Source organism: Mustela lutreola, chromosome 15, assembly GCF_030435805.1.
Source record: "Mustela lutreola isolate mMusLut2 chromosome 15, mMusLut2.pri, whole genome shotgun sequence".
Lineage (NCBI taxonomy): Eukaryota > Metazoa > Chordata > Mammalia > Carnivora > Mustelidae > Mustela > Mustela lutreola.
The window spans coordinates 50,719,054-51,001,514 of record NC_081304.1 but is presented as its reverse complement, the minus strand read 5'-3'; the positions used below and the strand labels follow the sequence as shown (position 1 = coordinate 51,001,514).

At 47.4% G+C, this 282,461-nt stretch overlaps 8 protein-coding genes, 2 long non-coding RNA genes and 2 other non-coding genes across 20 annotated transcripts; 8 read left to right on the top strand and 4 right to left on the bottom strand.

Annotated features, from left to right (window-relative positions):
- The first annotated feature begins 3,480 nt into the window (after positions 1–3,480).
- On the top strand, positions 3,481–4,574 carry LOC131816520 (AN1-type zinc finger protein 6-like). The gene has a single exon (XM_059149336.1). The coding sequence runs from the start codon at positions 3,592–3,594 to the stop codon at positions 4,216–4,218; it is 627 nt and encodes a 208-aa protein (XP_059005319.1). The 5' UTR covers positions 3,481–3,591; the 3' UTR covers positions 4,219–4,574.
- A 718-nt stretch (positions 4,575–5,292) lies between these two features.
- On the bottom strand, positions 5,293–12,027 carry LOC131816769 (uncharacterized). The gene is made up of 3 exons (XR_009348173.1): positions 11,307–12,027; positions 7,201–7,361; positions 5,293–6,364 (listed from the first exon to the last, which is right to left on the bottom strand). It is a non-coding gene; the product is annotated as an uncharacterized LOC131816769 (long non-coding RNA).
- Positions 12,028–12,080: 53 nt separating this feature from the next.
- LOC131815652 (nuclear envelope pore membrane protein POM 121-like) lies at positions 12,081–23,197 on the bottom strand. Its single transcript, XM_059147426.1, has 2 exons — positions 21,115–23,197; positions 12,081–12,454 (listed from the first exon to the last, which is right to left on the bottom strand). Exons 1-2 carry the CDS (start codon positions 23,195–23,197, stop codon positions 12,081–12,083), a joined length of 2,457 nt encoding a protein of 818 aa, XP_059003409.1.
- A 28,049-nt stretch (positions 23,198–51,246) lies between these two features.
- Positions 51,247–85,486, top strand: ATP2A3 (ATPase sarcoplasmic/endoplasmic reticulum Ca2+ transporting 3). Of its 3 annotated transcripts, none has more exons than XM_059150182.1 (21): positions 51,247–51,545; positions 61,140–61,157; positions 61,426–61,508; positions 63,112–63,216; positions 63,390–63,528; positions 63,812–63,892; positions 64,007–64,092; positions 65,586–66,050; positions 67,674–67,762; positions 67,933–68,035; positions 69,547–69,678; positions 70,068–70,193; positions 71,370–71,588; positions 71,705–72,040; positions 73,788–74,008; positions 74,904–75,106; positions 75,682–75,767; positions 79,789–79,922; positions 80,393–80,510; positions 80,998–81,115; positions 84,125–85,486. In XM_059150182.1, exons 1-21 carry the CDS (start codon positions 51,428–51,430, stop codon positions 84,139–84,141), a joined length of 2,997 nt encoding a protein of 998 aa, XP_059006165.1. In that variant the 5' UTR covers positions 51,247–51,427; the 3' UTR covers positions 84,142–85,486. The 3 variants fall into 3 exon arrangements, with proteins under 3 accessions (XP_059006165.1, XP_059006164.1, XP_059006166.1); XM_059150181.1 differs by having other exon boundaries at positions 84,122–85,486; XM_059150183.1 differs by lacking the exon at positions 61,426–61,508 and having other exon boundaries at positions 51,432–51,545; positions 84,122–85,486.
- LOC131816949 (uncharacterized) lies at positions 59,686–62,007 on the bottom strand. Its single transcript, XR_009348243.1, has 3 exons — positions 61,920–62,007; positions 61,283–61,542; positions 59,686–59,927 (listed from the first exon to the last, which is right to left on the bottom strand). It is a non-coding gene; the product is annotated as an uncharacterized LOC131816949 (long non-coding RNA).
- Positions 85,487–85,628: 142 nt separating the features above from the next.
- Positions 85,629–107,557, top strand: P2RX1 (purinergic receptor P2X 1). Its single transcript, XM_059150184.1, has 12 exons — positions 85,629–91,347; positions 100,261–100,408; positions 100,709–100,780; positions 101,217–101,286; positions 101,538–101,634; positions 101,968–102,048; positions 102,334–102,475; positions 104,639–104,766; positions 105,173–105,263; positions 105,693–105,758; positions 106,101–106,202; positions 106,316–107,557. Exons 1-12 carry the CDS (start codon positions 91,211–91,213, stop codon positions 106,379–106,381), a joined length of 1,200 nt encoding a protein of 399 aa, XP_059006167.1. The 5' UTR covers positions 85,629–91,210; the 3' UTR covers positions 106,382–107,557.
- Positions 107,558–111,123: 3,566 nt separating this feature from the next.
- On the top strand, positions 111,124–138,312 carry CAMKK1 (calcium/calmodulin dependent protein kinase kinase 1). 4 transcript variants are annotated; one of them, XM_059148425.1, is made up of 18 exons: positions 111,124–111,280; positions 113,146–113,223; positions 113,344–113,528; positions 117,827–118,224; positions 119,200–119,247; positions 119,668–119,721; positions 120,135–120,186; positions 120,447–120,580; positions 121,255–121,291; positions 122,056–122,077; positions 123,244–123,332; positions 126,571–126,770; positions 128,712–128,765; positions 129,521–129,594; positions 131,396–131,483; positions 131,713–131,841; positions 133,940–134,043; positions 136,250–138,312. In XM_059148425.1, the coding sequence occupies exons 4-18, from the start codon at positions 117,865–117,867 to the stop codon at positions 136,320–136,322; spliced, it is 1,518 nt and encodes a 505-aa protein (XP_059004408.1). In that variant the 5' UTR covers positions 111,124–111,280; positions 113,146–113,223; positions 113,344–113,528; positions 117,827–117,864; the 3' UTR covers positions 136,323–138,312. The 4 variants fall into 4 exon arrangements, with proteins under 4 accessions (XP_059004408.1, XP_059004405.1, XP_059004407.1 ...); XM_059148422.1 differs by lacking the exon at positions 113,344–113,528; XM_059148424.1 differs by lacking the exons at positions 113,146–113,223; positions 113,344–113,528.
- An 8,568-nt stretch (positions 138,313–146,880) lies between these two features.
- Positions 146,881–180,721, top strand: NCBP3 (nuclear cap binding subunit 3). The gene is made up of 14 exons (XM_059150093.1): positions 146,881–147,107; positions 149,016–149,081; positions 150,919–151,024; positions 162,285–162,410; positions 164,329–164,457; positions 164,674–164,750; positions 165,719–165,827; positions 167,682–167,781; positions 168,076–168,179; positions 169,989–170,280; positions 171,968–172,122; positions 173,631–173,792; positions 174,635–174,797; positions 175,267–180,721. Exons 1-14 carry the CDS (start codon positions 146,925–146,927, stop codon positions 175,373–175,375), a joined length of 1,881 nt encoding a protein of 626 aa, XP_059006076.1. The 5' UTR covers positions 146,881–146,924; the 3' UTR covers positions 175,376–180,721.
- On the bottom strand, positions 159,371–159,475 carry LOC131817140 (U6 spliceosomal RNA). Its single transcript, XR_009348349.1, has one exon. It is a non-coding gene; the product is annotated as a U6 spliceosomal RNA (small nuclear RNA).
- A 968-nt stretch (positions 180,722–181,689) lies between the features above and the next one.
- On the top strand, positions 181,690–249,504 carry ITGAE (integrin subunit alpha E). 2 transcript variants are annotated; one of them, XM_059150092.1, is made up of 31 exons: positions 181,690–185,184; positions 202,250–202,370; positions 212,985–213,076; positions 214,303–214,370; positions 214,748–214,865; positions 215,078–215,209; positions 215,573–215,688; positions 216,301–216,452; positions 217,605–217,758; positions 218,326–218,476; positions 218,950–219,017; positions 219,760–219,895; positions 220,477–220,619; positions 220,987–221,127; positions 221,767–221,991; positions 223,028–223,158; positions 224,490–224,620; positions 225,386–225,552; positions 226,722–226,850; positions 230,496–230,569; positions 234,157–234,289; positions 235,691–235,789; positions 236,325–236,404; positions 237,089–237,166; positions 237,646–237,709; positions 237,797–237,904; positions 241,160–241,216; positions 241,518–241,613; positions 242,744–242,839; positions 247,575–247,688; positions 249,195–249,504. In XM_059150092.1, the coding sequence occupies exons 1-31, from the start codon at positions 185,151–185,153 to the stop codon at positions 249,288–249,290; spliced, it is 3,504 nt and encodes a 1,167-aa protein (XP_059006075.1). In that variant the 5' UTR covers positions 181,690–185,150; the 3' UTR covers positions 249,291–249,504. The 2 variants fall into 2 exon arrangements, 1 of the variants encoding a protein (XP_059006075.1); XR_009348234.1 differs by lacking the exons at positions 242,744–242,839; positions 247,575–247,688; positions 249,195–249,504 and having other exon boundaries at positions 240,092–241,216; positions 241,518–241,610.
- On the top strand, positions 194,808–194,950 carry LOC131817125 (U4 spliceosomal RNA). Its single transcript, XR_009348339.1, has one exon. It is a non-coding gene; the product is annotated as a U4 spliceosomal RNA (small nuclear RNA).
- Positions 249,505–263,727: 14,223 nt separating the features above from the next.
- On the top strand, positions 263,728–280,976 carry P2RX5 (purinergic receptor P2X 5). Of its 3 annotated transcripts, none has more exons than XM_059147571.1 (13): positions 263,728–265,194; positions 269,265–269,415; positions 270,062–270,133; positions 270,419–270,494; positions 270,581–270,677; positions 270,948–271,028; positions 271,365–271,503; positions 272,081–272,217; positions 272,679–272,772; positions 272,906–272,971; positions 275,470–275,552; positions 276,397–276,546; positions 277,292–280,976. In XM_059147571.1, the coding sequence occupies exons 1-13, from the start codon at positions 265,058–265,060 to the stop codon at positions 277,359–277,361; spliced, it is 1,353 nt and encodes a 450-aa protein (XP_059003554.1). In that variant the 5' UTR covers positions 263,728–265,057; the 3' UTR covers positions 277,362–280,976. The 3 variants fall into 3 exon arrangements, with proteins under 3 accessions (XP_059003554.1, XP_059003556.1, XP_059003555.1); XM_059147573.1 differs by having other exon boundaries at positions 265,062–265,194; positions 269,977–270,133; XM_059147572.1 differs by having other exon boundaries at positions 265,067–265,141.
- The last annotated feature ends 1,485 nt before the right edge of the window (positions 280,977–282,461 follow it).

Here is a 282,461-nt window from a genome sequence, read left to right as displayed (position 1 = left end):
AAAAAAAAACACACATTTTTAAAACCTATATTCTTGAAGCCTGAAAGACAAGATTCACATCTGATCCAGAATAACCATAGCCATCATCTCTAGTTAAGAGGCAGGTGATAATCTCATTTTCCAGTCCTTCTGTCATTTGAAGATTGTTTATCTTTCTGCAAATCAGCGACCTATCAGCGTTCAGATTTCCTCAGGAGTCTAAAAGGTTTGTAGTGAGCAGATAAACCAGATTGGGGGGGGGGGGGGTTTGGGGAATGTCAAAGGACAAACTTATTCCCCAGCCCAGTGCCTAGTCTTCTCAAAATCCCCTGTTCTCAGTTTCCTATGTCAATTTACCAGAGACTTAGGAAGCAGGAAATCACTAGAAAGTAGTAATTCTTTCTAAAGAAAATATATGTGCCACTCTGACAATGTCAGTGGGGTTAGAGTGCAGAAGGAGATTTAAATATTCTGAAATTGACATCAGTCCAAATGCCCCCTCTTCCTGGTTTACAGATGGACTGTTTCAGAGGGGCCAGCTGGTCAAATCCCAGCAAAACTTCAAAAACATCATACTGGGAAATGAAGACAATATCCAAAATATTATCTGTGGAGTCAGCTAAGCCTTTTTCATTATAAAATTCCTGGAAATTCTCTAGTAAATAAATATGTAAGTAATATTTTTTTTTAAATATCTGAACCTGCTGATTTCCTCCTCCTTCTGTAACTGTTGGGTAGTCAGTCAGAATTCTCTAATTAAATAATTTCCTAACATAGCTAATAACCAGATCTTTTTAAAAGTACATATTCGAAGCCTCACCCTAATTCAGTGGGATGAGATCCAGAAATATGTGGACTAAAAACCCTCTTACCTGACAAAATTACAACTGATATTTGAATTGTTCCACACAAAATTTACAGAAAGCAAAAAATCAGGAGAAGAAATGTTATATGTGCATTTCTAAGGCACAACAGTTTATGTGAAACTAAAATATCTAAGTATACCCATTTGACACACTTTTAATGTAAAGACTTTTTTTTTCATATAGGTCTACTTATTGAACCATGAAGCCATCTTTCTTGCATTTTCATATCCACAGTACAGGTATGCAACTTTCAGGTTTAGTTACTTTGAAAAAGAAGAAGGACTTGAAGGCATTTGTAAGGAAATCTGAGCCCTTCGATTTTTATAATTTTTCCATCACAGTTTCCTTGTCTCCATACAAAAATAAACAAACAGTATTACTTTATTTGCACTCATTGTATCAGTTTGCATTATTTACACTGGATCATTAGTAAATTTAGGAACAAGCACAGCATATGCATCAAGCAGATTGTGCAGAAGTGCTGTTGAATACAAAAGAATGGACTACAAGCCAAGATCAGTCGGCTTGCTGTGGACATTAGTCAGTATGTCTTGCTGGAGCAAAGAAAAAGTTTGGTAAACCAGAGAGTGTGTTGAATAAAGGCTCATTAGCAGAATCTCTATCATGTTTCTTAAGACCTCCACACATGGGTGATTAAGATGATGATCTAAGCCTGGGAACTATTACCCTAAACTGGGTCTTTTCCGACTTGAATGTGCATACAAATCCCCTGAGAGTCCTGTTAAAATGCAGATTCTGGTTCAGTTTATCTGGAGGAGAACCCATGAATCTGGATTTCTTTTTTTTTTTAAGATTTTATTTATTTATTAGACATACAGAGATCACAAGTAGGCAGAGAGGCAGGCAGAGCGAGAAGAGGAAGCAGGCTCCCTGCTGAGCAGAGAGCTTGATGCGGGGCTCGATGTGGGGCTCGATCCCAGGACCCTGAGGATCATGATCTGAGCTGAAGGCAGAGGCTTTAACCCACTGAGCCACCCAGGTGCCCCTGAATCTGGATTTCTAACAAGCTGCTAGCTTGTTAACAATCTAGGTTGGGAAGCTCTAAATGAGAGCTTTTTATGTCACATGAAGTTCTTTTTTTCATTTAAAGATTTGATTTAATTTGTCAGAGAGAGTGGGAGAGAGAGAAAGAGACCACAAGCAGGGGGAGTGTGAGGCAGAGGGAGAAGCAGGTTCCCAGCTGAGCAAGGAGCTCGATGCAGGACTGGATCCCAGGGTCCTGGGATCATGAGCTGAGCCAAAGGCAGACACTTAATCACCGGAGCCACTCAAGCATTCCATAAGTTCTTGATGAACAGCAAAAACTAGAGCTTCAGTGTTGCAGCACTGAATTTCAATTTTCAGTTGAAAATGGATATTCTTTCTGCTCCCATTTTGTAAAGTTTATTGAAAACATTAAATAATTTCTTTAAAACAGAAGAGTTTAATAACCCATCATTCTCAATCACGGTATAAGGTCTTTTTTTTTTTTCCCAACTATTCTGGGGACTCAAGTTTCTGTCTTGTAGAAAGAAATTTTAGGGTGAGGACCAGAAGGCCTTTTCATTTTCTACTGATGTCAACAATTCCCTTTTTCTGTACCCACAGCAAAATAAAAATTGAACTATTTGCTCTTCTAGGTTTGGGTTTACAGGGAAGGTAATTATATTTATAGAAAATTCATCAGGATACCTTCTTCTAATCCTCTCTTCCAACACTAGCTGTGCAGTTTGGGCTAAGCCAGTGAACAGTAGCTAACACAAAGCCAAAATCAGTGATTTCTTGGCAGCAAATAATCTCCTTCATGAATCATCATAGGAAAGACATCAGGGGAGTCTGACAGAGGAAGAAGGAAGAAAAGTAGAAGCAGCTCTAACAGGTTTTCTCTTGCTGTGGTGGTTTATTTCAATTGTCAGTGGGTCACAAAATAAATTTTTAATCAGAGTCCCGTTTTCTTTCATTGATGTGGCTCCTACCACGACTGATACTTGATTTGAGCCATCTTCAGCAGCCCACAGCATTATTCCAACACCCACAACCAAACTATAGCAATGATACACTCACGAATGGGATGGAATTATGGTGCTGTATATTTTTATTAAGCAGCATTTATTCTATCTGGCCTGAAACAAACAAACAAACAAACAAACAAAACAAAAAACAAGTGTGAATCGACTACAGGGAGAGAAAGGCCGGTCTCTACCGGAGCGAGGAGGGCCAGCCCTTGATTGTCAAAAATCCTCCTAGGTCCAGGGTATGGAACCTTGCCAGCAGCCTACAAGCCAGGGCACTCAATGCCTCATCTTTCATGGACATCTTTCACTATTGAGAATCCATCCACATCTGGACTTCTGACTCCTACTTAGTGGAAAATGTTACTGGAAAAGCACAAAGCAATTCTCTTCAGAATCCCAGCAAGCTCTTCAGGGAACAGAAGAGACAGAACAGGAAAGCCACTAAGTGGGCTGCTGCTGATTAAGTGGAGGGTGACTGTCATGCCCACATTCCCATGTGTTTTAAAAATATCCACACATGAGCGCCCGGCGCGGGCCAATCCCAGAGCTCAGCCCGCGGTCGCATCACAGGCCGAACCACCAAACAGAAAAGTTTAAAAAACAGCGGACGGAGGGGCGGGAGCGAGCAGGGGTTTGGCGGCCTCACCTGTCCCCACTCTCCGGCTGCGACCGGCGGCGGCGGGCAGCGCGGTGGGCGGGGAGGGCCGCCGCCAGGTGTGCAACAGAGGAACATGGCTCAAGAAACTAATCACAGCCAAGCGCCTATGCTTTGTTCCACTGGCTGCGGATTTTATGGAAACCCTCTTACAAATGGCATGTGTTCAGTTTGCTATAAAGAACATCTTCAAAGACAGAATAGTAGTAATGGTAGAATAAGCCCACCTGCAGCCTCCGTCAGTAGCCTCTCGGAGTCTCTCCCCGTCCAGTGCGTGGACGGCGGTGGCCCCGACGTTCAGTGCCCGCTGGACTCTGCATGTGCGTCCGCGCAGCCAAGCCCTGTATCAAATCAGTCACTTTTATCAGAATCTGTAGCATCTTCCCAAGTGGACAGTACCTCTGTGGACAAAGCAGTACCGGACACAGAAGACCTGCAAGCTTCAGTATCAGATACGGCACAGCAGCCGTCTGAAGAGCAAAGCAAGTCTCTTGAAAAACCAAAACAAAAAAAGAATCGCTGTTTTATGTGCAGGAAGAAGGTGGGACTTACTGGGTTTGAATGCCGGTGTGGAAATGTTTACTGTGGTGTACACCGTTACTCCGATGTACACAATTGCTCTTACAATTACAAAGCTGATGCTGCTGAGAAAATCAGAAAAGAAAATCCAGTAGTTGTTGGTGAAAAGATCCAGAAGATTTGAACTCCTGCTGGAATACAAAATCCTTTGACCATCTGCAAACTAAAAATTGACTTGAGGTTTTTTTTCCTAGTCCTTGGGAATGTAGAACAACGTACTTGCATAGACCTTTTAATCATGCATGTCGCCAGAAGAATAGATTTTTGTTTTTGTTTTGAAAATGACTCTGAACATTTATTTCCATTGCAGTTTCTGTGGCTGAAAAGACTTAAGTAAACTTTACAAGTATTATCCTTTTAAGATCATTTTAATTTTAGTTGAGTGCAGAGGGCTTTTATAACAAACGTGGAGAAATTTTGGAGGGCCGTGATTTTTCCAGTATTAAACACGCATGCGTTGATCTTGCAGTTTATTTTCCATTGTGTGTGTCCATAGCTTTTCTCTGCAGCACGATCCCTGCCGACAGCGCCCCTCGGGGCCCGACTAGTTACCAGTCACGCTTACGGCTGCTGCTGGGTGTTCATTAACAGAAGTTCTACATAAGTTAGCGTATAGTTTCTTTGCATCCACTATTTATGTCTGAATCATTTGTCACAAGAGTGTGTGCTGATGAGATTCTAAGTTTGTGTGTTTTTAATTTTTTTTGAGTGAGGGAAGGAAAAGCTGTGTGCATTTCATTGCCAACTGCGGGTTTCTTTTGGATTACGCTCACCGGTCTGTGTGCACACGGTGTGAAGAATGATTTGAAGTAATTGTGCTGTATTTATGTTTACCCACCAGTCTTTGATTAAATAAAATGGAAAACTGTAAAAAAAAAATAAATAAAAAAAAATAAAAATAAAAATATCCACACATGAGAGGCACCTGGGTGGCTCAGTTCAGTTAAACAACTGACTCTCGATTTTGGCTCAGGTCATGCGTGATCTCAGAGATCGAGCTCCACGTTGTCAAGCTCTGTGCTCACTGAGGAGTCTGCTGGAGATTCCCTCTCCCTCTGTCCCTCCCCCTCTTCCTCTCTCTCTCCTTCTCTCTCTCTCAAATAAATAAATAAATCTTTTAAAAAATATATAACCACACATGAGAACTTTGAGACTTTACATTGAGAGAGCAAGATGCTGTTTGCCACAGATCCTGCTACTTATAATCAGTGGTCCAGCTTTTAAAATTCTACTTCACGATAGCATGCCACACAAATTTCTTTGTGATCTCTTAACTGTATCAGAAACATGGTTCCAATATTTTAGATGCCAGAGACCCCTCAAGACTATGATGGTCACCTGTGAACCACTTTCCCAAGACACAAAAACAACCTTCTGCATACAACTTCCAGGATTCCTAAGATGCCCTAAAGATTTTCTTCTTCTATATGGCTACCAAGAAACAAACTGACATTCTAATAAAATATGGATATTCTCTGAGCCTTTCAAAAAAAAAAAAAGTGCTGGTATGTACTAAACATTGTAAACTCTGGGTCAGAAGCCCAGCAACTTCTGTCCCATTCAGAAAACTATCTGCTGTCAGCGCCGCCACTAAAGCCACCAGCTTCCTGTGCTGGGGTCAATGGAACAGACTTCAGTTATGGAAGATTATTCATTTGGTGCCACCTACAGTACCGGTTTGATTGTTCGGGATTTCCACACTCGGGAACTGCTCTCGATGACTACCTGTGGCGTCACTGCCGTTCTGAATCATGCAAACGAGGATGTCTTATCCTCTGACTCAAAAGGCTTTATTTCACTGAAAATTATTTTAAGGACTGCAAGCAGAAAGCTGGTCTTTGCTTAGATCTGACTTCCCAGATAACATCACTTTTCCTTTCCTCACAGGGATCCAGGCTGCTGCAGAGGGAAACTGGGAAGCGGAAGGTGGGTGGGTGGGTGGGTGGGGGGTGATGGATGGGATCCTGTGGATCTCAGCTTGAAAAAAGTGCCCCTCTTCAGGCAGCGAGGTGCTCCTCTCAGAGAACCTGAGCTCCACCACCCTTGTCAAATTTCACGCAGCGGCTAATAGTACATTTCCACGTAGTACTTTTCTCCTTATTTTCCCCAAGGAAACGGCGAGTCAGGATATGCACGCACAGCATGAAGGACTGAAATATCCTTGTTTAAGTAGCTCAGCAGCTATTAAGTGAAGTTACTTGGTTGCGTCCATTGTGGGCACAAGATTCTATTCTGCACTGGTCAGGCAGCATCCTCCGAATGCGGAAACCCTATGAAGTCATGGAAACAGACATTAAAGTAGGATTTGAGTCCCCCCCACCAAAATAAAATAAAATAATAAAAATAAAAGTAGGATTTGAGTCCGAATGGCTTAGTCATGTGACTTAGTAGCTGTGTGAACATTAGCAATACAACTGAACCTCTTTGAGCCTCAATTTATTCAGCTATAAAATGGTGTGAAAATGGTACCTATCTTAGGATTGTTGTGAGGATTAAATAAATAAATAGAGTACATGTAAAGTTCCTAGATCAGTGTGCAGCATACTTTAAATACTGTGTGAAGGTTAGCTATGATTATTATTATGTAAGTTATCACTGAAACATTTCTGTAACTCAAGAGTTAAAGCCAGAAGAAACACATTGTTTTTAGTTTACAGGACAAAAGGCAATACAGCATAGACTCCGGAGTCTGGGAGCTCATCACAGTGGAAAATGCTGCAGCAGGTCAAAGCCTGCTGAGTTCAAAAATCATGCCTTAGCTGAGCTACTTCGTAACTGTGTCTGCAGTTAGCAGGGGATAATAATAGATCCTACCTTCTGGAATCTTACTGGCATTTAAGTCACACCACACAGATAAAGCACTTAGCCCACAAGGAGTAGTGTGCAATTAATGTTAGCCATCATTATAACTAAAAATTAATGTATACAATACATGTATACAAACTATACAATATAGGCAGTAGACATCCATTCATTTGAAAACCATGGTTGTTGCACATACTATGTGCCATAAGAAAAGAGTTCCCTTATTCAGTCCTCATTAACAACCTCAGGAGGCAGATGCCTCACACTACTTTAAATATGAAGAAGTAGGACACATCTTTACCAAATTGTAGAACCCAGGACTCCATCCCAGGCTCCCAAGACAATGCTCTTCCAGTGCTGCCCAGTGGAACTTTCCACAGTAATTTCACCGTCAGTCTGTGTCATCCAATATGGTGGCTTCTGGGCACATATAGCAACCGAGGCTAGATGTGGTGAATGTGCCTAAAGGAGAGAATTTTTTATTTGATCTAATTTCAATTAATTTAAATTCATTTTAAATAGCCAGATGTGGCCGGCGACTATTGGACAGCACAGCCTAGGCTACCATATCGAATTTCTTTAACCAAAGGGCTAGCCCCACTATGGAAACTAGTAAATACTCTAATCTAAATTGTTATTGGCCAACTTTTGTCTATACTGCTTGCAGCTCCTTCACTTAGGATTTTATTACTATTTTCTTTTTTTTTTTAATGGCCTTTTCTGATACAGAAATCAGAGACTTTGCCTCCCAAGTATTCCACTAGTAGCGGCTCATTGTTTGACTTTTTATCATGCGTTCTGAGAAGGAGTTCTTGTTGTACTTGTTCAATACCAGATACTATTCTTTAGCCATTGGCCCCATGTGGACAGTTTTCTGCCCCTGCCCATCCCATATTTTTCTAGGTAGGGCAGGAGTTCTGTTTTGCTATCTTTTGCAGAACTACCAACTTTCCAATTACCATCTGAACCGAATACGGGCAGAGAGAGACATTGTGACACTTTTTATGTAACACCACGAAGCTTGTCCTCCAGACTATGCTTTTGCTTTTACTTGTACTTCATAAAATTAATTTCCCAGAGCAGGCCTGTCTGACTGCAAATAGTCAGTCATCCTTTCTTCCACCTATGCCCCTCTCCCCATGGCTATAATTTGGTAAGTATGAGACAAGTTTAGAGATACGCAGAAAAAAAAAAGAAAAAGAAAAGAAAAGAAATCCAAAAAAGGACCACACTTGTCTCCTAAGTTAAATCTATTTTGCAATGGAGAAAATAATTTCATTTGAATGATAATCTGTGAATCTAGCTGCCCAGTTTCATTCTGGATGCATCACATTATTCATTGTCTGTGGTCTGTGTAAACCAGCACTGTCCCATTTGTAAGCAGGACAGAGAGTAGGTTCTCTGCTACTTTCACCCAAATCCTTAGATAGCATCACTCATAATCAGTGTTTTCGAAACCTCATTTACAAAATTACTACTAGAATAATTTTTCTTGGAAGCCATGTGACAGAAGCCCCACAAACTTGAAATCCTAAACAAATTTTCAAAATAGGGCATAGTGATTTATCCAGTGATCTTTAAAAGGGAATTTCGTGGCATCTGTGGGCAAGGCAGCCTATGCAGTCCAAGGAGGAGCTCATGTGCACACCCCCTGCTAAGTCATTTCCTCTCTTTGTTTTTAGACTAGGATTTCCAAGCAGAAGATTCATATCTGCTTTCTGTATGTACACTGACTCAGCTTTGCCACAGTTTTGTAAGCAAGATGGGTACATGAGTTGTGTGTTTATCTTGCCGATTTTTTTTTTATCATGTTAGGGTGGTGATCTTGAAAAATTTTGATTTCTCTTGTTTTCATTGGATTCTCTCTTCTCTCCCACCTTCATTCCTATTAATGTACTCATAGGTTACCATTTGTGTGATTGTAGGAACACTGTAAGTCAAAGGGATTAACAGATAATTTTGATATGCAAATAGTTGTAATAGAGGGCACTTGTCTTAGCTCTTACCAGAAAGGAAAAAAAAATTTTTTTTAATTTAAAAAAATGAAGTTCAGTGTGTTGCTCTCAGGAGACCTGAGAATCATACCATTATAGACATAATCCTTTTAATCTGGCTGCCACAGATCTGTTCTTGTGCCATATAAATTCTCCTCTGTCTGAGGATAGCAAAGATTCCCAGTCAAAACTTGGCATTCACAGGTCACAAATGTCAAAAGCTGACAAGTCTCCTTGCTGGATGGGCTTTTATGGGTGTGTAAGAGTAAACTTTAAAACTAATTTAAGGGTTTGTCCAAAAAGCAAAGGAGGTAAAATCAGTTGTAAGCTGAGAATTATTAAAAAAGAAAGACACCAGTTTAGCCCTAAGTCTTTCATTTTGAAGTATTTTAATGTGAGTATGATAATTTCCAACTGCTGTGAAGGGAAAAAATTTCTGTGTTCTTGCTTCCAATTTGGTTTACATCAATAAAGTTCATATCAACTAGAAAGCAATTCTTCAGGTAGGAGAGAATAGAAATCAGAGAAATGGAGATGAATGGATTAAAATGGATGTTTATTATTGATCTCCAGAAGATTAAAAAAGGAAAGTACCACAAACCGTAAGGGCTATCTTCTGCTACGTCTAACTCATTTCTACATTCCTGAAAACTGAGACATGCATTTATTCCATAATCAGACAACCTGCTAGGTAGCAGAAATACAAGAAGAATAAGATACAAACTTTGCCCCTAAGAAGCTCATAGCCTAGCCTAGGGGACTTTCTTAAGAGAAAGTCTTAAGTGCAGGGATATGATAGGAAGAGCACAAAGAGAAGCCTCAAAGCAATCAGGCTTCCTGGAAAAGGTGGAATCTGATCTATGATTTCCTTTTTTTTTTTTTTAAAGATTTTATTTATTTATTTGACAGAGAGAGATCACAAGTAGGCAGAGAGGCAGGCAGAGAGAGAGAGAGAGGAGGAAGCAGGGTACCTGCTGAGCAGAGAGCCCAATGCGGGACTCGATCCCAGGACCCTGAGACCATGACCTGAGCCGAAGGCAGTGGCTTAACCCACTGAGCCACCCAGGCGCCCTGATCTATGATTTCAAGGATAAGTAGGAGGTAGGTATGTAAAATGGAGGTGGAAAAGAACAAACGGCCAAGAAGGGGGAGCATGGTGAATAAGAAGAATTAAAGTATTTCACATTATTAGTCACATTGAAGTGAAGTGCAAATTCATGAGAGCTAACCCGAGAGAGGTCAGAAGGAACTACATCTTAAGAGCCTTATTTACAGCAGGTGATAGAAAGTGTTTTACTGTTTTTGTTTGGTTGGTTGGTTGGATCACTTTTGTATTTTTAGGTTTTTTATTTTTTCAAAGTTTTATTTATTTGAAAGAGTGAGCAAGAGAGAGACAGAGAGCATGACCAGAGGAGGGGAGAGAAGCAGATTCTCTGCTAAGCAGGGAGCTTGATTTAGGGCTCCATCCCAGGACCCTGGGATCCTGACCTGAGTGGAAGGCCGATGCTTAACTCACTGAGCCACCAGATGCCTAGCATTTTACTGTTTTAAACAAGAAAAAGAAAAGAAAAGAAAGAAAAAAGATCTTATTTTTAAAAATTGTTTTTTCAGGCTCTTCTTCTGCATCTGTTAAGATGATCACGTGGTTTTGTCCTTCAGTCTATTAATGTGGTGTGTCACATTTATTGATTTGCATGTTTATCCAACCTACGCTCCAGTGAAAAATCCCACTTTGTCATGGTGTATATAATCTTTTTAATTGAATAGCTGAATTCAGTTTGCTGTATTTTATTGAAGATTTTTATACATATGTTCTTCAGGACATTGGCCTGTAATTTTCTTTTCTTGTAATGTCTTTCTGGCTTTGAAACAAAGGTAATGGTCATCTAGTCCTGAGCTTTCCTTTGTTGTGAGGGATTTGATAACTGATTCAACCTCATTACTCTTATAGATCTATAAATATTTTCTTTTTTCTTTTTATAATTTTAATGGTGTATCAGGTAGCTTGTACTATATAACAAATTACCCCAGGACTTAGAGATTTAAAAGAATGACTGTTTAGCTCATAATCATGAAGGAAGTTCTTCTGGTCAGTGTTAGGGTCCGTGATCAAAGAAACAAGACTGATACAAATCGAAGGTCAAACAAAACCTTATTTCGCGCCAAGCATCAAGAATCAAACTGACCGGGGCGCCTGGGTGGCTCAGTGGGTTAAGCCGCTGCCTTCGGCTCAGGTCATGATCTCAGGGTCCTGGGATCGAGTCCCGCATCGGGCTCTCTGCTCAGCGGGGAGCCTGCTTCCTCCTCTCTCTCTCTGCCTGCCTCTCTGCCTACTTGTGATCTCCCTCTGTCAAATAAATAAATAAAATCTTTAAAAAAAAAAAAAAAAAAAAAAAAAAAGAATCAAACTGACCGGTCAGGGCTATCTCTTACGAAAAGGCGAGGACGATGATCCCGACAAGGTCACTCCCAAGAAGGCCGTTCTGGACGAGGCTGCTCTAGATGAGGCTGCTCCGCAGATGAGGCCGCTCCATGATCGGAGCCGCTCCCAAGAAGAGGCCACTCCCAAGATGAGGCCGCTGCTCCATGAGGTTGCTCCCTAGACAAGGCCGCTCCCAAGAAGGGGCCATTCTGGACAAGACCGCTCCTGGACGAGGCCGCTCCCGACGACGAAGAGGCAACGATGACAGCGACGATGACAAGGAGGACAACCCGGATGACACAGACTCTGCTCCCCACGATGCCACTCTGACAAGGCTGCCACCCAGAGGAAGCCACCGCTGCGGACAAGGCCGCTCGTGGCTCGGGGTGGCAAGGCATTTTGCGGCGAGGCTGCTGGCGGCTAGGGGCCATTGGCATCTCTGGGCCACTGGCGTCCCGGGACCGCTGGCATCCAAGGGGCTGCAGGCATCAGGACCGCTGACCGCTGGGCCGCTGGACTGCTGGTGTCTCGGCACTGCTGATGTCTAGGGGCTGCAGGCGTGCGGACCGCTGACCACCAGACTGCTGGACCACTGGTATCTCGGGACCGCTGACCGCTGGGCCGCTGGACTACTGGAGTCTCAGGGCCGCAGGCATCAAGGGATCGCTGACAGCTGGACCACTGGGGTCTCAGGGCCGCAGGCGTCGACGGACCGCTGGTGTCTGGGAAGGCTGCAGGTGGCTCAGGGCTGCCGGAGGCGGGGCCTCAGGCGGCTTGAAGCTGCAGGCGGCTGGAGGCTGCAGACGGCTGCTCAGGGCCGCCAGAGGCAGGACCGCCGAAGGCGGCTGGAGGCTGCAGGCGGCGGCTCCGGGCCGCCAGAGGCAGGACCGCCGGAGGCGGGGCCGCATGCGGCTGGAAGCTGCAGGCGTTTGGAGGCTGCAGGCGGCGGCTGGGGGCCGGGGAGGCAGGACCGCCGGAGGCGGGGCCGCAGGCAGCTGGAAGCTGCAGGCGGCTGGAGGCTGCAGGCGGCGGCTTGGGGCGGCGGGAGGTGGGACCGCCGGCGGGGCTGGAGGCTGCAGATGGCGGCTCGGGCCGCTGGAGGCAGGACCGCCGGAGGCGGGGCCGCAGGCGGCTGGAGGCTGCAGGCGGCTGGAGGCTGCAGGCGGCTGGAGGCTGCAGGCGCAGGGACCGCCGGTGGTGGGACCGCTCGCAGCGGTTATAGCTCTTACAAGAGCTGTTATAGCTCCTCCACTCCGCTGACTCTTCTCTCCCATCGACTCTTCTTTTGCTCCCGGCGCAGCTCTCCTCCTGCTCCCGGTGCAGCTCTCCTCCTCCCCTGCTAGCCTCGCAGCAACCCCTATGCGGTTAGTTGAGTCCCATCCCTATACAGGTGGCCAATCGGATCTCAATCCACCCTAGTGGATATACACATGCTGCACCGATTGGACATCTCCACCTGGCCTGCCCCACCCCTACATCGGGGTCCACAAGCAAGTTCCTCTGGGAGGGGCAGGCCCTTACAGTCAAGCCAAGTCAGCTGATTCTACTTGGTTCTCTTATGTCTCTGGGGTCAGCTGGTAGGTTGGCTGGCAGCAGGATTACCTGGAATGACCTCAATCATAAGATGGTTGCAGCCTGCCACAGTGCTAGTAGCAACAATATTTCCTTGCTTTTCTCTTCTCCCCTCGAAGTCATATAACTTAACTGAATTAAAAGGAAAGGTTCATAAACAGAACATAATTTCCACCAAAATTAAACCCGTTTAGAAGGCATAAAGGAGGACAGAGAGGGGGCTCTTTTCTGACCTGATTCAGCAACAAGTACATGGTTTACCAAAGAACAAAAACATATCACCTTAGTGGGAAAAAATAACATATTTATTCAACAATATTTATTGAGCAGCTGTTATGTGACACTGTTTAAGGCACTGAAGAACAGTGACTAATCTGACAAAGTCCTTCCTTCAAGTAGACTAGTCTAGTTGGAGAGGCAGAAATAAACAAATATATGAACAAGAGAATTTCCGAGAGACATGAGTAATCTAAGCTGCTATAAACATGATGCTGGGATATGGGAGATACATCGCAGGGGGAGCGTTTCGTTTGAAGTGGATGGTCAAGACAACCTCTCTGAGGAGATGGCATTCCATCTGGGATCTAACAATGTGAAGGATCTTGCCACACTAAGCATTAGGAAGTACTGTTCTAGGCCTAGGAAATAGTAAATACAAAGCTTTGGATGCAGTATGATTTTGAGGAAAGTGAAGAAAAAAAATCAAAGCAGAGGAAACAGCTTGAGGAAGAGCAAAATGACAATAATAATAATAGAAATAATAAATTTTTAAATATGAAAGTACCTAGGATGTTTGGAAACAAGGAATTCTGACATAACTGAACTGTAATATAGATGGGAATGAGACTAAAAAAGCAAGGGTGGGAGGTTGGGAAGAACATTTGAAAATCTAGACTTTATTCTTCAGATAATGGGAAATAAAAGGATGGTATAGGAATGGATGAACATAAAGAATGGACTGATGCATGAAAAGACTAGAGACAGGAGTCCATATAAAAGATACTGATTGCGGGGCACCTGGGCGGGTGGGTTAAGCCTCTGTCTTCGACTCAGGTCATGATCTCAGGGTCCTGGGATCGAGTCCCGCATCGGGCTCTCTGCTCGGCGGGGAGCCTGCTTCCTCCTTTCTCTCTCTGCCTGCCTCTCTGCCTGTTTGTGATTTCTCTCTGTCAAATAAATAAATAAAAACTTTTAAAAAAGAGGAACTGATAGCCCTGGTCCAGTTAATACAGAGAGGAAGAATAAGTATAGCAGCCTTGGTCATGGGAAGGAAAGGAAATTAACGGACATTTCAGGGGTGGAACCATAATATGCATAAAGAGTAATCAGATATAAGGGTTCAGAGAGGGGAGGAATTGGAAAACTATGATTCCAAATTGGGCAGGATGTACAAAAGTGGAAAGGGAACCAACAGCCAACATATGGAAGAGGAATTTTATGAGGTGCATTCATTCAGTTTAGTTCGTATCTAGAGGGGCATATATCTGTGGAGTAGCCAAGGAGAGCTGTTTGTCTGCTAATGGGCACAGGAGGCCTTGTTTTGAGAAGAAGGGGGTAAAGATGAAAGGGGCAAAGAAGACAGCAAAAGGTGCTAAACAGAGGTGCAGCGTGATAAAAGGGCAATCCCAGGAGAGTATTAAAGTGATTCGATGAGAGAAGGGAGTCCAGAAAGTCAAAAATACTGTCAAGAGGAGACTTGACCCTAGTGGGACTTGTATGGTTAAGTTTCTGTGGATTGAGTAAATTCTATTCTGGAGGATAGGGCTGCATCACTTCTGGAAATAAATATAATTGTGCCAGTCAAAGGGCATAGTCTTCTGCTACAATTTAAGCTTTGCCAGCTGTCAAATGCCAGTAATTTTCAACCCAATAAAAACCCATTTCACAGCTAGAGGTATCTCTGTCCCTCTTCCCTGCCCCCTGTTTTCATGCAAATCATGAGTAAAGAATGTAGCAATTTAATAAATCACTGTAGTTTTGAACTTAGCTATAATAGGAATCTTAGCTATAATAGAGGGGGGCTTCAAAGCAAAACTATAGAAAGTATTTTGCTCATGGTGAATGAGTTAAGACTTTTAGGGAGATAAATGAAATAGTAGTTTATAAAAATAGGGTACTTTGAACAAAATGGACAGTGACATGCATGTCCTCTGCATATAATTGATATAAAGTATTATCATAATTGATATAAAGTATTATTATTGATATAAAGTATAATTGATATAAAGTATTCTCCTCCTCCTCCTTCTTATCACTTAGATGGATTATCACCTATGAATTTTTTTTAAAGATTTTATTTATTTATTTGACAGACAGAGACTACAAGTAGGCAGAGAGGCAGGCAGAGAGAGAGGAGGAAGCAGGCTCTCCGAGAAGCAGAGAGCCCGATGCGGTGCTCGATCCGAGGACCCTGAGATCATGACCTGAGCCGAAGGCAGAAGCTTTAACCCACTGAGCCACCCAGGCACCCCTCACCTATGAAATTTTAATTGCAAGTTGCAGTCCAACCCCAATCAAAATTAATACCTATCAAAACAATAGATTTCATCTCTGTCTGCACTGAATAATTACTAAATTGATATAATATCTCATGTAGAGCATTAGCACGAAGGTCAGGCCATGCTCTTTCAAACACATCATTTTCCTTGTACTATTTCTCAATGTCAATCACTTCAGAAGATCTCTGCTAATGTCCTTACAGAGAAATACAGAATTAAGTCTGCCATGGTATTCATGTGCCGTTATTTTGTAAAAAAGAAAAATCCAATATAAATTCACAGACACTTAACTTCCAAGCCACCAGGCACCTTAAGGCAGCCATTTTTAATTATGTATTTAAGAAAATGGTTGTGTCTGTAACCGATAGATTTTCTTCTCAATTGGAGGTGGAAACGAACAAAAAAAGACACCATTTTTCTTGGTGACTATTCCAGTCTCTACCTCATCCAAAGCATGTTGAAACAACAACTTTATCAGAAACCCATGTTCACAATTGTTAAATGAAATATTATTTATGGGACCTCAGATGTGAAAATATCTACAAGACAGAAAAGAGTTAATAACTGGCTTTCAAGAAATGCCACCTAACGGACTTAAAAATGGGTTATTTCAACCTGGTTTTCATTTTTGTTGTTGTTTTGTTTGTTTAGTATAAAATCTATTCCTTTAACCTTATAGATCCTTCTTGGGTTCATGGTTCATTTCTGGTTTAATCTGGAGAATTTGGGGTCCTTTTAAATAATGTGATCTTGGGGTCCTTTAAAATAATATAATCACAACAAAAAGTGAAGTACCATCTTGTGCATTGGTCACTGGCAACTTTAGAGGATACTGATATACTTTTTAATATCATACATAAAGGAGAAGGACTAAAATTCTGGGATTACTAGGTAATGGGATTGTGAACAGAATTGTTCATTGAGTGACTGCTATCTATACTAACATTTAGTCACTTTTTGGAAAACGTACTAGAGGCTATGATAAATGTGTTACATTTATTATTAGTGCCTTGGCTTTTTACAAGATCCTAAAATGAGTTTCCTCATTTTAGAAGTGGTGAGAACACAGCTCATAAGTTGAGGAGCTAAAGGGCCCTAAAAGACAGTCTAGTAATTAATTATATATAAATTAGAGAGTATAGTATCCACACAGCCAGAAATGGTCATATCAAGTAAAATTTTTCTCTCAGTCTACTGTGTTTCCCTACAAATGGGTTTCTTACCATGTCAATGTCAGACTCCTGACCGTGTAAACTTTTCCCCCCCAGTTTTATCATTTTGATAATTCTTCTGGAAAAATGCAAACCGCATAAAGGATGTGCAACTTTGTTAAGACACTAGTTAAGGTAGAATTGGAATACCTGAATCCTGATTCTCAGGGGATTCTCTCGTCATTTGACCACATACATTCATGATCTATTTTAGAAACTTGGCCACTTCAAACTAAAACATTCCAGTTTGCTAATCACCCTTCAGGAATGACTGCCCAAGAGGTGGGAGAACATATGTTGGTAACTGATTCAACCTTATCTTGCTCCAACCACATTTTACTATAAGCAAAATAATTTATGTGTAACGATTACAATGATTCCAACCATTATTTTCAGAATAGCTTTTCTTCCACTAAATGTCAGGAATTTAATCACATACTTTATCAACATTACATGTCACTGGCACAGAGCTAATCTCACTTTGTAAACTTGCTCATCATACAGTTTGCAGGTTTGAGGTACTCTGAGTATTCGTATTTCCTTTGTTGTTTGTTGTATTTCCTTATGGCTGATGTACCAGGCAGTATAGAAATTACTGGGTTTTATGAATATTTAACAAAGAATAGCTCTTTTTGGATGATGTCATCTCTTTTCAATACAATAAGGGATTACATTTGTAGAAAGATTTTTGTTTGGAAATTTGTAGAAGTTTTAAATAGATGTTTTATACTGATTATAAGCATCTTAATATTTGAAGGGAACTTAAGAGAGTCCTATTCCCTTTTGGATACAAGATGTGATATTTTCCCCTCATTTTTTAATAGAATTGCCAAGTGTAGAAAAGTCAGATGAATTGTCTAAATTCATACAAGAAGCGTTAGTCACAGAAGGGAGATAAGCATGCAGTTTTTCTCTTTTCTTGTATATATATATTTTTAAATATTTTATTTATTTATTTGACAAACAGAGATCACAAGTAGGCAGAGAGGCAGGCAGAGAGATAGGAGGAAGCAGGCTCCCCGCAGAGCAGAGAGCCTGACGTGGGGCTCGATCCCAGGACCCTGGGATCATGACCTGAGCTGAAGGCAGAGGCTTTAAACCCACTGAGCCACCCAAGCACCCTAATACTATACAACTTTTATAGTCTTTTTTTTTTCCAAGAAAATATTCACTTTTTTGAAAGAACTCATAGGTTTTTTGTTTTGTTTTGTTTTTTGGTTCAGTTGTTAAATTTCCAAAGCAACATATATAATTAAAAATAGATGTTCATGGACTAAAATATCTGGAGAGTTAAGACAATATTTAAACTAATATTGTCTGCATATCCCTGTGTTTTAAATATCACTGATAACCAAATAAGGTTATATTTACATTTACAATATAAGCATGCTACAAAAAGAAAGTTATTGAAAACTCAGAAAATTACATCAAGTTTACTCACAGTTCTAGGTTTTTTTTTAAAATATATTCTTTAGGTTATTCCTTTGCTTTCTAAATCTGTGAAATAGAAATATAACAGAATATAACAGAAATATTCTGTGTCTCCATTTCAGGCACAGAACTAAAAACCTCTGTAATTTCCTATGAGGATAGCAATAAAAGTTTCTTTTGTTATGTTAATGAAGTGGCTTTTGGATCTCCCCTAGGAATTGGCACTGGTTGGCAGTGGGGTCATCTTGTGATTAGAGCCATGGACCCTTGAGCCCCACCACCCAGACCTCTGGGGAGAGAAGACAACTGGACATGAAGATCAATGGCCAATAGTCAATAATGTAATCAATCATGCCTGTGAAATGAAACCTTAATAAAACAACATTTCTCATAACATCGTGCATTTGTAGAACACACTTTGATTTTATTTTTTTTTATTTTTTTTTTAAGATTTTATTTATTTATTTGACAGAGAGAAATCACAAGTAGACAGAGAGGCAGGCAGAGAGAGAGAGAGAGGGAAGCAGGCTCCCTGCTGAGCAGAGATCCCGAACACACTTTTGATTTTAGACTTTCTGTTTTAGCCAAACTAGCAAAAAGGGTGAGGTTTTTGTTTTGGTTTTGGACATTCTTATATTTGGAATCATAAGGGTTCTGTGCCCAGCTCCACCACGGGTGTGGGAGGGGGTGTTCCACTCACCAACAATTCTCTGACACCAGCTAGGTGTGCGACAATGTAACTCAAATCTGACGCTATCTATGTGGACATAGATACCTGGAGAGAGCAGGGGCTCAGTCCCACAAAACGGTCCCCGCAACCACTGCCCCACCACACACATACTGCACACTTCAGACAAGAGTCACAAATCCCGGTTGTCACCTGTGCCTCTGACCAACCTATTTTAGGAATTACAGCCATTACTGTTACCGCTGCCACTGTGGGACTGGCCTTGCATCAGACTGCACAAACCACCCAATTTGTGCAAAAATGGCACGGGAATGCTATCAAGGCTTGGAATCAACAAACAGTCCTAGATCAAAGATTTCATGAAAGAGTCTTTGATTTAAAAGAAGCTGTAATATATATAGGAGAGAAGATCTTCCAAATATAAGGCTTCACCTTCCGTGTGATTAGAATGTTTCTTCCTTCTGTGTCACTCCTACACCTATAATAAATCAGAAATACCGTGGAACAAGATTTCACCATATTACTAGTCATGATGGTGGTAATTTAACTGTGGATATTAAACAGCTTCAAGATACTATTCAGGGCACTCCTTGTGAGCCTTACAATCAGTTCCAAGAGTGAGTTTCGCACAAAGGATTAATGATATTCTGTCTGATGTAAACCCCTTTGCTTGGATCAAAACACTGGTCTTGGCATTATAGGTGGAATGATGACACTTTTTATTGCTATAGTCTTTTTACGCTTAGTCCTCAGATGCTCACGAAAATCTTTCTGACGACCAATGGTTCAAGAACTTGCAAAATGGATTTTGCTGCTTCTGCATTAACCATCTCTCAGAATGAAAGGCTGCTTAAAATATCACTAATGAGAAATGGTACTGGTCACGCAAGCATGCTTGACGATGACCTTGAGAAAACCTGAACTAGCAGCAGGCCTCCGGTGGAGAGGAGGATACACGCCCTTGAAGCCCAGCAGCTCAGGCTGGAACATCGCCTGTTTCCCTTTTCCATTGTCTCCCCTGCCTCACGAAAGCCTGCTGTTAGAATAATCCCTTTATGTGCACTTGCTCAGCCAAAAATCCAAGCCGCTGGGCCAGGCACAGCCTACTCTGTTTACCTACAAGACTATGGTCGACGTAGGCCTCCCATTCCTTCTGGTTGACCTACAAGACTCCTCCTTTGTTGGTTGTGATCTTGTATCTAATAAATATGGGACGGAGGAGTTTTTGGGGGCGACAGTCCTTTCAGCGTGGTCCCTGCTCCCTCCCTCTCCCAGGTGACTTGTTTGTTCCTCATTCTTCTCCCCAGTGCCATCAGGAAGGGGCCCCCAAATGCCTGGCAGAGGGAAGAGATGCACGGAGGGAGGCCTGGTGCTTGTGTGAAGTGGGATGTCACTCAGCGCTCAGGGAGCTGTCACACCCTCAAGGCAAAGCTGTCCTCCTGTGCCCTGAGCCACAACCTTTGATGCCAGACCTATACTCTAGGCCAGGAGTGTCTTTACATCGCCCTAGGGCTGTGAAGCAAAAAGATTCCGTGGCGTTCCCAGTGGGAGAGCAGCAGCGCTTCCAATAGACAAGGGTGAGTCTCCCCACTTTGCCCTCCCCAGGCCAGTGTTCTCCCAGGCCCATCCCCAAATCGGAAAACCTACTCTCACTCTTCAAGGGTCCGTCCTTCTTGCCCTACCCGCTCTGCTGGGCCACGGGAACCTGGAAACGATGGCGTCGGGCTTCCCATGCCAGCACCCATTCGGCTCCCAACTTTTGCCCACTTGACCCACAGAAGAGACTCAGGAGAGTTATGCAGAGAAACTAGAACAGGCTTTAATTAACGAAATTAACACTACCTAAAGGTTCTGCGAAGAACATGGGGAGAGGGGAGGGGAAGCCTGTGGGCAGCGGCAGAAGTCCCAGGAGCTGTGGGACTGGAGGCCAAAGGGACACGGATCTCCATGTACTGTCCCAAGGCCCATGCCCCCTGGGATCACAGACGAGGCCTCAAGCCCCCGCCTTCCTTCAAACTGGTGGTTCAGGGATTGGGAAGTTTTCCCAACGTTGGCTGGCAGGCTGGGAGCCCGGTTTTGCTCCAGGACCGGGCTTGATTTGTGTCTCCCATTCCACACTAGTCTTGCACCGGTGTCATCTAGAAGGAAGTGCAACACCGGCTACTTTTCCAGGAAGCTCTTGGCTCAGCCGAGCCTCTGCCTCTTGGAAGCGGGCTGTGATTTGGAGGAAAACGGCTTGTTGCCCGGTGCAGATCTTTTGCGTCCTCTCCGGTGCTGGGCAGGGAATGAGGGGTTCTTTGTGGCAAGGCTGCTTGTTGGGGCCCTGCTCGTTCCTGCTGTAATGCTCAGAGCCCCAAACCTGGAGCACAGATCTGCAACTACATCTCCTCTCCCCAAACCTGGGGGTGCTGCGGTAAGCCCCATGCTGATGGGGGCCAGCATTGTGTTGCCAGCTTGGGGGCCGGGCTGCTGGCTGTTGGGCCCAGCATGGGACACGGCGCCCGGCACCTGGGGGGCAGTTGCCAAGCCAGAGGCAGAGGCAGTGGGCTGTGATGTGGACGAAAATGCTTTGTTGCAGGGTGCAGCTCTTTTGCACCTAATGAATCGCTGGGCAGGGAATGAGGGGGTCTTGGTGGCAAGGCTGGTCTGGGCTGTGCTGACCAGAGAGGTGGGGCCACTAGGAGGAGAGGCCAGGACGCCCCCATCCCCGCAGGCGGCCTTGCTGGCAGAGCTAATGCCATCTGACCTGGACCTCTTCCTGCTCTGGTGCCTGGGGATGTGACTGAAGCTAGGGGCACTCGGGGCTCCCGACACAGGCTGGTTCGTCGTGCCGGCTCCAGCGGTCCCCGACAGGGTGCTCTGGCGTGGGTGGCCCCCTGTGTTTGGGCCCAGGCTTGCCCTGGAGCCCTGTGGGCCGCTTGGGGCCCTGCTCGTTCCTGCTGTAATGCTCAGAGCCCCAAACCTGGAGCACAGATCTGGGACATCATCACCTCTCCCAAAACCTGGGGGTGCTGCAAAAACCCCCATGCTGATGAGGACCAGCATTGTGCTGCCCCCTGGGGGGCGGGGCTGCTGGCTAATGCGCCCAGCATGGGACACAGCGCCAGGCACCTGGGGGGCTGCTGTCAAGCCAGGGGCAGCGGCTGCGCCAGGGGCGAGTACAGCAGGGGAGGTAGCCGAACCTGGCTGGGCACTGGCACGGGTGCCCCGGGAGGCAGATGCGGGTAAGGGAACCACATAAACTGCCTGAGTGCCACTGCCCAAGGACAGCTGGACTACCGTTGTGCTCAGGGCCTGGAGTGGGACTGGAGCCTGAGCTGCCGGCTGTCCATGTCGGGGAGAGCTGTGAAGGGGGCTGGCTCCGGGCCACTGCCCACCAACAGCCCCGAATGGGGCCTGGGCAGTGGATCCTGGGTTGCCACTCCCCCCAGGCAGCGCAGGCAGCCCTGTGGGGACTGTGACTGAGACCATGTTGTCCCCGGGCTGCATCAAGAGGGCCTGGGTAGATGCAAAGTTGCTCCCACTGCAGCCAGGGAGAGACCCCAAGAGGAGAGGCTGGGAAGAACCTGAGGAAGAACCGGAGGTGACCTGGGAGTCAGAGGCTGGCAGGGGAGCAGCCACTACAGCAGGCAGGGCCAAGGCATTGGATGGGCTAGTTGGGCCACAGCTGCAGGTGGCCTCTGTGTCCCCTCGAAGAGCATCTTGAATGCGCTGGAGAGCAGCTGTCTTTTCCCGGTCAAGGTCCACAGCAGTCACTCGAAACCCCGGCTGAGGGGGTGACGGCAGCCTCAGAGGCTCCCCTCGCCTGTGTGGCAGCAGACTAACCTTGCGTTTTCCGGGCCTGGAACAGTCAGCTGGGGATGAGCAGTTCCTCGGCGTTGTTTTCTGCCTGGTGGTGGTATCGGCATCCTTTTCTGGCTGGTTCTTCTGGCGAAGTGCAGGCACTCCGGCAGGACACAAGGGGCTCTTTCGGCTGACCTTTTTTGGGGACCTCGGGGGCCACGCGGCCTGACTTGTGGCCAGACCCCTCCTCCTCTGCACCGGGTAGCAGCCCATGGTGGAACTGTAGGAACTGGTAATGGCATTTCGAGTGGGGCAGGAGCTCCTATGGGAGCTGGGGGACTTCTTACTGTATGGGTCTTCTGAGCTCTCTTCCTGGGGGACGGCTCTCAGCAGAGGCCCAGGCCTGGGCACAAAGGAAGAGAGGCCTCCGTGGACCCCCAGGGGACTAAATGCCCTCTGTGGGGTCCCAGTGCCTTGAGGGTCCTTTCTGTGAGGACCCTGGGCCTGGGCCAACCCTTTGCCGCTCCGACTGGGGCCTCTGCCCACCCGCTCCGCTGTGGAGACATCATGGGCATTCCTGGGTGCCGAGGGCCGCAGCCCGGTGACGAACCGCTTCTGCTGCACACAGGGGGTGACCGTGTCCACGATGGACTCGCAGTTGCGGCGGCAGGACACCTGCGATCCAGGAGCTGACAGCATCGCCTTCAGCCGGCAGCCCCACCTGCAGAAGGTGGTGAGGAGTCCCAGAAAAAGAAGGCGCAGGGTCTCCAGGATCCCGGAGAAAGCTGCTAGGAGTGAGCATGGTTGCCAACTCGTGGAGGACCGCCTGCGAATGGACCCCGGGGCGTGGACCGCCGGTCGAGCCCTGGGCGCCAAGAGTTGTCTGCGGCCACAGGGAGCCAGGTGGGGGCCCCGCAGAGCCCGGGGATGGGGGGAGGGGCACGGCCTGCTCAAGGAGGTACCCATAGAGCAGTAAGGTAAGGCTAGACGCTGAGGATAGCGAACTAGGCTCGCAGCGCTCTCCTTCAGCTGCCAAGTCGCAGCCGAAGGCCTAGAGCACAATGCGGGACCTGTTGCCAGGACACAGCTCTAGAACCTGGAGCCTGAGGGGTGAGCGCGCGTGCAGGAACCCCTGTGCACTCACACAGCTTCTGTTGGGTCATCACCCGGGTCATGAGTCAGGCCTGCAGAGGTGCTGTGGAGGGGTCCACTCCCTCGTTCCCCACACTTGGGGGGTTCACAGATCTCTTGGGCTTGAAGGCTGAACTGAGGAAGAGGAATGGGGGCACAGTGGGTGCCAGCCATCTCCCCTGGCTACTTCTGGGTGGGAACAAGGGAGACTTTACTTTTCATTGTACATCCTCTAGACCATATTTTGTTTTTAAGATTTAATTTTAAAATTAAATTTTAATTTTAAATTAAAATTTAAATGTGGGTCTCCATTGTCCCATCAAAGCATTTCTCAATGCCTGATCGCAAGAGGCCCCATGGAGCCCAGCAGCACAATAAGAAATGTTGTATCACGTCGTATCAGACCTCAAAGCTAACTATGCAGTCATTCCTTCCATCATTTCCCAAAAGTTCCATTCATTTCTGTGCAAACTTGGAATTCTCCTGAAGATAGGCAAGTATTCTCCTAGAGCAGTAGATGTATGTCTCTTGCATTTCAGAAATTCCCCAGTGTCCCTGCCTTCCATCTGGGGCTTCAGGGTTGCCATGAGCCCACTCACCCAAGGCAGGGGGTGTCCTTTCACGGACTCCTCAGCTGAGGCCGGTCACAGCAGGACGGAGCCCGCCCGCTGCTGAGGTCCACCTGTGGCAGCTGTGCGCTTGGCCTGAGGCCCCTCTGCGGGCCACATACTGTCCATGCCTAGAGCGGTCCTGTGGGAGAACTGGAAACTTGTTCACCATCTGTGGATACTTGGTAAGGTCCTTGCAAAGTGATAGCTCAGCTCCCTTGTGAGAGCAGGGGAATCTACAGTTCCCGGTATTGAAATCTAGGATTTTCCTTACCAATATTTCAGTACTTCTGAAATCTCACAGAAGTGGAAAAGGCAGGATCTAAAGTTTAAACATACACAGCATGCCTCCTATGATACAGACCAACAGAGATTACTGCTCATGTCCGCTGAAAGTTGTGCAAGTAGTTAAAAGCTAGCAAAGGCAGACACAATTCCTCTATATCAGTACTAGAGGACATGTGAATCATTTGATATATTAGACAGCACAGTGCAGAGGAATGAGGAAATGAGCTATTGCTACATTTCACTAACATGACCTTGAGTGAACAAGCCGGAAATAAAAAAGGACCTAACGTGTTTTTGCATCACTGCTGTAGCTTTGATTCCTCCTGTTTGTTTTCTAACTTTGCATTCACCTACATTCTGGCACAATAGCAAATAACATTGGTGGAAACAGACGTTATTGCCCCTTAGCTAATTTTAAAGGAAACACTTCTTTGTAATTTCTCCGTTTAAAGAGACACGGGCTCCTGGGTGGCTCAGTCTTTTAAACACCTGACTTGGACTCAGGTCATGATCTCAGTGTCCTGGGCTCGAGCCCCGGTCATCAGGCTCCATGCCTGGCATGGAGTATGCCTCTCGGTCTCCCTGTACGCCTCCCCCCTTCTCATGTGTGCACTCTCAATCTTTCTCTCTCAAATAAATAAAATCTAAAAAAAAAAAAAGAAGAAGAAGAAGAGAAACACGAATGACCTTTTTCCTATGGGTCAGTCTATTCCTTCCTATTCAGGAATCTTAAAATGTTTAAGATGTGTTCATAACTACCTCACATTACATTTGAGAGAACAGCTCTATTTTTGCACATTAAATGCTAATTAATAAATGTCCAGTTGTTGCCTGCAGTTGGGTGAAGAAGCCATGTTCCTGGTGGCAATTGTCAACTGTGATAACTAGTGGAGACACACTTTGATCACTTCCCTTTCAAATATCATTCTGTCTGAACACTACATGTATTTTTGTGAATGCAGAATTTAGTAAATAATGCAATATACATGGAGAAAATAAGCTTAAAATTGGTAATTTCAGTAAGATATTCATTCTGTATTCTTATTTATAGGGTTCAATTAATTATATGATTCAATCTTATTTATATGATTCAATGCACTGGATCTTTAGTAAAATTAATTGTGAGTGGGGTTTTGGTTATTTTTTCCACCCTGGTTTGAATAATTAGCCATGTCCTCTGATATCTCATTGCTGAGAAATATCATGGTAAAAACTAAAGGCTTGGTGTGTTCCTTAAAGATGCGTGGACCTGCTGCAGGTCCTGGAATCATGTTAATCCAGAAAATGCACAAGAACCAAAGAGGCAGGAAAGCCTGCAGCTGCTTTCCAGTCCCAGATCAAGGAACACAGTCTAGTGCCTAGTGTTTTGCTGCCCTCTTCTGGTTCGTGTTGGAAGCCCTTGTTTAGACACATTCCAAGAACGCAGCTTTAGGATTCAAAAAAATAGAGCTTCCCTATGACCCTGCAATTGCACGACTGGGTATTTACCCCAAAGATACAGATGTAGTGAAAAGAAGGGCCGTCTGTACCCCAATGTTCATAGCAGCAACGGCCACAGTCGCCAAACTGTGGAAAGAACCAAGATGCCCTTCAACCGACAAATGGATAAGGAAGATGTGGTCCATATACACTATGGAGTATTATGCCTCCATCAGAAAGGACGAATACCCAACTTTAGTAGCAACGTGGACGGGACTCGAGAGATTATGCTGAGTGAAATAAGTCAAGCAGAGAGTGTCAATTATCATATGGTTTCATTTATTTGTGGAGCATAAGAAAGAGATAACACGGAGGAAGGACATGGGGAGATGGAGAGGAGAAGGGAGTTGGGGGAAATTGGAGAGGGAGATGAACCATGAGAGACTATGGACTCTGAAAAACAATCTGAGGGTTTTCAAAGGGAGGTTGGGGGAGCCTGGTGGTGGCTATTATGGAGGGCACATATTGCATGGAGCACTGGGTATGGTGCATAAGCAATGAAATCTGTTACACCTAAAAAAAATTAAATTAAAAAAAAAAAAAAAAAAAAAAACAGAAACCCACCGTACTCAGGGGAAAAACGTCCTCCCCCAAGCAACATCCACGAAGAGAGAAGCGTGGATGACAGAGGAATCGGCCCACTTCCTGATGGGGGAGCGCCCAGGCTAAGGAGCCGGCCTCTCCCATGTCAGCGCCTTGAGTTGGAAATGGGCAAGCGTCAGTTTCCCCACAGTGTGTGTGAACGCTGGAAGCAAAGGCCTTCTGCCTCACTGTGAGAAAGAAGTCTGTGTGGAAGGCGGCCACCGTCCCCATACAACATGGCTCCAAGAAGGATGCCTTCTCAAACCTCAGCCTAGCCTAAGCAGTGGGCCAAGGCCTTAACTCCAGGAAGCAAGCCCGATGCTGAGCCGCCTTTCCCGACCATTGCTCTTTCCTGGGGAGAGAAAGACTCGCCCCGTGTGTTGCTGCTGAAGTCTAAGGAAGGGCCCGGGTCGTGGTGTCTCAGGAACTCCAGGAAGGCGGCCCCCAAACTTGGCCTCAGAGCACCAGGCACGTGGCAGAGGCACTGGCACCTGCTGTCCCCCTGACCGCCAACCTAACAAGCGGTGCACAGCCTCTGGACCTACGGCAGAACACAGACTCCCGCTCAGAGTGCACAAGACTACTTCTGAGAGCCACCCCACTCTCGCAGCGTTACCTTAGAAGAGAGCCCCCGGACCCTGCAGGGCCACCTTTCGGAGAGAGGCGTGTTGCGTACCTGTCTGGTGGCAAGGATGCGGTACCAAGGCCCTCCTTCAGGCAAACATCCTCCAGGCTCCGTGAGCACAGAGGCCTATTCGAGACGGTGATGGAAGCGCCTGGCAAGTGCAAACAGCTGACCTCATGGCAACGCGTCTGTGGCGCCCCTCATTCCTGGTCCGGGGAAGGGAGAAACATATTGGATCCTGGAAGCATAGAGGAAGGCGCAATGGTGGGGAGGCCCCTTCAGCTCCCATTTCCCCTACAGCCACAAGCCTTCTCTCCGATGCAGGCCCTGGTTCCCATACATGGAGGGCCCAAGGCTTCACCCCGCAGAACCTGTCAGTGTATCCAACACCCCTCATCTGACAGCGTGTTTCAGGGAGACAGCCTTGTCACACGGGTGCCTGGAAGCTGATCGGGTGTGTGGCGACTTAAACTCTAAGAAACGCCGTCTTGGTAAAAAAAACATCTTCCCTAGAACAACTTCCATGAAGAGCCAAGCCGGGATGTGGTACAGAAACACCCCGCATACTGATGGGGGAGAGCGGGGCCGAGCAGCCAGCTCTCTCCAGTCACCATTTTGTGTCGTGAGGGGGAAGCAAGTTTCCAAGAGTGTGTGTGAATGCCTGAGGTAAAACCATCTGCCTCCCTGTTAGAAAGAAGTCTGTTTGAAAAGTGACCGCCCTCCCCTCACAGGGCGTGTCAAGGAGACTGGCGCCTTCTCAAAGGTCTGCCTAGAGGCCTAAGGAGAGTGCCATGCTCTCATCTCCCACAAACTAGCTTGAAGGTCAATGGCCTTTTGTGAACATGGCTCTTTTTACTGAGGAAAGAATCGCACCCATATGTGGTGGGGCAAGTCTAAGGAAAGTGCCTTGACCTTAGGTCGGTGGATCTCTGAGGAAGCTCTTCCTTAACTATGGCCTCAGAGCAGGTGGCCATGCTGCCTGGGGACCGGCTCCTGCCGTCTCCCAAACTCGATCTGAACCATGGGCCAAGGACTGCAAGACTGACTGTGGAACCCAGACCCCAGCTCTGAGTGTGCAAAGGATTTGACTCACCTGACTGATGCCAGACGTATTAGTGAGGAGCATGTGATGAAACCAGGCCACAGGCAACCCCCTCCACAGTGTTGCCAGAATACAGGACTCCAGCGGATCTCCCAAATCAACACCACCCTCTGAGTGTCCCCTGAGGCCAAACCTGTAGCCCGAAGCTCACCCAGTAGCTAGCAGTCCACTCAGCCCTCGGGAGAGGATGCTGCACTGCCATCGATTTGACCCCTAACACCTTCAGAACTGACAACTGAACCCTAGGCCTAGACTTCTGCCTCCCTCACCTGGCCCTATCCCTGCTGGTGAGTCTGAAGTGGGTAGTGGAGCCGTGGGCAAGAGCAAGGATGGTCTGAGCCAAGGGACACAGCAGGTCCCGTGATGTTGCTGGAGACCATGATGCTAGTGGAAACCCGAAGCTTCAGGACCCCTAAGAGCATCTGCCTAAGTCCAAGCCAGAAGGCAGACACTCACTTTACTGCTGGTCTGCCACCAACCCTCAAAACTTTCTCAGCCCCACCACTAGCCAGGTACCTTCCTGCCTCGGGGGTTGCCTCTCACCCTACCCTCAGCTTGGCTCTGGCCCTCTGAGGGCCCGAATGGCCAGGCAGAGAATCAAAGGGTTTGGGGACCCAGGACCAGTTCAGGGCAAAACCCCCAGGAACACAAAACCAAGGAAGCCATGGGCAACAGACCCAGCGGAGCTGAGAGCATGGTTCTGGTGAAATCCTGAACCGCTATCCTGCAAGGGCCCTAGACCCTGAGACACCACCCTAGCCCTGAGCTTCACCCTAAGGCTTACCCTCGACTCTGGCTGCAGGGCAGGGCTCTACACTCCCACTGGCTGAAACATCTCCCAGACTGTAACCCCACCCCTAGCCCTGGCTGTGGGTCTGATGGTGCCTAGTTCTGAGGACCCCGTGGAAAGGGCTCCCCTAATTCAGGCCACACTCACCGTCCTGGAGCCCAGAAGGAAACCGGGCCACTTGACAATGCCCAGGGTTTGTGGGCCCACAGGGTTCCAGCCACAAACCTGAACCCTGGCCACACTAGGTGCCACCCGCCTCCCACCCCCTACCCTACACCCCCACATTCCCGAGGCCACAGCTGAAGCCGAGTCTCACCTTAATGTTTACCCTCTGCCCAGCCCTCATGGTAGGAACTCTGCAGGGCTACGCAACGGGCCCCTGGTGTTTATAGGAATGGCACACAAGCCCTTGGACTGGACATGGCCATGACCTGTCCAGAAGCCTACTTGTGAGCCAAAGGTGAATCTGGGACACCGTCTGGCAAGGCCAGGCCACTCTGGCAAACAAAGAAGAAACCTTGGGTGCATCAAGCACGGGGGTGTTTCTGCAGCCCAGGAGGCTAGCGAACACACCGCCGCTTCAGGAAGACTAAGAGGAACTTGCTGGGGCCCACTTGGAATCTCACCCTCACTCTAGCTCTCCGTTCGGTCCTCGGGGCACTTCTTCACCACACCTTTCAGATAGGTGTGTGACAGCTTCCAGCTTCTCAAGCCTAACCCTAGCGGTCAGCCGGTCAGGTGACCCCGCCTGAGGAGGCATGAGGGGAGTACTGTGCTAGACACCCAGCTCGAAGACACAACATGGTAGGAAAACCCTCCGTCAGGCTAACAGCCTCAAGGCACACTGAGCAGAGAGGCCTTTCCAGAGGGGTGTGTGCAAATGCAAGGCAAGTGCCACAGGCTTACCTGGGAGAAACCAGTCTGGTGAGCACGCCACACCTGGTCCTGTGAGGAGAGAAGAATTTCTGATGTCTGGAAGCGTTGAGGAAAGTGCAAATCCCTCATCTCCCCAAAAGAACAATGGAGAGGATGGTCATCAACTAACATTTTCCCCTGAAGCTAGAAGCTGTCTCCCCGATGCAGGCGAGAGCATAGTTACTTGGTAGGGCCCATACACTCGACCCCGAGAAACCGGCTTGTGCAGGATGCACCTCTGCCCTGACATCCTGTTTCAGGGAGACAGTAGCGCTTTGACACGGATGCCTGGAAGCAGAATGAAAGTGCCGTGCTGGGCCCTGAACTCTAAGGAACAACTCTTGGGGAAAACCGTCCTCCTCTGAACATCTTCATCCATGGAGATAGACGCGTCGAAGTGTAAGGGAAACGTCCAGTGTACTTATGTGGGAGGGACAAGGCCGCGCGCCCGGCTTCCCTCAGGTCACCGTCTTGTTCCATGAAGGGAGAGGCAAATTTCAGAGTGTCTGAGAATGCACGAGGAAAAGGCCACTCGCCTCCCTGGGAGAACTAAGTCAGTGCCGACGCGACCACCCTCCCCTAACATGTTCAGTTTTTTGTTTTTGTTTTATTTAGTTAAGAAAGAGTTTGACTTTTTTTTGCCAACTTGCATAAATTTTATATATTTCTTGTTGTTGCTGTCTTATTGTTCTTTTTTTTTTTTTAAGATTTATTTATTTATTTATTTGACAGAGATCAAAGTAGGCAGAGAGGCAGGCAGAGGGGGGGAAGCAGGCTCCCCGCTGCGCAGAGAGCTCAATGGGGGGCTCAATCCCAGGACCCTGGAACCACGACTCGATCCGAAGGCAGAGGCCTTAACCCACTGAGCCACCCAGGCGCCCCATAGCATCCATTCTTGACAAAAACCCTCAACAAAGTAGGGATAGAGAGAGCATACCTTAACATCACAAAAGCTACATATGCAGGACCCACAGCTAATATCATCCTCAAAGGGGAAAAACTGAGATGTTTTCCCCCAAGGTCAGGTACATGACAGGAATATCCATTCTCAACAATTGTATCCAACATAACACTGAAGTCCTAACCTTGGCAATCAGACAAGAAAAAGAAATAAAAGGCATCCAAATCAGCCAGGAAGAAGTCAAACTTTCCCTACTTGTTGAAAACATGATGCTAATGTATGTAGAAAACCCAAAAACTCCACCGAAAAATTGCTAAACTGGTAGAGGAGTTCAGCAAAGTCATGGGATATGAAGTCAACATACAGAAATCTGTTGCATTTCTTTTTTTTTTTTTTTTAAGATTTTGTTTATTTATTTGTCAGAAAAAGAGAAAGAGCACGAGAAGGGAGAGTGGCAGGCAGAGCAGGCAGAGGGAGAAGCAGGCCCCCGCTGAGCAAGGGTCCCTATAGGGCACTCAATCCCAGGACCCTGGGATCATGACCTGAGGCGAAGGCAGCAGCTTAACTGACTGAGCCACCCAGGCATCCCAATCTGTTGCATTTCTGTACAATAGTGATGAAGCAGCAGAAAAAGAAGTTAAGAAATTGATCCCATTTACAATTGCACCCAAACCAGTAAGATACCTATGAATACACCTAACCTAAAAGGTAAAAAGATTTGTAGTATGAAAACTATAGAACACTTACGAAAGAAACTGAAGAGGACACAAAATAATATAAAGACATTCCTATGCTCATGGATCGGAGAAACAAACATTCCAAAGCCATGACTCCCTGAGCAGGGGCGAGTGGGTTTCTTTTACTTAAGTTAGGATGAATACTCAGAAAGGGGAGTTTTGTCATCACATGTAGAGAAGGGCATAAAATAGGGGGTGGGGATTGAGGAGTGCACTTGTGATGAGAACAGGGTATTGTACAGAGTGCTGAAATCACTTTATTGTGTGAAGCTAATATTACATTTAATTTAAATAAAAGCTAGCTGGTATTTTTTGAAAAGTTTTCAAAAAAATAAAAAATAAATAAACAGAAAAGGACATGGGAAGGGAAGAAAAGTTATAAACTAGAAAAAGTTAATAAAACAAAATGGAAATGAACTAACAAAAATTATAAATGAACTAAAACAAAAATTATCTCCCAGTGCTGCTTCAAGAGTAAAGATTGACTTAAGGCACATTCTTGAGTTGTTTTTATAGGATTGAAGCTATGTACCACGAGGTTAATGAGGTTAAAATAGTCACCAGGAAGACCCCCCACATGCTCCCTCTTTCTGAGGAATATAAACCTTATATTTTAGAGGCAAATCGCAGGAAGGACTCTGGCAAGCCTAGACCAGTTTGAACTCAAACACCAACACACCCCTGCACAGGGGTGTATATAGTCACCTCTTCCTCCTTATAATGTTAAAATCTCTGCCAAGGAAGGAGCACAAACCTCATTGACATAATGTACAATGTATGAATAGGCATGTTTCTTTAAAATGGGTGTGTGAACTTATGCCCATCTCTACATGTGATGGCAAAACTCCCCTTTTGAGTATTCATCCTAGCTTAAATAAAAGGAACCCGCTCACCTCTGCTCAGGGAGTCATGGCTTTGAAAGTTATTCCCCGTCATCTCATTTGTTGCAAATAAAGTTTCCTTTGTGTGAGAAATCCACCCTGTATAGTTTCTTCCTATAAGTTAAGTTACATTTGGAGTAATTCCCACAGTTGTTTTAACCAGTGTTAAAGTCACTGTTGGCAATGACAAAATTAGTCTGAACATTATGTGCCTCCCAAAACCAAACAGATTTCAGCGGGAAAAAAAAGCACATTTGTGTAGCTTAGGGCTTTGGTTAGGCCCATGTTGGGTACCCCTGAGAGTCTGCTACTATGACTGGACCTCATTCAACATTGCCCTGTTCCAGGTCCCTGGATACCCCGACCTGTGAGCCTGACACCAGCAAAAGCATACCCTCTCGACTGCCCCATGGGCAACCAAGGCCCCCAAGCCTGTGGAGCTAAGGCCCTTCTCCAACTACTTGCATTACCTTAAGCTTGGAGGATGCCCACCCCTGAAACTCTCTTTGAGGAAGCCACTGAAATGGGTGACCGTCAGTTCCAGTGTGTGCTTAGCATTTGTTTAAGTCCCAGGTTTTTGCATCAGTGAAGGTTCCCAGGTATCTCTTGGAAATACCACGGTCAGTACACTAGAATCAGCCTTGGCAGGTCTTCACAATTCTCCAGCTCCGCCTTTAGAGGATATGCACATTTATGTGGACTAAAACCTGCAAATAAGCAGGTGCCATCTAGCCCCCAAAGCCCACTTCTATGAACCAGCTTTTCCAGACACTTGCCCTGTCACCAGGATTCTGCCCACATGGCTCATGCATGGGCAATAAATACTCCATTGGCCTGCTGAAGGTTGCTGGGAGGCCCTCCAAGCCTGTGGATCTTAGTTTGGTCCTAAACCAGCTTCCAGTCCACAGGAGGCTCATCACCCAAAAATCTTCTTGAGTTGGCACCTTTCAAATGGTCAAACTCAGTCCCCTTTTAGGAATGGCCACGTGAGGAGTCCAGGGCTTACGAATAATCAAGGCTCCTAGGTGTCTCTCAGTTAAGGATACAACTGCACCCTGGCAAAGCAGTCCAGACTCCTCCACCTGTAACTTTGGAGAGCATAGGCGCTTTTATGTACGATAGGGCTTGGAAAAGGCAGGTTCCTTGTACCCTCAACAGCCCACTCCCAAGACTCATCTTTTCAGGACACTTGCCCTGTTCCAGGTCAGTTTCGCTAATGCTGACAAGGCTGTGCAGTTGCCTCCAAATTGGCCTGCAGAGAGAATATGTGCATTTGTATAAACTAAGGCCTCAAATGAAGCAGGTATCAGGTACCCCCCCCCCCAAGAAACAAAACCTACTTCTGTGACCCAGCCTCTTACTACAACTGTCTTGTTCCAGGTCCCCAGCTTCCCAGACCTGAGCTTCACATGCGTGGGTAATCTGTATTCTATCAGCTGGCCATTGGCTGCCTGGGTCCTCCAATCCTATGGACCATAAACCAGGCTTCAAGGTTTGTAGAGCCTCCAGGGCGGAGTGAGCCCACCTCCCCAAACATCTCTTTGAGGCTGCATTCAAAACTGGGTGCCTCTTATGCTATACAATAAAAATTGCAATGAGGCTGGTACCAGGTACCTCACACAGTTGCTCCTGGATGTCAGCCTCTTTCCTACAACTGCTCTGTTGCAGGTCCCCCAGATACCATGATCTGAAGGACCTTGAGCATGGGCAGCCCACGCACTGAAGCCAGCCTTGGGCATTTGTGGTCCGCAAGGCCTGTGGAACTGTGGCCTATCCCCATACACTAACATAACCTCCTGTGTGGATAGATTCCACTCCACAAAATTTTTCCTGAAGCTTCAGCTTCAAACTGGTGTAAAGTCAGCCCCCATTTGGACTGGCTTTCTGATGGGGTCCTGGGTTTACTGGTTATCAAGGCCTCGAGGTGCCTTTCAGGGAAGGATAACCTTATCAGCATGCCTGGCCCCATCCTGGCAAGACAATACAGATTCCTCCACCTCTACCATCACAATAAATATGTCCCTCAGTTGAGGTTTGGGATTAGGCAGATTCCATGGTCCCAAAGAGCCTGCTCATGAAACCTGGATTCCCCAAGAAGTTGACAGTTCCAGGTCCATGGCTCCCACGACCTGCATGGACCTGTGCATGCACAGAGCACACTCTGCCAGATGGGTTTGTCTGACAGGGACCCTCCAGACTCGTGGGGCTCAGGTCGGCCCCCAATCTCCTGCAGAGCCTCCAAGATGGAAAGAAATCATTCCCAGGAATGAGCCTGCATTTGAAACAGAACTGATAGTATGGAGGTTCCTCAAGAAGTTAAAAAATAGGCGCGCCTGGGTGGCTCAGTGGGTTGGGCCACTGCCTTCGGCTCAGTTCATGATCCTGGGGTCCTGGGATCAAGCCCCGCGTCGGGCTCTCTGCTCGGCAGGCAGCTTGCTTCCCTTCCTCTTTCTCTGCCTGCCTTTCTGCCTACTTGTGATCTCTGTCAAAAAATAAATAAAATCTAAAAAAAATAAGAAATAAAAAAGTTAAAAAATAGAGCTACCCCATGACTCAGCAACTGCACTACTATTTACCCCAAAGACACAAATGTAGTGATCTGAAGGGGCACCTCCACCCCAGTGCTTATAGCAGCAATGTCCACAATAGTCAAACTATGGAAAGAGCCCAGATGTCCATCGATAGAGGAACGGATAAAGAAGATGTGGTATATGTATACAATGCAATATTCCTCGGCCATCAGAGAAAACGAAATCTTACCATTTACATTGACATGCATGGAACTGGACGGTATTAGGCTAAGTGAAATAAGTCAACCAGAGACAAAGAGTATGATATGGTTTCACTCATATTTGGAATAGAAGTAGTTCAGGGGGACATAGGGGAAGGAGGGAAAACGGAATGGGAATAAATCAGAGAGGGAGACTCTTAATTCTAGGAAACAAATTGAGGGCTGCTGGAGAGGGGTGAGGGGGAGGGGGTAACTGGGGGATGGGCATTAAGGAGGGCACTTGATGTGATGAGCGCTGCGTGTTCTACGCAACTGATAAAGTACTTGAACTCTACATCTGAAACTAATGGCGTACTATAAGTTGGTTAATTGAATTTAGATTTTAAAAAATGAGATAGGATTGTTAGTCCCTTTTTGGACGAGCTGCCTGAAGGGGGGCTCGGACTTATTCCAAACAAGTCTCCCTAAATGCCTTTTAGTGGAGGCTACCCAGGCCATCCCTCCTGGCCCCACCACGGCAAGACAGTCCAGATTCCTCCAGCTCTGCCTTCATGGGAGAAATGCTCATTCATTTAGGCTGAGACTTGTCAGTCATTCCAGAGAGCTTGTTACTGGAATCTTGCCTCTCCTTTTAACTGCCTTGTTCCAGATCCCACCCTTACATGCTACCTGGGACCCGGATTCCTGGAAAAGCCTCAACCCCAGCAGGCAGCTGTCTGAATGGGGACCAATGGTCCCCTATTTAAAAGAAAACCTCCGATTTCTCTGGGGGTAAGCTCTCCCTGCTATAGAGATTGTGCAAAGTCAGAGATTGGACTGAGTTAGACTTCCTAACTTAAGAGGCCAATGTGTGCACACATGCACATTGTCAGTGATCACTGAGCAGCCTGGCCTGGTTCTACAGGGTATCTGTTGAGAGAGGGTGGGTCACAGTAGCAGACTATATGAAGTACCTGGCATATGCTTAATTCCAAGGCTTATTATGGCCAATAAGAAAATACCCATTTTACAAAATGTACCTTCAGAAAGATATTCAGTATGTGGGCACCCAGCACCCTGAGTCCATTCAGGTGGTTGGGGTCAAGCTGATACTCCACAGATGTGGAGTATACCCTGCAGCCCAAGACCAACTAATGGGGTGCTAGTTGCACATACATGGGTACCCCAAGTCAGGGTAACTACGGATATGGAAAGGGACAAGTGACTGACGAGGAACAGTCAGAATAGAAAGTTATAAAAGAAACACCTCAGAGCCTTCAATACTGGGAGACTCTGGCATCACAGTACTATGGCACATGCATGGGCAGAATGGGTCAGGGGAACCAGGGACTTAGAAGAGGGCAGCTGTAGGGAGATGCCAGGCCACAGTAGCAAGCAACTGGATGTAGCTAGTATATGCCTAATTCCCAGGCTGAACCTACACAAATGTGCATATTTTCTCTAAAGGCAGAGCTAGAGAAATCTAGATTGCCTGGGCAGTGTGGCACAGCCAGAGATAACCTCCGAAAAGAGACACCTAGGCAGCCTGGATTGATGGAGAAGCCCTGGACACCATAGAGACAGCCAGTCCAAATGGGACTGACAGTCCTTAGTGTAAAATAGCCCACAGACAGATATTCAGAGTGTGGGTCTCTCCACCCTAGAGGCCAAGCAGGTGGTTGGAGATTGGCTCTAGCTCCAGAGCCCCAGAGTGTCCCCTGCAGCCCAATGCCAACTTAGAGTGCACGCTTCATATACATAAGGTGCAGAGGTCAGCATAACCAGGGACCTGGAATAGGAGAGAGACCGGGTAATGGGAGGAAACTACTGGGGATACGGGACATCTAAATTTTTCCAAGACTTACTCTGCACAATTGGGTCTATTCCACTTTAGGGCAGAGCTGGAGGGCTTCGACTGCCCTGCCAGGTCGGGGCCTGACCACTGGCCTGGTTAGCCAGCCAAAGGAAGTGCCCAGGAGCCTTGAGTTCTGGAGAAGCTTGCCACCCTATTGGGCAATCTGTCTAAATGGTGAATGACAGTCACAAACTTAAAGTTGCCATGTCAGAAGTTTCCCTCTAACCTGAGAGCTATGCAGGTGCTTGGAAATCAGCCGGGTCTGGAATGCTCTGGCTATCCAAAGCTGACTGATAGGTAAGAATGAGCACGCAGGCCCAGTAGGCCAAGGGACCTAAATTAGGACAACTGTGGGGAGAGGCAAGGTCTTAGCAGCAGGCACTAGGCGATACATGTTATCATCCTAATTTGAGTCTGAACCTACACAAAAGCATATATTCTCCCCGAAGAAAGAGGTAGAGAAATGTGGACTGACGAGGTGCAGAAGAAACATCTGCAGGTCAGATGGGAAAGGGCAACTGCACAGAGAGATCAGGTCACAGGAGTAGGGTATTTGGAGGTACCTAGCATCTTGCCTCATTCAAAGCCTTAGACTAAACAAATGCACAAATTCCCACTGAATGCCAACCTGGAGGGAACTGCACTGCCTTGCCAGTGCCAGGAGGGGGCGGCAGCCAAGGTATCCTCCTTGCAAGAGAAGCCAGGGGCCCCACTAGGCAGCCAGTCCAAATGGGGACTGACTGTCACCACATTCAGTCTACCTCTGATAGATAGTCAGGGTGGGGATCCCTCCACCCAGGAGGCTATTGGACCACCTGAAGTCCCACAGGCCTGGAGGGCCCTGCTTTCCCCAAAATAGGCTAGAAGGGTACCTCTTGGGCATGCCTGAGGTGCACGAGCACAGGAAGCCAGCGAGCAGAACAGGGCAGGTATGCCCAGAGGCCAGGCTGACCCTTGGCCCCCAAAGTCTCTGCCTAATTCTAAACCCTATACTATGCAAATGTACATATTTGCCCCAAAGTGAAGCTAGAGATATCCAGACTGACTTGCCTGGACGGGGCCTATGTGGCCGCTAGGGCATCCTGCACTAAGAGACATCTGGGAGTTTTGATTCCTGGTAAACCCAAACCCCATCAGGCAGACAGCCTTTTCCAGTGGGGACAGTGGCCTCAGAAAGATTTTTGTGGGGAGAGATCCTTCTGCGCTGGAGGGTGCTCTGGCTAGTTTCAGACTAACTCAAGTTCCCACCAGCTTAAAGGGCTCTGGCTGGCCCCAGCTGCCCTTGGCCTACTGAAGAGATACAAACTGTGTATTCTCGAGCTGCACAATTCAGGGGAGCTGGTGACCTAGGGACAGGGCAGGGGTCTCGAATGGATTGTTGGGGTAGAAGATATCTGCTTTATCCTAATTGTTAACCCCCACAAATAAGCGTATTCTCCCAGAAGGCAGAGCTGGAGAAATCTGGTCAGCCTTGAGCCGGTGGGGCAGCATGGGATGGTCTAGGTCACAGAACTCTGGGAGCCCTGGCTGTTTGAGAAGCCTCTGCGCCCAGTCAGGCATCCACTCCAAAGGGGGAGTGTCTGCCACCAGTTGAAGAAGCATGAATACATTTACATTTACTTTTTTTTATTGCAAGGGAGATTTCTGACTTTCCCTAAAAACTACCTCAGCGACTCTGAGGGTGTGGGCTGTCCCTCCACCATGGGCGCTCGTTGAACAGCTGGTGCCAGGTTCTAACACTTCCACATAGGAGCAAAAATGTATGGCTCTTGCCCATCCCATGGGGTTCCCCTTCTGTGGCTGTTCTTTTGATATTTATGGCAGAAAATACCAGCACACAAACGTGGATTGTTTTCATTTGTGCCCATTTATCTTCTTGCTGACAGCATTCCCTGTTTCTTCAATACATGGATTCCTTTCCCCTCTGTGTGGCCTCACAGTTCCACCTTGGCGAAGTCCCTGGGCTCTCCAGGCTTCATGTCCCAGCTCTGCAAGGGAAAGTGGGCAGAGATGACTCAGAAGCCCTTTCTAGGTCAGATACCCTGGGTGGTACAATTTTTGTCATTTAGAAGTTGAGAGACAGAGCTACAGTCCAACAGCTCCCTGTTCTCTGAGGCAGCAGGTCATCAGCATATCTTACAGAGAGGGTATGGGGTCTAGGACCTCCTTTTTCATTTGTGCTCTAAATGTCTTTTCCTGCACGGTGGCAGAGCAACATCACCAACACTTAGGACAACTGGAGTAGTTTTGTATGGGGGGACCTGGGTTTGGGGCTGACACCTCACCTCACAGAGCTACAGTGACACCAGCTGAGGTGGTTTCCAGCGTTATTCCCATTTCTCAGACAGCAAAACAGAGAGTAGAGTCTGTGTTTTCAACTTTCATACTATACCACCTCCTATTTTAAAATAATAATAATAGGGGCACCTGGGTGGCCCAGTTGGTTAGGCGACTGCCTTCGGCTCAGATCATGATCCTGGAGTCCCCGGATCGAGTCCCACATTGGGTTCTCTGCTCAGCGGGGAGTCTGCTTCTCCCTCTGACCCGCCCCCTTCTCATGCTCTCTCTCTCTCATTCTCCCTCTCACAAATAAATAAATAAAATCTTAAAAATAAAATAATAATAATAATAATAATACTAAAACAACTGGTTATATTTACAACCCAGGAAGCTAACCAAAAAGCCTTGAGGGCCAGGATGCCAAATGGGGTTTCTCTTGCTTTGGGCACCACCCTTTATCATAAGTCCCTGAACCTCCCACCTTCACTGACATTTCTTGTAAAAGGAGCCCAGTTCTTGAGATGTCAAGTTGTTTCACTCCAAAGCCTATGTAAACTGCAATGTTACGTGAAGTCACAGGCACATACCCTACTGCCTGCAGTAGGGTATGGTGTTCATTCATAAATGTAATTACACCCCTGTAATTAGGGGTGCCTGGGTAGCTTGGTCGGTTAAGCATCTGCCTTTGGCTCAGGTCATGATCACAGTGTGATTGAGCCCTGGATCGGGATTGAGCCCTGCATTGGGCTCTGTGTTCAGCATAGAGCCTGCTTCTCCCTCTCCCTCAGCATCTCCCCCTGCCCGTGCTCACTATGTGCTCTCTGTCTCAAATTAATAAATAAAATATTTTTTAAAAACTATACTTAATCACTTAGGTTCTAAGTGAGCTGTCTTTCTTCTCCCTTTTCCTTTCCTTTCTTTTTTTTTGTTCTCCCTGAGAAACTTCAGGGGTTGGAGAGGATGTTCAGCCTCTATGAGGTCTGCTGGCTTCCCCAAAGCTGTTCCATCCACCTGGAATAACAGGCTCCTCCAGCAGTTCTGTTACAAACACAATGCCACCATTCCAAAGTCAGAGTATAAGGCAAAAACCAAAGATGAGTGAAATTAACCTTTGAAACCCTCCTAGAAGGGGTGGGGAGCCAGAAGCCATCCCCTACTGGTGATTTGGGCTTTCCTGCCAGGCCTGGAACAGCCTTGGTTTCTCCAGTAGTTCCACAACCAAGGCCATCTTCATACCCTGAGGTCCTGAGAGTTGCTTAGGGGACAGTAAGAGTCTTACCCGCACCAGTTATATCCTTCTTCCCTCTTTCCCTCTTCATTTTCCGAGCACATGGAAATGAATGTGGAAGATTCTATGACTTCTCTGTAAAGCTACAGACAGCATTTATTGAATGCTTACACGTGCTGAGCTTGATGCTAAGAGGCTGTACCAAAAGGTGCATTCAGCTGAAAGTAGTAGATGCCAAAAGTCCCAATTGCTTTGAATAAAACCTTTTAAAATTATCTCTCAAAACAAGAAAGTTGGGTAGGTCATCTCAGGCTGTTCTGTAGCTCACCATTGCCTCTCTGAAATCTCCTTCCACTCAGCCATCATCAGTATGTGGGCTTCACATCCTCAAGGTGGATGCCTGATGGCCATGGATGTTGTAGCTCCGAGCAGCATAACTTCACAGGTGGGAAGCAGGGCAAGCAAAGATTTCATCCTCTGTATTTTTTTAAAGAAGCCCCCTGCAGACTCTGCCTTATACTTCATTGGCCATAAATAGGTCACATAGCTATCCTCAGCTGCCAGGGCACTGGGAAAACCAGTATCTGGCAAGAAGAACATCGCAGTGATTGTCATAAAGCATTCATGATCCATGCACTAAACTGGGTCACTTTGTTGCCTGGACCAAAGTCAGGGCTCTGCTGGCAAAAAGGGGACACCTTTGTGGGGTAGCTAATACTGCCATGTGTTTTCTCAGTAAAACTCACAGTAGTCCACTGTGGTGGGATCTTTTTTATTTTATTTTATTTTATTTTATTTATTTGACACCGAGAGCGCACAAGAAGGGGGAGACGTAGGCAGAGGGAGAGGGAGAAGCAGACTCCCTACCCAGCAGGAAGCCCGACGTGGGGCTCAGTCCCAGGACCCTGGGATCATGACTCGAGCCAAAGGCAGACACTTAACTGTCTGAGCCACCCAGGTACCCCAGGACCTTTTTAATTTATTCTTTTTTAAGATTTTATTTATTTATTTGACAGACAGAGATCACAAGTAGGCAGAGAGGCAGGGGGGGGGCTCCCTGCTGAGCAGAGAGCCCAATGCCAGGCTAGATCCCAGGACCTTGGGATCACAACCTGAGCTAAAGGCAGAGGCTTTAACCCACTGAGCCACCCAGGCGCGCCCCCACCCCCACCCCACAGGACCTTTTTATTTTTTATGTTTTTATTTATTTATTTTTAAACATGGAGCATACACTCTTTTTTTTTTTTTTTCCAATTTATTTGACAGAGAGAGAGATCACAAGTAGGCAGAGAGAGAGGAGGAAGCAGGCTCCCCGCTGAGCTGAGACCCTGATGCAGGGCTCCATCCCAGGACCCCGAGATCACGACCTGAGCCGACGGCAGCAGCTTAACCACCCAGGCGCCCCACCACAGGACCTTTTTAAATTTGCATTTTACAAATGCTGAACCTGAGACTCAGGGCCATTTAGTAACTTGTCCAAGATCCCACGACTGCTAACTAGTAGGGGTTTAATTCCAGGTCTGTCTCCTGAAAGTGTACTCTTAAGCACTCCAAACCATAACCCTCTTGAGGGAAGGGACCGTGTCTTCATCTTTGTATTTCTGCAGAGTCTTGGATCTGACAGAAACTTAATCAAATACAAAATCATTTCGTTTTGATACTTGCTGCTTTGTAATGTGTTTTAAAACCAAGAATGTAAACTTACCAATGCTACCTTTAAAAAAATACATACCTATCTCTTCTTCAGTATTGTTTTCCACTTACCCATGCTGGGTTTCTGAAGTCCTGGGAAGAATTCCAATGTAAATACCACCAGTGAAGGAAATTTGGGGGAAAGAGAGGAGGGTGAAAGACTAATTGAAACCCCAAAGAGGGTCAGTTCCTCATTAACTATGAAGCCATGGAAAATTCTTTGTTTCCGCCTGTTGGCTTCTTGCCTCCAGGATCTGGGTGGGTATTGCTTTTGGCGAGCTTCCTGGTCTGGTCACAGACAATTGGATTAGAAGGGTGTGTCTTAGGGAACAGGGCAGAACCAGTGTGGCTCTGGGTCCTTGGGAGTAAATGCAAGAAAAAGTTGGGCCCTGAGCATCTGCCTCCCGGTAGGACTAGGCTGGCCACTCCACATACATGGGCTTACTTAGCACTCATAATGACCTGCAGGATTAGGACTACTATCTCTCCCACTTTACAGCTGAGAAAGCTGGGGCTCAGAGAGATGAAGTCGTTTGTCCAAGGTCACACAGTAGATCTTAGGTTAAAAACTAAATCCTATGAACTTCTCGCGTGGAATACTTTCCTTAGTCCAGAGTAACTACTATCTCGGGCACCCTGAAGAGAGTGCTAAGGGTCTATTGGGAGCCAAGGAGGTCCCTGGCTCATCCTCAGAGCTTTCATCAGGCCATATAACTCAAGTCATACTCACCGGCAGGGGCTTTGAGTAAAAGCCAGGTTAGGACCCCAGCCTTACACTGCCTAGGGACTCTAGGCAAATGATAGTACAGGGGTTAGAAGGGGCCTAATATATATCTGGGTCCTAATGGCCTGGGTTCTAACACTTGTTCTCCCAGATACCGACTGTGTGGCCCTTACCTCATTGTGCAGCTTTATAAAGAGGAATCTAAAGAATCTGCTCTAAGGGCTGCTTATAAATATTAAAGAGGGTCCTCAGCCCAGTACCCGGCACTAAGCCAGTTCTTGTTAGGTAGTTATTTTATACCTCCAGTACAGATAGTGCTGTGAAGTACTCAGTACAAAGGCCCCTTCCTAGTCCCATCTTTCCCTCTGCCTCAGCAGCTGGCTTTGTGAATGAAAGACCTAGGAAGGCCTGGACGAATCTGGATACACAAATGAGGGGGGATGTGACTTCTAGGAATTAAAGGCAAATGGAACTCCGCTTGCAAATTTAGACATTTTCATGGAGTATGGTTGTTGGAGGGTTGTTGGAGGCCAAGAGATGGAACCCACCTGAAGCTCCCCCCCCATGCTCCCACTTTCACCATCCAGAGAGCTAGCCCTAGGTCAGTGAGTGTACCTAGCATATCCAACAACTCTGGAAGTTACCACACTCACCTGTCGCACAGATTCCCTTGGTCTGCTGGGCTTGCGCTAGGTCTACCATAAGTCATGGCCTCAGGCAGGGAGCCCTGAGAAGTAGAGGACATGCCAAGGTCACCCATAGGGCTGGCAACAGGGCAGCGAGCCTTGCCTGTGTGTCTCCCCAGAGGCTGGCCACAGCCCAGGTGTCAGGTGTCTTGGGCACAGTGCCTGAGAGTGCCACACTGGGGATCTGGGTGCCTTTGCCAATTTCCCTAACCTTTCTGGGTTGTGAGCCCCACCTGGGGACCTGGAAGGGACCCAGAGTACTTGGGCTGACTTGGCAAGATTCAATGCCTAGGCTCTGGGCCACAATGACAGGATATCCCCAGAGAGTTGGGCTGGCTGCCACACAGGGAACACTGGGTGGAGACCTGGCGCTGCTGATGAAAGGCCCAAAACACACAGAGGAGGGATAGTGGGGACAGCTGGGCCCTGAGGGGGTAAGAACAGGCCAGGATTGCCACTGAAACTCCAGCTATAGGCAGTGAGGGGCCCACAACTAGAGACCTGAGTTTCTCCGCTCTCTGCCTGCAGTCTGGAAACCAACGGCAGAAGCCAGGCTCCTGCCACTTTGTCCTGATTTTGGTCCTGGGTAGACAGTGTCAGCAAGTTCCCACTAGGTTTCCTTTGAGTTCCAGATATCATCTGTCCCGCTCCCACTGAACCGAAGGCCCTGGGTCTAGAGGGAAAGGGGCTTCCTCAGACTCTTATGACTAAGGTGATGCCCAGGAGGGCCCAGACTTGCCTGAGTACTTGCCAACCCCCCACAGCCCAGCCCCAGGCCTGGGGATGCCATCTGGGCAAGGTTACACCAGCAGCTCCTGCTCTCTGCACGCAGGTAGCAAGATGATCTCCAGACTGAGGAACTGATCAAGACAAGCCTTGCCCTCAGGTGCCCTTGGGCTAAAGCCCTTTCTCCATACCAGGGAGCAAGTCTCAGATCCCAAATTCCTTTTGCTGTTCTTTTGTTGTGTCTCGGGCTGTCAAGCCTGATTGAATCTAATGATTTACAAGGCAAATAAGGATTTTGTGTTTTATCTTCTAACAAACTACCAGCTGAGTCTCTGCAGGCAGACTGCTCGGGCGTGGCCTAGAACAGCTCAGCCCCCTCCTTGCCAGGGAGGTCCTCTTGGGTCATTGACCAAGGTGCTGATAGGCATAACCAAAGACTACCTGACAGACTCTGCATTTGTGCCAGACTCTGGAGCAGAGAGGGAAGCATAGAGCTAGGCGGGAGCCCAACTCACTATGTGACCCTGCTGGGCCTTAAGCCCCTCTCCATATACTGGGAATGCTAATTCTGACATATCATATGGTGAGAATGTCACAGTTCATAGATATCAACATACTCATTCATTCCTTCACTTCCAGTATTTGTACCTCGTTTCTCTTATCTCTTACTGCATTTAACCAATATCTTTGGTATGCAGTACTAGACTCTTGTTCATTTAACCAATATCTTTGGTACAGGGTACCTACTGAGGTACCAGACCAGGTGCTAGGCACTGAGACGCAAGGATGAGTGCTACAGACTCAGCTTAGGCCTCAAGAGATGGCCAATATAGAGGTCAACTTTCTAATGGCCTTTATGGCCTGAGTCACCGTGTAGAGACCTTGGAATGATTCGGATGCAGCTCCTGTTCTGGAAGGATACAGTTGGAGGCTGCAGATGAGAATTCAGGTAAATATGGTGGAGTGCACAAATGGGCCCCTCAGGAGTTACAAGGTCACCGGATCCCAAGGAGTCAAGGGGGAATTCTTGGAGAAGACAACTTTTTTTTTCTTTTAAAGATTTTATTTATGTATTTGACAGAGATCACAAGTAGGCAGAGAGGCAGGCAGAGAGAGAGAGGAGGAAGCAGGCTCCCCATGGAGCAAAAAAACCTGATGCGGGACTCAATCCCAAGATTCTGGGATCATGACCTGAGCCAAAGGCAGAGGCTTTAACCCACTGAGACACCCAGGCGCCCCAAGAAGACAAGTTTTTTTTTTTTTTTTTTAATTTATTCATCCATTTTAGAGACAGAAAGAGTGAGCATGAGGAGGAGGCACAGAGGGTGAGGGAGAGAGAATCTCAAGCAGACTCTGCATTGAGCACATAGCCCAACTTAGGGCTAGATTTCACAACCCTGTTGATTACCACCTGAGCCAAAACCAAGAGTTGGATGCACAACCCAGCCCCCCCCCCCCCCCCCAAAGAAGGCATTTGAAGAGTGAGGAGGGTTTTAGACAGATAAAGATAAGCAGTTTACCAGAACAGGTAACAGCATGGGCAAAGGCAGGAGGGAAGAATTCTTCTTGGAGCAAGGATGGAGAAGATGATGAAAGTGATGAAAGTTTAAGGTGTTGAGGGGGCAGGAGCACAAGGTAAAGTTGGCAAGCTGAGGGATTGATCTTAATGGGGGAAGACCATAAGAAGCCATGGAAGGCACCTGAACAGGAGAGTAGTAGCATGGTTGCTTTAGGAAGAGAAATCTGGTAGAAGTAGCAAGAGGAGGAAGGCCTGGAAGGAGCAGACCCTCTCACATGATATGCTCCCCACTTCCTGAGGTCTGGGGTGTCTCTGCCCACAACTGAGAGAGAGAGAGAGGACAACTTCCTCTCCTCAGCCTGGCCGGGGAGATAAAGTGGCAAGGACAGGAAGTTGCCTTAAGGAGCTGAGGAGTGGGCAGCCTGGTCGGGAGTCCCCAACGCCACCTCCACTCTGTGCCGGGTGTTCTTGTAGAGGTAACTACAAGAGGAAGGAGGTGAGGCCCCTCAGGCCAAAATGCAATGATCTGGGTGTCCTGAGCCAGCTGAGGGTCCCTGGATACCTGCTCTGTCCTTTTGCTGACAGGGCTGCACTTCCCCAGCCCTCAAAGATCAGGTACGCTCCCATCCCAGGAAGAGGTTCTGGTGTTTTCCTGTCTCAACTCTGTCACTCAAACACCCTTCCTGACACCTCCTGGGAATCAAGGTGGGTCAGCCCAGATGCCCGCCCTCAAGAGTATCAACGTACAATGAGGGCGGTGGGACAATAGCATGCTGTGAGCCTGATAAGGTCCCGCAGGCTACCAGAGCCCTATTGGCCTCAGGGATGAGAAGTGGCTTCCAGGCCTTAAGGACTAATAGGGATGAGCAATAAAAGATGGAGGGGTGTTCCAAGCACAGGGGACAATGGAAGCAAAGATTCAGAGGCAAGAAACTTCCTACTGTGTGCAGTGAACTAGATGTGGCCCCCTTGCAGCAACCACGGGAGATAGGAAGTAGTGAGGATGAATGGTGGATTGAGGAATCTGGACACCCTCTGAGGGGCAGGGCTGAAGGGATCTGAGAGGGCCGAGGTCCCCATCTTAGAGAACAGGGAGAGGCTGAGGGCACAGCTTACATAAGTGACTCCAGGCCAGCACAGGCCAGGAGGACTGGTAGGGGGTGTATCCGGGGCTTATATGGGGACCCCCCCCCAAAATATAAAATAAAATAACGGGATATGTAGCACACAGGAATATTTCCCAGTCTGAACACTTGGGAGACAGTCTTCCCTGCCATTCCAGAGGGGGGGCTTGTCCAAGTGGATGAGGGTAAGAGGTTAAGACAGTGGACTTGGAATCAGTGCTCAGTAGCAGGGTGTCAGAGAGCAGGAACACCTGCCTGCTGGACCTGGATGACCCTGGGGAAGAGGAAGGGAGGTTCGGAGGACAATAGGGCTGTTTGCATTTTCAGTCAAATCCATTTACAAACCAAAGTGGGGGAATGGGACGACAGCCCCAGACTAGCTGTCTCCTCTAAGGACTGTGCTATCTCAGGCCCTCCTCCCAGAGCCAGCACTGACGTGATCGACAGGGAGACTGAGGCCCAGAGACAGCAGGCACCTCCAAGACCTCACAGCAAAACCTACTTGGCACAGTTTGTTTCCCTCCCCTGTTCCTTCAGATTTCAGCAGAAGGATCACTTCCTCTAGATCTCCCCTGAGCTCCTGTCTTCGAGAACCCCCTCCCTGACCATTTCTCAAGACTCCAGTGGCCACTCCGCAGTCTGTTTCTGTGTGTGGTCATTTGGAATTAATGACTGAGGGAGTGAGCTCAGGGAGAACGGGGACCGTCTGCTCAGGGCCTGGCACTGTCTCTGATACATGCTGGTTCCTTGATAAATATTTTAGAAGGGAGGTAGGGAGGGAGAGCGGATCTCTTCCTTCACTCAGAGCCAGTCAAAACTGCGCAGGGAGATGTAAATACACAGGGCTAGGGCAGCCAAGAAAATGAGTTCCCAAAGAAGAGAGAGATTTTAGGGAGAGGAGCTAGAAGAACCGTCTGGGCCAGGGGAACAACATGCACAAAGAGAAGGAGCTAGAATGTGCAAGGCCGGTTTGGGGAATTTTGAGGAGACCAGTTTACCTGGTTATGCCAAATGGTAAAGGTCTGGGATTGCTGAGTTGAAGAGTTTGGACCTTACCCTTCAGGTAATACAGAGCTGAAAAATGTTCATGAGCAGAGGGATGAAATTATGAAACCACGAGCTCAGTCAGGCAATGTTTATATGCAGAGGTAAGTCTGGGGAGGAGGAGCCCAGGGAGGAGGCTCCAGAGAGAAAGCAGGGCTTGAACTCTGGCAGTGATAATAAGGCAGGAGGCAGGGAGAATGGCACAGGCAGGAGAACACCCTTCTCCAATGGTCAAAGCCCCATTCACCCTGTGCTCTGGGAGAGGCTGGTGGGGTGTTGAGCAGCCTGGGCTCCGGAGTTAGAGTAGCCTGAGTTTGAATCCCAGCTGAGTATTCCTGGGAAAGTCACCTGGGCTCTCAGACACTCTCTTTGTCTATGAAACGAGAACAGAGTTGGCAACATAATTTTAGTGCCCAGGGCAACATGAAAATGTGGAGCCCTCGTCTAAAAAAAGAGGAGGGAAAAATGTGCAATTGAAGGTACTAAAATGCAAAGCTTTTCCTTTCTTCTGCAGTCTCTGCAGTCATTATGGGTTTTTTTTTTTTTTTTTAAACTTGCTCTTTAGTCTTCTAAGTGAAGAAAAATGCAAAACTTAAATTATCAGCCCGAATCATAACATTCATCTTTATTTTGTGCAATGCCAGTTTTAAATGCAAAATTAAGAGCTTTTCACTCACACGTGCATGTACTACAATGACACCACTTGCGTTTCATAGTTTGTGTGTGCATATGTGGGCCCAGCACACCTCCAGGGAGCAACTCTGTAGTGCATGCATATATATTTAGTTTGGACCAGAGCAGTGGGAATACTGCACAACACTTACTGCTTTTATTTCCCTTGTTGATATGAACACATCCTAGCCCTGGGGCTCACTCATGAATAAGGATGTACTGAAAGAAAAGGGAACTCTGGGTTACCCTTTCTTTCCCTTTTCTTCTAAGGGCATCCTTTCTAATAGAAGTGGTTGGTGAATGTTGGGAGGTAACATGAGTAAGGAAGTGTTTCTTAGGACACTACTGCCTTCTTTTTGCTTTTGAAGCACATTCTGCTTCAAAGGGAAAGTATGGCCTCGTCAGGTGGTCAGCACTCCTACTTACTCAGTCGGAGATACAACACCCTTGCTTATTTTTTTTTGAAAGATTTTATTTATTTGACAGAGAGAGATCACAAGTAGGCAGAGAGGCAGGCAGAGAGAGAGGAGGAAGCAGGCTCCCTGCTGAGCAGAGAGCCCGATGCGGGACTCGATCCCAGGACCCTGAGATCATGACCTGAGCCGAAGGCAGCGGCTTAACCCACTGAGCCACCCAGGAGCCCCACACCCTTGCTTATTTAATATTTGATTTGAGTCTCACTGAACTCCCATGAGTCCACCAGAATTCTAAGCTCGTGGAGCATCACACACTAGATTGGAATGGGACAGCATAGTCGACTTCTCTGTCTGCTCACGCGCAAGCCCGCTGACTTCACTTACAAAGCACAAGTTCAGAGATAAAATTAAGAATTTCAAGACAATGATAGCAGAGCATTAACCAAGCATCAGGCCCTGCAGGACCATACAGTCTGTATGCCCACATAGCTGGCCTGCATGGGGGTAATAATTGTGTAGTACTTATGTTAGTGTTGTTGTGAGGATTAAAGTCAAAGCTGGGCCTATCTGACTCTAGTCATAGCCCTTGGCTGCAAAAGACAAAACCTGCCCAAACTTTGACAAATAAAGGTCTGTGCAAAGTGCACACAATTGTAGCCTGTGGAATCTTAGGGAGCCAAGGGCAGAAGTATGGTGGAAGCTCTGAGGAAAGAGCTGGAACCAGATGCCAGTACTGACGTTCTCAGTAGGGCAGCTAGGAGGTGGAGAGGAAAAACCTGCCCTTTGGACAGCATGCCTGTGACCATGCCACTTTGGCCACTAGCTGTTTGTCTAAGTGCAGATAAAGCATAAACTCACTGAGAGTCTCTATGCTCAAAGAGGTCTAGTGAAGATGAGATAGAGGAGGAGGACTACTTCTCTCCTGACAGGAAGTGATCAAATGTTAGGGGTACAGAAGGTTTGCATAGAGGTCAGCAACCAGGGGCCAGGCTGGAAGCTGGGGCCCGTGTGTGCAACTGCAGTATCTGGGAAAGCTTTTTGGCTACATACACACTATAGAGTTCACGGTCTGAACAGCTGTCTGGGTGGGCTCAATCCTGGAATCTAAGACCTTGTGTGGCCAAGGTGGAACCCAGAGGGGCAAGACAGCAGAGGCCAGCTTGGCTGGGGGGTAAAATGGCCCATGGGATGAGACTGGCTGGGTCTAAAAGGGGTGCCTGAAGTAGACTGCTCTCCTTGCTCCTCCTTTTGGTGGGGTCAGTGGTTTCTGCCTTCAACAATTGGCTTTCCTGACCCGCAGCCCTTTCTCTTGTCACCCCTAGAGCAGACACTCAGAAAGCAAAGCGCTGGAATGGGGGTTCTTCAGTCACTCCCCCTTCGCCGCTCAGGATCACTGTCTCTGGGCGCCCTGGCCAGAGGCCTCCACCTCACCCCTTCAGGCCTTTAGGGAGCCCCGTGTCCACCTACGAAGTTACATTTCCTGCTGGGGTGAGGGTATGAGTCCAAGATAACAAGACTGGTTTCCTTTCACATATACCACTTCATTGTCTGAGGTTCGGTTGCATAAGGAATAACCGTGCAGTGCAAAAAATGTGTTAGAGATAAAGAAAGCACAAACTTCAAAAGAAGAATACATTAAGTAATCTCCGTAGATGCGTTTATTCACAGGCTTTTGGGTTCTCTCTAGATCCAGGGTCACCCTTGGCATAATTCCAATTTTCGGGGGGTAGGAAGCCCTTCCGTGGACACCTCTATTTTGCCACCTCTCTGGACCCAGGAAGGGGGTCCGCAGCCCGCCGCAGCTCTCCGCCCCTGGGGGCTCTCCCGACGGGGACTGACACCCCTGCAGACCACGCTCGGCGCACTCCTCGCAGGCTGCCTCAGTTCCCTCTTCCGCAGAACCCGCGAACCGCTTGGCCTCCCGGTCCAGGGGCGCTGCGGGGGCGGGGCGGCGGCGGGCTCCGAGGGCTGCCGGAAGGGGTGTGAGTGCGGGGGCGGGCTCCGCGCCGCCCCGCCCCAGGGAGGGAGCCCTGGGCGCCGCATCCTGGCGCCCGCCTCCGAAGCCGCTGCAGCCACTGCCGTCGGGGAAGGTCCCGGCGCTGACATGACATCGCGTGGCTCTCGCCCGGGCCCAAATTCCCGGCGCCCCGCGCAGTAGCCCCGCGAAGAGGCGGACTCGACGGTGCCGACCGCGAAGAAAATCAGGCGGGCGGCATGGAGGCGGCGCACCTGCTCACGGCCGCCGACGTGCTGAGGCACTTCTCGGTGACGGTCGAGAGCGGCCTGAGGCCGGAGCAGGTGTCTGACGCGCGGGAGCGCTACGGCCCCAACGGTGAGAGCGCGGGCCTGGCCGGGGAAGCTAGGGGCCGCACGCGCGGCGGTCTCAGTTTACTCTCCTACTCCGAAACCGGGGAGCGGTCCTCCCCCCCTTACAGCCTTCGGTCCCCGGAGGCTGGCAGGAAGCGAGAGCTCCGGAAACTTCTGCAGATGCCTTTGGGGCGCTCGGAGGGGCTGTGCGGCCACCTTCGCGGGAGGTTGGGCGGATTCCGGGTTTAGAGACCTGACGCCTGGCTCCCCTTCCCCCAAAACCTAGGGAACCGTGCGGTCCTTCCGAGCTTCCCACATACACCCCCGACCCTATCCACTCCCTTAAGCGTGAATCCAGGACTATGCGCTGTCCGCCCTGCAGCCTGCCCTCATCATGCAGATGCACACGCGGAGATCAGCTGGCCAGGGACCAGTCAGGGACCCTGAGACCCAGCCTCCCAGCTGGCCCTGAGGGTCTCCCTGAGGGCTCAGTAAAACCTGCAGAAGGTGCAGCTTGTCAGCTGGCAGCCTTGGTGCCCCCACCCCCACCCCCAGGTCTTCCTCTTTCAGCAGCCCAAGGCGGATGTGGCTGGCGGGAGTCAGTGGGGGCTTTGAACTGCTGAGGCAGGAGACCCACCTTTTGCGGGGGTTGGAGCGAGGCGGGGGCGGGGGGCGGGCCGACTCAAGGCCTCACTCAGGGATTTGCCAGGGAATGCCTTTCCCTCTTGTGTGACCTGGAGCAACACCTGACCATCTCTGGGCTGGGAGGGAGCCTTCCCGCTATAGCTGTTTGGGTGGAAATGGCATTATTTCTTCCTCAGCTTCAAAGGAGTTTGTGATTCTCCATCTGCCAGAAGGCATAACAAATACCAAGTACTATCCAGATGGGGCCCCAGGCACATTTGGAGGCCCTGTGAAGGTGGAAAATGTGAAGATCCCCTCGTCAAGTCACTTGCCACTCTCTTCATCCACCCCCATGGCATTGGGCACAATGTTAGGGATCCAGATGAAAATGTCCCCTCCATCCCCAAAGTGCAGCCTGGACCCACTTTGTGTTAGGACTTGGGGCCTCACCCATTCAGGGATCCCAGCCAGCCAGAAGGGAGAGTGCTCGGGCCTGAGTGTCTCATGGCTCAGGGATGGCTAAAATTACTGAGAGCTGTCAGAAAGGAAGCTTTGGGTTTTGTATTGGTTTATGAAAACCACCTCTTATATAAATATTATCTTTCTGGAGCAGAAATCCTTTTCCGAAAAAATTAGTTGCTATATTTAGTTGAGCTGTGGGAGGAACTAGAGAGATAAATATTATTTAATATCCTCCATTAGTGACTTGGCAGGGAGGGTGTCATTGCTGCTAGAGGGCAAGACAGCAGGACCTGTCCCTGAACCTTGGGGTGGGGGTGGGGGTTAGAGCAGCAGATCTGGGGTTCCATAGCCTCTTTTTTGCTGCTGTGGCCTCCATCTTGGGAGTCCTGAATCCCAAGGAAAACTGGAGACCCAGCCTTTGGTTCTGCCTCCAGACGCCCTGTGTAGCCCTGGGAAACATCCCTCTTCTTCCTGGTTCCCATGTGTTCATTGATCCAGCAGGGGGCTGCCTGAGAAGGGGGGAACCTCTCCTTCTTTCCTATGTTGTTTTGTGTGGGTAAGGGGATTTGGGGGTAAGCAAGCCACAGAGCATCTGTGTGAGGTGATGGATAAGGATGTTGGAGTATAGGTCCCTGAAGAGGTGGATGTGCATTCAGGGGATGGCAGGTATGCAGCCATTGGTTGGGGGCTGTTGATGGGTTCCCCTGGTTCCCTTGTGTTTTGGTAATAATAATAAAAGCTAGTGATCACTGAGCACTTACTATGTGCCAGGCACTCTTCTTAACATTTGCCTCTCTTATTTATTCCCCCAAACAACTCCATGAAAACAACTGTTGTAACTCCCCTTTTATGGAGGAGGTAACTGAGTCACCAGCATATTAGCTTGCCCAAGGTCCCACAATACTTGGTAGAACTGGTACTGGGTACCTAACCCTCTTTAGCCTCACTTTTTCTGTCTGTACAAGGGAGTCACTTGTTCCACAGGCCCTGGATCCGTGGTATTGGTGGCTGTGCTAGGAGGTGGGTTAGCTAGGCAGTAGCTATGCCAGCAATGCCACCAGCCTCACAGGGCCCCAGAGATCCCTCGGATCACTGACTGGCTTCTTCCTTTGGAAGCATTTCAGGGCTCTGGAAGTCCTCAGGTGAGGAGAGGGGAGCCAGTTGCCCCTTCCTGCCTCACACTCTTACTCTGATCAGCCCCAGCTGAAGAGGAGGCATGGGGGTCCTTTCTATAGGCACCGGGGAGGTCTTTCTCTCTTGGGTGATCTGGAGTGGTATACGCATCTCTTGGGTAGGGCTGACAGAGTTTTGAACCTTAGCTCTGCCCTCTTCATAGCTGTGTCATCCTAAATAAGCCACTTCTCTCTCTGTCTTGATTTCCTCATCATAGGGTTGCTTATAAGTGCGTACACCAAGCCATCCCTCCTTGTAGCAGAAGAGTCTGGGCCAGGCTCCAGGCCAGCTGGCTGGTGGGGGTGAGCCAAACCTACAGGTGGAGGGAAACACCCCAGGGACTAGTGTCCTCCCCCACCCAGGAGTCTATGCACCTGCAAAGTCGTTAGTGCTGGAAACCACAAAGAACTCATTTGCTTAAGTCCTAGGGTTTGCAAATTCTGCTGGTGGATGGAGGAAGGGAGGCTGTAAAGCAGGGACTGGAGGTCCTGCCCTGCCACCTTCTCTTCCTCCTTCCTCAGCAGTGCGGGTGAGTTTGCCACCCAGGAGTCCCCCATATGCACAGAACACAGCCTATCTCAACCAGTGAATAGACAATGTCCTCTGGAGCCCCAACAGGGCAGTGAGTAGGAGGCTCCTGGCCCAGCACCTCTTATGAGCATGCCCTTCTCTGTAGGTCCCAGAGGTGCCCACAGGACTCAGCTTCTTCCAGAGGCTTTCTACATCCTTTCAATTTTTTTTTTTTTTTTATGAAATTGTGCACAGAGTACAACATTCAGAGGGTACAGAAGACATTATAAAGTCTCCCTAGACCTGTCCCCAACCACAGTGTTCCCAGTGCTTTGTGTCTCCTTTCAAAGATATTCTGTGTACATACACATCTAGATCTGTGATCTTTTCTACGCAAACAGTAATGATCGTGAGTGCTGTTTTGCCCCTGTTTTTCCGTGATAATCACTCTTGGGGTCTGCAGTCTTCTTTGCAGAGTTTCATGTGGCTGTTGTAGTATTTCTTTGCCTGGCTTTTGGAGGGCACTTGAATTGTTCATAGCCTCTCCTATGACTCGTTACAAGGCATACTCTTGTCCTCACATCACTTGTCACACACTTGTCAATATTGCCAAAGGTTAAATTCCTAGAAGTGGAATCCTTGGGTCAAAAGGCATGTGTAGTGTAAATTTGACAGCTGTTATTAAGTTGTTCTTCTTAAAATAGACATGCCTGTTTCCACACCCCTGCACAACGGCAGTGCATTACCAGACATTTTGATCCGTGCCCATCGGGTGGTAAAGAAAGGGTCTTCTCATAGTTTTACTTTGCATTTCACTGTTTACAAATGGGGTTGGGCATTTTTCCATATATTTAGGAGCTATCTGATTTCCTCGTGTCCTTGAACGGACTGCCCATCACCTTTGCTGGATATGAGCCAGAGCAAGAGGCTGAATTGTGTTGGGCTTCTCCTCCCAAGTGCACCAACACCCAGTGGTCCTGGAGAGCCCAGTGATATAGGAGTCATGCAAGATCCCAGAAGTCTGGGGTTGTTCCCCTTCTGGGGGAGGGTCCCTAACAGGAACCAGAGCCTGCTATCCTGGGCCTTACACTGCCCATCTGTGTCATGGATACATTGGCACCAGAGCTGCAGGTGGAAGGAATGGCCAGATTTAGATTACTGCCAGTGGTCCCTGGGGCTGTGATCTTATCTCCTGCCTTCAGCCCAGACCCCAGCTGGCCTCTGGAACTCAGAAAATACAGATGTGTGGCCCTTGGAAAATTGGCCAAGGGGAATGGGGCCAAGCAGGAGGACGGGGTGAGGTCTGAGTGGTCCAAATCGCTGGGTGGCCTCAGGAAGACTTGTCCCTCCTTGACCTCAGTGTCCTCCTCAGTTACAGACATGGAACCTCTAAAGAGATCTCCTGAAGACCTTTCAGGATGTGAAATGGCTCTGGGATCTGAGGGAGGTTTGTTTTGCTTGCAGGTGTTGGTCTTTCAGGCTTCCTTGTAGATTTCACGCCCACTGGCCCTCTTGGACAGTCTTAGAGCCCCCTCCCAGGAGCAGCCACCCCTCCCTTTGTACCAGGAGCTCCCTGAGGCAGGGCTGAGTCTGTCCACAGTACACAGCTGGCACACAGCTGGCACACAGATGCTAAGCAACCCCGTTGCCAGGGTTTCCTAGTGCCAGATCAGCCAGGTTGGCTGTAGATCCCTGCACTGGGACAGCTGCTTCCCAAGGCCCCCTTGAGAGCAGGACCATGTTATCCACTCTAGGTAGGTCCTTGAGACCCAGACAGGACCAGGTGGGCTGGGTGGGGTCTGCTCAGTGAAGGCGTCTCCCTGACTCTGCAAGTGGTGATTTAATTGCTCTGTAAACCTGACCTTTGAGGACGACCTTGGTGAGCTCTTGCCTCTCCAGGCTGGAACCGACATTTAGAAGTTGAAATACCAGTTTCCAATGTTTTGAGATGAGAAGAAAGGAGTCGAGAGGGTAGATTAGGAGAGCAGGTGGTGCATGGAGCCTAGGGCAGCCTTGGCCCTGCACCCCACTTCTCCTGGGCTCCAGGCACTGGGCCCAGGGCCTTTAGCTGAACCATGGGGCAACTGAGTAAACAATTTAACAATTCTGTGAGGCTCTTTGTGGACCTAGGGATGACTCAGCCCCTCCCCACCCTGGAAGTGCTCAAGTCAGGTGCGGGTGGCCCTGATACTGATGACTGGTCAAGAAGGGCAGGGTGATAGGGAGAGGGGCTTTCCAGGAAGCCTTCCTGAGAGGCTGGGGGTTAGGGAAGGGTGCTCTGTGCAGAAGGAATGGCTTGAGCAAAATCTTGGAGCGGGAAAAAGCTCTAGCAAAACCAGGGAAGGTGGTAGCAATTCTGAGGCATTTCGCTTGGCTGGCAGACGGACATATGCCTAAGCCATAGGAGGATTCTGGATGGCCAGGTTCAGGCAGATCCAGGAAGGCCCTGAAGGTCATCCTAAGGTTGGTCTTAATTCTGCTGGCCAAGAAGAGCCATTGAGGGTCCATGAGTAGGGCACAGGCAGGGTCATTCACTCGCTCACAGATATTTTTGAGCACCTACTATATGCCAGGCACTGCTTCAGGCGTTGGAAACACTGGAAACACTGCACTTAACAAAAATCCTACTGGCATGGAGCTTCATTTTAATAACTAATATTATAGCTAATGTTTATTGAGTACTTACCATGTGCTGTGCCTGTTCTAAGAAATTTATGAATAGCATGTCGTTTAATCTTCACAGTGACTTTAAGAGGAGTTACTATTATACTTATTTTGCAGATGGGAAACTGAGGCACAGAATGGGTTAAGTAACTTTTCCATAGCCAGAGAACTTATCAAGAGTTAGAGCAAGACATGAACTTAGCCCTCTGGGCCAGACTCCTCGCTCTAAACCATGAAGCTTCTCTGATCATATACTCCTTTTTGCCTCCCCAGGACCCACAGACTAACTTCAGACCCCTCCAGGCCAGCCCCACATTGGGCATATGGGGGTGTAGGCCAACTCAATCTGGCATCAGTAACCCAGAGCAGGGGTTGTCTGGCAGAGTCCACCAGGTGAGAGGGCCAGAGCTACACTATTTCAGAAGAATAATGAGGGGTTACTTCCCACCAGGCAGGCCCAGCTAGGATGGGGGGAATTTTTCCTACTGCCATCTTTTCCTGCACAGCCTGGCGAATGACATCAAGAGGCAGGCAGGGCTGGGCCATTCTCTCCATTGAAAAAGTGGGATATCTGGCACTGCTGAGGGCTCAACTCCCTCCCCAACACAGCCGGAGGATAGCAAGAGGGAAATAACATCTAACGGGGATGCCTGGGGAGAGGCTGGGAGGGTGCTCTCCATTTAATCGCTGCTAGTCTCCTGGCCCCTCCTAGTTCCTCCATGGCCCAGAGAGCCAGTCATGTGAAGGGAAAATTGGATTGTCTGGGGTCTTGGCAGGATTAGAATTTGAAGAAGACCAGGCCTGAGGAGACAGAGCCTAGTAACTCTCAAAAAATGCTCACTAAAACCACCTGTGAGGATAGCAGAGCCTTTTGGGGCAGGGCTGATTTGGCTAGTGGTTCTGGGGTCACAATGGAGGGGTGAGTTAGTCGATGGGGTGAGGGCATCCAACCTAACAATCGGGACATAGGATGCCAAGTTCTCTCTCTCAAGTAACTTTGGCCAGGGAAGGCAGTGGGATGTTGTAGGAAGGCAGAACAGCTTAGGAGCTAATCAGGAGGTGCCAAGCAGGGGGACAAAAGCCAGACCACCTGAGTTCAGGGCTGCCACCTCCCAGCTGTATGACCACAAACTAGTCCTTCAACCTCTCTGTGCCTCAGTTGTCTGCTCTATAAAATGGGAATAATAATTGTCTCTTCCTTGTCAGGTTGTTGGGGACTCCCGTGAGAGTTAAAGCACTAGATGATGCATGGGACCTGGCACACTCAACACTAATAATTCAGCTGTAGTTATTCTAGCTCTGGAGGGCCCTCGTGTATGCTTTGTGTATGATACCTCCCCATCGATCTCCGGAAATAATGGAGGTAGAGCATTTGGCACGCTGCTTAGGACATAGAAGGTGCTCAGTAAATGTGGTTTTTATTAATAATGATGATAATCCTCACAGCAGCCCTTCAGGTTTGGGCTGGGTACCCTACCTTCCATATGAGGTTCAGGACTGCACTGGGGAGCCAGCTGCTCAGGCAAGACTAGAAACGTGTACATTGTCTGTGCAGAGGTAGGCAGGGCATCTTCTGTGACCTCGTGGCTGGCTGAGCCTTCCCCAAGGGAGTGGGTAAGGGTAGAAGGGGAACCTTGTAGGTCTGGGGAGAAGGGGGTGCCAGTCAGGATCCAGGAACAAACCCCATGTCTCAATGACTTAAAACAATACAGGTCATTTCTTCCTCACACTGTATGTATATACATATCTCAGTGGCAGGTTATCTGGGGGCTTCAGGTTTCCTATACTCTGTGATTCTGGTTCACAGAGCAGACACCATCTCACAGGTTGCTGGTTACCGGGCCACAGAGGGCCAGAGAGCTCTAGATCTGCACTGTCCAATACGCAGCCACTAGCCTTGGGTGGTTCTTTAAATTTAAAGGAATGAGAATTAAGTAGAATTTAAAATTTGGCTCCTCACTCACATTAACCACATTGCCAGTGCTCGGTAGGTATGTGCAGTTAGTAGCTACCGTATGAGACAGTGCAGCTAAAGGGCACTTCCATCAGCACAGAAAGTTCTCCAGGACACTGCCTTTCTAACTCCAGAGTCTCCTGCCACCACGTTAGTGCCCCTGCCCAGAACTAACTTGCATCCTTCTTTTTGTAACTTGCACGACGTCTGCAGTCCTACTATGTGTGCACAAGGGGGAAAGAATCAGAAGTATCTGGGGGAACAAATGACCACCATAGAGTGGCTACTGAGTCAGATTTTGGGTCAGAATGTGGAAGGGGAGATCACCCAGACAGACAGAGGGCAGCTTGTGGAGAACTCGAGCTGCTCTGTGTGCCCTGTGACATTGCTTCCCAACCCCAGGCCTTGACCCTGCTCAGAAAAAATGCCTTTATACGGTGGTCTAGGGGCTACATGCCTGACAGAGGGTAGGGGTGAGGGAGACCGCAGGAGGGATTCAGGTTAATCTTATGGATAAACTCTTCCTCTGGTCAGGAACCTTGAAGGCATTCACAGAGGTAGGGGGTTTAGAAGTCTCTCCTGGGTAGAGCGTGGCAGAAGCAGACTGATGTGTGTCATGAGGTTAGAACAGTTCTGTGCCAAGGCTGGTGCATGGCAGAGATGACCTCTACAGGACCCTGCTCCATTGGAGAACTGGCCCAGAAAACCAGACCTGGCCCTCCCCCTGCCTTTCCTGTTCACTTCAGCTAAATAGATCAGAAGGAAAAAGTCTGTTTGATTTTAATCTCAATGCAGGACACTGGAGATTACATTTTCCACGGAAAATGTCAGCTGTTGCCTAAAATAGGACTAGGGAGAAAAAGCTAGAAAATGTATTTTTAGGTTATATGTTTCCCTCCTGGGTTCCTGCAGTCCAGTGGGCTGCTTGATACTCTCCATGGTTCAGCTGCCAGGTGCCCCAGATCTTCCACACAGATGGTCTCAGGAGAGGGCTCCCACAGGAAAAGTCTTTGCTGATACCTGAGTGAAAAACAGGTGGGCAGATACATGGACCTGTGTCAAGAAGAAGGAAGAAGAAGGGAGAGCCAGCCTAGGGTAGAGGCTCAGAGTCTGCATTGCTCACAAGCTCCCAGGTGATGTCAATGCTGCTGGCCTGGAAACTCTACTCAGCAGCGGGGTTCGGGTAGGCTCAGTCTGGGAGGCACCCCAGACAGGCCTCAGCAGGACCTAAGCTCAGCCGATGGAGAGAGAGGCCCATTGGAATCCACCCTTTGAGGCCCAGCTCCTGCCTCTTCCCATAGACCTGCCTATTTGCTGTGTGATCTTGTTCAAGTCATGTTTCCACCCTGGGTCTCAGTTCTTGCAGCTGTGAAACAGGGTGAACACCTGCCCTGTCAACCTTTGGGCTGTTGGGAAGGAAGATTCAAAGACTTCAGGTACCCAGGTGACCCACTCTGTCTGGAATAAAAAGTGCTTCAGGAAATGTAAGAGATACAAATAGAGCTTGTAAAGTGACAGTAGGTCCTGGTGGTGTTTGGGAACATCATTCCTCAGAATGTTCTGTGGGTTGCAGACTGGACATATGGGATGGGGCTTGCCCCCAAGTAGAGGGGCTGGGAGAGGACAAGTTGAGACTCAACCTCCAGGAACTGAACCATGGCAGGTTAGACACTGCCTGGGATGCTGGCTGCTGAGGTCGTGTTGGAGGGCTCAGCAGGCTGGCCTGGCCATGCTGTAGGCCTTACCTCAGTGCTCCTGGAGGAGCAGGTATGTCAGAGGTAGCCTGGGCTGATGTTCTCAATTTGAGGGAGGGACTCCCTTGCTGTGGCCATGTGGGGCCTCGAATAGGATTGTGCAGCCATCTGAGAAAGAGCACTACAGGGGAGCTGTCAACTTACTGTGATCTCAGGGGTCCCGTCTCTCCTCCAGTTTGCTCCATTACTCCTCTGTACATGGGGGAGGGACCAGAAGGGCCCTCCTGGCTCTGATCTTGTCAGGCCATACCAGATCTTCCTTAACCAGGGTGGGATGAAGTGAGTGGAGGAATGGAAGCCTCTGGGCTCAGACCATCCATTCTGTGACCTCAGAGAGCTGTGGGAGCATGACTAGACCATTATGAAGGCCCGGGTAGGCACAGCTGGGAGAACGGCTGAGGCTCCTCCATGGTCCTACTGCATAATTCGGTTATCTCTTGTCTCCTCATGGCTCCTGTGGCTTGCCTGGATCCTGAAGAGCTCCCAACTGAGGAAGGTGAGTCTTGGGTCAGGGCAGGCTGCAAGGCCTTGAGCCATTCACTCTCGGGTTGTGTCCCTCCCTCTCCCCAACAGAGTGAGGATTTGCGGACATGCACCCCCCCCCACACCAGTATCACCCACCTATGCCTCTAAGGCCTCAGGCTCTTGCTCTTTGAATGGTAGGGAGGGAGTGGGCCAGGTGGTCTCCTAGGTGGTCCCAGCTCTGAATGAGGGTAGGTCAGTTGGTAAGGGACCCAAGGTTTACATGGTGCTCCAATTCTCAGGGAAGTCCCTGTGGGAGCTGGTGCTGGAACAGTTTGAGGACCTCCTGGTGCGCATCCTGCTGTTGGCTGCCCTGGTCTCCTTCGTAAGTAAGGCCCCATCGCACAGCATCAGAAAGCCTGGAAGGGAAAGCCAGGTTGGGGCAGTGCTCAGAGGCCCAGACTCTGAACTAGAGGTCTATTCTCTCAGCCATGGACATCCCTGGGCCTCTACCCATCCCCTTCCTTGCTCAGACTCCAGCTTCCCTTGCCTGAACCCTCAAAGCCTGCCCCCTACACACTGGACTGCTCCCATCTGTCCCCTTCCACTCTGGCTGTCAGAGTGAGCTTTCAGAAGCACAGGTATGATCCCCACCCCTCCCTGTCTTAGGGCACAACCTAAGCACTCAACCACAGCACTGTTGACATTTTGGACCAGATAATTCTTTGTCTGGAGGCTGTCCTATGAGCTCGGGAATATTTAGAAGCATTAGGAAGCATTCCGGACCTCTACTCACCAATGCCAGTGGTACTGCCCAGTTGTGACAGTCTAAAGTCTCCAGATATTGCCAAATTATCCTTCGTGGAGAGCCCCTTCCATGGTTTCCAGTGCCCCACAGAAGAATGTGGGCCTTAACCTCTTACAGCTTGTCTGTGGCTGCTCTCCTTTTGCCCCTCCCCCATTCTTACTGCCTGAACCCCTCCTGGACCTTGCTGGGCCCTGGGGAGGTGGAACACTACTTGTCACTGATGGCTGAGCAGCAGAAATCCGAAGGTAATGCAGGGAAATGGCCACCCTGAGAGTGGATGCAGTTCCTGCTCTTGGCCCTGTGCCCAGCAGGGCCTGGGGAGGAGACCTCATGTTGGTGACATGGAGTGCAGGGAAGCAGGGGCCCAGCCAGCTGTGTCTGGTCTTCCTGGCAACTGTTCTTGTGGAAACTGATGACTCTTTTTTTTTTTTAATATAATTTTTATTTTTTATAAACATATATTTTTATCCCCAGGGGTACAGGTCTGTGAATCACCAGGTTTACACACTTCACAGCACTCACCAAAACACAGAAACTGATGACTTTTACAGAGAAAAAAGCCTGTCGGGGCAGGTGCCTTATAACAGCTTAGCTAAAATGGTGTCAGCACCCCTCCACAGTGCGATGGACACTCTGAGACCTGTGGAAGGGAGTGAGAAGTACCCCCCTTGGGCCAAGAGGTGGGAATAGGACTTTAACCAGGTATTCTACCTCCAGGCTTGGGCTCTGGCTGGAGTTATGCCTCTCTGGCCAATGGACTTCAAAATGAGCCTGTAGCGGGAGCATCTGGGTTTGCTAACACACGGACTGCAGGGCCTCACCCCAAAGTTTCTGACACAGGAAGACTGGGATAGACCCCAAGAATTGCGTTTTTAGCAAGTTTCCACGGGATACTGCGGTTGCCAGTCTGGCATCAAACTTGGAAAACCACAACTAGGCAGAGAGTGAGACCTCCAGCTCTACAACTGCCCAACATCCTGAAAGTTGGCTGGGTGGGGCGTGAATGGTGGCAGTCACTGCCTACAGATAAGCCAAGGCCTCCGTGCAGCCCTCTCCCAGCCCAGGCCTCCCCAGGGCTATCTCTTCCAAGGCAGGAGGCAGCAGACCCAGAGTATAAAGGAAATAGGGAGCAGCCCCTGGGCCACAGAAGAGCCCCAGCTCACCAGCTCTGACTCCATAGGTCCTGGCCTGCTTCGAAGAGGGTGAAGAAACCACAACAGCCTTCGTGGAGCCCCTGGTCATCATGCTGATCCTTGTGGCCAATGCTATCGTGGGCGTATGGCAGGTGGGAGGCCCAGAGGAGGGCCTGGGCCTTCAGGTGTCCCGGCTGTTCCATGTGACCGCCACTTGGTGTTAAGAGTCCTGCAGCTCCATCCCGGGCGCCAGGGGTGTCATTCCAAGGGGTCAGCCTGCAAGGGCCAGTGAGGGCAGACCACCTACCTGCCTCCTGTTCTATAGGAACGCAATGCTGAGAGTGCCATTGAGGCCTTGAAGGAGTATGAGCCTGAGATGGGCAAGGTGATCCGCTCAGACCGCAAAGGTGTGCAGAGGGTCCGAGCCCGGGACATCGTCCCTGGAGACATCGTAGAGGTGGCAGGTACACTGGGGGTGTCTTTCCATTATGTGATGCTGGTGAGCCCTTCCCTCTCTGTACTCCCATCTTTCTGGCTATACACACAGAGTGGGGAGCTGTGGGATCCTTCCAAAGCTCTTCGGCCAAAACCTTGTTGGACAGATAAGGACACTGTGAGCGAAGGAGCAGCATCTATCTCAGGGATCACAGCCTAGGCCCCTACCTCTCACCCTTGGTTCCTGACAGTTCTCCTGGCTCCGCCAAGGGGTGGCGCCCAAAGCCACACTCGGCAACTCTCTCTCCACAGTGGGAGACAAAGTACCCGCTGACCTCCGCCTCATCGAGATCAAGTCCACCACCCTGAGAGTGGACCAGTCCATCCTGACAGGTGAGGCCCAGAGGCCAGGGCTGAGCAGGGCTGAGCAGGGCTGAGCAGGGCTGAACAGGTCCAGGCATGGGGGTGTCTTCATGTAGGGTTTCCCATTTCTGATTCCGTGACCAGGTGAATCCGTGTCTGTCACCAAGCACACAGATGCCATCCAAGATCCCAGAGCTGTGAACCAGGACAAGAAGAACATGCTATTCTCTGTAAGTTCCTGCGATGGCTGGAGCCTTTGTCTGGACACTGATAATAAAAACTTTAACATTCAATCAGTTAAAACCCAACAAGAATGAACCTCATCAATTATTGACAATATGTACAAATTTATAGTACTGGTAACAGCTTGTGTTTACTCAAGCCTGTGTGCCTGCAACTGTTCTAAGCCCTTTACGTATATTTAGTCCTCGCGGTGCTTTTAAAATAAGTACTCTTATTATTTGCATTTTCCAGGTCACACAGCCAGTGAATGGTAGAGCTGGGATGTGAACTCAGACATTCTGAACCCAGAGCTTTTCCTCTTACCTGCTAGGCTTATCCTGCTTTAAACTGGAGAGGGACAGAGCTAGCCTATAATCACCCAGTGGAGATTCCTCTAGTGATAAGCGTTGTCAAAGTGGTGGAGTCCATTTCTCAGATGGGAAAACCAGCTCAGCACTGGTGGGCATGATAGGCCTCTGAGGCCTCAGAGAGAGCACTGATGCTTACAAGCTGCCCAGAAACAGCCTGAAGCTGAACATGGAAGCCACAAGGATGGGTCAGGCCATTTGGCCGTGGCCCAGGGCACCAAGTTATAAGGCTAGAAAAACTCCCCAGAAGCGGACAGAGATGGAGAAAGCAATACTCACCCAGAGTTCTTAAGGTGACCCCTCCTGCTTAGATGTATGGAAGCCTTAGACAAGCTGCTTTGAAGTGAGGAGGGCACTCTACAAGGCAAGATCAAGCATCAGCAGCTGTTACTAGGCAGCTTTCTAAGGAAGACGCTCTGGCTAACTGCAGATTATTTCCTTAGCTGAGGGGCCTGCAAGTGGGCGGACGCATGGAGGAGTGGAAGTTTCGTTGCTCAGGACAAAAGAAGAGAAGCTGAGGTTACGAGAGGTCCCTACCTTTTCTCCAGCCTCAGCACAGGGCACCTTTCTGAAGGGTACCACGTCATTAGCCTCCTCTGAGCAGCTCCTTTCTTGAACCATTTTATACAAGCTAGAAGCTCAAGGCTAATTAGCCTTTTTACCGGGACTTAGGGATTTTACGTGGGCCTTGGGATTGGATGGACTTAAGCTCAGATTTTCTGGATTCTTCAGCAAATATTTACAGATCATTTACCTAGGATCACAGTCAGCCTGGCACTCCCATGTGGCCACGTTGGCTTTTTACAAATCACATTTTTATAGGTTGGTATTGTGCTGTGCTAGTCAGTCACATAGTCTGTATTGGTCCAGTGCTTCGTGTGCCAGGCCTCGTGATAGGCACTGGGGATACAGTGCTGAACCAAGTCCTTGCCTTCGTGGAGCTAACACTGTCATGGGGATGCCAGCCACGGCTTAGCACTAGATAGCTTCATAAGCCTGGGAGCATTAAGTGACATGGAGAAAAAAACAAGCCAAGTAGGGGGATAGGAATGCTATGGTAGCCTGAAGAGGTCAAGGGGTCCCAGGCCCCTGCGGGGATGCTAAGCAGCCCTTCTTGTCTCTCCGTTGGCCAGGGCACCAACATTGCATCGGGGAAGGCCCTGGGCGTGGCAGTGGCCACAGGCCTGCACACAGAGCTGGGGAAGATCAGGAGCCAGATGGTGGCAGTGGAGCCAGAGCGGACGCCACTGCAGCGCAAGTTGGATGAGTTTGGGCGGCAGCTGTCCCATGCCATCTCCGTGATCTGTGTGGCTGTGTGGGTCATCAACATTGGCCACTTTGCCGACCCGGCCCATGGTGGCTCCTGGCTCCGTGGCGCCGTCTACTACTTCAAGATTGCCGTGGCCCTGGCGGTGGCCGCCATCCCTGAGGGCCTCCCGGCTGTTATCACTACATGCCTGGCTCTGGGCACACGGCGTATGGCACGCAAGAATGCCATTGTGCGGAGCCTGCCATCTGTGGAGACCCTGGGCTGCACCTCCGTCATCTGCTCTGACAAGACGGGCACCCTCACCACCAACCAGATGTCTGTGTGCCGGGTGAGTGGCTGCAGCCGGCTAGGGGTCCCGCTGGTGTTGCTGTGTGAAGCTCAGCAGGCTGGACTCCTTCTTGGGGCTGCCCCTGACTCCTTTTTGGCAGGGAATGGAGGAGCGAACCTGTGGGCTGCCCGCAAGGTGGGGAGCAGATCCTTTTCCATGGGGCAGAGCAGCAAGGTCTGGCCAGATGTGTATCACTAGGACCCAGATATCACTGTACAGCCCTGGCAGGTCATTGTCTGTCTGTGAACCTCAGTTTCTTCATCTGAAGTTTGGGTATGCAAGCTTGGACAGACAACCATAAAGGATACCGCAGGGGGTCAACTACAGCCTTGGCATCTGAGCCAAGCTGGGCCTGGACCCAACCAAGTTCTGTCCCGCTCCTCCATCACTCCACAGTCGATGCCCGTCACCAGTCACCAGATATGCCAGCTCCAGTGACCTGGGCAGGGCTGGGAAAGGAATTATTCATTTCCTGGCCTTCAATCCCAGATCCTGGGCTTGTTGCCTGTATGTTCCAGGCATTCTGGCTGAAACTCCAGTAGGCCTATGGGGCAGAGGGGTGGGTGGGTAGTGGTGAGTGCTGTGGGTTTCCCACCCCTCTTAGAGTCCCCAGTCATTCTTCTCCCACATCTGCTCCCATGATCTGCCCACTGAGAAACTCAGACTCTGTATCCAAAACCTTGAAGCCCAAAACCTTGGGGAAGGGGAAGGAAGCCCTGCCACAGGGGAAGGGGCACAAGCAAGTTTTTTATTCTGCATCCCCTGACCTGTTAAAATCTCTAGGAGGACTTCATTGGAACAGAGTGTTCCTTCATTGAAATAAAGGTTTGAAAAACATACTGCAGGGAAGTTGTACAGGCCTTACTTGCTGGGAGGGGGCCGAAGAAACTTGACTTCTCAGGAGGTTTGCTGGCTGGAGGGCTTCTCCCTAGTCCCCTCAGGAGTAGGGAGGGGAGCACAAAGAAAGGGACATTTGTTGAGCACCTACTGTGTGCTGAGCTGGCCATTGACTTGGAAATGTACACCAAGGCAATTTCTAGGAAACAAGAATTATCTCCTTGGTAAAGCTGGCTTCCAGGCAAGAAAATGGGCCACCCTGGGAGGGATAAAGCCCTGACACTGAGATGCACGGGTAGGGTCTGGGTGACCCAGCAGGCCCTGGAGGAAAGAGCTCGCTGTCTGAGAACACCTTTGGGCAGGGGTCTGTGTCTCAGAGGAGTATGTGGGTTTCCACCCTTAGAGGCCAGGAACTCATCCTTTCAAGGGGGAAAAGAGAGGCAGCTGTACTCGGATCCCACTCTCTTCTCCTGTTACCAGTGGAGAAACTAATGCTCTGGTGCTCAGCCAGGAGTCACATAACAAAATGGGCAAGGATCCAGGCTTCCTACCCCGTGTCAGGGCTCCATCCGGGACACTGAAGAATCTGCCATATACCCCTCAGGGGTCCAGAGCAGAGGCCCTGCCTTGGCCTGAACCCGACTCTTCCAGACCTTGGCAATAGGGAAGGCCAGCAGCTTCTTTAGGAGCCCAGAGGATCCCACCTTGGGTCAGGCTCTATTCAGAATGGCTGCCCAAAGAGGAGAGAAGTGAGGGCTTGCCTAAGCATGCCTCTGTGCTCCCCAGATGTTCGTGGTAGCTGAGGCCGAAGCGGGCTCCTGCCGTTTGCACGAGTTCACCATCTCAGGCACCACTTATGCCCCGGAGGGTGAAGTGTGAGTGCTGGGCAAGGGGTTGCAGGTGGGCAGGGTTCCCCGGGGACCTGGGCTACACCAGAGAGCTCAGAGAGCTGTGAGTGGGCAAGGCTTCCTGGGGTGGGATCGAGAGGCCATGTACCTCCCAGGGATGGGGCCAAATGCCCTTGTACCAAGACCCAGCCCCACAGGAGACAGGCGGAGCGGCTCGTGCGCTGTGGGCAGTTCGATGGGCTGGTGGAGCTGGCGACGATCTGTGCCCTGTGCAATGACTCAGCGCTGGACTACAATGAGGTGGGACCCAGCTCTCTTCTGTGACCTCACTAGTGTCCGGGTGCCCAGGACAGACCGTTCTCCCAGAGTCTCAAAACTCCCAGGATTGGCAGTCCCTGCCCCTTTGGAGTGCCACACCCCAGGAACACTGCCACCCCTGAATACCCCTACTGCCCCTCCTTTTGCACACTGGCTTTGAAGTTGTGCCCTAGGGCTCTTGGGCTGTGGAAGACTAATGTAAGGGACTGGAGTGCCAGGGTGTCTAGAGGAAGAGATTTGGGAAATAGGACTAGAGAGGGTGTTTAAAGTAGAAGACACAGCCCAGGAAAGTCCCACAAGTCATAACCTGATGTGATGCAGGCAGTGAATGCCCTTACCTGCTGCTCGAGCAGTGGAATGGAACATGCGTGAAGATACTCCTGCCTGGAGAAAGGACTTGACCAGACCAAATCATGTTCCATAATAAGCTGAAGGCAGTAGGCAGCCACCAAGCAGTTTTGTTTTGTTTTTTTTAAATATAACTTTCTTTTTTTTTTTTTTTTTTTTTAGATTTATTTATTTGACAGACAGAGATCACAAGTAGGCAGAGAGAGAGGCAGAGAGAGAGAAGGGAGGAAGCAGGCTCCCTGCTGAGCAGAGAGCCCCTTGATCCCAGAACCCTGAGATCATGACCTGAGCCGAAGGCAGAGGCTTTAACCCACTGAGCCACCCAGGCGCCCCAACCACCAAGCAGTTTTGAGCAGGGAAGTGATAGGGTCAGAACTGCATTAACAGATCACCTGAGCTTCTGTGTGGAGAATGGAACAGGGCAAGACTGGATTCAGGAGCCCCTGTGTGGTCCTCCAGGTCAGAGAGTTGTTAGCTAGGGCTTCAGGGAAAGGGAAGAAAGCTTGGGTTAGAGATTTAGGATGGGACTTGGTGACTAGTTAGGTGAAAGAGAGAGAGGGTACCTCCTGGTTGCTGTCCTGGCTGGGACAGTCACCGGAGCGGCAAATATAGGGAGAAGGGAAGGTGACTTGAGGGTCATTAAGGAACCAAGTCCAACAGGCAGCAGTTAGATTTGTGGGCTCGGAGTTCAAGGGAAATGTCACTGCCAGGCTGGGCACTGGAAGTCAGGCACATGAAAAGTGGGGAAGCGGGGGGTATATGAGGCCTCAGGGAGAAAAGGTGCGAGAGAAGGAGCAGGGCCTGGACAGCAGAGTCTAGAAAGAGGAATGTGGGGAATCTGGGGAAGGAGGCTGAGAAGGAGCCTGCGGAGAGAGAGGTGGATGGCGGGAAGGATCCATGTTTACTGGTGCCTGGGTGGGCAGGGGGGCGGCGTGGTCAGAAGGGAAGGAAAGTCTCAGTATCAGACACTACCCAGACCCCATGACAGCTGGACTGGGAAGGGCCCCACTGGCTTGATGCAAAGGAGGTTAGAGGTACCTGTGGTAAAGGGAGCTCCAGGGGTCAGGGGGTGAGTGGGAGGTAAGGCTTGGGGGTCCCCTGGAGGAGACCCTGCTATTCACACCCTGTATTCTGGGCCCCACCAGGCTAAGGGCGTGTATGAGAAGGTGGGAGAGGCCACGGAGACGGCTCTGACTTGCCTGGTGGAGAAAATGAATGTGTTTGACACCAACCTACAGGCCCTATCGCTGGTGGAGCGAGCCAGCGCCTGCAATGCGGTGAGCAGAGTGAGGGCTCCGGCCACAGGCCTCGTAGCTGGGCTTCTGGGCATCTAGAGAAGAAAGAGAAAAGGACAAGGTCTTGGGAGTCTCTGGGAGGAGGCCGGACCTCAGACCCTAATAAGACTGGGCTAGAGAGAAGAGGAAGGAAAAGACTGGAGTGTGGGCAAGGACCCAGAGTTGGGAAGTGTACAGCATGGTCAGGAAGTGACAACCTTGTGGCGTTTCTCAGGCTGAAGAGGGAGCTGGGGGCTCAAATGTCAGGATGAGAGAAGGGATAGACACCATCCCATAGGGAGCAAGAGGCTCTTTTCCAGGCAGCTGGGAAGAAAGCAGTTAGGCTCTGCCTGGCTCTGCCCCTCACATCCTGACCCTTCTGACCCCTATAGGTCATCAAGCAGCTGATGCGGAAGGAGTTTACTTTGGAGTTCTCCCGAGACAGGAAGTCCATGTCCGTATACTGCATACCTACTAGCCCTGACCTGGCGGCCCAGGGCAGCAAGATGTTTGTGAAGGTGGGACCTGCCTAACTGGCCTGGGGCTTCTGTGCATGAGGAGTCCCTGGGAGATCTAATCTTCAGTCCTCTGAAGAGCTAGTGACTACAGTTATGGGGGACAGAGGGAGGTGGGAGGCCCATTGTCAAAGCAGTGAATCTGGAATGAGGGTGGTCAGCCCGCCATGGGGAACTGGGGACAGGATCCAGTCTTGGTGGAGATAAAGCTAGAGCCAGACACCAAGGCCTGCCACTCACCATGGTCCCAGCTCTAGACTGAGGCACTGCCTTGTCACATGACTTTGGGGTCTCCTATGCTCCTCCCTGGGCCTCAGTCTCCCCTTCTGAATGGCAAGGTTAAGCTGGAAGGTCTCAGAAGCCTTTCACCTCTGAACGGTGTATTGAGGTAGTTGGTGCCCATCTTTGGTGCTACATGTTCTGGAAACTGAGTCCTAGGGAGGGAAGTTTCTCATCTAGACTTTTGCCCATCGCAGGGCCTCTCACTGCTTTTCAACTGAAGTAGGAATGACAGCCCTAATTTCACACTGAAATGGAGATTTTAAGCCCTTTTGAAATGAAAGCCTTCTGTATTGGGAATCTCAGGCCACTTTGAAAATTTAGCATTTGGAGTGCCCTTTGGAGGAGAGGGAGGAGGCATTGATGGAGAGTTTAGACGCTATTTCCAAGATGAGAATAGGAGCAAGACCCCAAGGTGAGACTCCAAGGCTGCTGAGGAACCTGTCACCCCCAAGAATACCTTCCCAGAGCCTCACCTTCAGCATGGCTCTATTTCTGGTCCCCAGGCAGGGCTCAGCCTGCCTCCTGTTGCTGAGACCCCTACAAAATTGGGATCCCAGCAGTACTGGATTGGCAGGGTTGCAGTGCCTGTAGGAGGGCTGCCAGTTCTATCCCCACCTCCCCAAATGCTGCAGCAGACCTTCTCAGCCTTGAATTGGTAGGGGGAGGGTACCCTCCAATGGTCAGCCACAACCCCTATTCCTTTTGGGTTTCCTCACAGCGAGGTCCCCTTGATTCTCACTCTGAACTTTCAAAGAATGGAATCTGGTCCTTATTTCACTTTGTGTCCTCTTGGATGGCCTTTTCCCATGCCTGGGCCTTAACTTCCTCAGTTGGGCAAGAGGGGAAGGAAGGGGTCCTGACTGACAAGAGTTGCCTCTCCCCTCCCCCATGATGCAGGGGGCTCCTGAGAGTGTGATTGAGCGCTGCAGCTCAGTCCGAGTGGGAAGCCACACGGTACCCCTGAATGCCACCTCCAGGGAGCAAATCCTGGCCAAGATTCGGGACTGGGGCTCAGGCTCAGACACATTGCGCTGCCTGGCGCTGGCCACTCGGGATGCACCCCCACGGAAGGAGGATATGCAGCTGGACGACTGCAGCAAGTTTGTGCAGTACGAGGTGGGTGGCAGGGCAGAGCCCCTGGGCTGGGAGCTGTGTGTCTCCCTGCAAAGGCTGGGCAGGTAGGAGGTTGAGCATGGGCCCAGACCCCACTTGCATCTGCCCCCTCCCTACAGACGGACCTGACTTTTGTGGGCTGCGTGGGCATGCTGGACCCCCCAAGGCCTGAGGTGGCTGCTTGCATCGCACGCTGCCACCAAGCTGGCATCCGTGTGGTCATGATCACAGGGGACAACAAAGGCACAGCTGTGGCCATCTGCCGCCGGCTTGGTATCTTCGGGGACACAGAGGACGTGGTAGGGAAGGCCTACACAGGTCGCGAGTTCGATGACCTCAGCCCTGAGCAGCAGCGCCATGCCTGTCGCACAGCATGCTGTTTTGCCCGTGTAGAACCTGTGCACAAGTCCCGGATCATAGAGAACCTACAGTCCTTTAACGAGATCACTGCCATGGTGAGGCCACCAGATGGGAGCCTAGTGGAGGTGGGGAGGTGTGGAGGGAACACTGGCCATGGAGCTTAGCAAGAGCAACACATACAACCTCTGCCTCTGATTCATTCTTATTTTTTCAAACATTTTATTACAAAAAAAATCTCAAACACAGAAAGAAATGAAAATAGTTTTATAGCAAACACCTGTAATATCTATGATCTAGATTCTACAAGTAACATTCTATTTGCTTTGCAAATACCTATCTATCTATCCAAACTTAATCCATCTTTTCTTAAATAAATTTCAAAGTAAGTTGCAGACGTCAGTACACTTCACCTTCACATAATTTAGAATCCATGCTCTAGAGAGTAGCATTTTTTTGTGGTTCTATTTCTTTTCCTTTTTGAGGCAAAACTTACATGCAATAAAATGCACAATCTTGAGCATATCATTCATTTGATGTGTTTTGATAAGTGCAGACACACCTTTGCATGTCATCTACACCCTTATCAAGATGAGGAACATTACTACAGACACAAGAAGTTCCCTCATGTACCTTCCCCAATGGGCTCTCCTCTCACAACAGGCCATTTTTTCACCATAAATTGCCTGTCCTAGATTTTCATATGAATGGGATCATATAGTATGCACTCTTGTGTCTGGCTTTTTTCTTCTGAAATTTATCCATGTTTTTTGGGTATCAGTAGATGACTGCTTTTTTATCATTAGTAGCATTCCACCATGTAAATATAACCACAGTTTACCCATTCACCTTTGGATGGACCTTTTGTTTGGGCCCAGTTTTTGTCTCATTCTTCATTACAGACCTATTTGCAACACTGATCTGATTCTTGATCCTAGTCTCACTCCTGACTTAGCCTCTGTTGGCCTTCACCCCCACTCCTTCATCTTGACTTTAATATTAACCTGTGACCCATTCTTGACCTTGACACCGAGTTGGTCATCAATCTTGACTACAGTTGTAACCTGGTTCTTGACTTTATTTTTGACCTTCATGTTGACTTGGTTTCTGACCTTGAACTTGACCATCTTAATCTGATTTTTACTTTGAGCTCAACCCTGTTATGGGCTGCAATCTTGACCTGCACCCTGACCAGATCCTTGACATTGATTTTGACCCCTAACCCAATAATTTATGTAGACCTCAACTTTAAATGGCCTCTAATCTTGACCTTGACTGCATCTCCAACCTTGACTGTGATATCACTCCTGATGTGGACCATAACCTTGATTTGGCATCTGATTTTGACTTGGCCTTTACCTTAGTCTAATTTTTAGTTTTGAACCTGAGTCCAGTGTTGACCTTGACCTTCACCTTGGTTCCAAACTTTACCTTAGCTATCACGCCTACCTCGTCCTTTTACATGACCCACAGCCTAGACCTCATCCTTGACTTAACCTTATTTTTGTCCTTAACCTCAATTTCATCTTCTATACCACATCCAACCTGAATTTCATCTCCACCACCATCAGAGATCCACCTTCTTTCCCAAGACCACCTCACCAGGAAGATGAGAACATTCAAACTGATCTCCTCTTCAGAATTGTGCTGCTCTGCAACCCTTGCCTTCCCTTAAGCCTCATTCCCAGCCCAATCTCTAAGTTCATTTTCAACCTCACCATTTTTCTATTCAGCTGTCTGCTTCCTTGGGGACATCTCCTGGGTTTGGGGATAGGCTTAGTTGAGGGGAGTCAAGGAAGGAGAATGAAGTTCCTTAGGCATGATCCTACCTAACTTGGCCCCTAGACTGGAGATGGGGTGAATGACGCCCCAGCCCTGAAGAAAGCAGAGATTGGTATTGCCATGGGCTCTGGCACAGCTGTGGCAAAGTCAGCAGCCGAGATGGTGCTATCAGATGACAACTTTGCCTCCATCGTGGCTGCAGTGGAGGAGGGCCGGGCCATCTACAACAACATGAAGCAATTCATCCGCTACCTCATCTCCTCCAATGTAGGCGAGGTTGTCTGGTGAGGCCCTGTATTTCCTCTTCCCAGCCCTCTGGACCAGCTCTAGGTCACCAAGGGAAATGCCTGATCCTGGGGTGGGGTTATAGGGATGGAGGGACACATATCCTGCTCTGGCTGGGGCCTTCTAGGATCTCACCTCAAGGAGGGCAGGGGCAGGAGCTCCTCATCATTCCTCCAGAGGCCTTGGAGTATGTACTCCAGCCCCCAAGGAGGTGCCTAAAAAGTCCCCCATCATTCCTCTAGCCATAAATCCGACATTCAGAGTTGGCAAGATGTGAGAACTAGCTGCTCTTCAGGGCGGTAATGTGTTTACATGTGTACATGAATGTGTGCACACAGCTAATGTGAGCATGATGTGTGTGTACCCAAGTGAAAAGTGTGTGTACATGTGTGCATGTGTGCCTTTGTGAATCTTTGGGCATACATATAAGCACAGAGGATTTGTGCCAGTATATAATTGGTACATTCTCGGGTTCATATGTGAGAGATGCCTATGGGGAATGGTGAGCACATGTTTGCCTGGACACATGTGAATTCTGCCATCTCTACATATCCAGATAAGCATCTAGGTACTTGTGTTTGTGTGATTGTGTAGCCTGTGCTAAAAAAACAACTCTGTGTATGTACTTAGGCATGTGTTGTCCACATGCATACATGCCCTAAAGGAGTTATGGCCTAAAGAGGAGAGGCCTAAAGAGCAGATATGTCCAGGCTCCAGAGCTGAGATTGGGAGCAGGAGAGACTGAGTGTGTGGCAGGACCATGCACACACATCAGAACTAGCAAAGTGGGAAGGGGCTCCTGTGGAGACAGTAGGTGAGCTTCCCAGCCTGGGGTATGAGTAGGAGCAGGACCCTCCAGTTGCTGGGGACTAGAGCCTATGACTCTGGTTCCAGCATCTTCCTCACGGCAATTCTGGGCCTCCCGGAAGCCCTGATCCCTGTGCAGCTGCTCTGGGTGAACCTGGTGACAGATGGTCTACCTGCCACAGCCCTGGGCTTCAACCCACCAGACCTGGACATCATGGAGAAGCTGCCAAGAAACCCTCGTGAGGCCCTCATCAGTGGCTGGCTCTTTTTTCGATATCTGGCTATTGGAGGTGAGTGGGGCCCTCAGTGGAGTTTCTTGAGAGTTTCTATCATTTAGGCTTGCAAAGTACAGATAGTATGACTGAGCCTGGCTTATGCCAAAAGAAATTGTGGACTCATCCAATGGGAAAGACTAGTGCATGCCTCAGGTATGGCTGGATCCAGGCCTCAGTATTGTTGGCACATTTTGGCTCTGCCTCAACTCCATGCTTAGGCAGGTGCCCCTTGGAGTGGAAGGATGGCTGCAGCAGCTGTAGCCCTCATGTTTACTCCATTATAACCCCAAATTCAACAGAAGAGAGAGCTATCCCTCAGTAATATGATAAAAGTCTCACGCCTGTTCTTGGCCCACATTGGGTCACCTGCTTATCTCCTAGCTAATCACCATGGCTAGGGGTGTGGCAGATGCTGATTGCCAATCAGGGCCCACCATTGTTACTAGGGACAGATGCTTGCAAACCACAGAACTCAGAGAGGGAGAAGGTGGTTCCCTGACAGAAATTCAGGTGATTATTAGGAAGGGGAAATGGTTGCCAGAAAACCACAGCTAGCCACTAAAGCCAGTTTCCTCCTGTCCTCCTTGCAGTGTACGTGGGCCTGGCCACGGTGGCTGCCGCCACCTGGTGGTTCCTTTATGATGCCGAAGGACCTCACGTCACCTTCTACCAACTGGTAAGCAAGGACGGCCAGGGACCATGTTGGGATTATTTCTGAGGTAGAACTCCCAGCCCAAGTAGTTGTTGGAGTTCCAGGGGAAAGGGTTCTGTAACCCCATGGTTGGCCATGGCTGTCCCTCCCTACCCCCATACACATACATAGCCATCCACCATCTAAAGAGCTAATCTCAGAAGCCACTGGAAACGACTAGAGATAGCAACCCAGCTCCTGAGCCAGAGAGGTGGTTACTCCTTCTCCCATTCATTTGGTTAGGGGACTAGCAAGGGGCGTACCTGTGCAGAAGTATCTTACCTTTATCAGGGAACCCCTGATAAATTGAGGGCTGTAAATGAGGGCTCAGAAATATGAACCCCTGAAAGGTAAAACTTCAGGCAGAGGGTCGAAGAAAGGGGACTGAGAGTGGAAGGAAGGAATCTGCCAGGCTCCTCCTCCACCTCTTTAACAACACGCTTCTCGAGAAAGGAATCCACTGACCTCTTAAAGTCACCTGGTTAGCAGGTGCCCACAACAGAGCTAGCTTAGCTCAGCATAGCTCTAGAAGCAAGCAAGGAGACCCCTCAGCAGCTGTCTGTCAGTCTGTCCCTCTGTCTGGGCATTTCCTTTTTTTATTTTTAAAGATTTATTTATTTATTTGAGAGAGAGAGAATAAACATGGGGTAGAGAGGAAGAAGGGAAAGGAAAAAGAATCCAAGCAGACTCCATGCTGAGTACAGAGCCCAATGCGGGGGTAGATCTCACAATGCTGAGATCACAACCTGAGCCCAAACCAAGTTGGGCACTTAACTGACTGCGCCACCTGGGCACCACTGCCTGGACATCTCCTTTACCTCAAAGAATGTTTGCACCAGATCTAGCAAAGCCAGTTGTGAATTTTTCGTTTAAAGCTGAGAGCTGCAGGGATTTAGGATCTTCTTCCTCTGAGTGTACCTGTCTTTGTTACCTTCTTGTAGATAGAAGAGCTCAAAGGGGGTACCTGACCCTTTGCCATGTCACCGGCTGTCATCTGGGAGGCTCTGTGATTTTGGACATTATTGCAGTATTCACATCTAGGTACAGTTAGCTCAGGGACACTTTCCTGGTACCCACTAGCCCTCAAGCATGTGGGCTCTCCGTCCTGGCAGCAGTGCAGAGCATAGGCCTGAACTCTCATCCCAAAGGCTGATGCTCCCCAGTCCTTGCCAGAAAGGCAACTCAGGCCAGCCTCAGGCACCCTTTGCTCATTTAGCTCCTACGGGAGCAGCAACGTATAGAACAATGGTGTGCTGACCACCCTGTCTATGCCTTCTTCCAGCACTCTCTCTATTACCCTCCTTTATCAATAGCTCTCAAACATCCCAGGACAGCCCACCCCCACCCTGATCTTTCTTCTGAGCATAGTCCCATGTATCCAGCTGGGTATCTCCTCTGGGATATCCTACAGGCCCATTGCACTTACCAAAATCAAATCTATCACCTTTCCCCAGATAATCCCTTTCCTTTACCCCCATCTCTGTTCTACTGCTGACCTGGCCACCCATGCCAGACAGCTGGAGGTCATACCCCACACCCACTACTCATTAGTCCCCAGTCCCGTTGGTGCCACCTTACCAACTGTCTTCAGGTTATTCCATTTCTCATTTATCCATCTGGCCAAGAAATGGCTAGTAAGCATCAACTGGATGCCAGTCACCAAGCAGACCAAGGCTCTGCAAAGACCTGGGAAGAGCATGGAAGTAGCAGTCACATTTTAAGGTGAAAAGCTTCAGCCGGGGACCTGGGTGGCTCAGCTGGTTAAGCGACTGCCTTCAGCTCAGGTCATGATCCTGGGGTCCTGGGATCGAGTCCCACATTGGGCTGTCCCTGCTCTGTGGGGAGCCTGCTTCTCCCTTTCCTTTCGGCCTAGTATTCCCTATCTTGTGCACGCTCTCTCTGTATCAAATAAATAAATAAATGGAATGAATAAATAAAATCTTTAAAAAGAAAACAAAAGAAAATCTTTAGCCAAAAATATACAGGTGGCTGTGGGACTTGGAGGTGGTCAATGGTTAGACCTAAGGTGGAACTTTCAGCTACGGTTGTTGGAGTTTCAGCAGAGCTGCCTAGAACCGCCCTTGGTTCCTAAAGGAAGCTGTCAAAAGGCAGCAGAGTGGTTAAGAGCACAGAGCATGGAGCCTAGTTCTGCCGCACACTGGCTGTATAACTTTGGACAGTCTATTTAACGTCTCAGTTAGTTTCCTCATCTATAAAATGGGTAATAATGGTCCCCGCCTCAGCCTCATAAGGCTGTCAGGACGATGAACGGAGTGATTTCTTGTAAAGTGCTTAGACCAACATTTGGCACGTAGTAAGAGTTGTGTAAGTATTTATTATATTAATGAAACACAAGAAGGCCGTGTAGGATGAGGTAAATAGGAAATAGCCAGGGAAGCAAAGGGAAGGAGTAGGCAGAACAGTGGCGTCACCCAGAGAAATCAAGCCCCCACCCCCACAAGGCTCACAATGAACCTGTGAGACCAAAGTTCCAGCCTTGAGTACCTTCTAATAAACAATTCAAGAGGCCACACCATGACTCATGACCAGGGGCACAAACCCAGAAGGTCTGAAAGGGCAGGGCGTTTTTCTATAGCAACATCTCGCTATGATCCTGTTTGTCCTTTTTTTTGCCCTGCACATGCATAAGGCAGGCTCTAGGCTTGCACAAGCTCAAGTGGAAGGTGTGTACACTGCACTTGAATGCACATGTCTGCGTAGGCCATTAAGATCTGGGAAAGCGGGGCCTGACCAGAGTGGTACAATACGAAGTGGCCCTTGGTCCTCCTGTTCTCTGGGTGGAATCAAATGTCAGGACATTTTCTTTGCTCTATGATCAGTGCCAAATAAAAACAAGCACTTGTTCCAGATACTGGAGCTTGATTTTGGAGAAACTCTCCCTGTTGATTTAAATGAGACCAGGATCTCCATCTCTTTGTTAAAGTAAGAAATCTAACCAAGCTGTAGTCTTTTAGAAATTTTCATCCTGCATGAGAGAGAAGAGGAAAGTGCTAGCGGCCCCTTCTGGCTGACAGTCACCTTACCCATATTTATGGAGTGTGGGAAAACGGATCTAGTTACTGGACAGGAGCTCCGACAGCCTGTCATCGTATATAGATTTCTCTACGAGGGTGGATCCAGGTTTTAAACCTTTAGCTGAAAAGATCTCTGTGTTCAGATGATAGTCCAGAGAACAAATTTATGTTACTGGAAGAAGGAAGCTGTTTAACTGTTACATTCACACTCATCCCAGTATTGTGGAAGAAAACAGAGTAGTTCTCACGCATGTCCTCAGCTCAGCATCTTATCACAGCAGAATCTGTCAGCGAAGTCTATGAACAGGAAGAGCACTGTCCCCAGGACTGCAGCGGCAGTGGCCACATCCTCTATAGAGCCCTGAGATCTTGTTGTTAATTATGAAGAAGCCATGTAGTAAGCCTGCACCTAGCAATTCATTAATCCACATTGTAAGCAAAAGGCGAGTCTGGTAGAGCTCAATTTCAGTGGCAGAAATGGAGGGAGATATGAATGGAATCTTATTTAATAGCACCAAAGGTGAATTCTATTCAAGCAATTTGGCTGATTGGATTTCATGTACATTTACTTATTCCGTGGTCCCAGTAAGTCACCACCCCCACTCCTGCACCTCCGATATTCCAGGCACCTTCCGGGTAGAGCCCCCATGTCCCCCTCCCTCTCAGCCCGGGGCCCTCTTCTGTCCTCCCCATCCTAATGCTAGCTGATCTCCCTCTGTCCCTCCATACTCCTGCCCCACAATGGCCTGCCTTTTTCTCCAGCACCATGTAGCCCCTCCCTGGGCCCCATCCTGGATCAATGCCCCTCCTTGGGCCCACCACACCCGCACAGCAGCACTTTGCCCAGTGGTTGTATTATGTTCTCAGATGGAGGTTGAAGATGGAGCCAGGCTTCCCTCTTCCCACACACTGGCCCCTCCCCTGATCACTGTTTTCCCGAACCCCACCCCACCCCACCTTGGTGCCCTCAGAGGAACTTCCTGAAGTGCTCCAAGGACAACCTGCTCTTTGCTGACATTGACTGCGAGGTCTTCGAGTCACGCTTTCCCACAACCATGGCCTTGTCTGTGCTGGTGACCATTGAAATGTGCAACGCCCTCAACAGGTGGGCTAGGCAGAGGGCCTGGAGCTGGGGCTGAGAGAGGGGGAGTGAGGCCTAAGTTGGGAGGCTGAGGGCCAGTCAGGGCCCAGGTCTGAGGATCAGGGGGGTCGGGATTAGGGCCTAAGTGTCAGAGGGTCCCAGAGTGGCTTTTGAGAGTAAGTGGGGCCAGAATTGAGATTTAGGGAACAAAGAAGGCCATGGTCGGGGCCTGAATAAATAGAGGGGCCAAGATTGGGTCTGAGGGACAGAGAAAGGGCATCCAAGCCCTGGGACAGGCCACTGGGGGCTGAGCAAATAACTGTGACCCACCCCTTCTGGCTACACTGGCCTCCCAGAAGTGCTCCAGCCTACAGGCCCAATTAGGGAAATGCTGAAGCCCAGGCCGCCCCCACGCCTCCCCATGGGTGGATGGCTGCCCACAGCAGGGCATGCTCACGTCCGGGCCTGCAGTGAGCACCCTGTGCCCTCGGCAGTGTCTCAGAGAACCAGTCATTGCTGCGGATGCCACCCTGGCTGAACCCTTGGCTGCTGGCCGCTGTGGCCATGTCCATGGCCCTGCACTTCCTCATCCTACTGGTGCCACCCCTGCCCGTGAGTTTCCACCCTGCCCCAATCCTCTTCTGTGACAGGGTCCAAGCCCTCCTGCAACAGCCTGGCCCTGGGTTGGTCACTGGGCCTCTCTGGGCCCTTTTGCATGGAGGACTGGGAGTGGAGACATCTTAAGGTGCTTGGTACAGACAGCTTGTGCCTTGGGGACCCTCAGATTTGGGGAACTGAAGAGGCAGGGATAAGACCTCTTGCTATGGGGACTCTCCCGAAGCCAGGGTGGGAGGAGACTATGTTCCTCCCCAGTGCAGAATCCCGCCCACTTATCCGATAGGACCAGGAAGATTCGGTAATTGGGTGAGAGCGGGGGAGGGCAGGCACTGCTGGTAGAGGAACCAGGGTAGACAAAGACCTGGAGGTGGGACCTCAAGGAGCGTCCTGAAATTGCTCATGAGGAGTCCATTGTAGCCCAAGTGTATGATGCAGATAGATTGTGGGGGCATACCTTTAACCACCCCTCCCCCCGCCGCAGCTGATTTTCCAGGTGACCCCACTGAGTGGGCGCCAGTGGGTGGTCGTGCTCCAGATATCTCTGCCTGTCATCCTGCTTGATGAAGCCCTCAAGTACCTGTCCCGGAACCACATGGATGGTGAGTGGGAAGCTCCAGACCCTCCCCACCCTGCTTGTCTCCAGCCTGCCTCCCTGCCCCGCTCCCTGCCTGCCTCCGCTCCCAGGCTGCAGCCTCCCTGTCTGTCCCGGAAAAGAAGTATTCTTGGATCAGTAAGTGGGGGACAAGGAGGGGCTCTGCTCTGGTGACTAGGGCCTGTGGTATCAGCAGGGTCTTGTGCTATAGGGGCCAAGAACACCGCTCAGAGCCCTGCTACCTCCTTCTCCTCACTTGCCACCAAACCCTGCATGGCCAGGCCCCCTGGACCCTTCTTTGGGCCTTGGCCTCTAACTCCTCTGAACCCAGCCTGTCTTTAGGCAGGCATTCTCAGGACAGTCTCCCGGGCATGGAGTGGGCAGCTACTGACCACCTCTGGGACCCCAGACCACACTGGATTGGCCTCTTTGGTGTCACCTCATAGGAGGGTAGATGAGGGGGTTCTCTGTTTCTGAGCTCACAGCTCTGGGTCTACCTTAATCTGGTACTGGAGGGAAAATGGCAGAGTCAGGGTTGGGGGCAGGGTCGTGGGGGAAGCTGGGGACCCCTGCTGGCAGAGGAGCCTCAGAGAGTGGGTGATTCTGAACCTCCCGAGGGTGAGGGAGCCAGGATCTTCTCACTGTCAGAGGTGCTTAGAGTGAGAAGCAGGGGCAAAAAAAACCCCTCCCTGTTCCTGGGAGTGTGAGCCAAGGCAGTAGCCCCCAGGCCAGGCTGCTGCGGAGGGTCTGGATTAGGCCCAGCAATGGCCAAGGCCTGCCCTGGAGCAGCTGGGTCCTTGAGGGCCATCTCTGGCAGGAATGTGTCGCAGCTTCGGGAGGGAGCCTGAGTTGGAGGGTCTATAAATAGATCACGTGCTTGTCATTCCATAGGGGCCAGGGCAATCAATCGGCTCCTATCTCCCACGCTGGCCAGTGCTCCTGGGTGCTGCAAACATTTTATCTTCTTAAAGAGGCCAAACAAAACAAGTCAGCCTCCTCTCTCTGGGGAAGCTGGCCCACCGCAGGTCTGTCCATAGCAGACACACACAGAGGGGCTTACCTGAGGGTAAAAGTAGGTACTCAGCCAATGCAAGACCTTGTTAGAGCACATGGGTGAGGAAGCAGGAAGCAAGGCAAGGCATTTTGCCCCCTGTATGGTTCCTTCTGACCCACTCACTGCGGATACTCCTCGGGAGCTGAAGAAAGTGAAATGGGTCGATCACCTAAAACTCTGTCCTTAGGAGCCCAGGGCCTCCACATTTCTGGCTGAAGCCCAGAGGTGGTCTACCAGGAAATCCATCCACCAACCTTGATCACACTAACTCACTTGAGAAGTCAAGCCTCATTGGCAGCTCACGCAGCTTCTCTGTCTTCCTTGAGAGCTTTCCCTAGCAGCCACAACTGCCAAGGAGTTCAGCACACTTTCTTAAGAAAACTTAGAAAATTTCTTAGCCAATGGGGAAGAGCCTGTGTCTCGGGCACTGTTCAGTCCCAGCTGCTGGATGGTGGAGGATTTGGGAGGGGGCCCCTAACAGGATGGGGCAGGTTGGAAGGAGCAATCCCTGCTGGGCCAAGGGTTGGAGGTGATTTCTAGAAGAGACAAGTCCGAGCAGAGGTTTGAAAGGGGAGGATGGAACTTGGTGGAGAAAGAGCTAAGCAGCGTGGTTTGGCGTCTCTAGTGGGGCTGGGGGCTCAGAGTGCAAGGTAGAGAAGTAAGGCTAGAGTGTGAAAAGGGCCTTGAATGCCAGGTTAAGGACTCTGGACATTATCTTCAAGGCAGTGAGAGCCACAGATGGGTGGAAGCATGGAAGGGACTGGGATAACATGGAGGACACATGGGAGGGGCAAGGCAGGGAGGCTGATGGGTTGTGTTGAGCTGATCTGAGGGCAGACAACTGAGTCCAGCCCAGAGTGAGCTGGTTCTGGGCAACACCTCCACCTCCACCATGAACCTGAGATGTTGACTGTGGTCCTGGTGAGGCTTGGCTTGAGAGGGTGGTGTCCTGTTCTAGGGAGTGGCTGTGGGCCCACAGGAAAGACTTGGGCTGGGCATCTGTGGCCACATCTGAGAGGTGGAGTGCTGTGTGCCTGCTGTAAGCCAAACAGCTTTGCCCTGTGTGGCTGCAGTCCCTCGGGCCTCCTAAAGCCGGATGGCGCGGGGGTGAGAGAGGGGACCCTGTTGCATTCCCAAGCCAGCCTGGTGGCCTTTTAGGGAAGTTTTGCTGAGGCTTGATGCTTGCAGCTTCCCTCTGATTTATGAGGGATGTGTCCTGGGGAGAATTGCATACGCCCAGTCAGCTCCAGGGGGTAGGTGAGGGGTGGGGGGGGTCCCCTTGCCCCGTCTCTTGGCTGTACCCAGTTGTGGCTGAGCAGCTATCAAGCAGAAGCCAGTGGGCCAGACTGAAGTGAGAGGAGGCCTGGAGAAACTAAGTGGGGACAGATCTGGGAGAGTCCAGGATACAAGGTGGGCTTGCATTTTATTCTGAAGGCAATAGAGAACCACCAAAGGGATTGACAGCTTGGATTTGTAGTGTGATGCCAGGGAGTGTGACGGTGAGGTAAGAGGGGGCTAAGGGCAGGGCTGAGAGGACCTGAAGCCTGGGGGCAGCAGGAGAAAGAGATGAACTCAAGAGGCGTAGGTAGAATCAGCAGGCCTGAGTGTATGAGATGAATGAAGCATTGATATCACCAGATTCTGGATCTCATCCTACTGGGTAGTTACCTCCCAAACTAAAAATCAAGAGGAAAATATGCCCTGGGCTGGGCTGGGGTTGTTGATAGAACATGTGGAATGGAAGAGGCCCCGTGGACTTCAGAGAAATGTGTCTGGGCATCATCTGGACATGTGGGGCACATCAGGAGACACAGTGGAACTGGGGATCCCCTGATGAACGCTATGGGAGAATGCAGCTATCCCAGGAGAAATGGAGGATGGAAGGAGCTAGAAGGAACCAGTGTGGGTACGCACTGTCACACATACATCTCTCAGTGTACTCTTGGGTTTTTCTTCCAGAAGAAAAGGACCAGAAGTGAATTCTGGGAACAGTGGAATCTCCGGTGTGTACCTCAGACTGATGATGCCCAGGCCTTCCCCTTTGCTCTCCACACTGCCATCACGTTCATCGCTTGCTCACCGGGCCCTGCCAAGAGTCTCTGCCCCTGCTTCCATACACATGGGGGCTCTAGAATTCATGTCTTTGGGACTCTCCTGGGAAGTTCACCTATGAAGCTCTAGCCCAGGAGCTACAGCCTGGGTGGGGGGTTGGGGAGGATCTGCCCAGAAGCCAGAGCTGGCAGTCAGTCCAGACATGCAGAGCCCTCTACCCCCAAATCCATGAGCACACTCTGGAGCAGGCACCTTCTTGCTTGGAGGCTGGTCATTTACTTGGTGACTGGTGCCTCTACACTGATGGAGGACTCCCAGAGTTCTTGCCAGCTCTGACCTCTTGCTTAGTGATTGGTCTGGGGCCTGGTCAGTAAGCGAGTGAAGTGGGGGAAACATCTGGGCCCAGCTGTGCACAGCAAGGGCAGACAACCCCCCTCCACTCTGTTTCCACAAACAGAGGGCTCATGAGGGCTTGAGCCTCTTACTGTTTATATGTACAGGGGATTAAAGGGTCAGAGAGAGGGACATGGTGGTAGGGGAAGGGGGCTGGGCAAGGATCCCCTTCCCGGGAGACAGCTGGCTTGTCTGCCTTGCTCTGGGCACTCCCAGACTCAGAGTTCCTGTCCTAAGCAAATGAGAGACATGCCAAGTCTCTCTCGGTGCTGCCTAGTCTGCCTAGCAGAGGACGGATTTGCCCTTCATGTCCCTGGTGCCTAAGAACCCAGACATCCTTGGGTACCTAATCACTGTGCCCTTTCAGCCCAGCCCTGTGTGTACCATCTCACAGTCTGCATGGCTGGGTGGTTCTGAGTGCCCTAGACTCTTGGCCTCACTCTTTGCCCCCAACCCTACATCCCCACGTGTTGAAAGGATGTCAATGAGAATGGCTAGTTACCCAAGGGCACTTCCTTTCCCTCCCTCCTTGGTGGAGGAATGCCTGTCACATCATGTCAAATGATGGGAAAAGTGTTTGATGGACCCAAATGTTCTTCTAACTCAGCTTTTGCCCCTTTGGCAAAAATCAGGCAAATGGGCTCCAGGTACCGTGGCCTCTTCTTCTCCTCCCTCCCCTGTGCCCTCCAAGTCTCCAGAGAGGCCATAAGAGATGCAGGGTTAGGCAAGCCTCCCCTGGGAACCAGCCCACAGAGATTCTCTGTTTCTTTCCTGCTGGAGGGAAGGCAGTCTTTGAAGTGGGGGAGGATGGCAGGGCTCTGTACCCATCTGTTGACATGCAGCCAGTAGAGAAATAAAGGTTGAGTGCCTGGGGCAACAGAGGACCGTCACCTTCTGTTTTCCTAGAGAGTGGTTCCACCATCCGCCTGTGTGTTCACCTGGGTTCCCACAACCCACACCCACTCACATCAGGAAACTGGAGCCAGGGTCTGGGGTTCCCACATTGCCAGCCAGGGATTGCTGTCTTCTAAGACAAGACCCAGGAGATGCACTGATTTCCTGACCCACACTCAAAGGGCAGATGCACGACTCTGCTCACAGAGACAGCACTTGATAGTTTGTGTATGTGTTCAAAGCCCTTTGCACATGTTAAGATTCAAATGTCGTCACTGGGGAAACAGGCTGGGAGGGGTTCATGACAGCCTGGGGCAGGGCTAGGCCTAGAGCCAAAGTATCAGGAGCCTCCAGCCCTGGCCATTCCCTGGGTCCTACATCTCTCCCTGAGGTTTCTCTCTCTGTTTACTTGCCCTCTTTGAACCCCAGGATGCCATTGACTTCTTGCCCTCCTAGGCCCAGCTCAAGAACACCTCCCCAAGGCTTCCCTCAACTCAGATTGTCCAGGGACCTTGGAGAGGTTGCTTGGTGTTCATTCCTGACTCACTCAGGCAGCCCTACTCTCTAGGAGCAGGGACTCTGTGGCACGAATAGCGATATGTCCCTGTCTCCTTCCTCTCCTTCCTCTGGAGGGTAGATTCACTCATGAAGTTTCTGTATCTAATCTTCTGCCCAGCTGCCCTGCAAAGGGAAATCAGGCCCTGCCCAAAGATCCAGAGGCAGGACTGACTATGTGATTTGTGGGGCTCAGTGCAAAATGAAAATGTGGATCCCTTGTTTAGCAATTAAGAGTTTCCTAGCAGGGACAGCAGAGTATGAAAACGAAATGCAGGGCCTTTCTGGGCACGGGGGTTCTGTGCAGCTGCCTAGGTGCTATGTCTGGAAGAGACAAAACCCACCTTCAGGAGCTCCTGGGTTTTATTTCTGGGAAGGGCAACATTTGGTGCATAGTTCACAGTAGGAGCCAAGGATGGGCAGAAGGCTTCTTCCTTCTGCACAGTCCATCCGGGAGGCCCCCCAGATCCCAAAACCATTCCATACGCCTCATCTCCCTGGGCACCCGACTGACTCCTTTAGGTGGGCCAGGCAGGGGTGAGGGCCCCATCTACAGATGAAGACCCCGAAGGTCTCTAAAAGCCTGACTGTCTAGCTGGTTCCATCATGGCGGTCAGAGCATGGAGCGGAGATGGGTTTGGAGGGTTGGCTAGGAGACAGACCAGCTTTGCTACTCCCATCAGCTGCTGGAGCTCATAACCAGCCTGCACAAGTGCAGCCCTGCCAGTCCACAGCATGGAGCCTCGCAGGTCAAGATTGAGCAGCCAAGGTAAACAGAGGTTTCCTACCTCACAGCCACTCACCCAAGAGGGAATTCCAGGGCAAGCCCTGGCACACTTCTCACTGGCTCAGGGAGGCAGCTGCCAAAATGCCCAAGGCCTCACCCTGCCCCCTCCATCGGCCCCTGTTGTGCTATTCCCCATGCCTCCCACACTGTACCCCACAGAGGGGTAGGAGAGACTCTGTTGGGGGCTCACTGGGAGGAATGGAAGGGCAAAATTAGGAAATGAAGACCTAATCCGCACACAAAGAGCTGAACCCTGGGAGTTTTACTCATCATAGCCCCAAACCGGAAACAACCAAAATAACCATCAACAGGAGACGGGCAAGCTGTGGTATGCCCACACAACAGAATACTGCTCAGCAATCAAAAGGAGCAGACTACAGCTCTATGCCACAGCGTGGATGAAGCTTAACCCCTTGTGCTGAGCTAAAGAAGCTCATACTGTGCAATTCCACCTCTGTGAATGTCTAGAAAAGGCAAAGCAAATCTGTAGTGACAAAACAGACCAGTGATTGCCTTGGTCGGGGAGGGATTGGCAGCGAAACAGCAGGTGCGAACATTCTAGGGTGACAGATGATGATGCCAGGGGTTATATGCATTTGTCAAAACTCATTAAAGTGTGTGTCTACAATGGGTACATTTTACTGTACATCAATTATACCTCAATACAGCTTGATTTAGAAGAAAAGAAAGAGGTAGGAGCCAGAGGAGGGGGGTGGGCATGTGGCTGCCATGGGTGTTAGAGGTTTCAGCAACCTCAGGAGGCAAGGAGGCAAGTCTCCCAAGGGGTGTTCAGTGTTTGAGGGGCAGGGAGCTGGATGAGCCCCAAGGAGTCCCCACATTCCAGGGACAGGAAGAGGACGGGGACCAAGAGGAAATGTCCCAAAAGGATGGAGGAGAACCAGAGGGTTATGATGGCTCAGATGCTGGGGAGAAGGAGCTCATAGTTGGGGGTGGGGATGGTTAGAAAAGGCCGGAGGAGCTGTGCAAGGTCTAGGCAAGAGGAGAAACAAAGCACGAGGACCTCTGCTGCAGCTTCCCTATAGATCCCCATTCCCACAACCTCCCTTTGACAGTCTCTGTTAGGCTGACCCAGGGCCCTACTCTAGCCAGCATCTAAGGGGCTGAGTGGCACTGAGTGAGCCCTGGGACACTGACATGCCCAGCGTGGGGAATTGGACTGAAGTCTGCAAGCAGAGGTGTCATCCCCACAACCTTGGGATGCCGAATGGCTAAGGAGACCCACTGGAATCTGTGCCAACCCCCTTGAGGGCCTGGGTTGGCCTCCAGGGTGGACACAGGCCCCCTCCACACTCCACAGAACTGCTAAATTTAGCCAGGCAGAGAAGGCTGTCCTGGGTCTGAGGGCTTGGCAGCATTGCCTTGTCTCCCTACAAGGTCTGGCCCACTACCGGAGCTGGCCACTCGGCCTTTGGGCTTATAAGGCAGGTCTAGCAGCTCTCAAGTGCTGGAGTCTTGGGGTGGGCTCTTGGCCAAACTCTCAGACTTTGGGGAGCCTCCTTTCCAGCCACAAGCAGACATGGGAGCTATTTGGGCAAGCCACTCAATTTCTAGAGCCTCAGTTTCCCTATCTGTAAAATGGGGGTTCCAGTACCTACTTCAGGGGGACTGTTTTAAAAAAGAAATCTGCTCAGTATGAAAGTACTGTGTCCTCTGTAAACTCTGACCCTGGCCCTGCTCATCTTTGTACCACCCCCTGACGATGCCTAGAATAATCACAGATGTCTGTTCTTGGGGATGCCAAGAGTTGGGGCAAGGAGGGAAAGCATAGGCCTGGATGGAAAGGTGTATTTTAGAATCAGTGAAAGGTATTGGTCCTAGCAGCTGCCTGTTGTACTCTGGCAAAGTTATTAGCAAAAAAAGAGATTTATAATTGGGAAGATGAATATAATTGCTCTTATTTCTTTTTATTTTGGGCATGCTTTGGATATGACCATCCCAAATGAGATAGTCCCCCACGATAGTCTGTTTGCTAACTGTCAGGGTCAGAACTGAGGCTCTAACAGGAGCACAGGAGCACACACAGGTGTGTGTTTCCAAGCAAGGGTGTCTGAGTATCTAAGGAGACCCATCGGAGCCTTGTGCTGAACTGCTTGAAGACCTGGGCTGGCCTTTGGGATGGGCATAGGCCCCTCTGTGGTCCAGTGGTTGCTAAATTTAGCCAGGCAAAGGAAGCCATCTTTCCATTAGTCCATCTGTCAGAAGCCTGGCTCCTTGGAAGTGGGGAGAGGGGGTGATGGAGGAGGTGGATGAGATCATGGTGATGATGTGAAAAGGGCAGGTGCAGATTGGAGAATGACTGTCTGACTTCCTTTCCTCTCCTTCCTCCCCTCTGCCCACCTCATCTAGTGCCTGTTACCCTCCTGAATGTTCAGGAATCATGGGTGGAGGGGGACACAGAGACAGCTCCTGTACAGCGTTAGCACCCACCCCCATGCTTGATTGCAAGCAATTCACGTCCTGGGACCTGCTATCCCAAGAGCCATGGGATCAACCTGGAAAGGGAATAGGCCGTTTTTTTCTGGGATCAAGACCAGGCCAAGAGGACATGGCACCCACAGGCCTGGCTCCTAGCATCTCTGGATTTTTTCTTTAGAAAGCCCAGGATATGGTTCTGACCTGCCCCTCTTGAAGGTAATGTTGGACAGACAGTTGGGCCTGATTGATGAGGCTGATCTGTTTGAGTGGGGAGATTGGTTTAGGGTGCTGAAGGGGCCATGGGCTTGCCCTCTGTGGAGGCCCTTGCTGCCAGGAAAGCAGCTCTACTTAGACAGGCGGCTGGGATTTCCAGCCCCAAAGCCTGGCTCCTTGCCTAGAGCAATTTCCCAGTTAAAGGCTTGCCAGGAAGAAGATTCCTATCAGCCTTCATAGTGAGGCACCTTGGACTGCAGGGGAGTTACCCACACCCCCAGGGGACACCCAGCCTCCATCTCCCATCTCCAGAGGAAGCCCCAAGAACACCTGGCAGGGTTGATGGCCAACAAGGGAGGCCTTCCTGCTTCAAGTTGAGGCCTCTAGTACTGCTTAGAGTGAGCTTGGGCGATTCATTTCTCCTCTCTGAGTTCATTTCTTCATCTGCAAAATAAGGCATTGGGTCAGGGGAGACCTCCAGCTCTAGGGCTCCAAAAGCAAATGTAATACCTCTGTCCGGCCCCCAGTCCCCTGGGGCCCTTGCATTCATGCCCTGGGCTGTGGTTGAAGACAGGGTCTGCAGAGGGTCTATACCTTAAGATCAATAATAGCCTCAGGATTTTGTCCTCAGTGTTGTTGGGACCCATCCCCTTGGGGCCTCTACCAAGGAGGGGAATCCCATTATCATCCCCATTTCATAGATGAGGATGCAAGCTCAGACTGGTGAGGCAAGTTACCCAAGACCTCGAAGGCAGCTAGCAGCAGAGCCAATGATATTAACTGAGGCTGTCTGATGTCAATGTCAGGCTTTCCCACTTTTGTCTCAGGAGCCCAGTGGCAGTAAGTGGCCCCTGAATCTTCTAGGCACTTGCCTCCTTCTGCTTGTTTTTTGGGAGGTGGAGATGTGGCTGGGACAGAACAAATGATGGGAGAGAAGAGAGGAGCTGTAGAGATGCCAGCCAATGCTAAGGTTGACTGGGCAAAGGCCAGGCTTGGACTCAGAGGGACAGGTGGACAGAAGCTGGGCTATAAGGACAGAGGTGGGGGTCTTGCTGCAGGCACTGGAAGTATCAGACAGCTGATACTTCCAGAAATGGCCCTGCTTCCTCTTCTGCTCTCCTGGCCACAAACCCCCCAGAGACTGAGCTCCCCACCTGGGGACACAGGTAGAACGGGGAGGATGTTTGGATTTCGGAATGGGTCCCTGGTTTGGGGAAGGCTTCAGCCTGAGGCCACTCCACCCAAGTCCTGGCCTTGTTCTGTTCCCCCAGGTTCATGGGGGGCTGGCAGCTTTATCTTTGCCTTGTGACGGGTGGCCCGTGGTTTCCTGCCAACAGCTCCTCTTTCCGGAGGCTCAGCAGGGCCCAGGCGGAGCCAGAAGGAGCTGTGGGGTTGGACTTGGGTGGCCCCAGCAGCCCCGCCCCCATCTATCTTTGGGAATTTATTTGTCCACAGAAGCTGCTGGCTCGCAGTCCATTGCCTGCCAGGGGCCAAGAGCTGCTCTGATCACCCAAGGATTCTATTTTTCAAGCCAAGTGCCTTCAACTGACCCCTGACTCCTGACCTCTGGCCCCAGCTGCCCTATTCTGCCCTACCCTTCCTAAGGGGCCAGGAAGCCCCCCGGGCTTCCACTGTAGACGTGGGCATTGACACCCGGCTCACCTCAAGAGCAAAGGCTGTGCAAAGGACTCAGTTCTCGGGCCCCAGCCTGGCCCACCATGGCACAGCGACTCCAGGATGAACTGGCTGCTTTTTTCTTTGAGTATGACACTCCCCGAATGGTGCTCGTGCGCAACAAGAAGGTGGGCGTCGTCTTCCGCCTGATCCAGCTTGTGGTTCTGGTCTACGTCATTGGGTGAGTCTGGGCCCCCTACCTGCCACGCTTCTTGTACCAGCTTCCAACCTGGGCCTCTCCTCCAGGCTCTGGGAGGCTCCCATGACCCCAAGGAGCGCCTCTTCCTCTTCCTTGGCTGTCATCCTCCCTAACAGACTGTAGGGTTACTCAGAAGGAATGAAAGCCTGCAAACTCACTGTCAAGATGGGGACAGTTTGGCAGAGAGGGGAAGTCCTGCCCTGGGTCATATGGTGAACAAGAGGCAAAGCCGTTGGGCCCTGAGGAACTGACTCACTATTAACGGTCTCTCAAGTGGTGAGTGGTGCCGGAGGCCAGGGCCCTAGCAAACCACAACCAGACTCCTTCTACTTCTGACCCTCCTTGCCATGCCAGGCAGAGACACACCCCATTTTCAAAGCCAAACCCCATTTTATAGGACAGGCCCTGTTCCCACCTGCCCTGCCTAAATTAGAGGCATCCTCAGATACTTGAAACCCCCAGCGTAAAGAAACTTCCAAATTCAGAACATCTGGTACCTTAATGGTGGCCTGTCAGGCAGGGATTGGAGGTCAGTTCTGGTCCCAGGGATGACTGCTCCTTTCTAAGCATCTTGAGACCTGTCCCACTGTCCCAGGAGAGCAGAAGCAGAAGAAGTAAGGTAGTGCTCCCCTGCAGTCTGGCCAACCTGGGAGCCAGGACAGGCCTGACCATGGCTTACACATATGTGTGCTTCCGTGAGCACACATGTGCATGGTGGTGTGTGTAAGGATGTGTGTCATACCTGGAGCTCTGTGTGGATGCACGTGTTCTGTGTCTGGGCACATGCCTACGGGGTGGCTGCTGGGTGTTTCCCTGTGTCTGAGTACCCACATGTGTATGTCTTGTGGCTAAGGTGATTGGGCACCTGATGTGGGTGCCCCGGCGGGGCGGGGGGGGGGCATCATGTCTACTCAGGGTGATACAGCAGAGGGTTCTTGGAGCTCCCAGGGCCAATGAAGGAGTTTCAGCTCCTGCTGAGGGGGTTTGGGGGCACCCGGCAGAATCACTGTGCTGTGGGATTCTGAGGGCCCTGTCCCTCTCCTGTCCATGTCCCCATTTTTGCTGTGGGACTAGAGCCCAGCGTGGGCTGACTAGGAGGCCAGACAGTGACCATATCATTCTGGTCCCTCCAGGGCCTGTGATATCCAAAACATCTCTCCCTCTACCCTGTCCGGCCCCCAAGGCCTCAGAGCTGTTCAGGTGGAGTCCAAACCAGGACCTAACCCTGTGCCACTTTTCAGCCTCTGCTTCCCTCCCGTTCACAGACCAATTTGACATCTGTAATGCCATTTGAGCTTGTGAGGAAAACTGAGGACCAGAAAGGAGTAGTGGTCACATAGCAAGTCCCAGCTAGAACTGAGGCCTCTTGACCCCCAGTCCTCAGCACTGCCTTCTCCTTTCCCACCTCACTAGGGCTCTGAGAACGTTAAAATGGGACACTGATGCTCTGATACCAAGCACAGGATGGGCCTAAACGCTCAGCATTAGCTGCATTCCTGACCTTCTAGGCCAGCCCAGGCCTAGCCCATGCTTCACCAGAAGAGGCTGGAGAATATGGTCCTCACTGTGGCCCTATTGCCCCTTATTTCTGCTTTAAGTCAGCAGTGGGAGCAGGGCCAGGGCCCTCTTGTGCATTGGTGACAGACTGTGAGAGGGAAAGTGACAGCCCCCCCACCCCACTCCTCATATCCCGCAAGCCAACATCCGGTCCTGAACACATACCTCCAGTAACAGAGACCTGCCTTCCTCCCTCCTTGCTTTCCTCCCTCCAAGGATAGTCTACTCGGTTTCCACATGGATGTGGCCTCCTCAGGGTTGGTGAGGCTCAGAGACACTGGGTGATTTAGTCTGGATCTCACAACCAGAAAGAGGCTGAACCAGATTTGAATCCAGCTGCATGGCTCCAAATTTGGCCTTCACAGCCTGGAAGGGAAACATCCTGGGAGTGGAGCATTGACATGCCCAAGTCATACAGTGGAGAGCGGAAGGCAGGGTCCCCCACAACACCCACCCCCTCACAACCCCACCCTCAAGCCCAGACTTTCTGTTCTGACTATAACTCTTGCTGTCTCTAGCATCCTTGTCTGGCCTCTGCCCGCTGCTTTGCTGACTGCTCAGTTGCAGACAGAAACCGGCCTGGACTTGGTCTCACTCTCCTGAGTTTTAGTTTCCCAACTGTTCCATGGACCAAGGTTTGGGGGGAACCCTCTAAAGATGCTGTACACAGGCTTGTTTCTGAGGAGGGATGCCTTTCCTTAATTAGCCCTCTTCCCAAGGCCCCTGTCCGTCTGAATGTCTGGTCCTGTGGGTGCTGCAGGGTACAAAGGCGAGAATGGGAGGAGAGCCAGACTCCCGCATTCCAGAGACAGAGGCACCAACAAGATGGAGGGTGGGCAGACACAAAGACAGAACCAGACAGAGGGACAGACACTGACATACAACCACTCAGGTGAAGGGAGAGGTCCTGAGACTGAGAGATGGCCAATTACTAAGAGGCAGAGAGGTTGATGTTGAGAACCCAAGCAGACACTGAGAAGGCAAACTGAAGCTGTGTTCTCTATCAGTCACACTCTTCTGGGGAGTCCATGGCAAATGGAGAGAGCAAGTGGGCCTTGAGGCCCTGGTGGTCTGAGCTAAGATCACACTCTTCTTGTCTCAGATTGGTTAATTTGCAGTCAGAACCGTCTCCTGGGAGGTGATGAGCTCTCTGTAACTCAGTATAGAGGCAGTATACATGGGCTGTCATCCATGACCTAAGAGGCCCAAACAAGGAGTGTACTGGGATATATCCCTGCCTGGAGAGCTCTGGTTTGGGGAGGACAGAGGTCTGGCTGTGGTATACAGGGGGTCCCAATGGGATTTGTGAATGCTACGTGGTAAATGGAGCCTGTAAACCTTCCTGGAAGAGAAAACAGTGTGGTGGAACCAGCCTTGAGCAAAAAAGCCTGGGGGCTATAAGCCAGGCAAGCCTGCTCTTGGCTTTCTCTTTGCCACTACCCCCCTCCTCCCTCATCTACCTCCACACAGAGCTCTCGAGTTTGCATGCTTCTGAGATGTTTAAATGGGTCCCTCAGCATACCAATCAGGAATAAGGATAGATACAAATTATTGATCAGAAAAAGACATCCAGGGACATTTCTACAGCATCTTCTCTGTGCCTATTGCTGTGCCGGGATCCATGCAACAGAGGTGCGGTACAGGGTGACCAAAGGACAAGTGAGGCGTGGAGGGTGAGTTATCCAGTATTCCTTTGGTTCCTAGAGAAGAGTGGGGCTATCGAGTGGTTTATGCAACTGAAAAAAAAAAAAAAAAAAAATCAGTAAAGGCTTCAGGCCTGGCCAGCTCCTCCATGCTGAGGGCACAGGAAGAGCAAGTTCTGCAGGGAGATGGGGAATTCAGGTGGGTCCCATTTGGGTTCTCCAAAGAAGCTAGCCAGGATTTTCTCTTCTTCCCAGCTCTACTATCTTCTGGGCTTCATTCTTAGGCAGTCTCTCTGTCCTCATAGTGACAAAATGACCACCAGCATCTGCAACCTGACATCTCACCAGCTTAGCCATCTCTAGGGCATAAGACTATCTCTTTTTCCAGACTTCCAGCAAAACTTCCAGATCTAATTCTTACTGGCAGGGATCAGACCAAATGCCTACTACAAAACCGATTGTTATGGCCAAGGAAATGAAAAACCCTTGTTGGTAGGTAGAGTCTCGTCATGTGTCTACGTGGTCCAGGTACTCCTGCTGGAAATCCGAGAGCGATCAAAGGCTCTGGGGCAGGAAAAGAGCAGTAAAAGATTCACTAAGGTTAGGCTGTGGAGCATGAAAGGACCCAAGGGAAAGGAGGTGGAAGAGTGAGTACAGCCACTGATTCAGGCCTCTGAATGCCAGGCTGAAAAACATGAGCTTTCTCCTACAGATTTTGGGGAGCCATAGAAGGATGTCTAGCAGGGGAAGGCCCAGGGCAAGCAGAGGATGGGGAGGGAGCAGGAGGGCAGGAGGACGCCATGCCAAGGCAGAAGCAGTGAGCATGGAAAACAGAAGTAGTCATCCTGGTGAGCCCCACACCAGGGAGGTGTGTGTGTGTGGAGGGGGTGCCCACTGCTTAGTTTCTGCCCAATATTGCTGCAGCAGTTCACGGCCCAGCACAGCCAGAGTTTTTGACTTCTTAAGAGCAGTGAGAAATTGGAATTTATGAGCAAAAGGAGCCTTTTGGTATTTAGAGGTTGGTGAGTCATTAAAAAAATGTTTAAACATGAATTGTCAGCCTAATTTATCTGTAGACAACATGTAGACTAATCTCCAAACACTCAGTGTGGGGCCCAGCTCTAAACTCAATCCCTCCCGGGCCTGGAGTCTGGTCTTGCCTCTTCCCAAGGCTGCTGTACCCCGTAGCATCTGCCTGGTCTGGTTAGCGCCTGCCCATGGTTGCACCTTGTGTCCCCACCGGCCATAACATACCGTCGCATCCCCACACCAGTTGCCCTGGCATCTGCCTCAGCTCCTCTGTGTCTCAGCCTCTCACAGAAAAACCCCTTTTGGTCCTTAGATGAAAGCCAAGAGAGGGCCACAAAGAATGTGGGGATAATAGGAAATGAGGGTGTGAGGCTTTGGGGAGGATGGGGCAGGCATAGTGCCGTCCTCCAAGACGAGGGCACCAGAGGGGCAAGTTCTGCAGGGGACATGAGGCACTCAGGTTGTTATTAGTGAAATGCTGTAACATTCACCCTTTAGGAATATTCAGTTCAGTGCTTGTTTGTATGTATAATCACAAAGTTGTGTCACCATCACCACCATCTAGTCCACAACGCGTCACTACTCCAGAAAGAGACTCTGTACTCCTTAGCAATAACTCCTCATTCTTTCTCTCTACAGCCTGCTTGGCCCGCTCTGGATATCTCATAGAAATAAAATCATATGTGGCCTTTCGTGTCTGGCTTCTTTCATTTGGCATAATATTTGTAAAGTCCTATGTTTGTTATAACATGTGTCAGGAGTTCCTTCCTTTATATGGCTGAATACTATTTCATTGTATAGATATGTCACATTTGATTTATCTGTTCATTGGTTGATAGTGATTAGGGTTGTTTCCAGTTTTGCTTCTTATGTATAATGTTTCTGTGAGCACTTGTGTACAAGTTTTTATAAGAAAGTATTTTCAGTTCTGTTGGGTATTTTGCTGAGTCAAGTGGTAATTCCATATTTAACTTCTTGAGGAATTGCCAGGTTGTTTTGCAAGGGTTTGAGCTGAGTTTGAGGTACCTGCGGTGAGGGTGATGATGTCTACGGTGAGGGACCAGGGAGGGAGAAGGAATGGGTATCACAAAACATTGTGTCATACAGAAATGTATTTAAGACTGTTGAGTGCAGAATTTTGGTTGGCTTTGTTCACTTCTGTATTTTTAGTGCCCAGAACACTGCTTGGCACATAATAAGGACTCAATCAATAAATACTTGTTGAATCACCAAATGAATGTGTGGAATGGGATCTCCAGGGAGAGTGCAGAAGTGGAGATAAAAATCTGGGGCTGAGAAGCCAGGGGGATGGGGGGACAGGTGAACATATTAAGGGGAATTGCAGACTCAAGACAGTGAAAATAAGAGGATTATTTATTATGTGCCTACTGGATGCTAATTTCCTTAAGGAGAACTCATGGGAAATCCCCCAGTCATTTAGACTTGCTTTCTTCCTGCGACCCAACCCATAGCTCAGTACATAGGAGGGTCTTGCTCATATTTATTGAATGAAAAGCAGCATTTTTGAGGTAAGTGCCCACATCTGTTTTACTGAGAAAGCCAGGACTCAGAGAGGTTTAGCCTTTAGCCTGGTGAGGCTAAAGTCACACAGGTGGTGAGTGGCAGTGCTGATACCTGAATCATGGCTTCTGTTAGGGGCCACACTCTTGGTTACACTCTTGGTTACTCCACTATATAGACAGGGGGCCACACTCTTGGTTACTCCACTATATAGAGAGGTTCAGAACATGGTGAAGCTCCCCAGAATCCCCAAAAGCTCCTCTGAGCTTGGGCATGGAGTCAGGATCCTCCTTGGAGGAAAGAGGCTGAGGAGGGTAGGGGTAGGTGATGCGCCCAGTCTCCCTGATGATAAGGCTGGAATCACTTAGGACTGGAAGCCTTTGTCCTGCCTTGCCTGGTGCCATCTGGGACCTGCAGGGGGCAGCAGTGACCATGTTCAGGCTTGGGAAGGGCCCCTCCTGCGCCAAGCTGGGGGAGAAGCCTGGAGAAGATAAAGTGGAGACCATGGGAGGGAAGAGGAAAATTTGGGTGGGCTGACTTCCTGGAGCCTGGGGCTGGGAGACCACCCTCAGAGACCTAGCACTGACTCTGAGATTAATATGTCCAGAGAACTGCAATGAGACCTGAGCTCTGGGACACAGGAGAGGGTCTTTGAACTCTGCTTGGGCAGTCAGAGCCACAGATTTCCCCCAGAGATACAGAGCTACACACTCTGATGGGTACCACAAATGGTCACACACACACTCAAACACAGTCACACTGCATCTCCATTCAGTCTTTTTTTTTTTTTTTTTTAAATTAACATTTAATGTATTATTTGCTTCAGGGCTACAGGTCTGTGAATCATCAGGCTTACACACTTCACAGCACTCACCATAGCACATACTCTCCCCAATGGCCATCACCCAGACACCCCATCCCTCCCCCTACCGCCCTAGCTACCCTGAGATTTCCTGAGATTAAGAGTGTCTTATGGTTGGCCTCCCTTCCCCATCCCATCTTGCTTCATCTTTTCCCTCCCTACCCTGCACCACCCCCCTGCCCTGCCTTTCAAATTCCTCATATATCAGAGAGATCATATGATAATTGTCTTTCTCTGATTGACTTATTTCCCCTAGCATAATACCCTCTAGTTCCATCCACATCATTGCAAATGGCAGGATTTCAGGGTGTTGTTGTTGTTGTTGTTGTTTTTAAAGATTTTATTTATTTGTCAGAGAGAGAGAGAGGGAGAGCGAGCGAGCACAGGCAGACAGAATGGCAGGCAGAGGCAGAGGGAGAAGCAGGCTCCCCGCTGAGCAAGGAGCCCGATGTGGGACTCGATCCCAGGATGCTGGGATCATGACCTGAGCCGGAGGCAGCTGCTTAACCAACTGAGCCACCCAGGCATCCCCAGGATTTCAGAGTTTTTGATGGCTGCATAGTATTCCTGTGTGTGTGTGTGTGTGTGTGTGTGTGTGTGTGAACGTGTGTGTATCTCACATCTCCTTTATCCATTCATCTGTTGATGGACATCTAGGCTCTTTCCATAGTTTGGCTATTGTGGACATCATACAGTCTTTCCTGAAGGAAATACCCAGGACTCTCAGTTGTAAACAACAAAAACCAAACCCAAACTGCCTTAAATAAAGAAGGGAATTTCTAAGCTTGTGTAACAGGAAAGTCCAGAAGTAGTTTTTTTTTTTTTTTTTTTTGTTTTTTTTAACATGAGTCAGGCTTGGCTAGATCCGGGTCCTCAACCATTGTCAGGAGACTGCCCTCTTCCATCTCCTGGCCTAACTTTCCTCGAAGTTGGCTTCATTCTTAGACTTATCTCTCTGTGAGATAGCAAGATGACGAACCATAGTTTTGGTCTTATGCCTATTTTGCTTAGTTGCCTAATAGAAAGGATTCTTTCCCAATAACTCCCAGAAAAATCCTAGCCTCATTGCTGAAACTCCCCAGGTTGTGTGTCCATCTTTGGACCTATCCCTGTTGCTAGGGGCAATAGAACAGTGGTTGGTAAATCTTGGTAATGTGCCCCACCCTCCCTACACCCAAAGCTAGGAGGGAGGTTAATTTCATTGACTCTCCCAGACAGAAAATGGAGAACCCAAAGGAACAGGGGTTCTTCATGCTAGGAAGGAAAGGCCAGAATTTTCTAGGAAAGCTGGGAGGCGGGGCGCCAGGGTGGCTCAGTGGGTTAAAGCCTCTGCCTTCGGCTCAGGTCATTACCCCAGGGTCCTGGGATGGAGCCCCACATCGGGCTCTCTGCTCAGCAGGGAGCCTGCTTCCCCCTCTCTCTCTGCTTGCCTCTCTGCCTACTTGTGATCTCTGTCTGTCAAGTAAATAAATAAAATCTTTAAAAAGAAAAAAGAAAGAAAGAAAGCTGGGAGGCCTCCATCCTGAGACACTCCACAAGGGCCTCAACTGGGGCCACATAATGCAGAGGGCCACTTACCCCCTCTGTTTCCTTCCTGTCCCCCTTGCCAGGAGCTCCCAGCGTGGCTGAGATAATCATAGCTAATCTCTATGGAGTGCTTACTGCATGCCAGTCCCCGTTCTAAGTGATTTACATGCAGTAAGTCACAGCAAGTACAAATAGTACTATTATTGTTATTCTCATTTTACAGATGAGGAAACTGAGGCAGAGAGGGATTGAATAGCTTATCCAAAATCATGCAGCCCATGAGTAGTGTAGCTGGGATTCCAATCCATCCTCTCGGGCAACAAAGGCCAGATTTTCAGCCATCATGCTCTGCTAGTTCTCAATGGAAGAATCTCAAGAAGGAAGGAACACTCTGGGCTTGAGGATTATGGTCCAAGAAGCTTGGTCTCTAGGCCTCAGCAAATCCTGCTCTTGGAAAAGGATCTGAAAGAGTCCTTCAGTGGATCTCCTCTCCAGGAATTAGTATTTTCCTAGTAAAAAGACGGGGGGAACATTAGGTACAGGCCAGCCCGGGGAAGCAGGTGAGGCTTTCCTGCCCCCAGCCCAGATGTAGCTTTAGAAGCAGAGAATGGCTCAGAGACTCATCTGGAGAGGGGAAGGGAAAATATTTGAAATGTCTAGCTGGTGCCAGAAAGGACAGCAGCCCATATAACCTCATGCCATCTTTGAGTGGCCTGGCCCAGCTCTGACTCCTTTAACCCCCAAAACACCCCACAGGTGGGTGTTTGTCTACGAGAAGGGCTATCAGACCTCAAGTGGCCTCATCAGCAGCGTGTCTGTGAAACTCAAGGGTCTGGCTGTGACGCAGCTTCCAGGTCTGGGCCCCCAGGTCTGGGATGTAGCTGACTACGTCTTCCCCGCCCAGGTAAGCTTACTCAGGGGTATACATTCCACCCACAGGGCCTGGCTCAGAGTGGGGGTTGGACTCTGTCCAATCTCCATAGTGGATTAGTGCAGCTCCCCTCTCCCTCTGGGCCTCAGCTTCCCTGACTGTCAATGAGGGGCAAAAATAGATTGTAGTAGCAACCCATTCTGATGTCACGGGGTATGGAGGCTGCTGGGTACCAGGTGGATTCCAGGGGCTTGTTGGGCCAGTGTTTGTGTTCTCGGGGCTGTTCTCCCAACTCAGAGCTCTGTGCTTCCCTCCCCTACTCCTCATTTCCAGGGGGACAGCTCCTTCGTGATCATGACCAATTTCATTGCGACCCCCCACCAGGCTCAAGGCTACTGTGCAGAGGTGAGGACCGCCATCCATCCCCTCTCCCTGCTCCTTACAGGGGAAAATATCATGGAAGAGGAAATTGCCTTGGGCACTGAAGACAGGCTTTCTCAGGGCAAAGCTATGGTGGAATTTTAGGCATCGATTCACACAAAGTAACAGTCTGCTATTGATAGTGATGCTTCCCTCCCAGCTGTGTGTCAAGCAAGATGCTGAGCCACGGTGCCCACCCAGTCCACAAGCCCTAACGTCTCTGGTCCCTGCCAGGTGACACTGGCATAGCTTGGCATGAGCCCAGAGGGGTCCTGGGAGGGTACTGGGGAAGGAAGCTGGAAGCAAAGTTCACCCCAAAGCTAACACTGCCTCATGATTTCCCTAGGGCTCTGGTGGTGGGAGGGGCTCTCCTTAGGACACTACTGAGAGGCCTGGGATCAGCCACTCTCCCTTCCCCTAGCACCCAGAAGGGGGTACATGCACAGAAGACAGTGGCTGCACTCCAGGGAAGGCAGAAAGGAAGGCCCAAGGTAAGGTTGGCCTCCTCCTGTCCCCCTGCACAAGCCCTGTTCAGCTCCAGGCTTCCACCACCAGGAAGTCCCTCCTGCTCTCTCCCTTCCTGCCGTTCTAACCTTGGCCTGCCCTGTGCCAGACCCAGCCACATTTCTGTCCTCAGGCTTCTGGCTTTTGCTGTCCCATCACTGGGGGCTCTCAGGGATGAGGGGCCTCCTCTCTGTCCCCAGCTTGGAGTGGACACCCATGGGTTCCTCCTTTGCTCCAGGCATACGCACAGGCAAGTGTGTGGCTTTCAATGACACTGTGCGGACATGTGAGATCTTTGGCTGGTGTCCTGTGGAGGTGGATGACAACGTCCCACGGTAATGCCTTATCCATCCAGGTAGCTGGGAGCAGGTTCCCCGGCCCAGACAAAGGGGCATCTGGATCCATGTTCTGGAAAGGATCTGTCCTCCCTTCTTCCAGCCCCACACTTACCCCATCTGCATGGCCCAAGCCAATGATCCCTCTGGCCCCTGGTCAAGGGACCTGAGAGTCCATCATTACAGCACATCCATGGCCCCCCACCCCCGCCACCACTCCAGGGCACCAGGGAGATCCCATGGGTTCTCATACCCCCATACCCATAACAAACACTGTTGGGCACATGGGGGACCCCCGAGGAGAGGAGAGTAAGTGAGGACGGTGTCCTCCAGCCCTGCCCTTCTCCAAGAGGCCGAGAACTTCACACTCTTCATCAAGAACAGCATCAGCTTTCCACGCTTCAAGGTCAACAGGTTTGTGGGAAAAGGGGGCAGAAACACAGGCACCCACCTCCCCACTCCAAGGCTGCTCCAGCTAGTCTCAACTGTCTCTGTCACCTTCCACTTTGACTGATTTCACTTTGGGGGAAGAAGCCTGAGCCGGGCTCCTGGGGTGGGCCACCTTTAGTCTCAAGGGCTGTGGAAGGGGGGTTTGTGGAGCATGTGAGGAATCTCCAGAGCTTTGGGACATGGCGGTCCCCATCCCCCCGCCACCCCGCTGGCATCCTGCCGCTACCGATGTTCTCCACCCCTATGTAGGCGCAACCTGGTGGAAGAGGTGGATGCGGCCTACATGAAGACCTGCCTCTATCACAAGATCTCGCACCCACTGTGCCCCGTGTTCAAGCTCGGCTATGTGGTACAGGAGTCAGGACAGAATTTTAGCACCCTGGCTGAGAAGGTACGGTGCCAGGTTAATGAGGAGGGCTAGGTCCTGGAATCAGCAGGTCAAAGAAGGCTTTTCCATCCCAGGTAATGCCCTCTCAAGCCTCTCAGGTATGGGCTGAGTATCTATATGGATTTAGTCCCTAATATGGGGGAGTCCTGAGGGTCAGGCCTGAGTCCTCAGCAGAGCCTGGTTGGTATGGATCTGACACAGAGGAGGGGCCCAGAATGAATGGTTATGGGTAGACATTTTCACCCGGATGTTTGCTGAGGTCACACTGTTTTTTAAATATGGGATGAAGGCAGCTTGAATTCCATGCTCTATGGCCCTGAGAAGGCCTGTGCCCTGCTCAGGAATCTTGAAAATTCCAGAATCTGGGGCACCTGGGTGGCTCAGTAGGTTAAGCTGCTGCCTTCGGCTCAGGTCATGATCTCAGGGTCCTGGGATCGAGTCCCACATCGGGCTCTCTGCTCAAGGGGAGCCTGCTTCCCTTCCTCTCTCTCTGCCTGCCTCTCTGGCTGCTTGTGATCTCTCTCTCTCTCTCTCTCTCTCTCTGTCAAATAAATAAATAAATATTAAAAAAAAAAAAAAGAAAATTCCAGAATCTGGGATCTGTACAGTCACCTGGGGTTCCAAGAGAAGCAGTACCTTGTAAGGAGCACAGACCTGTCTGACTGGGTTCAGATCCTGGCTCTGCTCCTAATGAACAATGTGGTCTCAGACTAGTTAGTCTCTTACCTTGAGTGTGTCTGAGCTTTTGCACCTACGTAGTGGGGATAATAATAGCACCAGGCTTGTGGGGTTGTCTCAAAGATCAAGTGGGTTCATGCATAGGATGGCGCTTCAGTACTGCCCGGCGTGTGGTGACTCTGGGTACGTGTTCTCACGTGATCATCATCAGCCTTTTCTTATCATTGCCTATTTAGGGGTGGAAATCAGCTTCTTTTCTGTGATATCACACATACACACAAAACTTGCTCACAACACATTTATCTAAAACAGGGATCAGCAAAGTTTTTCTTTAAAGGGCCAGAGGTTTCCGTTTTGCAGGCCATATGGACTCTGTTCCAACCTTATTCAAGTCAGCTGTTAGAGAGCAAAAGCAGCCACAGAAAATATGTAAACAAGTTTGGCCCTCTGGCCTCAGTTTCCCAAACCCTGGAGGCGGTTTATACTGGAGCAACACTTCCACAACCAGAAAGCTGAATGTTAGACTTCCCCGTTCCTAAAATCTCCCTGCCACCTGTACTAGGAACTTCTCACCCCTCACTATCATCCACAGATCCTTGTATATCTACCTCCTGCCTAGTTGCCCAGCTCCTCTCCTGCTCTGACCACTTCCCAGCTCTCCGGTTGCTCAGCCTACCCCCACCTGTCCCCGATCCTCACCTTGCTCAGAAAAGCTTCACTTTCTCAAGTTTTCTCTTCCTAACCCAGGTCTTTACAGACTCACTCTTTAATTCAACATTATTTACTTGCCTTCCCCACTTTAACTTTCAGGAGTTAGCAACAAATGAGACAGACAGCCCCACTCTCACAGAGTTTATAGTCTTAGAAGAGATGGGTTAAGAATCACACAAAATGAATATATGATTTCAAAGTGACAAATGTTCCAGGAGAAAACAGAGGGTCTAACAGGTACACGTTTTTAAAGATTTATTTATTTATTTATTTATTTGACAGAGAGACATCACAAGTAGGCAAAGAGGCAGGCAGAGAGAGAGAGAGGAGGAAGCAGGCTCCCTGCTGAGCAGAGAGCCCAATGCGGGACTCGATCCCAGAACCCTGAGATCATGACCTGAGCCGAAGGCAGCGCCTTAACCCACTGAGCCACCCAGGCGCCCCCAGGCACACGTTTTTAGACTAGAGGCAGTCATTAGGGAAGGCCTCTTGGGGAAAGTGACCAAAGGATAAGAAAGGGTCAGCCTCGTGGAGCTGTATATGCAAAGGCCCTGAGGTAGAAAGAACCTGGTATATTCTAGATACCACCAGAAAGTCAGAGTGTGATGGGTGGGAGGTGGGGCCAGAGAGGGCAACAGGACCTTGCCCTGCAGTAGCTTCTCAGTGTCTCTTCTCAAACAAAAAAATGCTCCCCACTTCAAGAGATTGCTGGCACCAGCATAAGACAGGAGTTTCTTGATCCTGAAGCCTGGGTTTTAAACACCGGTTTCCCTGCAGGGCGGGGTGGTCGGCATCACCATTGACTGGAACTGTGACCTGGACTGGCATGTGCACCACTGCAAACCCATTTACGAGTTCCATGGACTGTATGAGGACAAAAACCTCTCTCCAGGCTTCAATTTCAGGTGCCTGCCAGGACCCCAGTGGTCCACCCTTCCTTGGGCTCCCAGAAGGTTGAGGGTTTTTATGTGGGTCTTGTACTCCCAGAACCCCTTGAGGCCCAGTAAGTGTCCCCAGGAAGAAAGCAGAGGAAACTGGGCAACTCCCACTGCAGGGAGCCTGCAGGGAAGAAGACCTTGGCACCCTGAGCCCCCACCCTTTGAGGCCCACCTGGCCAGGACTGGCAGGGGAAATCACTGACATCAAGAGTTAGGGTGAGGATTGAATACAGCATTCCTGGAATGAGGCCTGGGGTGTTGGGGGCATGGGACTGTCCTCACGGACCTCTGAGGGCTCCTGCTGGACTCCAAGAACACTGGACCCCAAACTGTTCTCCACACCTTCTTCTACAACCTCACCCTTTCCCCCAAGGTTTGCCAGGCACTTTGTGGAGAATGGGACTAACCACCGCCACCTCTTCAAGGTGTTTGGGATTCGCTTTGACATTCTCGTGAATGGCAAGGTGAGCATCCAGTGTGAAGGACAGCCAGAGACACGTTTTTAGTTCCCGTGAGTGCTTGTTGGGTGTCCATGGTTATAGACAACAGGAAGTTGACTGGGCTTCATTCAGCAGTTTTACTGCTGATAACCAATGGGCATGATAACCACTGAGGGCAGGTCTTTCCAGCCAGTGACCTCACCTCCTCCACTACCTCCCTCTGTCCAGGGAAGCAGAGCCAAGGTCAAAACCAAGGACTTCTAACCAGCAGCTGAGACCCCACATAGAGCCAGAGCTGTGCGGAGCAGGCTGTGGAGCTGGCTAATGGTGGGGGTAGAGGGTAGCAAGGGGGAACTCCTTGACCCAAGTCTGGCCTTGGGGTTTCTGAGGAAGGCCTTTTCTACCTGGCTCCTTCTGACTGTTAATCCTTCTTTCCCTGGACCCTGCCACCAGGCTGGAAAGTTTGACATCATCCCCACAATGACAACCATTGGCTCTGGCATTGGCATCTTTGGGGTGGTAAGTGCTAGGGTCACAGGGTCATTGTACTAAGGTCAGTCCCTCCCCTTCCACATCTCAGTGGCAGCTACCACATCCTTACTGAGCCCAGCCCACCACCCCAGACCCACAGTATGTCTGAAGAAACTGAGGCCCAGAGCTGGGGCAGGACCAAAGTGGGAGGGGGTGGTCTTGATCTCCCAAGGGACATGCAATGCCTCATCCCCCCTTCTAGAATATGAGGTCTAGGTAGAGCAGGGTCGAGCCAGGCCCCCCAGCTAGAAAGGATTGAAGTGGGACATGGAGGGTTCTGTCCCTGCCCCCAAGATTCCCATGCTCTATCTGCCCCTTCCTTGCCCTCAGGCCACGGTTCTCTGTGACCTGTTGCTGCTCCACATCCTGCCCAAAAGGCACTACTACAAGCAGAAGAAGTTCAAGTATGCAGAGGACATGGGGTCAGGGGCGGTAAGAGATTTCCCTGATTGGGGCCTTTCTGAGGCCTTAGGTCCACATGTCCGTGTTGGGGGGCCAACTGCTTCTCTGAGGCTGACTTTTTGTTCCCTCCAATGCTTACACAGGGCGAGCGTGACCCCGCAGCCACCAGCTCCACCCTGAGCCTGCAGGAGAACATGAAGACATCCTGACCCTTACCCCCTGACTCCTGACTGGACACAGCATGAGGCTTCAGGCAGGGGCCCTGGTGGGGTCCCAACCAGGACAGAATGGTCTCTGCAGGAGCTCTCTGCCCTCTTAGCCAGGCAGGCACTAGGGTCTTGTCAGCTCAGTGGGGACACTGGGAGGGACCTGTTCGAGTCTGGGCTCTGGCCCCAACTCCACAAGCCACAAGGGAGCTTTGCTCCAGCCTCAGCCACTCCTGGTCTAGAGAGCCTGGGGTTGGGCAGGCCTCCTCTCACACTCCTCTATCAGAGCTGTGTGCTTCTCGCTCTGAGTCCTCAAGCACTGCACTGCCTCGTGTCTCTAGGTTCATGCTTTCCCATATGGCAGACACTAGTCACGATGAGATGACCATTTAAATTTATATTAATTTAAACTGAATAAAATAAAAAAATTCAGTTCCTAAAACTAGCCAGCCACATTACAACTGCTAAATAGATACATGTGCCTAATAGCTGCCATATTGGACCACATAGAATATTGCAGAAAGTTCTATTGGATGGCTCTGCTTGAGCCCTGTTTCTTACTGGTCCCAGATTTTCCTAGGGAGCTTGTCAACATTGCAGGCACCTGGGCCGACCTCAGATCTCCCGAACCAGCATTTCTAGGGCTGGCCACGGAGATGCAAGGATAGCAAACTCCCCAGGCCATTGTAAAGGCTGAAGTTTAAGAACTGCTCCCGATTGGGTATCAGATTTTGCCTGGGCCTGCCTGACCTGGCAGATGCAGGCTTTGAGTAGGTGTGTGGTGTACTTCCAAGCCACATGGTGTTTCATGTACACACCCTATGTACACTCTCATCTACATGCACAACCCCCTCCCATCCACACTCTGGCTTTGAACAGCTGGGGCCCTGCAAACACAGCCATCTGGACAGACCTATGCCCTCAAGTACAGACACATGGTCCACGCAACAGCACCTCCACAGAGCTAGGCTTCTCCCTAAGTGTGTCAAGCCGGGACAGTCCCTTCTAGCCATGAATCCTCACTCAGCTACCTCGGGTTGGGGTGGAGCCCTGGCCACCCCCTGGTTTGCGCCCCCTGCTTATGGCCCAGCCGCAGCACCCAAGGCCTGACCAATTCTGTCTGAACACAAGGTCTGGGGAAAGTGAGAGGTGGTGTACAATAAAAGGAATGAGGACAGACTTAACGCCTTCTGTACTTTTCCCTGTCTGAAACTAGGCGTCCCCATCTGTGGAATGCAGGGTTGAGCTGAGAGATCTTTGAGGTCCTCTGGATCTCTTGTTAGACAGTGTGGTGAGTGGTGAGTCGACACTTAGGCCCTGAGCCCAGCAGGGTCAGTGTTGGAGGTCAGCTCACCTCTGTCCATGGGCCACTGTACCCAAACACTGGAGCTCCTTCTGGTCCTCCATGTACCCCTAACACAGCTTTGAGAGGCCTGGCACTCAGACAAGCAGATATTCTCTGGAGTGGCCTCAGGAAAGCAGGAATAAGAACGGGGCTGGCTGCTCCGGGAGAGAGACTTGAGGGAATCCCAGAGAGGGGAGGAAGGTCTTGAATGGAGATAATGTGGAAAGATTCCCCAGGGGCCCTGCAGTGGGCAAGACCTGCAGTCTGGACCTGTGCCCAGTCAGGGTCTCTGGGAACCACCCCCCCATCACCAAATTCCATTTAGACCAGTGCTCTCCAACAGCAGTGATGGAAACATTCTCTATCTGTGCTTTCCAAAATGGTAGTCACTAGCCACAGGTGGCCACTAAATGTTGAAAACGCGGCTAGTGAAACCAAGGAACTGAATTTTTAATTTTATTTACTTTTAACTAATTTAAATCACCACACATGGCTAGTGGCAGTAAGAAATGATATTGGACGGCACAGGCCAGGCCTCTCCCTGTCCTTCAGGCCCTTGACTTTCTACCCTCTTCCCCAGCTAAGAATCACCCTTTAGATTTTACAAGAAGGGAACTCCTTTTTCCCTCCCTTTGTTCTCCAGTCCTACCTGCTTTTGCACCTCCTGCCCCCTTCCTTCCTGAATGATCAAAGGATTCCTCCTTTGTAGCCAACCCTTCTATCTGGCCCAGAAGCCTCCTAGCTAGCAGAGGCTGCCTCTCCTCTCCAATACCTGCATTTGCTCCTCTCTTCTGCCTCCTCCTGGCCCTTGTTCCTCTGCAGCTCTTCCTGCTCTACCTTCCTGTCCCCATTCCGGAAAGACCTACACTTCTATACTTCCCTCTGCATCCTACCCTCTGCAGCTGGCTGCCAGCCCCCACCGCCAGTTCTCCTAAATGCCCTTGTCAGGTTTACCAACAGTGTCCTTGCTGCCAAATCCAAGCAGACACTTCAGCCCATATCCTGCTTGGCCTGTCGGCCTCTGACATTGTTGACCAAGCCCTCCTTTGTTGAAAGATTTCCTTCCAACAGCTCCTAGAACCCACCCTCTCCTGATTTTCCAGCCAGACCAGTATATACGGAAAAGAGTTTTCAACTGCAGCTCTGCCAAGGGTCACTGTATGTCCGTAGGCAAGTTGCTTAACTCTTCAAGCTTCTTGAGGAGTCAGGGATAATAACAGCCTCTACTCAGGTTGGGAGAAGATAAGATACGTATATGTAAAGTGTCTGGCATACCAGTAGCACTCTGCCTCTTCATCCAGCCTCCCTTTCGATGGTGGAGTCAGCTGGTTGTTCCCGGGTATCTATCCTCTCTGTAGTGATGCAACCCTTGGTTCTTCACGGGGTATGGGGCCGCCTAGCATGGAAACTGCATTTCCCAGCCTCTTCTCCCTGCTGGGTCTGACCATGTGACTAAGTTTTAGCTAATGGGATATATGTGGAAGTATCATGTGACACCTTTTGGGAACTTTCCTTAAAGGAGAGCTGCTGCGGATCCTTTGCCCTCTTCTTCATCCTTGTCTTTATCCACTGCCTGGAATGCATATGTGATGGTTGGAGCTCTAGCCACCACCTTGAACCATGAAGACAAGAGTCACACCCAGAGGTTGCTGGCGTAGTAAGTGGAAAGAGCCACCTCTGGAAGGTCCTTGTGGAGCAGAGCTGACCTACTTACCTTGGGTTGTATTCTCTGAAGCTCTTATGTAGAATTTCTGTTACCTGAGTCAAAGTTGATCCTATTTGATACAGAAATCTTTCCACCTTAAAAGCAAGTGTTCTGTCCTTGGCCTCCGCTTTAGTTGCTCTGAGTTATCTCACCCTTTCCCATGGCTACACTTATAATTATGGGTCTTTTCTGACAACTTCCAAAACTGCCTTTCTGGCCCAGCCCTCTTTCCTGAACTCTAATCCCACATATCCAACCCGAGTGCCGTATCTAATTATTCATTAGACAAACATCTTTTGAGCACCTACATGCTCATGTTGTGTCAGACTGCATGTTGGGTGCATTAGACACAGACCCTGTCCAGAGGGGGAACACACAGGTAAACGGATGCTAAGTACATGGAAATCCCTAGGAGGAGCTATTAACCCATGCTGGGCACTGAGGACATCATAGGGAAGGACTCCTGGCAGAGGGACATTGAATCAAAACTTGAAAAGAGTTAGACAGGTAAGGTGGTTAGGACTGAGATCATGGAGGGCTTGTTTGGACCTATTCTCAGGGTACTGATGAGCCACAGAAGATTCCTAAGCAGGAGCTGACTTAGTTAGACTTGGGTTTCTGAAAGATTGCTCTGGCTTAACAACAACAACAACAACAAAAACATTGCTCTGGCTGCCAAGTGGAGAAAGGCCAGTAGGAGGAGTGAGACTGGATGGGGATGGGAGGCTGGTGAAGAGAATGCGGCAGCAATCAGTCAAGGTACACAGTGATGGTGGCCAGAGCTAAGAGAGAGGCAGAGAGCTGGAGAGAAATGAATGGATTCCAGGGATAATTAAGAGCCAGCATGAGCAGGGCTGGTTGTGGCTAGAGTGACTCCTCGTCTTCTGGCCTCAGACTAGTTTTCTGGTCCCAGACAGGGACACAAGAGGCCAGGTTTGGGGAATGATATGGAACTCTGTTTTGGGCAAGTGGTGGGGTGAGGTGCCAAAGGGTTCACAAGTGAGCTTAGCATAATTGAACCCGGAGTTGGTGAGGGATCCAGAGAAGAGGTACGGGGATGGGCACAGTCCCCAGGAATTGCCACCGTGAAGGTCAAGATGTTCTGACCTCTGTCCCAGCAGGCCATTCCTGCTCCCTGTTTCAGAGCTCTTCCCCAAACATGAATCCTACTATGACCCCAGCACTCTGTGATAAACCCCTTCCTCTTTCCCCTACCCCCCCCCCCCCCCGCCCTCGCCCCCCTCAGCAAAAGGCTAAACTCCCGAGTCTACCATTCCTGGCCTTTCTCCCTGGCGCTCAGCCTCAGCCTCATCCTAGCCGCGGATCTCACTCCCCCCCCCCCTCCTCGCAGGCACCGCGTATCTCCACCCCCACCCCCCAAACCCTCACCCACGTTGCGCCCTTGCCCCAGCCAGGCCCAGATGGAAGGAGACAAAGGGTTTTGGAGAGTAAGCACTCTCCAGCTCAGGCTAAAAGGCCCAGGCCGAGGGTTGGAGGCATTTGGGGGGAGCTCAGGTAGCTTTCTAATTGGGGCGTCGGGGGCGTGACAAAGTCCAGACCCGCCACAGCCGGAGGGGCCCCTCCAGAGCCACAGCCCGCCGCGGCCCCGCCCCTCCAGGAGCCGGCGGGAGTGCTAGGCACTGATTGGGCGGCGTCGCGGGCCGCGCAGCACCACCGAAGAACGAGGGCGGGGCGCGGCGGCGGGCGAGGGAGGGAGAGCTCCCAGGAGCCGCGGCGCCAGCGGTCTGAGCTCTGAGATCCCAACCCGAGAGAGGCGGGTGGGGCGGGGCGCGAACCTCGGGAGCGAGCCTGACCGCTCGCCCGGCCGCGGAGACTGTCGCCAGGCGCCGAGGTAGGGGTCGGTGGGGAGGAGACCTGGGGCGGGGAGCGGGAGCGGAGGAACGCCTGAACGTCTGCTCGGAGCCTGTAGGGAAGAGGGATGGTCTACGAGGCCGCGTCTAACGAGGGCCTCTGGGACCGCATTGGTGCGGGGATCCTCCCCCTTTTTGGGGGGCCGGATCTACGAGGTGCTTGCCGGAGCCCGCTTCTGTCTGCGCCTGCTGCCGGGACCGCATCTGTACCGGCGCTCAGCCATCTGCGTCGCTTCCCCAGCTCTAGTCTTCGGGACTGCGTTCATACCCGGCGCACTTCCCACGCCCTCCCCAGCCGTGTGTGGGAGGCCGTGTCTCTGCAGAGTGGGCCCAGACCTGTGCACCCACGTGTGCATCAGCGCAGAGTGCTCCTCCTACACGGCTCTCCGCTGAGTCTTCCTGCAAAAACTGGAGATTGGGGGGGGGGGGGTTCGGTGGATGAATGGGACAGATGTGTCGTGTGGCTTTAGCTGCGCAGTCGTTCCTCTGGATGGGGCCTGGGCGGAGGGGTTGGAAGAAGCGGACACTGCGGCTTCAGGGGCCTATTAGGCACAGAATTGGTGGCTCAACGGGTGCACACGTGCGCGGGGACCTGTGTGTGGTGTTTGGAGGTGGGTGTGCGTGTCACGTGGACAAAGGAGTGTGCCTATGTGTGTGAGGAGAGTGCATGACTGGATGGAGTGGCGTGTGAGGGCCGATCACATGGACGTCTGCGTGCGACGTTGGCGTGCGTCTCTGGGAGGGGTGCGTGTGTGTCTCGAGGGTGCAGAGGTGTAGAAAAGGTTATGTCCCAGACACAGGACAGTGCCTTTGTGCGTGCATATGAGGCTGTGTATCTGCCAAGTGGGCCAGGGCCTCGGGGTTCACACAGCTTGTGTCCTTGAGGATGCACTGGTGCCCACACAACCCTCACTCCTTCGTTCAGCAGGTACAGACTGAACACCCAGTGTATGTCAGACCGTGTCCTAGGCTCACAGACTCTGGGATCCTTGCCTCCTCCTTGGTCTCTCACCCTCAGTCCCCACAGCAGGCAGGGGAATCATTTTTAAACCTCATCCAACTGATCATTGCCCTGCTCAGAACCATCCTCTGGCTTTTGAGGCCTCCTAATCTCAAGCCAGGCCCTGAGTCCCAGCTTGAAAATGGCTCTCTGTCCTGCACAGTGAGAGCTTCCATCCTCTCCCCCTCTGAAATCCTTACTCAGTGGTCATGAAAGAACTTACATACCCCCTCCTCCAGGAAGCCATCACTTGGGCCAGGCAGAGGGAATGGCTGGGCCTTCTCATCCTGGTGTAACTGCTTGCCTGGGTGCCTCTCACATGCAGAGCCCTACTCCAGCAACAATTAGCCTCTTGCTCTTCCTCAGACAGTGTGAGCACTAACCCTCCTCACAGCCTTTGCAGATGCTGGTTCCTCTGAAATGCCCTTCCCAGATGTGCACACTGCTTGCCTCCTCACTTCCTTCAGATTCTACTCACATTCTATAGAAAGGCCTTTCTGACCACACTGTAAATAGTACTCCCAGCCCCTCACTCTTGATTCCCCTTACATGACTCCATAAAAATACATGCCTGTATTTTTCTCCATAGCACATGCCACTCCACAAATTAATTACTGCCTTTCTTGTTTGTCACTTCTTGCCCCTACTAGAGATTAAACTGCGTGGAAGTAGGGACTTTGTCACTGTTTTATTTCCTAGCACCTAACACGGGAGGTGCTTATGGACTGTTTGTTGCATGGATGAGTGACTCTGGATTTGCATTCCAGCAGTCTGTGTCTCTGGCTGCTCCCTACCCAGTGAGCCCCCCCAGGCTGGGGCTAGGTCTCCTCTTCTTTTGTCCTCCAGATTCCAAGTTCCTGGAAGGCCAGGTGTGGGAGAATTGCGACCACATTTGCATGTTCGAAATATTCCCTCTGGCAACTGGTATGGAGGAGGACGTGGGGTGGGGTGGGGTGGGGTCGGGGTTTGAGGCTGGAGGTGGGGGTGCTGGGTGGCAGAAGCAGTGGGAAAGAAAAGTAGAGGTCTAAAGCCTGACTTCGTTAGGATTCCCCAGCAGTGGGGAGATCAAGGAGGGCTCCCAGAGGAAGAGATACCTGAGCTATCCTCCAGCAGCAAAACAGAAGGAGGTGTGTCCCTGGCAGAAGGCACAGCTTTTACAGAGGCCTGGCAGCAGAACAGAGTATGCAGTTTGGGAAGCTGCGAGTGGTGTGAGGCGGCCAGAGTAGAGAGTAAGTGTGGGGCTAGGGGAGCAAGGATGGGCCAAAGGAAGAAGATGGGCTCCTGGGTTTCTGAAGAATTGGGAGGAGGACAGTACCTAGCTCTGCAACAGGCAGAGGAGGAAGGGCAGACTTGGGCGAAATGCTAAGTTGAATGAGAACCCTGTGGGTCTGAGCTGCCTGGGGACGTGGTGGGGAGGAGGCAGCTGGCTAGAAGGAATCGGGCTGGAAGTGCAGACCTGGTGTGGAAGATGAAGAGGGGCAGAAAAAGGAGGCAATGCCTGGAGCTCATCAGCCAAGATGTTCTGAAGATGCACTGAGGGTTGCCATGCCAGATTGGGCACAGAGCCCACTGCAGTGCTTGGGGCCTTTCCAGGGATGACGAGAGGGGGCGTCCTCGCAGTAGGCATCCTCAAGCATGACTTGGCACTAGATGCCTGGGCCTCCCTCAAGGAGAACTGAGTCATCCTGGGCAAAGGCAGGCGCTGCAGAGGGTACCCGTTGCCAGGGCTGTCCAGACACTTGTCAGGAGCATAAACACGGCTCTGGTCAGGCAGCCTGGCGATGTCAGGGCCACCTTCTGTGTCTGGCCTGGATGGCTAGACTGCCTCCTTGCAGCTTTTCCTTCTGGCCAGTTTTTGGATGGCCAGGCCATGTCCTCTCCCCCTGCATGGTAGCTGCTCAGCCTGGCCCTGGGAGTCACAGCAACCTTCCAGAACTCAGAATGAGGTCTGAGTGGTACCTGAAGTCATTCCAGGAGGGGCTCCTTGAACATTTGGTATCTCTCCTGCTCTGGGCCTCCTGTGAGTGACCCAGGTGGATAGGGGCATATCCGGAGGCCAGGACAAGGAGGCATCTGGAGCCAGGGTCTGTATGTCGGAAGTAGTCAAACACCTTGGGGAAAGGGGTTTAGCCTGAGGGGGTTAGCATGCCAGGCCATCCTGGAATCAGGGGGCAGATACGGGGTTGTACATTGTACATCAAGGCTCTCTCTTGGTGGCTTCTAGATATAGATACACCCTAGCCCTACATCACTCAGGCACAAACTGTTTTTCTGTCGTCGATCTCACCTACTTCCCTCTGTAGCTCTGGGAGTTGGCAGGATGGCAGCCTCCTATTTGATTCACATGGGAGAAAACTGAGGATCCAAGAGTCCCAGTGACTTTTCCAAGGCAACACGGCCCAAGTCTGGGAGGACAGGATTAGGATAGCTTTTCCCAGTGAGAGAGGGCCTGAGTCTGGTCATCTTGGCTACAAGACTAGGCTGGTCCCTAGGAGGCTCTCCATGCCCATAGAGTCCATGCTGGGCCCTGAGCCTGGGTCCTAGCCTCTCTGTCTGTCCTTCTGTTTGCTCATGTAGTCCCTAGTTGCCTACCCAGTCAGTTTCAACAAAGTGTCTACTGAGGCCTCAGCTTGGGGAGGACCTTGAGAGCCCCCCTGGGTGATCCCTCAGAGAGGGGTAGCACCTGCCCAGGATACACAGCCCATCCTGGTGGACAGGTATCCAGTGGGAGTTCAGACTTGACCTTCTGAGATCAGGCTTCCGTGGTCCCCACGCAGACCCCACCCCCCATCCTGGAGCACATGTACACGAAGACCTAAAGGCACCCCAGTGCACATTAACACCTTCACACGTCTGTGTTGGCCACACCACTAGAGTTCTGTCTCCATGCAGATGAGTTTCTCTGTGTGGACTCTTTTCCCCCCTGCCCCCACATAGACACACACCATGACCCCAGCACACATCCCTGCTTGCACACATTCTCTGATGTGCGGACATAGGCCCTCAGATGCATAGCCTCAGGTGTTAGGCCCTCTCGCCTGGACATGAGGCTGGAACTTGGGGCCTCCCCGCTGCCTCCCTCGCAGACATGCTTAGTCACCTGAATTTGATCCAGGCAGAAGGGAGGGTGGAGGGCCTGACGTCAGCCTTCATAGCCTCCTTATGCCGCCCGCACATCCATCTGGGCCACAGCGTGTCCTAGGCAATTGCAACAACAGCAGCACAACAAGTCACTTTTACGGAGCTTCCCCAGTGGCAGACTCAGTCCTGAGCCCAGTATGGGTAGTGTTCACACCTTTACGCCCCATGACTACCCAGTGAGGTGAAACTCCTATTAGCCCCATTCCATAGATGAGGAAAACTGAGGCATAAGGTTGAAGTCACCTGCTCGTGGGCCCACACCCGGAAGAGATGGAGCCTGTAGCCTGGCTTCAGAGCCTGGGCCCTTAACCAGGGAACAGGACCCCAGGTTGGAGGAGAAGGACTTCTGCCTTGACTTGTATGAGCCTGGGCCCATCCCTGGCCCTTGCTGGGCCTCGCTTCCCCATCTGAGAAAAGGGAAGGAAGCGAATTAGAGGAGGATGGCTTCTCCCTGAGACAATAGCCTCAGGGAAATCATATGCAAATTGTATGGGCCAGGGCCATAGAAGGGGGCTATAGGCGGTGAGAGTGAGGGGCAGCAGAGTGGTCCATCTACAGGGGACAGTGGGATGGGCCAGCCAGGCTTGGAAGGCTCCCTTCAGCCTTGGCCTCTCCTTTCGCAAGTGGTCTGATTTCTAAAGCCTCCCTGATACATCAGCTACATTCACTGTCCCTGCCCCGCCCCCATCTCTTTTTTGAAGGACTCCTTGATGCTTCCGCCCTACTCACACTCCTCCTCTCCTTCAGAGAGGCCTTCCTGATGTTCTAGCCCTACCTGCCTCCCTCACCTCCTCCAGGGAGGTCTCCCTGATGTTCCAGTCCTACTCATTCTCTCACTTCCTCCAAGGAGGCATCCCTGATGCTCTAAGCTCACCAACTGCCCGGTCATTCCATATAGGTCCAGCCTTCATGTCTTCTCCTATTGCCAGTCTGAATTTCCTTCCCCCGTCCTTTCTGCATATCAATATCAGCTCTACTACCTCTAGGTTTTCCCTCATTTAACACTGTGTGTGCCAAGCACAAGGGTTCTGGATGATGACCTTGCCCACTATCCCTCTCTAAGCCTGGTGGCCCTAGGGAAGCTGCATCCATGGTACAGATGGAGAGACTGAGGCTCAGAGTCAGGAAGGAGCCTGCCTCAGCAACCCCACAGTAGGTTGGCAGGCAGGATTAGAACCAGTCCAGGATCCTGTGTGGCCAGTGGGTTCTAGTGGCCCTACCTCCTTGATATCTGTCAAAGCAAGGTGATGGGGGAACAAGGGCTATGTTCTTAAAGTCACTGTGTGAGTACAGAGGAAGTTAGCACCAGACAGGAAGGGCACAGAGTCAGGAGTCCACTCACTTCCTTTTCCTTAGAAGATGCTGAGTCTGGCCCTGGAAGGAGGAAGGACATCGGGCTGAGGTGGGGCCAGTGCTCAGCCTCCAGCAAAGGTGGAGTCCCAGTCTGATCCCAGGATTCAGCCTGGAGTCAGGGTTCAGCCCAGGGTTGTGGTGGAAGGTGAAGGCTGGGCTGGAGGTGGATGATGGTTTGGGATTCAAGCTGGGCTCAGTCCTTAGCCTGGGGCCTGGTTTGGAACTCAGAAGGCAGTAGGGTCCAGGGGGGTGTAAGGCCTGGCCATGGGGAGCATTTCAGCCTGAACAGCTGTGACAAATATTTTGGGCACACAAATAAATGGGAAGGAAAAAAAAAACGGGAAAAATAAGGGATGACCTTTTAGTTTAGTGGTTTGTCCTAACACCCGCCAAAGCATCAGCCCCTCCCCTAATGAACACTGTCCTAAGCTACAGTCTCTGCTGAGGCAGGAAAGGGAGTAACGGGAGAAGGCAGACTTGCTCTGTGGTCCTGAAGAGGCCTTCCTGGAGGAGTAAGTGACTGGCTTGAGGTATCCAGGAGAACTCTGCATGTCCAGCGCCCAGCTCAGCTTCCAGGCAGCAGCATTGGAATGCTCTGCAGTCCAGGGTGGGGCTGGTGAGTCACTGGGCTGTCTCCCGGATGGGGCCTGAGCTGACCCTGGACTCTGTTTCTCCCAGTGCTGCTGGGCCTCCAGGAGTCTGCCCACATCTGTCTGTCCTGACTCCAGAATATCAGCTTCTTGCTGCTTCCCTGTGAAGCCGGCAAGGCAAATGTGACCATACCTGTTTTATAGGTGGGGAGACTCAGGTCTAAGGCCTGCTCTGCAGCAGAGCCAGATGAGTTTCTAGAATTCCTTTAGTTAGTAGGGACAGACTTGACTTTGGATGCTGGCAACTCAGGCAGAGGAAACAGGTAGGGCAAAGTCATGAAGGTAGGACCTAAAGATTGTGGCTGCAATAGGAGAAGGGCCTGGAAATCTGACCTCCATACTCCATTGCCAGGATTGAAGCCTTCTCTGTCCTCTTTTCTCAGGTTCCCAATAAGGCTGAGGACCCCCTGAAACTGTGGCAATGGAGGGGGGCCCAGCAGTCTGCTGCCAGGATCCCCGGGCAGAGTTGGTGGAGCGAGTGGCAGCCATTGATGTGACCCACTTGGAAGAGGCCGGAGGTAGCCCAGAGCCTGCCAGAAATGGTGTGGACCCTCCTCCAAGGACCAGAGCTGCCTCTGTGATCCCCAGTGGTTCTTCAAGACCCTCCTTAGCCCGGCCCAGCCTTTCAGCCAGGAAGTTCTCCCTGCAAGAGCGGCCAGCAGGAAGCTGCCTGGATGCCCAGGCTGCTCCTTATGCCACAGGGCCGTCCAGCCACATCTCCCCACGGTCCTGGCGGAGGCCCACCATTGAATCCCACCATGTGGCCATCTCAGATGCAGAGGTTGGTGGGGCAGAGCTAGGGGGTCCTCCTGAGCTTTTCTGTAGTCCTCAGTGAAGGTGCTTTTCTGTCCCAGCCCCTGCCACACAGCTGCCCAGCTTTTGCTTCTGCATACTCTCAGAGTTGAGGAGCTTGCTGTCTCAATAATATGGCTCTTCCTACCAGGGAAGCTGTTTGAGCCAATCTCGGGAGCCAGTCACTGCCTCCTGGAAGTCCCACCGTTCCTGCCCTCAGGCCAGGCCTCATAAATAGGCCCCTCCCTGGTCCCCCAAGAAGTCCTCTTAGAGATTTGAAGATAGATAGTATGTCTGCCCTCCCCACCATAAGTCTAACAGAGCTTTAGCCCCTGCTTCTAATCCTGCTCCTTAGAATCTGCTCTGACTCAGAAGCTGCCAGCATGCTTCCAGCCTCTGGTCTTCCTTCTGTTCCTCTGTCCCAAGGGCTCTGTCCTTGCCACTTAGATCTGAAAAGTGAATCCTAGTCCTGAGCAAGCAATCTTCCGATTGCAGAGGCTGGGCTTTTTTCATGGGCTTTTTCATGCCTGAGCCAGGGCTCTGGTCTCCTGTCCCTAAGGCTCTCCTCAGCTTTCTTGTCCATTCAGCCAAGACCTTGCATATAGCTGGTTCTAGAAATACTTGCTCATGTGTTGCTCACAGATGTAGGTCTCCCAGACGCCCACGTTCAGGCGGGAGTCAGTGCATTTTTCCTTTACCACTTCCTAGGGAGTCAAATACAGCCATGGCTCACCATTCATGTTTGCAGACACTGTCCAAGGCCTCTTGTCACTTTTGGTGGCATGGACACTGCCACATTTCTCCCCATCCAAACTTGAAAGGTTATGAAATGTGGGGTTTGAGAGTGAAGGGCCCAGAGCCAGGATTGGGCCCTGAACAGGCTCCTGGGGTGGGATCAGTACTGCCTGTGGGTTGAGTTTTACCTGATGCTCCCCTCTTTATCCCTTCCCTCCCCCACTCCCAGGACTGTGTACAGCTGAACCAATACAAGCTGCAGAGTGAGATTGGCAAGGTAGGACTGGGACAGGCCGAGGGGACTTTTCTCTTGAGGCAGCCTGTCGGGACCCTCTGCTGGACGGTTCCTTCTCATCTGGGAATGTGAGGCAGAGCCAGAAGGGCCCCAGCTTAGAAGCGAAGAAAGTTTGTCCTCTAGGAAATACCCATGGAGGGGTGGGGAATGATTCACCAGTCCTGATTCCTTCATTTCTGATAGAAAACAAAGAGGGACTGAGGGAGCATAGAGCTGTGTTGAGCCAGACAGAGGCAGTGACAGGGCACAGGAGTCCTCTCCCTGTCTGCCAGAAATGTATGCCTGCTGGGGGCCAGCTGGTGGTGGGGGTGGAGACGGGCTGTTGGGGGGGACGGCTGGAACTGTTCAGGGTGGGGTGGGCATTGCCCTGTGCAGGTGGGGCTGACCGGTGCCTATTTCCAGGGTGCCTACGGTGTGGTGAGGCTGGCCTACAACGAAAGTGAAGACAGGCACTATGTAAGTCTGGGAACGGGAGGGAGGTGTTGTGCCGGCCAGGCCCCAGAAGCCTGGGAAATGGGCAGTGGCTGTGCTGGGAAGACAGAGGACAAGGCTACCTCTAGAGGGAGTGAGTTTCTGTCCCTAAGGATATGCTTAGTAAAAAGAGTAAGCTTCTTGACCTTGAGAATATCCCAGCAGAGGCTGGACCCCTCTGAGGGGAGAGCTCCAGAAAGGCTTATTGGGGAAATAGGGCTGAGGCTTAGACTCAGATATGGTCACTTCTAACCCAGCTCACCCACACACCGAGGCCATACCTTCAGTTCTGGTGGCCATCACAAGTGTTCCTTTCCGGAACTCTATCCACATATAACCAACCTGTTCTAGCTTCTGGTGGCTGCACTCAAGTGACATTTCTGCCCCTCCCTCCTCAGGCAATGAAAGTGCTTTCCAAAAAGAAGTTACTGAAGCAGTATGGCTTTCCACGTATGTATCTGCTGGGTCCTGTGCTTGGGAACTCCTTGCCTGAGGGCAAAGGAAGAAGGGACTTTGGTCCCTAGCTAGTTTTTTTTTAGGACGAGGGTAGAAGTGGGGACAGCATGAGCAAAGGCCTGGTGGTGGCAATGTGCTTGGTGGGTTAGGGACAAGACCATGGTCTTACAAGGTTCTTGCCTGAGGCTGGGTGCAGGGCCATGGTGAGGCCCAGCCTCCTGCAACAGGAGCTTGACTCATCTTCCTGGTCACAGGTCGCCCTCCCCCAAGAGGGTCCCAAGCCACCCAAGGAGGACCAGCCAAGCAGCTGCTGCCCCTGGAGCGAGTGTACCAGGAGATTGCCATACTCAAGAAGCTGGACCATGTGAATGTGGTCAAGCTGATTGAGGTAAGAAGCAGTGGTGAGTGGGTGGGAACTTGTGCCCAAGTCTTGTGCTTAGGAACACTCAACAAAGACCTATGGTTCTCACAGTAGATGTGGCTAAGGCCTCCAAAGACGGAGTTAGACTTGGGGTGGGGTCTATAGTGAGGTTTCAGGGGTCAGTTTAGGCTGGTTTGGGATGTTCTCAAGGTCTCAGTGAGTAAAGGGCTACCTGGAAGCAAGAAGTGAGCCCCTCATCATAGCAGGAGGGGAAAAGAGCTGAGGGTCGCTTGGCGGGCCAGGATTGAGGGTCAGTGATTTATTTATTTATTTATTTTTTTAAAGATTTTATGTATTTATTTGACAGACAGAGATCACAAGTAGGCAGATAGGCAGGTAGAGAGAGAGGGGGAAGCAGGCTCCCTGCCGAGCAGAGAGCCCGATGTGGGGCTCAATGCCAGGACCCTGGGATCATGACCTGAACTGAAGGCAGAGGCTTTAACCCACTGAGCCACCTAGGTGCCCCGCGGGTCAGTGATTTTTTAGGCCTCATCTATCTGGTGCCTGCACAGTTCCAATCCATTGTCTGGGGTCACTACAGAGCAAACCAGGGGTCCTGGGGCTGGTGAGTACAAGGAAGTCTGGGACTCCCACGCCGTGCCTCCCCCACCCCTATCCCCATGTCTGTTTCCTCTGACCAGGTTTTGGATGACCCAGCTGAGGACAATCTCTATTTGGGTAAGTGACCCAGCTTGTTCCCAAAGCAGCTTAGCGGAGTCAGTCCGAGGGCTCCCCAGGAACACACATGACCTTCAGATGGGCTGCGTGAACATGTTCTCAAGCCCTGGATTCCTTTGCCCATCCCTGCCAACGCAAGCTTGGAATATCCGGTTAACTAAATTGAACAAATATTCCTAGGCCCCCTCTCTACTAATCAGACAGACAGTGGATCAGGTAGAGGCAGGAAGCAGGCTATGTGATGTGGGTTCCCAGATCCTATCTGATAGTTCTCTGCCTCAGTTTCCTCACCTGTAAAATGGGGACAATGAATCTACCTCATAGGGCTGATACGAGGGGTAAATGAGTCATTATATATAAGATGGTTGTTAATGTTAATTTTATGGCTGGGTTTAGAGGCCCTGATACAGAGCAGAAAGAACACTGGCTTAGCAATTAAGGCTGAGGCTTTAGTCTTCCCTCCCTGTCCTACCTGCCTATCTGCTATGACATTTAGGAAAATTCCTGCCCCTTTTCCAAGCCTCTGTCACCCACCTTCTTCCCAGAAAAGGAACCCATGCTGAATCAGATGAGGCAGATCCATAGGAAAACTACTCTTACCCATTTACTTCCTCTGATACCCTGGAGCCCTTGACCCATCCCTCCCAAAGGTATGCTTGGATGCCTGACCCTCTCCTACCTTCCAGAATAGGGAGGGACCTTGGCATCACCTGCTTTGCTAGCCTGGCTGCACCTTACTTACTTTTTCTTTTCTTTTCTTTCAGTGTTTGACCTCCTGAGAAAGGGGTGAGTTCCCCTTCCCAGTCAGGCAGGCCAAGTCTAATCCAGGCCTTCTTTTCACTCCCTGTGTCCCTAGTGCCAGGGTTGGCTACTGTAGGAGAAAGCAGAGGCCAAGGCCCTGCCCTTGGGGAGCTCTGGTCTTGGGGAAAACAAGACAACAAGAGGGCAATTCTTGGAAGTCTGGTGGGGGTCCGTGAGGCTAGAACATTCAGACAGTCCTCTGAAAGAGGTTTTGAGCCAGGTCTTAAAGACCTGGAAAGATTATGAGGGAAGAGAGGGAGAAGAAAGGAGTGATTCTCAAGCAAATATGTAGAGATGGGGCCCTTATGTGGATTCAAATCACAAATAGTTCTTTCAGCTTTTGAAGTTTATGAGTTGAGTGGGTGGGACTCCATTTGCTCCTGGGAGGGGAAGCTGAGGTTCAGAGTGGGTAAGTGGTTTGCTCAAGGTTACACAGTTCTAATTCATGTCTGCCCTATTTGGCCTTCCCAGGGTATTTGCAAAGCAGCAGACATGGGGTAGTAGGCATAGACCTGGGTGGACCAGAGGCCCTAACTGTCCAGACCTTGAATATAGGCTGCGTATGTCTTGTGATTTTTCTGTCTTCGGGGAGTGGGGTGGCTAACAGTAGCATCCTTCTAAGATTCAGAAGCTTTCAAACATTTTTGACCTTTATTCAACTTAGTATGTTTGACATTGCCATCCATATCTATAACTGAAACCAACGTTTTACAGATCTTTATTACATGTGATACACTCTGATAAATTCTACTTCATTAGAAAAACAAAGCATTAGCCAACAACTGATTGATTTCTTGGCCCTCTATTTGGTTAGACCTAAAGTTTGGAAAAACACTGCTCTGAATGGCCTTTTTTGCAACAGTTTGATTATGGGTTTGATTAAATACTCAGAAGAAGGAATACTAAGTCAATCAAATTAAGATAAAGCTAATTTGAAATTATAGTGATTGTAAAGGGATATTTGGGTCTGCGTTTTAACTGTTTCATTCTATGGGAGAATTAGCTAATGTCTTGATTTCTGGGGAGCAATTCGAGCATAGAGGGCTCCCTAGAAGTCCGAGGGGCGTACATGACCCAGCCCCTGTCCGCCTTCACAAGCTGTCTGCTTTTACTCATTCTGATTCACTGCTTCTCTCCCTCCCTTCCTGTAGGCCTGTTATGGAGGTACCCAGTGACAAGCCCCTCCCGGAGGAGCAAGCTCGTCTCTACCTGCGGGACATCATCCTAGGCCTTGAGTACTGTGAGTCCGGGTTGGGGGGGTGCTGCTTGCCGCCTGGAACAGGGGACGGGAGGGAGATACCAGAAAGGGTGGAAACCAGACTGAGCTAGCTCTTTGTAGTTCTTGTCTGTCAGCGCTGATCTACCAATCAGTTTCATTTGGGGGCGTGGCAGGGCTGGGGGCGTGGCGGGACTGTGGGCGGGGTGGGTCTGAGGGCGGGGCCGAGTTCAGGTGGGAAGGGGAGGGGCGGGAGTGGTGGCTGCTTTCCCTGGATGCCTACCCTGAATGCCTTCCCTGGATGCCTGCCAGTTACTTCGTGGTGGCTAGTCAGCATTGAGTCGGGCTGTACCTTGGGAGTTCTCAGTCTGTATCTCTTCTGCTGAGTTCTTAGCCAAGGCTTAACCTGTCCACAGGGCCTCAAGAGATACAGGAAGAAAGAGATTTATGTCCAGCTACCTTGTCCTGTCATGGGTCTTTTGGGTGAGGAAGGGTGTGTTGACAGTGAGGACCCTAAGGTGATGAGAGCTCAGGAGGGAGGATGGTACTGTAGCTTCTATCTCTGGAATTCACTTATTCACTCGTTCATTTATTTCACTTACTTCATTCATATATGAGTACCTGCTAAGTGACAGGTAGAGGCAAGGAGATGACAGAGACACAGATGTGAGCTCAGGGAGGGCCCCCGCAGCCTGGTGAGAGGAACAAGAAACTAAGCAGGCAGATCTAGTGCAGGGCCTGCTAAAGTTAGGGAGGCCCAGGGCTGTCAAGAGTACTGAGAGGAGGTTTCCCAGCCTTGAGGGATGGGCGGGAGGAAGTATGCCATGCAGAAAGAACTATATAGCGGAGGCACAGTGGGGAGTGGACATATCCTGTTTGAGAATGGTAAGAAGTAAAATCTGGCTGAAGCGTGGGGCTGAGGAGGGTGAAACATTTCAGGCCACACCATGAGGGCTGGCCATACCTCCACAGAGGACTTTTCCTGATTTTATCCTGTCAGCATTGTAAACCCCTGAGGGCTTTGAGAAGGGCGGGGCATGATAGGATTTGCATCTTAGAAAGCTCTTTCTGGCAGCTGTGTGGTGGCTAAATAAAGGGCAAGAAGTGGCCAGCTGGTTAGGAAGGAGGCATTTTCTACAGCCCAATTGACAGATGGTGAGGCCTGGATTAGGACAGTGTCAGTGGGGGGGGGGGGTGGATATGAAGGAGGTGAGCGGGAACAGCCCTGGATGACATACTGGTCGTGGGGACGGGAGGGCCCTCAGACACCTATGTTTCTGGCCTGGTTTGGGAAATAGAAGTGGTTCCCAGCTTTCTAAAATCTTAGCTTGGTTTATCGGGAGCATATTTTCTCCCTGGGTGAACAGAGTGAGGACCTAGCTGAGGTGACAGGAACCAGGGTTATCTTTATCTCATTTGAGTCATTCCAGTGCCCTTTAATTAATACTCTCTTTGTACATATGGAGAAACTGAGGCACGCAGAAAGGAGGGCTTTGCAGAAGGTCCCTGTCAGGGGTCTTAGACTTAGGGGAAGGAGGCATTTCACCCTGAGGGTGACAAGTGGCAGCCACAACCCTGTACAAGGTTGGCTTCCACCCCTTCCTATCCTGGGCCTTTCCCTACAGCAGGGCCTGTAAACTCCCATCCTCTGTCCCCACCCCCACCCACCCAAAAACAAGCTAATCCCATCTGGCTTTTGAGTAAAGCCTTATCAAGACCCAGTTAATCATAGTGAAGGGCTTCCGGGAGCCCATTGGTCAGAACCAGGGGCTGGACAGGCAGATGAATGGAGGCACCGGGCACTGAAGGTTTACTTCTGTTGGTGTGATTCTGGTCCTCAGAAGGGAAGACTTGGGGAAAGCTCTGTGATCCGGGAGCCCCAGGTCTGATTTTTGAAGATGGGGCAAGTGCAGCAATGCAGGTCTGAGAAGCAGTCAGATCTAGAATATATCTTAGAGAAGCTGAACCCATGGGACTTACTGATGACTAGGATATGAGGTCTGAGAGAGAGAGAAGTTGGGAATGATCCTGAAGTTTTTGGCCTGCACAACCGACAATGGCCATTAACTGAATAGGAAAGACTAGAGGAGGAGCAGGGGTCTTCTGTTATGTTTGTTTGGTGGTGGTGGTTGGGTACATTGCTGACAGAAAAATCAAGTTCTGAATTAGATGTGTTATTGGGAAATATTGAGATCTACATTGAGAGGTCTGCTGGATATTCACATGGATAATGAATTCAAAGTTCAGGGGAAAGGTCAGTATTTGAGATGAGAATTTGAGACCACTTTCCATGGTCAAATACACAGCCCCTTGAGCCTCTGCACTCCAATGGGTGTGAGTTAAATCTCTCCTGTGCATCAGGCACATAGGAGGCAGTCACTATAGGACCAATGGTTTGGTTGTTACTGTGTGTGACACTCCCTTTGCCGCTAGCCTTCCTCTCCTCCACTCTCCTCTCCTCTTTCTTCTTGCCCTTTCCATCCTCCCATCCCAGCATCTTGGGATCTGTTGGTCCAGGGGAAGGTATTTGCTGAGTGGGGAGCCCATTGGGTGACTGGGTAGAGTCAGTGCCTGCTCTCAGCTGGGACATCTCTGGCCATCACAGCCCAAGACGCCCATTTTTCCTGGCAGTCCCAGAGCCAGGAAGCAAGGTGAACTCTCAGCCTCCTGGAGTAGGCTGCTCCTTACCCCAGCCATGTTCATCCCAGCAGTCCCAAGGCCTGGAATGCCCTCTCTCTGAGTCCAGAGTCCCTAAGCCTGCGGCAGTACTTCTGTAGGATACCTTACTATTCCACCCTACATCCAAGAAGGAAGAAATCTCTGACCAGGCTGGGTGGGGGAAGAAACTGGAGATATGTTTTGATAGGCTTTGGGACTGCAGACAGCATGAGGGAAGGCCAGAGATGGCCAATGGAGAGCCTCCCTTCCCGATTTCCTCTGAAGGCCCCCTCAGCAACAGGTGTCTTGATTGCCACAGAGAGCACTCCATTTGGAGTCCAAAGAGTACTAAGAGTCCAGCCCTGGCTTTGCTTCTAACAGCCTGGGCTGGCCTTGGCGTCTCCACAGCATAGTGGAGCAGAGGGGCCTAAAGTCCCTTTTGAGGTCCTGAGAGGAATGTGTGCATGGGCTGAGATGGTCCTCCTCTTTCTCACTAGAGTTTGAGATGGGCTTCCCTGGCCAGGTGAGGGCAGGTGGTGGAGGGGGGTGGGGAGCTCCAGGCATTGGTCCCCCATGCTAGCACTCAAGCTGCCTCTCTCTGCAGTGCACTGCCAGAAGATCGTCCACCGGGATATCAAGCCGTCCAACCTGCTCCTGGGAGATGACGGGCATGTGAAAATTGCTGACTTTGGCGTTAGCAACCAGTTTGAGGGGAACGACGCTCAGCTGTCCAGCACAGCCGGGACTCCAGCGTTCATGGCCCCTGAAGCCATTTCTGATTCTGGCCAGAGCTTCAGTGGGAAGGTGGCTTCTAGGACCTAGGCTGAGTTGGGATTCAGGTGGAGGGGTGGGATAGCTTGCAGTGGGGCCTTGTTTCTAGCCTGAGGGTGTCAGGGTCCTTAATGTCTCAGGAGTGAACACTGAACATGGTCCTCTCCTTCCTGTTTGCCTCTTCCTGGAGTCTTGAAAAACTCCCCAGCATTGGCCACCTCTCATTTTCCAGCAAAATGGCCCCAGGTCTCCCCTGCAGATATTTTCTGCCAGCTGCTCTATGCTGAGTACAGGTCGGGCTGTGGAACAGACAGAGCCGACAGCCCAGCTCTCCGTCCTTCTGGACATGGTGGAAAAGAGCAGGAGAGCTCATGTTTGGGAAGAAGTTAGATGTTCCCCTCAGACTCTTTGGAGATGGCAGGGTTCGAACTAGGCCTTGATGAACGGGGAGGATTTGAGCATGAGGTGGAGTCCAGAAAATGTATGAGGGCACTGAGGGGCACAGGGAAAGGGAGGGGGCGTGATGGGGCTTGAGCAGAGTTTAGAAGGCTTGGGGCCTTGTGGTTCCTCCTAACTGACAGAGGCAGTGGGCACGGCTTTCTGAGCAGGGGATTTCAGTGTAATGTGTTCCCCTGGGCATGTGCCTGTTCTCACCTGCCAAGGAGGCTGTGGTCCAGAGGCATTTGGACACGTGTGGGGTGTGGAGGAGCTCAAAAAAGAGGTCAGGGATGTAGATAGAGTTTTTTTTTAAGAACTTCTAATTTTGATAAAATTCCAAGTTTACAAAAAATTGCAAGAATAATAACAAAAAAAACCCTGCCATGTATCTTTTTACCGAGATTCACCAGTTATTGACATTTTGTCCCATTTACCTTTTCACCATCTCTCGCTATATTTATGTAATTAATATTACATTTTTCTGAACCATTTGAGAAGTTACGTTGGAGACATTATCCTCCTTTATCACTAAATATTTTAGCAGATACTTTCTAAGAACAAGGACATTCTCTTATATAATCTCAGTACTATTATCAAGATTGGGAAATTTATCATTGCTACATGACTATTATCTAAACGACCTTATTCACATTTCATCAGTGGTATGGATCCTGTCCTTCAATGCCTCCCCACCTTTTTGGCCCAAGATCTGATCCAGGGTTAGTTATAGCATTCAGTTGTCACATCTCTTTGGGGTCCTTTAATCTGGAAGATTTCTTCAACCTTTCATTGTCTAGTCTGAACTTGACCTTTTTTAAGAGAAAAGTCCTGTTACTTTATAGAATGATGTCAGTTTGCATTTGCCTGGTGCTCCCTGGTTCCCTGGTTGGATTCAGGTGAAGCATCTGTGGCAGGAATATGTAGACAGATGTTTGAGAATCATTCACATCCACTCACATTCACATGAGAGAACGTGGAAACCAGGAGAGGAGACAGGATTCCAGAAGGGGAAAATGTAGAGAGAGTACACATTAGAACCCAGGATTTGAGGGAGCTGTGAGCAGCTGTGGAGGTGACTGAAGGCCAGGGCCTTAGTACGGACAGGGTCCGTTTCTGGTGTTAGAACAAGGTAGATGGTGACTTCGCCCGTAGATTATCAGGAAAAGGAATGAGGATCTGGTTTAGTGAGTCTAAGTTTAGTACATACCATGGTTTCTGGGGTGTGCCATGGGTACTACAGATGTGACCCCGAAGGTAAAGGTGGTTTTGCACCTGCTGAGTTAGAGATGTATCCAGTTTGGGTCTGTTACAAGGGAGCTTGGAATCCCTGAGAGGTCGGGGCCCTGTTCTGCTCATTCCTGTGTCCCTAGTGCTCACCACAGGGTCAGGCAGAGAACAAGTGAGTGGGAGTATTTGAGCGACTCCATGACTGAGGAAGGAGCTTCCCAGTATGCCTTCTCCCATAGCGCATGGGAGCTAGGTGAGCAAGGGGCGTTGGTTCTTTTTGAGGGACTGATATGAGCTGTTTCTTCATAGGCCTTGGATGTGTGGGCCACCGGGGTGACGTTATACTGCTTTGTCTTTGGCAAGGTGAGTGCCAGGTGGGCTGGCGGAGCTGGGCAGGCCCAGACCCTTGGCACCGTGGGCTGGGCAAAACTGAACCAGGATGAATGACGGCTACAGGCCCTTCCTTTGTGTCCTAAAGCCAAGTGACTTCTGAAAGGGCCCACCTGGCCCAGAGAAGACTAAAGGAAAAGTCTTTTTTCTGTTTCCACCTGACCCTTGGGAGGAGAGTCATTTGAAGGAGTCCGGGGACAGCAGACAGCCCAATGGGAGATGGTGGCGTTGCCACCTCTCCGCTAGAGCACGCCCTGCCCTTCTGGCCCTTGATGCCATCCATTCTTTCATTCATTCATTCCACAAATTGTCCTTGACTTTTGCTCTGGGGCAGGCTGGGCCTGGGGAATGCTCAACACTGACTTGGCGGAAGTCCCTGTCCACAGGTGCTCCCACTCTAGTGACTGCGCTGAGAGGTGGGAGGGCATCTCAGTGAACATGTTCGCAGACTCCAAGCCCTGGGAATGGAGGCCCTTCTGCAGGGGCCTGTTAAGCCAGTGCCCAGCCTCATAGATCCTTCAGTGATTCATTTGTTCAGTCAGTGTCTCTTGAGTACCTGCTGTGTGCCAGGCACTAAACAAGTTAGACAAGGTTTCTCCCATCTGTTCAGGAGCCCAGAGCTGCCCCCCCCCCCCCCGACTTCTGGCAGCACCAAGAGATGGGGTCAGTCCCCCAGGGCAAGTTGAGGCCCTGGGCCTGCATCCTTTGTCTGCTTCTCCACCCAACAGTGCCCATTCATCGATGATTACATCCTGGCCCTGCACAGGAAGATCAAGAATGAGGCCGTGGTGTTTCCTGAGGAGTGAGTTGCCCATGAAGGGGGCTCCTGCCCACCCCCAGGAAGTCGTGTCTGAGTTGTAGCAGAGCCTTTGCCCTTTGAAGGCCCCCCCAAGCCTGCAGATCCGGAGGTGGGGGTGCTGTTTCCTGGGAGGGGCCCCTGGTGGGACGGTAGAGCAAGGTTTCAAGGACTTCTGATTGGATTCCATTGTAAATGGAACTCTGAGACCAGGAGTTGGGCAGGAATGACCCCAAGTCACACATTTACACTGTTCCTTCTCTAGAGGCTTCCGTGGGGTTAATGGTGTCAATCTGATGTACACGCTGGAACCACAGGGAACCTCTACTTTCCTCACATGGGGTAGGAAGGCTTCAAGATAGCAGTGTGCTTCCCCGTTTTGTAGATGGAAAAGGAGACTTCTAGAGGAGACTTATCAGTGGGATCTGGGGTTTGAAACCACTCCCTCCTCCCTATCCCTTAGTGACTAAGGTCTCTGAGCCCAGAGGGACTATTTGGAGCAGTCTCCCTGCCCCTCTGTGCTTCTTCTGATTATGATACGGGCTATTACAGCTCCTTACTTTAAAGGGCCCTTCTGCCATCTGATCAAAGTCCCCTGGACAGGTCGGAAACCAACCTGGGTATTGTCCTCAATGACTCCTGCTCCCTTGTGCCCACTCTCAATCCGGTCCCCAAGCCCTATTGAATCTACCTCATATATCTCTTGACTCCATTGGTACCTGTGCCCCTCACTGGTTCTGTCCTTGGCCTTGTCTAGCTACCTTTTCTGTGGTCTCCCTGCTGCCCGCCTCCTTCCTGTCCAGCCACCACAATCAGGTCAGGTTGACCCTGATAAAGCACAGAGCAAGTCTCAGGCAGTGGCAAGGCTCCCCTTATCTCACCATGTCTCCTGCTTAAAGTTTTTCCAAGGCCTCATAGATCCCACGTGAAGAGGCCCTTTCCTAACCCTGGCATTCAAGGACCTCTGCCCCCTCTAGCCAACTAGATTCCAGCCCTTCCCTGTAATTGCCTGTCTTTGTGCCTTCCCTGCTGCTGTACCCCATGCCAGAGGTCTCTTTCTTCCCAGCCCAGGAGTTGTAAAAGGGATTACCTGTCTAGGACAGCGGAGGGATCCAAGGTCAACAGTCCCAAGAGTGAGTGAGTTCCTTCTCTGCAGGCTTGGACAGATGGGCTTCCCAAAAATCTTGGTAGCAAAGAAGCCTGGAGTTTGGGGAGAAATAGTCGAGGTTAATGTGGAGCTGAGAGTCCTGCTCCCCCTTCCCCTGAGTCTCTCATCCCTGCCCTCACTCCTCTGGTGAGCATTGTGTCAGCCCACTAACCTCTCTGGGCCTCAGCTTCCTCCTCTGTCAAATGAGAATCTTAGCTACCGCCCAGTCCGAGGAGAGGACAAGATGGCGAGTGGGGAAAAAAAAAAAAAAAAAGATGACGAGTGGGGCAAAGGCTCCTAGTGTCCCATTAAATGCCTCTTCTCACATTATCCTCATCATTTCTGCCACCCAGGGGATGTTCAGTTACCCCTGGTACCCCTGGAATTGCGTTTGTGTTTGTGGCCCCTGACTCCTGAGGGAGATGGCTTTATTTCCTGTTCAGGAAAGAAGGATATCCATCTACTTGTTTGGAAACTCTCCCGTTCTGCCTTGGTACCTTGGGGGTATCCCTCTTGCTCTTGAAGAAATGGGGGTTGGGTGTGTCTCTGCCCTGGCATGTTCTGTTGAGGGAATCCCAGAGCAGGTGGGGATGGAGAGGTGAGTAGGAAAGAACCCTCACTAACTACCTCTCCCTCATCTTCTTCCTTCCTCCCTTTTAGGCCAAAGGTCAGTGAGGAGCTCAAGGACCTAATCCTGAAGATGCTGGACAAGAACCCTGAAACAAGGATTGGGGTGCCAGACATCAAGGTTGGGGAGCCAGAGGTCTTGGGCTGAGCTGGTCTTGGACACAACAAACAGGCCTCAGTTTCTCCCTCTAGAAAGCCCTACACCAAGATATATAAATCATATATTAGGTTTGGATTTGGGATTTGTGGGCTTTGGGTCCCCTCAAGGCAATTGCTGGTTGAATGCCCCTGGTCCTTTGCTGACCGGGTGTCTGTCTATCTGACCTCTCCCTGCCCTCCCAACTCCACAGTTGCACCCCTGGGTGACCAAGAGTGGGGAGGAGCCCCTTCCCTCAGAGGAAGAACATTGCAGTGTGGTGGAGGTGACGGAGGAGGAGGTGAAGAACTCAGTCAAGCTCATCCCCAGCTGGACCACGGTGGTAAGGGGCTGAGGGGCAGAAGGCTCCCTTGTCTTGGGAGGGCCTTAGGTGGGCACTGCCATTGCCTGAGACTTGCTGTGTGCTGGGCCCTGTTGGGGGACAGAGGGCCATCTGGTCAGCCAGTCCCGAAGCTGATCTGTACTGAGACCCTGCTGGAGCGCAGTGGGGAAAGAGGTCATGTTATTTAGCCTCATGGCAGGGAGACCAGGAGGCCTGGTGAGAAGAGTGAATGATTTAAAGAAATATACTGCCCTCACTGAGTGTCAACATTCATCATGCCTGGAAGAAGCATTTCCTCCCTCTCTCCCTCTCTCCATCCCCCCTCCCTTCTTTCCTTCCTTCTTTCCCTTCTCCCCCCTCCTCTAACCCCTACTTCCTTCCCTCCCTGCTTCCAAGCATTCTGTTAGGTGCCAAGAACATAATGGTAAGAAGGCCTAGGAAACTTTTGGATTGGAGATGTGGCCCTGTGCTCTTGGATCCCATCCATGTGCTCCCTGCACTTGCCTCTCACAGTTTAGTTGTTTTCATCTTCCTTTGGACAGGTTCCATATTAACTACTGGAAGTTATTCATGTAGCCTGTAGTGGCCACTTGGGATTTTGGGGGGGGACACTGAGAACCGTGATCTGCCCTGCACCGAAGTATCACAGCAAGTTGGGGTAATTACAAGGCAAAAGGAGAGCTGGTATGTGCTGTAGGTGACATCAAGCCTGTGCACTTTGGCCCTCCCCACTGGGTCCAGGCCCAGCTAAAGCCAGTGGCCAAAGTCCTGCTCATTTCTATGATCTGTAGAGCTCCAAGACTCTATGAGGTCCCTGGAACCAGCCAGCTCCCATAGGGTCTTTACTGCTACCTCCTTGGTCTTAGCCACCACTGTCTCTCTCCTTAACCACTGGAATACCCTCCCAAGTTGTCCCCTGCTTGCACCTTTACCCCCACTACGGTTGCTACCCAATTCAGTAGGCAAGGTGATCTTAGTGACTAATCATGTCCCATTTCAGCTGAGACCCTGCTCCCTTAGGCTACCATGTCACTCAGAGAAAGAGCCCCAGCCTTAACCACCCTAGAAGATGCCACACAGACTGCACGCCTCCCACTCCCATCTTCCCACTGCCTTACCTCTCCCTTCCTCCCTCCATTTGCTCAGCTCTAACCACATAAGCTGCTGTTCTAGAACCTTCCTTTCTGGCAGATGCTCCTGCCCAGCTATCTGCAGGGCTCACTTCCTCACTCCCTTCAGACCTTTACTCCAAAGTCACCTCAGTGAGACGTGAGCCTTCCCTGGCCCCTTATCTAAAATTCCCACCTCCTCTTTGTCATACTATATCCTGCTACCTTGTTTTCTTTTTCTCTCCTTAGCTCTTACCACTAAGTAGCGTATGTTTTACTGATTTGTCTTATTGACTGCCTGTCCCCCGAACTAGAACACAGGCTCCATGAAGGCAAGAATTTTTGCCTCAGTGTGGTACCTGTGCCTAGAGTAGTGTCGAGCAAATGACCAGCACTCGATAAATAGCTGTTGGTCGCATTCAATGAACGAATAAATGAATGAGTAGAAGAAAAGCTGAATGCAGCCCCACACTAGGCATGTGTGTGTATAGTCAGGGGCCTAGGACTGTCTGTGCTGTGGGAGGAGGGGCGAAGTCAGCGAACCAGGGTACAGCATCTCCCCATCCAGGCATCTCCCCCAGGCCACTGTGCAGCTTTCTTGCTGCTCTGCCTGCCACAGCTCTCCTCCGTTCCATCCTTCCCACCTCAGCTCTAAGGCATTTCCTGATCGCACTCCGCGTGTCCTCAGGATAAAGCCCCTGCTTTCAGCTTGGCATTCCAGACCCTCCACAATCTGCTTCTGGCCTCTGGGCATCCCCACGCACCAGCTGTGCTGAGCTCCTCACCATTCCCAGAATTCACCCTTAACTGTCACCCCTGTGTTCTTGCCATTTTCTCTGCTCGGAATACTCTTCTTTCCTCTGCTGACTGAAAGGGAGCCTCAGCAGGGCCCACCCAGGAGTCTTCCCCATAGGGAGTCACAGAGGAGGCTGCCAGTGTGTCTGGGAGCCAGGCGTCCTCTCTTCCTCACTCTGATGTGTCCTCCCCAGATCCTGGTTAAGTCCATGCTGAGAAAGCGTTCCTTTGGGAACCCATTTGAGCACCAAGCTCGGAGGGAAGAGCGATCTATGTCTGCTCCAGGAAACTTACTGTCGTAAGTACCAGTGGGCTGAGGCCTACCAGGTGCTCCCTGGGGTGGCGTGGGGGCTGGGGTGTATCCCTGCGACTTTCACTGTCACTGGGCTGTGCAGGCTGAGCCTGGAGCCTGGGGACTCAGCCACATCTCTGAGGAGGGCCCTGTTGGCACCTCTGTTCTCAGTGCATGGCAGCCTAGTAGAGGTTTGCAGAGCTTGTGTCTGCTTCTTGTAGAAGGTTGCCTGTCTGTGAAAAGAGAGGCACATCTGCTGACTCTTCCTGGCCTGGGGGAGTGTTAGCTTTCCTGAGTAGCCCATGATCCCTCCAGCCATTGCTGAGGCCGTGTTCTCAGGCAGCACTTTGGAAATGCTCATCTAGCGAGTAAGGAAGGTAGGCTGGCTGGCTAACAGGGCCAGGGAAGAGAATTCCCATTTGCCAAAGGCTCCCTACTGTGAACCAGGCATGTGCATTCACCGCCTCCTAGGAGAGGCAGAAAAAGTAGTTCCCCAAACCTCTGTGAGCCTTGTCCTCCGCTTTTCTACCTTCTTCCATTAAAATAAAAGTGAGTTTGGGGTGCCAACAAGGCCTGCTGGAGTTTGTGCACTGACCCGTAGAGAGAAAATCGTGGTGGGGGAGGGGGCGTCCTGGACCAGAAGGTGGTCCTGGGACACTGGTTGCCTTCCTCCAGCCTGTGAAGGGTACTGCAGAGGGGAGACACTGTGTACCTTTCCAGACCTTCTGCCCCTCCCACCCGCTTTGTGGGAAAGGCGTGGTCCCTAGAGGGGTGGGGGGACGACCAGTATTTGAGCCTCTCCACATTACATTCGGTGCAGGGGCCCAGACAGTGGTTTCGTCTGGGCCCTTTGGTAAGTGGGCTCTTCAGAGCATCAGGTCCCATTCAGTGGACAAGCTGGTGTTTGCTCCAGCCAGAGGTTGCTTGCCCACGGTGATGTCTACGTACCAACGGTTTGCCCTCCATTTGACAAACTTCCTGGCCAGTGGAGGTTGAGGGTTGGGTCTTTGGAGAGGCCTTGACACCTTGACAGTATGAGCTTCTTTTTAGTTCTATCTCTTCAGTGAGGTGGCCAGAGTGAGGAGAAGGAGTTCCCCAGGCTCCTCTAGGTCTGCAGGCCTCGATGATGGAATTGGGCTTAGTGTAGGGGATCACATATGTAGCGCCAAACAGAGCCAATTTTGAGAGTGAAAGAGGGAGGTGTTACTAAGGCATTACAGAAGGCATTAGGTAGGACCCTGAGGATGAACAAACCTGGATGGCTGGTTACTCCAGCTCATTGCCAATGACTCGGCGCCCCCTAGTGGTGGCATGGGGAAGTCATGAACTAAAGATACAGGTATCTGGCACAGAATGGGTCCCAAGAACACCACTGAACAAAGCACTCATTAATCACTGTCCTTTCATGGACATGTTAATGGGGAGAAAGGCCAGTTTACTCACCTGGACTGTGATAGAATTGGGCTTTAACCCTTTTCAACTATAAAATTCTATAATTCTGTGACCCAAGTTTAATTTTGAAAAGCAGGCTTTACCTCATCAAAGTCCCAACATTTGTCCTAGATGGACTCTGCTTTATGCTTTGGGATAATTGGTGAAGCTCTACAGTAGAGTTAAATGGTACTGATTTTGTTTTTTGCACTGATTTTTTAGTATCAAAATCTATTCATTGGTCATTTTAAAGAGAAAAATCTGTGGGGAATAATGAAATACAGGAATGCATTAAATACGGGATAAAATTCCAAGACTGATAGATAGACTCTGCCCTATGAACAAGGCAAAGAAAATACAAAACCAAAGCTTCTCTACCCAGGATGATGGTGGCTGAACTAGGCCACCATGGAAGGCCTGACCTAGCTGGTACTCAAGGATGCAGGGGAGTCAGCTGGGTCAGCTTGTGAGCAGCTCTGGAAGCCAGGCTGGGAAGTCTAGACTTCATCTCCAGGCAACAGGGAACCACAGAGACTTGTGGGCTGAGACCAGGGTTAGGGAGACTGGCCAGGGACCACAACGCAAGGGGCAAGACTGAGGGGAACTTGGGGAAATGGTGGCGGCAGGGTGCGGGGGGCAGTGGTTGAAAAATTGTGGAAAGGAATGGCTGTGTGTGTGTGTGTGTGTGTGTGTGTGAGAGAGAGAGAGAGTGAGTGTGTGTGTCTTCCTGAGTGCATGTGCTGACCCCTGAGGTCCCTCTGCCCCGGTGTCCCCTGAACAGGAAAGACAGGTGTGGTGAAGGGGGCAAGAGCCTGGAGCTCCCCGGCGTCCAAGAAGATGAGGCTGCATCCTGAGCCCCTGCATGCGCCCAGGGCCACCGGCAGCACGCTCATCCCACGCCTCCAAAGGCCCACTGCCCTCATGCTGACAGCCGCCCCCGTGGGCAGGGGGCTGAGGACTGTGGCCCCTCTTCCGGCCCCCCTCCTTCTGTCATGCTGCATGACCTCAGCGCACAAGTCCAGGGACAGGATTGCAATGTTTGTCATCTGGGGTTGGTTGGGGGGGCAGGGCTCCCATGAGGCCTTTCTCCTTGTCCTGGCTCTCCCTGGGGGGACCCATCCTGTAGGAAAAAGAGGTACCCATGGTGCCTTAGAAACCCCACCTGGCTATCTGGCAAAGCAGGAGATAGGAAACCCAGCTAGCAGGTGGAGGCCTGGTTTATGACCATGGCAGAGACGTCCCCTTGGAAGTCAGGCAGGCCTGGCTCAGTTGCCTCATGAACCTGGAGGGCTGTACTGTACCCACCTCAGGAGGGTCCTGCGAGAGCTCTTGTCAACTGAGAATGCTGATAGGGAGGCTCTGAGCCCCAGGGGGTTTTCCTGGGCGTCGAGGAGGCAGGGGCCAGCATTAGAGAATTCAGATTCCTCTTTTGCTGTCTTCAACTTTTACTTTTAACATTGTGGCGGAAGGGTGGTATGTAAAGGCCTGCTTGGGAATGACTATAAAGCTCTCACGCAGCTTTGGGTGGTCCCCAGCATGCTCATCGTTACTTGGCAGCCAGGTGGGGTGGACGGAGCTTCCTTGATGGTTTCACACTCAGCGCATCTGGAGAATGGGATAAATGAGCGCTCTGGGCAGAGGCCTGAGTCAGGAGCACCCACCTTCCCTGCCCACTTTACTCCCTCCCTGCATGGTCCCCTGCAGAAGAGACACCAGGGGCAGGCCCAATCAAGGGTCCTGGACTCACAGGGCTGTGGCCTTGCAGATGCTGAAGTAACTGGAATCCGACCACCAATCCTGCACTGGCCTGCGCATCTGGCCTTGGAAGCTGCCCTCCTGTTGCTACAGTGAAGGACAAACTGCCCAGATTGGAGGCAGCACTGGAAGGGGGACCTGGTGGGGCGTGCCCGTTGGCCAGTGGCCACAGAAACTTGGGCCTCCTGCCACTGCCTCACCCCCAAGACAGTTGACGTTCGGCCCGCACAGAGCTGGTGTGCCAGAACACGTGTGTGGACCTGGCCATGCTGGGGTGGACTTGATCTTCACCCTGGGATCTGTGTCTGGCTGGCTTGGCATTTACTGACCAAATCCTCAAGCGATTGACCCCCAAAAGAAAATAAAACAGGCCTCCAGTACCTCTCCTGAAAGTATGGGCCAAACAACAAGGGATTTCAGTTGCCTGTGTGGGGCTCCTAGGGCAGGAAGGCTGGTGCTGAAGAAGAAAGCGAGGCTGGGCTGGAGGAGCATCTGTGTCCTGCTCATCTTCGTGCCTGTGGGTATATGTTGCACCTGCACGCACAAGCATGTGCGTGCCCATCTGCTGCACACAGCACACCTGCATGTCTTGCACTGGCACATGCATCTGTAATATAGTTCCTTTGTGTCTTTAAGGCTCTGAGCTGAATGTGGCTCATTGTCAGTGGGCCCACATTTCTCCCTGGCTCCTCTGCAACTAAGGTGTTTATAACCCAGGGGTTAAAAAACAATTCAGTACTGTTTTTAAGAATACTTTTTTTAGAGTTCATGGGAGGCCCATCACAGATCCACAAGTTTCCTTGAGCATCTCTGCACTGGGGCCTGGAGGGTGGGCGTTTCAAGGAGGCATGTCAGTTGGGCCTGCCCTCACAAACCTCATAGGCGGGCCTGGCTCCACAGCCCATGTCAGAGTCTGGATGAGGTTCTCACCCCATCACTGGGGGTTTGGGTTGGCATTATTGTTTCTGAATGTAGCACAAGTGATGAACAAACCCCATAAGAGTGTTTTAAAAATTAACTTCCCAGGAAGTGAGTTAAAAACAATAAAAGCCCTTTCTTGAGTTAAAAAAAAAAAAAAAAAAACTTTTGTGTGTACATTTTCAATATCTGGGTATGTGCTCTTTCTCACCAGCTGGACGACTGTCTTGGCTAGTTGTTCTGGAAGATTCTGAGCAGGGCAGTCGTGAGAGGAGCTCTGGGGTGGGGCTGGGGGGGTGGCAGGGAGTAAGAAGGAGTCAAGGAGGGAGAGAGAGGGAGAAAGGCTGGCTCTGGAGGGTGACGAGCTACAGTCAAGGATGTGACTCAACCTCCTGAGCAGGTTCTGTGGCCCTTCCTTGGAAAGAACAGGACACTGAGGAGCCAATGCAATGTCTGTGTTTCACAGGGACTCAGGGAGCCCAAGGTCTGGTCCTTGGGAGCCATCACCACTCCTTGTGGGGCAAAAGTCCCATTGGAGCAGCACACAAGTCCAAGCACTACAGGTCCAATGTCTTTACTGTGCCCCTTTGCCCTTGAGCACTGGCATGGGCTTTATGTACCCTGTAGCTCCCTGCTTGTAGTAGGTCCTCCATAGCCACCATGAAAAGAGTCATCAGTGAGGTCAGACAGCCTTGAGCTTGAATCCAAGCTTTTCCATTTAATAGCTGTGTGTGACCTTTGGCAAGCCATTGGAGGAGTCTTGGTTTCCTTGTTGGTAGAATGTGAATAATATCAGCACCTCCTCGGGGGCTTCTTGTGAAGTTAAATGAAGTCCTTGTGCCAAGCATCTGATCCAGTACTTGGTATATAGTAAGTACTCAGCAAGTGAGGCCCTTAAAAGAAAAAGAACTTTGTTTCTCGGGCTCTCTGAAACCATGGTCTTAGCGGCCATGGGCTCAGCAATCTTGCATGATTGGTATTTACCTGTCTGTGGAGTTCCCAGCTGGGTGAAAGGAGACCAAGCCAAATGCTATCCAGTATGCTGAACAGTTGTTCCCTCTGAGAAATGGGTACCAAAGCTGTTCTTGCATGTTTCATGGTCATCCTGGGAAGGTCCCATGAGGGACTGTACCAAGTCTTCTCTAAGGGGCACTGGTAGCCAGGCAGAAGTTTCAAATACCAAGGCCGGTAAATAGGTCTATCCCCACTTCCTCCCCACCATCTCTCACTCCTCACTGGTCTCCTGGCCTTGGTCTTTGGGACTCTAACCCATCCTCTTACTGGCTACAGAGCAATCTTCAGTCACCCACCTGATGGTGCCCACATTTCTCCAGCTGTCAATCTAGCATTTGAGGCCCCTGTCATCAGCTCTGCTACCCTCTGGATGCTCTCCAGACCGTGCCCCACACTCCATTCACTCCTTACTCTCCACGACTCTTCAAACCCACCCATTCCTCTAGAGCACTGCTTTCCCCCATCCCCACCTCTGTTTGTCAAAGTCAGCCCCACTTCCAAGGGTCTGGTTCATCCCAAGCATTGCTCACCAAGCCCCGGGCCTGGGTTTGACAGGCCAGATCCTCACGCATAAGAGCTTTTAGGACCATGGGTGCATGATGTCATCTCCCCTCAAGGACAACCACTCTAAGAGGCAAACTGTGGTAGGGAAACTGAGGCCCAAGAAACAGTCTCACTCAGTCACATAGCAAGTCAGGGCAGAGCCAGACTAGAGCCTAGATCCCCTGTCCATCTGCCCTACCCAGGTCTTCCCATGTCAGCGGCCAGGAAAATGGAGAACCCTATACAGGGAAAGGACATCTAGGGAAACCAGAGACAGAGGCTGCCTTTCCAAGCCTAACCACACAGGAGAGCTAAGCACAAGCCAGCTGGGTCCAGCTGAAGGCTAGGGGGGCAGTTGGGTTTTTCCTCAGAGGCCCCAATTACTTACAGAGAATCGTTTTGGGCTCTGAAATCTACAGGCACTTTGGTGTCTGCTCTTCTCAATCCCTATCATCCTATATGGTCTCAGCCTGAAGTAGAAGGAAAGGGGGCTCAAGGGAAATGGGGTTTTTCAATTTTCCAGGGGGTCACCCAGACACATACTGAAACCCATATAAACACCCCATAGATTACTTAGTCTGTCTCTCTGTGTGTGTGCGTGTGTCTGTCTGTCTGTCTGTCTCTCTCTCTCTCTCTCTCTCACACACACACACACAGGCCTATACACCTACATAGCCTCCCCTTGGGCAAACAAGCAGGCCCGCCTCCTGGGCCATTGGGAATCTGCCAAAGGAGGCTGGGGGAGCCATGCAATGGGTGGTGCTGGACCCTGGAGGTCAAATGAGGCTCAGAAGGAGACCAGGAGGGTCCGGGGGAGCGTGTGCCCTCCACCTGGCCGGTAGAAACAGTCTCTTACCTGCAAGGGCTCCCTGCACCCCTCCAGCCTCCAGCTAGACTGCATGGCCATGGCTTAAAGGACCATCTCGTATCTGGGTCCCCTCTGTCATACACACACAGACCTGGGTTTTCTTCTGGGGTCTCAGACTCATTTATTTCTCTAGCTAGGATGTCCCAGGGAGCAAAGTCTCAATCCTTTCATTCTTCATGGCAGCTGCCAGTCCCCTTCCAGGACAAGCTGACCAGTTTGTCATTAGCTCATCCCAGCTTTGTGATCAACCTCTCTGCCCTCCCCACTACCTAGCCCGCACCCCCCAATCTCCAAATCACCTCCTCCAGGAAACCTTCCCCGGCTTAAGCCCCAGAGACACCCTTGGCACATGGCCTGGTGTCTAGTCCATCTCCTACAAGACTGGGATCCAGGGCCCAGGAATTGCAACCTCACCCACTGACTGATTCACTTTCTTAACCTATATCTGCCCACTGACTGTTCCACCATGATGAAGTCCATTCGAAGAACATCTCTCAGCTGAATCACAAGATGCAGTCTTCCCTCTCTCCACTTGATCCCCTGTAAGGCCCTTCTCTGGCCTGTATCTCACTGACTTTTTCTGGTCCCCTGTTCCTGCTCCCCAGCCGGCAAACTAGTTTAGGCCTCCCCTATAGCTATAACCCAGATTTCCACCCCTGTGGCTTTCCAAAGGCTACTGCCTCACACTCCTGGGCATATAGGAGGAAGCCCCTCCTCCCTCTCAGATGCTCCCTACTCTGACTCCCTACTCTGACTCACTCTGTCCCATTCCCAGCAAGACAGTTCACTTTCCTAGCCATGGTCCATGCACTTGGTTGATACTGTCTGCATTAAGAGCTTTGTGACACCCCACCCCACAGACCTTTGGTCTCCTCAAGAGCCTACCTTCCATGGCCCAGACAGGGGTCTATGCTGAAGGAATGGAACTGGAATAATGGGGAACTGCAACACAGGAAGGAGCAGGTTAAGCCTGTATACTTGCTCTCCCCCAGAGTCAGGGGACCATCATTAAGGCCCTGGAACTTTCACAGAAGAGGATCCCCTTGCCCTCAGGTGCTCCCATCTCCTTCTTTAAGACAAGCTGACCCAATATCTACCCACCCTCCTGGGAAACCCACCCCAAAGCTGAGGGAAGGCTCCCCGCTCTGGTCTGTCCCTCCCACTCCCATTTCAGTCTAAACAGTAGTTATCAAAGTGCCTACATGCTAAGATCTCCTAAGGAGCTTTGGGGGGGAAAAAAAAAATCAAAACAAAACAAAAACCCTGATGCCTGGGCTCTACCATCAGAGATTCTGATTTAATTGGTCCGGGATGTAGTCGGAATGTCAGGATTTATTTTTGAATTAATAGGCTATATTTCGGAACATTTTAGGTTTATAGAAAAGTTGAGAGGAAAGTACACAGAGTTCCTATATACCCTCTCAGCCTCCTCTCCTGCACCCCAGTTTCCCCGTTAGTAACATCTTGCCTTATTGTGGTGTGTTTGTTAAAACCAATGAGATAGTAAAGACCACAGTGTACTTCAGAGTCCACTCTTTGTGTTGTACATTATGAAATTTATGTAAGTATGATAAATGGATATCACGTATCACCCTTACAGTTTCATACAGAGTAGCTTCACTTCCCCAAGAATCCCCCATGTCCCACCTGTCCATCCCTCCTCCCTCCGCCCAAACCCCACCCTTCACCCTCAACCCCTGTCAACCACTGATCTTTTTACTGTTGCCATACTTTTGCTTTTTCCAGAATGTCATAGAGTTGGAATCATACAGTATGTAATCTTTTCAGCTTCCTCATTGATTTTTAAGTTTTTTCATTATTTTTAATTGAGATGCAATTGACGTATAATATTCTATAAGTTTAAGGTGCGCAACAGGTTGATTTGATACATTTGTATTGCAATATGAGTGCCACCGTAGTATTAGCTAACTAACATTTCTGTCTCTTCACATAATTATTATTTCTTCTAGTGGTGGGAACAATTCATATCTAGTCTCTTAGCAAGTTTTATATTTATAATAATTTTGTTGTCTATAATCACTGCACTGTGTATTACATCCCCAGGACTTCTTTATCTACCAGTTACAGGTTATGTATCTTAACCTAGGTGATTTTTTTTTTAAAGATTTTATTTATTTATTTGACAGAGAGAGATCACAAGTAGGCAGAGAGGCAGGCAGAGAGAGAGGAAGGGAAGCAGGCTCCCTGCTGAGCTGAGAACCCGATGCGGGACTCGATCCCAGGACCCTGAGATCATGACCTGAGCCGAAGGCAGCGGCTTAACCCACTGAGCCACCCAGGCGCCCTTAACCTAGGTGATTTTAACGAACAGCGATGGCCGGTATTGAATAGCCCCGGTCTAGAATTTGGTAAAGGTGGGTGTAGATCTGATGCTCCATGTTTTTAAATTTAACGTGGGCAAAAGTCTTGTTTTCTTTTGATATGCCCATCCATCCATCCATTCATCATTTCAGTACATATCCAGGGCCTTCTATACCTGGGCACTTGAGTTAGACAATCAGCTAAATCAACACTGTTCCTCTTCTCATGGCTCTCACAGTCCATTGCCGGAGACAGACATTAATCAAGTTGCCATGCATGTATGTGGATGATTTTAAACTGATATGAGTGATATATAGGAACTATGTTGTGGTGGTTTGCTCTCTAAGAGTAGTTGGGAGGTTTCCCAGAGGAAAAGAGGCTCTAGCTGAGATCTGAAGTTAAGGAAGAACTAGCTAGGCCAAGGAGGAGGAAAGAAAGCTTGGGAAAGAGACCAAGCTGTGCCAGACCCTTGTGGTAGGAGGGAGCCTGGTGCTTACCAAGAACTGAGGTGGTGATGTTGGGAGTGAGGAGGAAAACAGTACAAAATGAAACTGGAGAGGAAGGCAGGCCTGGATAATGTGTCTTGAAAAGATCAGTCTGCCGACTGTGTAGAGGAAGGATGAGGGTGGAGAAACCAGAAAAATGGAGAAATCAGTGGGAAGGCCACTGAGTGACCAGACAAGATAGGATACGATGATGGCTGGGATGGAGAGAAGCTGAGGAATGGTAGCCACGAGGATAGAAAGAAGCAGATGGACAAGAGGGATATGTAGGAGAAGAGAGGTGCCTTGAGACATTCAAGGGAAGATGTGCAGTAGGCAGTTAGACATGTGGTTTGGAGCTCAGAGGAGAGGGGAGATTTGGAGATGGAGATGCGGGCAACCTAGGGGTATATACGGTGGGGGAACTGGAAGCCATGGATATGATAAGATGGCTTAGACACTGAGTATGTGGTGAGAGGAAACAGGGTCTAGGACTGAGTCCTGGACAACTGTTAATATTGGATAAAGAGGAAAACCCCAAAAAGGCACAGGAGCAGGATCAGCAGGGAAGGTGAAAAAGGAAAACCAAGTGTGGCTTTATAACAGAAGACTGTGCGTCGTTTCAAGAACTAGGGAGTGACCGTCAGCATCTATGATACAGAGTGGTCAAATCAGATGAAGAAAATGAGGGAAGATAGTCCTTTCAAGAATTTATCTGTGTAGGACGTTGGGGAACATGAATACAACTCCCTTACCAGGGTCAGCTGCCTCATGAGCTTTCCTTTTTTTTTTTTTTTTTTTTTTTTTTAAAGATTTTATTTATTTACTTGAGAGAGAGACAGTGAGAGAGAGCATGAACGAGGAGAAGGTCAGAGAGAGAAGCAGACTCCCCATGGAGCTGGGAGCCCGATGCGGGACTCGATCCCGGGACTCCAGGATCATGACCTGAGCCGAAGGCAGTCGTCCAACCAACTGAGCCACCCAGGCGTCCCGAGCTTTCCTTTAACTGTGGAAAGTTTTCCTTAACTAACAACCTGCACATGTTCCAACAATAGAAATAAACTGAGGGGGCGGGGGGGGGTGTGAGGCATGGGTTGTATGTACCCAATTTAGAACTGCATTAAAGAACATCTCTGAGTAGGCATCACGTCTGGTGAGAGGACCATGTTACCAGTCCTCAGGTAGCATTTGATTTCACCTTAGAAGCTTATATTACCTTTTAATAGCTTTTCCTTTTATTACCCCTATGAGAGGTAGGCTTCTGCTATTTTTATTCCTCTTCTCCATGAAAGGGAGAGACAAAAAGGACAGGGTGTGGCCGATTTCAGTCAAAGAAAAAAAAAAAAGTGAATTCTGCAGAGGACCCTGTTAATATCCTCCATTGTCCCCTAGCCTCCATCTTCACAAACTTTTTTAAAAGACTTGTCAGTACTTTTTCACATTCCACCATTAATCTACCTTCTCCTTCATGGGCACTGGTCTCCTCAAGGTCACCAACAGTCAACAGACCTCTACACCCTAGCCAAGTTTCATTGAATTTGACACTTGATCACTTCCTTCATGAAACTCTCTCTCCTGTGTCCCCCACTGTCCTACTCTCCTGGTTTCTCCTATTAATAAGAAATCATCCAAACTTTGGAAATAGGAAAAAGGAATATGAAAAAGAACAGCAGTGATGTCCTCTCAGAGTAGTGTCTGGTGTTATACAATGTGTCAGTTTCACCTGGGGATCATTGATTTTCTAGGGATGTGTACTTTTGCTTGACTTCTGATTTGCTACTGCGTGTTTTACAACTCTAAGAGTAGAGGCTAATTCATAGGAAACTTATAATGAGTAAATGATTTTTGTCAAATAGCAATGCAAATATTTTCTGTCTGATAAAGGGGAATCCCAAAGGTTGCACTTTCTTGCATTGTAGGGCTTTAAACTTTATTGTCAAGTTCATTTCAGCATTCCTTTGACTGACCAACTCTGTATTCATTCTCAAATTCTCTTGTAAATTAGTATTAATATCTTACTGATGTTTACATTAGTCAGTGAATAAAAGCTTTGACATGTGTATGTTTTATACTTACGTCACTTTTTTTTTTTTTTTTTTTACTTTTTGAAAATTATCCTTACCCCTCTTAATTTTGTTAAGTGGCTTGCCAAAGTCCCACATGGTGTAAGGGGCAGAGCCAGTCAGTTTGAAAGCCAGACATGTGTGATGCTGATTAAGCCAATCCTTGGTTTATAGTTATTTATTCCTCCATTAGTAGAGCTATTAGGGCCTCTGAGAACCTAGGGTCTCACTTACACACTCTTCAGATGGGGAGACCAGCCCAGAGAGTGGCCAGATCTAGCCCAAGGTAACACAGGAAGGAAGGTACAAAATCAGGACTCAAAAGCAAAAACTGACCAGTGGTAACCTCTGGAAGCCTGTCTCCCTGTCTCTTCCTGTCTCCCAACCAGGATATCAGAAACGTTGCAAGAAACCATGCTCAGGAGTTTACAGTGGACTGAGCCTTGGCGAGTCAGGAAATTTGGGTTCAAGCTCTGGGCTTTGGGCAACTCACTACTCTTCTGGAGTCTCAATACTTATGTATTTCAAATGGGCCAACTATTGGGAGACTTGAAAGAGACACCAAGGTTGGCAAGGCAAGGAGACAGTAAACCTACCAATAGGCTAGAAGTGAAGGATCAAGGCTCTGGAGCCTTAAGCTCAGATTCAGGTTTTCTTTCTTAAATAGCCTGTCACCTGGGTACCTAGGTGGCTCACTCACTCAGTTGAGCATCCCACTCTCCATTTCAGCTCAGGGGTCTCGATCTTAGGGTTGTGAGTTTAAGCCCCACATTGGGCTCGATGCTGGAGTCTATAGAAAAATTAAAAAAATAGGGACGCCTGGGTGGCTCAGTTGGTTAACCGCCTGCCTTCGGTTTGGGTCATGATCCCAGGGTCCTGGGATTTGACCCCTGTCAGGCTTCTTCCTCCGCGGGATCCCTGCTTCTCCCTCTGCCTCTGCCTGCTGCTCGCCCTGCTTGTGCGCACTCTCTCGTTCTCTGACAAACAAATAAAGAAAATCTTAAACAATAATAATAAATAAATAATAGCCTGTCACCTTGGATGAATTTCTATGCCTCAGTTTCCTCATATGTGAAATGGTGCTAGTAATAGCACCTATTCAATAGAGTTGTAAGATATCAAGCAATCAGAAAAGTCACTGACATGTAATGATCATTTAGTAAAGCTGACTCTTATAACATGTTTAATGCTCAAGGCGTACCTATTCTCTAAGCGAAGGAAACATCGATCTCCCCCAGGCCCCGCCCCCTCCCGCAGGCCCCGCCCACGTCCCCCCCTCGGGCCCTCCTCTTCACCAGGCCTCGCTCCAGCTGTCCTGGGTTCCTCCCGCCACCAGGGGGAGGGGGCGCTGAGGGGGAGGGGTGGGGAGCTTCTTGCCGAAGTAGGCGACACTCTAGAGAGCAGCGGCGACTGCTCTGTGGCCAGGGGCGGCGGCGCTCTAGCCGGCGAGTGTACGAGGCGGCTTCTCAGTGGTGCGGCCGGCGGGCGGCTATGGCGGCCGTACGGGGCCTGCGAGTGTCGGTGAAGGCAGAGGCCCCGGCGGGGCCGGCTCTAGGGCTCCCGTCGCCTGAAGCGGACTCTGGTTTGGAGCGTGGCGAGCCGGAGCCCATGGAAGTGGAGGAGGGCGAGCTGGAGATTGTGCCGGTGCGGCGCTCGCTGAAAGAACTGATCCCGGTACGGGCGGGGGGCGGGGGCGAGGAGGAGGTCGCCGAGCTAGTTCCCCGCTGCGGAGCCGGCCCCGCCGGAAAGGGAGACAGCCGGCGCCTGGGCCCTGGGGAAGTCAGGGGAAGGGGAAAGAGGGGAGTGAGCGCTCAGGGCGCGGAGGCGCCAGGCTTGAGGAGAGACGGGGAGCGGGAGAAGGGACGCCGGGGCGCCCGGAAATGGGTGTTGAGGGGGCTGGAGAAGATGGGGGAGACTAAGGGGTATTTGAGGACACTCCCTTTACTGCTTCTTTGAGCCAGGCTGTGCAGTGTTGTGAGCGAGGAGGGGCTGGAGTTGTCTGGGGGTTTGAGATAAAGGCGGGGCCCGGGGCGGGAACGGGAGGAACTGTCGGGTGACGCCTGCATCAGGGTCTCCGTAGGAGCTGATGTTTGTTAAAATATAGCACTCGCGGTTTTTCTTAGAGGGTTGGTCTTGTCAGCAGCCGAAACTCGGTGTTTCTTTTGTGACTTGGGAGTCATCTTGTCCCCATTCCACTTGATCTGTAGCACCTACACCGTGGCCCCAGCATGTGACCCTTAGTGAGACCAAAACATAAGCAAACCAGCAGTAGTCCTTGGTCCGTCTTTAATCACATGGGGAGGGGCGGGGAGAGGTGTTTCGCTTTTGGTCTCATGGTCCTCTGTCCCGTTCTTAGGGCCGGTCTCAGGCCTGCATGGCTTTTATGTACTTAGTTTCTCATCTAACATGAACTACTTTTTAACCACATGTCAGCAAGTCTGGGTTTTAAACTGAAGTTGTGGGAAAAGGTGAAGAAGATAGGATCACTAAAGATAGCAAATGATGACTCTGGTAACAAAAAATAACATAGTGGCATTTTACCATTTACTACATTATGTTTAAATTTCACTGCAGTTGTGAAGTAGATATTATTCCTTTAGTGCAGTATGGAGTTATTGCATCCCCCACTAGGTGCCAGGCATAATCCTAGGCACCTGATCAAGGTCAAGATCAAACTGCCTCCGGGAGTTTGTTTTAGTAGGAGGACATAAATACAGAATTTCTAATAGTGGTAAATGCTATGAAGAAGGTAAAACAAGTTAATGGGACAGAGAGTGCAGAAAACAGGTAAGTGTGCAGAGCCAGAAACCAAATAGGATAAGATGGTCAGGGAAGTCCTCTGACAGTGACATTTAAGCTGAAGCCTGAGTGACAAAAAGGAGCCAACCATGTGCAGGTTTGGAAGAAAGTATTTCCAGCAGGAACAACAGTAGGTGCAAAGAATCTGAGATGGGAACAAAATTGTTTTGTTGGAGAAATGTAAAGTTCTGTAGAGCAAATGGGAGAGCAGTTAAGGAGGTCAGGAAGGTAGGCAGATACCATGGAGGAAACCCAAGCCCAGAGAGGCCAAAGGAATTGTACAGTGGCAAGTAATTAGTGAATCTCAGAGCTGTGACTTCAGTGTTTGGCTTCCAAATCCCGACCTTTTCATTGCACTGTGCTATGTTTTCCCAGGAGGTCTAGATGAGTCTGGACTTTTGATAAAAACTTGTGCTCCACCTGGTGGCCTGACGTGATGGATTTGTTTTGTGTGTGGCTGGGGAGATGAGTGAGTGTGCCTTACTTAACTTGGACATTTTTCATGAAAGCCTGTATTTTCATTTACATAAATACCTTCAGCAAATGGACTTAGTTAAGGTTTGGGACAGGGTCTGATCTAGATAAGACGACTTCTTAGAGTGGTTGATTGTGTATTACCTGGTGTTACAGAGACAGGCTTCCTCATGAATAAAAGGGTTGCCAGGGTGAGGAGGGATTGCTGAAAGGAATGACTATCCAAAAGGAATCTGTTACAGGGCTGTCTTTTATCACGAGTTTTTCTTCAGTTGCTGTTAGCATTTTTCACTCTTCCCCTTGTGTTAGGACACAAGCAGAAGGTATGAAAACAAGGCTGGCAGCTTCATCACTGGAATTGATGTCACCTCCAAGGTAAGACAGACCATAAATTATTTATTCATTTTGATAAGCCGGTGAACTTAATGAACTTGGTCCCTAGGATTTGTGAAACAGCAGTTATTCTTTACCTCCTTTTTTCTTTTGTTGCTTCATTAAGGCCTTTTTTAATTTAAATTTTGTATTACACAATAATGTCTTCATGCATCCTAAAAACATACAGACAGCATTTGTGTTCTTACATTTATGAAAAGATAAAATCCATGTACCTAGTTGCCTGTGCTTAGCCATATTTAAGAAAAAGTTCTTCACTGGGGATGCTTTTTTTATGTTACATCAGCTCTTTAAAAATGTGTTTTGAATGCTGTTTCCACTTCAAATGAGACAGAACATGAAAAGTACCTGGCATATATAGTAGGCTGATAGTAAATGTCTTTATTCTTTACTGATTGCAGGCTTAGAAAAATAGGATGTCCTGATTGTGTGGCTGTCTAAACTTTGAAAGCCAAATCAGCTGAATTATTCTCAGTACCTGGGAGTATTGCCTTTTTTCTAGTGACTGCTATTACTAGGTTACCAGCTTTCCTGTAACTCTTTACAGAGCCCAACCTATTGTTTTCCTTATTATAAACAGTCAGGATACATTTCTTGCTTTAATTGGTGGTATCCAACTTAAACATTCATTCTGATTTTAATGTGTGCAGTTAAGTTTAGAACAGAATTTTGAGTTATAATTCTGAGTAATGTTTAGCTATATTGGGTGCATAAAACAAAAATAAATATGTCATGTATTTTATCTGGTTCTCATTCTCAGATTGCTTAAAAGCCAAAAGAAAGAACTAGTCATCTTTTAGACAGGCAAGGAAATAGAATAAAGTGAAGATATTTTCTTACTGTAATTGAAAAAGAAGTAGATTGTTCTATTTACTTTTGTACAGTTAGCCATTATGTGAAACATCTATGAGGGAAAGGGTGGTAGCCTCAGAACTGGGACTTAAGTTGTTACTAAGGAAAGGTAGATTTGTTGTTTGCACTGGGAAGACTTCAGTAAAGAAAATTAGCATAACTGTTGGGAAATAACAAAGTGTTGCTGCTTTACCAATCCCCACAAGCTTTCTTGTAGTGAGACCTTCAATTAGTGTGGCAAAGTCAGTGTACAATTAGTGAAGAGTTTCTAAGAGCTATCAGAAACCCATAGTTGGACATGGACTTATTTTAGCTCTTGGAGAAAAACTTATGAAGCTGATTATTTTTTCAGGGAAGTATCTGTGCTTCTTGTCACTTAAAGATGAAAACTGGCAATTCCATGGACACAAGCCTAGAATAGAGGAGAGAGTTTCTTTGCTTCAAAATTATTTTTAAACAGGGAAAATGCTTTAGGAAGTGGACTGCTCAGGCAGACATAATGTGATAGGTGTGATTACCATGCACACAGATGATGTGAAATGGGGGTGGTGGTAGGGCTTCTAGAAATAGCACTGAGATCAGAAGATCTGCACCCCCACCAACAGCCAGAGTATCTCCAGCAAACCTTTTTACTTTTTTGTATCTCAGTTTCTACACCTGGAAGATTAGAGTGAGATTGTTTAGTTGTAATTTGTTTGCATGATTGCTAATAATAAGTAAAATATCAGAGAACCAAAACATTCATTACTCATTGAATCATGGAGGTTATTACAAATTATAGCAGTATTAGTATATTCTCCACCAGTCATTGACTAAATATCCATTTCTCTGCAAAAATTATTAAAGGCACAGTGTTGGTTATTTCTTCTGATTTACTTTAGGATTGTCACTGAAGCATTGTGTTGCATTTATGATTTAACTTTCCTCCTCCATGTGTCACTTCTTTGTTTTTTTCTGTACCTTCTAGGAAGCAATTGAAAAGAAAGAACAGCGAGCCAAGCGCTTCCATTTTCGATCAGAAGTAAATCTTGCCCAAAGAAACGTAGCCTTGGACCGAGACATGATGAAGAAAGGTACAATGTGTTGGGGGTATTTTTCTGCATTTTCCCAGAGAATGGGTTTTCCCTGCCATGGTCTTGTGCTTCTGGCCTTCCAAACACTCTGAAAAGAAGGGACTTACCAAACCTCCATTTCTGAGTGATGTGTTTAAAGTTGAGCTGCTGGGGCATCTGGGTGGCTCAGTCTGTTAAGCATTTGCCTTCAGCTCAGGTCATAATCCCAGAGTCCAGGATTAAGCCCTACATCAGGCTCCCTGCTCAGTAGGGAATCTGCTTCTCTCCTCTGCCCCTCACCCCACTCTCATGTTCTCTTTCTCTCTCAAATAAATAAATAAAATCTTAAGAAAAAAATGAAGTTGAGCTGCTGCTAGCTGTGTCTTAGATGCTATAGCTGGAAGAGAGATCATCTTGTCAGAAAGCCCAGAGACGGTTACCCGGTTAGTGCCACAGCTGAGATTAGAACCTGTACTTCTACAGAATCTTACTCATTTTCTGCTTTTATCATGGAAGTGTCAACTTTTCTTTGCCTGTAAAAGTGTGGGACGTCTGGGTGGCACAGTCGGTTAAATATCCGACTCTTAGTTTTGGCTTAGGTCATGCTCTCATCGGGTCATGAGATCGAGCCTCATGTTGGGCTCTACGCTCAAGTACAGTCTGCTTAAGTCTTTCTCCTCCTTCTGCCCCTCCCCTCCACATGCTTGTTCATGCGCACTCTCTCTCAAATAAATAAATGAATCTTTAAAAAAAATGTAATGGAAGTGTATCACACTAATGGTTTTTTTTTAAGGGGAGTCAGGAATACTGGGATTTTAGGGGAAAGCCATTAATATTTGTATGATCCAGGTTCGTAATTTTATTTTTGTGTTTTATTAAGGTAAATATTTTGCTTCCTAGAGCTCACCCTGAGGTATATATAGTAATCTGCCGTAGTCTTCAAAAGCAATTTATAAAAAAGGAAAAATTAATACTTTTTAAATTCACAGCCCATATTATTTCATTCTAATATAAATGCATCAATACAAATGGTTTCCTTCTCTAGTATTTGCAAATTTGGGTATTTGAAGGGCTTAATAGGCATCCCTCTAAATGCATGTTAAAGGTCTCTGCTTTGATGTGTGAGTTTCTCTTGTTGGGAGCTTGCTGTCTTACCAGGCACTACGTTAATTAGCACATTACACATTTGTTTCTTAATCGTTTCTCACAGCAACTCTATGAGGAATATATTTTTATCCCTATTCTACAAAGAAAGAGGCTCAAAGAAATTTAATAAATGCCCAGGGTTACACAACTAATACAAGTAGAGTCAGGATTTGAACCCCGGTTTTCTGACTCTAAAGCCTTGCTCTTAATTACTTTGCTGTTTTGCCTTATAGTATGTATATGATACCATAAACCTAAACCTCCTCAGTCCATCCCACTGGATAGAGTAGTTTGGATACAGACTCAACTCTGGATGCTGCTTTACTCTTTTTCTGCATCATGAGTTCAAGTTGGAAATATGACCTTGGTTCCTGTGCAGGCTGGGTTTCCAGGCATCTGCTTGAGTAGATTTCTGTTTTAGGAAAACAGAACAGCTGTGCAGCTTGGCATTCATGTCTGTACAGTCTGGGCTCAGGTAGACCTCTGAGGCCTCTTAAAACTCCACCTTTAAACACCATCGTTTTACTACAGCTGTTTACTTTTAGTCCTGTGAACATTTCTTGTGATATCCCTTTTTTTTTTTTTAACATTTTATTTATCTGTCAGAAAGAGAAAGCAAGCAAATGTGCACACAATTCAGGGGGGAGCTGCAGGCAGAGGGAGAAGCAGGCTCCCTACTGAGCAAGGAGCCCTATGTGGGACTCGCTCTCGGGACCTTGGAATCATGACCTGAGCTGAAGGCAGATGCTTAACTAACTGAGCCACCCAGGTGCCCCATCTTATTCATGCCTTTCAGTCAGGTGATTAGCCCTTCCTATCGTCCCATGCTTTATCTGGTTTGGATGTCACTTCCTCCATAAAGCATCCCTAATCACCCACTCAAATTTCTTTCCTACTTCTGTTGGAACTCTTTAGCATGCTAAGCCCTCCTGGAATTCAGTCTCAGTTTCTTTATGAATGTGGGCAGGTTATTGAACCTTTTTAGGTCTCAGTCTCCTTGTTTATAAAGTGGGAAAATGATTCCTACCTGAAAAGGATCACTTTCAGAGTTAAGTTTTAATTTAAAAAAAAAAAAAAAAAGTTTTGTTTGCTTTTCTTTTCTTTTTTTTTTTTTTTGGAAAAGCAAATCTGATATCGTGGTTCTAAAGATACTTCTTTTTTTTTTTTTTAAAGATTTTATTTATTTATTTGATAGAGATCACAAGTAGGCAGAGAGGCAGGCAGAGAGAGAGGAGGAAGCAGGCTCCCTGCCAAGCAGAGAGTGCGATGTGGGGCTCGATCCCAGGACCCTGGGATCATGACCTGAGCCGAAGGCAGAGGTTTTAACCCACTGAGCCACCCAGGCGCCTCGGTTCTAAAGATACTTCTAAAAAGCAGTAGATCTACCGGGAATGTCCGCTAGAGCAAGTTGCTCATCACTACATGATTCTCATGTAGGAGGGAGCAGCACCTAGGATAACATTGCTGAACTCTGGAGAACTCTGGTGTTTATCCATATCAGTTTAAGTTAGAATGGGAGGGGGGTTGTAAAGGTCCCAGAGATAGTTCTTTCTTTTGTGTCTCCCCTAGTAATTCTACTGTACAGTCAGGATTAAGAGCCTTTACTCTTATGGTTGAGAGCCTGGGTTCTGAAGCCTAACCTGTCACTTTCTAGTTCTTTGACCTTGGGCAAGTTACTTAGCCTCTAAACCTGAGTTTCCTTATCTGGAAAGGCAGATTAACAGTAATTTTTATATGCTTATTGAGAGCCTTTACTAAAATATTACAGTTCTTAGGGTGGCATATATAGTAAGTGCCCAATTAATGTTGTAATTATCTAATGTTCTCCATCTCAGGCAGTCATCTAAGTGGCCTAGCCTCTTGGGAGAATGGGGACGTTGGAATAAGTATCTTGACTTCCTGCAACTGCACCAGGTGTCAAGTTATTTTTCCTCCTCTTCCTCCCTTTCCTCCCCACCCCCTTCTTCTTCTTCTTACTCCTCTTCATTCCAGTAATACTGAAAGATACCACTTGATAAATGCTTATGTGCTGGTCACTCTGCTATGTGGTTAACTTATCCTTTGACGAATGCTGTGAGAGAACAGTATTCATCATTTATTTTACTGATGAGGAAACTAAGGTGCTGAGTTTGAGAAGCTCACTCAGATCCTACAGCTAGGTAAGTAGCAAGACGAATTTGAAGGCTGGTCTGACCGACGCCTGTGTTCTGTGACCTTTCTGCCAGCATTCAGGGACATAATTTGGGATATATTGCACTAGACCGTTCTGCATCAGGAGTTCTTGCTACTCTTGAGTGATTCGGTGTCAAGCGGCTTTAGTCTCCTTATCCCCAAGATCAAAGCTCTCATGTTTAGAAGGGACTTAGAGGTTATCTATACCCAACCTCCTACCCAGTGCTGCACGCCTTTTGGCAAGGTTCTCAGTGCTCTTTTGGCCTTTGCCTGAACATTTCCTAGTGGTGGCACAAGAACTGTTTATGAAGCGGTCAGTCTTATATTTGGATGCATCCTTGCATTGAGCAGAAATTGCTTTCTAGTAATTTATGTTAGTTACTTTGTGACTCTTAGAACAACATTAAGTCTTTTCCTTATTCACACAGTAAACCTTCTGGTGAGGGAATTGGCAGACTGTGCCCTAAACTCTCTTTATGTGACATGACTTTCTGGTCTCCTTCCTCTAGACTCTTTCCAGTCTCAAAATGCCCTACATAAGGGGGAGGTGTAGATTCCAGACATGGTTGGATTCATGGGGACTGTGACAGGACTGTTACTGTAGTCTCTGTCCTATCTATTTCACAGTGTTATTTTAATCTTCTAGTGCACCTGAGCATCCAGGGCTTTTCCCCAGGGATCAAAAGTCTTCCCATCTTGTACTTGAAACATTTTAAAAGAATTACCTTTTTATTTATCCTTACCAATTTACATCTTGTTGAGTTCAAGACTGTTTCAGCCTATTGTGCTGATTTTATCATAACTACCTTTAAACATTTTAGCTATACCTAATCTACACTTTGGTATACATGGCTTCTGCATCTGTCTCTGTTGGTAAATCTTAAACAAGATAATCCTGATGTTAGTTGTTTAGATTTTTATGTTTATTACATTCATTCTCTTACATTAGTCATTAGTAATTTACTGTTTATCTTCCATGTTTGTTCTTTGATAGGTTGTGCTCCCCTAAACTCTGCTCCTTTTCTTTTTGAGGATCACCTCTCATACTTTGAGTTATTATCTTTAGTGTATTCCAAAGTTTCTGATCATTTTATTTTTATTTTTTTTCCTTTGGGATTTTATTTATTTATTTCAGAGAGTGAGAGAGAGGGAGGGAGGGAGCTCAGAGAGAGAGGGAGGGTTAGGCTCCGCAGGGAGCCCAACACACAGGGCTCTATTCTAGAACCCTGGGATCATGACCTGAGCCGAAGGCAGATGCTTAACTGACTGTGAGCCACTCAGGCGCCCCAAGTTTTTAATCAAAGGCCTTGGAATTGACTACTTTTTCTCTGGATTTTCAGAAATCTGCTTTCCTAAAAACCTGAGTTTTGTGTCCTACTATCTGTCATTCTTTGTCTTCTTTCCTGCTAGGAAGTCAAAGATGATTCCCTCACCACCTTGCTTTTACGTTAGTACTCAGTAAATGTCCAGTCCTCATTCCCCAGTGCATGTTTTCAGTGCCACATCAGCAGTTAGCCCTTTCTCATTGGTTGGACATAAATCTAGGTGCCTTTTTTGTTGTTTTATTTTAGGCAGTGACACCAGCAAGGTGAGGAGGTATTGAGCATCTTTCTTTTGGGCAATCTTCCATCAAATCTTGAACTTAACAAAGTTTCCATCTCCAATGGATCTTGCCACTGTCACCGTCAGTCAGTTTGGTTCTCTTTTGAGAATGAAGCTTTTTTATACTCCAGCTGACTGAGAGTAGTTTTTGTCTAGCTTTTGCATCCCTTTTTTACATCTTTGCTTCTTTTGACCAAGATTGTCCATTGCCCATTTCTAGATTTTTATGTCATTCTCTCTTCTTCAAAATATAAACCTCTGAGCCTAGAAGCTTTGTTCCCTCTACTCTTTTCCTTTTGTTTGTAAACTATTTTTTCATTATAGGGTTTTTTTTTTAATGTTTTATTGTTTTGATAGAATAGTGCAGTGATATTCTTGATACTTATTTTTGTCTTTTTTTTTTTTTTTTTTTGGGTCTTTATTTTCTTTACTTATCTCACTTACGAGTAAATCCTTGTTATCAGATCAGCAAGTCTCCTACAAGATATTTTCTCCCAGGTTTGTCATTGCCCCTTCCCGTATAGCTCTGAGGATCACTCAGTCTGTTGCCACTCCTGGGCCACTGCTCTCCCTGTTATTTGTTACCGTTTTCAGCACTGTGTCTTTACATCCCATGGGATTTTTTCTTCCAAAGTCCTGATTTAGCTAGAAGAACTAAGAAGGCTCCTGTCCAATGTGGACAGCCATCTCAGTTGTATTTGGGCTCTGTTCACCGTTGAACTGCTCCTCACTAATAAGGACTTGCCAGAGCTCATAAGTCTTGATGGTATCTCTGTCTTCATGAATCTGGCTGCAGGAAAACACTCCCCTGATTTAGTCTGACCATACTTGTATGGTTTCTAATTAAACCTATCTTTCACTCTTCAAAATGACAAGTATTTAAACATTTTTTTATCTGAACATGTTCACATACTTTTAAGTAAATATGTAAATACTTTTAAGTTCATTAGTTTTGCTTTTGTTTTGGGGTTTTTAAAAAGATTTATTTATTTATTTATTGAGAGATAGAAAGAGCATGTGCGACAGGGAAGGAGCAGAGGGAGAGGAGAGAGAGAATTCCAAGCAAACTCCCTGCTGAGCATGGAACCTGACATGGGGCTGTACCCCATGACACATGAGGCCATGACCTGAGCTGAAATCACTAGTTGGGGATGCTTAACCATCTCAGCTATCCAGGTGCCCTTAGGTTCATTTGTTTTAGATAGATATATGAAGACATACTTGAGAGTAATGAACATTGAATTCCTAACAAAATTACTTCAGAGAAGGGAGGGAGAGAAGGGATGTGGAGGAGTTACACAGGCCTGTTTTGTAGGTAATGTTTTATTTGCCTCGAGTCTTTTGAAGAAATTAATCGTAAAGTTAGGTGGTGGATATGCAGGCATTTAAAAAAATTTCATTGGTACATTTGCATATTATACAACTACAAAGATTAAGTGAGATATATGAACTGAAGTATTTAGTAAAAAAAAAAATAAAAATAAAAATATCACAATCCTGGTAAGGCTGAGGTTCTTTTTTTGGAGGATATGACCTTTATTTATTTAATTTTTTTCATTATGATACTTGTACTCTTTAATCCTTATCACCTATTTCACTCATCCCTCCAACCCCATCCGCTCTGGTAACCATTAAGAGTCTGTTTCTCGGTTTGTCCGTCTCTTCTCTTTTTTTTCCTTTGCTTGTTTCTTTTGTTTCTTAAATTCCACATATGAGTGAGATTGTATGGTGTTTGTCTTTCTCTGACTGACTTCTTTCACTCAGCATTATATTCTAGCTCTATCCATGTTGTTGCAAATGGCAAGATTTCCTTCTTTTTTATGACAGTAATATTCCTGTGTGTGTGTGTGTGTGTGTGTGTGTGTGTGTGTGTGTGTATACCACATTTTTTATAAAGATTTATTTATTTATTTGAGAGAGAGATGGAGAGCATGAACAGGAGGGGCAGAGGGAGAAAGAGAGAGAAGCAGACTCCACGCAGAGCCCCACACACAGCTCGATCCCACTACCCAGAGACCATGACCCAAGCCAAAACCAAGACTCGCTCAACTGCGCCATCCAGGCACGTCTGTATACACCACATCTTTCTTGTCCATTCATCTGTCAATGGACAGTTGGGCTGCTTCCTTAATTTGTCTATTATTAATAATGTTGCATGTATCCCTTTGGATTTGTGTTTTTGTTTTTTGGGGGTAAATGCCAGTAGTACGATTATAAAAGTGCCAGTAGGGCACTTTTATTTTTAACTTTTTGAGGAATCATCATACTGTTTTCCACAGTTGCTGCACCAGTTTGCATTCCCACAAAACAGTGCAAGAAGGTTCCTTTTTCTCCATATCCTAGTCAGCTCTTACTGTTGCTTGTGTTTTTTTTTTTTTTTTTTTAAGATTTTATTTATTTATTTGACAGACAGAGATCACAAGTAGGCAGAGAGGCAGGCAGAGAGAGAGAGAGAGGAGGAAGCAGGCTCCCCGCCGAGCAGAGAGCCCGACGCGGGGCTCGATCCCAGGACCCTGGGATCATGACCCGAGCCGAAGGCAGAGGCTTTAACCTACTGAGCCACCCAGGCACCCCTTGATTTTAGCCATCCTGACAGGTGTGAACTGATACTTCATTGTAGTTTTGATTTGCATTTCCCTGATGATGAGTGATGTTGAGCATTTTTTCATGTGTCTGTTAGCCATCTGGATGTCTTCTTTGGAGAAATGTCTGTTCATGTCTTCTGCCCTTTTTATTTTAAGTTTTAATTTTAATTCCAGTGTTTCAGATGTACAATATAGTGATTCAACAATTCTATACATCACCGTGTGCTCATCACAAGTCTACTCCTTAATCCCCATCACCTCTTAAACCCATCCACTCTGCCCTCCTCCCCTCTGTAACCATCAGTTTGTTCTCTGTAATTAAGTCTCTTTCTTGGGGCTCTTGGTTGGCTCAGTGGGATAAGCCTCTGACTTCCACTCAGGTCATGGTCTCAGGGTCCTGGGATTCAGCCACACAGTAGTAGGCTCTCTGCTCAGCAGGGAGCCTGCTTCCCTCTCTGTCTCTGCCTGCCTTTCTGCCTGCTTATGATCTCTCTTGCTCTCTGTCTAATAATTAAATAAAATCTTAAAAAAAAAAAAAAGAGTCTGTTTCTTGATTTGTCTCTCTTTCATTTTTTTCCATTCTTTGTTTTGTTTCTAAAATTCCACATTCAGGGTGCCTGTGTGGCTCATTTGGTTGAGCAACTGCCTTTGGCTCAGGTCATGATCCTGGACTTCCAGGACTGAGTCCCACATTGGGCTCCCAGCTCTTTAGGTAGTCTGCTTCTCCCTCTGATCTTCTCTCTCATGCTCTTTCTCACTCACTCTCTCTCAAATAAATAAATAAAATAAAATAAAAAGTTTTAAAATTCCACATTGAGATGGTATTTGTCTTTCTCTGAGTGACTTATTTCGCTTAGCATTAAAAAATATGGAAGGCTCCACAAATTTATATGTCATCCTTGTTTAGGGGCCATGCTCATCTTCTCTGTATCATTCCGATTTTAGTATATGTACAGCTGAAGCAAACACTTACGCCCATTCTTAATGGGATTATTCATTTTTTTGGATGTTGAGTTTTATTAATTTCTTTATATATTTTGTGTACTAACCCTTTATCAAGTATGTCTTTTGCAAGTATCTTTTCCCATTCAGTAGGTTGCCTTTAAGTTTTCTTTTCTTTTTTTTTTTTTTAAAGATTTTATTTATTTATTTGATAGAGATCACAAGTAGGCAGAGAGGCAGGCAGAGAGAGAGAGAGGAGGAAGCAGGCTCCCTGCTGAGCAGAGAGCCCGATGAGGGACTCGATCCCAGGACTCTGAGATCATGACCTGAGCCAAAGGCAGCGGCTTAACCCACTGAGCCACCCAGGCACCCGCCTTTAAGTTTTCTTGATTGTTTCCTTTGCTCTGCAGAAACTTTTTATTTTGATGTACTCCCAGTTGTTTATTTTTGCTTTTATTTTCTTTGCCTCATGAGATATATCTAGAAAAATGTTGGAACAGTCAATGTCAGGGATACTACCACCTGTGCTCTCTTCAAGGATTTTTATGGATTCAGGTCTCACACTTAGGTGTTTAATCCATTTTGAATTTATTTTTGTGTATGGTCAAAGAAAGTGGTCCAGTTTCATTCTTTTGTATGTGGCTGTCCAGTTTTCCTGATGCCATTTGTTGAAGAAACTCTTTTTTTTTTTCATTGTATTCATTCATCCTTTGTTAAAGATTAATTGACCATATAATTATAAGTTTATGTCTGGTTTTTGTCTTTTGTTCCATTGATCTTTGGGTCAATTTTTATGTCAGTATCATACTGTTTTAATTATGACTGCTTTGTAATATGAGTTGAACTCTGGAATTGTGATACTTCCATTTTGTTTTTCTTTTTCAAGATTGCTTTGGATATTCAAGATCTTTTTGTGGTTCCATACAAATCTTAGTATTGTTCATTTTAGTTGTATGAAAAATGCTGTTGGCATTTTGGTAGGGATTGCATTAAATCTGTAGATTGCTTTGGGTAATATAGATATTTTAACAATATTTGTTCTTCCAAACTATGAGCATAGAATTCTCTCCATTTCTTTGCATCAACTTGAATTTCCTTCACTGGTGTTTCAGGTCTTTCATTAGGTTCCTTTTTGACTATAGCCTTCAACCTTTCTTCCTCCCTAGAGGTAGTTACTGTTACCAGTATGAATTGTTCCAGGCCCTTTTTTAGGTATTTGTATACACAAATATGTATCCTTAGAAAATGTATGGTGGCATTTCTATTTTATTTTTTTAATGTCGTCATATTATATGGGAACACCTTTTATTGCACTTTGCAGATGCTGCTTTTTTTTTAAACAAATTGAAGGTTTGTGGAAACACGGTTGAACAGGTCTGTTGGTGCCATTTTCCCAAAAGCATTTGCTCATATCAAATCTCTGTCACATTTTGGTAATTATTACGATATTTCAAACTTTGTCAGTATTATTGTATTTGGTATGGTGATTTGTGATCAGTATCTTTGATGTTAACAATTGTAATTATTTTGAGATGCTACAAACCACTCCTTTATAAGATGGATAACTTAATCGAGAAATGTGCTTGTTCTGACTGCTCCACCAACTGGCCAGTCTCCCATTTCTCTCCCTCTCCTTGGGTCCCCATTTCCTGAGATAAAACAATATTGAAATTATGCCAGTTAATAATCCTACAACAGCCTGTAAGTGTTCAAGTGAAAAGAGGGTACATGTCTCTCACTTTAAATCAAAAGCTAGAGGTGATTAAGCTTAGTGAGGAAGATATATCAAAAGCCAAGATAGGCCAAAAGCTAGGCTTCTAGTGCCAAAGAGCCAGTTTGTGAATGCAAAGGAAAAGTTTTTCTCAAAGAAATTAAAAGTGCTACTCCAGTGAACACATGAATGATAAGAAGTGAAACGGCCTTTTTGCTGATATGGAGAAAGCTTTGTGGTCTGCATAGATCAAACCAGCTCATTCCCTTAAGCCAAAGCCTAATCCAGAGCAAGATGCTGACTCTTCTGTGAAGGCTGGGAGAGGTGAGGAAGCTACAGAAGAAAAGTTTGAAGCTGGCAGAGGTTGGATCAGGAAGTTAAAGGAAAGAAGCCATCCATCTCTATAACCTAAAAAGCACAAGGTAAAACAGCAAGCATGGAAGCTGCAGCAGACTGTCCAGAAGATCTAGCAAATTAGTGAAGGTGGCTGTACTAAACAACAGATGGGCAGTGAAATCTCGTGTTTTGTTTCCCATGTGCACTTTACTGATTACTGGTGAGATCAACCATCTTTTCATATGTTTATTGACCTTTTGTATTTCCTTTCGTGTGAAATGTGTGCTCATGTTCATTTTTATTTTGGGCTATCATTTTATTATCGATTTGTAGGATTTCTTTACTCTTAGTTTCATACTTTGCTTTATATTCAGGAGCAGCGTCTCTTCCGAATAGTCTTGGCTATTGCACATCTCTATTTGACATATATTCTAAAATTATAGAATCAGCTTGTCAGGTTGAAGGAGTAAGCCTGTTGAATTTGGTATTGCTTTAGTTACTACAGATTAATTTGGGGAGAGGTATCATCTTTTTAACAATACCATTTGTTTAATCTTTCTCAGCCTAATATACCTTTCTGAATTAGATCACTTGTTTAATGCTGTTGCTCTGTGATAAAAATTAAAGTAGCATACCTTACTGTTATATCTCATTTCTCTGAAAATAATTGTCGTCTCTTCTAGCACATTTCTTTTCTAAACACAGGTATCTGAGCTGTTACAAAGGGGTGCTGGTGAGATGTGCAGTAGCAGGTGAGAAAATTCTATCATCTCTTTTTTTTTTCTAGCAATCCCCAAAGTGAGACTGGAGACAATCTACATTTGTGGAGTAGATGAGATGAGTACCCAGGATATCTTTTCCTATTTTAAAGAATATCCTCCTGCTCACATTGAATGGTTGGATGATACCTCCTGTAAGTACACTCAAGTTTTTTGTTGTTTTTGCCATCTCAGATGGTGAATATTTGTGATTGAGACTACTCGTCTGCTCCCTAACCTCTGCCTTTAGCCTAGGGGAGAAAGAATGCCCATTGATGAGAATCACATTGCCTTAGCCAGTCTGCCAGATCATATTCCATGAGTATTTCAAGTCAGCTCAGATGTGATGACCAGGAATCTAGAAGGTTGGTTCCTGGTATCTGAGTCTTGTGTACATGATTGAGGCCTCTTTAATTCCCACAATTTCCCAACAAAGGGGTGGATCCAACTATATAGACTTGGGGCTCTGTGTTCAGGACCTTAGATTTTGTCATTGCACCTTCCTGTATAGGTCTTCACAGGCCTGGGTCTGCCTTAGTATCTGATCTAGGACTAAACTGGAACTTTCTGATACTATATGAAACCTCTCATCTTTGCTTGCTTTGAAGCTTCACTTGCTTGAATTAGCTAATATTTTTACTTGCATCCCCACTCCAAGTCTGGTAGGACCTGTGGTAACCACTCTGCTGGCTTCTTGTCTTAATTCACTTCTAGTCTGGCTTGGCTTACTGCCAGCTTGCTGACCTGCTAGGCTGTACCTTGAATAGCTGCCTGGTTTTCCCTGCCGCTTTTTTTTTTTTAATAAAGATGTTGATTCAGCATTGAAAGGAGGAACATGACAGAGTTTTCTCCGTTTTTCCTTTTGCTTTACTTACACAACCTAAATCAAGGGTTGGCAAACGTTTTTTTATAAAGGGCTAGACAATAAATATTTTAGACTTAGCAGGCCATACGGTCTTTGTTTTGTTATGTCTATTCAGCTCTGCTATTGTAGCGTGAAAGCAGCCATAGACAGTATGTTACTGAATGAGCCTGCCTGCTTTCCACAGATCTTTTTTTAATAAAAAATATGTTGGATGTGTAGTTTATTATTTATTTATTTGCAGTTTGATATTTATTTATGTGTAGTTTATTATTTAATTAATTATACCTATATAAAGGTGGTGTAGATATAAATAAATAAATAAATGAATAGGTGGTGGGCTGGATTTCCTTTGCTAACTCCTGATCTACGTTACTAAAACTGTAGCTAAGGCATATTAGAATCAGAGAGACCCTTTAGACTTACCCATTTTTACTAACTCATGTTGAACATCAGAACTGAGAAACAGAGAAGGAAAATTGTTTGCCCAAGGCCACATTGTGTGTTTGTAACTAAAGTGAGAATCTGTAGATCTTCATATCTGAAACTGAGAATGTAAAGGTAACTCTAATTTGAGAAATGCTGCTTTAAATAAAATTAAGTAGATTTATTTTCTATAAGACTTCTCAACATCTTTTTCTTGCTAAATTCTCTTGCTTAAAGAAGCAGATTAAATTAGTTGCTACAAAGCCAAGTGGCTGTCATGGCTCCACTGTATATATTCCATGGATATCATCATCACCCACACTTTATAGTAGGAAACAATCATTTAGCATGTCTGAATGACAAGGTACAGCAGATGGCTTCCCTGTAGAGAGCAGTAGTATAAAGGCTAATCCAAATTTATTTGACAGTGGTCTTCTTGCTATCATCATCATCATCTTCTTCATCATCATCATCACAAGAATGCTAACACTATATAATACTTACTGAGTCAGGCATTTTTGTATACAGAACCTTTATATACAGAACCCTTTTTTCATGGAATACAGTTATTTTGTGGAACTTTGTTTGGGAATGCAGCTCTAGGCTAATTTCATCAAGGAGTTTTACTGCCACTTTCTATACTGCTTTCATTAGTTGGTTCGTACATTTACTGATACTGATCTGTAGCTAGATGAGGCCATAGCAATGACTATGTTGCAGTCTCTGTTTTTAAAAAATTTACCATATGGGTATGATGTAATGTTTTATTTTATATTTTGTTTTAGGCAATGTGGTTTGGCTGGATGAAATGACAGCCACACGAGCCCTTATCAATATGAGCTCTCTGCCAGCCCTGGATAAGATAAGAACCAGGGATGCCAATGAGGACAGGTCATCTGAGAAAAGTAAAAAAGGTAACAACACAAAGGAGGGGCTTTAGGGCTGAAAGTCCTGTTCTTTACACTATTGGTTTAGGTTTCTCTGCAAAGCATTATATAGTATCTCGTTGTCAGTTATTTCTAAGATAAGCTGTGATGCTTTGGATCATCAGTATATAGGAGAAAATAATGGACTTCTAAGTTACGTGAGATGGAGTTATGTTAAGTTTCATCTTGTCCCTTGTATTTTAGACAAGCAGGAGGATAGTTCAGATGATGATGAGGCTGAAGAAGGAGAAGTTGAAGATGAGAACTCAAGTGATATAGAGGTTAGTAATAGAGCAAAGATATAAACAAGGTTATAGTGTAAAAAAAACCCAAACTGTTTACTTTCTTTTATTTAAGGCTTAAGGACTTACTAAGCTGTGTTCTTCCTTTGATTGAACCTTTTGAGATTATATGAGGCTCCTGGCCTTTAAGTTCTTATGGCTATAATGAGTGACTTTTCCTGAAATCTTAGAATAGTACTCATTCTTCTATATAAGAGAAAATGGTTTTATTGAGGAATACTTTGAAGTAAGAAATTAAGAAAAAACAAGTGATGGAATATTTCCTAATGGGGCATGTGCTGTTATTAAATACATTAAATACATTAGAGTGTATTCATTTAAAAAATATTTATTGAATACCTACTATATACCAAATTCTAGGTCCTTTGGATATAGCATCAAACCCATGTCCTTCTCTCTTGGAACATATATTCTAGTGGAGAAGACAGACAATACACAGATACACAGATATATAATGTCAGAAAGTGAGGAGTGCTATGGAGAAAAGTAAAGAAGGGTAAGCAGATAGAGAATGATGAAGACTATTCTTTTAGTCAAGGTGTTCAGGGAAGACCTCTGACTTAGAAATGTTTCAGAAGAACATGTGCTGTCCTGCTTCAAGAATTGTAGAAGAGAAGAATGAATGTAAAAAAGAATGTAGAAGAAAGAATGCTTTCTCAATGGTGACTTTGCTACTGAATAAATATGAAAGAAGCTTTGGGGCGCCTGGGTGGCTCAGTGGGTTAAAGCCTCTGCCTTCGGCTCAGGTCATGATCCCAGGGTCCTGGGATCGAGCCCCACATCGGGCTCTCTGCTCAGCAGGGAGCCTGCTTCCTCCTCTCTCTCTCTCTCTCTCTGCCTGCCTCTCTCTGCCTACTTGTGATCTGTCAAATAAATAAATAAAATCTTAAAAAAAAAAAAAGAAGGAAGCTTTAATATTTATATTGAAAATGCTCTTTTTTCTTAAGTTGGACACATTGTCTCAAGTAGAAGAAGAGTCTCTGCTAAGAAATGATCTTCGTCCAGCCAACAAACTTGCTAAAGGAAATAGGTTATTCATGAGATTTGCTACAAAAGGTAAATGTGATATTTGGCATTAATTTTTAGTTTTATTCTAAGTCATGTATTTTTGAGTGACATCCTTTTCTTTTGAAGAGGATGTTAGGTCAAGTAATCTCAAATCCCTTCAAACTGTAATGTTCTATGTTTGTGAAATGATGGCTTGCTACCTGAATTGAATTTCACACTTTGAAGGTGAATGTTAGCTGTTTGTATACTTTTGTGATTTCTGGCTGAATTATTTTCTCTTAAAGCTAGTTTGTTCTCTGTGCTTTTCAGCCAATTTATCTTCTGAACTATGAAAATATTTTAAAATTATACTTTCTTATTCATCACAGCAATATCCTCCTGGACATTGCTAGTAGTGCCATTCAGCCTTATCCTCTAAGGACCTAAAAGCCTCCTAGGCTCTCTGTGCACAATGATTCTGGTGTGCATTAAAATATATACGAAATTTGAATATGGAATACACTTGGTTTATTTTTCTTGACTGAGACATGTTTAAAGATTCTAGGCTCGTTATTTTATAGACTGCCCCTCAGTTTGTTTTTTTACTATCTCCTCCTAATTGAATCAGACTGTGCATATTAGGCAAGAGTATCACAGAAGTGCTGTTGTGTCATTTGCAGTACATCCTGTCAGGAGACACGTGATATTTACTTGTCCCGTGTTTGGAGATTTTAGCTTTTCTCAGTTAAGGTAATGATATCCAGGTTTCTCCTGTTTTCTGTTTGTAATACAAAAATTGGCAGGAGGTACTTTGAAATCATATACATAGACTTTGGTTCATCATACTTCCACTCAGCATCCATTGATGACTTTTTAACTCTACACTTCTTTATTAGTTGGCATTGTGCTTAAGGAAAAATTTTTTCTTTTTACCCATTTATTTACTTATTTACTTAACTGTATCAGTTTAGGTTCATGAGTCTTATTTTATTCAGTGGGTTATTCATTCATGTCTTTGTTTCAATTTACAAATCTTCTTGGATTTGGCCAGTGGAGCCCCTTCAAGCTGTATTATTTTGACATGCCTTCATGATTCTTTGTACACTTCCATACTTTATGGCACAGTAAAACATCTTGTTTTTCCATACTCAACATGTACTATCCCTGTCCCAAATCTGGAATCAGCCATTTCTCCCAAGCAGCTGGTGGGCATGTCTTTTAAAGGGTGCACATACTGGCTTGTGCCACTGTTTACTTATAGCCCTGGATAAGTGTGCCTTGGTATTCATCTTCTGTAATCAGTGAGTGCCTCAACAAAAATGTGTATGATCAGTGACCACATTTTCTTTCTATTAACTGGCATTTTAACTTGATGAAAGTGATACATTCTAGATAAATGGTGCAATGCTGTTTTCTTTAAGCCATTTTACGAAACATCATGATAGATTGGAAAAAATGTTTTATGAGATATATGGAGTTATGTATAATCTGTTTCTTTAATACTGATTCTTTGTTATTGGAGTGTTGTCATTCAGAAACAAATGTCATCTTTCAGGGAAGCAGGAAAAATGCTACCTCCTCTAGAAAGCCCTTTTCATTCTTCAACAGCTGTAGTGACTGAAGCTCTTGTAAGCTTCCTGAAACCTTGTATGTTGCATTATTGTTGTTGTTAATAATATTTTCTCTATGAGGTCATTCAGCTCCTTAACAGCAGCTTAACTTCATTCATCTCTATTTTGCTTCACCTGCTCTATACTGCACTGCTTTTTAGGCACTGAGAGTGAATATTTGTAGCATATCTTTCCCTTTTGTTGGCAGATTGTGCTGATCTGACCTCCGCTATGGAAAACATATTTTTAAACCATTCAACATTGTCTTCATACCAGTGGGAAATCCTAGGTAACTGTCGTAATTAATTTTTAGATGACAAAAAGGAACTTGGAGCAGCCAGAAGAAGTCAGTATTATATGAAATATGGGAATCCAAATTACGGAGGCATGAAAGGAATTCTTAGTAATTCTTGGTAAGTCTAAAACTTTACAATAGTTTAAGTAGTACTTAAGCTTTTCTTAATCCCTCAGTTGGTATTCTGCAGTGGAATGTCAACACCATGTGTGCACTCAAAGGAAGACCAGAAGAAAGAGTTCAAGATTCTTAACTCTGGGGTAAATGGTATGAAAGGCTGAGTTTTAGTTTCACATAGAATGTCTCTGTTTCAGTACCTAACATTTCATCAGTGTATAGTTGAACTTAATTAGTGGATTTCAAAGTCCTTCCTGTTGGTTTCTGACGATGTGCTTATTTTGGAATGTTGCAGGAAGCGAAGATATCATTCCCGTCGCATTCAGCGGGATGTGATCAAGAAGAGAGCCCTGATTGGGGATGACGTTGGCTTGACATCCTATAAACACCGACATTCCGGTAGTTGCCTGCTCAGCTCTTGGGTAGACACATGTTTGGCTCCCGAAATCATATTCTTATTCTTAATACAGTCTTTTAAGGTTCCAAACTTTATCATCCTCTCTTCCTTGCCCTCACCCTCTGCCAACATATAGGAAAGTAAGTCAAGTCACAATTAATTTTAAATTGCCCATACAAAAGAGGTCAAATGATTTAATAAAAGCTGTTCTAACAAAAAAGGCCAAATGTGACATAGGAAAAATTGAAATAAAATTTTCTGTAGGAATCTAATTTTTCTACTATTAATATCAAAAGCTGCATGAAAATTTTTTGTTATTTTATCAGATGACTTGATTTTATTATTTCTTTGTCTGATGATAAAAATAGGCTGCTGTGTCTAATGTTTTATGCTTATTGGCTTGTGCACACGAATGCCTCTGTTAAGTATCATGACTTGGGTTTCATTTTGTTTGTTCTGTCGTTCCTTTCTTTCTTTCTTTCTTTTGGTGCTTATGTAAGAAGCATTTTCATTATGTTTTTATAAAGATTTGTTTCTATTTTTAATCTAATCTGTAGAATTTTCTACATGCTTTGTAGACCTGCTAAGTCAGCATACAAACATGGGATAACATGTATACGTGTTTATCATTGTAACAGGGACAGGTGAAGTCCATCATTTTTATTTAATGCATATATCCAAAGTTGTATATTTGAAATCTGCATCTTTAAAAATGCACATACTTTTCTGTTACACAGTTACATAATTTCAGTTACTCTAAGATATTCTTATCATATAATCTTTATCTTATCATATAATCATTATCTTGTATTAAGTTAAAAAGCAAATTGCCCCTAATTCTGGCACTCTAACATAAACAACTGATTTCATTTTACATTTTTCTTACTTTTCTCTTTTCATAATAAATATAATTGTTAACATATTTTATAGTCTTCTCCCACTTAAAAGCATTTTTCCATGAACTTTAAAGTTACAATTGATTTTCATTATTCATAGTGGTTATGTTCTATAAAGTTATTATGATCATTGATATAGTGAATACTAAACCGTTCAGAGACTCTGGTCACACCATTTTCATCAACTGATCAATATATAACCTTCTTGGATTGTGTTTCTGTTTAAAGACATCTTAGTTAATGCATATTGTTGATTCATTAACATTGGACTCACAGCCAACAGCACTGTATCTCATGCTTGAACAAAGCTTATTTAACACATGTTTATTCTGTAAGGCACATCACAGCCTTCTTGGGCTTAGGAACTCTAGACAGCTTTGGCAGTACACTTAGAGGACATTTTTAAAAATTTTTAAATGAAATCAACAAAGCCACAAAAATATGAAAAGCATGGCACTTAAGAAACTGCAAAAAGAGCACTTGTTTACAGTATGAGAGCTGAAACAAGAAAGCAGAGTGTTGCCTCGTTTGACCTCAGCTGGGAATATGCACATCTAATGATTCAGTTTTGTGCCACTATGCACATGTTCACAAATGACAAGAAAACAACACTACAGGTGTTGGTATAGAGTTACAAATAAATTTGGGGGAATACAGAATTCATGAATAATGACAATCGACTGTACTTTAGATTACTTTATAATATTCCATCAGGTTACTGGATCATACTTTACCTAGCCGTTCTTCTGTTGTAGGTATCAGAGTGGCAACTAGATGGGCCCTTACATAGATAATGCTCCAGTAAGATCTTGGGCATGGGAACCCCATCTTTTGAAAAGATCACCAATGTAGAATAGAAAATCAGATTTGTTAGTTTTAGTGCTTTTCCTAATGTTTTTTGGTTAAATTTCTTAGGACTAGTAAATGTTCCAGAGGAACCCATTGAAGAGGAAGAAGAGGAGGAAGAAGAGGAGGACCAGGACATGGATGCAGATGACAGGGTGGTGGTGGAGTACCATGAGGAGCTCCCAGCTCTCAAGCAGACCCGGGAACGGAGCACATCTAGGCAGTCCAGCGCCAGCAGTTCAGACTCCGATGAAATGGACTATGATCTAGAACTGAAAATGATTTCCACTCCTTCACCAAAGAAAAGCATGAAAATGACCATGTATGCTGACGAAGTGGAATCTCAGTTGAAAAATATTAGGTAAAAATATTTTTTCTCTTTAGCAATGCTAGCTTTTAATTTTAAATACTAATTCATAGGGGCGCCTCTCTCTCTCTCTCTCTGCCTGCCACTCCGTCTACTTGTGATCTCTGTCTGTCAAATAAATAAAATCTTAAAAAAAAAAAAAAAAAAAAGATAAATAAATAAATAAATACTAATTCATAGCTTTCTCTTAACTCCTCTTCATTCCGTAATCACTTTTATCTGTTTTCTTATCAGTCCCTTGAAGAATTTGAATAAAAGCATCCAGTTTTTCTTGTAAATATACCAGAAGTAGTCCTTGTTATAAAAAATGAGATAGTAATAGAAAGTGAAAAACACCCATAATGTCAACTTTCCAAAAATAACAACTTAGCAAGTGAATTAATAACTTTCCTGCTAATTTTATGCCTATACGTAAAGCATGGAGAAATTATATAGTTCTACAAAAATGAAGTTGTATGTATATGGTTTTGCAGTGTGCTCTTTCTGTTTAATATATTGAAGATTTCTGCTATTTTTTCACCCAGATATAGTACATTGTTTGAAAGTGTCGTGATTTATTTAACCCGTTCCTTATTGAAAGACATTTAGGTTTCTATTTTTTTACTGTTGCACTAACTAAATTTCTTGAATCCCAGTTATTGTACAAAACTACATAAATGTTTTAAAATGTGATGTTGCTAGGAGTGCATGTGTGGCACAGTTGGTTTAGTATCCAGCTCTTGGTTTCAGCTCAGGTCATGATCTTAGGATTGTGAGATTGAACCCCACATTGGACTCAGCATGGAGTCTGCTTAAGACTCTCCTTTCCCCTCTATCCTTCCCCAGCCATCCCTATTCTCGCATGTGCGTGGTCTCTCTCTTTCACTCTCCAAAATAATAAATCTTGAAAAAAAAATTGGTTTTGCTAAATTTCCCTCCAAATAGGTTTTACTCACTTTATTACCTATTACCTATTGCTCACCAGTCTTAACCAGTCTTTCTAATTTTTGTTAATTTTGTGGACCAAAAAATAGGTATTTTAATGTGTATTTCTTTGATGACTAGTAGGGATGAGCAGATTCCTGAGGGCAGATAGCATATGCACAACTCAAAGTGTTGGGGTCTAGGGGTTCTCTGAGTGTTCTTGGTAGTGTATTTGGGGAAGGGAAAAACAATTCAGTCTAATTCTTTTGTATGGCTTTGTTCATATCCTTATTTTTAGTTTTCAGAGAACTTTCCAGTGTTGAATGCTGCCAGAATAATGCTGGTGCCTAGCATGGTAGCAGATGTCTTTGACAGAGAAGTCTGCCCTTTACTGTAGACTCTTGATCTTGACTACAGCAAAATCACAGCCTGGGTGAACAGAGATCTGTGAGCCCTTTGCAGGCCTTACTTGACATTTGTCCTATAAGGGAGGGGACTGAGATTCACAATTACACATTCTTTGATAGTTTACAGGTACTGTTTGTGGAAACCACCCTGGAAAACTCAGAAACCTACTTGCCCTGATTGATCTCTTTATAGCAGGCTGATCATATGTTATTATAAATAAATAATTATTGGTATATTGTATTTGTGAGTGAATATTGGCTATTTTAAATTGGGCTTCTTAAATTATTTTCTCCAAAGTATATGAGATTATTGCATAGTCATTACCCCATAGTTGAAGGTGGTTAATTGAACTTTTTTTTCTTTTTTAAAGGAACTCCATGAGGGCAGATACTATATCCACAAGCAATATCAAAAACCGAATTGGTAACAAATTACCAACTGAGAAGTTTGTAGATGTCCGACATCTGTTAGATGAAAAACGTCAGCACACACGTCCACGGCCACCAGGCAGCAGTACTAAGTCAGGTATTGTTCAGTTGTGTTTCTGAGCTCCAGAAAGCAAATCAGGACAGAGATAGGTCCTTGGATAAAACATTGCCAGTAATGAACTGATTTGGTTGTCCTAGTTCATCACTTCTAAATTTTGCATTAGGTATTGGAACTTTAGGACATGAAAAATAATCATACTTTTGCAGTATTAGCTTTCAATATTTTTGTCCCAGTTATTTTATTCTGTATGTCGTTGATATACTTTATACATAAAGATGATAGAAATTAAGTTGAGTTGTTGGTCAAGAATTTGAACTAGATGGTATACAAGTGCAAAGTGGGTACTTGGCCATGCCTGCTATGTGCTGGACCCTGGGTTAGATGCTGGGAGTGTTAGAATCTTTGGAGGGGATGCAAAGTCATCATAGAACTTAGATGGAGAAAGGCAAGTGCGCGCATTCAGGTAATTCCATTGCAAAACAGAGTGGAGTAAGTGCTCTGATGCTGTGAGCCATGGGAGAACAGAGAGGAGTTAGATCTATGGGGGGAATTGTGGAAGGCTTCTTAAAGAAAGTGGCTTTAGAGCAAGGCTGATGGAGGGAGTGGGATCTCTGTTAGCAAACCTGTTTTTTTGAGGTGGGAAGTAACCTGATCTTATATCTATTTTAGAAAGATAATTTGTGGCAGGATGGGGTAGGGTAGAAAGTCAAATAAGTAACACGGGCCTGAATTAGATCAGGGAGAGTGGAGGTGGAATGGATGAGAACATCAAACCTTGCGAAGGAAGAAGACTTGGCACTAGGAAGTGTGGGAGCAAAGGGAAAGAAGCCAAAAGGCTCAGGCCTGAGAAACCAGAAAGTTGGGGATGCTGCTGTCTGAGACGATAAACAAGATGGATGAAAGCCCCAGTACAGTGACTTGCTAATACACATGTTGTTTACATGCTGTCATTGTTAGAGGGAACTCAAGAGGACAGGTTTCTGGAGGGATTGGAGGGAGGAAAAACAAATTTGATTTGACATATCTTCCCTTGATCTTTGGTTTTTGTCAATCTCATTACATTTACTGTTAAATATAGTAAGTTTATGAAGAATTCCTTATATGTTGAAAGGTTTATTATTTATTATTATTTATTATATTTTATTATTATTTATATTTATTATTTTTATTTTATTTATTATTATTATATTATTATTATTTATTACTTACAGTAATGTTTGTTAGCTGAAATGTTTGTAAATTTTTTGGTATGCTGGTCCTATTTAAAAAACAAAAAGCTTGCACAAAAAACAAAAACAGCTGATTTTCTTTCAGAAGTTCCTTTCTGGAGCAGTTCTTTTCCACTGAAAGCCCCTATATCTGACCTTTCCTAGGGGAATCCAGACTGATTATTTAGAGAGAAGGATTTTAGAAGTTTGATTTTGTAAGGCTCTTTGTCATCATTTGGGGAGATTGGCACCAGGTCCTCTAGGGAATCTCAGGTTGACAGTATCATTAGCAATGCTCATGTTTGGTCACAGTAATACTTCTTTTTCTTTTTCTAGATATACGCCAGCGATTAGGAAAAAGACCGTATTCTCCAGAAAAGGCTTTTAGTAGTAATCCAGTCTTTCGGAGAGAGCCTTTTTCTGATGTACATAGTAGGCTGGGTGTTCCCAGACAAGACGTTAAAGGCCTCTACTCTGATACACGGGAGAAGAAATCAGGTTGGTAACACTTAAAACTGAGTGAAATAGGAATTGGGTAAGAGCAGACTATAGCATAGAAATACTTTGTTGGTCAAAGGCAGGAAATAGCATATGTCAAAAATAAATGACTTTTCCTCTTCCATTATAGTCGTTGTCATAATTGTAATAATAAAGGTATGAAAAATTTAGAAAATAGGGGAAAAAAACCCCACCTTTGTTCTTTCTGTTTAGTGCAGATACTTTTTAGGCTTAAGTCTCTATTCACATCTTTGTCAATATACATACTCTGCTTTGCTCATACATGATTTTAATGTGATCATTTTTCACATTGTTAAATTCTTTATAAATAAAATGTTTAATTGCCTTTATAGTGTAGTATGTTATGAAATCTTAAACACCTATTTCTCTATTGTTAGATATTAATAAAGTGTATTTTAAAAAGTATAGTGGGATAGTGGGCCAGATCTTTGAAAGTGTACAGTATAGCAGGCCTATCAGTTTGCAGATTTTATAGCTGGTAATGATCTGGGAATGGCCCACTCCTGGCAGAATGAAGCTCTACAGAGTATGGTGAGTCTCACCAGGGAGGGGCAGGTGTAGCATAAGCAGCTTCCCAGGTGTTTCTGTTATACATGGGAGGCACACGTCCCCTAGCTGCAAGACCCCAGCTGGGTCCAGATCCCTCAGTTCACAGGCAGGGATGATAGCCAGGGAAATGAGATTATCTTCCTAATGCTGCACAGAGGTTACAAGAACCATAGACCCCTCTCAAGAAGGGCAGTGCCCCTTCTTCCTCAGTATTACCCTGCTTCTCAGCATTGATCGATCACCAAAACTGAAATGCCTTCTCACCCAAACAGGTAGTTTATGGACGCGCTTAGGATCTGCACCCAAGACCAAAGAAAAGAACGCAAAGAAGGTGGATCACAGGGCGCCAGGCACTGAGGAAGATGACTCTGAGCTGCAAAGGGCATGGGGGGCTCTGATAAAGGAGAAAGAACAGTCTCGCCAAAAGAAGAGCCGGTTAGATAACTTACCATCTCTCCAGATTGAAGTTAGTCGGGAAAGCAGCTCTGGTTCAGAGGCAGAGTCCTGATGCCCTTGGGGCTAATGGCAGCTGCCCTAAAATCTGACATTCTCATGCAGGGTGGGGTGCACAGTAGGAACCTTTCCCCTCCCACCCCCCCACAGGAGTTGGCGCCCCTCCTGCTCCTACACAGTCACCCTCAGCTCTTGCTGCTTCAGCAAGACATGTTAAGAATGTGACATATTTTGAAGGGCATCTATCTTTTGCTGCAGAGTAAGAGTTCTGGGCCCTCAGTTCTTTCCCCACTACCCCACAAGCTTTACCCTTTGAGGAGAAGGCAGCCCTCCAGATTTTGTAGACCTTTTTCTTAATATTTTTAACATTGTGTCTTTTAAAGAAATGTTTTACACAGTTCATCCAAAGAGCAGAGAACTGAACTTCTCACTATTGCCTTGGCCCTGACAGCTGTTACCAGCACCCTTTTCCCAAGAAAAGTCAATTCCCAGGTGCTTATTGGACAGCCTTCGAGGGGGAAGATGAGGGAAGCTGCCAGCTCACCCTTCCGGGACCCTAGTGTGAGGGCCGAATCTCATGGACCTGACCTCAGAGGTGCACCAGTGCCGCCCAGGTAGATAAGAGATGCAGCATCGATCGTGCTTCCGTTCCTCCCTGGGGATTTCTGTTACGGGCCTCTTAGCAATCAGCTTAAAGTGAAGATCAAGTTCAGTGCTGTGGGATTTTTAGGAACAAAAAACTGTGACTTCTGGATTTGGGGTGGATTTTTGTGCTAGGGGTGGGGTCATGGGTTAATGTTGAACAATTTTTAAGTCTGTATTATGTTTAAAAATATTAATGATTTAAAAGTTTAAATTTTTAATTTTTATATGTGAAAATACTTCCTGTTGGCTACAAGGGAAGCTCAAGTGGTGTCTTATGTGTGCTGTTAAATATATATTATATACTTTGGAAGACGGCAAGGAGAGGAGTCTCATTATTTTTAAATGATCCTAATTGTATAGTCTGTTTGTTGTATATAGTGTTCAGCTTGCTTTTTGGCCACTGTAGGAAAAAAATCCATCCATCTGAGATGGGGTCCTGTTGTTTATTATCACTTCAGAAGTGATACATTAGTATTTATTCTTTGTATTTCCAAGTTCTAACACCTGAAGATATCTTTAAAACTGCCAAATAAGATAATAGTTACAGAAATTTTAGTTTATTTCTCATTTACTTCTAAACTCCTTTCAGATTATTTTAAAGGCAGTAGATTATTTTGTCTTCCTATTTGATCTTTATTTTGAAGTATTTAATGTTTGTATTCTTCTGCAGGCTTAAAAATAGTGTTTCACTTCAGTTCACTAGAACTTAAGAATTAGAGAGTAAGCCCTTGTCCCGTTGTGATATCACAGCTCCTCACCTGTCTGGAGTGTTTCAGTACCTGGTATAGTCCTGGATTCTAAGATCTTTGCTTGTGGCATTGAGAGTTGATTACAGTGTGGTGTGATTAAATGCAGAACACTGCTGCTAATAAAGGAAGGAAAGGGCTGCAGGACTTGAGAGCTGCAGCAACTGTACTGTACCATGTTTTGTTGGTTAACCTGTTTTTCACTCCCTTTGGAAAGATTAGAGGCTCTAAATATGGTACATTTCCATTTCTGGAGTGGATTCTTGGAGAGAGATGGTTTTCTGCCAGTTGAAACCTAATGTTTCTGAGGTTCCTCCCTTTTTTGTTCTGTGGAGCATACAGCCGAGAGCCAGATTCTTGAGATGGGCAAGGTTTGGGGACTTGGTAGAGTAAGAACAAGGACCTGAGAGTCAGAGACCTGGATGCCAACCTCTGGTTTCTATTCCATCTGTCCCATCTGGCAAATGAATGGACTGGTACCAGAGCTTCTGACTTTGTTGGTGCATCTCAGTGGTGTTTTACTCTTCCTGAAGCAATGGTTGTGGTGGGCTGGCCAGCACTGGTTTCTTTTGCATGTGTGGGGAGGGTCAAGAAAGGCATGCATGAGGTTTTGGGCAGGGATTCATCCCTATCCCATTTCCATTACAGTCTCTGGGTCTTCTAGTGGGACAGAGATATCCTTGTGGTCAGGGTCCTAACTGATGTGGTCTCAGCAGTATTTTAAAAAAGCCCTTCTTCTGTGTTTGCCAGTCATGACCTTTTCCACCAGTAGTTCGGGCCCATCTACCCCATGGTCTACTAGCCCTTTCCAGTCTCCTGCTAGAGATCAGAGAGTGCTTTCTGGAAAGGTGGTGGTGTATAGTCAAAACTGGGCCTTTGATCTAACCAAGAAAAATGCCTGCTTAGGCAGCCTTGCAATTCTTACAAATATACAGAACCCCAGAAAAGTATCTTAGAAGATTTTACTTCCCCAAGTTATTGTTGGCCACCTCCTCTCTCGCTCTCTGGCCCCCACTCAGGCACTCAGATCTTGCAACATCTTACACATGCTCTGAATGCCCAGGCCCTTCCTTTGGAGTTTGGAAGTGAGGGTGGACTGTCAGGATGGTCCCTTGGTGGCAGCTCGTTGTGCCTGGGTGCTCCTTACGTATGTGGGCTTCAGGGCTACACACTTTTCTATATTCTTCTTAGTCTTTATGCATATGAGATTGCAAATACATTTGTGCTACTTCATAGTAATTTCAGATACCTCATTTCTGTTTCCTACTTTCCCTCTTGGGAGAGACGCCAGCTACCCAGGAGAACTTGTGGAGCTTGTGACAAGCCCTCCTCTGGCCCCTTTGTCTGGTCCCATGAACCCTTCTCTTTAGTTCAAATCACTGTCTTCTCCCACCTTATGCCTGTGACAGCCTCCTCCCTGATCTCTTCCCCATACCGCATCCCTCCATCTCTGTTCTGTGTACTACAGCTGGGATGAACTTTTGTTGTTTGCAGCTTGACAGCTATTATTTACATAGCATACCCCTTCACTCCTTTAAAGTATACACTTCAAGGTCACTTGGCTATCTCAGTTGAAGGAGCATGCGACTCTTGATCTTTGAGTTCAAGCCCCACGTTGGGTGTAGAGATTACTTAAAAAGTTTTAGGAAAAAAAAATGAAGTATACACTTCAGTGGCTTTTAGTGTATTCGAGTTGTGCAGCCATCACCATAGTCAGTTTTAGAACATTTTCATCACCAAAACCAAACCCTATATCCATTAGCAATCATTCCCTAGTTCCTCTCCCCTCCTGGCAACCTCTGCTTTTGGTTTCTATGGATTTGCCTATTCTGAACGCTCATGTAAATGGAATCATACACTTTGTGGCGTTTGTGATTGGTTTCTTTCACTAAACATATTTTTGAGGATCGTCTGTGTTGTAGCCTGTATTAGTACTTCTTTTTGTTAAAATAATATTCCATTGTATGAATACAGTACATTTTATTCATTCATCAGTTGATGGACATTTGGGTTGTTTCCACTTATGGCTGATGTGAATGATGCTGCTATGGAACATTTATGTACAAGTATTTGTGTGGTTATGTTTTCATTACTCTTGGGTTATATAACTAGGGTGGAATTGCTGGGTCATACAGTCTGTCTTAACCCTCTGAAGAACTGCCAGACTATTCTCCCAAATGGCTGCATCCTTTTCCATTTTCCCCATTAGTGTATGAGGGCTCTAGTTTATACACAATCCTTGACAACCCTTGTTATTTCACAGCGCGAATTGGTATCTCATTGTGATTTTGATTTGCATTTCCCTGATGTCTAATGATGTTGGGCATCTTTTCTTGAGCTTCAGAATGAACTTTCTTAAAGTTATTCTGTTACTTTTCTGCGTAAAACCTTTACTATTGTCCTTGGAATAAATGCCAAACTCCAATGATAGCTCACAAGAGTTGTCAGAATTTAGCTTTTGGTATCTTTGGCCAGTTCTCCCCGCCTCCCCTGCCCTGTGCCTTCTAGTTCCTTGGACCCATCTTGATCTCACCAGTCTTTCAAAATCTGCTCAGTGCTTTTCTCCCCTAGCAGTGACACAATCCCCTGGCTCTTTCTCCCTTCTGCTTAAGCTTTGCCTTCTTTTTTCCCTCATCCTCAAGGAGTTAAAGTCCCCTCCGGGTGGCTGCCTCCAACTTCCAGAGCCAGATTATGGGCCCCTGCTATGTATCCCACAGTACTGCCATGAATGAGACTCTGCTCATTTCAGGGTTGGGCTATAGAGTCACACCTAAGATAAAAATGGAGTGTAATCAAAATTCCACTTGGAAATCCTGGGGAAGGTGCCATGTTGAAAACCAGCATCATGGGTTCCTGCCTGTGTGGGACCATACCTTCTTTGGTTGAGTTACAGGTGAAGTGGTTGGCCTACAATAAAGGCCATATTTTGTAAAAAAGAAAAAAAAAAATCCACTTATTTTTAGGTGTTAAACTCACTCAGGCAAGCAACTCACTTTTGAAGAGGCTCTTGGGAACTGTAACAAGCCACAGGTGTGGCGGGGCATAAGCTTATCTTTAGGTGAATGGAGGTGAAATGGCCCAAATGACTTAAAATTACTTTGCTTTTTCCTTGTTTGTTTGTTGTTTTTTTCAACTTTTTTCAGGAAAATATACCATTGTGTTTGCCTAAGTGAAATGTGTGTATGATGCCAAATCTCTGTAACTGCCTCCCAAAGCCAGCACACCTATACACTGAATTGTAATGTCCTATTCCTACTTTGTCTTTTTTGCTAGATTGTAAGCTCCATGAGAGCAGGGACCAGGTCTGGTTTGATCATGAGGGTTTCTCTAGTCTTAGAGAAACCTGGCAGGTTATCTGTAAACATGCGGTGACTGTATAAATCCCCCAACTGCAGGAACAGCTTCAGTCTCTGAGGCGTTTGGGTCCTCTTACAGGCTAGTCCTTGTTTTCTGCCTTGTACACACGATACTTGATGTTCATGTTTTATTTTCCCTTTTAGCCTGTGAGCTCCTAACGAGCCGGTGTCTTCATGTTGTTATCTCTGTATCCTCCCACCATACCAGTCCAGAGTAAGTAGTACTTAAAAAGTGTTTGGTAAATGAGTGAATTATGGTAACAACCCAGCTCTGACTCCTTTGCAGGCTAGTCGAATTCTAGCTGACACTACCAGATTGAAAAAGATGAATATTATTTAGAAGTGCATAAACTGTATTTGTGTAAGAAAAAAATGGCATTAATTAGACCTCCATAAATTTCAAATTTTGGTATTCTGGCTACATCTGAGCTGAAGTTTACCTGCTGTGTAAAGAATTTGCAAGAGCATCATGTAGAGTATTTTTTTGGAAAGCATTCATCTGCCCCAGGAGAGAAGGAAGGGAAGCTGGCAGCTGGATGAGAGACCCCAAGGAGGAATTACTGAGTCAGTTCTTAGCTTTGGTTCCTATTGGAGAGGAAAGTGGTGGCAGTCCAAAGAAGGCAAAGAGAAACAACTTGTTCAGGCAGCAGCTCTTTGGCCTCCAGTAATAGTCCACCTCTCACTCAGAGCATTCTTAAAGTTACGCTGAAATGCTAATAGCCCGTTTGGATTAACATTAACAGCAAATCATGGCTTCACAGAGTAATTAATTGCTGTACAAATAAATTTGGTTACGAGTACTTGCTTTTAAACTTTATATAACAAGGAAGCAAATGAGAAGTTAATGCCTTTTTTTTTTCTTTAAGAACTAAAAGGACAGAATGTTTTTGATAATTTTGAGAATATCACATTTGGCTTCAAGGCAGATTGTTATTGCGTAGTCTGACCAATGAAAATCCAGAACTTTTCTTACATGTTTATAAAATAAATCTTAGAAGAAAAAATATGGTAGCATTTTTTCAAATGAAATTCTATGAGCATTTCACAGCATTTTGATATTCCTGGGATAAGTTAGAGAAATGCTGGCTCAAAAGCCTATTTCAGATTATGAAGCACTGAAGTGGGACTTTCTGTGCCATAAATAAAACTCTAGAGTGTGGGTGGTATTAACTTGCCAAAGTCAATTCCCTGCCCTAGGATTCTTACCTGTTTTTACTTCAGCAGTTTGGAGGCCTTCTTTGCGTGACCAGATTCTTTAGTAGGTGAAACTTTGTGTTTCACAAATTGCCTGTCACCCTCACCACTGACTAATGTAGGTTAGTGGAGGCAAGAGGCCCACACCGTTGGCAGGAGAGGAGACATGACCTTCCTATCCCTTCCTGGCTTTTTGTGTGTTTAATCATGTGGTGCATCCCCTCTTATCATTGGCAAGGAATACTCAGGAAGCCTATGATCAGGAGGTTGCTCTTTTAGCTCAGGTAGAGTGTCTTTGGAGGATGGTCAGATAGAATAGTGTCAGACTGGGCCTGAAGCCCTGGGGACTCATTTTTTCACGCACACAAACTGGAGAAGACTGAATAAGTCCCTTCGCCTCTTTGGACCTCAGTTTCCCTGTCTGTCAGATGAAGGGCTCAGCTGGGATGGTCTCCAGATTTCTTTCTATTGCTAATGTGAGTTCTAGGATCTTTGCTCTACTTTTGTAAAGACCATTAGAAGCCCAAGTTGAATAAGAAGGAAGTTGGGCAAGCAAGAGGCCTAAGCCCTTGGACCCTTAGTCCATAAACCAACCCCTCAGTTACAGAAGAGTAAGAGGATTCTCTCCCTTGCTTCTTCCCCACTAAGCCCACCTTCCCCAAGAAACACACACACACACAGAGACCCAAGTGTTTTATTTGGGAGGCTTTTTAGGAGGTAGTCCATTGTATTCGTTTAGGCTGCCATAACAAAATACCATAGACTGGCTTAAACAACAGAAATTTATTTTCTCTCACAGTCTAGAGTCTGAAAGGCCTAATGTGGGCTCTCTTCCTGGCTTGCAGACGGCCATCTTCTCATAGTGCCCTCACATGGCCTTTCCTTGGTACATGCTCATGGAGAGAAAGATCTCTTTTCCTTTTCTAAAGGGCCATATATTTATGACCTTAAATTATCTCCCTTAAGGCCTTTAGACCTTATCTCCAAATAAACTCAAGTCAGGGCTTTATGGCTTCAACATATGAATTTGGCAGTGGGGCACACAATTGAGTTCATGACACCCAGTAATGCAAAAATCCCAGTATATGTTTGTGAAATGAGGTCTCTGCTTTTTAAAAGCTCATGAACTGGGAGGAATTTAGACCCATGGGTATGAGGGTAGGAGGGTTGTAGTAGTTCAGAATCCTGATACTGGAGGAAAGCACTGAAGTGGGACTTTTTGTGCTTAAGTCTTAAGTCCCAACTCTGCCGCTTATTAGCCATATGGCCTTAGGCAAGTTACTTAACCTCTCCAGTCGAGTATCCTCATCTGGGAAATCAGGATAACCAAGTAGGTTGGCTGTTAGGATGAGATGAGTATTTTGCATGGAAGGCCCTTGGCACTGAATCTGGCATTCCCTCCTTAGTGCTCAGTCAATGGCAGTGATTCTTACTGTTCCTCAGACTTCCCCCAGGTGCCCTTTGCCAGCAGTTCCGTCTCAGTAAGTCCTCACTCTTCCAAATTTCCTCTGCCCAGCTTCTCAGGACTCAGAAGGCTAGTGGGTAGTTAGAACATCTTCTGTGTCCAGAGGCGATGAGGCAAGACGAGGGGAACTGCCCCGTATCCGCTGGTGAGTCCAGATGTCAGAGCTTTTGACTTACTCTCAAGACAGGGAGCAGTTAGTACTTTTACCTCTTGCTGAACAGGTCTTCTCCATCCTATAACTTTTAAGACAGTTTTGAAATAATTTCAAAATTACAGAAAAGTTTCAAGGGTAGGACAAAGTACATTTTGCCATTCATTCTTTCCCTCCTGCCTTCTGTCCCCGCATCACCTCTGAAGCGTGACCTATTTGAGAGTGACTTCCATACACCTGTCCATTTACCCCTGAATATTTTAGTGTACATTTCCTGAATTTCTTAGGAAATAAGGACAGTTTCTCATATGACAATGACATAATTATCAAATTCAAGAAATGTATAATTTTATCTAATTAGTACAGTAGTATCTAATCTTTAGATACATGTTTCATTTTTGTCAGCTATCCCAATAATGTTCAATAATGTTTTTGAAAGCTTTTTTTTCCCCTGGTCTATGATCCAGTCCAGGATCACACTGCATTTTGTTTCCTTTCCTTAGTCTTCTTTAACCTGGAACAATTCCTTAACCTTTGTCTTAGAATACTGATGTTTTTGAAGAGTTCAGCCCAGTTATGTTGTAGAATATCCCTCAAGTTGGTCCCTTACCATTTGTCTAAAACCTGTATGAGGTGCCAAACAGAAGCATTGTAGAACACAGTCTGGCTCTTTCCTTGCGAATCTTAGGTTTGGATTTGTGGGGACAGTAGTTAATCTCTGATAGGCTCAAAGGACCTGTGTGTGCTCATGATTAGGGTTGTGCCATGCTGACATGGGTAAACACATTTTTGAGGAATGCAGGATGGGTCTACATTCTAGACATCCCCAAAGATGCAGAAATGGCCCTGCATCCTGTCCATCCTCCAGTCATCAGCTTGGCTTGGCCTCCTGAGGTGCCCTGAAGTTCATACTACAGACAGGAAGTCCTGCTTTCAGAAATCTTGAGCATCTGCAGTCCTGGGTTCTAACGTGTCCCTCCTGCTGATCTGCTCTGTGGCCTGGGGCTACTCTCCCAACGCCTCTGGGCCAGTGATGGGGAGAGGAGCCTGTCCTGGCTCTGCAGAGTGCCCCTGGCACTCCAAACAAGTGTGGGATAGGGGGAAAGTCACTGAGCCTTGGAGTGTTAGGAAAACAGGCCAGAGGTCTGGACCACGACAATTTGGAAGCCAATTTTTTTTTTTTTTTTAAAGATTTTGTTTATTTATTTGACAGAGAGAGATCACAGTAGACAGAGAGGCAGGAAGAGAGAGGGAGAGAGGGAAGCAGGCTCCCTGCTGAGCAGAGAGCCCGAGGCGGGACTCGATCCCAGGACCCTGAGATCATGACCTGAGCCGAAGGCAGCGGCCCAACCCACTGAGCCACCCAGGTGCCCCTGGAAGCCAATTTGGATCATCTTCTTTGTGATCTGGCAAGCAGATCATCAGACCTGGAACTTTGTTTCCAGCTGTCGGACAGGGTCAGAAACAGTGAATTGTAATCTGTTCAAGCAATCATACAGCATCAGGGAACTTTCACATTAGTTGTGGGTATTTTGTCAGACCAAAGCAGACAAGGCAAGTATGTTTTAAGTGTCAGTGACCTCCACAAGACTGGCCAAGCAAACTTTCAAGGTGAGAAACAAAATAAAATTGATTTTCATCTTACCGTTAAGTCAACGCCCTTGTCTGCTTTAACGCTTGCATTAACACTACAGCATGTTCTCCCTGGGGATGCAGACATTTGTGTGAGAGACACAGAATCTCCTGCCTTTTTGAATGTGAATTCATTAAAATTAAATAAAATTTAAACTTCAGTTCCTCAGTTGAATTGGTAACATTTAAAGGGCTCGGCAGCTACATGTGGTTAGTGATTACCGTATTGGACAGTGCAGATCTAGAACGTCATCATAGTTCTGATGGACAGCACTGCACTGCACATAACAATCTGGGAAGCGGGGACACTTCCTTCTGTGACGGATGACAGACTTGGTCACAGGGAAAATTTGACAAATTGTGAAGTGAGCTTTTAAATATGACTGCAAGCTGTTGGCATTGTATCTTTGGGGGTGCTGGATTGAATCAGAGGTATGCTGGAAAGATTTATGGAGTTTTTACGTTTTCTGTCTGGTAGCTCAGAGCTCTGTTAAGTTAGTTCCCATGTCATGGTACTATAGCTAGGTTTTAAAGAGAATGTAACCAAGCTGAATTCACTGAGGTGGTGATTTCAGCCAGTGCATTGGGTCTTAACATTTAACAGGCCCTCCATAGCCTCAGAGCCTTGAGTCCAGGGGCCAGGTGCAGGAGCCCAGTTTCTAGCTGTCGGGGTACTTCAGGTGGGAAGGGGACCTCATTCTCATTGCTGAGGCAGCGCCACTAAGGACCCTGGGCTGGGTGTCGGGCTAAGATATCTGGTGGTAGGTTCTAGAGCAGGGCAGGAGGCTGCGACTCACTCACATGAATGATAAACGTCTGGATTAATATTATTTCTGCACTCAAACATCTGATGAAGACATCCAGAGCTAAGTTCCTAGGCTAAACCTTGTCTCACTGTTCCTCGAAGTGTGGGTCATGGGGAGGGGTTGATAAGTGTCTCTGAGCTTCCAGGACCCAGCCCACAACTGTTGAGGAAGCCTCACAGCCGGCTGTGCACAAGTGGGGACATCCGTGTCTGTGTGAAAGTGCCTGTGTGCCTGTGGGTCCTTGCTTCTGTGTGTGCCTGTCCCCGCCTCCTGGCCACTAAGCAGAGGAGGGGAAGCTGAATAAGCTGAGGTCCACGCTGCTGCCTCTGCTCCAGCTAGGATGTGGCTCTTCCACACTCTGCTCTACATAACCAGTAAGTCAGCCTCACCCCCCTGTCCTGAGGGGTTGCTGTGCCCTCAGCACAGCCTGTCTAAATGGGGCTCACTCAGAGTGAGAGGTCAGAGACCGTAGGGAATCCCTAAGGGAGTCGCTCATGTTTGCTGGGTTAGATCCTCAGCCTTGCTCAGAAGGGCCTCTGAGGCTGTTGGCAGTGCTGATATCCTGTGGCTTCAGACTCCAGAACTCTGCCACCCTGTTCCTCCTCCAGCCAGTTTACCCTCCCCACCCTGGGCCTTTTCCCTACACCATCCATTCTGGGCAGATCCGTGGGTCTGTACAAGTTTGTTCTCAGAGTATGGGGGCTAATGATATCCACCTTCCCCAGCAGAGCACTCTTCCATCCCAGATTGGGGCTCAGCTGATAAGGGTGGGGGACTGAGAACATGAGCATTGAGGAGAGACTTGTGGGGGGGAGGGCATGTGTCTGGTAGAACGCGAATGTACTGGGGGACCCTGCTTCCTGTTTCTGATGTTAGGGCTAGTATGAGAAACTGTGTGTGGGTGGAGGGGGGCACTTCCTCTTCCCCCAGGCTGAGGGGTCCCATCCTGGCCTTTAACTTACCATGAAAGCCACCTGGGGCAAGGCAACCCATGAGACTGCACCTGTCAAAAGGCCTTAAGGACGAGATTGAGCATAGTCAGGGAGCCCCTGGAGGCAGCTCAGATCAAGCCGGGGGCTACAGTGGTCCAGCATAGTGATCGGCACAAGCTTCCCCAGGGGTCTCCTGCATTGCTCAGAAGCTTGGTAGAAGAATGAGATAAACATCAGGCAGATGTTTTCAAGGCTCTTGGGAGCCTGAGTTCTCCGTGAAGGATGGGCAGGGGCCAGCAACTGAGTACCAGACTGTCTGAGAAAGCTGAATCCATTGTTGGGGGGAACTCAGAGTTAGCATCCATCCTGCGGCCAGGTCACCAGGAGGCAGGCCACACATGTAAGGGACCAGCAAAGCATACGTTTTGGACACATTTTAATATTTGATATTCAAAATAATCATTATGAAAATGTCAAAACTTTGTGAACTTCATTTTCCTTACTTTACAGTTTAGACTTCTTTTTATTTTCAGTCACATACAGAGTGTGGAGAGGGTTTCACACTTTTTATGGCTTAGGGCTTTGATCCCCCATCACCAAGTATGTCTGCAAAAGAGACTAGACTCTGGAACCCAGAGAGGTGCCATGACTGTCCAGAGGTACAAGCAAGTACATGTAGAAATGGGGCTCAAGACTCCCAGGCCTCTGCCCTGACTCCCAGGTCTAGAATGGTCTGGGGTGCTAACCTTGGCATCATTCTGAGCTCCTGCTATTCAGTTTCCCATGGCCTCTGACATGAACAGCTGTTGCCCCTTTTTCAGCAATGCTGATCCAAGTGACATTTCTCAAACCCCTTCTCGGGCCTAGACAGTCTCCAAGCTGATGGACAGCTGATAGCAAGGTGGAGCAGGCTTGCAATGAGATTATTTAGCTCACAACTTGGCTAAGCGATGGAAAGGTTGTGTGAGCAAGGCCTCAGCAGCTCCAGTCTGAGTGGGAGAAATGAAGCTGTGACAGTTCTGCTCCAAGCTGTGAGGTAGCATGGAGGGATGGGCCAATCCTGAAGTGTTTCCTGGAGGAGGTGAGACTGGTGCTGAGTCTTATGGGCTAGAAGAGTCTGAGAAAGTGACATGGAGACGCAAGGAGGGTGGGAGGAAGCCCTCAGACTATGACTCCAGGCCCAGGGCTGTGAATCCTGTGCCTGGCTGGGCTTCCCTAGACTGGAAGAAATCTAGACTATTCTGGCCTGACCCTGATCTTTTACCCTTCCCCCGCCACCCACTATGATGATGTCCACTTCTCATCTGTGAGAGCAGATGAGATAACATCAATTGTCTAATAAGAGTTTTTAAGCCAGGAGCAGATACACAGACCTACTATAACCCTGGAGCCACCCTTACCCCCACTCCTAGCCCTGACTTGCCCTGCTGCCCTACAGCTTGCTGTCCGCAGCTCTGCCTTTACCCTTGAGCTATTCTTTGACACCAGCCACTGACTTCTCCTTTCATCATCACCGTGCAGTGGTAAAGGAGGAGCCAGAAGTCTAGGGCCTGCTGCGCTGTTGTACCAAATTCAGGCTGAGACCTGTGGCCCTGTTGGGTCCTTATGGGGAGTGGAAGATGTCAGACCTGACTCTTCCCAGGGCACACCCCAATACTTGTGGGCAAGTATTTGATGGAAAACCTTGGTTGTTAGGGATGAGAGACCAGTGTCCAATGTGGCCCTGAAGATGGAGGAGGTCTTGAGCAAATATAGACTGTTGGAGGGGGGCTTTCTGTTTAGTATGGACAAAGACAAGGAGTCTGTTTAGGAAGATGCAGGTCAAAGATTGAGTGGGAGCAGCAGAAGGCTGCTGTCATCACCACCCCCGCCCCAGCACTTGCTGGGCCCAGGGCGTGAGGGTGCACTGTCCCTGTTCTGGGCCCCTGTGTGAAGAGAAAGCAGGCTGCCCAACAAACTCTCTAGCCGGAGCTAGTGGGTCCATTGAGGATGCCTTCGGGTCTCACACATGGGGGTTGGGAAAAGGGTGTTTCAAGCAAAGGCAAAACATCCGTTAAGAGCAATGTTTGTGGGCAAGCCAGGTGTGGACTGTGGTCCATGTGGGAACCAGATGTTTCCAACCTTTGCTGGAAGGCTGGCTTGTAGGGTGTATATAGGGGGCTTGTGGCCAGTCAAGTTGGAGAGGTCCAGGATGGTGGTGGGGATGTGGAGGCTAAGGGGGCTTAGACCTCACCCTGAGGGGAATGGGAAGCCACAGCAGATCTTGAGCAAGGTGACAACAGTGAGACTTACGTGTTGGAAGGTGGAATCCCAGAGAAAGGGGAGATGAGGCTCCTGTGTGAAAGAACAATGTGGGTGGCTTGAAGGTGAGCTGCCCCACAGGACAGGCAACTTGCATGTGGCTATGAGGCATGAGTTTCCCCTAAGGCCGTTTTGGGTGTTCTGGGCTGATTGTCAGAACACCCGACTCTAGTCCCAGTTCTACAGCCAGCTCCTTATATAAATTTGGACAAACCATTGCCCCTAGGCCCAAGTTTGCTAAACCAAGAATAGTGCTGTGAGAATGTGTACTTAAAATGCCCATAAGAGACTCTTAATTGTAGGAAACAAACTGAGGACTACTAATACACTGTAATACAGTAATAATACACTATATACTAATGAATTTAAACAAAATAAAATTTAAAAAAACTAAAATGCCCAGTGTGTTGGAGGAAGATAAAGATTTAAGGGGGGAGGCAGAGCTGGCTGACAGGATGAAGGGAGGGTCTTATTCTTACTCAGCAGGCCTAGGTGGCTGGAGACAGCTTGGGAGAGGCAGCTCTGTGGGTAGTGTGGTGACAGACACTGGTTTGGCTGGGCTCATGTGTCTGACAGCACATAAGAGGGGCTTGAGATGGAGGGTAAGGCTGTCGGGACATGACAGGCCCTCCCTTGTGGTTATAACACTAACATCAGCACCCACATACTGAGCCTTCAGCGTCAGATCCTGGGCAGGCATTGTCCTGTTTGCTCTGCACAGCCATGTTATCTCAGATGGGGAAACTGAGGTGAGATGATAAGCCCAAGGTTCTTCAGCATGACTCTGTGGCAAGGCAAGGATTTGAACACAGGACTTTGCCTGGGGTCCATGCTATATTTTCTTGAGTCTCAGTGGGAGGTGAACATGATAACCCCTACACTATGGAAACACTGCATCTGAGTCTCAGTGGGAAAGGAAGGGCTCACCCCATCTGGTGACAACACAAGCAAAGGTAGAATGTCAGGGGCATGGAGGGAATGTGCTCTAGCAAGGTGGCCCACGGCTGGCAGATCCCTGGCTCCGGCCAGCTCTCAGGGTGGGTGCTGGTGACTAGGGAAGCTCAGTGAATATGGTAAATCCCCTCTACACATGTTCTCATGCCGCTCTGCTTGCACAGGAGGTTCTCGCTGACCTAATTAAACAGCTGTCTAACCCGGAGCTCTGCCCAGGCTCAGTGAGGGGCTGGCACGACTGGGAGCTGTGCCAGCAGGAAATGTGCCCAGCTTCTGGGGCCATTTGTAACTCTTTTTTCTCTGTTTACCAACCCCTCAGTGCCTCCAGCTTTCACTAAAGGCTTGGGTTAGGCAGACCTGGGCCCTAGACACAAGTATTCAATTTGCCAATGGACCACAAGCAAATCACTCAACTTCTCTGAGCCTCAGCACCCTGTATGATGCCTGGAAGAAATCAGGTGATCTGGGAGGGTAGCTGTGATTATCTCTCTGCTCATCTGCTGCCTCTTCCCACTTTTCAAGGATCTTGCATCAAGATCTTTCAGGTGAACAAGGCAAAAATGAGGATGGGTGGGGTGGTGAACAAGAATTTCTGGCCTACTCTGACATTTCCAGGACACTTCTGGGTCTGGCATTATGCTGAACTGGGCTTTGTGGTTGAGGGGGAGGGGTGTCATGGATGGCTCAGATCACGTTTTGGGGGAGACTGACTTAATCACAGATCACTCTGACCTAGTCAGAACCAGACACACTGCAGGATGTGGTGGGGGCTCAGGGACGAGTGAGTTACTCTAGCTGAGAATCTGAAGTAGCTCCTGGGAGCAGGGAGTGCCTGAACGAATGTGAGAACAAGGAAGGCATACTGGTCAGGGGGAACTGCTTGACAAGGGCCCAGAAGTGGGAGGTATGGGGATGGTGTTCAGGGAGTGGGGTATAGAGGAGCTTGAAACGGCTGGAGAGCAGACCTGGGAGAGTGGGCATTGTGCTAGGCAGGGAGATGCCACAGATGCCTGGATGAGGAGAATGGACCTATCTCAGGGGTTCCAAACCTTGTCTATCAGTTACACAGGAAAACACGGAAAGAAAGCCTTCTAGTCGCCCCTTGCAAGAATTTGCTAGTTCTTACTCTTTTTTAAAAAAATATTTATTTATTTTAGAGATGGTAGAGCTGTGAGGAGCAAGAGGGAGAGAGAATCTTTTTTTTTTTTTTTTTTAAGATTTTAATTTTTTTACGGAGAGATCACAAGTAGGTCGGGAGGCAGGTGGGAGGGGGGCGAAGCAGGCTCCCTGCTGAGCAGAGAGCCCGATTCAGGGCTCGATCCCTGAGATCATGACCAGAGCTGAAGGCAGAGGCTTAACTCACTGAGCCACTCAGGCATTCCAGGGAGAGAGAATCTTAAGCAGACTCTGCCCTGAGCTCAGACTCCACCAAACACGGGGCTCTGGGGCTCCATCTCATGACCCTGAGATCACAACCTGAGCTGAAACCAAGAGTGGGGTGCTTAACCGACTGAGCCATCCAGGCACCCTTTTAATTTTATTTTTAAGTAAGCTCTACACCCCATGTGGGGCTCAGTCTCACAACTGAGATCATGACCAGAGCCAAAATCAAGAGTTGGAAGCTTAACTGAATGGACCACCCTGTCACCCTGTCACTCTTAGTTCTTACTTTTTAATTCTCTCCTAATCAGTTTGTTCACCATAACCTGACTGATCAAGAAACACAGGGCTTCTCATAAAATGAGCCAAGGAGCCTGAGTCCAATCCTGTACTCATGGAGAACAGTGCTCCCCATTCCCCACCTCTAAAACCCTTGAGGGTCCATGGGTTGGCCACAGGGATTGTCTTTGAGCCCCCTTCACCCATCCAGCACCTAGTAGGTGTGGGCCACCATACCTGGCCCTAGGATGACATGGTGAACAAGGCTGACTCCCAGTCTTCGCCCTCAGAGGGGCTCACTGGTGGCAGGGGAAGCAGTCAATAAGTAACAGGCAATGATAAGTAAACAAGGAGTTGAGAGTAATGTCAGTTTGTGAGAAAAGGCTTACAAGGGTACAGAGTGCCTACATAGGGGTCTGGAGGTCAGGAAAGCCTCTTGGAGAAGGTGAATGGGAAGAATCAGGAGGAAGGCAGGAGCTCACCTCAGAGCAGAGCACTTTTAGCAAGGATAAGACTTGGGAAATGTACACTTGGGTAGGTGGGATGGGCTCATACCCAATTCTCAAAAGTGATCCTTGGCCCCCAAAAGGGAATTGCTCATGGTCTGATTATGTTTTCTGTATTATACTTTGGGTGATGGCAAGCAAGACACGAAGAATAGCTCCCAGGTAACTTGGGATGTAGGTTTGTTCATTCACTGCTATTGTTTTTTGTCTTTGTTTTAACTCTACTCTGCCCCATTCATTCATTGTTCTTGTGAAGAGAACCTTGGGAAACATTTTTTCTGGTTTTCCCGCTTCACCAGAATAATTCTTTTACCAATTGTGTGGACTCTGTGAATAATACAACTGATCATTTTCATCCTTAAACTGACTTCAAGAAAGTTCATACATTTATGCAGTTATTCAACAATTAATTTTATTTGGCATCCACTGTGACCTTATACTGTGTTCAGAGTCCAAAGGGGGACCAACCATAGAAAGTGCTAGCACTGATGCTCAAGCCAGGTGGTCTCCTTCCTGGTTTAATTTTGCCCTTTCATGTTCATCCCTCTTTCATTTTCTTTTTTTAAGATTTATTTATTGAGAGAGAGGGAGGGAGAGAGAGAACACGTGGGCAAGGGGCAGAGGACAGGGGAAGAGAGAATCTCAAGCAGACTCCTCGCTGAGTGCAGAGCCCAGTGCAGGGCTGGATCTCACAACCTTGAGGTTATGACCTGAGCCGAAATCAAGAGTTGGAGGCTCGGGGCGCCTGGGTGGTTCAGTGGGTTAAGCTGCTGCCTTCGGCTCAGGTCATGATCTCAGAGTCCTGGGATCAAGTCCCACATCGGGCTCTCTGCTCAGCAGGGAGCCTGCTTCCCTCTCTCTCTCTCTCTGCCAGTCTCTCTACCTACCTGTGATCTCTCTCTGTCAAATAAATAAATAAAATCTTCAAAAAAAAAAAAAAAAAAGAGTTGGAGGCTCAACCAACTGAGCCACCCAGGAGCCCCTCACCCCTTTTTTCTAATTGTCACTTTCCTTCCTTTTTTTTTTTTTTTTTTTGGCTTGCCCATCATTTAAAAATAAGTTTTACCTTACTGTCTTGTATATTTTTATGAATTGCCACAAATCATTCCGGGCAAGGCCAAAGTATAAGGGAGAAGAAATAAAGTGCAGATGTCTGCTTTCTGCCGGCCTCAGGGAGAGGGTTTGGGAATTGAGAAATGAGAGACTGAACACTGCCTTCTCACAAGGCACCCCCTCCTGAGCCTTTGAAAGATGTGTTTTTAACAAAATTCTAAACATGTACAAAAACAAAGAGAAGTACTGTAATGAAGTCAGTATACCCATCACCCAGATTACACCATTATCACGACTTGCCATCCTGCTGTATCAGTTCATGTCCCCTTTGGTTTCCTTTAAAGCTGTGCTGCTCAAAGTATGGTGTGGTGACCAGCAGCAGGGCATCATCTAACATCTTGTTAGACTACACTCTCAGTCCCACCTCCTGATCTACTGAATCTGAATCTGTATTTTAACAAGAAACTTGGGTGATCTGTTAGCACTTTAATGTTTCAGAAGCATTATTATAAGGCAAACCCAAAACATTGTGTCGTTTCACCCCACACACTTCAGTACACATTTCTGAGGTATGTGGTTATTTTTCTTACTAGGCCACAATGTTTTTATCATCTAAGAAATTTAACAATAATTTGGGGGTGTCCATATTCAAATCTTCCTGTCTCAGTTTACCACTTTTTAACAATAACTTTTTTGGAGTCAAAATCCAAACAAGGTCCAGATTACATTTGGTTGCTATGCCTCTCTTAGTCTAGAGTGGCCAGTTGCCTATATTTTGGTTTGTGTGTCCTTTTCGAGTCTCTTCTTTACTGCAGGGCTTGGTGGCTTGTCTGGTAGAAGAGCGTCATTCAGGATTTGTGTGTTTGCTTCCTTTTGGTGTGGTTTGCCCTTTTATCCCCAGAATTTCCCAAAACCTGAATGTTAGCGCTAATGACTTCATTAAATTCAGGTTTAACTTTTTAGGAAAGCATACTCTATAGTGGGGATTTTGCCATATTTCCTAGATTTATCTCAGTCCCCTCTGTGTTTCTTTTGCCGAAGTATTTTAAAGACCTGCTACTCAAAATGTGGGCACCACTTGAGAGCTTGTTGAAAATACAGAGTCTGGGACTCCTATAACCTTCTTATGGTGTCATACTCTGAGGCACCTATGTCTGAAGACTCATTCTTGGGGACATTAAGATTGACTGTTGGGTTCAGGGGGTGTCAATCTAATTGTAAAGTTTTCTATGAAACTTCCTTCTAGTAGTTTTATCTGTTGATGATCGTGGCCTGAATTCATTATTATACTATGGTTTGCAAAATTGTGTTTTTATGATTTTATTATTCTGCCCACATCAACTAGGACTATTTGGTGACCTTGAAGTGCAATTTATACAGGAAAGATAAGAAAAGTACTTAGTATTTTCTCTTTAATAAACAAATTTTAGAGTAAGGGGATGGTGCCCTCATTACTTACAGTGCTAACCAATGCAGTGTTTTGATTTGTTTTGGAGTTTTTTCTTCTCTTTTAAATATTATTATTAACTGACTGACAGAATTTTTACATATTCCATATGTTTTAGAAACTTGTACTTATATTTTAATGTAAACTTTTTTGAATTACACAATAAAAGTACACAATAAAATTCTGATTAATGACTTTTCAAATTAAATCAAATCCATGTCACCAGTACCCATTTCGAGAAACAGAATATGACCAATGGCCCAGAAGTACCCTTTGTTCCTCCCTCTAGTCATTCATTATGTCATCGCCAAGGATAACCACTCTCCTAACTTCTAATACCATACATTATTTTGCCTGTTTTAAACTTTGTGTAAAGGGAATTATACGGTATGGTCTGTTTTGCTCCTAGTCTTTCTTCTCATATTGTGTTTATGAAATTCAACCACCTTGGATGGGTTGGGTGGTTATTTTCACTGCTTTAGAGTATTCCACTGATTAATATTCACAGTTTTTCCTTTCTACTGCTGATGGATATTTGGATTATTCCAATTTGGAGTTATAAATAGTGAGGCTGAGAACATTCTTGTACATGTCTTCTTGAGAACATATAGACACACTTCTACTGGTGATATACCTAAAAATAGAATTGCTGGATCATAATTTGTGCATATGCTCAGCTTGGTGATACTCCCAAATGGTTTTCTGAAACGGTTGTACTGATTATGTTCTTACCAGTAGTATTTGAGAGTCCTAGTTGCTCCAAATCATTGCCAACAATTAGTATTATCTTTTTCATTTTCATCATTCTGGTAGTTGTGTAGTGATACTGTATGGTGGTTCTAATCTGCCTTTTTCTGAAGTCTATTGAGTGCTTTCTTATTCGATTACTGGCCATTTGGATAATATGTTGTGAAATGTCCTATTTCTATTAGCTTACATGCCTTTTTCTTACTGAGCTCTTAGAATTTTGCACATATTCTAAGTCTTCTGTCATATATTTGTGTTGCAAATATCTTCTCTCACTCTTTATTCTCATAATGATGTCTTTTGATAAACAGAAGTTCTTAAGTTTAATGAAGTTCAGTGTATCAGTTCTTTCCTTTATGGTTAGTGCTTTTTGTGTCCTGTTTAAAAAATATTTGTCTAGCTTTGCGCAGTGGCAGTATCGTAGCCAATGAGGTTTATCCGAGGCGCGATTATTGCTAATTAAAAAATATTTGTCTACCCCAGGTCCTTTGTTTTCTCTTAAAAACGTTATTGTTTCATTTTTCACATTCAGTCCATCTAAATCCACATTTTAACCTATCGGGAATGTGTGTGTGTGTGTGTGTGTGTGTGTGTGTGTGTGTGTGTGAGAGAGAGAGAGAGAGAAAGAGAGAGAGAGAGAGAGAGAGGTAGATGGGGTGAGAATAGTCAAGATTAATTTTTTTTCAGTATTGATATTCAAGTGACCCAGCACCATTTATTTAAAAAATCATTCTTGGGCACCTGGGTGGCTCAGTCAGTTAAGTGTCTGCCTTCAGCTCAGGTCATGGTCCTGGGGTCCTGGGATCAAGTCCCACACTGGGGTCCCTGCTCAGTGAGGAGTCCACTTCTCCCTCTCCCTCTGCCTCCCACTCATGTTCTCTCTCTCTCTCTCAAATAAATAAAATCTTGAAAAAAAAAAAAAAGAAATTCTTTCCTGGGGCTCAGTGGATTAAAGCCTTCGGATCAGGTCATGATCCCAGGGTCCTGGGATTGAGCCCCACATCGGGCTCTTTGCTCTGTGGGGAGCCTGCTTCCCCTTCTCTCTCTCCGTCTGCCTCTCTGCCTGCTTGTGATCTCTGTCTGTCAAATACATAAATAAAATCTTTAGGAAAAAAAATTCTTTCCTCATTGTTCTTCAGTGTTACCTTTGTCCTAAAATAGGTGATCATATGTGTTTGGACTCTCTGTTCCATTGGTCCATTTGTCTGCCTGGTTGGTCTTTCTGTCTGCCCTGTGCTAGTATAATTCGGTCTTAACTATAACTTTGTAATATTTTGATAGATGATAGTATGTTATCAAGTCTTACAAGTTTGTCTTTCTCCTTTAAGACTGTCTGACTATTCTTGCCCTATACAATTTCATATAAATTTTTAAATTGTCTTGTTAACATACCTCACCCTTCCCCAATAATTTGCTGGGATTTTGATTAGGATTCTATTGAAGCTATAGATCAGTGTAGTGATAACTGACAACAATACTGAGTTTTCATTCATGAACATGATCTAGCCCTCCGTCTATTTAGATCTTTAATCTCTCCTAATCTTTTCTAGTTTTCAGCATGGAGGTTTTGCATGTCTAACTAAAGTTAGACCTTTTTTTTTTTTTTTTTTAAGATTTTATTTATTTATTTGCCGGGGGGAGGGTGGGGAATCACAAGCAGGCAGAGTGGCAGGCAGAGGCAGAGAGAGAAGCAGCCTCCCCACTGAACAAGGAGCCTGAATATGGAACTCCATCCCAGAACCCTGGGATCACGACCTGAGCTGAAGGCAGCAGCCCGACCAACTGAGCCACCCAGTTGTCCCAAAGTTAGACTTATTTTTGAACATTTGATTTCTCTGTCTTTTGCTAATGGCATCTATAAAAATTGTTCACTGTTTATTTGATCATTGACGGTATATAGAAGTACAGTGGTTCTTTGTATATTGCCTCTATATCATGGGGCGCCTGGGTGGCTCAGTGGGTTAAAGCCTCTGCCTTCGGCTCAGGTCATGGTCCCAGGGTCCTGGGATCGAGCCCCACATGGGGCTCTCTGCTCGGCAGGGAGCCTGCTTCCTCCTCTCTCTCTGCCTGCCTCTCTGCCTACTTGTGATCTCTGTCTGTAAAATAAATAAATAAAATCTTAAAAAAAAAAATTGCCTCTATATCAGCAACCTTGCTAAAAGTTCTTGTTAATTCTTAGTGTTTGACTGTGGATCTGTTGTATTTCTCAATGTACTTAATCATTTCATCTGCAAATAGTGGCAGTTTTATTTTTTCCTTTCTAATCTTTATGCTCTGTATTTTTTTTCTTATTGCTCTAAGTCTTCTGGTAAAATGTTTAGTAAAGTGGTGAGAGTGATCATTCTTGTCTCCTTCCTGATTTTAGGGAAAGCTTTCAGCAACTCACCAATAAGAATGATGTGTGCTGAAGATTTTTGGCGGATATTCTTGATCAGGTTAAGGAAATTCCTTCTATTCTGGTTTACTGTGATTTTTTTTTTAATCATAGACCCAGAGGAGATTTTATCAAATGCCTTTTGCCTCTATCATAATGATCATATGATTTTTTTCTTTTTTTTCCCTGTTAATGTGATAAATAAGTCAATTATTATCAAATGTCAAACTGCCCTTCCATTTCTGAAAGAGACTCAACTTGGTTGTAATGTATTATTCTTTGATGTCACTAGATTCGATTTGCTAATATTTTGCTTAGGATTTTGACATCCATGTCCAAGAAAGAGATCTTTTATCCTTCACTGTATTGCTCCTGTCTGTTTTTCTCTGATTTTTGCTTGTTTGTTTTTAAAATCTTTGCTCTTGTTGGGTTTTAATATCAATGTTATTCTGGCCCCATAAAATGATTGGTAAGTGTTCTCTCAATTCTGTTCTCTGGAACAGTTTTTGCAAGATTGGTATTTCTTCTTTAAATGTTTGGAAGAGTTTTCAGGGAAGCCATCTGTGCTTGGAATTCTTCCTAAGGTTTTTAATAACCAATTTAATTTCTTTGATAAAGATTATTCAGCTTGCACTTTTTTCATCAGTTTTGGTAAATCTTTATTTCAAGGAATTTATCTATTTCAACAAAATTGTGAAGCATAGTGGCATAAACTGTATATACTATCCTCTTATTATTTCTTTATTTTATTTTACGTTTTCACTCTTACTATTTCTTAAATGTCTTGGGATCTATTCTGATGTCCTCTTTTTCATTAATATTGGTAATTTGTGTGGTCTTTTCTTCCTTGATCAGTGTTGCTAGGGGTTTATCAGTTTTATTAACCTTTTTTTAAAAACACACTTTAGCTTTGTTGATTTTCTCTACTGTAAGTTAGTTTTCTGTTTCTTTGATATATGCTCATATCTCTATTCCTTCCTGGACTTTCTTTGGGTTTGATTTGCTGTTCTTTTACCTTCTTGAGATGAAAGCTTAGATAATTAATTTTTACCCTTTTTTTTTTTTAACACATGCACTTAAGACTGTACATTTCCTCTAAGCCTTAACTATTTCCCACAAGTTTCGATTTGTTGTAGCTTAATTCTCATTAGTTCAAGATATTTAAAAATTTCCATTGTGATTTCATTTTTGGCTTTAGGTTATTTAGAAGTGCATTGCTTAATTTCTGAGAAGTTCAAGGTTTTTTTTTTTTTTTTTTTAGTTTCCTTTTTGTTATTGGCTTCTAATTTAATTCCACTATAGTCAGAGAACATAGTCTGAATTATTTCAATCCATTGAAATTTATTGAGGCTTACTTTTTGATGCAACATATGTTTCAGTTTTGGCAAATGTTTCATGTGCATTTGAAAAATGCTTATTTTATCATTACTGGGTACAGTGTTGTATTAATCAGGTAAGTTTTGTTAATTGTGTTATTCAGATCTTCTATATACTCCTTACTGATCTTTTCATAACTTAAATGAAAGATTGTTAAAGCATTAAAGCCTCTCATTTTGGTTGTGGATTTTGTATTTTTCCTTTTAATTCAATTAATATTTTTATGTATTTTGAAGTGTTGTTATTGGATACACACAAATTTTAAATTTATATCTTCTTGGTAAATGAAGAACAACGTATTTGTACGTATTTCTTTCTCTTCCTTATATAAAAGTCTGTAAACTTTTCCTTTGCCCAATGAATTTAATTTCTTTTTAAAATCTCTACTGCTAAGGGAAAAGCCATTAATTGGGGGGGGGGGAAATTTCATCAATTTCAATGGAAAAACTGGTTCATAACATCCAGCCCAATACCCAAACAGCTTTCTCTGATGGAAAAAATTTATTAATTTGTCAATAAAACAAGTTTATTCTAAAAAATTTTGAATTTAAAAATACAATTTACATATACAACTTACTGCAATAAAAGTTATTACCCTCATTAAAAGAGGAAATGAAGACTTGATGATGAGTAGTGGAGGATAGTTGTGAAGGAGTCATTATTATGAAAGCTATAATTTTCCTTCTGCACCATTTCTTCACTGTTTCTTCAGTCTTTTGGGTACTCGTGGTTATCTCGTATTCAAAATACCTTTAAAAATACCTATAAAAATAAATAGCACAGAAAAATACATTGAGGGTAAAATAAATACTAAACCTGAAAGTACCGCAAAATATATGGAATAGTTTATGCATTTAGCAGACTTCAGAGTCACAGAGTCTACTACCTCTCCAGCCCTTTCAATCGGCACATATATGCAAAAACAAAGCATTTGGGTTTATCCAAACAAGGCAAGCCTTGCACATTTGTTTCCTGTGATATTGTTGGGCTAGAAACTGTTTTATTAAATTTAGTATGTTTTTGCCTAAAAGTATGATATCAAAACATTATTGCTTATAGCATGTTTATGTGCTGTATTGGGGGAAGAAAAAGGCATTGTACCACCATAAAAAAAAAAAAAAATGTTTTCCAAAAAGCAGCATCAGTTTTCAAGAGCCACTGCAAAAAGTTGTTCATTGAACAGTAGCTGAACAGATGCTGTTTACTGAACTTCACCTTGCTCTTTTTCTATGTAAATATACATTAGAGTTTTTACAGTGGAGTGGCAGACCATGCTTCTAAGAATTCCTTCTGGTAATTGGTATAATTGGTAATTGGTAATTGTATTGAGAGGGACAAGACTTGGAAGAGAAAGGTTGGGAGACTAATGAACGTATCCAAGCAGGGGACAATGAGGTCAGTAGGGCAGAACCAAGTCCCAACAGAGGCCCAGATGCATATGGGAGTTCTGAGAATGATAAAAGTGGTACTGCAAGTCTATGGGGATAAGATGAGCTATTCAAGAAATAATGCTGAGACTATTTCATTTGTGGAGAGAAAAAGTAAAACCTGGGTCGCTATTTTACTCCATACACAAAAGTAAAGTATAGATGAATCAAAGATTCACGTGTAAGAAGTGAAACAAATAAAAAAAAAAAACCCAATATAGAGGAAAATGTGAGTGAACTTAAAAAAATAATCACTGAGGGGCATCTGGGTGGCTCAGTGGGTTAAAGCCTCTGCCTTCGGCTCAGGTCATGATCCCAGGGTCCTGGGATCGAGCCCCACATCAGGATCTCTGCTCAGCAGGGACCTGCTTCCCTTCTTCTCTCTGCCTGCCTCTCTGCCTACTTGTGATTTCTCTCTCTCTGTCAAATAAATAAAATCTTTAAAAAAAAAATCACTGAATGGGGAAGCATAACATAAAACTCAAGTCACAAGTGAAAAATGACAAACTATAGATGTGGGGAAAGATATCATGCAAGTTAAATAGCTAAGCGAGAAACAATATCTTTATCACATTGATAATTTCTTTTGATTCAAAAAGCTCTTACAAATTAATAAGAAAGTAATAAATACTTCATACAAATGGATAATGTATATGAATAGGTGGTAAACAACTTAAAAATTAAAAGGTTTTACCTCATTCATAATTTAAAAATATATTTTGGAAAAAAATAATAACTCTTTCAAAATAAGGATGAAAAAGTCTGCACACAGCCCAAGCTGTGCTGTGGGGAAACAGGACTTCTATTCTGTTGTTGTTGTATGAACTGGCATAGCCTCTGTGAGGGGCAATCTGTCAATATCAATATTTCCTCAAAACTTTTTTTTTAATTTTTAAATTTATTTTCAGCGTAACAGTATTCATTGTTTTTTTGTACCACATCCAGTGCTCCATGCAATCCGTGCCCTCTCCAATACCCACCACCTGGTTCCCCCAACCTCCCACCCCCCTGCCCCTTCAAAACCCTCAGGTTGTTTTTCAGAGTCCATAGTCTCTCATGGTTCACCTCCTCTTCCAATTTCCCTCAACTCCCTTCTCCTCTCCATCTCCCCTTGTCCTCCATGCTATTTGTTATGCTCCACAAATAAATGAAACCATATGATAATTGACTCTCTCTGCTTGACTTATTTCACTCAGCATAATCTCCTCCAGTCCCATCCACGTTGCTACAAAAGTTGGGTATTCATCCTTTCTGATGGAGGCCTGATACTCCATAGTGTATATGGACCACATCTTCCTTATCCATTCATCCATTGAAGGGCATCTTGGTTCTTTCCACAGCTTGGCGACCGTGGCCATTGCTGCTATAAACATTGGGGTACAGATGGCCCTTCTTTTCACTACATCTGTATCTTTGGGGTAAATACCCAGTAGTGCAATTGCAGGGTCATAGGGAAGCTCTATTTTTAATTTCTTGAGGAATCTCCACACTGTTCTCCAACTTTTTAGTTAAAAATTTCAAATATACAGAAAAGTTGAAATAAATGTGCAGTGGAAAAGTATATACCACACTTCGATTTGACAGTTGTCAACATTTTGTTATATTTGCATTACCGCATATATATCATACATATAAACATGTATCTATATATCCATCTTCATATATCCGTCTATCCTTCCATCAAGCCATCTTGTCTTTTGATCCATTTCAAAGTAAACTGCAGATGTTGGTATACATGATCCCTAAATATTTCAGCATACATATCAACTAGGGTTTAATGTGTGTTTATGGTTCTTTTTTGAGGGAAAATTTACCTTCAGTGAAATACGCAAATTTTAAGTTGACCAGTCAGTGTGTTTTTGACAAATGCACTCATCTTTGTCATCCAAATTCCTTTCAAGATCTGGGATACTTCCATCAGCCTACAATATAGTATTTTTTACTATAGATCAGTTTTGCTGGTTCTAGAACATCATGTAAATGGAATTATATAGTAGATACTCTCGTGTAAAGCTTCTTTTACTCAGCACAATGATTTTTGTGATTTACCCATCTTGCTGTGTGTGTCAATTGCTCATTCCTTTGTATTCCTGAGTAGTCCATTGTATGAATACACCACAGTTAGTTTATCCCTTCCCCAGCTGATGGACATTTGGGTGGTTTCCAGTTGGGAACTATTATAAATAAAGCTTCTATAAACTTTCTTGTCCATGTTTGAAGACATGTTTTCTCTTGGGTCATTTGAATGGAGGGTCATAGATAGAATGTATGTATATCCTCTCCCTGGGGCTCACAGTCTATTTTAACTTTAGTACAAGACTCTGTCATGAGTATGTGCTATCTGACAGGTACAGAAATTGCATAGTGGGAGGTGTGAGAAGGTGGGAAGTACTTCTAGGGGAGAACAAGGGAAGGCTTCCTAGAGGATGAGGCCTTGATGCTGACACAGTTAAGTAGGAGGATTGGGGAGTGCAGAGTCTGGGTCAGACATGCCTACATTCTTGTCCTATTTCCACAGGAAAAAGATCCAGGGAGTCTCATTTTCTCATCTATAAAATGGGGATGATGACACCACAAGATGTGGCTGAATGATAGGAATCAAAGGCCCAGCCATGGCCTCAACAGGCACCTCTTTTGTTAAACATTCCTCTTTTCTCCACAGGCCTTGCTCCTCTGGTGGCCTTCAATGTGGATGAGGCCCAGATCTGGGTGACTCCTGAGGGAGACACACCCTATGTGCTCAGCTCCCTTCTGCACCAAGACCCCAGCACCAACAAGACCTGGTAAGTGGCGCCCAGCAGATGAGACGCATAACTGAGGATGCCTCTGGGGAGTCGGAACAAGCCCCAGAGAAGGCCTGCACACCCAACCCCCACAGTCTGGGGACAACCTTCCTTCATTTTCATAAGGGTGTGCAGGAGAGAGGCTGTGAGCACTGGGCCAATCCTGGCCGTCTTTACTGCTGGGGAGCAGGGACAGGATACGACCTCAAAACTATTTTAAAATAAAGTTTATTAAGGTTGTTTTGTCTCTTATAGAAGTAACACATGCTCAGTATAGAAATCTAGGGCAATGACAAAGAGATCAAAGAAAAAATGGAAACTATGAGGCAGCAGGGAATGTGGTTAAGATGCAAGTTGTGGGTCTGGTAGCCATGGGTCTGTGACAGCTTTACTCTGTACTTGTGCAAAGCACTCAACCCACAGCCTCTTTCTTATCTCCACAGAAGGGGTAGAGATTTCCCTACATCCCGGGGTTGTTGCATGAGACTATTTAAGTTAATGCACGTAAAGGATTTATTACAGTTTCTGGTCAAATGCAAGCTCACTAAACATTGCATTTTCTGTTTTTAAAATCTCATCGGGGGGGGCATCTGGGTGGCTCAGTCGGTTAAGTGTCTACCTTTGGCTCAGATCATGATCTCCAGGTCTCGGGATTGGGTTCCTGCATTGGGGAGTCTGCTTCTCTTTCTCTCTCCCTCTGCTCCTCCCACTGCTTATTCTCTCTCTCTCTCAAACAAACAAAAAAATAAAACCTTAAAAAAAAAATCTCATCTGCACCCACTAGATAAGCCACAGATTTTTTTTTTTTTTTTTTTTTTTAAAGATTTATTTATTTATTTGACAGAGAGAGAGATCACAAGTAGGCAGAGAGGCAGGCAGAGAGAGGAAGGGAAGCAGGCTCCCTGCTGAGCAGAGAGCCCGATATGGGACTCGATCCCAGGACCCTGAGATCATGACCTGAGCCGAAGGCAGCGGCCCAACCCACTGAGCCACCCAGGCGCCCCTAAGCCACAGATTTTAAATGTGGCAAAATTCTGCTGCTGAGGATGTGGGAACTTGTGGGGCTGTAAATTGGTATAAGCAACTCAGAGAATGGTTTTACCATATCTGGTAATGTCGCAGATTCCTTTGACCTGCCATTCCACTCCCAGATCTGGCCAACCTCAGAGATACTTCCAGGCACAAGTAAAGGTATTTACTGTAACATTTCTTGGAATAGTGAAAGACTGGAAATGGTCCTCATTAGGAAAATGGAAGAAAAAAGCTTTGAATCACATATGATGTGATATTAGAAGCAGGTAAAATTAATAAAATGAGAACAGTGGTTGTTAACTTGAATCACTCTTGAAACATAAGGTTAAATTGGCAGTTGTATAGTTATATATACCATGGTCATTTACTCAACAAATATTTAGAATGGAGCATAAATTATTTTTTTACTCTTTTTTTTTTTTTTTTACCATTTTTTGGTTTGTTTTTTGTTTTTTAAATTAACATATAATGTATTATTTGCCCCAAGGGTACAGCTCTTTTAATCATCAGTCTTACACAATTCACAGCACTCACCATAGCACATACTCTTCCCAATGTCCATAACCCAGACACCCCATCCCTCCTAACTCCCACTCCCCAGCAGCCCTCAGTTTTTTTCCTGAGATTAAGAGTCTCTTAAGGTTTGTCTCCCTCCTGATCCCATCTTGTTTCATTTTTTTCCTTTTCTACCCCCACAACCCCCTGCCCTGCCTCTCAAATTCCTCATATCAGAGAGATCATATGATAATTGTCTTTCTCTGATTGACTTATTTCGCTCAGCATAATACCCTCTAGTTCCACCCACGTCATTGCAAATGGCAAGATTTCATTTCTTTTGATGGCTACATAGTATTCCAGTGTGTGTGTGTTTGCCGCATCTTCTTTATCCATTAATTTATTTTAAAAGATTTTCTTTATTTATTTGACAGAGAGAGAGAGAGAGAGAGATCACAAATAGGCAGAGAGGCAGGCAGAAGCAGGCTCCCTGCTGAGACGAGAGCCCGTTGTAGGGCTTGATCTCAGAACTCTGAGAGCATGATCTGAGCCAAATGCAGAGGCTTAACCCATTGAGCCACCCAGGTGCCCTTCCATTCATCTGTTGATGGACATCTAGGTTCTTTCCATAGTTTGGCTATTGTGGAGATTGCTACTATAAATATTTGGGTGCACATGCCCCTTCAGATCACTACATTTATATCTTTAGGGTAAATACCCATTAGTGCGATTGCCGGGTCATAGAGCAGCTCTGTTTTCAACCTTTTTAGGAACCTCCGTGCTGTTTTCCAGAGTGGCCGCACCAGCTTGCATTCCCACCAAAAGTGTAGGAAGGTTCCCCTTTTAGAGCATAAATTCTTTTTTTTTTTTTTTAAGATTTTTTCTTTATTTATCTGACAGAGATCACAAGTAGGCAGAGAGGCAGGCAGAGAGAGAGGAGGAAGCAGGCTACCTGCAGAGCAGAAAGCCCGATGTGGGGCTCGATCCCAGGACCCTGGGATCATGACCTGAGCCGAAGGCAGAGGCTTAACCCACTGGCCACCCAGGTGCCCCTAGAGCATAAATTCTTATGCTGTGGGGAGATAGACAATGAGCAAGCATGCAAAATATGTATTACATCAGATGGTGATAGTGGGGATATGATAATGTAGAAACATATCTTTAGTTTTGTCCCTTATTTTTTTTTTTTAAAGATTTTATTTATTAATTTGACAGAGAGAAATCACAAGTAGACGGAGAGGCAGCCAGAGAGAGAGAGGGAAGCAGGTTCTCCGCTGAGCAGAGAGCCCGATGCGGGACTCGATCCCAGGACTCTGAGATCATGACCTGAGCCGAAGGCAGCGGCTTAACCCACTGAGCCACCCAGGCGCCCCAGTTTTGTCCCTTATTGTCACCAAAATGACTTTGAGCTACTTTGCTTTGAAGCCAGGATCCAGTCAGGGTTCCTGTGTCGCATATTGTGTCTCTTTATTCTCTTTTAACCTAGAGCAATTTTTCCTTTCCTTTCTATTCACAGTGGTCATATGGCTTTCTCTGTGCTTGCTCTGTGGCCCAGTCCTGCTCATGCCCTGCCCCAGACCAGTTCCCTCCCCATCCCCGCTGCTTTGCTTCTAGTCAGTGGCTTTCTTATACAGCACAATGAGCCATGAGCCCAACATCCAGACAGGCTTTGGGGGCAGAGCCGTATGAGGAGCTTGAGGTTTCTGGCTGAGTGGAGTTTCCCATTTTCCCAAGTTGAGTGTAGTAGAAGATCTGTTTGGTGGAAGATGGGTGGGCAGTAGCAGCTCCTGAGGCAGGCTTAAAGCCCTGGGACTTGGACCATAACCCCGCCAGCCAAGCATGCTTGGACCCCTTGCCAGACTGTGATTTCCTCACTGTACAGTGAAGAGGCTGGTGACCATGTAAGCGGGGAGGGCAGGGTCAATTGATTCATTCATCCACACATTCGGCAAGTATTTATGGAGCATCAACTCAATCACAGGCAAAGTGTGGGGATAAGACAGCAGAAGAGGCACAGTCCCTGCCCCCATGGAACCCTCTGGCTCATGAAGGAGATAAACAAGACAGGCAATGACAAGAGGAGCAATAGCTGCTCTGGTGGCGATGTCTAGGGTACTCTGGAGACATAGAAGCAGGTGTATCCCTTAGCCACAAAGCGTGCATCAACTCTGAACTGAGGAGATGAGTACGAATTAGTGTGAGAAGGCAGGGGAGGAGGAAGCCCTGCTAAGAGCAAAGTGGTCAGGAGCCTAGAAGTTAGCATGAGCAAAGTCAAGGAACAGAAAATGTCAGGGGGTTGAAACTGAGTGTAGTGAGTACTAGGTTGGGAGAGGTGGGTGGTGCCTGTTACCAAGGCCCTGGGGGTTTGAGGAGCCAGAAAGGTTTGAAACAGGGAGGGCTCGTGAGAAGGTTGTTAATCAGTTTTTGGCTGCAGGAGGATGAAATGAAGGTCAGTGTTTGTTGTGATTTTTTTTTTGTTTGTTTTGGTAAAATTTTTATGGACATTTGCCACACAGAAAAATGCACCATCATAAGCATGTAGCTCAGGGAATTTCACAAAATGAACCACCTGTGTAAGCAGCATCCAAACAAAGGAACAAAACATTACCAGCCTCAGGATGCCTGGGTGGCTCAGCTGGTTAAGCGTCTGCCTTTGGCTCAGGTCATGATCTCAGGGTCCTGGGATCAAGTCCTGCATCGGGCTCCTTTTCAGTGGGGAGCCTGCTTCTCCCTCTGCCTATTGCTCCTCCTGCTTGTGCTCTTTCGCTCTCTCTCTGACAAATAAATAAATAAAATCTTAAAAAAAAAAAAAAAAACATTGCCAGCCTCACCTAAGCCCCCTCTAGCCTGGTGCTCCCTTTTAGGCACATCCCTTGCTGAGAGTTAATGCTCTGACCGCCTTCCATCTCCCTGGATTAGTTCTGCCTGTTCTTGAACTTATAAATGACACATGCTGTTATGTGGTTTGTTGTCAGGCTTCTCTCCCTCAGTATAGTCTGAATTTTGAAAGTGGTATTGCCTGAGACAATGATACTTATTCTTATTGCTCTCGGTCTTCCATTGTGTGAACAGTGCTGACGATGGGCATTTGGACAGTTTCCTTGGACAAATTATACTGCTCTCTGTGGACAGGTACACTTCCTTTTATCAGGCCTGTGCCCAGGAGTGGAATTGCTGAATCATGACTTGTGCGTAGAGCCAACATGTCGTTTCCCAAACTTGCAGTGCATGAGTGTTCTGGTTTCTCCCAGCATCAGTCCCAGTTATCTGTGACCTTATCTTGCCCAGTCCCCTCCCACCAGTACCGCAGCAGGGCCCTCTCCAACTCCAGGCCCCCTGCTTCAGAAACCAAGGTGAAAGGACATGGTGGATGAGAGGAGTTTGAAGCCCCTGGAGCAGAAGGCTCTGAGTCCACTACAAGGTGGGAGAAGAGCCTCGCTGGGCTCAGGAAAACCTCCTTGAACACCTGATGAAGCAGAGGGGGTTCATGGGAGGATGTGGTGGGAGGAACTTCTGGGTTCCTGCCACAAATGGTGAAGCCCAAGACCACGGACCTGCCTTACTGAACAGGAAATGCACTGTCGGCTGCCCCAGGGCCACAGAGAACAGAGGAGGCTGGCCTCCCTGTGAATGTGTAATGTGTCTCTCTCACTCCCTTGTGCTGTTTCTCCCTAAAATAGAACACTCAGGACTGGCAGCAGCATGGGTGTGGTTGCTGCAGGGTGAAGTGAGTGGAACATAAAGAAGGCCTTCCACATCTGAAACTAATGTAACATTGTATGTTAATTAGACTTCAATAAAAATGCAAATGAAACCATTAAAAAATAAAACTGTGATAAAACTTGGGGGATGGGCACCCAGGTGGCTCAGTCATTTAGGTGTCTGCCTTCTGCTCAGGTCATGATCCCGGGGTCCTGGGATGGAGCCCCATGTTGGGCTCTCTGCTCTGTGGGGAGCCTGCTTCTTCCTCTCCCTCTGCCTGCCACTCCCCCTTGCCTGTGTTCTCTCTCTGTGTGTCAAAAAAATAAATAAAAATCTTTAAAAATTTAAAAAAAAAAAAAACAGGGAAAAAAGAAGGCCTTCTCCTGGGAGGTATGGGATTAGACTCAGAATGGACCTACCTAGGTTAGAGGTGGGTGAAGGCAGGAGATGGACGCTTCTAGCCCACGGTACAATAGGGTCCCCAGAGCTGTCAGCTGATGGTGGGTTTGGTTATTGTTAGTCATTCAGTCAACAAACCTGGAGGTCAAGAGACTACCCATCATGCGGGACGAATGGGTAGGCAACAGAGGCAGCTCAGACTGGGCCCCAGGCCACAGCACTGCATGACGATATGAATGGCAACCTTAGTTTCCACAGTTCACAGCCTGGACAGCTGTACATGGTAGTCTCTTGAGAACTCATAGTCTAGGCGAGTATGGGGGTGGGTTCCAGTAGTCAGGGAGGCCTTGGAGGGGGTCAAGTTGCTCCTTTTGGGAAGACTTTCTGAGGAGCTGGGGTTTAGGATGACTTGTTGGCAGGAGAAGGAGGTGGGAAGGAAGTAGTTTGGGCAATGGCCTGAAGGAGGGAGAGCCGAGGCTATTCCAGGCCTGGGCCTCCACCACCAAACCATGATCTAGAATGGAGGCTAGTTTTGTCCCCACCTCTATGGGGGGGAGGGAATGAGGTGCTAGACGGAGGGCTGAGGTTCAGGCTGGGGTGGAGTCTGGAGCTGAGGCAGGGTTGCTGAGCAGGCGACCTATTTTGGGAGCTCAGCTGCAGAACCCACAGAGCTGCCCCTCTGCTCATCAGCCCTGCCCCACATTAGACCCCTTACCCACCGCCTGAGCGGTCAGTCAGTCAGTATTTAGCCATATTTACTGATCCCCAGTTCTGTGCCAGTCGTTCTTCCATACTCTGGAAATAACATGGTAAACAAGATTAGATGTGATCCTTGAGGAACTTACGGTCTAGTGTGGGGGGAGAGATTTTAAGCACATAAGCAAGTAAACAGGATACTATAGAACGTAACAAGTTCTGTAAAGGAAATAAAACAAGGTGACATGAAGCTGAGCAGGTGTGTTGTGAGGTGGGGCTGGTTAGAGAAAGCATTTATGAGGAGGTGACCGTTAAGCAAGGCTAGGAGATGAAAATGAGTCAGACTTGGGGAGTGAAAAGCAGGGCTTCCAGGCACAGGGCACAGCAAGGCAGAAGGCTTGAGCAGGCAAGAACTCGGGCTGTCCAAAGAAGGGGCTAGAACAGAAGCCAGCCAGTGTGGAGCTGGAGCTTAGAGAACAAAGAAATGGGAAGAGAAGGGCACCTGGGTGGCTCAGTGGGTTAAAGCCTCTGCCTTCAGCTCAGGTCATGATCCCAGGGTCCTAGTATTGAATCCCAGATCAGGCTCCCTACTCAGCAGGGAGTCTGCTTTCTTGGACCCTCTCCCCACTCATGCTCTCTCATTCACACCCTCTCTCTTAAATAAATAGATAAAAATCTTAAAAAAGAAAAAGAAATGGTGAGAGGAGGTCTCAGAGGCAGGGAGGGCTAGACCAGCAAGGCCCTGTAGGGTGCATCAGGGAGTACGGACTCTTTTTCTTTTCTTTCTTCCTTCCTTCCTTCCTTCCTTCCTTTCTTTCTTTCTTTTTCTTTTTTTTTAAAGATTTTATTTATTTATTTGACAGACAGAGAACACAAGTAGGCAAAGAGGCAGGCAGAGAGAGAGAGAGAGAAGCAGGCTCTGCACCAAGCAGAGAGCCCGCTGCGGGGCTCGATCCCAGGACTCTGGGATCATGACCTGAGCCGAAGGCAGAGGCTTTAACCCACTGAGCCACCCAGGCACCCCCGGACTCTTTTTCCAAGTGCACGGGAGGCTACTGAAGCAGAGGAGTAACACGGTATAAACTGTAAGGGTAAATTTCAAAAACAAACACTACCAGTTAGGAGACGAATATCATAGACCAGACAAGGTGCTGATGGCCAGGATGGTGATGGGGAAATGGAGAGAAGAGGTGCTCTGTAGATATAATTTGGATGAATAATCCATAGGGTTTACTGACGGACTTGATGCAGGGATGAGTGAAAAGATGAAGCAAAGATGTACCCAGGCTTCAGGCTTTATAAGGTAGTGGTTGGTGCTACCATCTATTGCCTTGGGGAAAATGGAAAAACACAGGCTTGAGGCACCTGGGTAGCTCAATCGTTAAGTGTCTGCCTTGGGCTCAGGTCTTGATCCCAGGGTTCTGGGATCCAGCCCCGCATCAGGCTCCCTGCTCCACATGAAGCCTGCTTCTCCCTCTCCTATACCCCTTGTTGTGTTTCCCCTCTCTCTGTCAAATAAATAAATAAAAATTTAAAAAAAGAAAAAGAACAAAAAGCACAGGCGTGGGAGGACAAGACTCCCAAGTTCTGTTTAGACAATCTAAAGTTTAAGAGGCCAGTTAGGGGCCAGTTAGCCATTGTATTTGTTTCCTATGGCTGTGGTAACACCCACGAAATTAGTGGCTTAAAACAACACAAATTTATTATCTCACAGTTCTGGAAGTCAGAAATCCAAAATAGGTCTTAATAGACTAAAGTCAAGGTGTGTTAGCAGGGCTATGTTCCTTCTGGTAGCTCAAGGGGAGAATCTGTTTCTTCACCTTTTTCAGTTTCCAGAAGCTAGCCACATTCCTTGGTTTTGGGCCTGAAAGACCCGCGGATCCCCTTACCCAAGAATCCAACACTGCCACTGGATGCAATCAGCAAGAGGTTCTTTATTATTACGCAGGCGCCTGCGGGTGGTCAGCAGCTCCTGCTAGCTGAGCACACCCGGCTGGGGTGGTGCCGGGTTTTTATAGACAGGTACAAACAAGTTTTGGGTGGGGCGCAACTGATTGGTTGACAGTTAGAACTTTTGAAAAAGGCATATGTGGAGTTTGCTGATTGGCTCTAAGGACCCGCGCGCGCGGGCGCGCGCGAAGAGAGAGGTGGGAAGGGGGAACAAGCTGATTGGTTCTGAGGGCCCGCGCGCCGGAGGAGAGAGGCGGGAAAGGGGAACAAGAAGGGGGAAGGTAGGAATGCCATCATGGCGTCTCTATTATTTCTATAAGCCAAGCGGTTACAGAAGGGCAAAAGAGCGATTAATAAGCAATTAATAACCTAATTAATAACCTGGTCTATACCTAAAAGCCAGCGGTTTACAGAAAAGCAAACAAGCGGTTAGTTATCCTATCTATCTTCTAGGGGAGGGGTCTTTCAGGCCTTTTCTTCCACCTTTAAAATCAGCAGTGTAGCATCTTCAAATCTTTCTCTCACTCATCCTCTTGTCTTCCTCTTATAAGGACCCTTGTGATTACATTGGGTCCACCTAGATAATCCAGAATAATTTCCCTTATTTCAAGATCCATAACTTAATCAAGTCTACAAAATCCATTTAGCCACGAAAGGAGCATATTCACAGGTTCTGGGAATCAGGACCTGGACATCTGTTGGGGGTGGGGGGTGTGTGTTTCCAACAGCTATTTCCTAGATCCTATATCAGACAGGTTATGCTGGTCTGACTTCTGGTGGAGGGACCTTAGGGCCACAGAACTTCAGCATTTGCAGGTGTATTGAAACCATGGGATTGGAGGGGATTACTAGGGAGAATGTGCTAGCAAGGAAAACAGGGACCAAGCCCCAAGGCTCAAACAACATTTAGAAATTAGACGGTGGGGGTGCCTGGGTAGCTCAGTGGGTTAAAGCCTCTGCCTTCAGCTCAGGTCATGATTCCAGGGTCCTGGGATTGAGTCCCACATTGGGCTCTCTGCTCCGCAGGGAGCCTGCTTCCTCCTCTCTCTCTGCCTGCCTCTCTGCCTGCTTGTGATCTCTGTCTGTCAAATAAATAAATAAAAATGTTTAAAAAAAAAAGAAAGAAAGAAATTGGACGGTGAAGAAGCCAACAAAGGAGTCTGAGAAGGAGTATTGAGACAGGAAGGGGGAAATAAAAGGAAAGTATTTCAAGGAGGGGGTGGTCACATGTCCAGGCATGCTGAGAGGTTAAAGGTGAGGACCGAGAGGTGTCCATTAGATTTGGCAGTGTGGGGACCACTGTTGACCTTTGACAATAGCTGTATCAGACGGTGGAATCAACCTGGGGTGGTTAAGCTGGGGGTGGGAGCATGTACACAGGTGTAGACTTAATATTATTCTTCTTAATCCATGGAGATAAGTAAATGATCTATTTCATAATTATAATAGAGTGACAGGAAGTGAGGAAGTGGAGATGGTACCTCATTCTTGCCACCCAACCCACCATAGCTGCATCGTGATCTTTAGAAAGTACAGAGTAATATTCCCCATTATAAAGTCCTCCATGACTTCCTACTGCCCGCAGCACAAAGATCTTGGAACTGGTTACCAAAGCCTGTTACCAAAGCCCAGCCTTGGGCCCCCTTCCTCAATGCTCCCTACTCAACCCAACCCCTAAGTTGGGGAACTCACTCCCTGTCTTGAGACAGACCAGTTCTCCCTGGGCAGTGCGGATAATGAGAATGCTTAGGCTGACACTGGACTCTGCTGTCTCCCTGGGCTTGGGATGAGGGGCGAAGTTTGCCATTGGGAATCATATCTCTGGAGGCTGCCTTAATGTGGCTAAAGTGCTCCCCCCTCAAACCTCCATTTCTGACTGACCCAGAGGGTAGGAACACCAACACACTCTTCTCAGGAAATACTATTACTGAGGCCAGGTGGGGTGGTTTCCTTGGCAGCCACCAGAAAGCCAGCACCCCAACAGAACCAACTGTCTTGCTGATGGCTTCCTGGTACCTACCCACCCTTGCCCCAAAGAGTATATCACCCCTATCTCTGTCAGGGGGAGTCAGCAGGCAGAGAGCAGATACATTTAACCATTTCCTGCCTGGAGCTATATAAAGGTAAATGCTGAGCAAAAGCTTTCCACATAATGCAGAATCTGCCATTCTGGGCTGGAAGTCTGTCTGCCTGCCCCATATCTGGACCTCCTCCATTAGTTTTCCAGATAGGGAGCCTGCGAGCCTGTGGACCTGGAGTGGGAAGACTATGCCTGGGCAGGCAGAAAAGAGAAGGGAATCATTGGCCAGCTCAACTTTGCTGTCTACCTTTCCAACTCAGGCTCCTGGTCACCGGCCCTCAAACCAAGGAGGAAGAAGGCCTCCTGCATTGTTGTACCCTCATCCAAGATAAGATCTCTTGCGAAAGAGTAGGTAAGTCTGCCTCAGTTTTGGGCAATGCCCCTAGACCTCCTTCCGAGGAATCCCATTTTTCTGGGCCAAATCATTTGAACCTAGTCCAGTCCCTCCACCCTAGATTCTACCACCACCCCCAGTAGGTCTTCTACCCCAATGCCCAATCCTATCCCAACCCAATCCTAATCCCCAGCCCATCTTTCCAGACCCAGTCCTAACAAAAATGATACTTAAAATGTATTGAGTGCTCACCATGCGGCTGGCACTCTGCTAAGTGTTCACTTTAAATCCTCAAAATCACAGAATCACACCATTTTATATAAGAGGAAGCTATCGTTCAAGAAGTCCTTTGATTGCCAGTATGACTAAGGTCGTGCATCTGGCATTGGCAGAAACAGCTGGCAAACCCAACTCTGTCTGATTCCAAAACCCAACCTGTCCCAACTCATCACACCTCAATGGAATCCAATCTTACCCCTCCCAACCTGTGGCCATCCTAATATCTAGCATGGGGACTGGCATATATTAGGCACTCAATAAATGCTATGAACAATGAATGGAACTAATTAATCATTAACCAACTCTACGCATCCCACGGAGTCTCACTTAAGTCCTACATTTGCTGATGACCCTTCGACTGTGTGTGGTAGAGTCCTTGTCTCTGTGAGACATACGATGTTGAACAACCTCACTCTGCTTTAGAGGAGATGCAAGCTGGCAGGGCAACTGGGTGATCCTATGGCTCAAAATGGCGTCTCCTGAGGCCCACAGGGTAGAGGGAAAGGAGTGAGGTACATTTTCTTGGGGATTCCCCAGGGACAGAACTTTGAGAGTGGGGAGTTCATCGATCCATATAGCCAGGCCTTTAACATCTTGTACACCTCCCTGGTGCTGCACACACCCACCAGCTAGTGCTTCTCTACCCTCCTGCCCCTGCAGACCATGAGCCCCTGTAAGAAAATCACCAGCTCTCAGTTATTTCTAGATCCCTAACACCATCCAGCATGAGGCCAGGCACAGAGCAGACATCACAGAGCATCTGTTGAATGAGTCAGTGAATAAGTCTGACGAATAGGCACGTTGCCCTGAGCATGTCTAAGCCTGTGCTTGAAGGCCCCTCAGCCAGCTTCTAGAGGCTGCGCTGAGTGACCAACAGTTCTTTATGGGGCCCTGTGACATCTGACCTTGGCTGAAGTGTTGCCTCCCAGCATCCCTCCCTCCTTACCTGGCCTTAACTGTTTCAGAGACTGTCCCCATCCCAAAGGGGAGGTACCGGGGAGTGACAGTTGTTCGGAACTACCACAGTGTTTTGGTAAGTGTGCATGAGATGGGACGGTGGAGGACTTAAGGGAGGGGGGCACTAACCCTGTGGTTGACCAGTGTTAATACCAGTCTGACTGGTATATTCTCAGGGCTGAGCCCAGCTATCTCCTTGGTACCAACCACAGGGCTGACCAAGGCTCTAACCTGGGTATATCATGTGATGCAGCACACTGACCCAAGTGCTTAACCTCAGCTTTGACCCCATCATGCTCCCACCCCTGCTGAGGCATAAACAAGCTCTTCCTACATCCTCTGCCTCGTTGATGAACTTGATTCTGGCATGGGATTGATGGTGTAGCTGTGATTAGGGTGACTGTGCTGAAGGTGACTTGGGCTTTCTCCTCCCTTTCTCCCTCTCTCCCCTAGATCTGCATTCAAGTGCGGACCCCGCAGCCCCACAGTCTCAGCTCAGAACTCACAGGGACCTGCAGCCTACTATCCAACAACTTCCAAAACCACACCCAAGTCCACTTCTCCAACCTTGGTAAGGTTTGGACACTCACTGACCTGGGACATCCCTGAAGAGGTCTCCTTGGGTCTCTAAAAAGAGGCACAGCAGGGCCACAGAGGCCCAGAGAGGGGAAGGCAAGCCTAGGCCCCTGTGAAGGGAATCAGGGCAGAACTAAATGTGGGCCTGCCTGGAGGTGAACAAGGAGGCTGTCTGACTCTGAGTTCTTCCATGTGTGTTTTTTAAAGAAAATCTGGATCCCAGTGCACACGTGGATGACAGAGAGTGCTACAGGAACAAGAAAGGCAACACAGAGAAGCCAGCCAGGTGGCGCCGGGCTCTGAAGATACAGGAGGAGGAGGAGGAGGAGGAGGAAGCTGGTGAGGAAGGGCAGATCTCTAGGCTGGTGACCTCCAGGAGTGAGGTGTGCCCAGGTCTGGAAGATGGGGAGCAGTGGCTAGATTCCATAGACCTGGCCAGTCCCAGCTCTGTGCCACCCCCACAACCATATGAAAGATGGGGAAACGGGCCTAAAGAGCAGGAGCAATGGGAGTGACTCACTCAACAAGTCAGAGTGAACAGGCTCTGGCTGCCTCTGCCTCGGAGACAAAATCTTCAATCTCGGGAACTTTACCAACTTCCTCCCTGAACTGAGCCCCCAGAGCCTGAATATGGTGGGTACCCTGAGGGCAGTACACGCTGCCCTCACTGTTGCCTCAAATTCCACACTCACTCCTGACCAGGCACTGAGATTGCCATCATCCTGGATGGCTCAGGAAGCATTGACCCCCCAGACTTCCAGAGAGCCAAAGACTTCATCTCCAACATGATGAAGAACTTCTATAAGAAGTGCTTTCAGGTAGGCTTCCCTAAGAGGTAGGCTCATGTGGTCTTTCAGTTCTCTGTTGCTGTGAACAGATCTCCTCAAAACAACAACCCCTTATTTGCTCACAGTTCAGGGTCAGTTATGTGGGCTGGGTCAGCTGGGTGGTTCTTCTGCTGGCCTTGCCTGGAGTTGGTCCTGCAGCTGCAGACATCCTGTTGCTTGACTGGATGGCCTTCCTTGTCTGAACCATGTGCCTCCCGCAGGCCAGTCCAACTTTTCCATGGCTACAGTGTTCCAATGTATGCGTGCACTTTTCAAGATTCTGACTATCACATTTGCCAATGTCCCATTGGCCAAAGCCAGTCACTTGACCTATCCCATAGTCAATATGTGGGAGAGGGACTATACACAGACATGGTTTCAGGGACAAGTCTATGACTCATTGAGAGCCATTATTATCATAGCTTCTTTCTTCTCTATTTTCTTAGAGACTTCCCTCTGCTTTAGCATCTCCTCCTGCCTGGAGGCAAGGAGAAATGAATGGATTCTTTTACTACTTCCAGGGGGAGCCACCTAAAGGGCAGGGGGTGCTTTGGGCATGGGGACTCAGCCAACCTCCTCCCCACCTTGGTTCCTCCTCTCTAGTGCAGCTTTGCCCTGGTGCAATACGGGGCAGTGATCCAGACTGAGTTTGATCTTCGGGATAGCCAGGATGTGAGCGCCTCCCTCGCCAGAGTCCAGAACATCACTCAAGTGGGGAGTGTCACCAAGACTGCTTCTGCCATGCAGCATGTCCTGTAAGTATGAGGGCAGTGGGAATTCCCTGAGCACCTACTGCATGCCGGCTCACAGCCCTGCCCAGAGGCTCCGAGGCGTCATGCCTGGAGAGGTGGCTGGAAAGAGCTGGGAAGAGAAAGGATCAGGTTCCAGCTCTTCCTTGGCTGAGGAAAATGTCATCAGCCCTGCCTGACGGATGACATCCCAAGACATTCTCCAAAAATTCTTTCAAAAGCTCCTTTTGTGAGCAGCAGTAGAGCACGGTGCTTATCGTATGGGCTTCTTGGCTGCCTGGGTTCAATCTCAGCTCCAGTTTGTACTTCGGAGACCTTGGGTGAGTTGCCTATCCTGTCTGTGCTTCAGTTGCTTCGCTTTCTCTCTTTTTTGAGAGAGAAAGAATGAGCTCACATGGGCGAACAGGGGTGGGAGGGTGGAGAAGGGGCAGAGGTAGAGGAAGAAATAGAATCTTAAGAAGGCTCCATGCCCTGTGTGGAACATGATGTGGAGCTTGATCTCATGACCCTGAGATCATGACCTGAGCCAAAATGCTTAATGGACTGAACCACCCAGGTGCCACAGATGCTTCACTTTTAGGATGAGAATAAGTAGGGACACCTGGGTGGCTCAGTTGATTGAGCGACCGACTCATGGTCGTGAGATCAAGCCCTGTGTCAGGCTCTGTGCTCAGCATGGAGTCGGCTTCAGATTCTCTTTTTTTCTCTGCCCCTACCCCTGAGCACACACTCTATCTTTCTCTCTCACTCTCAACATAAATAATAAATAAATAAAATGAGAATTATAATTGTACTTGTCTTACAGGATTTTGTGAGGATTAAATGAGTTAAAATATGTATGGTACTTACAACAGTGCCTGACACATAAGTACTATGTAAATATTAGCCACTATTATTAATATCATTATTATTCACAAGAGTAGATTGAAGTGTGGTCCAAAACCTTTCTGTGGGAGGAGGTGAGGGGCAAGGTCTGTCATAGCCTCCCCTCTACCTGGCCCTGCTGTATGCCAGAGGGGGGCTTTTTGGGATTTTGTTCCCATTTTGAAGGGATCCTTAATCCTATCCAATTCTAAAACAGGCCAGTGAATAAAATTTCCCCAGAGCTCAGCATCCCTCTGGCGAAGTTCTCCTCTTCATTTATTGTCCCCTACTTAGAGACAACATCTTCACGCCAAGCCACGGCTCCAGAAAAAAGGCATCCAAGGTCATGGTGGTACTCACTGATGGGGACATATTTGAGGACCCACTCAACCTTACTACTGTCATCAATTCCCCAAAGATGCAAGGTGTTGAGCGCTTTGCCATTGGGGTAAGAGCCAAGAGCTGGGGGGAGGCCCTCCTGACCCTGTGCGGCCTGGGGTGGGGAGGAGCCAGGGTTCCCGATAGGGGCTTCTGTAAACTGCTTACTCAAGCCTTGCTGTATTCACAGACACTTAGCAACTGCTATCAGTCCCTATGTCCTGAAATTTCCCCACTCCATACTGGGTCTTCCCACAGAGGGCCTATTTCCCAGTGGTAAGCACAGCTCACTTGCCCAGCAGTGATGGGGAGAGCAGTGAACACTGAGGTACCCCAAAGGAAGGACATCAGGGAAGGTCCCTGGAGGAGATGGTGCTGAGCCAAGTCTTGGAGGACAAATAGGAGTAGCTGGCCTAGGCTGTGGGGGAAGCGGGAAGGGCTCCGCAGGCAAGGGGCACAGCATGTGAGAATGAGCCTGGTGTGTGAAGGAAGGTGTGTGTGCAGGAGAACAGGGATCAGGGAGTGGATGCAGCCAGCAGAGGGACTCAGCCCTCTCCCTGGGCCTGGAGAGCTCTTGGGGCTTGGGAACCAGCCTACTCTTATGATCCTGATCCACCGACCCATGGCCCCTGTGCAGGTGGGAGAGGCATTTGAGAAGAATAGGACCTACAGTGAACTGAAGCTGATCGCCTCAGACCCTGATGACAGATACGCCTTCAAGGTGACCAACTACACAGCACTGGATGGACTGCTGAGTAAATTGCAGGAGAATATCATTCAGATGGAAGGTGAGAGCTCTGCTGAGCAGTCCCCTTAGGATTTGGCAGGAGGCCAAAGCCCCACTCCTGTCCTCCCTCCATCTGGCTCTCTGGGCATCCCATCACTTCTCTGAGCCTCAGCTGTTCCATCTCTGAAAAGGCAACAATATCCCCAGCCCTCCTCACTTCCCTGGAATTCCCTGAAGCTCTGATGAGAAGCTCCTTCTGATGCTGGAGAAAGAAGGATGACTGGGTTTGGATCCCATCCTCAGGAGCTCACAGATGAGGAAACTGAAGCTCAGAAAGAGGGAGTGAGCTGCCCAAGCTTACTCTGCCAGTGGCTACTAAAGCAGGACCAGGTTTCCACTCTCAGCCTGGTGTATGTCCCATTATTCTGAACATGGTTCCCTCTGGGTATGAGGTCAAACTGGGCCCTTATCTGACTTAGTCTCTCCCTTCACCTCATCCCACAGCAGTGTCTCACTGGGCTTCTTGGCTTCTAGGCACGGTTGGAGAGGCCCTCCACTACCAGCTGGCACAGATCGGGTTCAGTGCCCAGATCCTTGATAAGGTATGTGGCCAACTCAGTACCAAGCAGGCTGACCACAGAGGAGGGGCCCCAATGACCCCCAGGGACTCAGGGATCCCTGGATCACAGTGTAGAGCTCTGCCGTCTGAAAAAGCCCTTTTAGGATAAAGGAAAACCATTTGTACTTGCTTGCTCTAATCTGGACCTTTGAGGTAGATGAAAGAATGGTCATATTATTCATTACAGGTGGTCGTTTTGTTCTGTGTACTCATGATTATGCACTACTAACACAGGCTTTGGCTTAGATCACTTGCCTACCAAGTTCCATACGTGTCCTCACCAGAGGCACTGTTCCTTACCACGGGAAAAATGCAGGCGTGATAAGGACACCAGCCTTGCATGGACGTGGAATTATGGTCAGCAAATTGCTTGACACAGGTAGACCTTATGTGCCAGGCAACGTGCACAGGAGATGAACTGTGTATTGTTCAATCATACTTTGTTTTCATGCTCAACATCTGGGGCCTGGGTCAGATTTCTGTCCTGGGGGTGATGAGCACTGGAAGGATGGTTGTCCTGACAGGGTCATGGGTACAAGGCAGGAACCAAGTACTTGCTATCTTGCCTTCCTCCTGCATTTCTAGCCAGGTGGTCAGTGATCCCTGAAAGTGAACATGCCCTCCACCCACAACTCTGTGCGCCTCACCCATCATCCCCCCTATCCCCGCTGTGGCTGGCCCGGGTCCCTCCCTCTCGGATGGCCTCCAACCCTCATCCCCTGTAGGGGCAGGTACTGCTCGGTGCCGTGGGGGCCTTCAACTGGTCGGGGGGTGCGCTACTCTACGACATGCACAGCCGCCGGGGTCGCTTCCTGAACCACACTGAGGCGGATACCGAGAATGCGCAGTACAGCTATCTAGGTGAGGCGGGGCCTGGAGGCTTCCTGGGCGGGGGCAGGGGCCTAAAGAGCAACCCGGAGGCTGGGCATCGGGCTGAATTAGGCTTCCCAGTTAGGGCAGGCTCTGGTCAGTTAGGGCAGTCACAGGGACTAAGCGATAGGCCTTGGTTGGGGACCCCGAGGCTGAGAATTAGGGCCTTCTGGATGAGGAGCAGGCCTCCTTTGGATGGAAGCTCACGGCTACCTGAGGAGGCGGGGCCTCACCATTAACAGTAGTGGTGAGTGACCCTTCACCCCCCCGTCCTTGGTCCTCATATACCGTGTGTGTGAGATGAACGTGTGTGGTGAATGTGTATGGAGTGTGTTTTGAATGAAGCTGTATATACATTGGGTGCATATCACTCCTGTGTGGTGGGGCACATGTGTGTGAGAAGGCCCAGTGGTAATTGGGAGCACTCCCTGATGCTCGTTTTTAAAAGGATGAGAAAGATCTGCCCCCCTGCCCAGGCTACTTTGAAGGACTGGTTGGGAAAATGGTAGGGGGATCAAAGGAGTGGCCCAATGGGCGCTCCCAACCACAACCACCACCACTCCTTCTCTCAGGTTATGCAGTGGCCCTACTGCACAAGGCCTGTGGCCTCTCCTATGTGGCGGGGGCTCCACGGTACAAGCAGCGGGGAGCCGTGTTTGAGCTCTGGAAGGAGGGCAGAGAGACCAACTTCGTGCCAGTACTGGAGGGAGAGCAGGTACCTGCTGGAGAAGGATGCCCCCCCCCCCCCCCCCCGTTATTGTAGATGGAGGATCTGGAGGCCCTGGAGGGAATGGAATAGGCTGCAAGGCATGCAGTGGATTATAGACTCAGTCTGGACTGAACTCAGACAGAATGCAGTGCCATTGGCCCAGCTCTGCATGTCTGTTTGGCGACTGGGTTCCCCCGTTGTTGGGGATATAGCTGCTCACCCGGGCTTCTTTGTTACTCTGGTGAACAAATTGATCTGGAATAACCCAAACTGGTAGTCCAGGAAGAGCAGGAGCAGGTATCTAGCCTTGCTGAGGGGTATCAGAGGAGGCCTCCCCAGCACCCTTGTGAGTTGAGTTCCTTCTGGGCTATAGATGGGATCCTATTTTGGCTCTGAGCTGTGCCCTGTGGACATTGACATGGATGGGACCACGGACTTCTTGTTGGTGGCTGCTCCATTTTACCACATTCACGGAGAGGAAGGCAGAGTGTATGTGTACTGTCTGAATGAGCAGGTAGGAGTCTCATCTTTGCAAACTTGCCGAGGTTGTGGCTGCTCAGCCTGGTGCAAATCTGATGGAGGCTGGGAGCACCCTGGGCCTGCCTCTTCTGTCAGGACAGTGATGGGGAAGTGCTCAGGGTGGATGATGGCCAAGCAGAGCACCATCACCTTTCCTCCCGTACTCTTCCTCATTTTCCCCACCCCATCATCTCGTGTTGATGATGATAATATCCCACGTAACTGCATAGTTGACAAAGCATGTTCTATGATCTCACTGGTTTCTCACAGTAACTGTGTCACTCCCATTCTACAGATGGGGAAGCTGAGGCTCAATGATACTGAGACTTGCTCAAGTTTACATGGCAAGTGTGTGGTAGAGCCAAGACTAGAACCCAGTCTAGTAATTGCCAGTCCAGTACCTGTAACTGTGGGAACAGAGGGGGCAGGCTGTGGGTTCTGAACTGCAAGGCAGGAGGATTCCAGCATTACCACTCACTCCCCATGTAACCATGGGGGGTCTGTTGCCTTTTCTGAGCCTCAGCTTCCCTGCTAGAGAATCAGAAACAAGTCCAGTGAGCATGCCTCCTGGGGTGGCATGGGTGTGTACCCCACATCCCTCCCTTGAGGGCTGAGGCTCCGCTTTGCTTTACAGAATGGTTCCTTCTCCTTGGCATACACTCTGAGTGGGCACCCTGGATTCACTAATGTCCGGTTTGGCTTTGCCATGGCAACAATAGGGGATATCAGTCAGGATAACCTCACAGATGTGGCCATTGGGGCCCCCCTGGAGGGTTTTGAGGCAACTGATGGCAACAGCTTCGGCAGCGTGTACATCTACAATGGACGCCAGGATGGTCTTTCTACCAGCCCCTCTCAGGTAACCTGCAGGGCTCTCTTCAGCCTCTGCTCTGGGATTCTAACCTCCCCTTGAGGTGATGGCCTGAACCCCAATCCAGCTCCAGTTCTAACTGTCAGGTGGGTCCCAAGGGGTCAGGAGTGCCCAGTGAAGCCCCAAAGTTGCATGGAGGTTCCAGACCAGGGCTTTACCCCAGACACTTCCAGTGGGGTAAGAGGTGGTGGCAACATTTGTCTATTTCCTGACCTGTATCTCCCTTTTTTTTTGGCATTCCTGACCATGGAACTACCTCAGATTCATTTCCCTCTCTTTCTGTTCCCTCTGTGGCTCCTGTCCACGCCCCTCCCCAACTCCTCCCTGCCTAAACTCTCATCTCTCATGACTCCCTTGCCAGCCCCTCCTGTTACATATCTTGTGAGCACTTTTACCCACCCCAGATCGTAGTTTCTCTCCTAACTCTAGTCCTGTATGTCTAGATGTCTCCTGAGCACCTCACTGGGTGGCCCCCCAGGCGTCTCAATCTCATGCTGTCTAACCCACAGCATCCTCTTCCCCCAGACCTGCTGCGCCTCTGGGGGAGCATCCTCCCACATGTCCTAATGATTCCACTCATCCTCCACACATGTCCTAATGATTCTGCCTCCCATATCCAGCCCCTGGCCTGGCTCCTGTCTCTCTTTGTTCCCACCCCTGGCCTGGCTCCTCCTGATCCCCGTCTTCTACTCTGCGTCTGATTAGACAGGACCACCTCACTGCCCAGCCCTTCATCAAGCCTCCTTGTACCCAAATCTCCTTGTGTGCCCACTGTAGTGGCCCCTAGCTAGGTCCTCAGATGGCCCTGCTCTGCCCCATACCCTGCTTCCCTCACTCTTCCCATGTCAAGTCCCACCTGCCCTTCAGGGCTCCATTGGAATACCACTTCCCCTGGAAAGCCTTCTTTTTTCAGTTCCTCAACTGAGGGCTTCCTGGGTTGGGGAGGAAAGCTGATCATGCTGATTTGAATAAAACCCAAAAGGACTCCCCTTCTCCTCCATGCCTTGTGTTTCTCCCTCCACAGCGGATCAAAGCCTCAGCGGTGGCCTCAGGACTCCACTACTTCGGCATGTCAGTGGCTGGTGGCTTAGATTTGACTGGTGACCGCCTTCCTGACATCACCGTGGGCACCCTGGGCCGGGCAGCTGTGCTCCGGTAGGGGTTTACCCTGCCTTCTGTGGTCCCAAGTCCCAGCCTCAACCTAGTTAGCCTGCCTTCATTGACCCCATGAAGACATGGGGCGTGGGAATAAATGTGTCTTTTAAGGGCATCAGCTCTGGAATCTGCTCATTTGGCTTTGAACTTCAGTTCTCAATTAACCATGTGCCCTTGGGCAGGTTATTGTATTTGAGTCCAAATTTTCTCCTCTGTAAATGCGAATAACACTAGCCTCTACCTCACAGAGTTATATAGATTAAGAGAATCTTTGCAAGGTGTTTGGCACTGTGCTCAGTGAAGGCTGTTATTTTGATGATAAGAATTTCAGAGCTGCTGTGCTCCATCTCTAAGTGAATTATCAAATCACATGGCTGTAAATACTCTGGCAAAGCACCTATCTGCCCTGTGCCCTCCACTGAGCTCCAGACTTGGCTGTCTATTCAACACCCCTCTTGGCTGTTACTGTCAGGCATCTCAAAGTCTAAACATGGGCCTCATATTCTCACTCGATCCTCATTCTCCCAACCTGCATTTTCCCATGCTTCCCAGCTCAGTAAAGGGCGCCATTTATTCAGGACAAAAACCCAGGAGTCATCCTTGGTTCTTCTTTCCTTCTTCTGCCACTCCATTGACAAGATTTTGTTGGCTCTGCCTCCAAAAACCTCCCCATACAAGATGCTGTCATCTCTCACTTGCACCATTGCCATGGCATTCTTCCCTGGCCCCTCTCTTGGTGCTCCATTCTCCACACAGCGGCCAGAGTGATCCCTTTATTCAGCTGCTTAAAACTCCTCAGCAGGTCCCACTTAGAGAGTAAAAATCCAAATTCCTTCCTGTGGCCCATCCTCTCCATGGCCTGGCCCTGCCCATCACTCCATCCCCATCTCCTCTTACTAACCTCTATCTCACTAATTGTGCTCAAGTCCTGCCAACCTTCGTGTTCCTCAAACGAATCAAGCTCATTGCTGCCCCACACCCTTTGCACTAGCTGTACTTTCTGCTTGGAGTGAGGTTCTCCTTATCTCCAGCTCTTGTTAACAGATCTCAAATGTCTCATCAGTGAAGCCCTCCCTGATCACCCAGGCTAACTAGCCCCCAATCTCTGTTACCCGATTCTATTTTATTATCATAGCATTACCTGTACATAGTTTCTTCTTACTTGTTTATTGTCTGTTTTGCCAAGACTTGTCTCTTTCCCTACTGTATCCTGAAGATGCAGAATAGTGCTTGGTATACTCGAGATGTTCAATATTCATTGAATGAATGAATGAGCCAAGTGCTGAAGTCTTACGGTCACTTCTCATAGTTCTCTTTGCTGTCTCATTTAGCTCAAGACCTGTGGTTTACCTGAAGGTGTCCATGACCTTTACCCCTATGGCACTGCCCATTGGCTTCAACAGCAGTGTGAATGCTCATTTGTGTTTTGAAACCAACCCTATGACCACAGTTGCTAACTCAGGTAACAGACAGCCTTGCTGACCGCCCCCCCACTCCTACCCCCCTGCCGCATGCCAAGTGTGGTCATTCCTTGTTGGCTTCAGTAGGGGACAGGAAAAGAGGCCTGCCAGGGAGGGGTACGAGGAGTGTTATGAAGTCCTGGTGCTTGAAATCCCTCTATTAGAGCTTAGTTCCTTTGACATTAGGTTCTATTTAATGGGAAGTGCCACAGAAAAGGATGGTCTCCTATTAAATCCATACTATGAAGGGCTTTATCTGACCCCTGCTGGGAAGAGGGGCTCTGTATCCCTTCCTCAAGGATTAAGGATTGAATTCCTGAAAGAACACTCAGAAAAACGTAGCCAAGTCTCCATCTCCCATCTCGCCTATTCTGTACAGTAAGGGAATTAGCCCAGGTAATCTGTAAGGTGCTTCCAGCTCTGCCATCCTTGTTTTTACTCTAGGGTTTCTCTCTCCGTTTTCTGAATTATTCTTCCTCCTCATTTTCTCCTTCAATCATAGCCTCTTCTCTGAGCCCTCCTTCCCCTAAGGGAAGACTGACTCAGTCCTGAGAATGGGTTTGGGGCTGGGGCACTGAGGGACGCTATCCAGGTGCCAGAAGACCATGATGAAAGTACTTTTGAAGTGAAGAAACTAAGGAATCCATCACAAGGGACTGGGTGGGGATACCACTCAGGAGGGGCTCATAAGGCAGGCAGGCGAGGGGTGCTTTTTCTCAGGCTTATCCACTCCAGCCTCATTATGAAGGTCTGGTCTTCATTCCCAGGCTTCAGAGAGACATTTCTGAACTTCACAGTGGATGTGGATGTGGTGAAGCAGAGGAAAAGGCTGCAGTGTTCAGACAAGAGTAATTGTCAGAGCCACCATCGGGAGTGGGACACCAGTATGTCCCAGCTTTGTGAGTCCCTCCTGCTTATTCCCACAGAGGGAGAGGTAAGTGGGGTTTAGAAGAAAGTCCAGAGGAGTGTATGTTGTTGAGAAAAGATTTGAGGTGCATGCAATGAAAGATATATACCCAAAACAAACTAGGCAATTAAAATAATCCTAATAGATTAAGAACCACATAATGGCATGAGAGATGGAGTTAATTGTACTGGAACTCCAGAGTAAAGAACTCTGCTGAAATGGAACATTAATTATACCTCTGAGCTTCCTAGAACCTCAGCACAAAGGGAAATGCTCTAATGGCTGACATTTTTCTTGGTAACAAATTAGGAATAATAGGGGTTCTTCCCACCTCATGTCTTCTCACCTCACCTGGTAGTAGCATTGGAGCTGAGTGCTTTTATATGAATGAACATGAGCAAAATTGAATGAGAAAGTAGAAATCAAGACAAAGTCATTTATAAAGGTGCTAGAGACATAAAAGAAATGTATTTGTCGGCATTCAGAGCCTGACGGGACCTAGAAGGACCTCCAAGGATCATTTATTCGGGTAAACTCGTGATGATGCTTCTGCCTACACATGTGTTCCTATGTCTGTTCAGAGTGTTAATTGGATTAGGAAAGAGTTTCTAGCAAGTCTATGCCTTCCTTAAATAAAAGCTACATTTCCCATGCAGGAATCATGCTCACCTCCTCTGGGGTGTTCAAAGCTCCCACCATGGCTGAAAGGCTCACTTAAGGAGAATAGCCAATGGCACCCTACGGAATCTCCTTTATCTTTAGCTTTTACCTTTCTAATATGTTCCTCCAGGTTGCTTTGAGAAAGATCTTTATTAACACAGATGTGGCCATGATTCTTCCCTTCTTCCCTTCCATTTGCCCTCCAAAAAAAAAAAAAAAAAAAAAAAAAAAAATCGAATTGGTTTTTAACTCCTGTTGGGCAGAATCCCTTTGTGTTTGGGATGGGAACCAACAGGAGTTATTAGGCCTGAGGGCAGAGCAGATCAAGTGAGATTTTTTTTTTTCCCACAGCTCTAGGCAGCTTGGTTGAAAGAAGTTTCCCTTCAGCTTGGCTTATTTGGAAGAGGCTTACAACTTCTGACTCACCACTTACATTGTTTATTTCTCATTATGACACATTAAAATTATAAGTATTCTCCTTGTTCTCTTGTCCCCCACATGCCACTTTGACCCTGCATTACTTGGTGACTCTGTAGCTCTGTGAGGAGGACTGCTTCTCCAACATCAGTGTCAGCATCAGCTACCAACTCCAGACCTCAGAAGGCCAGAGGGACCATCCCCAACCCGTTTTGGACTTCTACACTAAACCCTTCACCATCTTCCAGGTGACTCAGCTATGTGAGACTCTCCTGGGAACCACACCCAACAAGCACCTGTTCCTCTAACTTCAAAGACTGTTAAAATTAGGAGGGCTCTCAGATAGTATTTGGGCCCCTTGCCGTTTAAATGGGGGAAATGGAGTTCCTAAGATGGTGTTAAATTGCCTAGGGCCTTACTGGTGGGTAACACAAAGTCTCCAAACCACATGCAAGGTTAGTTCCTTCATGTTCACAGAAAACGTGCTTGCTCCATTTTTAATGATGCATAGAAATATGTCGTCCAGCTTGGCAAAGGTCTCTGATAAGGTGTGGTGGAGTTCCTGGTGTGATGGGGGTTCTGCATGGGGCCTGAACTAGAGTTAACCTCCTCTGTGCTGTAGACAGGATGCCCTTTAGTGCACCTGCTGACCCAGGTCCTGACCATGGCCTTCAGCTGAGTGTCTGGCCTACCACACCTATACCCTAACAGGCAGGTAATTTCACAAGAAACTTCTCTCATACTAAGGGAATTCTGAGGGCAAAATAAACAGTCAGATTTCCCAATTCCTTGCTATCTAAGGTGATTTGGTTCCCACCTAGGCCCTGGCCCCCATGGTATTCTGTCAGTCTTCATTTAGAGAATCTTATGGCATATAGAAAACTCAGCAAGATCAAAGTGACAACGTGACCATTTAAGTAATAATTACAGTCAGCTGGAATTAGTTGCATTTCCAAAAAGGAAGAGAAGTCAAAAGCAGCTCATACTGGCACAGAAAAGCTTCAGGTAGTATAAATTTATTTCCAGGTAATCATAGGACACTCATGACTAGTAGTTTTACAACAGTGTTCTACATAAATTAAATCATATAATTCTTTGGCTCAGATTTTGGCCAATATCCAATGAATCAGTCACAAATAGTAAAGAAATAAGAGAGTAGCATAATCAGGGTAACTGTTTTTTATTGCCCATTTGCCCAGGAAGAGAGAGAATCAGATTCCCTATGAGTGAAGATTGTCAGCTTGATTATTTTAGGCAAGAAATGTTATTTTAAATGTATTTATTTATTTATTTAAAAAAATGTTATTTATTTGACAGAGAGAGAGCGCATGAGATCACAAGTAGGCAGAGAGGCAGGCAGAGAGAGAGGGGGAAGCAGACTCCCCGCTGAGCAGAGAGCCCAATGCGGGACTCGATCTCAGGACCCTGAGATCATGACCTGAGCTGAAGGCAGAGGCTTAACCCACTGAGCCACCCAGGCGACCCTGTTATTTTAAATTTATAATAGTCTACTTATTTTGTAAAGAGTTTTTAAAAATTTGACGGCAAGTTAGATGATTCAGAAAAGATTAAGAGAACTAATGTGACAAAATTTTATCAATAAGTAGATGATTACTACTTATATATATTTTGGTATTTTAGAACCTTTTTATTTTGAAATATTTGGCTCACTAAAAAAATTAAAGAATATTCCAAAGAATTCCCATGTATCTTTTATTCAGATTCCCTGAAAGTTACCATTTTGACATTTTAACATATTTGCTTTATCATTCTTTCCCTCCAACTTATACATATACACACCCATATGTGTGTGTATATATGCATATCACACATTTATATTTTGCAGCCATTTGATACTAAATCACAAATATGATACCCCTTTACTCCCAATACTTCAGTATATATTTCCTAAAAAACAAGAACATTCTCTTATAAAACCACAGTACAAGGATCAAAATCAGGAAATTAACGGTGACAAAATGCTATGTTATCTAATGTACAAACTTTACTCAGATGTCACCAGTTGTCCTATTAATGTCCTGTATAGCAAAAGAGAACAATTTCTTTTTTTTGGCCCAGGATCATTCATTACATTTTTTTCAGGACTTATTTTTAGACTCCTTTAATCTGCAATGATATCTCAGTCTGTCTTTGTTTTTTATGACCTTACTATTTTTGAAGGATCAAATAGGCCACTTCTTTTATGGAATATGTTTCCTCATGATTAGATTCAGGTTATGCATTTTTGGCAGGAATAGCACAGAAGTGGAGTTGTGTCCTTCCAAGTGCCTATGCATCAGGAGGCATATCATATAATTAATAAATATGTTATAGGGAGATGCTTTGAAATGCTTTGAGTGTATTTATATCTTATGTAACATCCATTCACAATTCTTACCTAAATAAATTATTACTTTGATGTCCAGCAAAGAGATTTTTAAAAAAATTTATTCCATCAATAAAATGGGTGTGGAGAAATTATTTGGTGTTGGGTTAGGCACATAGATGTTTCCAAAGAATGAGTTCTAGCTGGGAGCTTGGTTTAATCCTGCTCTCTTCCACTACGATTGAGTGAAAAACAAGCTACTTCACTGTATTAAAAGCAAAACTAAAAAATTTGCCTCAAACTGTTGACCTAGCCAGATAGAGCTCCAGGATCTGACTTCTGCAAACTGTATCTCCCTTCTCCACGAAGTAGGCTTCCTTTCTAGCTCTGAGTTCCCATTCCAGCTCCAGGCCATGGTAACAGTCTTTGCAGAAAGCTGCTGAGGTGGTCACTGCCTGCTGAGGACATAAATACTACTCTCTTACAGAGAATCTCTTATAGAGATTCTCCTATTAAGGATCTGCCTATGTTTCCTGCATAATAAAAAAAGTAGATGCAGCTCCTTTAGAAAATTTGATCTTTCTGAAATAAGTCAAGCAGAGAAAGACAATTATATAGTTTCACTCATATGTGGAATATAAGAAATAGTGCAGGGGGACCATAGAAGAAGGGAGGGAACTCTGAATAGGAAGAAATCAGAGAGGCAGACAAACCACCGAGAGACTCTGGACTCCGGGAAACAAACTGAGGGTTACAGAAAGGAGGGGGATGGGTGTACAGGGTAACCAGGTGATGGGTATTAAGGAGGGCACGTGGTGATGAGCACTGGGTGTCGTATGCAACTAATGAATCGTTGAACACTACATCAGAAACTAATGATGTACTATATGTTGGCTAATTGAACATAACAATTTTAAAAAGGAACATTTCAACTAGTTAAGTTGAAAGAAAAAGGATCTTTCAACTTAACTAGGGCTGTTCAACCTTGACTGGGCCTTTTGGAGCCTATGTAAACTTCCATATTAGTTTGTTTTAGTGGAAGCAAGATTATAAGGGGAAGACTGGCCATGGGGGACAAGAACCTCACAGGACTAGACCTGATAATATGTGATCAGGTATATCCTAGTCCTGCCCCTGCTGTTCCTGTCTTTACTTGTAAAGGGACTAAGGAAGCTTCTTTTCACTTAGGTTTTCTCCCCCAAGTGTTCAAATTAGTGAGTTGTGAACACTGCTGCTTAATTCACATGATATAAATGTGACAGACACCCCCACCTTTCCATGAAGGTCACCACATTTTTTACCTTGACCAGAGGCCCGAGTCATGGTGTACCTATGTTGTAAGACGAAGCACACTCCCTACCCCTGACAGGTCAAGGAATGTAAGTCACAGCTCTCTTGGCCCTATGGGCACCCCCCCCCCGGGTCTATCAGCCTTCACTTCCTTGTACCTGTACTTCTCAGAGTCCAAGGAAGGATAAGTATGTCTTAAGGAGAAGATCATGAAGCAAAGCTACTGGGGATGGCGGTGTTCCTGGACTGACCCCTGTTTCTCTCTGCTTGGTTACAGCTGCCCTATGAGAAGAACTGCAAGAATAAATTGTTTTGTGTTGCTGAGTTACAGATGGCCACCACTATCTCTCAGTGAGTTGGACCCAGTCATCATAGTTTCTGCAATTAACTTCCTTCTGAAGGCTTACCTGGGCAAAGCCCTCATCAAAATTGACCCAACCTCATGGCCCACAAAAGGCTTTGCATGTATTACCTCACTGGGTCCTCAACCATACCATGAGGGAGGCAAGAGATTTGTATCCCTCAGTAGGGAATAGACTCAGTGCTTGGAAGGACTGTGTGTGGTCACAGTGCTCAGTTGGTGGACTCGAACCCAGGTCTCTTGACATCCTGGATAATGCTACTTTAATAACCCAGTGTCCCTTGCTCCTAGGACTATCTCAGTTAGAGGTAGCCTCTTCCTTGACTCCCCTCTTAACCAAATTACTTAACTAATTCATTAAATATTGACGGAGCATCTCCTCTGTGCCAAGCACTCCACAAACATGCTGAAGATACATCAGCAAACAACATAGACAAAAATTCTTGCCCTCCTGGTGTTTTAGGTGGAAAAGATAATAGGTAAATGTAATATTGATGAGATATACGTAGTACCCTATGAAGAAAAGACAGGGAAGGTGGGAGAAAGTGCTGGGTAGGCGTGGGTTGCAGTTTTATTTTTTTAATGTTTTTTTAAAGATTTTATTTATTTATTTGACAGAGATCACAAGTAGGCAGAGAGGCAGGCAGAGAGAGAGAGAGAGAGAGAGGAGGAAGCAGGCTCCCTGCTGAGCAGAGAGCCTGATGCGGCACTCGATCCCAGGACCCTGAGATCATGACCTGAGCCAAAGGCAGAGACTTAACCCACTGAGCCACCCAGGTGCCTGGGTTGCAGTTTTAGAATGGTCAGAAAAGGGCTCACTGAGCTGATGTTTTGGTACACACAGGAGGAGGTTGAGGGATGAACTAGGTGGGTGTCTGCAGGAAGAGCAACTGCAAATGCCCTGAGATGGGAGCATGGCTTGTGGGTGGAGGAATGGCCAGGACACCGGTGTGATTAAAGTAGGATGAAGAAGGGAAGGGTAAAGCCGGGGCAGGGAGAATCGTTATTCACGGTTTCTGAGGCCCTGCATAAAGGCTCTTACTGTGGACTAGTAAGCCAGAGGAATGACAGAATCTCGCATTTTAACAGGCTCATTCTTGCTGCTGTGTTGTAGACTACAGGAGAAAAGATGCGAGCAGGGAGATAGTAAGGATCTATTAGAATTCAGGTGCAAAGTGATGGTGACTTGTCCACAGTTTTAAGCAGTTGAAGGTGGTTATATTTTGAAGTTAGAGCCCACAGGATTTTTTGATGGATTAGATGTGGGGAGTGAGAGAAAGAGAAGGGTCTAAGGCAGCTTCCTTCATTTCATCCTGAGCATCTAGAACTTTGCAGTCCAGTACAGTAACTATTAGTCACATTTGGCTATTTAATTAAAATTAAGTATAATTAAAATTTTAGTTCCTCAGTTGAACTAGGCACATTTCAAGGCCCTACATCCACATGGGGCTGGTGATCTTCAGTAGCACAGATACAGGCTATTTCCATTCTTGCAAAAGTTCTGTTGGATCACACTGAACTCCAGAATAATGGCAATACCAAGAACTGAATTGGCGTAGGAAGCCTTTAGAAGAATGATCTTGGAAGGCAGGGTGGAGAGGAAGAGATAAGGAGTTTGGCTTTGGACATGTGATGGTCTTAAAATACCCTCCCTGGCTACTAGTGCTGTATATGGAACATGGTACTGATGGCCTGTTGGCCAGGGTAGGCATCTGTGTGGAAGAACACCGATGCCTAATCCTAGTAAGCCTTTTTGTAGACATTTGTAGGACTAGCCTATCTCAATTATTGAGGATCCAATTGAAGACTTTTGAGTGCTTTGGAATCCAGCCTAAAAAACAGATGCAGCTGTTTCCAACAGTAATTAATTACAGCGGAGAAATTCCCTCCCACCCAGCTCCTTGTGATACGTAGCACACACAACTGGCCCCACACCGCCCCCTAGTGTAAGTAGTAATTAGTCTCTTCCTTTTTTCAAAAGCATTATTGAGTCTAATCCTTAGCATCCAAACATTTCAGTGTTTTCCACCTTTTTCTGGATATTGGTCTCCTAAAGAACCTAAGGAAAACTACAGACCCTACTCCGTAGAAGATCACATGTTCATACATAAGTGTTTGCATTGGGGGCTTTCCGAAACTATCCATGGTCCTTCGGTTAAGAACCCCTGTGAAATATTCCAGTGGCTCCCAGAGCCCTCTCCTGGTCTTTAGAACAGTATATCCAACTGATGTTTCAACATCTCTACCTTACACCATTGGCACTTCTCATTATACCCCTAAGTGAACTCATCTGGTCAACTGCCACCCTGGTGGTGGTACTCTGGTCTCCCCCATGAAGAGCACCACTTGGTCATACATTCAGGACTTATCCTGGATCACTTTCTCTGTTGCTCTGGTTGCAAGTGTGGCTTTACTGTATCTGGCTTCAATCCCTTGTGTCTATCGCCACTACTACTATTTTACACAGGCATTTGCCATCTCTCAATTGGATTTCCACATACAGCAGGCTCTAGCTATCTCTGCCCCCTCTCTCCCACTGATCAATCTATTCTCTTCTCAGCTGTGCTAAAACAAAAGCAATATAACAACAAAACACATGTCATGTTGCTTCCCAGAGCTTCCTATCCTATTTTTGAACATTTTGGATGGTTAGGAGATTTTCTTTGTATTGTTAATAGTGGATAGTGGTTTTATACTCTGGGGCCCCACAGCACCTCAGCAGACTGAAAGAAGCTCTCACAAATCCCCCAGTCTGAAAAGACTGTTTTAAACCACTCTTTAAACTGGAAGGGCCTGAATGAGTTTGCGAATGGGAAACTGAGGCCAAGAAAGAGGCAGGGACAGTATCTGTCTCAGACACTTCAAGCAGCTCAGTCTCTGGTATTGAGCAGAATATCTGGCACAGAGAAAGTACTCCGTAAGTATATGTGAAATGTATGAACTTGGGAGAATGAAGTATCTTGCCTAGGGTTGCAGTGATTTGGTAGTAGAAAGAGGATTTAAATATAATTTTCCCAACCGTCTTTTGAGAATGCTAGACCTGAGGCAAATTAGTTAGACTCTCTTAGCTTCTGTCCTTTTCTATGAAATGGAGAGTAACCATACTATCTTATAGGGTTATTGTGAGGATTAATTCAGGATGTGAAGTATTTAGCACAGTCCCTGCCACATAGAAATCAACATGGTAGCCGTTATCATCATCTCACACACCAACTGAGGTGTGTGTGGTGGTCCAGGCATTTGTTTATGTTGAGTGGAAGAAAATCTAGGCAATCTAAGGAGTTAAGAATGTACTAATGTACTGCTTGTCATTCTTAAAGATTAAATAAACTGGTAACTTGTTTCTTTTTTTTTTTTTTTTAAGATTTTATTTATTTATTTAACAGAGAGAGATCACAAGTAGACAGAGAGGCAGGCAGAGAGAGAGAGGGAAGCAGGCTCCCTGCTGAGCAGAGAGCCTGATGCGGGACTCGATCCCAGGACCCTGAGATCATGACCTGAGCCGAAGGCAGTGGCTTAACCCACTGAGCCACCCAGGCACCCTGGTAACTTGTTTCTATTTGTCTATCCGGTGTAGGCAGGAATTGGTGGTTGGTCTCACAAAGGAGCTGACTATGAACATTAACCTAACTAACTCTGGGGAAGATTCCTACATGACGACCATGAATTTGAATTACCCCAGAAACCTCCAGTTTAAAAGGATACAAAAGGTAACAGTGAAATATGCCACACATGGCTTTCCCTCCCTGTATGCCTGCTTTTTTATGGAAAACCTCCCAACTGGTCTCCCTGCCTCCAGTCTCATCCTGATCCATCCAATAAATAATTACTAATGAGATGAATCCCCTCCAAACCACTACACTCCAAACCACAGCTGTGCTGTGAGTCCAATCACGCTGCTCTCTGTCTCCAGAACCTTCAGTGCGGCTGTTCTGTAGTCACTTTCTTGCCTGCAGCCTTTCTTAACCAGGGTTCTGAGAGGGGAAAAAAAAAATCTCTAACACATGAGCCTGCACTGGGAAAGTAAGAATCTGCCCTTTTGCTCATGAGCCTGGGGTCACAGCCTGGAAGCTGGCTGCAAGAAAACAGGAAACAGTGTTTCTCCCAAGGACATCCTGCAGCTGCGAAGTACTGTAACACTGAGAAATCTTCTCAAAAACCATAGGCAATCAGAAAACTTTGCTGCTTAAAGTTCTATCTGTAATTATGAAACCATTTCACTTGACTAGAGAATATAAGTCACTTTAAAAAGAAGCAGTCTTATTTTCCATCTGGGGTACAGAGTTTCAGATACAGCATTTCTGGACACAACTTTACAACTCCCTAAGAGTTTCCAAAGGAATGGGTCCCTGGGTCCAGAACTGATGTTGATGGACCCTTTGATACACAACCCTGCTTTAATTAGAGCCCACCAAAACTCTGCTTTACCTCTATATTACCTGAACTCCACTCTTCCCCACCATCCCTTAATAACTGTTTTGAATTTTGTTTGGTGAGACACCACAGTGCAGTTTTCTCATGGTAAGGAGTCAGTAAACCTGGCTTTGTCAGGTTACAGATTTGTCCCTAGGGTCTTAGGCTATTTGGGCTAGGACAGCATCTATTATATGAAAATAATGAAATTATCTCATAAGCTTCTCAAGTGGAATCAGTGCTGCACTATCCTTGGGAGAATTAAGAAAAGTGCCACTGAAATCTCCTTCCGTATTCAGTGGTCCAGGTGAAGAGCCCTGGTTGAGAAAGGCTGTGTGGCAGTGTGGGGCCTCATGCTAGCCTTCCAGCCCATCCCAGTATGATAGGTTTGCACAGCTCAAATGTCTCCTACCCCTGAAGATTTTATAGATTCCTCCTAGTTGGATTTTACCTCTTGCAATACTGTCTTTCCTTGTACCTTCCACAGAACCACTTGGGCCTTGTATTTAAATTCCTCAACAATCTATTGATCCCTTCTGCCCAGCTTGGGAGGAAGACAGAAACCAAGTCTGATTAGTGTCCCAAGGCTCCTGGCAGATGTCTGGCATGTAGAAAATCAGTGAATGTTTGTTGAATTGGTATCAGGAAACTGCTTATTTTCTTGCTCTTTAAGAACAGTGTCTTCTCTGTGTTAACAGCCTCCTTCTCCAGACATTCAGTGTGATGACCCGAAGCCAAATGCTTCTGAGCTGGCCATGAACTGCAAGATTGGTCACCCTGTACTCAAGAGGTCATCTGTGAGTGTTTGGATTGGCTGACTCTTCTCACTGTCTTGGAGGTGGTGTCTCCTATATCCCAGTGTCATTTGAATCTTAGCAGTGGTCTCCACATTTCCCTTTATTGCAATCTATCCACAGCAGAGCTTAGAGCTACCAAGTTTGCTTTCAAAGTAAGGAGTGGTGGCTGGGGGATACAGCCACAAACTGTTGACTCAGCCCCATACAGCAGAGTGAAGTTGGGAGTAGTATGGGAAGAGCAGCAGGCCCAAAGTTACTAGTGGTCAGTGAATCCCTCATCTGCCACTGATGGTCTTTGTGCTGTGCTCTGAAATGGTTTCCTCAGCTGTGAAAGAGGAATAATGCTGTCTGCCCTGCTTACTCCATATTGACATTGTGTTGCTTATGTGGAATAATGGATGTGGAGGCATGCTGTGCTAAAAAATGTGAGGCATAATAATTGTTTCCCAGGTCAGTTTAGTTAGTAGAAAGCAGTTTGAATTGTGAGTGGTAGGGAGGAATCAGGTGACCTTTTCTTTTTCCTTTTTTTAAATAGGCAAACTTTTCAGTAGTTTGGCAGCTAGAGGAGAATGTCTTTCCCAACAGGACAGCCGATATCACTGTGACAGTCACCAAGTAAGTGGGCCCTATGTCCAGGCTGTGGCCCTGGAAAAAGTCTCCCTCCCATGTGCATGTGTAAGAGCTGTGGCTCTGTCACTGCCCAAGAAGAGCCTCAGTGAAGCCACAGAAGGAATCTGTGCTGCTGCAGTGACTTGGTTTTCCTTTCTTATTATCAGAGTTGTTTAAAATGTCCTTTTTTATTGACACACAAAACAAAACTATGGTATAATCTAGTAAATGAGCCTTGGACAGAGGTTCTATTCCTGTCATTTCACTTGGAGAAGCCCCGCCATCTGCAGTATGGGTATAGCGGTGGGAAAGGGTTCTCAAAACAGGGATGATTCTGTCCATCAGGGGCAATGCCTGAAAACATTTTTGGTTGCCACAACTTGTGGGGTGCGGGAATGCTTCTGGTATCTAGTGGATAGAGGCCAGGGATGCTGCTAAACATCACAGAGTATACAAGATGGTTTCTCACAAAAAATTATTTGGCCCAAAATTTCATTATTGTCAAGGTTGAGAAAACCTTTTTAAACCAATGTTTCTGCAACTGTGGTCTTCTAGCAAGTCTTCTGCACTCTAATTACTTATCTTCAAGCATCTTTTCTTATCTGACTTTCCCTGACCCCGAGAAGCCAAGGTATATAAGCAGCTGTGAACAAAGTGGATGAGCTGTGAACTGACATTCTTATTTCCTAGTTTCAATGACAGAAATTCTTCAGTCAAACAGAGCCACAGCCTTCAATTCAAGCATGCCTTCATCGCAGTTCTTCCGAAGTAAGTACTTCCAAGGGGCCAACACCTGCAGCTTTCAGGTGGTCAGAGTGGATGCAAGCATTCCCCATCTCGGACAGGAAGCTGCTTAAAATCCAGGCTCCCACTGATCGCTAAGGGATGAAGTTTGGTCCCAGAAACCCCATGGTAGTAATCAAGGAAGGAGCAGTACCAACTGGTCTTAATACTAAAGGTTACTGACATAATACTAAGGAGGGAAGAGAGGTGCTGTGGGATTGGGAAAGAAGGAAGGCGAAAAGTAAGGCCACCAAGGATTAACAATTAGACACAGAACCAGCCCAAATATACAGAATTCAAATATTTCTACCTGAACTGCCCTACCACCACTTTACATTTTGATATTCAGCTTTGATTCTTCTTAAGGATATGGTGCCCTCTGTCCTAGTGTATCCAACTGGTAGCATTCAACTCATTTGAAAGAAAAAGGCCTTGAGGCCTAACAAATATCCTCTCATTTGCAGACCTTCAGTGATGTACATGAACACAAGCCAGGGGCTTTCTGTCTACAAAGAATTCCTCTTCAATGTAAGTGCTTAATGCTTATTATTGCAAAGTTACAGGTGGCAAAACAACACCAGTTTTGATTTCCCATTCTCTGATTTTATTTTGTAGATACATGGGGAAAATCTCTTTGGAGCTGTATTCCAGCTGCAAATTTGTGTTCCAATCAAATTACAAGGTCTCCAGTTTATAAGAGTGAAAAACCTGACAAAGATTCAGGTACTTAGAAGTTTTTTTTTCTTTTGTTTTTTATCACAATCACCTCTCTTTCCAGAGTGACTGTGGATTCTTAAAGGTGTAAAACTAGAATTCTAGGAAAGGAGTAAAAACAAGTCTAGTTAACTTAGGAACACATTAGGAGTAAATTACCAGTCATGTTCACAAGAAATAGCAACCATTCGGTTCTTAAAACATTTCAGTTTTCCTTCCCTTGATGAAAAATAACCAAAAATTCAAACCTTTTTAAAACCCATGGACATATTTATTTTCCCTTTGAAAAACTGATAAATTCTGCTTCTTTGTAATTGACAAATAAGTTTGATAAACAGGTACTTCTTGCCCTTCTCCCTATAAATTTACTATCTTTCCTCCCTCCAGTCTGTCCCTGTCTCTGCTTTGCTACAGCTCCTTTGCTCTCAGTTGACTTCCCTTATGATACCCACAGCCACAGGCTCTGATCACTATGAAAGCTGAGGCCTTTGGCTTTCCTGAATTTTTTTTTTGCTCAGGGTTTATGAAATGTCAAGGTTCAAAAATGAATATATGGAAAGGCATTTACAGAATGGAGTCTGTTGACAAAAAGAGGGCTTATATATTGTAATCATTTGTTCCCAGGTATAGTTTATTTTTAAAGAACATTTGTTAATTTCTAGAAACGTTTAGAATGGGAATTCCACCCTGCTCTGGGGATGGAGATTGAAAATAGCATCAGGGGCTTTAAGACCAGTGTCCTCTCAGTTTGGGCCAGTAAGGCACCTCTGGCTCATTTAAATAGACTGTGCTGGCAAAGCAAGTCAGTGGCAGAGCTGAAGTTCAGCATTGTCCTATAAAAATGCTGGATCTTTCTCTTCATTTGTTTCATGGCAGGGGTGTTACATTTAATCTTGAAGGTCATCTGTTTCAGAATCTTATCTGTTAGGTAATGGAGCCAGAGCACATTATTGTAAGGGTGATATTCACCCCAGCAGTTGTTGTTCTCCTTCCTCATTAGCCTATAGATCTCAAACTGGTAGTCACCTTCACCTGTAAATAGGTCCTCATCCATGGAAATGTCACAGAACACCACAATCCCATCCCGCTCCAACCGTGACAGTGTGTAGTCAATGATATTGACTTGCAATCCACGGGTGGGGATACTGCTTGTCTTCCCGTTAAGGGTGTAGTGGAGCTCTTTGAGGCTGGTTTTCTTTAAGAGCACGTTCCCCCAGTGTAAGTCTCGGTGCTCAAAGTGCAGTGATGCCTCTGCCACCGCGAGGGATGCCGTGATCTGGTGTAGGATGCTCTTTGCAGTAGCCATGGAGGACAACTTCGTTCTCATTTGTTCTAAGTCAGTCCCTCCAAACTCAAATTCCAGTACAATGAAGAGCTGGTCTTCCTCAAAAAAGTCAGGCCGGTCATTTGCAGACCCTTTAGTTGAGTTGTAATGGTCCCAGGCTTGGAGAAGCAAGGGAGGGTAAGATCCTTGAACACAGTGCACTGAGTTCAAACCAATAAAGCCTTCTGTACGGTTGCATACCTCATCAGACAAGAGGCTCAACTCTTTGGAGATGATTATCTCTGGCAGAATTTCCTCAAAAGTTTTTTGATGGGCTCCATTGACTAAATCTGGTCCTTCAATAGCAATGATTTTTAGGGCAACAGGTGTGTGATTAGCCACTGTTTGAAACACTTCTCCAAACACTCCTTCCCCAATCTTCTGACAGCACTCCAATTTTTCTGTGGAAAGGCAATGACTAAAGGGGATAGGACCTTCCTGATTGCATTCCCCATAAACTTTCTCAGCATCAGATGCCTTTTTGTCTGTGACATGTAATGTCTTTAAGGGGGTTAGCAAATACATGGAAGAGCAGCGCCAAGGAGACAGAGCACTATTTGTTCTGTTCATAACAGGAGGGTTTGAATATTCGGATATGAGGGACTCAGAGAGAGAACTGGCAATGGTGTGGCTGCTGCATACTTCAGACACAGCAGTCACCATCTTCTTCTTGTGGAAACTGAAGGAAGCCCTGGCTTTGGTCCAAGAGCAGTCGTTCTGTAAATGAGTCAGGTCCTGGGTGAGGAATGAGTCTTTTTCCATCTTTTGGCTCTTCTTAAACTGGTGATAATGGAGAAGGGAGGTTTCTGCTGTTTCCTGAAGTTTCCTTTTTCGCCTAGGCCCAGTTCTCTCAAACCTGTTGATTTCCCCAGGTACAATACAGCCCTTGCAACCATCTGCCTCCTCGTCCATCTGGGCAGCCCCTTGAGACCCAATCTCTTGACAGGAGTCCTGGTCTGTGGCCCTCTTCTTATCGATGCTTGATAAACCTGGCCTCTCCAACCTCTTCCCAGCCCATTCCCTTTCACAGCAAGACTCCCTCATATTCTTCCCATCTGCCGCAAACTCAGAATCTTCAGGGTTTCCAGAGTCCATAAGACTAAAGAGAGCTGACCTGAGGCTGGCGTGGGCTTGGTGGGCCAGTCTGGTGAACCTGCTTCCTCCCGCTGCTGCCTCCTGGAAGCCATGGAGGGATGTTGGGTCCGGGGAGGCTGCTGGGAGATGGAAGCCGCTCGGGACTTCGGAGGCCGCATCCAGAGAGGCGGAGGGGCCAGGGCCGGGAGAGGCCAGACTGTTGAACAGGGAGGCACTGGTGCCCAGCTCGCCGCCGTCCTCGGGCTGGTCGCATGTACTGAGGTCCGGGCTGAGGCGGCCTGGGTTGCCCTTAGGAAAGGGCGGCGGTCCAAGCGGGCCGCAGGGGGTGCTGCACTTCTGCGGAGGCCGAGCTCGCAGCCTCAGGCGTCGTGGAGTCACGATCAGACTCGGCCAGTCCTTGGAGGCTTGGCCGCCAGGGCGCCTCCGCCGCTGACTTACCGGAACGTCGAGGAAGTCAGGGTCGTCGGGATCGTCGGAAGCGATAGACCCCGAGGGACCGTCGCTGCTACTACTGCTGCTGCTGAAAAAACGCTTCCGGTCTTGCGGCGGGAACCACTGCGCGACTGCCCGGTCCGGCCGCCGCCGCGGCCTCCCGCCGCCCACAGCCCCATACGTTCGGAAGAGGCGATTCCCGAGTCGCTGGCGTGACGCCGCCATGGTCGGCACCCGCCCGGAGATTCAAATGCAAACACCGCGAGACTTCCTTAAGACAGACGCACGGGCGGGCCTGACTGCTGGGTCCTAGCGCCCGGCCGTGAGCATGCGCATCACAACGGGTCCCGCGGGAGGCGGGTGACTGGCAATTTGGCATCTTCTTATCCGTACTGTCATGGCTCTCGTTTCAGGCCAACACTAAGTGCAACTCCAGTCTGGAGAAAGAATGTGGGAAAGACCCCGTTTGGGTGAGCGCGGCCTTCCCGAGAGCTTAGGGAGGGAGGAGGGCTTGAAGCGGGTGACGTGAGCGGCGCGGGGCTGCTGCTGCTGAAAGCGAATGCAGGGTGGCCTCCAGGCTCTCCTTAGCTTCTTCTCTGGGTCATGTCAGCCACGGTTGCGGCTTTGCTTGAGCCAAGGTGAGCAAGGGGAGCGCTGAACCTGTTCGCACCTCTATTCTGGAACTTGAACGTCCTCTGCGTACTGTTAGGTTTTCTGCCTTTTCACGCAAAAGGGGATAGTGCTTAACTGTAATCAGAGTTTCCTTTTCAGTATGTGGACCAATGGTATTCAGTGAACTGCACCATCACTTCAAATAAAGAAAATGTAACGGTGGCTGCAGAGCTCTCCTTGAATCAGTCTCAGCAGGTACTTGAGATGGCGAATGCTTCAGATTTGATTGTTCTGCTGCTCATGTGCATCGGCTTTCTGTCCGAGAAAAGTTAATAGCATCTCAAATGTAACATGTCCAAAACAGGTGTCTCGATTCACCTTTTGCCCCAATCTGTTCTTTACACAGTTACTTGGGGTAATATACTAGGGTAAGTGACTGTAGTTACTTAACTTAGGAGATAGCTGTGACTCCTTCCTTTCTTACATCCCCACATCTATTCCAGCCCCAAGCCCCATCATTCCACCTCCAAAAGATGTTATAAATCCATTCACTTCTCTCCATCTCCACTGCTACTGTTGTAGTTCAGGCCACCATCTCTTGCCCAGGCCGTTGCAGTAAGCTGTTTTTTCCTCCTGTCTCTGCTCTTGCCACGCCTTCTGCAAATCTTTATTCACATAACAGCTATTTTAAGTAAACATTGTGCCATGGCTCTGAAAACAAAAAAGTTACATTTGAAGGCACCCCAAGTAAAACACATACTTTTTCAATGGCCTGCAAGGCACTGCATGATCTAGTCTCTGCTTCTTCAACTTTATCTCCTAGTACTCGGCTCTTTCCCACTTTGTATACTCCAGCTATTCTGTCCTTTCTGTTTCTCCAATATTATTCTGGCCACAGGATCTTTGCCTCTGCTCTCCCTTCTCCCACTGTTCTTCCCCCGTATCTTCATGTGCATGGTTTCTTATATTTAGCTCCGATGTTACCTTCTTAGAGAGGCATTTCCTGGTCACTCATTCTAAAGTGGGCATTAGGATGAAGTTTAACTCCTCACAGTGATCCAGGTAAGAATGATGATATCTGAACTGAAGGAGTAGCAATGAAGAATGGAGAAAAGGGACAGATGTGAGGAAAGAAAAAAAAAAAAAAAAGAATTGTCAAGAACTGAATTGGGGCTGGTGAGTGAGGCTGTGACATGAGGTAAAGTGTATAGGAAAAGAAATTGGGGAATGATTGTAGGTTTCTTGCTTTGGTAACTTTGTGATTGCCAAGACAGCTAACTAGACAAAGGAATACAGGAGAAGGAACACGTTTAAAGGAAAAGATACTGTTCAAAAAAAGTAAGTCTATGTCTAAAATGTGTTTTTATCTACCCTCCATCTCACAGTTACCAAGAGGTGTAAATGAACTGCAGATCCTTGGTGAAATCTATTTCAACAAATCTCTATATGAGGGGCTGAATGCAGAGAACCACAGAACTGAGGTAATCCCTGGCTATTTTCTGGTTTTCTGAGCAGTGTTCTGGGGAAAACTATGCCTAGCCTTCGAGTCTCTGTACAGGTAGCTCTTCCTGTTTTCAGTCTTGCCACCTCTGATTTTGACTCTACCACCATCTGCCTCTGGAACCTTGAATTAGTCAGCTTCTGCCTCGGTGTTTCCATCTTTGAAATGGCAATTGAATAAGAGGACTAAGCCGAAATAACTATGCTCTAATCAACAGCTATGTGTACTTTGATTTGAAAAATATATCTTTAAAATATGCTAAGTGAGAAATTATTATCTTTTGTATACATTGACAGCCTTCCTAGTGTACAGTGTCAGTGTTTATATTAACCAGTTACTCAGGAATGTGTAATTCTTTTATAAATTTTAAATTAAATAGGAGAACTCTTGGGATTTCTTTTGCAAAAGTGCGACCACAAATCAAACTGATGTCTGTGACTGTGAGCTAAATAATCTTGTTCACACTTAAACTAGATGTGGTTAATTGTCAGCTGGCAGCAGCGACTAACTTGAGAGATAATCCATCTGTGGGCTCGTTGGTCAGGCATGATTATTACTGGAGGGAATGTCAAGAGAGTGACATTGGATTTCTAAATATTAGATCCTCTGATTTCTTTTCTGGAAGAGGAAAAAGGAACAGTTCTCCAGACATGTCAGAAATAACATTTCCTTTTTATTTTTAAGTATTTCTAATACAGAAAATTATATGGAGGAAAGAATCGCTCCATTATCCCACTGCCCAGTTTAAAAAAAAACAAACAAACCAGCAAGAAAATCCAAGCCTCACAGAAAAATATCAAATGTAAAATAATGGTTCCTCAGCCCCCCATGTCCCTAATTTCTTCACAAAGAGCGTTACGATTAACAGTTTCGTATATGTACATATTTATAAATAATTTATTTACCTCTCTTAGTGATGCATTTATTTCTGTACATAGATTCCCAATAATTATTTTCCTTCCTTTAAATTCAGCATCCTAAGCAAAGTATTAAGTTGTTACTGACAATAAGCACATAAGGTAGCGTGAACCTATGAGTATAAATAGCTATGTATCCAAGTGCATTTTATCTGCAAGTAAGGGAAGACTTCCACTAATGTACCATAAAGGCATCTGTTATTTGTCTGGTCAAGGACTTGGCTCCTTTGGATCTTGTGCCCTACCATCTGTGTTGGTGCCACCTTCCCTTGTAGCCAGCACAAAGATGCCACCTTTCCCAGTGCTGTTTCTTCATATGGCAGGATACAAAGTAGGAAGCAAGAGATCAGTAGATGCAAAAGGAATTTTTCTAAGTGTGTCTTCCCTTTTCAGGGAGGGAAATTTTCCTAAAAACTCCCAGGAACTATTTCTATACATCTTTTCAGTGAGAACTGGCTCTGATGTCAGTCACTGGCAAAGGGGAATAGCTCTGTCATGATTAGCTTAGACCAGTGATGATTTCTGAATAAAAATTAAAAGGAGAGAATAGTTGTTGGGTAGACCGCATCAGTGTTTGACTACAAGCACTAGTATTCTGTGTCCTGTTTCTCTCTCCATCTTAACCAGGGTAGCTTTATGTCAAATTTGGAACTTGTGGGTTTAGAAGAGGAAAGGGGGAAGAGACTTTGAGAAAGAGGAGCATTTCTTCTACTGAAATCTGTCCCGTTACATCACTATGACCTTGGGACTTGTTTCATTACATTCCTAAACCCAGATTCTCAAGTCCTTCCCCACTGCCCTCTACTTCACTCTTCCATAGAAGAAAAACCAGCTTTCTTCTTTTTCTTCCTCCCTCTCTGTTGCTTTGCTCCCTCCCTATTTGCAAGGCCCAGAACTTACTCCTATTAACCTCAGCTACATGTGAATTACATAGTTACCTGGAGGGTCAACTATAGGAAGTAACCGGCATTTATAACTTAATTGGAAGAGGCTTTAAAGGTGAATTTGTTCAGGGGTACCTGAGTGGTTGAGTTAGTTGAGCATTCAGCTCTTGGTTTCAGCTCAGGTCATGATCTCAGGGTCAAGGGATGGCACCCCTCATCAGTCTCTGTGCTCAGCACAGAGTCCACTAAAGATTCTCTCCCTCTTCCTCTGCCTTTCCCTGCTTGCATAAGTGCATACTTGAACATGCACAGAAATAAAAAAAATCTTAAAGGCAAATTTGTCCACCTTTCCAACTCATGTAGAAATGATCGCCAAAGGCCTCCTGACCTTGGTGCCTAAACATGTGCATGAAAGGAGCTCAGTGTTTTGGGCAGGCCAGAGAAGTCTTGGTGGCCCTCTGGCCCCACTTAAGTCCTGGGAAGCTCTGGCCATGGGAAGGCCATAACTGAGTCTCACTTGGGAAGCAGTGTCCCCTGAGCTTTTCAGGTGAGTCCTGTTAATGAGAAGAGGGCTTAGACTCCTAAAATTAAGACAGCCTTTAGACAACAATGCTGGGAGTTGGCTTCTGATAGAAGAACTCTGTAAGTATATCTGACTCTTGAACAACACGAGGGTTAGTGGTGTCAACTCCCCTCATAGTCAAAAACCCATGTATAACTTTTAACTCCCCCAGAACTTTACTAATAGGATACTGTGAACCAGAAGCCTTATTATATTAAATACTCTGTTCTTATAATAAAGTAAGCTAGAGAAAAGAAAATGTTAAGAAAATCATAAAAGATACATTTACAGTACTGTGTTTATCCAAAAAAATCTGCATATAAGCAGACCTATACAGTTCAAACCCGTGTTGTTGAAGGGTCAGCTGGAGTGTACATGGGGGCCCTTTTGCATTTATTATCATGTCTTTGAGGTAACATACCCTTTAGTTTGGTGACGAGCAGACCAGTATCTCTGTGATATATTTCATGTGGGATTTGTGCAAGGTCAAAAGAGCTGTCAGAACAGAGTTGAAAAGGACATAGAGATTATTTGAAATCAGTCATCATTTTGAAGAAGAGCTTGGGGCTCAAGGACACAGAGTGGCATAGCTGGATGTAGAACTGATTTTCTATCTTTCAGTGTCCTCTAAAACCTAGAGATTGTAATTCTCTGAGACTTCTGTTAAAACTGTCAAAGAATCCTTAACAGATCTCCTGACAGAACAAAATAATTGGAAGTATTTTGTTTCTTAGATAATTTTATTGTGCTGTTGTTGGTGTGTTTTTTCCATCCAGTGTTTGTTCCCTTTGCTTTTCCTGGATTCTTTTCGTGTACCTAGTTCAGAGATTCTTTCGTCAGCCATGCTAGTCTACTAATGAGCTCATCAAAGGCATTCATCATTTCTCTTACAGTGTTTTTTTTAAAAATCTCTAGTATATCTTTTGGTTCTTTTCTTTCCTTCTTTCTTTCTGTATGTCTTTCTGTCTTGTTCTTTCCTGGGGTTTCCATCGCTGCTTAATTACCTCTCTGTTCTTTGTCTTTGTTCTTACATGCGGTCTACTTTATCCATTAGAGCCCTTACCATATTAATCATAGTTGTTTTAAATTTCAGGTCCGATAATTCAAATATCCTTTCTCTGTCTGGCTTTGATGCTTGCTTTGTGTCTTCAAATTGTATTTTTTGTATGTTTTATAATTTTTTTCTTTTCTTTTTTTTTTCTGATAATTTTTTCTTGATAGCTGGACATGATGTACCAGGTAAAAAGAACTGCTGTAAATAGGTCTTTACTAATGTGGTGAGGTGTGGGGAGGGGAAGTGCTCTACTATTCTATGATTAGGTTTCAGTCTTTTAGTGAACCTATGCCTCTGGGCTGTGAACTTCACAAGTATTTCTCATTTTTTTTCAACCCCCTTAGATGGGACAGGAGGATCCCTAGAATGGGCTTGAGTTGGGTATTTCCCTTACCCCAGGTTAGTTAGGCCCTGGTAATACCTTAGCAGGTTAGGCTCTAATTAACTAGTTTCCCCTGAGGGTAGGCCAGACAGAGTGCTCTGGCCTATTTCAAAATGATTCCTTTTCTTCTCCCCTTGCCAGAAGCACAAAGGGATTTTTCTTTTTTTTTTTCTTTTCTTCTACTTTTTTTTTTTAAGATTTTATTTATTTATTTGACAGAGAGAAATCACAACTAGATGGAGAGGCAGGCATAGAGAGAGGAGGAAGCAGGCCCCTGCTGAGCAGAGAGCCTGATACGGGACTCGATCCCAGGACCCTGAGATCATGACCCCAGCCGAAGGCAGCGGCTCAACCCACTGAGCCACCCAGGCACCCCAGGGATTTTTCTCCAGTATTTACTGTAGGAACCTGGTAAAGCTCCTGGAAGAAAGCCTTATAGTATTGTGGGGGCTCCATTATGACTGGGTTCCCTTGGGTTTTAACTCTGAGAGTTGTCAGTATTGAGCTTCTTATAATTCATTGATTACAGATCAGATTTTCATACACCAGCACTGGGAAGACTCTACTCCCTATATTTGTCTTTCTCCCTTACCAGTCTTAGAGGCAGCAGTTTGCCAAGTGTCTTCCCTCTCTTAGAAACTCAAGAGTTGTTGATTTTTCAGTCTGTTCAGCTTTGTACTTGTTAGTATGGGGTGGTGCCCATCATGCACTCCACATGCAGGATCAGAAACTGGAAGTCTCTTTAGATAATTTTAGATGATGCAATCAAGAAATGTTTAGCTTTTTGTTTTACTGTCAGCCTCGGTCAATATACAGAATGTTGCCAAGTTCTATTTTGTTCCTTAAAATAACATGTAGAGTTTTATTCTCATCTCCTTTAGCAGACTTATTGGATGATCTCCTTGTCTTGTTCCAGATCACAGTCATCTTCCTGAAAGAGGAGCGTTATTTGCCTGTCTTCGTTATCATTATTATAAGCAGTGGTTGTGGCCTTCTGGCTTTGACTCTGATTATAATCATCCTATTCCAGGTCAGTTCTACTCGTGTGAAATATCAGAGTACAGAGAGATTTTCTTAAAACAGATATGATCATTACCCTACTTAAATCCTTTACTTTCCTTCCCCTGTTTTAACATTCAAACTTTTTTGCTGCTTTCATGACCCTCACTCTGTGGCCTCTGCCCCTCTCCACCCTTAAGTCTCACTTTTTCCTCTGAACACATGGAACAGTAAGTTTGTGTTTCTGTGCTTGCTGTCTATACTGCTATCCCTCCACACCAATGCCTTTCCCCACTTTTCCACCTTGTTCACACTCTTCCTTAAATCTCAGCCCAGAGATTCCTCAGTCTCTAAGCTGAGTTATATGCTTTTCCTGTGAACATGCTGTTTTCTGGAAACCCTTCCAAGTGGCAGGCATCACACTGTATTTTAATTATTTTTGTTCCTACTAGGTTGTGAGTTTTTTTTTTTAAGACTTTTTTATTTTTAAGCAATCTTTACACCCAGCATGAGGCTCAAACTTACAGCCCTGAGATCGAGAGTCACTAAGCCAGCCAAGTGCTCCTAGACTGTGAGTTTCTTGATGTAGGAGGCCATACTATCCATAGTAGGCTGCATATTTTTACATAAATAAGATGCATTACAGCCAAAACTATAATACTTCTAGAATTAGTTAAGTTAAAAAGGTTAAGGAGTTTGGGGACATAAGAGGAAGGTGATTTTTCACTTCTGACTGGAGAATGGGTACCAGAAAAGGCTTGTGGAAAGGCAGCATTTAAGATGGATCTTGTACAGATGTAGTGGAAAGAAGGGGTACATGTATCCCAATGTTCATAGCAGCAAGGTCCTCAATAGCTAAACTGTGGAAGGAGCCGAGATGTCCTTCAGCAGATGAATGGATAAAGAGGATATGGTCCATATATACATTGGAATATTATTCAGCCATCAGAAAGGATGAATACCTATCATTTACATCAACGTGGATGGAACTGAAGGGCGTCGTGCTAGGTCAGAGAAACGTAGTTATTGTATGGTTGCACTCATATGTGGAACATAGGAATAGTGAAGAGGACCATAGGGGAAGGGAGGGGAAAGTGAATGGGAAGAAATCAGAGAGGGAGACAAATGATGAGAGACTCTTGACTCCAGGAAACAAACTGAAGGTCACAGAAGGGAGGAGGTGGGGGGTGGGGTAACTGAGTGATGGGCATTAAGGAGGGGACCTGCTGTGATGAGCCCTGGGTATTATATGCCCCTAATGAATCATGGAACACTACATCAAGAAGTAATGATGTACTATATGTTAGTTAACTGAATTTAAATTAAAAAATTTTTTAAAAATATAATAGTTCCTGATTTAAAGGAAAAAAAGAAAAAAAAAACCAGATCCTGAAGGATCACATAATCAGGGAGAGATTCAGAGGAGGCATGAAAAGCAGAGGAGTATAGGAGCTATTTTGGCAACAACTAGATAATGGTTTTCTGAAACAAGTGGGTATCTTAGGTCTGTAATGGGACTTCCCCTTGTTTGTTTTAGTGTGGCTTTTTTAAAAGAAAATACCAAAACCTGAACTTGGAGAACATAAGGAAGACTCAACTGAAATCAGAAAATCTGCTCACAGAAGATGATTAGGACCAGCTTCCTCATTTTTGGGGAAAGAACATCAACCAGTCTTCTGTCTTTTTTTTTTTTTTTTTTTTTTAAGGATGATCTAGAGTAGAATCTAACAAATTGTTTGAGGAATATTGTTTTTTAACCATACATTGTACCAAAAGTGCTTGTATGTTTTACAGAAAATAAACTTGGGAAATATCTAATATTAAATAAAATTAAACTGTTTTCTTTACAGATGTGCCTTTAATACAGAAATATACTTTGTGATTTTTTTCCCCAAGAGAAGGTATAGCAATTTCCAACCTTATTTGCCTAAGAATGCTTTTTCTTGGCATTTCTATTAATGTTTCCCAATGTGGTCTTCTACAAAGTACATCTTGGGGGACAGTGGTCAGAAGCTTTTCCTAGTCTAGCATTTTCAAGATCCTAAGATGTTGTCTATTATTTCAAATCAGGCCATGAAAAGCACCACCTGTAACAAATGTAAAAAGTAGAAAAATAGAAGTCACCAAAACAGGAACTAGAGAGGTGAAGAGAAAACCAAGACTTTGTTCTGTAGTTTCATTTCTGTTATATGTATGAGTATATCTATTTAAATAATGCACTGTGCTAATCCTTACCCAGCTTCCTGCTTAGCGAATTGCTTAGGAGACTTTTGTTGCTCAGTAAATACTGTCACTAGGAGAGAGCACTCTTCCACAGGAGGAGATGGAACTGGCCTGGGAGTTGGGAGCACAGATTAGGGCCTTGTTACAGGCTGACTTTGTTCTTAGTATCTTATTTTATCTTTATGCCCTATGTTAAAACTTGACTCATCTCCATACTCTTAACCCTACAGTGGAGAAATCTTTCTTTTCATGTATCATAAAAGTTATCACATAAAAATTAAGTCAGTATATAATGTACAAAGTGATCCTTATATTTAATTCAGATGCTTTCTTTATTTCTTTTAAATTTTATTTTTTTTTTCTGAAATGTGTATGTGTATAAGGTATGAATTAGGGACTGGATTTTGTTTTTTCAATTTTCATTTTGTTTGTTTTCTCCCAGAAGCATGACTAACTTTCCACCTCCTTTGCTTTTCTACACTCCTATATCACAGGGGTTAAAAGACTAAACATTTCCTCCCTTGCAGGTGGGTTTCTAGTTTAGGTTTTGGCAGTGAGAGGGACTTGCATAAGACTGGAAGGTGGAAAGATAGAGAAGTCTTTCTTTTGGCTGTGGCCTCCAGCAGTGGTGGCAGCTTCCTGCAACTCCTGACCTCTGGGTCATACCAACTCTCCTGTTTTTATTTTCTAGCCCTCCTGACAAATTTGAAACCTAACTCTCTCTATTAAATCCCTTTCTGCTTGAAATACCTAGAGTGGTTTCTGTTTTGTTGTTGACCTTGAGTCTCATTATAAGATTTCCAGTGAATAATAGTTGTCCCTATGTCATTTATTGAAATGGTCATTAATGTGAAATTCTGCTGTTACTCCTTGTGAAATTCATATATATACATATAAATTTTGGAAACTTAATTTTGTTTCACTGATCTGTTTGTTCTTGTACCAATACCACAATTGAAGGAACATTTTCTAGCATTTTGCAAATGATAAATTCGAAAGAGCACAAAGGTGTCTAAAAAAGGAAAAGTAAGTCTCCCTTTCCTCTCCACCCCCAATTTCTTTCCAAATGCAACCACTGTTAAGAAATTTTTAGCTGTTCCTTTAAAAATATTCCTGTGAGGGCGCCTGGGTGGCTCAGTGGGTTAAAGCCTCTGCCTTCAGCTCAGGTCATGATCCCAAAGTCCTGGGATCAAGCCCCACATTGGGCTCTCTGCTCAGCAGGGAGCCTTGTTCCCCCTGTCTCTCTCTGCCTGATTGTGATCTCTGTCTGTCAAATAAAGATATAAAATCTTTAAAAAAAAATTCCTATGAATATACCAACATAAACTTACTTTCTCTCTTCTCTAGATATATTTAGATATTATCTAATATATCTAAATATAACTAAATATATCTACATATATCTCTCCAGACATATATATATATGTTTAGAAATATAAATATATAAATGGAATTACATTGTATGTAGTGTGTAGTGTCCCACCTCCTGCTTTTTCATCTAGTAGATTCTAGGTACCTTTTAATAGCAATATCTGCAGATATATCCCAATCTTTTTGTTTTGTTTTGTTTGTGTTTGTTTTTGTTTTTAATTTTATTTATTTATTTGACAGAGATCACAAGTGGACAGAGAGGCAGGCAGAGAGAGAAGGGGAAGCAGGCTTCCTGCTGAGCAGAGAGCCCGATGTGGGACTCGATCCCAGGACCCTGAGATCATGACCTGAGCCGAAGGCAGCGGCCCAACCCACTGAGCCACCCAGGCGCCCCATACCCCAATCTTTTTAACAGTTCTATAATACACTATGTTGTATTTACTTAACAATTAAAAAACTTATAAAAATTAAACTTAAAAAAAATTTTTTTAAAAGCTTAACAAAGTGGATATTTAGGTTGTTTCTGTTTCCTTTTTTTATTACAAAGAAAGGGTATGATGAACTTCTCTAAACATGTATCTGGTCTTGTTTGCTTTTCCAGTATATTGATGGGTAAGTTCCTAGCACAATTATTGGCTCAGAGATGATGTGCATTTGAAATTTCGATAGATGAAATAAGTCACAGGAATGAAAAGCACAGAATGGGGATTATAATCAATGGTATAGTAATAGCATCATATGGTGACAGATGGTAGCTACACTTGGGGTGAGCAAAGCACAACATGTGGAGTTGTTGAATCACTATGTTGTATACCCAAAACTAATGGAACATCATCTGTCAACCTCCAGAAAATTTTTGCCAGTTTATACCTGCACTTAGAGTATATGAAGTGCCACTGTATACCTTGCCTCCACTGTATACCTTGCTATCACTGGACACCATCAAACTTTTAACTATTTTGCTAACCTGATCATTGTGAAAAATGGTGTCCTGTTTTTGATACCAGTTTTAATCCATATAACTTTGCAGTAAATTTTGATACCTGATAGGACATTTTCATTCTTAAGAAAAGTTACTGATTATATTTTTTCAGATAACTCTTAGTATCTGTGAAAGATAAGATTAAAGATAAGATTAAAATAAAGCCTTTTAACCTAAGGATTAAATTAAGGATTTTAGTTTAAATGTACAGATTAGGTTGGGAAGAATTGCTTTCTTTACCGTATCCTACTCAGAAATATGACATTTCCCCACTTGCTGAGATTTCTTTCTTTCCTATTTTTTTTTTTTTAAAGATTTGTCAGCATGCCTGGGTGGCTCAGTTGGTTAAGCATCTGCCTTCAGCTCATGTCACAATCCCAGGGTTCTGGGATCAAGTCCCACATCAGTCTTTCTGCTCAACAGGGAGTCTGCTTCTTCCTCTCCCCAACCCCTCTGCTCATGCATGAGCTCTCTCTATCTCTCTCAAATAAATCAATGAAATCTTTTAAAATACATTTATTTGTCAGAGAGAGAGTGCGCACAAGCAGGGGGAACGGCAGGCAGAAGGAGACGCAGGCTCCTCGATAAGCAGGGAGCCTGATGTGGAACTGCATCCCAGGACTCTGAGTCGAAGGCAAATGCTTAACCAACTGAGCCACCCAGGCGTCCCCTGAACTTTGTTTTTTAATAGATTTTTAGTTGATTCTCTTGGATTTTCAAAGGAGAAAATCCTATCCGGAAATAATGGTGATTTGGATTCTTTTTATATTTATACTCTTTTCACCCTTATGTCTTTGACTAGAAGTTGTAGAGCTCTGAGAAGTTAATGGGATTGCTCTGTGTACCTCCACTGCCTGCCTCACAGCCTGCCCATGGCCTGACTTTCTGCTATCCTGCCTTTGGGCAGTTTCTGGGGCTTGGTTGGAAAACCCATCCACTTCTCATGGAGCCTATTATTTTACCTGTGTTAAATCACTAGGCTCTTTGGCATGATCAACTTTTCTGTTGATTTGATTCCAGCTGCTTCACTTCTTTCAGGAATTCCTTCATATTTATAGTCCCTTTATTATATCATTCTCTCTTTCCAGTGCTACAGCCCTACATACATATATATATATAAAATTTTATTTATTTATTTGACAGAGATCACAAGCAGGCAGAGAGGCAGAGAGGCAGGCAGAGAGAGACAGGGGGAACAAGGCTCCCTGCTGAGCAGAGAGCCCAATGTGGGGCTTGATCCCAGGACTCTGGGATCATGACCTGAGCCGAAGGCAGAGGCTTTAACCCACTGAGCCACCCAGGCGCCCCCTTCCTTATATTTCTTGAGTTATTTCAGAGGATATGCCTTTGAAGGCAAAAAAAGAGGTAAGTTTGCTTCAATATTTCTCTGTTGTTGGGCTTAGAAGTTTCATCCAAATTTTCTGCGTTAAAGGTGACTTAGAGCCCTTGCTTTTATAGTTTTTTATTACAAATAAGACCCTACTCTTATTATAACAGTCAAGCCCAATACTGTGTACCTATGATCTAGTGACTGACAGCGGTGCTGATCTGATTGGAGTTAAGCCAATGCAAGTGTAGTTAAGAGACTACATAAGGAACCAGTCTGAGAAGGGAAGAGACTTATAAGGAGACATGATTAGATTTTATAGATTCATGTACTATAGCTTGGGCCAAGGCCTTGTCTTTATTCTGAAAGATGCCTTTCTAGGGCCAGGCATTTTCCATTTCCTGTTCACCCTCCTCTGCCTGGGAATAGGAAGTGCCAAAACTTGTATAGATCTAAGGACAGTGGGTCATGACCACTGTCCTGACCAGATAAGGACCAACATGAGGTCAGCTTGACACCAGCATGGGGAAAATGCTCTTTGTGATTTCTCTGTTTTCATTTCCCCTATTATAGTCTTAATGAGTACAGATTCAAATAACCTTTTTCTCTTGTGATAACATCGGAACTTTGGATTTGGTTGTTGGAGGGATGACATCAAGCAGATGTGAAAACCTAAATCTGCCAACTGTTTAGGCCTAATTAAGTTTTGAGAAAGGGATGCTTCTTTTTTTTTATAATTTTTTTTATTTTTTATAAACATATAATATATTTTTATCCCCAGGGGTACAGGTCTGTGAATCGCCAGGTTTACACACTTCACAGCACTCACCATAGCACCTACCCTCCCCAATGTCCATAACCCCACCCCCCTTCTCCCAACTCCCCTCCCCCCAGCAGCCCTCAGTTTGTTTTGTGAGATTAAGAATCACTTATGGTTTGTCTCCCTCCCAATCCCATCTTGTTTCATTTATTCTTCTCCTACCCCCTTAACTCCCCATGTTGCATCTCCACTTCCTCATATCAGGGAGAGCATATGATAGTTGTCTTTCTCCGATTGACTTATTTCGCTAAGCATGATACCCTCTAGTTACATCCACGTCGTCGCAATTGGCAAGATTTCATTTCTTTTGATGGCTGCATAGTATTCCATTGTGTATATATACCACTTCTTCTTTGTCCATTCATCTGTTGATGGACATCTAGGTTCTTTCCATAGTTTGGCTATTGTAGATATTGCTGCTATAAACATTCAGGTGCACGTGCCCCTTCGGATCAGTACGTTTGTATCTTTAGGGTAAATACCCAGTAGTGCAATTGCTGGGTCATAGGGTAGCTCTATTTTCAACATTTTGAGGAACCTCCATGCTGTTTTCCAGAGTGGTTGCACCAGTTTGCATTCCCACCAACAGTGTAGGAGGGATCCCCTTTGAGAAAGGGATGCTTCTTATGGCCAACCCCAGCAGCCTTATGTTATCCACAAATGGCGTATGCTCTGTGTACATCTCTTCCCCTGCAAGTAGGGATATTCATTTAAGATCCGGATCTAGGTATTTTTGGGTCTCCTAGCTATAATTAGTAATGAGAAATCTTGTAATAGTGCCAGAAGTCTACCATTTTTTTTTTAAGATTTTATTTTTAAGTAATCTCTCTACCTAGCATGGAGCCCAAACCACAACACTGAGAACAAGAGTTGCGTGCTCTACCAACTGAGCCAGCCAGCCCTGTCATTACTTTAAGAACTGATTTAGTAAATGGAATCAAGGGAAACATTGAATCAGTTTAGGAAGAGTAGTTCCAATATCAGAGTTCAGGAAGTAGCTGGATAATTGTCTTAATAGACAATTCCAAACTTTAGTTAACTCATTTGATTGATTAATAGAAGGATATTTTGAAAAGTACATAAATAATAAGACTCTGATAGTAAGATCAGAATAAAAAGTGAAAAATTGGGGCACCAGGGTGGCATAGTCTGTTAAGCGTCGGACTCTTGGTTTCAGCTCAGGTAGTGATCTCAGGGTTGTGAAGCCCCCCTCGGACTCTGCTCTCAGCAGTGGAATCTGCTGGAGATTTTCTCTCCGTTTCCCTCTGCTCCTCCTGAGCATGCCTCCTCTTTCTCAAATAGATAAATCTTAAAAAAATAAAAAATGGTGAAAAATTGCCTTTGTCACACACGGCCCCATCCAAGCCCCTCCTCAGAAGCTGGGATGAACTGGTTTAGCATACATCCCTCCAGGCTTTATTCTGTGCATTTGTAAATATTCGTGTATATACAGATAGTATATAGTTTTGGGGTTTTGTTTTCTTTTACATAAATAGAACAAGATATTCTGCCATTTGTGACCATTTTCAAGGAACCAGTGTCAGAAAAAGTGCTGCTGCCAAATGTGGGTGAAGTGGATAGGGAGAGGTGACACCTTCAGATAATGTGTCTTTGGGGGAATTAATAACTTAAATTTGCATAGCTCTTTACAGCTTTTAAAGAGGCTCTTTCAACTTCTTCCAAAAGTGCAATTAAAGACATTTTTGTAATTGCTATACGGTGCCAAAGAGATTTCTAAAAGGACTAAGCTATGTTACATGTTTAGCAGCATGGACATGTTCTGGGATCTCTTTTCATTTTAACTTCTTTGGTCGATGGGTGTATAATCACAGCTTTAGTTTACTTTCTTTGCTGGTAAGACCATGTATTTTCCCATGAACTAAGATGACTTCTTCCCCCACTCTCTGCTTTACTTTTTCTTTCTTGTCTAGTTAAAATGTGGCCCTGGTAGTTCCTCATTAGCTCTTCTGAACTGCACCATCTTCTGGGATAGAAGTAAAAGAAGTATTTCTCCCTCTGAACTCAGAAGCCTCTGGGCGAGTAAGGGTGATTTGACTCAGAATTGGAGCAATGTGACTTCCAGAATGGGGGAACTGAGTGATACAAATGTGCTGGTGGGTGTTAGGAAGCAGTAGTCCTTACTGGTGGTCTGTCCAAAAGAGAAACTCTTCCTAAGAACCACAAAGAAGCCAAGACCATGATGCCAACCTCCAGGAGAGCTCGCTGGAGGCTCTGCTCCTCCCTCTCCCTCTATCCTTAAAAGAGGATTCTGGGGCCCTATAGCCAGTCGAAGTCCTCAGGGCAGAGCTGGGAGGGAGGTGATTGAAGATGTGGTCCCTGGAGATGTCTCCTCTCCTGTCCAGGGCCTGGGAAAGGGGCCTGGACTCACCCTGCCTAGAGTGCTGGCAGATGTTCTTGGGATCTTGGCCTTGGTTTCTGGGTTTGACTAGTGTCCTACTCTGGGGTAACCTTTTTTCTCTTTAGAGCTGTGAGGTCAGAGATGAAGGTTGGAGCACTGGGGTGGGAGAAAACACTGCTGAACCATTTTGGTCCTGCAAACCTTGGAGATATCGAAGTCTAGGAAGAAGCTACCAGCCTAACTCCTGGCACTTTACACTGGGACTTGGGGGACTTTGCCCAGTGATGAACTCGCCCTGTGGATCAGCTAGCTAGTGAAGGACACTAATACCTCTAAGTCAGGGGTTTCTAACTTGTTTCTATGTCATAGACCCCTCTGGTGAAACACAGGGACCACTTTTCAGACTTTTTCCCAACATCATACTATGAAGAGTTGAATCTAGTTTCTTCCATTAACATTTTACACTAGGCTCGCCTCATCACATATTTTCCCATCTATCCATCCATCAGCTTGTTTTTGAATATGTACAATAAAAGTTTACACATAACCAATTATATTGAAATATAATACTCAGACTATTTAAAAATTCTTACGGAGATACATGTGTTTCTTTATTAAAGTGTTGAAGCATCAGGTCTAATATCTACCCTTCTTTCAAAGTAGTGATGAGCTTACAATGTATTTTGAGATATCTGCAATAATTGTAATGTGGAAAGGTAGCTGTAATTTCTATTGGTGCCAAGATACAGATATTGCTAACATTGCTATGGTTTGTTGCCTACATTCATAATTAAAGGAAATGTTAAATTTCAGTTAAAGAGCAGGAACAAAATATGTAACATTTTTCATCCAACTTCATAGACCTCCTACGTTATATGTTTTGGTCCATTTAAGAAAAGCAGTGTTTTGGGCTTTGTACATGTGCAGCTAATTTTAACGATCACTCTGTTTTAGCTCTGTTTTATGGAGGAAGAAACAACCCCACAGGTCTGGTATATAGCAGAGCTGTTGGAACAGCAGCAGATCTCCAAATCTAATGACTTTTCCCAGAATATCTTCCTGACAGACTTGGCAAGGCTACGGTGAAAGCCCTGGGTGGAGTGGTGGTTTTCAGGCTTCACTGGGCACAAGAGGTACAGGTGGAGCTCAGCATTTCAGGTTCCTTTGCCTTGTCCACTAAAGGCTCTTGATGCTCTGGTCCAGCTCGGGCCCCAAAAATCTGCTTTTTTGGCAAGCAGTCTAGATGACTTTCATGCAAGAGTCACCCCCTGGAAGATACTAGTTGTGAGAACAGAGCTTGTTCATCTGATTATACTTTGTCCATGGATAGGCCTTAAGACAGACTTGGAATCTTGATGACGAAGAAGTTGCTTCAGGAGACAAATTTAACTTAATGCTCTGGCAGAATTATCTCTGAAATCTTCTATGAATACGCACACAAAAATAAAAGCTGAGTCACTCTGTCCTCAGACACTTCAAATATTCAGGCTAATGGCCAGAGGCAGGGTGATCAGGAATCAGTCCTTCCTTCCTTCTTTCCTTCCTCCTTGTCCCCCACCCCTGGCTCTTACCACTCCACAAGGCTCCATGACCACCTCCTTCATGAAGCCTGTTGTATAAAGAGTGCTAAAGCCTCTTCCTCCACTCAAAATCCTATATGACAGATATATACCCAATGGTAACTCCCTAAATTGTGCAGGTCCTGTCCTTCGGGAATTTAGAGAACTTGAGGGATTGATTCTGGAAGACTTCATGAAGGAGACAGACCCCTTGAAGCCATGGAGGACTGAGGGGAGACCAGCCGTGGGCAAAAGCTTGGAGGCTGGAAAATGAAGGATGCGGTAAAGCATGCGAGCCAATTCGGCTGAAGCAGAGTGTGTCTAATGGAGCTTGTGAGGCTGGAGAGCAGGTGGGGATGGTAATTGCAATAAAGAATAACTTAAGGAAGAGTTGTGTATAAGGAACTGTGGGAAGACACAACTACTCACAGTACGATTTTTATGCGAGGATTTCCTGCTCATTTTCATTTCGCTACTACTTTAGTTCTGTGAATTTGAGAACGGAGCAGAGTGGAGCGGATGGATATGAGGAATTTCATGAAGGTCTGTGGGAGAAAGCACTGTAGGGAGCAGGAGGAAGAACAAGATGAGCTTGCTCTAAGATATACCGTGGTAGAGTTGGTTGACTTGAATTTGAATCTTTATCCTTTTCGGTGCTCAGTGGACCAACATTTGAGTCTACTCTTTTTTTTTTTCTTTTTTAAAGATTTTATTTATTTGACAGAGAGAGAGAGAGAGAGATCACAAGTAGGCAGAGAGGCAGGCAGAGAGAGAGAGGGGAGGAAGCAGGCTCCCTGCCAAGCAGAGAGCCTGATGTGGGACTTGATCCCACGACCTTGAGATCATGATCTGAGCCAAAGGCAGAGGCTTTATTTATTTTTTTTTTCAAAGATTTTCTTTATTTATTTGACAGACAGCGATGACAAGTAGCCAGAGAGAGAGAGGAGGAAGCAGGCTCCCCGCCAAGCAGAGAGCCCAACGCGGGGCTCGATCCCAGGACCCTGGGATCACGACCTGAGTCGAAGGCAGAGACTTTAACCCACCAAGCAACCCAGGCGCCCCAAGTCTACTCTTTTAAGCACTTGATATCTGCACAGAGTTTTCCCCCAGGTTGCATTTTGAAAACTAAGTAATGAATAACAACGCATCAATTAAGATGGGTCATGGGAGCCACTGATGGACTCAAAAATGCTTCCCACAGAGAGGATCTTCCTTTTCCTGTTGACCATATTGAAATGACATTAATAATGTATCTGCTACTTCTTAAATGGACCAGTAATGTCTATTAACGGAATGTGTTTTCATAGCAGGATTATCAGAGCAAAAGAAAAAGGAGAAATTTGTGGGACCTTTTCTTTTTTAAAGATTTATTTATTTATTTTATTTGACAGACAGAGGTCACAAGTAGGCAGAGAGGCAGGCAGGGGTCGGGGTGGGGGAAAGCAGACTTGCTGCTGAGCAGAGAGCTCAATGCAGGGCTTGATCCCAGGACCCTGGGATCATGACCTGAGCTGAAGGCAGAGACTTTAACCCACTGAGCCACCCAGGCACCCCGTCGTTTGTGGGACCTTTTGTAAAACCCTTTCCACACCATGCCTTTCCCACTCCTGTCCCTTCTGTGCCATCCAGGAGACTTGGGACTCTGAAGAAAGGCCAGGTCTGCAGATGGTCCTCAAAGGCCTTTCTTACATTGCTGTGATCTCCTTTTGTGCTCCAGCATAGACTCAAATCTTCTACCTCTAGGCCCTGCATGATGAACCCTCCTCTCCTTGGTGGTGGGAAGCAGAAACACATTCACTATGTGTAAGTAATATCTGAACCTCCAAGAACCATATTATTTTATGGAATTTGTGAGGTTTTTAATGTCTCTTTGTCTTCCTTTAATTTTGGGGAGAACATTTTCTGGGTTTGTTAGTCTCCTCAGACTAAAGGAAAAGCTCTAATACTGGGAGAAGCCTTACTAGGGCTGGAGAGAAAAGGAGGAAACCATGTGTCTTTGGAGGCCGCAGGGTGACCGAGTGATACCTCCAGGCCTCTGATGGAAACACAGTAGTGCCACCCACCTGCAGCCAGCCCATGGTTTCCCTCCTAGAAACTCCTTCTCATCTCCTACAGAATGGGTTTTTCTTGATTAAAGGGGTGATTTCCTTGCAATTCTCCTGCCTCTAAGGTTCACTCTATTGCACTATGCTTCCTCCCTTATAATCTCTAAAATTCATAGGAGAAGGAAGAGAGAATGGTATGGGGAAAAGGTTGGAATCAGAGTCAGGAGGGCCTGAATTCCACTAACTAAAGAGTCTAACACATTTCTTTGGGGGGACACGTGGAGGCTCTGCCTGTTTCAATTTTAACACCTGAGAATCTGCCATTTTTTTTTAAAGATTTACTTATTTATTCTTGAGAGAGAGAACATAAGTTGGGGGGTGGGTAGGAATAGAGGGAGAGGGAGAGAATCCTCAAGACTTCCCACTGAGCACAGAGCCTAACAGGGCTGGATCCCAGGACCTGGAGATCATGACCTGAGCCAAAATCAAGTCAGATACTCATCCAACTGAGCCACCCAAGCACCCTGAGGATCCATCATATTTTTAACTAGTGATTATCTCAGGACACAGAACAGACCAAGATGGCCACAGAAATGGGTTCAAACCACACAGAACAATAGGTTTAAAATGTTGGCAGGTCTTAGGAGTAAGTGAGATGAAAAACAAAGGAAAAAGGCCCTTTAGAAATTCATTTTCTAATTCCCCATCACTTTATTGCTGGTACCTTAGGTCACTGAGCTAGACAAAGTCTTGTGTACAAGATGAGAATAGACAAATTCACTCACTGCCAAGCCTTCTTTCAAGTGGACAACACTTGTAATGGAGCATCATGTGGACACCTTTGGGAGAGGAGAGGGAAGGTATATGGTGGTGAGGCAGGGAGGGGTTTTGGCTACTCTGAAGACAGGCTATTCATCCCTAACCCCTGACAGGAAGTGAAGTTTCAAGGCACTCAGTCAGTTCTTGGCATGCCAGAGTGCTCTCTGCCCCAGCAGCAGTGGGAGCTCCCAAAGATGATGCCCATTCTCTTGAATGGCCCCTCACTCTGGTATGGCATCATGAAAGAGTCCGTTGTCCTTTGAGGAGCCCTCTATGGCTGGGCCTCAGTAGTGACTTCCCTCCACAGTAGCAGGGCAAATGTGTGAGCTCCACACTGTCATTCAGAAAAGCCCCGGGTTCTAGAAGACTGAGCCTTGAGTGGATGGCTGGGAGACCCAGGACTACCATAGCTTCTCAGGTGACCTAGGACCTTGTTCCATCAAATGCATAATAGGACTGAGAGTTACCTCTCCGGCTGGGTTCACAGAGTGAGTCACATGAGTTGATGTGGAAACTGTAAAGCACTGTGCTTACGGTGACAGTGGACATCATTGCTTGGGCTGCAGAACCAGATCACCTGGATTCAAATTCTGGCTCAGATGCTTACTAAGAGACTTCTATCCTCTTAGGGAAATGTAAAGATAATGATTGTACCAACCATGTAGGCGTTATGGTTGTGATGATTAAATAAGCCAACAAACGGAATGCATCCAGAAGAAGGCTGAGCAAGCAGTGGGTGCTGAGACACCCTTGCTGGGGAAGATCAGTGGAACAGGGACCTTGGGGGCTCTTAAGACTATGGCCATGGGGTTAGGTAGAAACTGGAGAACCTGTCACTCAAAAGCAACAGGCAATTTTCTTTCAAGTGGAGAATATGTCTTAGTTTTGGAAACATCCCTGACTTAGAATTTTATAAGGGAAATGTAAAAAGCCTAGGCCCCTTCTCCCACTTCAGGTGTATTGAGTGTTGAGCTGAACTTGTAGGGGTGGTAAGCCGTCCTCCCACGTGGAGGATTGCATTTCACACAGTGTTTTGACCATGACCCCAGGAAGAAATACATTCCAAGTCATATGCACACACTATACTCCAAACAACAGTTTCATGAAACTGTGCCTACACTTGCTTCTTTAATAAGCACACGGATACTTCTCTCTCTCTCTCTCTCTTTCTCTCTCTTTCCCTTTCTCTCTTCCTCTTTTGAGCAGGGGATATGCTGTTTGTGACCCAGTATGTGGGTATCATGACCCACTGATGGGTCTGGACCTCGGAGTCCGAGAAGCTGTGCTATGAGGGAACCCACAGGAGGGGTCTGGCCTGACCCCAAGAGTGGCCCTTTCCCTTCCAGTTCTACCGCATGTGGCCCCTAAAGCTTTATGACAGTTCTATCAGAAACTGCAGCCTGGTCTTCGCTGAGTCATGGGGGGTTCAGGAAGGGCTGCCCATACTGCAAATAAGAGCAGAGCCCCTTCTCTAAAGCCAGAGCGGCAGTCGGGACGAACGACATACAGAGGACGGGGGGCTTTGCATTTCAGCCTTAGCAGCAGCACACAGTACGTACGTACTCAGGGAGAGGCTGAGCAAGCCCTGCACTGGGGCTAGCTGTGAGCTCTGACCAATGACCTGGGTCCTCAGTTACCCAACCCGAGAAATGAAGGCCTGTGTCTCTGGGGGTCTCACAGCAGAATAAATAGTCCAGGCCACAAAGCCTGGAAATCAGTTCGGGAAGTGGAGAGACCCATTGTGGCACCATCTTATATGCAGCTTATGCAAGGATAAGGGGCCCTGTGGGGGTGTTTTTCAGCCTCAAGCTCTTCTTCAAGCCAGATCTTGAGACCCTGAAAGGCTACTTTCCTCGTGGACTCAGTTCGATAGAATCTTCACAGGTGTGATGTCACTCCATTGAGGCTGCCTCTCCCCTGAGTACTGGAGAGCCACGTGAAAGGAGCGCTGAGGAAGAGGCTGGTGGGAGAGTGAGGAAGTGAGGTCGGTGACAATTCCCAAACCTTCCCCCCAGGACGATACCAGCTTCTAAAATCCCCAGTCATGACTGGGACAGGACGGCAGCTCCAAATCCCTCCCTGTTTAAAAAATCGGAGCTGAGTTTGTTCACACACTTGACAAATATGTATTGAGTTAATATATGGCAGATACAGCAGAGGACATCAGACACAGATGTCCAAAGGCAAGGTCCCCATGCTCCAAGAGCTTATGGTCTTAGCAGTGGACACAGTCAATAAGTAAACCAGATCCTAGGCAAGAATGACAAGTGTTTTCAGGGAATAAGAAGGGGAAACAGGGGGTGCCTGGGTGGCTCAGTGGATTAAGCATCTGCCTTTTGGCTCGGGTCATGGTCCCGGGGTCCTGGGATCGAGCCCCACATCATGCTCTCTGCTCAGCGGGGAGCCTGCTTCTCCCTCTCCCTCTGCATGTCTCACTGCTTGGGCTCTCTCTCTCAAATGAATAAATAAAATCTTAAAAAAAAAAAAAAAAAGAAGGGGAAACGGGGTAGAAAGTGACTGGGGTAGGGGACCACTTTTGGTGGGATGGTAATAAGAATACACCTTTTGAGGAAACGGTGTTTGAATCTGAAGAAAAGGTTTAAAGATCTGTGCTTCCCAAACGACAGTTTGAGAGCAAAATACAGATCCCCAGGCTCCATCCTAGACTTAGGGAATGAAAATATCAGAGGCAGGGCACAGGGATTTGCATTTTGCCTCCAAATGATTCCCATGCACACTAAAGCTGGACACCCACTGCCCTGTAGCCTTTACTTTTAGAGAGAGTCACCTTGGTGAACTTTCGGGACCCTTCCAAGCCCTGGAGACTGTGGTTCAGGGAAGGGAAGGTGTGTGAAGGGCCAGCGCAGAGAGGAGCAGGACTGCTTCTGCCTTTCTGTGGCTGTCCTATGTTCTAAAACCGATCTAAAACTCCATCCCAGTGCCCACTCTTAATTTCACCTGTTGTGAGGAGGGGTGTGGTCTTAGCACCCTAGACTAGGCCCATCTCTTGCTCTGGGAAGGTTTCAGACAGTTGGTTTGAACTCTCTCCAAGCATACTTTGTGATTCTGCCTGCATCTTGGCACCCCCAGCCCATCTGTCTATTCTAGGTACCCTGTGAGTTCTTCATGCTGTGGGTGCTGGGACCTGCTTGGCAACTGACTCCCTGGGAGCGTCTGGTTTTAAGTAACAGCAGCTGCTCCCGGAGCAACACCCACTTAATCACAGAGGACACAGGAGCCATGGGTCAGGCAAGTCTTCAGACTCCCTCAGCCTGTGTGGTGAGAATCAGGGTCCCCCCAGAGAGCAGGAAAAATCAAACCCAGGGTGCCTGCCTGCAAATGCTCTCTACCCCCTTCACTTCCTACGCCTTAAGTCCCTCTTCCCCTGGCCTCAGTTTCCCCATCTATTCAATCTATCCAACACCCACCCCAGGGTTGCTTTGGGAGGAGAAAAAGCGGGGTTGCTGGAGAAGCAGCCCCTCCTACTCTCCTCTCCTCGCCCCTGCTTCTCCAGCGCCCGGTTGGGGGGCCTCACCGGCGGTCCTGTGCCTCAAGAATGCCCTCGTAGGCGTGTGTCATCGTCACGGGAGGAGGAAGAGGGAGAGACGGCGGCAAGGTCGCCACCCTCCACCCCCCCGGCCCCCGGCCCCGGGCCCCCGGCCCTCCGCGGCGTCTTCCGCAGCGTCGCCAGCAGCGGCCCGCGCCCCCGCGCGCTCCCCGCCCTGCCCGCCTCCGGCCCCGCGCGCCCGCCCCGGCGACCCTGCCGCTTGGAGCCGCGCCCCCGGGAGCCGCAGTGCCCAGCCGCCCGGGGCCGGCGCGGAGCAGGCGGCGAGAGGCGGCTCCCATGCGGCACCGGCGTGGCGGCGCGGGCGGCGGGCGCAGGTGACAAGGCGCCATGGGGCAGGCGGGCTTCAAGGGGCTGTCCCAGTCGCTGTTCGACTACAAGACCGAGAAGTATGTCATCGCCAAGAACAAGAAGGTGGGCCTGCTCTACCGGCTGCTGCAGGTCTCCATCCTGACCTACCTGGTGGTGTGAGTTCTCCGGGGGCTTTCAGGGAGGCTCTGGGCCCGGGAACTGGATGCGCGGTCCCTGTGCTTGGGAAGGGACTCTTAGGTGTAAGAGGGGCAGGTGAAGAGGGAGCCCACTGTTTACCCCACTGGTTGTGGAGGAGATGAGATGCGGGCAGGGACTTCAGCATTCCTTCATTTATGAGGCTCTCCGCGGGCTGCTCCTTCTGGCTGGAACTCTGGGGGTTGGGGGAGGGGGGCAAAGATGCAGGGGGCTGCGCTCCAGCTGTTGCCCAGAGATCCTCCCCGGTGTGTTGGCCTGGTGCAGGCCCGGGGCACCGGGTGGGTTATTTATAATCACCGAGCTCATGTGTTAAGCTCCTGGCTGGGGCAACTCAGCAGCCTGGCATGTCCCGGCACTCGCTTCTGTCAACTCACCCCACCCCTGGCTGGCCTTTCTCGTGTCCGGCTAGGAGTCCTGCCCAGAGGCCCTCTACCCCGCAGCCGGCTGGACGGGCTGTCTCCCCTTTACCCCCTCTCACCATGAGGGGAGGGGGCAACTCCTGGGCTTTGCTCGGCCAGGCACTGTTCTGAGCCCTCCCCCCAGAAGGGAGGGAACAGGTGGAGGGAGGAAATGGCACCTCTTTTACTGCCTTAGTGAATTCGGTTGAGTCCCTCCTATTTCCTGACTGGGGGAGGAGCAGATGGTGCTCCTGAGAGGGCCACCCTGACCCCACAAGGAGGCCAAGTGCCCATGGAGCTTCCACCCTCAGGCACCCGAATGTCTCCCACCTGAGGACCTTTGTACATGCCGGTCCACAGCCAGGCACACCTTTACTCCTCTACTTGGCTAAAGCCCACTTGTCCTTCAGACCCAGGTTCTTGAATCATTCCCCTGATATATTCCATAGGGATCCTTTGCTTGTCTGACTCCCATCCAGTTGGGGGATGCCAGGAAGGCAGGCATAGCCTGGCATCATCTAACCACTTAGAAAGTAGGTGTGAGATGAATGAATGAATGAATGCATGTTGTTCCTTGGGCATTTGCAGAATGTTTCTGTCCAGGCTGGGTCCAGTGTGTCCCTACTAAAATGCCTGGTTGGTACAGCCCTTTCAGGTTTCCCGGGGGACAGGAGAGTCTAGGGCCTAGGATGTAGCAGGTCTGCCCCAGAGATGAAGAGGGTGAGCACATCCTGGTTGGCACCACAGAACCCTTACTGGCACTCAGAGGTGAAGGACAAACCCCGCCCCCCCCACTTGCCACTCCTGCATGACCTCAGGCAGGCTACTTCCTGCCCTTCCCTGGCCTCCGTTTCCCCAACTTTTTCTAAAGGATTAACCTGGACAATCTCTAACCTTAACAGTATACGTCAACACTAGGTTGGTTAGATCCCATTTTGAGTTCTTCCATGGCCCAGCCCTCACTGTGCTAAGCAATTTATATGTGCCATCTCATTAAAAAAAAATTATTATTATTTTTTTTTGTATTTTGACATTTTAGACTTACAGAAAAGTTACAGGAGTAGTACAAACTTAAAAAAAAATCCTTCAGGGGCACCGGGATCGAGTCCCGCATCGGGCTCTCTGCTCAGCAGGGAGCCTGCTTCCTCCTTCCTCTCTCTGTGCTTGCCTCTCTGCCTACTTGTGATCTGTCTCTGTCGAATTAAAAAATAAATAAATAAATTAATTAAAAAATCCTTCACCTAGATTCCCCAGATGTTAACATTTTACTACATTTGTGTTGTCCTCTCCCCTTTTTTTCTCCACATACACATGTTGTGTGTGTATATATGCAGTTTTTGCTGTTGAAGAGTAAGTTGCAGGGGTGTCCATGTGGCTCAGCTGGTCGAGCACCTGGCTCCTGATTTGGACTCCGGTCATGGTCAGCGGGTGTAAGATGGGATTATCAGGGTATCTGCTTCTCTCTCTCTCTCTGTGCCCTCACTTGCATGCTCTCTCTCTAATAAATAAGTGAATAAATAACTCTTTTTAAAAAAAGAGTAAGTTGTAGACATTATGCCACTTTACTACTAAAGACTTCAGTGCATTTTTTTTTTTTTTTAAGATTTTGTTTGTTTGTTTGACACGTAGGCAGAGAGGCAGGCAGAGAGAGGAGGGGAAGCAGACTCCCTGCTGGGCTCAATCCCAGGACCCTGAGATCATGACCTGAGCTGAGGCAGAGGCTTAACTGACTGAGCCACCCAGGCACCCCTTGAGTGCGTATTTCTTAAAACCAAGGAATTCTCTTACTTAACTAAGTACACCTATGAAAATTAGATCATTAACACTGAAACAATATTATTTTCTAATCTATGGATCTCTTGTAAATTACTCTTATAATTATCTGTAATAGCAAAAAAAAAAAAAAAAATTCTGAAAGCTTGCCTTGCATCCATTCATTTTGTCTTCTTAGTCTCCTTTAATCTGGAATTATACCTGAGACTGTCTTGTATTTCATGACATTGATGTTTTTTGAAAAGTTGAGGATTTTTATTTTATTACAACTTTTTAGTTGAAGTAAAATTCACCTAACATGTAATTCATGATTTTAACTATTTAAAATTATACGATTCAGTGGTTTTTAGTACATTCACAATGTTGTACAACTGTCAACCACTGTCTTATTTCAGAACATTTCCAACACCCCAAAAAGGAACCCACATCTATTAGAAGTCAGTAAGAATTTCCCCTTACCCCCAGCCCCTGGCAACCACCAATGTACTTTCTGTCTCTATAGATTTACGTCTTCTGGACATTTTATATAAATCAAATCATACGACATGTTGTCTTTTTTTGGTCTGGCTTCTTCACTTAACATAGTGTTTTCCATGTTTATCCACGGGATAGCATGAATTAGTACTTCATCTCATTTATAGCTAAAAAATACCCACATTTTGTTTGGACTGTTTCTGCTTTTTGACTCTCACGAATAACATTATGAAGGACATTCATGTGCAAGTTTGGGTGTGGATATATGTTTTCAGTTCTCTTGGATATATATTTTTGTTAGTAAGTTGCTGGGTCAACTACCAAGCTGTTTTCCACAGCAGCTGCACCAGCTGTCAGCGAGTCCCAATTTTTCTGCATCCTCACCAACACTTGTTATTTTCCTTTTTTTTTTTAATTACAGCTATCTTATTTGGTGTAAAGTAGTATCTCATTGTGGTTCTGATTTTCATTTTCTTGATGACTAACGACGTTGAGCATCTTATCATGGGCTTATTGGCTGTCTCGATATCTTCTGTGAAGAAATGTCTACTCAAATCCTTGGCCCATTTTAAAATTAGGTTGTTTGTCTTTTTCATGGCTGAGTTGTAAGAGTTCTTTAAATATTCTGGTTACTAGATCTTGACTCTATGATTTGCAAATATTTTCTCCCATTCTGTGTGTTATCTTTTCACTTTCTTGATAGTGTCCTTTGATTTACAAAAGTTTTTTTTTTTTTTTAAAGATTTTATTTATTTATCAGAGAGAGAGAGTGGGGGAGAGAGCGCGCACAGGCAGACAGAATGGCAGGCAGAGGCAGAGGGAGAAGCAGGCTCCCCGCTGAGCAAGGAGCCCGATGTGGGACTCGATCCCAGGATGCTGGGATCATGACCTGAGCCAAAGGCAGCTGCTTAACCAACTGAGCCACCCAGGCGTCCCTGATTTACAAAAGTTTTTAATTTGGATGAAGTTCCACTTATCTATCTGCTCCTTTATTGTGTGTGTTTTGGTTGTCAAAGAATGTAGGATTTGTACTCTCATTTTGTAGAATGCCCCTTAGTTTGGATTTGTCCGTCTCTCCGTGAACAGTTTCAGGTTATGTATCATCTTCTTTAACTGTCCTCACACCCCTGGAGGGAGGCACTGTTACCCTGTGTTAACTCCCAGAATTCACTGGCTCTCCTGAGGTCACATCACCTTAGCCCCTGAGAGCAGCCATCTCCCTTTTCTGGGATTGCTTGCCACCTCTGCTGCTTGCAGAACCAGCTTTAAGGCAGCATTGGAAATGTGCCCCCTGCCCAGGAGCTGGTGGGAAAGGTGAAGCCCCTGTGGAAAATTCCGAGGACAGCAATGAGGCTGATGTCCACCTGTTGACCCTTTCCCTACAGTTGGGTGTTCCTGGTGAAGAAGGGTTACCAAGACACTGACACTTCCCTGCAGAGCAGCATTGTCACCAAAGTCAAGGGCGTGACCTTCACCAACACATCTGAGCTTGGGGAGCGGCTTTGGGATGTTGCTGACTACGTCATCCCACCCCAGGTCTGAGTCCCATGCAGCACTGGGGCCTGGGCTGGCAGGGCCTGGCTCGGGGTGGGTCACATAGGAAGGTGCTCAGCTATCTAGGGACTCCCTTGGCCCAGGATAGCTGCCAGGGTTTCGACAGCGACCCTGCCCAGCTCCTTCTCCCTGATGCCGACCCCTGTCCTCCCTGACTGTGTCTATGGGACCACTCCCTTCCCAATAAACCCTGAGCCCTTAGAAACCAAAGGAGGCCCCAAGAACGCTCAGGTCAGTGTGAGTCAGGTGGCCTGGCAACAGAGAACCGCTTCCTTGTATTAGCCACTGACTGCCCTTGGGAATGGCTCCCTGGCCTTTTCCCAATCGGCCTGGGCCAGGGCCTTGGCCACCCTGCCTGGGCCTCTTCTCCTAGATCTGGGCTTGGATCCCAGGGACTGAGCTCAGCATAGGAATTCATGGAGAGGACAGTTTGGGATTGTGGGCCTGAAAGGGACCTATCCAGGGATGTCTACTCAGAGACTTCAAAGTCAGTGGGCAAAATCTGCTGATTTTGTGGCCCTATTGTCCTCAACACCTATGCAGACACCCAACCCCTGCCAGGAAGCCTGGGAACAAGGGTCCTCAAGAGGGAAGGAAGATGTCCCTCAATTCCTCTTTGGTTCCTCAGGGAGAGAACGTCTTCTTCGTAGTCACCAACTTGATTGTGACTCCCAACCAGCGGCAGGAAACCTGTGCTGAGGTTTGATGGGGTGCAGAAAGCTGGGGAGGGGGTAGGAGAGCTTCCAGCAGTGGTTGGGGTCCATCCATCTCCTGAAGCAGGGATTTCTATCTCCTCCAAGTGCCCCAGGGGATATGTGTGCCAGAGCATGTACCTGCATTGCTTGGGGGAGAAGCAGGTTCTCAAAGGGTGTGTAGTCCCACTCAGGGGAGGAACCCCTGTCCTAATTCCTGGGGTGGGACCTGGTTCTGAACTGGGGCCCCTTCAGGGAAACCCCTCCACCCAGCTGTCCTCTCTTTCTGGCAGAGTGAAAGCATTCCAGATGCCTGGTGCTACGCAGACAGTGACTGTCCTCCTGGGGAGCCTGTTGTGGCTGGAAATGGTGAGGCCTGGAATAGCTAGGGCTGGGAGCAAAGTGGGGAATGGAGCCAGGAGGCTTCGAGCATTGTCTCTGTCCCAATCCTGCAGGAGTGAAGACTGGACGCTGCCTGCGGGTGGGGAACATGCAAAGGGGCACCTGTGAGATCTTCGCCTGGTGCCCAGTGGAGACGAAGCCCAGGCCAGTGTGAGTGGCTCTAGCCTCGGGACCCTGAAGAGCATCTGGGCAGGGACTGGTTCTCAGCCTAGTGGTGGAGATACATCTACTCTGGATCCCCTTTCTGAGGACACCCGACAAAGCCCCAGGTCCATGCCAACATGATCAAATTAATGGCCTGGCAAAGGCTCCAGGGGATCCAGGGGGCAGGCAGGCCTCGGCCCTGTCACAGGCCTGGGGGATGTACAGAGGGAACAGAGGCAGGGCCTCCTGGACAGGCTGTCCTGGCTTGGTTTTCAGGAAGCCACTCCTGGGCAAGGCTGAAGACTTCACCGTTTATATAAAGAACTTCATCCGTTTCCCCAAGTTCAACTTCTCCAAGTACGTGGGACTTGGTTACTGGGGATCTGGGGGCTGCCTCCTTGTCACTGTGCATGGGGCTGTGTGCCTGGTGTATGGGTGTATGTGACATTCCTGTGTGGGTGAACCACTGAGTGATGCTGGAACACCCCTTCCCCTTGTTGTAGGAATGGGGTTCTGTCCTTGAATGCAGTAGGTTTTGGGGGGGCTGCTGAGGGGGTAGTAGTCAGGATTTGAGGCTAAAATCAGGGACTCAGCCTGGGCCAGGGAAAGGCCCAGTGATGCCTGCATCAGGCTGTCTCTGGCCTGGGAAAGGCCCATTTCAGCCTCATGTCACTATATGTTCATGGCCTCCAGGACCAATGTGCTAGACACCAAAGACAGAGCCTTCCTGAAGTCCTGTCAGTTTGGCCCCAAGAACCCCTACTGCCCCATCTTCCGACTGGGGTCTGTGGTCAGCTGGACGGGGAGCAACTTCCAGGAGATAGCCCTGCAGGTAGGTGCTGTGCACCGAGGGAGCCGTGTCTGGGGGGCCCGGGGGCCCAAGAGCTCTGGGTCTGGGCTCTGTTACGAAGACGGAGACTCCTGGAGTGGGATGGACTAAGTCCATCAAAATAATTCTTCAGAAGACTAAGTCTTCAGAATTGTCTTCAGAATTAGTAGGACACACAGCCTGGCAGAACTCAGGCACTCAGTGGCAGGCACACTGAGCACCTGCTGTTTGGTTCTCAGTCCTTGGGGCATCCGTGGAAACTGAGCCAGAAGAAGCCTCACTGGCACATCCTGGCTCTTGGGTGAGGTTCCCCTCCCATTGTAGGTTCTCACTCATGGAAGCATGAGACAGGAGAGATCTGGGGTTGGGCGCTCTAGGCAGTGTGCTTTTCTCGGCCGCTCCAAAAGTGGGGCTAGGACCCTGGAACTTCCACGTTCTTCCTGGAAGGATGCTCCAGTGGGCCTGACCCTTGGCCCGAGTCCTTTCCCGGTCTTGTCCAGCTCCCTGTGAGGAGCTGGTCGGTGTCTTCTGTCTGCTTCCATAAAGTTCTGTGCACTGATTCTTGTCTCTTCTTTGTCAGGGTGGTGTGATAGGAATTCAGATTGAATGGGACTGTGATCTTGATAAAGCGCCTTCTGAGTGCAACCCTCACTATTCTTTTAGCCGTCTGGACAACAAATTTTCAGAAAACTCAATCTCCTCTGGGTACAACTTCAGGTAAGTGGGGCAGAATTGTTGTCTTGTTACCCTGTTCACATTTTGTCCTCTTCTGGATGTCAGCACTCTGACACCCCTTACTGGGCATGGGTTTTTGAGTGGGAAGTAGAGGGAGGAAGAGCTGAGGAGAGATGAGGGATGGCAGGCAGGGGCATCACTGGGAGAGGAGAGAAGTTTCTGTCCCCCTCTGGGCTCACTGGGAAGCTGAGGCTTGGCTTCTTAGCTGGGTCACCTTCCTCAATGCTTTGGTGGCCCTGGGTTGGCCCAGCATGTAATGGGAAAGCCCTTGCCTCTTAGAGAATGTTTGTAAGGATTTCAAGTGTCTGGATGTATCGTTACCACAGTTTTAGCACGAGGATCCATAACCTTCCCCATGGCTGCTAAGAGCTGGGGCTTGGGGGTGCTTATAAATCTCCAAAGCAGCCAAGTACGCATTGCCAAGCAGGGAAGGTCTCCGCTAGGTTCGCCAAATATTACCGAGATGGAGCTGGAGTGGAGTTCCGCACGCTGATGAAAGCCTATGGGATCCGCTTTGATGTGATGGTGAATGGCAAGGTGTGTGCGGTGATCTCCCATCCTGAGGCTGGGCAGGTCTGGAGTGGGGCATGCTGGAGTCCCTAGGGAGCCTACTGTCTCCCCTCCATGCCCCCGCCCCATGTTCAGCCTGCTTTGTTTCTCTGTGCTCCAGGCAGGGAAGTTCAGCATCATCCCCACGATCATCAACATCGGCTCCGGGGTGGCGCTCATGGGTGCGGTGAGTACTCCCCCTTTTCACCTGAACCCTCTGAGCACTGGCCGGGGAGGGGGGAAGCTGCTCGAGAGGTGCCGTGCTGATGCTTTAGAAGAATGAGAGCAGGCATCGTAGGTGGGATGCAGTTCAGGCTTTCTGGGACCCGACACCTGTCAGCAGCCCCCAGGTGGCAGTGACTGCCGGAGTTTCTACTTGGAGAGCCAGAGAAACACCTGCCTGTGGCTTGAGCTCAGGGCGGGGCTGGGCTCCTCTGGGATCCTGGGTCAGTCCCTGAACTTCCGAAGCCTCATCTCCACTGCTGCTAAAAAGAGGCAGGACCCAGCTATATACAGGGCTTCTCAGCTGTGGCCCTGCTGACAGTTTGGGCCAGATAATTCTTTTTTGTGGAGGGCCCTCTGTGCACTGGAGGATGGTTAACAACATTGCACTAGATACCTCTACTTGCTAGATGCCAGCAGTGCTTTCTTCCCCAGTTGGGACAACCAAAAACGTCTCCAGAAATTGCTTGCCTCTTGGGGGCCAAATCCCCCCCCGTTGAACATCACAGGACTGAAAGGGGAGCAGCAGGGAAGTCAGGCTGTAGTTCTTCCTCAGATCCGTTCCTTCCCAGGCCCCAGAGGGGCTCACAGGAGAGGAAGCAGTGGCTGGGGAGTTAGGCAAAGGTTTCCTCCGAATCTCTTGTCATGCCCCCATGTTGTTCTGGAACTTTTTTTAAAAGACATGGGAGCTGTCCGTGAGTGACTCATGCCCGTCCCAGCTCCAAGCTCCCTGCCAGCGTTTCTGCAGCCTCGTCCTGTCTGCCCTCTCTGCCCTGTTAGAGGCTTCGGGCAGGACTGAGGATGGACTTTTTATTAAGACGGGGAAACTGTGTAACGGTATCAACGAGTAACAGGCTTCAACGAGGCTGTTCTCCTGAGATGTGGTCGATGAAAGTGAGCCCCAAATGATTCCTCTTTACTGCAAAGAGCCACTATTGGGAGTCTTGCGTGTTTGCTTATGTGACTTTCTTAAGCCGGGCCACTGTCAGTGATTACTTCCCTATGTTGTGGGTAAGTCAGAACACAAGGGCATGGGGTACATACCTGTGAAATAAAGGTAACAGGGAAAGGGGGGTGCCTGGGTGGCTCAGTGGGTTAAAGCCTCTGCCTTCAGCTCAGGTCATGATCCCAGGGTCCTGGGATCAAGCCCCTCATGGGGCTCTCTGCTCTGCGGGGAGCCTGCTTCCTCCTCTCTCTGCCTGCTGCTCTGCCTACTTGTGATCTCTGTCAAATAAATAAATAAAATCTTAAAAAAAAAAAAAAAAAAAAGGTAACAGGGAAAAGGGGATAGATGCCAGGTCAGGTGGAAGAGTGTTCTCTGTGGAACAAGAGTGATAACATTTTCGACATCTCGGTGGGGCAGGGTTGGGGGAGAGTCGCGCAGTACCCAGAGTCAGAGGCCCGGGTTCACCTGTGAGCCCATCTCTCAGCCCCCAATCCCCCTCACCCTCTCCTCAGCCCTGCAGGACACATCCGTTCCCCTGGGGGCTGTTGGGGGAGTGGCCCTCTGTGGCATTTACACCATGCACTCTGCTCGGAGGCCCCTGTGAACAGTGTGGGCGGGTTCCCGCTGAATGAGCCCTGTCCTGTTCCATCTTTCCTTGACCACCCTGTTGGCCTTGCTCTTCAGATCCCCTCTGACCCACCTCTCACAGAGAGAGATGGGTACCGAAGGGACCAACCTAAATTTCTAAAATGCCACAATTCTGACTGCTTTGAGCCCCTGTTCAAGGCTCTTTATTTGTCTTCCCCTAAGGGATTAGGACCAAAGTTTCAAAGGCATTGTAAGAAAATTGACCAGCGCTTCCCCATCCCACCTCTCCAGAAGTGTCTCTCACTTTTGCAACACAGGCCCTGTGGAATTTCCTTTGCTACCTGTGCAGTGCCCTTCCTGGGTGGGCTTTTTTTTTTTTCTTTTTCTCTTTCCCTTCTTTCTTTCTTTTTTCTTTTTTTTTTTTTTTTTGCCTTGTATAAACTCCATTCAACCCTCAAGATTCAGCCCAGATAACCGTCCCCAGGCTGAGTAAAGTCCTGTCTTCTGCTTCCTTGCTCGGGTCCTTATCATAGGCTATATCACTGTCATCATTTACATACTTGTCTCCTGCACCCAAGGGACGGTCCCCACAGGGTCTCATTGTCTTAATCCTCCTGCATTCCAGCGCAGCGCCAGTCTCCTGGTGACTGCCCAGCAGACGTTCACTGAAGACATGATTGAATGGGGTCAGGGCAGTGCAGGGGGTGCCTGCCCTGATAGAACAGGCTTTCGCTCTACCATGGACCGGCTTTGTGGCTTTTGACAAAGGTGCCTCTTGCTGAGCCGTGTTTTCCTCATCTGTTAACTGGGGACAATGATGTCTCTTAGGGGTTGGTGCAAGATCAGATGGGATGTACTATGTGTCATGTGCAGGGCACTTTCTGGAAGTCTAGGATTCTGAGTCAGGACCCTCAACTCTTTTGCTGCAGGGAGCTTTCTTCTGTGACCTGGTACTTATCTACTTCATCAAGAAGAGCCATTTTTACCGGGACAAGAAGTACGAGGAAGTGAGGTTGGTGACGCTTCCTCCCCAGCAGTGTGAGGGGACCCTTGTGGAGCCCCCTTGATCAGCCTCCCCCTCCCCAGCCTAGAGACTTTACACTGGTTGGATGGTGGCACTTGGGGTGTGGAAGGAGGCAGGGCTGAACTTCTGGGAGGGAGCTCCCCTGGAAGGGCCACAGAAGGTGGGATGTTTTCAGAACATGCTTTCCAGAACCTGGTGCTGCCTGCGAGCGGCTAGTAGGAAACAAACAGGCCATGGGCAGGTGATCTGCCACTGTCTACCATGTGGTTTCAGACAAGTCCCAGCCTTTCTTGGGCCTCAGGTTCTCTCTCTGAGAGCCTTCTAGCACTTAAATTTTAGTATTCTTGGACATGGTTGTCCTGGTGGGCAGGGATTAAGGGAAGCTGGAGTGGTAAGGGAAGAAAAAGATGGATTTCCTGTTTTGTACTGTGGAGGTCTATTTCCAGGCTCTCTGGGGCCCCGAGCTTGGTGGTGTGTATTCATAGCTGCAGAACATAGTATAAGTGGGAAATTCTGATGTCTGTGGGAAGATTGGAAGGAGAAAGGGACTCTGGCCCAGCCATTCTGGAGGAGTTGGGATCAAAAGAGGAATTGCAGATGGTGGGCTCCAGATAGGCACCTGGGCACCCCCTGTACCCCACCACGTGTCATTCCCCGGACTGAACCAGCCCTGAGTCAGGCTGAGCCCTTGGCCCGGACCCTGACAGAACCCTCACAGCTCTGCCACCATCCGCCCCCACCCCATTGCTGTGAGCTGCTGGAGGAAGAGGGGTGCCTCCCAACCCCCGCTGGGCTGTGCAGGCCAGGTTTAACTGGGTCCTATCCCGCCCAGAATCCTACGGGTCCCCCCGGGGCTTGCAGAGTCCTCGCAGCAGGGCGGGACCCCAGAGGCAGAGGAGGCCGAGCAGCCTGAGGTGCACCACGGAGGCGGCAGCCAGAAGGGGAATGGCTGCCCATGCCAGCAGCTCCTTGAGCCCGTCAGGTGAGGGGCTGCGGGGCAGAGGCCCTGAGAATGAGCCTTGCAGAGTTGGCTGGGCCCTTTCCTCTGCTCCCTGCTCCCAGGAGAGCCCATCCACGCTGGACTTTGTGGGGAGGTGGTGCTTTAGCTCCTCCATTTTGCCCATTATTTCCTCTATGCCCTTAAGTCCCCACAGAGCAGCCTGCTTGCTGTGCTCTCCCAGCATTAGGATCATAGCAGTACCACCGTCTACTCGGCTCACTCTGCCTGCCACTTCTCTGAGCTCTTCATATGTATGAACTCGTTTCAGCACCTTAGGGAGGTGGACACCTATAGTCCCTATTCTCCTAATGAGGAAATGGAAGCAAGAAAGGTTAAGTAACTTGCTCAAGTCACACAGCTGATAAATGGCAGAGCTGGGATTTGAAACGGCCAGTACATCTCTAGAATCCAGTTCTTCTCCATCAGGTCTTTCTGCCTTATCAAGCCCTCCATTCCCCTGCTCCTCATCAGATGCCTTCCTTGCCTGTCGCTGTGGGAGGCTCTGGGTGCCCCCACGTACCAGCATGGTGGCTGCTGCTCATTTTGCCGGTACAGCTCCGGAGACTCCGAGCACCTGCGCGTGTCTGGGCGGTGGCCAGGGACTCGCTCTGTCTGCTGGGCTGCCCGTGAGAGGCTGCTGCGGGTGGGGTCTGCCTTTAGGGTGGCCGTTCCCATTCACAGGGTGCCCAATTGTCCTCTGTGTGCCCACTCACCCATCCACACACAGGTCTGGCCACCTGGGGAACGGAAAGGTCAACGCGGAGCAGCTACAGAACCTGCAGACAGCAGAGGCCTAGCCAGAGGTATCCGCTGAGAGCAGATTTGCTGAAGATGTTGGGGCCAAGGCACCTGCAGCCCTGAACTGAAAATTGTCTTTGTGTCTGCATGGGACAGGTGCTTCCAGGCACGGCCATCTCTTCTGCTCTTTGGGATCTTGCTATGGAGCTTTTTGTTATGTGTGTTGGGTGTGTGTGGCAGGGGTGAGGCAGCCTCCTAGTGGCCAGAGTGGCTCAGATCTACAAAAGGAGGCCTGGAAGAAGCAAGTGGGAGAAGGTCAGGGGCCTGGGTGGTACTGGAGTTCTTTTATTTTTCTGAAGTGAAAAATGTTCATGCATTCATTCATGCATTCGTCTGATACATATTATTTGCTATGGGCTGTGCCCTATCCAAGAGATGCTTAAATGAGATGCTGACCTGGCCCTCAGGGAGGGGAGCACACATGTAATTCCCTCCAGAGCCAGCAGACCTCATAGCCAGCCTCAGCCACCCTGGCCTTCCTCCTGACTCTGGTTGAGACTTTCACAAATCCCTGTTGAGAATGGTGGCTCCTTGGAGAAAGACTCTGGCTAACATCCAAGGGGACAATTGGCCTTGCCCTCAGGGAAAAAATTTAAAGGTGGCCAAGGAAGCAACCAGGAAAGGACTGGACATGTGTAAGGAGGCAACTGGCCCTTGGGGGAGAGGCAGCCTCTGAGGGTTTCCAGCTAAGGTGGGGAAGCAGAGGCAGGGAGGCCTCTGCTCCAGTCTACCCACCCAGTCTCTGGAAGCTTTGGGCATTGTGTCTCACCCTGTCTGTCTCTTGCAGTTCTGTGCAGCTGGGTGTCCCGACCTAGCCTCCCTCTGTTTCTCCTCCAAGGCTGGGTCTGAAGGGGTAAGGAGATACAATAGGTGGAGCTCACTTGGCCCGGAAGCAACTGTTAATAGGGCGGCCCTAACCCCTCACCCCAGCCCCTCCTTCCCCACCCTGCTGCATCCCGCCTCCACCCTGCAGACCCAAGCTGCTTCCCCCCTAGTGGCTGTAGAGCCTCACCACTTCAAGTGTGGCCTGTAGACCAGCAGCATCAGCCTCCCCTAGGAGGCTGTTGGAGATGGCAGTTGCGGGCCCCTCCCTTGTCCTCCATCAGAACCTGTGTTTCAGCAAGATTCCTAGGTGATTCGTGTGAACATTATTGGTTGAGAGCACTGGTTAAAGAGATATGCCAAGACCGGGTTCAAGGCAGGAAAAGGCTGGCTTTGACAGATGCTGCCTATTTCTAGGTCAGACTGATACACGTTGTACTTGGAGAGCAATAGGATTCCACCCCACCCCAGGAAAGTGGCAAGCTCCGTGTATTTCAATTAAAATATTTTGACTAGATAATACTTACATGATTCAAAAACTAAAAGGTACAAAAGATTATAGAGAATGAAAAGCTTCCCTCCCACGAGGCAACCTGTGTTACCCATTCCAAGAGGCTCTCCTGTTTTGTGGAGTATCTACTCAGTGGCTCCTTGTGCCCTCACACAGGAAATGAACTTTGCCTGATGCTTACAAGATCAGACCAAGTCTCCTCTGTCAGAAAGGGACACAATGGAGGACACTTTAAGTACTGGGCTGGGGAGTCTGCTAGCTCATTTCTCCCTCTTCCAGTGTCTGAGGAGTCCCTGTGTAAACCCCAAGGGAGAGACCCAGAACTTATCACTCACTGTTGTCTGATGGCTCAGGAGCAAAGGCCTATGGTGCTGCCTCTGGCCGGGCAAGCTCCAGGGCTTTGTTTGCACAGTTACCCGGACGGACGCTAGGCAGTGTCCTCTTTGGAAGTGCTCTCTCTGGGCCTCCCTCAAGTCACCAGGGTTTGGTTTTTCCCTGCACACAGAGGAGGACGGAAGCATCCTTCCACTGGAGGCCTTTGGAGAAGGTCAGAGGGAACTGCAAGAAGGCTGTGCCCCTGGGGCAAAGAAGCATGGTCCCTCAAACAGCTCCGTTCTCTACAAGGAGCAAGCAGGTCCCTCGTTCTGGGCTGGTAACCTGTCAACAAGGCCGCTTGCTCTCTGAATCGAAAGTGAATAATCCAGGTGATCCACTATGGTGTTCAAATCCTAAGGCAAACCTTAGTATTTGATAATCTAGCATGTTACTTTTATGTTTGGGAGGAAGTAAAAAAGGCAGGCATCATGGCTGCTTAGGAGTTAGTCTAGTTTCTTTGAACCTATTGTTAGAATTGCTTTGCAGCAGCCATATAACTTGGGGACAAGTTGTACTATTTATCTTAAATGGAAGGAAGTGGCTTCCTTCAATTAGTAAATATTTATTGGGTACCTGTTGACAGGTGTGGGACTAAATCTGAAAACACAGTTATGAGAAACACTAAAACCGTCCCTGAACAAGTGCTTACAGTCTGGGAGGAAGTGAGCCTTCATCAGTGGTCACGCCAATGATCACAAACTGAATTTTCAGTAAGCGATAGCCAGAGGTTTCCCCAAGGATCGTACATATAAGCTGAAAAATGAAAGCAGTCTAACTAGGTGATGGGGAAGCATTCCAGATAAGGGAACCACACGTGTATAAACACCTCGACATGAAAAGGAGTAACTGAGGAACTGGATGGAGACAGTGTGACTGAATCTGGTTTTATGAGGCTATCTTAACCTTTTCTGACTGATTTTAAGGGTTGCCCCATTAAACTTCACTGTCACAGAGGACTTAGCTTCCAGTCCAGCCATGTTTTCTAGGTAACCTCCCCTACACTTCATGGTTCTGTGGTCAGAAAAGCCAGTGACCCCATTCCAGCTTCTGGATGGTATTGCACACTGCGTTTCCTTGCTTTTGCACAGCAACCCTCCCCCACCTTTTTATGTAATCTTGGTACATGAGTGGAAAGTTCATGAATCTTACAGAAACTGGCTTTGAAATGGGAAGTGAAGTGGGAACCTAAGCCCCACTGGGAAAGCCCCTTTCCTTCAGGGCATCAGTTGCTCTCAGGAAGATGAGCATGCCAACCTCTCCAGAGCTCCCTTCCATGCTGACATTACAGGCTCACCCGAACCATCTATGCTACCTTCAGGCCCTGGCCTAAAGCCATTAACCTGGTATTTTCCTAATGATTAATATTATGCCTTGGGAGTGTCATCCTGCTGGCCAATGGCATTTGTAAATTGGGTGCTACTGTCAAGGGGACCAGCCATTAGAGTGTAATGTCCTCTACTCCTGATATAGGGGTCACTAGGACTGACCAGTCATGGCTGCCTTTTTGCCCCCACCACCCCATCAGTTCTTCCTTTCTCAGAGCTGTAAAGGGGAACGTGACTTCCTCCAGGAATCAGAGCACCCCAGCTAAAGACTACGGTGTCCTGCAGAGTCCCTAGATCATCCCACTTGAAATGGCATCTTGCATGTCTGAAAAAGAGTTCTACTTGATTGTGATCCACCCTCCCCCACCCAAGTAATGCAGCTTTCCTCAGAGCACTCTCTAGTGGACCCTAGAGTACTGTCTGTTCAAAAGGCGCACTTTTCTTCCGGCTGTTTGTTTTCCCATAGGCCAGTGCACAGAATTAAAGGAGGAATGATGGCAACCATTGTCTGGGACCTGCCTGGTAAATGTATTCTGATATTTTTATTTGGTTATAAAACAATAAAAGGTTTTAACTTTAAATGTATCTTGATTTTTTCCCCTTTCATATCTTTTTGGTCACTCTGTGTTTTAGAAGAAAATTTAAGGAGAAAGTGACACCAACAGGCAGACACAGGAACAAGCAATGAGCAACAGATTATGTCCCTATTACTTGCAAAGAAATTCAAATGGAAGGAAGAAAACTCTTTCAATGAGCAAACATTAAAAGACTAGGAAGGGACCATAAAACTGGTACTTTTTCATTCAATGAGTGTAATCTGATAAAACTCTAGAAAGCATTTGTAATCAAGCTTTTAATCTTGTTTTAGTTTATTAAGTTCCTCAAAATGCTATAAAGACATTCTCTGCAATAGTTTTTTATAATAGTGAACATTTCAAACAACTTTACTGCCTAGTGATAGAGAAATGGTTAAATCAGTTTATTCCACTGCCCCCTGCCCCCCACGGCCCCAACCTCCCAATCTAGTAGGACTGCCTCTTTACTCCATATCAGGAATGAACTTTCCCTTTCCATGCAGAGAAAAGCCCTGAGAGGACAGGGAGGTTGAGAAGGGTGAGTATGTGTGTGTCTCTTCAGTGGTGTTCTGAGACAGGGTTCAGAGGTCACTGGGTGAGGGAGGCAAAGCGGTGGCCTCATCTGTTTCTTTCCTTCGTGTGCAAGGATGTGGTCCAGAACCCCAAAGGATTCATGAGGCCTGGGTCCCAGACCAATCTCTGTTATTGGCCACGGGACACACAACTGTCTATAAAAGGGGACTTGGATTCAAGTCCAGATCCTCTTCTGATTCTTTTGAAAAAACCCAAATGTGATCACATCATTTCTGGCTAAAACTTCCAAAGACTTCCTCCAATTGCTCTAAGGATCAAGGCCAAAATCTCCACTGTAGCCTTCCATGATCTGGTCCAAGTCCTGGTCCTAGTCTCTTAACTCTCCAGATACAGGCCAAACTCCTTCCTGCCCAGTGGTCCTCACATGTGTGCTTTCTTGTGAAAGTAGCCCCTTTTTCATACTTATTATTCAACTTTGAGGTCTCAAATATAATTTCCTCAAAGAAGACTTTTTTTTAGAGATTTATATATTTTGAGAGAGAGACAGACAGCATGAGCACAATGTGCAAGGGAGGGGAGCAGGGAGAGGAGAGAAGCAGACTCCCTGTCGAGCTCCTAGCCTGAATGTCCATCCAGCGACCCCTGAGATCATGACCGGAGCCAAATCAAGAGTCACTTAACCGACTGAGCCACCCAGGCACCCCTCAAAGACTTTATAGATCCCCACTCCCCAACCTGGGCTCAGTTTGGGACGATGTTCTGTCTTCCCAGCTTACCATAATTTAAATATTTGTGAAATTAGGTAACACTGGTCTTCCCAGTTAGACTACAAATTCCACAAGCAACAAGTTTACTACTGTAACTGTAATACAATATGTATTTCTCAAATATCTGTACTTTATTCTAGGATACTCCCGACAAGAAGAGATCACGGGTTAGCATATAGACAGAAGCATT

Bases quoted from the DNA above. Each gene is read 5' to 3' on its own strand.
- LOC131816520 (XM_059149336.1), top strand. From the start codon at position 3,592: ATGGCTCAAGAAACTAATCACAGCCAAGCGCCTATGCTTTGTTCCACT.
- LOC131815652 (XM_059147426.1), bottom strand. From the start codon at position 23,197: ATGCTGTCAGCTCCTGGATCGCAGGTGTCCTGCCGCCGCAACTGCGAG. The intron at 12,455-21,114 runs GTTTGGGGAGAG...AGCCGCCTGCAG, and splicing joins GCTTACCGCAGCACCCCCAG to CCTCCAGCCGCCTGCGGCCC.
- ATP2A3 (XM_059150181.1), top strand. From the start codon at position 51,428: ATGGAGGCGGCGCACCTGCTCACGGCCGCCGACGTGCTGAGGCACTTC. The intron at 67,763-67,932 runs GTGAGTGCTGGG...CCAGCCCCACAG, and splicing joins TATGCCCCGGAGGGTGAAGT to GAGACAGGCGGAGCGGCTCG. The intron at 80,511-80,997 runs GTGAGTTTCCAC...CCCCCGCCGCAG, and splicing joins TACTGGTGCCACCCCTGCCC to CTGATTTTCCAGGTGACCCC.
- P2RX1 (XM_059150184.1), top strand. From the start codon at position 91,211: ATGGCACAGCGACTCCAGGATGAACTGGCTGCTTTTTTCTTTGAGTAT. The intron at 91,348-100,260 runs GTGAGTCTGGGC...AACACCCCACAG, and splicing joins GTTCTGGTCTACGTCATTGG to GTGGGTGTTTGTCTACGAGA. The intron at 101,287-101,537 runs GTAAGGTTGGCC...CCTTTGCTCCAG, and splicing joins GGCAGAAAGGAAGGCCCAAG to GCATACGCACAGGCAAGTGT.
- CAMKK1 (XM_059148424.1), top strand. From the start codon at position 117,865: ATGGAGGGGGGCCCAGCAGTCTGCTGCCAGGATCCCCGGGCAGAGTTG. The intron at 119,248-119,667 runs GTAGGACTGGGA...GCCTATTTCCAG, and splicing joins TGCAGAGTGAGATTGGCAAG to GGTGCCTACGGTGTGGTGAG. The intron at 128,766-129,520 runs GTGAGTGCCAGG...TCCACCCAACAG, and splicing joins ACTGCTTTGTCTTTGGCAAG to TGCCCATTCATCGATGATTA.
- NCBP3 (XM_059150093.1), top strand. From the start codon at position 146,925: ATGGCGGCCGTACGGGGCCTGCGAGTGTCGGTGAAGGCAGAGGCCCCG. The intron at 164,458-164,673 runs GTAACAACACAA...CTTGTATTTTAG, and splicing joins ATCTGAGAAAAGTAAAAAAG to ACAAGCAGGAGGATAGTTCA. The intron at 164,751-165,718 runs GTTAGTAATAGA...TTTTTTCTTAAG, and splicing joins AGAACTCAAGTGATATAGAG to TTGGACACATTGTCTCAAGT.
- ITGAE (XM_059150092.1), top strand. From the start codon at position 185,151: ATGTGGCTCTTCCACACTCTGCTCTACATAACCA. The intron at 224,621-225,385 runs GTAACAGACAGC...CTTCATTCCCAG, and splicing joins GACCACAGTTGCTAACTCAG to GCTTCAGAGAGACATTTCTG. The intron at 247,689-249,194 runs GTCAGTTCTACT...TGTTTGTTTTAG, and splicing joins TTATAATCATCCTATTCCAG to TGTGGCTTTTTTAAAAGAAA.
- P2RX5 (XM_059147571.1), top strand. From the start codon at position 265,058: ATGGGGCAGGCGGGCTTCAAGGGGCTGTCCCAGTCGCTGTTCGACTAC. The intron at 270,678-270,947 runs GTGAGTGGCTCT...CTTGGTTTTCAG, and splicing joins GAGACGAAGCCCAGGCCAGT to GAAGCCACTCCTGGGCAAGG. The intron at 272,972-275,469 runs GTGAGTACTCCC...CTTTTGCTGCAG, and splicing joins GGGTGGCGCTCATGGGTGCG to GGAGCTTTCTTCTGTGACCT.